The sequence below is a fragment of the Vidua chalybeata genome, chromosome 2 (assembly GCF_026979565.1).
Source record: "Vidua chalybeata isolate OUT-0048 chromosome 2, bVidCha1 merged haplotype, whole genome shotgun sequence".
Lineage (NCBI taxonomy): Eukaryota > Metazoa > Chordata > Aves > Passeriformes > Viduidae > Vidua > Vidua chalybeata.
Window position 1 is genome coordinate 25,777,289 of NC_071531.1, and position 284,369 is coordinate 26,061,657.

The following is a 284,369-nucleotide window of genomic DNA, read 5'->3' on the forward strand; positions in this document are numbered from 1 at the left end:
GTGTTGGCAGGCTGAGAGATATGGAGAGGGTTCCCAAAAAGCAGCAGAGGGCTGCTGTAGCTTCTTTTGCATTCCAGTAACTGGCTTCCTTCCTCTGCCTGGGACAGGATGTGCCATCTGTTCCCAGCCATCCCAGGAACTGGGCTGCTGGGAATTAGCCAGGCTGTGATCCAGAGAAGTGCCTGGATACCGCCTCTTGGGAAAGTGATTTCAACGCAGAATATCCAGCTGTGTGTACTGCCTCTAAACAACAGGACTGCATGGAAACAACAGCCAGGAGCCCGACTTCCCTAAGCAATCACAACTTCTGCAAGGAGTTTTGCTGAGCATTGGCACAAAGTAAAAATCCAGCTGTTGATTTCCTTTGCTGTAGTGTTCAGATGCAGGGCTGACGCTCCTTCCTTTCCATGCAGGAAGGGGAGAACAGCCTGGAAAACATGCCAGCCTTCAGCTAATGCTTCACTTCTCATAGACAAACATGCTCTTTACCTTGCTGCTATCTTAAGTAAATATTTCCCCAAGAACACTGTCAGCTCTCCAGTCTGATGCCATTAATTGATTTCCATTAAATCAGGGGACTACTTATGTTCCAGATAAAGCACTGTCTGCAGAGTGGCCCCTCAAGCCCTGGTAGTTCCTAGTGAAGCACAACATGGATCAGCTCAGTGCCACTTCTAGCTGGTACAATCTGTACAGGTCTGGCAGCAAAGATGGAGAGAACCAGTGTAGGGTGTCTCCTGCTGGTTAATTAGTGTCTCCAAGCAAATTCAGGCAGAAGTGCAGAGTTTCAATGGTGATAGAAAAATGGGAATAGATGCCAGTGGTACAGTCATACTCCAAAGCACTGAAAGGCCATACCTTGACTGTTGATGCAAGATAATATCACATCACTGCTCTCTGCATGAGTTAATGCCTGTCTTATGGATTCAGGGTCCCAGCATTCATGTTTCTCATGGAAAAGGTGGGTTAAATGGAAAATGCAGGCCTGGGGTAGCAGCCTGTGTAACCAGCATAGCTTTTGCATGTGCCAGGAGAGCACACTTCAAAACCAAGCTCCCTGTTTCTGTGAAAAGGGTGCATTGCAGGATTTGCATGTGCCCTTCTGCTCAGCTCACCAGGCTGTCATGGATCTTTTGCTGTTTCCATGACTTGCTGGCCCCTCCTCTGGCTCCAAGCATTTGACGCTGAGCCCTTTGGCCAAACAGCCCTTGCTGAAATGTCAATACACTACCAGAACACTGGCTCACAGGGTTCATCATGATTTCCAGGCAGTATGTGGCTTTGTTTCTCTGCTTTCTGCTGCTGATCCCTCTTCCTCTGGATGCAGGTATGTTGTAGGATATAGCTGTAATGATGTTTACTGGCAATGGACCTCTTTCCTCTTTCCTGTTACTGAGGTGATTTCCACTGCAAGTTTTGAGCACTGTTGCATGTTTGTCCTGTCTCCTGCTGTGCCTGTGTGTTATTCTAAAGCTCTAATTTACTCTCAGAAATGGCTCCATGCACTTGTTCTGCCAACTAAGGAAAAGCACCTCTAGACTGCTAAATTAATTTTTTATCTTGGTGCACAGACAGCAGGCAAACCACCAGCTGTCTACATGAGGAAAGGAACTGGGATTTACTGTTATTTCATGCAGAACTGGGACATTTTTCAAAGCAAAGCATCAGTAGCCTGTCATTCAGATGATGAGTAATTAAAGCGGGTAGGATCCACCCTGTTTCAGTAGAAGGCAGAGAAGAGGTAGCTCTTCAGTTGCTCAGTGTATGTCCAAAATCAAACTCCCATATTAATAAGGCAGATCCAGTGCTCTCAGATTCCCCATTAGCCACTGACTAGGTCTTGTTTGTTGCAGTGAGGAAAGGTGGAAAAATAGGTAGCAAAGTCAGAAATTATCCAATACAAAAAAGCGGATAATGCCAAAATTAGTGGATGGATGTCCCAAGCCATGTGCTCAGGCATGCTCCTCTGTCAGAGTCTGTGCCCATACACTGATACATGTGCCACGTATCTGTAGCACAAGGTTAATTAAAAGCCTTTAAGAAAAGCTGCATCAAATGCATACAACCTGACTGAAATTGAGGCAGAAAGACCGAGCTGACATTCCTATAATGACCAAATGTTTATGAAGCACCCAGGAATAAATGCAGTGCAGAATACTTCATTCTTCTAAGTAACCTTGAAATACAGGGGGAAATTACAACTATTCTGCATGTAATTCAGCCAATATCCTGAATTAGAGACAAATGTTTATGGAGACACCTCACATCACTTCAGACTGGAATGAACCCTCTCAGCATCTATGATTGGGTGTATTGCTGATGACACACATGAGTCTGTCTTTCAGCATCCCTCAGGGCCCCTTCAGCAGGTAGAAGATAACTCCCACTCTTTTGGAGAGAATGTCCTGGGGAAAGGCAGGAGATATGCATCAGCCTCAATCCCCAAATCTACCCACAAGCAGAGGTGAAACAGTTAAAGCACGGAAATGTAAGCTCCCCATCAGACATAAAGGAGAAAAAAAAAAAAGGAAAAACTAAAAATTTCAAGATTTTTTCTGTGTTGTACATGGAGCAAAATTACACACCAGCACTTGGCCTTCTTGTTCCTTATCCTGAATTATACTGGGAGAGCACAGTTGTGTATGTGCTAATATCCTGAGGCTGAAGAGCAGGTCAGCATGATGACCATGACATTAGTGTGTCCAGTGCACACTTCTGCCAGTTGCAAGCTGATGCAGTTCTAGGAAATGAACTCTGCTGATGCCTGCTATCAAACCTATGTACCCAATATCTTTCCATGGCAGAGACACACAAGAAGACCCCTTCCTGGCTGTAGTCTGTGGTGATGGCAGGAGCTAGGAGCCATTCACAGGCTCCACTAGGAAATGCAGTCAGTATTCTCCAGCCTTCCTATACATAATATAACCTTTTCCATAGAATAAAATTAAAGCTAATATATTAAAGCGGTGGCTCAAAATTGTGGTCTACTAGAGGAGGGATAAATCCCTTCCTGAGGTCCAACAAGTGGAGGGGTGTGAAATAACATGTGACTGTGGGTGAAGGCAGGACTGTGGTTCACCTGGCACTGTGACTGACTGTATCAAGCACAGAAAAATCAGCTTTTACCATGTCCACCAGTGCTAGATAAAGTGACACGAGCTTTCCAGTGCCATGTACACCAGTGCTTGATAAAGTGACTCAGGCTCTCCAGCTGCTACGGGCTAAGATGCATATGACATGCCACAGTAGCTCAGGAGTCACTGACATGCATACAACACGCACAGCCCACTGCTGTAACAAACCATCTTCTCCTAAGCTCTGGGATCTCTAAAATTCCTCTGTTGTCACTTTACCTTGAGGCAGGCCAGAGAAACGACACTCTTTCACATCTGCCCATCTTTTTCTTAAGTGTCTCAGAAAAAGCTTGGGAAGCACAAACGCTTTCAGGGGAAATTGCCCCCCCATTCTCTGTCTGGCACGTTCTGACAGAACGTGCCACTGTTTTTCAGTCTTTCTGAAGCAGGAAGAGGCAAGCAACGTTTTGGAAAGACAAAGACGAGCCAACAGCTTCTTTGAAGAGATAAAACTGGGGTCACTAGAGCGAGAATGCATAGAAGAAGTGTGTTCCTATGAGGAAGCAAGAGAGATTTATGGTGATATTGAAAGGACAGTAAGTAACATAGGGCTGGGTGAGCACTCATTGTCATAAGGAATCTCCCTACTGAAGGGTGTATTTTGACACTTTAAACCACCAGAGTTAAAAAAGCATTTTGTGTCCTGCGTTTTGCATTTTTCTTTTCTATTTACAGGGGTACACAGCAGCAGTGAGTTGCAGGAGGGCACACTGCATGGGCAATCCCAAGCAGTAACCATCTAGGGGACAGTGGGAAAATGGATGATCTCTAAGATAAACCCCCAGTAATGCCTGCCCTGACAATACTTTAAATTATTGTGTTGTGCAACATTTTTTTCAGTCAATCCCACCTCAGCTATACAGAGCTTATTTATGCACTTAGGTGCATTAAACAAGCCACTTCTCTATTAGTATATGAAAATAATGTACAATCTAGAAACCAGAATATTTTATGGATATTAACTGTCACAAACTATAAAGGCAGAAGTGGCATCACTCTGTCTGTAACCCATGCTGTGCAACAAGGGCTGTAAGACTTGACTTGATTCTTCTTTAATTAAACCTCACATCTTTTTCTTCCAGGAAGAGTTCTGGCACACCTATTCCGGTACGATCATTCAGGATGTTCTAATAGCTGTGGAACACTCCCACTGCTGCAGCTCTTTACGTGAGCTGGACTGACACTGAGTGTTTTACAGACCCCAACCAGTGTGCCTCCAACCCCTGTCAGAATGGCGGGATTTGTGATGACCAGTTCCAGGATTATGTTTGCCGCTGCCCTGTCGAATATGAGGGCAAAAGCTGTGAAAAAGGTCAGCTGTGGCATAACTTACCAAAATAAAAATTCCATTATTAATTCAAATGCAAGGCATTGAGATAAACAATAGCAGTCGTTATAATTCAGGATTTAGACTTGATGATCCTCGTTGGTCCCTTCCAGCTCGGGATATTCTATGGTTCTGTGATTCTGCATCATACTAGCTGTGACAGCTACTGTTCATAGCACTTTTGGTGCTGCAGGATGGATCTGACCAGATAGCAGTCAGGCACTGCAAGGCAGCAGAATACTTATTGCCCTATAATGACTTTGTGGGAAAAAAAAAAAGAAAAATTGCATTTGCACACCATCTGAGAGAAAAGGAGGAATTATTTCCTACTCAAGTGCTGAAGTTATTTTAACTTAGAAGCTCCATGCACTATGTGAGAACTACACTGCGTATACACAAAGACCAAAGGAAAGGATCCCACGGTTTATGAAGTTAATACACATCTTTCCACTGATTTCAGAAGACACTGAAACATTGAACATTGAGTGTGACATCCGTAGAACACGCAGAGTCTGGACAAGAGCTAGGCACTCATCAAGTCTAGGCAGGCAGTCTTAACAGTCATCCCAGAGCATCTGCCTGCTAAATGGCAAAATGTCAAAGAATTAAAAATTTTCAGTCATATTTTACAATGGTTACCACACAATTACAATTCTTGAGACAGCTCAGGTACCGTATAAATGCTGATTGATTTAATTTTAGGTATATCTTTCTTAAGCAAAGCCTATTCTCCCCTAATCCCTGGAGATCCAGGCCTACTTAGCTTTTGATGGAAGGTGTTTTTGATGAAGTTGCTCTGCATAAATCACAGAAATCATTTTTCCTGCTTTGCTTTCCTGATGACATTCCAATTGCAAGTTATCAATGTTAAGCGCAAAAATCCAAGTCTTGAATCCTAAATGCTCTTTCTCTGACTTTAGCTGTGGCTGACAAACTGAAGTGCATTTTTGACAACGGTGGCTGTGAACAGTACTGTACTGACAAGCAATCCAAAATACGATTGTGCTTCTGTGATGATGATTACACTTTAGCAAGTGATGGCGTGTCCTGCATCCCTCAAGGTAAGACACTACCAACCTGATGCTAAGTCTAAGCAGAAGAAAAAGTTTTCAAATGTTTTCAATATGTACATGTCAGGACATGCAATGTATAATGGTCAGATACCAGCTCCTCACCTCTTCTCCATGGGCAGAGTCCCAAATCATATATTTGGCTTCTGGTGCAAGTTAGCCACCCCAGAAAAGCAGTTGTCAGCATGACCATCAAGCAGAGATCCTTTTGGACTTCTTCCTGGTCCCAGAGGTCCACTCTCTGGAGTGTGGGGAATTCAAGTTTGACCATCCCACCTGCTCAGGGCTAGGAAGAAGCTGAACCTGTCTCTTCCTTTGGGAGCACCCTCACCATTAGTGGAGTAGAAAGGAACTGAGCAGTGGAAACAAGCTCCTCACTCCTCACCAGGTGATCTAAATAAAGCAGAGCAGCAGGTGGTCAGGGATTTGGGGTCAGGCTGAGGGGTATCTAGTTGTGGAGGGGCTCTGGGCCTCATAAGTCCTTTTTTTTTGCATTAGCTTACACTCACAGTAGGAAAATACTTTGGGGGCAGATTTGTTTTACTGTTGTCTCTCCAATCTGAAATTGTGACTAGATTTTATTACTATATTTATTTCAGCACAGGAGTCAAGTGGGGAAGAGGACTATTAAAACCAAAGAAAAACAGTTAATCTATTTTCTTTCTTTCTTTCTTTCTTTCTTCTTTCTTTCTTTCTTTCTTTCTTTCTTTCTTCTTTCTTTCTTTCTTTCTTTCTTTCTTTCTTTCTTTCTTTCTTCTTCTTTCTTTCTTTCTTTCTTTCTTTCTTTCTTTCTTTCTTTCTTCTTTCTTTCTTTCTTTCTTTCTTTCTTTCTTTCTTCTTTCTTTCTTTCTTTCTTTCTTTCTTTCTTTCTTTCTTCTTTCTTTCTTTCTTTCTTTCTTCTTTCTTCTTTCTTTCTTTCTTTCTTCTTTCTTCTTTCTTTCTTTCTTCTTTCTTTCTTTCTTCTCTTTCTCTTTCTTTCTTTCTTCTTTCTTTCTTTCTTTCTTCTCTTTCTTTCTTTCTCTTCTTTCTTTCTTTCTTTCTTCTTTCTTTCTTTCTTCTCTTCTCTTCTCTTCTCTTCTCTTCTCTTCTCTTCTCTTCTCTATTGTTAGGAATAATACACTTTTGGTATTCCTATAGACAGTATGGCTAGATATTTCTTTCATCTAGCAAGGTAAATTTCAACTGGGACTAGGGTAGTGCAAGTTAATCTTTTTGCCAATACATAAGCTGGCACCTGACTCTTTTGCAGATGCCTACTTGAATTACTTTATTAGAGGGAAAAGGAGACCCCTGGGGATATGAACATAACAACATAATGGACAGAGCCACAGGGAGCATGCAAAGTAATTCTGATGAGTGGTGCTCCCATGCACACACCTCAATGGAGCACTCATGCAGAGAGCTGGTAATGACAACCTAGCTCTCAACAGCAGCAATTTCATTAGAAAAAAATGTCTACTAATGTGCTTATCCCTTATTAACAGATTCTGCAATACCACATGATGGGAAAGCTGCTTTTGTTTAAAGCTAAGAAAAAACAATTCAAAATTCCTCACAGGCTTTTCAGTGCATCTTTCCCTGCAAGGAAGATGTATTTGTTGCTGGTTGCTTCTTGGGGACCAAAATAGCTGTAAAACTGACCATGTGTTGCAAGTAGAAAAAAACTGTGTAACTGCCAGGCTGACAGTCCCCTCACTGTCCCTCTGTCATATCCCACAATGGCCTAAGTTTGTGTTGCCCTACACACAGCATTAGAGACTATGGGTGTTATGTGCTATGTCTGTTTAATCTTTCACCAGCTGCCACCAAAAAGCATCCTGTTTCTCCATACCTTGCATGTACCTGTAAAACCTTCATACTTCATGTCAGCTAAAGTACTTACAGCTCCATGGAGACATTGCATGCAGCTCAGCAGAGACTATAGGACCCTGGCTCCCAAAGAGGTAGAAAAAGAGCACTCCTTCTCACAGTGTTATCACAGAGTGAAGTGACTGCCAGACAGAAGGGATGGTGTGCTCAGTTACAGCACAGACACATGGCACACAAGCACCCCCGAGCGTAGACCTCCTTTACAGGAAAACTCAGCTGGGTGAAGGATGTACTGGAAACACCAAAACTTCCTCTGCACTACAGCTTAACTTCAAGTTCAGTCAGGATTTGATTCTCTTTATTGCCAGTCCTCACATGCTGGCTCAGGCAGAACAGAGATGTGCAGTCTGGAAGAATCCAGCAGGCTCTGGACACAAGCAAACACGGTAGTGTGGGAGAGGCATACCAGAAGACAAGTTTCTGCCCTTGGGACATCTTTGGCTCTGCCCAAAAAAAGGATGGCAAGAAGTACACCCCACGATTAAGCCTCTGTCTCACCCTGCCATGGATGCTGTGCACTTGGTACAACTGACTTAAAGTCAGCAGGGACAAAGAAAATGAATAGACTAAAGAGCTTGTCAGGGACACTTCTGCACTCCAGCCTGCAGCCTACCTCATTGTGTTGATGTGTATCTTAAGCAGGTTAATTGTCTGCAAAGGCCTATGATATGTGACTCCATGTCAGTGATGCTGTAAGGGCCTCAACTCTAATTGTAAGAGCATTTCTGGCTGTTTCCAAACAAAAAAAAGACTGCTTACCTGCTGAGCTGCTATACATTGTTTTTGAGAATCCATGGTCCTAGATTAGACATCAGTTTTTCAGTGGACAAAGCTTCACTGAAGACATTACACATTTTGCTGTGAATTCAGTACAATAAAATCCTTGTTGCCTTGTGTTGTTTTGGGTTTTGGTTTTTTGTTTTCTTTTTTCCCAGTGAAATACCCATGTGGAAAAATACCAGTGCTGGCAAAAAAAAATTCAACTGTACATGGGAGAATAGTAGGTGGTTTCATCTGTCCTCCAGGTGAATGTCCATGGCAAGTGAGTTTTTAAAAATCTTTCACTGCTTTTATTTTTCAAATTTCCTTATGAAATCACTACACTAAATTCATTGCTTTAAATCTATGATGTTAAAAATTCATAAAAAGTGCCATGTCTTGATAACCAAATTCCTTCTTCATTCATAGCCAGCAAATCCACCTGTTTCACTTAAGCAACTTAGCTTTGTTCTGGAGTACCTGGTTTCACAGGAGTAGAGTGGAAGCACAACTGTCTCTATCTCCTGACCCCTTAGTCCTTAACTTCACTGCCAGCAAGAATTATAGTTGCAGCTTTAGTTGCAGATATGCTTTGGGCCATAATATGCAGGGTCCATACTACAAGATGAAGAAAATGTCCATGGGAAGTCTTCCCTTGCTAAGTGGTCCATGCAGTCAGCGTGGTATTGTCAAACACATCTGCATAAAGGGACAGAAAGAAGCAATATAAAACCCATCTCTGCTGAGATTTATGTCAAGCACATTTGATGAAAGACATAAATTTGCTTTATGTTGGCAGGCCCTTATAATACAGGATCAGAGAGAAAAGTGTGGTGGCACCCTGCTTTCCCCAGAGTGGGTGGTCACTGCAGCTCACTGCTTGGAGCATACTCACCCTGAACAGCTTCGGGTAAGACTGGGTATGTATCTTCCCCTCCTCATCTTATCAAGGTGGTGGCATCTTCTCAACCTGATAAAATCAGAGTAGGCGGCTTTGGCAGTTCAAAGTAATTGTCCTTAGAGGTGTCAGACTAGAAACACCCCACAACCTCAAACTTCCAAGGACTCAAGGAGCTACCTGATATGACTTGTGATTAATAACTTTTCCAGGTGAACACAAAATAAATGTTGATGAGAAAACTGAGCAAGAAAGTGGAGTCGCCAGGATGATCATTCACGAAGAATACAGGAATGGACAAGTCAATAATGATATTGCCCTCTTGAACCTGGAAACACCCATGAATCTCACTGACTATGTGGTGCCAATATGTTTGCCTGAGAAAAGGTTTGCTGTGTTTGAACTGTCCACCATCAAGTTCTCCACAGTAAGCGGATGGGGACGCCTAATAGATGGAGGTGCCACCTCTTCTGTTCTGATGAGAGTTGATTTGCCACGTGTAAAGACACAAGAATGTGAAAAGGAGACTGATTTAAATATTACAGAGAATATGTTCTGTGCAGGAGACTTGTCTGGGATTAAGGACTCCTGCAAGGGAGACAGTGGTGGTCCTCATGCTACACAGTACAAGAACACTTGGTTTCTGACTGGGATTGTCAGCTGGGGGAAGGGCTGTGCTGTTGAAGGCAGCTATGGGGTTTACACAAGGGTATCGAAATACATCGACTGGTTGAAGAAGCACATGGACTAATGATGTTGAGCCACATTTCCAGGTCGTGTTATTGCCCCCCAATCCCTCTGTACCATTTCCCCATTGAAGGATTCTTTCATTATCTTAGATATTTGATGCAGGCCATACCCACAACACTATTAAAGACTTGAAGTGAGCCTAAGGCCTACCTGAATACATAAAATAACTTCCCTCTCTGTGTTGTCTGTAAACTTGTGTATCTTGTCAAACAGGCAGAGAATATCTATAACAAATCAGACACAATGTCCCTCCTGTTCTGCATCAATTTCTGCTAAAAGTCAGATGCTGAGAGAAAGACTGTCAACAACACATCATGCAGATCATAAGCCTTCCTCCAGCTACTCTCTCAACTTCTTGTAATCAGTGAAGTACAGACTTCCTGAGCCAGAAGTTGCATTAGATTGAACAGTCATGAATAAATGTGTTGTCCATAATTGTGTGCAATTTCCTTTGAACACATTTATGCTTCTGGCTTTCATAACTTCCTATGCTATGGATCCTGTAATGTGATGATGAAATGGCAGAAACAAAAACAGAAAAGGTGCTTCCTTTTGCTTATGTTAGAGCAGTTTTCTCCTGCAGTTGCAGTGGCAACAAGGAGATTTGAAGGGGAGGAACTGCAGGCACTCTCCAGGACAAGAAATCTGGGAAAAGGTTTATTTCATATTTACAGATCTGCTATGAAAACTTGATTTAAATCTTGCACCAAGCACCATTGCTGTAAGGCTAGTAAGTGCAATATTTAACCCTATATTTATGAGTGGTAAAGAATACCACTGATTTAATCTTATCTTTGCCTTGATAGTATGCTTGTCTACAGAAAGAGTGCAAATGAAAGGGAATGTTAATTAGTTGTCCAGTATAATCTCAATTGTACACTCTATCCTGGGATCTAAAACCAGAACAGGATATTTGTCTACCCCCCTGCAAAACGCTGACCAAAGATCATTCACTAAAGTCTTAAGGCATAAATGATAGAACCTGAAGCTCTCTGAAAACATATACAGTTCAAAAATGTACTTTCTAACCTTAGTATGAAAACACTGAAAAGGTGAGGAAAATAAAACTGAACTGGGAGACTGGAAAACAGTTCAACTATCTCATGCAGAATTTATGCTCTAGATTGTTCAAATAATGCAGAATATCAACTCAATCACAAAAGCTTATCAGCAAGTAGGACACAACTGATCATACTCTATTATTAGGGGAAAACATTGTCATTGTATGGTACATACCATGCAATACTGAACATCCTATAACCTGTTTTACTAACAGAGAAGGAAGTTTTACTGTTCATTTAGGTAGTGAACTGAACTAGGAAAGGCAGCAAATTTCAGAGACCTGAAAAACAAGAGATGTTACAGTATATATGCATACATGCACTAGAGATTCTCCTTACTCCTAAAGAGAGTCCAGTCTCAAGGAGAAAGTAAGTAATGACCAGCAAATAAGGCCCCATTTTCATTTAGATGAGGTGCTCGGCACTGTAAAAGCATCCCTGACGACCCTCAAGGTAGAATAGTTTCTGTTTACCATTATCCACAAGATGATTTCTCCTCTATAACATTCCAGTGAAAATAGTGATATTTGGAAACAAATCACCTTGCAGAAAAAAAGGGTTAAACACCAAAAGAAATCTGTACTAATAACTGGCGCACCAAATTACTTTTTCAAAACGAATGTGGGTTTTAGATTATTTTTTTAAATATAACAGCCTGCTTAGGAAAGCCAGAAGACGAAGGAGACCTGATGACTGGCTCTGGAAGCACTGAGGACGTGGCCTCCGCCGTGCACTGTGAACTCCCCATAAGAAAGGGGAGATTGAGGCCAGTTTCAGGCGAGAGCCCGGCCGAGGTCACTGGTCCAAAGCGCGGAGCCAACAAGTTACAGAGCTGGATGTGGATGGGACACACGGCCGGGAGCAGCCGAGGACAGCGGCTGCAGCGGGCTGGGAGCCCGGCTTTGCCCAGCACTGGGCCGGGGCCACGCCGGCTTATTGAGGGACGATTCACTTCCCTTCCTCCAAAATAAAAAGTGCAATAAAAAAAAAAAAAAAAAAGCCGCGCCGCCTTGGGCTTTGAAAAAAAAAAAAGAACAAAAAGAAGAGCAGCCTCATCTCCCCGACTGAGAAATCCCGCCGTGACTGTCACCCTGTCCCGGCGGCGCTTCCGCTATTTCTGGGCAGGGTGAGGGTGAAGCTACGCGGCTTCAGTCTCACCCCGCCCGAGGGGGCGAAGACTTCAGCTCCCGTCCCGCCCGTCCGTCCGTCCCGTCCGTCCCGTCCCTCCCGTCCGTCCCGTCCCTCCCGTCCGTGCCGTGCCACCGGCGCGGCCCCGGGAGCGGCATCGGCGGCGCCGCCATGGCCGGGCGCCTGCTGCTCCTCCTGCTCTGCGCCGCGCTGCCCGCCCAGCTCCGCGCTCAGGGAGGCGGTAAGGCGGCTCCTTTTCCATGTTTTCGGGAAGGGGAATCTCCCTTCCCAATAGTCTTCGGGGGCAGGGGGGGCCTGCCGGGTGAACGCCGCAGGAGGTGGCGGGTCGATGCTGCGGGCCGGGGGCGCGCACCGGGACAGTGCCGGGAGCCGCGGCGGCGAGGAGGGGCAGCGGGCACCCCACGGCTCGTCATCCCCGGCAGGTTCGGCTTCCAGGCAGCTGAGGGCTTATCAGCACCTGTGCCGACCCCGCACACCGCCGTAAAGAGGGGAGCTGAGCTTCGGGGGCAGGGAGCTGCTGCGGGCATCTCGGGGACGGTGCAGGAAAGTGGGATTGCCCGCCGTTCGTACTGGGAGGACAGCTGCCCTCGCAGCCTGAGGTGCTCTCGTGTGTGAGGGGAAATCTGGCCAAGTCGTGGTGGGATGTGCTTGGCCGTGGAGGAGCTGGGGCACAGCGGGGGAGCAGGTCCCGCTGCCCTCTTGTGCCGCCAGAGTCAGCGCCTAAGACCAAGGCAGCATGAGCAAATAACTTCAAAAGCTGTTAACTCTTCCTTCAGTGAGTCGGACTGCTTGGGGTTTAAAACAAGGTCTTTAGCATGTTTCTGGAATATCCTGCTTCCACTGACCAATGCCTGTTGCTCCTTTATGTCTCTAAAGAAGGAAGTATGATAGAGAGCTTGGGAAAAGGATGAGCAGCCTCAGAAAGAGTCTAATTCAAGTTTACAAAAACATCCGCTTATGCGGGTGGCGTGAAAGCAAAGGAATAGAGAGGTGATAACCCCACCGGCTGTGTCCTGTCACTTTCCTGTTGCTGAAGAAGGGGATTTAAGGGCAAATAAGATAGTGGGTGAATGAACTAACAGTCGCAAGTTAAAAGTACTTTCTGTAAGCCTTCCTTGAGAGGAGCCTTTTCAAAGTAAGTGGGGCTTCAAATTATGCGTGGGATTGCTTAATATAAATAACACAAACAGAACTTGCCTCCCTGAGGATGATCCACCAATTTCAGTGAAAGCAGAGTAAGTCTCCTCTGTGCTCACTTGGAGGATATTAGGGTATGTAATTACTTTTAGCAAGTTTATTTGTCATGGAATTAAGCTGCATGAAGAATGCTCCAAAAGCAATGTGCAGGCCTCCCAGTGAGCATGTCATTGTCCTTGAAGTCACATCTGTAGCACACTCTTCCACACTCCAGGCTAAAAAATATTGGAAATATAGGAAATATTGGAAAGTATTTCCTCAGTGTAAATTCCAGGTGCTAGAACTTGATTAAATGCCAGCTTCTAAACTCTTCACACTTTCCTAGAAGATACACTCTTTACAGGGTAATTAGCAACTTATTTAATTCCAGGAAGTCATCCTTCCCCTGTACTTGGCACTGGTGAGGCCACACCTTGAGTGCTGTGTCCAGCTCTGGCCCCTCAGTTTGGGAAGGACGTTGAGACGCTTGAACGTGTCCAGAGGAGGCAACGAGGCTGGTGAGGGGCTTGGAACACGAGCCCTGTGAGGAACGACTGAGGGAGCTGGGGTTGTTTAGCCTGGAGAAAAGGAGACTCAGAGGTGACCTTATCACTCTGTACAGCTTCCTGAAAGGTGGCTGTAGTCAGGTGGGGGTTGGTCTCTTTCACCAGGCAGCAACTGACAGAACGAGAGGACACAGCCTTAAGCTGCACCAAGGGAAATATAGGTTGGATATTAGGAAAAAGTTTTTCATGGAAAGAGTGATAAAGTACTGGAATGTACCAGGAATGTGTGTAGTCATCATCCCTGGATGTGTTTAAAAAAGGATTGGGTGTGGCACTCAGTGCCATGATTTAGTTGAGGTGTTAGCGCATGGGTTAGACTCGGTGATCTTGAAGGTCTTTTCTAACCTTGTGATTCTGTAATCTTCCCAGCATTCAGGGAAAGTCATTCCATTCAAGACTGAGTCTTGAGCAGGAGCAGCAGGAATATAAGCCCTCGTTGGCAACCTTTTCAAGATTAAAAAGAGTAGGAGAGAATTTTGAGGTCCTACATTTTGTTTTGAGGCTACTGATTCTCAGAGAGACTGGGATGTATCAGCCTGTGTGAGGACTAACCTCACAGGTAATGTTGTGTACAGGTAGTGTGATCTGTTTTGGCTTAGTTTCTACTTCAGTCATGTGTCGTGACTCTTTTCCACCACCAAATGTTACCCACCTGTATAATTTTTCTCTGCTATCTAGTATTCATCAAGAAAGAAAATGCCGACAAGTTCTTGGAAAGAACAAAACGTGCTAACTCTTTCTTAGAGGAACTGAAGAAAGGGAATATTGAAAGAGAATGCAATGAGGAGCGCTGCTCAAAAGAAGAAGCAAGAGAAGCTTTTGAAGACCAGGAGAAAACTGTAAGGATGAACTAATATGAAACATAGGTCTATATATTTCATATTAAAAAATTACTTTTCATGTCCTTTGAGCTGGGCATCAAAACTCATGAGTTTTTCCCAATCACTTAACACAAAGAACAAATAGTGATTGACTGTGGGTGGAATTGCTAAGGCAATAATCATCCCATAACAGTCTTAATTTAGCTCTTGCATGGCCAGCCCAGGTTAAATCCTCCATTCTTTTACCTGTTCTGATCTGTTTAATTGCCATTGAAAGTTATTTGATGTTCAATGGCTTTGCTGCTATAATAAGTGTTGAAATAAGTATAATAAGTGTTGAAAATACACTCACCCTGTCTGGGTTACATCCCTAAGTGCCATGACTGTGGTCAAGGCAGTCCACAGGAAGTCTGAGAAGGCAAATGCTGACATGGAATCTCATGAGGGAATTTTACTGAACTTATCTCAAGCAGCTTTGCTTGTAATTTTGTAGCTCTCTTTATGTAAATTGAGAGAATGTATACTGTGAACAATTCATAAATGCCTTAATGTTGACTGGAATGAAGTTTGTGTGACTCTTGTGTCACCTGCCCTACCTCAATGGCTTGCTTAACTTTAGACAGAAATGTGATTTGTTCCCAAGCTGAAGGGAAAATTAAAGAGATGGGGCAGCTGTGTGGACTGTAAGTAGAAAAGGTGGTATTGCAAATATAGACTGCAGCTATGTGGCTGTTTAGAACTACTCTGAAACTGGAGCTAAGGCCAGATTCTCTTCCCATTAGCATTACTTGATGGCCAGAATGTTCTTGGAGTGGCCCTGAGGTGTCCTGGGTGGGGAATCCTGAGTGCATCACCAGTGTACTTCAGATCATAAATGTTGACTTACCTATAGCAGAACCAGCACAGCCTGTTCTGCCTGGTGACCAGATGTCACTGGAAAGGACCGTCTTGCACAGGTAGAATCCTGAGTCCTCAGTGCAAATGGAAAGGAGGATACAAATCAGACAAAATACTTTAAAATGTCAGGATTTGTGGGGTCCTGATTGATGGAAGTATGTGGTGGGGGATCAAGAATGAGAATTTGGCATTATGGGAATATAAGTAAATTCAGTCAGAAGTGGTGGAAAGGTAATTATCAAGAAATCAAGTGGCTTATGCTGAATGGGTCACACTGGAAAAACTCTAAGGAGGTTCAGATATTTCTGAAAAATGTATGAGACTTATTTTTGTAGAACTGGGCACTATATAGATCATATGGTTTTAAATTATTAAATGGCAATAGTGGGCTGCTAGGTACTGTATGTATCCATAATGAAAGGATTTCCTTTAACAGTTGTTAGCTGCAAGTATCCTGTGTATGAAAAATCTAATATTTTTCTGAGGAATTTGATAATTCTTATCTGACTGCATTTCTTTTTTTTTTTTTTCTCCATTTCTCACACTTACATGTAGGAGGAATTCTGGAACATCTATGTAGGTAAGAAACACTCTGTGTTTGTTTAGAAGATTAAGCTTCCTTATTGCAAGGTTTGAAAGGATGCACCTCTTACATAACCCTTTCCTGCTCCCTTGCTTCCTCTCTTTTCACTCTGGGACACCCTCACCTTGTGTTTCCTCTGAAAAAGGAATCTGATTTACTGCCTGTTGTTGCTTGAACCCAATTGCTTCATCTGAAGGCAAGGTTCAGCTGTCTCCAGTTGCTGGGCTGACCTTTGTCCTCTCAAAAAAATAACAGTGGTCCTTTGCACACAAAGAACAGTGAGGAACAGAAACTGTGTGTGGGACTGCCAGATGAGTTTTCCTTCAGAGGCGCTGCCACAGATAGGAGAATTCAAGATGCAAAGAGTCACAGATGAGGGTGTCTCTTAAATGCCATAACCAACACAAAGTTAAATTCCATTGCATAGTCATTTGCAAGTTTCCTGTCACATACCATGCCAAAGTGTTATTGATTCCTGTCTTAAAGAGCATTTTTGGTTGTGTTTTTTACAGAACTGTTTGGCATTCAAGGTGAATATGCCAATGGATCAGCAGATACTACCTAACAGTATTCTGTTTTTTTATCTAAATACGTGAGTTTAATATATTAGGGTTCTAGTGTTTGTAAGCACTTTGCAGGGACAGATTTTTAATGTATTAGTGTTTGATAACATGTTCTCCAGAAAGTATATGTCCAGTTTGCACACTAGGAGGAGTGCCTCAAAAATGTTGACCAAAGACAGCTCAGCTTTGTCTTTTGGAATCTGCAGAAAAATGAAGACAGTTGCCATGAAGAAGACACAAACTTTCACAATCCTCTAAGCATGGGTTGAACTCTGCAACCTACAGACTAAAATTTCAAGCAAAGCCTGTGTCAGTGTTACAGTAAAGAGGATTGGAATATTTTAAACCATTTCCTTATGAGAAACAAGCAGCAGAATATCAGTGCCAATGCTCTTAGCAGAAATGTTAGTTTTCATACGTTTAAAACCACAGTCCACAAATGCTTTATGAGTGTTCAGAAGTATTGAAAACCACAGCTATGTTCAGCCAAGTTACCAGAACAATTTGTTCTTGCTTCCTATTTTAGTAGGGGATTCTGCAATTTGTGCAATATTGATATAAAACTCATTACCACAGCTGCAACTACAATGTAGGGTAAGACTAAATAAGTATGTTTTCTAACAATAGGATGCTGCTTAGCTAAGACCACTACAGAATAGAGTGCTATGGCACTGCAGAGGAGGCAGAAACCAGAAGTTATTATGTAGGCCTTTTCAGTCTGTCCTTTTTTTTTTTTTTTTTTTTTTTTTTTTTTTGTTAAAGTTGGTCTTGTCTTCCCTCTGTTAAGCATGGACATAGTTTTCAGAGCCTCCATGGCTGGAGCATATGGAGAGCTCTTGGTTTTGGCCACACAGAGGTAGAAAATGGATCTTGCTTTGTGGGTGCAGTACACAAATCCCAGCAGCTGTTCCCCATGACAGGCAAAGCTGCAGCAGAGGAGATTACAGTCCAGAAATACCACACACAGAGCATGCTGGATCCTTAGGATGAGTAGCTCCTTGCAAGTTGTTTCTGCTATGGAAATTGCTATTTCAGCGGCTCCAAAGAAGGGCAGAACAAGTGGTAAAATAGATGGATTAAAGCATGTTAGCAAAAGCAGCAGATTATCAAGTGTCACTTTTCTGGACATCTTGCATTTTGCATGAAACAGAACAAAAACTATAGGGAAATGCAAGGTGCCAGAAGTTCAGAATTTTAGGCAGTAATTGCAAAGCGGAAATGTCCTGTCAGCTCTTACTGGCTTCACTGTATGTATATTCTGACCAATTATAGTATCAAAGAATACTCTGAGTTGGAAGGACTCACAAAGAATCTTGAGTCATTGATCATTCATAAATGAATGGCCCAAACAGGGATCAAATCTCCAACCCTGTCCATATCAGCACCATGCTTTAACCAACCAAGCTAATTTCTTTATCTTCCCACAAAAAAAAAGTTTGTGTATGCATCATAATACAGTGGCCACCAAAAAGAGATTGCAAAACTGAGGATATGTAGATGAATCATTGCAGCTTTGGAATGATTGCATTTATACTGTTTGTTCCATCTGGAATGTGCAACTCACAGGACCTGCATTTTAAAAGGAAGGATGAAAGATGGCTTAAGAAAACTAAGAGCTCTTCCGAGTTCATGGAAAATGCTTGCACGCTTACAATCATTTGGTTTTTGGTTTGTTTTTGTAGATGGGAACCAGTGCAGTTCAAATCCTTGTCACTATGGTGGCCACTGTAAAGATGGAATTGGTTCCTACACTTGCACATGCTTGGATGGTTATCAAGGCAAGAACTGTGAATTTGGTAAGTTTCTGCTTTAGAGAACTGTGGCAGCAAACTTCCCAGGGAGCTTTGTAAGGAAGCATGTTTTGCATGGAAATCCTTCCTGGGGCTCACTTCTGTGGCATAGAGCTGCCCCTGTGACCTTGCCATGGGAGGGGGTATCATTAGCCCAGAAGTGAGAGAGAGAGCGTGGAACCGAAGTTCAGTCAGAGGACCGAGGGGAGTGATGAGGAGTTGGAGTTTTTAGGGCAGGAGGAAGGAATTGTGTGAGGGTTTACACAATTATGTTCTCTGTTAGTGTTTTGTTCATTCTTCTCCTGACAATTTGTCTCTGCTTTTGGAGCTCACCACGCCATGGCCACTGGGCCCACTCGGACTTGGCAAGTACATTTGATGTGCTGGATGTGGCTGCTTTGTAAGGTACAAGCTGATGTTCAGCACTCACACTAGTTATTCCTAAAGGGTGCTTCAGGTGCTTGGCAGGTGGGGATACAGATCCTGTTTGAAGAGTGGGTTTTGTTTCAGGGAACTTCCAGACCTTCTGTGAAGTCAGTGTTTCTATACAGTTTTTCTGCCACCATCTCTTTCGTAGTCATACCAAAGTTCTGCAGAATAAACAACGGGGACTGTGAGCAGTTCTGCAGCGTCCAAAGAGATGGGCGGAAGGATGTATTGTGTTCCTGTGCAGATGGGTATGCTCTAGCAGAGGATGGCAAACACTGTGTTGCAACAGGTACGAAGCCATGTGATAAAGCAATAGCAGTGGTTGGTGAGACTTGTTTCACAGTTAAGAGATGTCTTGGTTTACAGTTGAAGAATGTCTCTTGAACCACCAGTATCCTACATGACATAGACTCAAGAGTGAGGCCAGGAGATTTATATTTCCAAAGCTTTCCATTTGTGAGGTGCTGTGATGGAGTGGATCAAAATCAACATGATTTTGAACCATTTGCAAGGTGCATCTCAGCAAATTATAATAGTAAATGCCACTGTTGCCAAGAGAAATGTAATTGCATTAATAACTCATTTTTTTAAATACTTACACAACACATAAATTGGCAGCCTGCAAAACTTTGCTTTTCAAAACTTTTCTTTTTATAGAAACTGAAAAGTTAATTATAATTTTTGCTACTTACACAAGTACATATTAGCACTCATAAAAAGACTGGTCAATGGTTGACATATATATGCTAATGATATTGTTCTATATTGTTTTAAAAAATAACAAATTGCTCTTGTAACCCATAATACTTCACTCTGTTTCCTTGTAATTTCTAAGAAGCTTTCTCTTAGCCTGGTGTTTCTCTCCATCTTTAATTTTAGCATTCTTCTCTTTGCAGTAAAATACCCTTGTGGAAAAGTTTTTGTGGCAAGGAAAAGAAGATCTGTTCTTTCACCCACTGACCATAGCAGTGGAACAAGTGATCAAGCAGACCTTCCTGCAAACGAAACAAGTGCAGAGGAGGACTTTGCAATTACCACAGAAAGCCCAACGCCTCCGCCTGACAACAGAACAAGCAGCAAGACTCCGTATGTCGATACCAGGATAGTTGGTGGGGATGAGTGTCTTCCTGGCCAATGCCCATGGCAGGTAAATGGAGGGAGCTTTGCTCTGCATGTTTGCAGAGTGTGTCTCTGAGGGAAGGTGAGCGGTGGCTCCTTCCAGCTGGGTGCCTTCTGAACATGACCCATGTCGCCTGCCAGCGGCAGCGAGATGTAGCTGAACTGTGTGGCCCTGGGCACTTGGATGTGCTGTTCTGCAAACTGCAGCCTCACAGGTTCGAAACAAAAGGCTTTGTGCCATTTTAGATGGAACTGCCTACCTTACCCCCAGAGAGCACTTCTGGGTCATGCTGGTCTCCCAGGCCATTTTTGCAGGTTACGTTCTGGTTCTGTCTGAGACCATCCACCCAGGCAGCACAACTGAGAGCAGGGTGATAAAGCAGATAAAGGCAGCGTTTGGTTCAGAAATATGCCCTCATATCTCAGATTCACCCTTGTGTTTGGGTCAGCCAAAATGAATTCCTGCATTTGGAGATTGCCTGGGGGATAAGTCCAAGGGATGGGGTGATCTAGAGTCTGCACTCTGCCTGCTCAGTCAGTCAGTGCCTGAGAGACATTACTCAGCACTGCGAGTGAGGTAATGTGGAAGCCAGATGTTAACTTCACATAATGACAATCAGGACTCTGTAGCAGTGGAAGTCAATCTGTACCCTCTGCAAGTGGGAATGCAATGCTAGGAGGGGCATGTTGTAGTAAGAAGCATCTCTCTAATGTGCAGAGAAATTACTTAGTGTTTTATAGCTCATCTACATTAAACTGCACTTCTTCCTTGTGCACTTACCTTCTTTGCTTCACAGGCTGTTCTGTTAAACGAGGAAGGAGAAGAGTTTTGTGGTGGAACTATTCTGAATGAAAATTTTATACTTACTGCAGCTCATTGCATAAACCAAACCAAAGAAATCAAAGTTGTTGTTGGTGAGTGATTGTTTCTTTTACTCCTCTGAGGTCAAAGTATCTGTTGTGCCTAACCTTCTGTGCCTTAAATCTCCCATGAAATGTACACATGATTCAGTAAGGTTTGTTACCTTTTTGCTGCTTTCTATAATTTCTTGTTATTCTGACAATCTTTCTTTGTAACAACAGGTGCTTCTCTTTCTTCTCTACCAGCTAGCTGGAAGTGATTAGAGTCAAATATTCTAGAAATGTTGGTTATCAATGTGTTCAGCAGAGCAGTGCTTCTGCAGGAAGCTCATCATTCCTGGCACTTCAGAAGCATCCAGATATATTCTTGCAGGAACCTACAGGAAAGCTATAACTCATTGAATAGAGTACAAGAGAACAAACTCAGATTTATCATTGCTTCCCTTTTGAGCCAGGACACAGAATCAACACAGCTTCATCTTTGCGCTGTTGTAGTCCAGACCATGTTCTCTTCTCTAAGCCAGGCTCAAGCTCCTGTAGGTGCTTCCACACAAAATTGCATTAGTTTAGTTGAATCAGCTTATGCCTTTGTGTAAACTGGTACAAAAATCTCCATAGACCAAATCTCAGGACCAAAGCCAATTCAGTTGCTGCTAAGAAATATTGCCATACCTGTTTACAGTTTCCTTGTGTGGTCTAAGGTCCTGAACAAAGCACACAGAATGAATAAACTACTCTCTTCCTCTGTCAAGGTTGTTCTGGAATTCTTATACTTTCTCCACATTAATGACCTTTTTAATGCTCTTGCGCAGGTGAAGTGGACAGAGAGAAGAAAGAGCAGTCTGAATCAATGCACACTGTGGACAAAATATTTGTTCATTCCAAATTTATTGTTGAGACTTACGATAATGACATTGCCTTATTAAAGGTGAAGGAACCTATCAGATTTTCAGAGTATGTCATCGCAGCGTGTCTCCCCAAAGCAGACTTTGCTAATGAAGTTCTGATGAACCAGAAATCTGGGAGGGTTAGTGGCTTTGGGCGGGAATTTGAAGGCGGGCGAACATCCAAAAAATTGAAGGTGCTCGAAGTCCCCTATGTTAATAGGAACACTTGCAAGCAGTCCACTAACTTAGCAATAACAGAGAACATGTTTTGTGCTGGCTATGACACCGAGCAAAAGGATGCTTGCCAAGGAGACAGTGGTGGCCCCCATGTGACCAGATATAAGGATACTTATTTTGTTACTGGAATTGTAAGCTGGGGTGAAGGATGTGCAAGGAAAGGCAAATATGGTGTCTATACCAAACTGTCCCGGTTCTTGCGCTGGGTAAGAACAGTCATGAATTTGTAGTGGTGGTGTGTCCCTTGCTCCTTCTTGTTAGCTGTCAAGGTGCAGGATTGGAAATGGAAGCTTTCTTTTCCTATACAACTCCTAAGTTTGTTTTGAGATCTGATTCTTAAAGATATGTTCTGCTTCCATTTGTATTATTGTTGGCTTTAAAGCGCACCTCTGAGGACTGTGAAAGTGTTTGGAATTGGTTGAATGAGGGAATGTCCCCAAGCAAAAAGGCTGCTGAATGGGGTCTTTGGCTTCTTTGAATTATTTATCAATGGCCATTTTGGTTCCTATCTGCTGTCACAAGTGCTCCTACCAGAGGCTCCTAAACATGTTCTGAACAATCACTAGCCATGATGAAAGCAGGAAGGACAGGAGTCAGTTAATCCTCAGAAGGGAGTTTGTCCATACTGGAGTTGTTTAGCTTCTACCTGAAGATGTGTACAGAAGATTAAGAAAGCAGGGGATCTTGAATGGCAAAAGCTGAGACACAATTAATTAATCAATATGTGATGCTAAATAATCACGTATTCCACAAAATTACCTGCTCAGATCACAGCAGCTCATTAAAAATGGTTTTGCTTCATAAGGATTGTACTTCACTCTACTTTAATTTGTACACACTGCTCATCAGAAAAAATATATGTGCACATCCACTGTTTTCTGTATCTCGTTCTGGATTGTGTATGGCTGAGGATTGGAAAACTCCTTGCATGTGTATTGTTCTAGATGTTTCTATTAGGTGAAATATTGATGTACAACAGCATTTGAAATAAACCATTCTTTCTTTTTTGTTCTCCTTTGGTTGGGTTTTTTCCTAAGAAAGCCCCATCAGCCTCTATCCCCCTTAGAATTCCAATGGCTTTTGCAAAGCTTCTCCAATCTCTTATGTTCCCCTGTACTCTGGAACACTGAACTTCCTTAGGCACCTGCTCCATCACTCTTGGGCTTTGAGCTGGTACTGGCTCATTTCACATAGCAGGTGCTGTGAGCGAAGCAGACTGAAAAAACACAGCTCTGGAAACAGCAAGCATTGCTGCAGTCAGCACTACTTGTGGGCAGGAAAGTGAGTGGGCAGGTCAGTTATCCCAGCTTGATGGTCTTCACCTGTACAGCTCCTCAGTGGGCTTACTTCCATGTCTGCTCAGCAGTGTTTGTTCCCTGAGTTCTTCTGTCCACTGGAGTCCTGTTCAAATCCTTTGTCCCACGGGTACTGTGCCTTGTGCTCAATCAGGGTGAAAGATCCCTCTTCAAAGGAAAGCCTCAGGCCTGGGTCCTACCCAGATCCTACTTACGTACTCTTGCTAAGTGCTTTCTTCTACTTAAGCGGAGCTTGAGGACTGAAGCAAAACACAGACTGGGCTGTAAAGGTGTTGAGGTAGCTGAAGGCATCACTTTCTGTCCATTGCTCTTTCTGTGCCCTGCTGAGAGGACATGAGTGAAACATCTGCTTGCCTCTGGACCTCCCATCAAAGGTCATAAGCAACCCCAGGGCCTGCAGCAAAAGGAAGAATTAGAGCACATTCTTTTTTTCATGTTGACAAATGATTTGGGAGTGATTTCACGTAGCAGATTTGAACAGATTGCAAAATCCAGGAAAGGGACACAGCACACAGCTGCTGAATAAACTGGTGGATTTTGCGATACCAGAATTCCTCCTGGCAAGCACACACGGCTGGCTTAGGCAAAAGCTGGCATGTACCAAGGATGGTGGACAGAGAGGCTCTAAGCTATCCTCTAGTGCTCAGGCTGCTTCTGCCTTCAAGGAAAAGCCAGTCCTGAGACTTAAGGGAAGAAAAGAAGGATGGTAAGTAAGCCCTGTGACTAGAGAAGGCCTGCAGTAGATTTTCCCAAGAGGGCAGTGATGCTGGTTGTCTTCCAGAGTGGGAGATGTAAGGAGATGTCAGGGTGTACCGCATGATGGGGCCTACAAATGTCGATAAGCTGCCCTTTGTTATGGCATCCTACAGTATGGGAGGAAAACACACTGCAGCAGGCTCAGTGTCCAACAGGAAGCAACATTCCAGATAGTTTCTTCCCTGGAGCCTTGGCCAACGTGCCAAAAATATAACAGAGGTCAATTTGATCCCCTCTTGGCTCAGTAGGTTGGGCTGGATGACCCTGTAGGTCTCTCCAGCTCCTGTTTTCTGTGTTTCCAGGTGAGCAGCACCAGCAGAGTGTCACTTTTAGGATCATGCCTTTGTGCCCTGCACTAGCATGGTAAGAACAAGCTTCCTGTGTACTGCTCCCTGGCACCAGTGACTCACCTGGCAGGATTGTCTTCTACAGCCTGATTCCCAGACCACAATGGCCTGTCAAGAGCTGTCCCCTTGGAGTGGTTTCAACAAAAGGAAACAGCTCATTAAACTCATAACCCTCTGTCTTAGGTTACAATATGAGATGTACCCAAAACTATGTATTCTATCAGCATCTTCATCAGCTGTTAAAACCATGTGTGGCAGTGTTCCTTGTCTCCTTCATTACTCATCCTTGATAACTCCAGGGGATATCTTTTTAATGGGCCATTTAGTGTCACTGCATGACTGATAAAATTAGATCATGCCATTGTGAGATGCTCCACCCAGGGGGAGGAACCAAGTGTTCCTACCTGCATATAATCTGAGGCTTGTAACAGTCACAATCAGCCTTGTCCACTGAATTCTCAGAGGGCAAGAGTTCCATAACCACCACTGGACCTTCAGAGGAAGAACAAACCCTTCTACAGGATCACTGCTTCAACAGAACCACGTCTATCATTTCAAGAGGACAGCTGCCAGCAGTTAATTGGACTACTACCAACAACCGGACTAACAGGGTGTCAGGTTGTATTCTGACTCTGTCAATGTTTCTGTACTATTGCATTCCTTTTAATTTTCCTATTAAATTGTATTTCTGACTTGGGATCTCCCACTGGTTTACTTTCAAACAATAACATGCCCTTAACATTCATAATAAGATGGAAATTGATGAATCTGGGGAAGTGTGCTCTGTCCAAGTGTGCTTGCGATGGTGCTGGTGGGTAACAACTTTACAATGTGCTTGCCAAGATCTGCAAACTTGTTGCCCTGATTCACTTCTCACTTCTGGGGTGCCTTCCTGCTTCAGCACAGCATACAGGAGGCACAAACCTCTGGTTCTGGTTGTCTGCCTTCCTGGGGACAGGGACAAGAGCCACATCACTACTCTAGCTCCTTGCTGCCTGCATAGTCCAGCTGCTTTAGAGAGGCTTTGTCAAAATTTCTGGAGGAAAGCTTCTTAGAGGTGCTCTGCCAGCACAAGGCAATCAGTGTGGCATTGCTGCAGCACACTCACATTTTTTGTTTCTAAACACTGCGCCATGGTGACATTGAGTGCAGACTTTGCTCTCAGAGGTTTTGTTTTCTCATGAGTGAATGGCCTTTGCACTGTGGTGTTTCTCATTTAGCAGCTGTCCCAGAGCCCTGCAGAGCAAGCAGCGGGTGATGCGCAGTGAGCTCGGAGGATGGGCATGGCAGGTCATCGTGGGACAATGTGGCTGCTTCCCATTGTCCTCCTTTTCCTTCAGATGAGGCAGACAGGTAGAGTGTTTGCTTTAACTTGGCTCTGTGCTGCTTTGCTTAAGCCACACAGGTAGTTGTCAATATTTTTGCTTTGTGGCGCAGGGGACATGAGTGAACACCCAGTGGCTTTGCTGTCTCACCCACCTTGCTTCCCTTTGCCAGCTGCAGTGTCATGATATCCAGAGCTGAGGCACATGGGGAATTCCATTTTGGAGTGACAATTGTGTCAGTGTAAATTATGGGGTCAGTATGTTGATATGTAGTGTTTTCAAATGCTCAGCACAATTAATGGGCTATTTCTCATATTCTCAAGAGACACGATAATTATATAACCCTTACTATCCATTTGTAAGCTACTGAGGGACAAAATAATGCTCACAATATTTAACTGAACAGAGAAGAACAAGAACCCTTCCCCATATATCGCAGTGATTTTCTAATTAGCCACACAAACATCACAGCTGTGCTTAATAAAATAAATTGTCCCACCTATTCTGACCCTGCTCCACAACAGGGGCAGAACAGGTGGTAAAATTTAGAAATTTGAAATTTGTCTTGTCTAGAGCAATGAATTCTTGAGCAAGTGTCACTTTTCTGGATATCCTACTTCTTGTATGAAACAGTGCATCCCAGAGAACATATGTGAGGGGGTAACACTTTTTTTGCAGCAGAGCACTAAATGGGAAAGACCATGTCAGTGAGCACCAGAAAAGGAGATGGGTGGGAGAAAGCTGCTACATGAAATGTGTCTCCAAATACAGAGTTACCTCCCTGTCCTCCCTGTAACTATGGGGCCCTGGAGTCAGGTCAGCCAGTTGTGTCCAGGAAAGGAAGAAAGGCTGCAGAACTCAAGATGCCAGCATAGATGTGGGCAGTGTGAGGTAAGAGGTAATTACTACAAGCTCAAGCTCAGACCTCGATGGATACAGTGAGAAAATTTTGGTGCTCTAAGCAGTACAGAACAGAAGTTTGGCCTGCTCATGTGAATTTAGCAGGGTTTCGTAAAGTTTGGGGATTTCATTAGCGTCTGTTTAATATGCCAGTATCTGTGTCTTTAAATGAACAGCTCTGCAGGCAAAGGACATGCAGAAGGGCTGAGATGACCTTTAAGGAAATAAAAGTTGATGGTTTTTAGCCAGACGTTGCAATATAGAAATGTCCTGTCTGGTTTTACAGGACTCACTGTAAGTTACGTAGATTCCGACCACTATGTATTACTTAATCTTCCCATAAGAAAAAGGCTAGTGTACACATCATAATACAGTGGCCACCAAAAAGAGATTGCAAAACTGAGGATATGTAGATGAATCATTGCAGCTTTGGAATGATTGCATTTATACTGTTTGTTCCATCTGGAATGTGCAACTCACAGGACCTGTATTTTAAAAGGAAGGATGAAAGATGGCTTAAGAAAACTAAGAGCTCTTTCGAGTTCATGGAAAATGCTTGCACGCTTACAATCATTTGGTTTTTGGTTTGTTTTTGTAGATGGGAACCAGTGCAGTTCAAATCCTTGTCACTATGGTGGCCACTGTAAAGATGGAATTGGTTCCTACACTTGCACATGCTTGGATGGTTATCAAGGCAAGAACTGTGAATTTGGTAAGTTTCTGCTTTAGAGAACTGTGGCAGCAAACTTCCCAGGGAGCTTTGTAAGGAAGCATGTTTTGCATGGAAATCCTTCCTGGGGCTCACTTCTGTGGCATAGAGCTGCCCCTGTGACCTTGCCATGGGTGCCATTAGCCCAGAAGTGAGAGAGAGAGCGTGGAACCGAAGTTCAGTCAGAGGACCGAGGGGAGTGATGAGGAGTTGGAGTTTTTAGGGCAGGAGGAAGGAATTGTGTGAGGGTTTACACAATTATGTTCTCTGTTAGTGTTTTGTTCATTCTTCTCCTGACAATTTGTCTCTGCTTTTGGAGCTCACCACGCCATGGCCACTGGGCCCACTCGGACTTGGCAAGTACATTTGATGTGCTGGATGTGGCTGCTTTGTAAGGTACAAGCTGATGTTCAGCACTCACACTAGTTATTCCTAAAGGGTGCTTCAGGTGCTTGGCAGGTGGGGATACAGATCCTGTTTGAAGAGTGGGTTTTGTTTCAGGGAACTTCCAGACCTTCTGTGAAGTCAGTGTTTCTATACAGTTTTTCTGCCACCATCTCTTTCGTAGTCATACCAAAGTTCTGCAGAATAAACAACGGGGACTGTGAGCAGTTCTGCAGCGTCCAAAGAGATGGGCGGAAGGATGTATTGTGTTCCTGTGCAGATGGGTATGCTCTAGCAGAGGATGGCAAACACTGTGTTGCAACAGGTACGAAGCCATGTGATAAAGCAATAGCAGTGGTTGGTGAGACTTGTTTCACAGTTAAGAGATGTCTTGGTTTACAGTTGAAGAATGTCTCTTGAACCACCAGTATCCTACATGACATAGACTCAAGAGTGAGGCCAGGAGATTTATATTTCCAAAGCTTTCCATTTGTGAGGTGCTGTGTGGAGTGGATCAAAATCAACATGATTTTGAACCATTTGCAAGGTGCTCTCAGTGAGGCCTGTCAGAGTAAATTCTGCTGTTAACAAGATAATAAAAAATCCTTGAATCACAGAATACCGTTTTGAAAGGAATCCTCAATGATCTCAATAGACTCCTGGACTATTACAAGACTACCCCAAGAATAACTCCATGTGCCTGAAGATGTTGTCCAAATATTTCTTGAACTCTGTCAGGCTTGGGGCCTTGGGGCCACTTTCCTAGGGAACCTGTTCAAATGCCCAACCACCCTCTGGGTGAAGAACCTTTTTCTACTGTCCAACCTAAACCTCCCCTGACACAGCTTCCTGCCATTCTCTCAGGCTTATCCATGGCAAGGGCTGTCTAGCACTAGAATGAACTGCCCGGGGAAGTGGTGGGGTCACCATGCCTGGAGATTTTCAAGAAACATCTGAATGTGGAACTTAGAGCTATAGTCCGATTAACAAGGTGGTGACCTATAAAAGGTTGAATTCGATCATCTTGAAGGTCTTTTCCAAGCTAAATCATTGTGTGATTCTGTGCCCTGGTCACCACAGAGAAGAGAGCAATGCCTGCCCCTCCTCTTCCCCTCAGGAGAAAGTTGTAGACCATAATGAGGTTTTCCCTCAGTCTCCTCTTCTCCAGGCTGAACACACCAAGTGACCTCAGCCACTCCTCATACAGCTTCCCCTCAAGGCCCTCCACCATCTTTGTTGCCATCATTTGGACACTCTCTAAGAGCTTTATCTCTTTCCTCTATTTAGATGGCAAAAACTGTACATGGGACCCAAGGTGAGGCCATGCTGAGAAAATTGATCACAGCGGGATCTTTACTTAAACACTTACAGGCCCTATGAAAGAGCAGCTTGCAAAAATTTATACTTAAATTGCAGTTAACCTTATCAACTTGCAACTGAAGAGACTGGATAATTATGATTAGCACTATGTACATATGTACAGTTTTATTGTATTTCAAAGTACCACAGGGGAGGGGTAAATAAACCATTTAGATATCATGTCAGGTTTTATATATTTTATAGCTAATACCAAATTGCTGCCATTAGCCATATTATTCCTAAAATAAAGCACTTCACTCAGACTCCAAATTAAGTACATTTTATTAAGAAGAATTACATGAATGTATCAATGTAAATAATTGAAGATGATGTATTAAATTTGTTAAAAACAAATTGAAGGTGATGTATTAAATTTTAAATACTTTCAAAACACAATTGTGAGATGGAAGCTGAAGGAGAGACTTCACAATGAGAAAATAGCACTCATTTTTCAAACCATATGGTCTTTCTTCCTTGGTTGCATGTGCCAAGTCTTTTGTATTGTCTGGAAAATGAGGAAGCAGCACTTTATATTGTGAGATGGTATTTCCAAGGAGTTTCTTCTTGTGTTGGTGTTTCTCTCCATCTTTAATTTTAGCATTCTTCTCTTTGCAGTAAAATACCCTTGCGGAAAAGTTTTTGTGGCAAGGAAAAGAAGATCTGTTCTTTCACCCACTGACCATAGCAGTGGAACAAGTGATCAAGCAGACCTTCCTGCAAACGAAACAAGTGCAGAGGAGGACTTTGCAATTACCACAGAAAGCCCAACGCCTCCGCCTGACAACAGAACAAGCAGCAAGACTCCGTATGTCGATACCAGGATAGTTGGTGGGGATGAGTGTCTTCCTGGCCAATGCCCATGGCAGGTAAATGGAGGGAGCTTTGCTCTGCATGTTTGCAGAGTGTGTCTCTGAGGGAAGGTGAGCGGTGGCTCCTTCCAGCTGGGTGCCTTCTGAACATGACCCATGTCGCCTGCCAGCGGCAGCGAGATGTAGCTGAACTGTGTGGCCCTGGGCACTTGGATGTGCTGTTCTGCAAACTGCAGCCTCACAGGTTCGAAACAAAAGGCTTTGTGCCATTTTAGATGGAACTGCCTACCTTACCCCCAGAGAGCACTTCTGGGTCATGCTGGTCTCCCAGGCCATTTTTGCAGGTTACGTTCTGGTTCTGTCTGAGACCATCCACCCAGGCAGCACAACTGAGAGCAGGGTGATAAAGCAGATAAAGGCAGCGTTTGGTTCAGAAATATGCCCTCATATCTCAGATTCACCCTTGTGTTTGGGTCAGCCAAAATGAATTCCTGCATTTGGAGATTGCCTGGGGGATAAGTCCAAGGGATGGGGTGATCTAGAGTCTGCACTCTGCCTGCTCAGTCAGTCAGTGCCTGAGAGACATTACTCAGCACTGCGAGTGAGGTAATGTGGAAGCCAAATGTTAACTTCACATAATGACAATCAGGACTCTGTAGCAGTAGAAGTCAATCTGTACCCTCTGCAAGTGGGAATGCAATGCTAGGAGGGACATGTTGTAGTAAGAAGCATCTCTCTAATGTGCAGAGAAATTACTTAGTGTTTTATAGCTCATCTACATTAAACTGCACTTCTTCCTTGTGCACTTACCTTCTTTGCTTCACAGGCTGTTCTGTTAAACGAGGAAGGAGAAGAGTTTTGTGGTGGAACTATTCTGAATGAAAATTTTATACTTACTGCAGCACATTGCATAAACCAAACCAAAGAAATCAAAGTTGTTGTTGGTGAGTGATTGTTTCTTTTACTCCTCTGAGGTCAAAGTATCTGTTGTGCCTAACCTTCTGTGCCTTAAATCTCCCATGAGATGTACACATGATTCAGTAAGGTTTGTTACCTTTTTGCTGCTTTCTATAATTTCTTGTTATTCTGACAATCTTTCTTTGTAACAACAGGTGCTTCTCTTTCTTCTCTACCAGCTAGCTGGAAGTGATTAGAGTCAAATATTCTAGAAATGTTGGTTATCAATGTGTTCAGCAGAGCAGTGCTTCTGCAGGAAGCTCATCATTCCTGGCACTTCAGAAGCATCCAGATATATTCTTGCAGGAACCTACAGGAAAGCTATAACTCATTGAATAGAGTACAAGAGAACAAACTCAGATTTATCATTGCTTCCCTTTTGAGCCAGGACACAGAATCAACACAGCTTCATCTTTGCGCTGTTGTAGTCCAGACCATGTTCTCTTCTCTAAGCCAGGCTCAAGCTCCTGTAGGTGCTTCCACACAAAATTGCATTAGTTTAGTTGAATCAGCTTATGCCTTTGTGTAAACTGGTACAAAAATCTCCATAGACCAAATCTCAGGACCAAAGCCAATTCAGTTGCTGCTAAGAAATATTGCCATACCTGTTTACAGTTTCCTTATGTGGTCTAAGGTCCTGAACAAAGCACTCAGAATAAATATACTATTCTCTTCCTCTGTCAAGGTTGTTCTGGAATTCTTATACTTTCTCCACATTAATGACCTTTTTAATGCTCTTGCGCAGGTGAAGTGGACAGAGAGAAGAAAGAGCAGTCTGAATCAATGCACACTGTGGACAAAATAATCATTCACTCCAAGTTTGATGCTGAGACTTACGATAATGACATTGCCTTATTAAAGGTGAAGGAACCTATCAGATTTTCAGAGTATGTCATCGCAGCGTGTCTCCCCAAAGTGGACTTTGCTAATGAAGTTCTGATGAACCAGAAATCTGGGAGGGTTAGTGGCTTTGGGCGGGAATTTGATGGTGGACAACTCCCAAAGAAACTGAAGGTGCTTGAACTCCCCTATGTTAACAAGAGCACTTGTGAACAATCCACTTACTTTGTCGTAACTGAGAACATGTTTTGTGCTGGCTATGACACAGAAGAAAAAGATGCTTGCCAAGGAGACAGTGGTGGCCCCCATGTGACCAGATATAAGGATACTTATTTTGTTACTGGAATTGTAAGCTGGGGTGAAGGATGTGCAAGGAAAGGCAAATATGGTGTCTATACCAAACTGTCCCGGTTCTTGCGCTGGGTAAGAACAGTCATGAATTTGTAGTGGTGGTGTGTCCCTTGCTCCTTCTTGTTAGCTGTCAAGGTGCAGGATTGGAAATGGAAGCTTTCTTTTCCTATACAACTCCTAAGTTTGTTTTGAGATCTGATTCTTAAAGATATGTTCTGCTTCCATTTGTATTATTGTTGGCTTTAAAGCGCACCTCTGAGGACTGTGAAAGTGTTTGGAATTGGTTGAATGAGGGAATGTCCCCAAGCAAAAAGGCTGCTGAGTGGGGTCTTTGGCTTCTTTGAATTATTTATCAATGGCCATTTTGGTTCCTATCTGCTGTCACAAGTGCTCCTACCAGAGGCTCCTAAACATGTTCTGAACAATCACTAGCCATGACGAATGCAGGAAGGACAGGGGTCAGTTAATCCTCAGCAGGGAGTTTGTCCATACTGGAGTTGTTTAGCTTCTACCTGAAGATGTGTACAGAAGATTAAGAAAGCAGGGGATTGCATATCTAATTAAAAAGAGGTTTTGCTTTATAGGGATTGTACTTTAATCTAGTTTAATTTGTACACACTGCTCATCAGAAAAAAACATATGTGCACATCCACTGTTTTCTGTATCTCGTTCTGGATTGTGTATGACTGAGGATTGGAAAACTCCTTGCATGTGTATTGTTCTAGATGTTTCTATTAGGTGAAATATTGATGTACAACAGCATTTGAAATAAACCATTCTTTCTTTTTTGTTCTCCTTTGGTTGGGTTTTTTCCTAAGAAAGCCCCATCAGCCTCTATCCCCCTTAGAATTCCAATGGCTTTTGCAAAGCTTCTCCAATCTCTTATGTTCCCCTGTACTCTGGAACACTGAACTTCCTTAGGCACCTGCTCCATCACTCTTGGGCTTTGAGCTGGTACTGGCTCATTTCACATAGCAGGTGCTGTGAGCGAAGCAGACTGAAAAAACACAGCTCTGGAAACAGCAAGCATTGCTGCAGTCAGCACTACTTGTGGGCAGGAAAGTGAGTGGGCAGGTCAGTTATCCCAGCTTGATGGTCTTCACCTGTACAGCTCCTCAGTGGGCTTACTTCCATGTCTGCTCAGCAGTGTTTGTTCCCTGAGTTCTTCTGTCCACTGGAGTCCTGTTCAAATCCTTTGTCCCACGGGTACTGTGCCTTGTGCTCAATCAGGGTGAAAGATCCCTCTTCAAAGGAAAGCCTCAGGCCTGGGTCCTACCCAGATCCTACTTACGTACTCTTGCTAAGTGCTTTCTTCTACTTAAGCGGAGCTTGAGGACTGAAGCAAAACACAGACTGGGCTGTAAAGGTGTTGAGGTAGCTGAAGGCATCACTTTCTGTCCATTGCTCTTTCTGTGCCCTGCTGAGAGGACATGAGTGAAACATCTGCTTGCCTCTGGACCTCCCATCAAAGGTCATAAGCAACCCCAGGGCCTGCAGCAAAAGGAAGAATTAGAGCACATTCTTTTTTTCATGTTGACAAATGATTTGGGAGTGATTTCACGTAGCAGATTTGAACAGATTGCAAAATCCAGGAAAGGGACACAGCACACAGCTGCTGAGTAAACTGGTGGATTTTGCGATACCAGAATTCCTCCTGGCAAGCACACACGGCTGGCTTAGGCAAAAGCTGGCATGTACCAAGGATGGTGGACAGAGAGGCTCTAAGCTATCCTCTAGTGCTCAGGCTGCTTCTGCCTTCAAGGAAAAGCCAGTCCTGAGACTTAAGGGAAGAAAAGAAGGATGGTAAGTAAGCCCTGTGACTAGAGAAGGCCTGCAGTAGATTTTCCCAGGAGGGCAGTGATGCTGGTTGTCTTCCAGAGTGGGAGATGTAAGGAGATGTCAGGGTGTACCGCATGATGGGGCCTGCAAATGTCGATAAGCTGCCCTTTGTTATGGCATCCTACAGTATGGGAGGAAAACACACTGAGCAGGCTCAGTGTCCAACAGGAAGCAACATTCCAGATAGTTTCTTCCCTGGAGCCAACATGCCAAAAATATAATAGAGGTCAATTTGATCCCCTCTTGGCTCAGTAGGTTGGGCTGGGTGACCCTGTAGGTCTCTCCAGCTCCTGTTTTCTGTGTTTCCAGGTGAGCAGCACCAGCAGAGTGTCACTTTTAGGATCATGCCTTTGTGCCCTGCACTAGCATGGTAAGAACAAGCTTCCTGTGTACTGCTCCCTGGCACCAGTGACTCACCTGGCAGGATTGTCTTCTACAGCCTGATTCCCAGACCACAATGGCCTGTCAAGAGCTGTCCCCTTGGAGTGGTTTCAACAAAAGGAAACAGCACATAAAACCCATAACCTCCAAACTTTTATAATAAGATGGAAATTGATGAATCTGGGGAAGTGTGCTCTGTCCAAGTGTGCTTGCGATGGTGCTGGTGGGTAACAACTTTACAATGTGCTCGCCAAGATCTGCAAACTTGTTGCCTTCCTTGTCACTCCTCACTTCTGGGGTGCCTTCCTGCTTCAGCACAGCATACAGGAGGCACAAACCTCTGGTTCCGGTTGTCTGCCTTCCTGGGGACAGGGACAAGAGCCACATCACTACTCTAGCTCCTTGCTGCCTGCATAGTCCAGCTGCTTTAGAGAGGCTTTGTCAAAATTTCTGGAGGAAAGCTTCTTAGAGGTGCTCTGCCAGCACAAGGCAATCAGTGTGGCATTGCTGCAGCACACTCACATTTTTTGTTTCTAAACACTGCGCCATGGTGACATTGAGTGCAGACTTTGCTCTCAGAGGTTTTGTTTTCCCATGAGTGAATGGCCTTTGCATTGTGGTGTTTCTCATTTAGCAGCTGTCCCAGAGCCCTGCAGAGCAAGCAGCGGGTGATGCGCAGTGAGCTCGGAGGATGGGCATGGCAGGTCATCGTGGGACAATGTGGCTGCTTCCCGTTGTCCTCCTTTTCCTTCAGATGAGGCAGACAGGTAGAGTGTTTGCTTTAACTTGGCTCTGTGCTGCTTTGCCTAAGCCACACAGGTAGTTGTCAATATTTTTGCTTTGTGGGGCAGGGGACATGAGTGAACACCCGGTGGCTTTGCTGTCTCACCCACCTTGCTTCTCTTTGCCAGCTGCAGTGTCATGATATCCAGAGCTGAGGCACATGGTGTGTAAATTATGGGGTCAGTATGTTGTTATGTAGTGTTTTCAATTGTTCTGCACAATTAATGGACTATTCTTCATGTTCTTAAGAGACTTGATATTTAAATAATCTTTGCTAACTATTGATAAGCTACTGAGGAACATAATGAACCCCACAATTTTTAATAGTGTAGAGGGGAATGAGATCGTTACCCCATCCCCCACTTTAGTTTGGTACATCTCCACAAATCATCACATCTCCACTTGATAAATCATCCCACCTCCCCTTCAGGTTGGTCCCTGAGACCTTCTCTACAGAGTAAGTTTATGAATCACATTGCGGACATGATGCATGCCTTATGTTTTGATTTTGCTGTTGTCTCTGATTGGAGACAACTAAACAAACACTTGAGTCATCACCATTACAAGAGCTATGAGTTAGAGGCAGATCAGAGATGAGATGGGAGAGGTACTTAGTGGGACACAGGGTGCCCTGAGAGTCTTTAGAATGTTTCAAGGAAGATCTCATATAAACATGCCAAAAGCAATTTTGAGTGCACTTATGTGTATTTAATGTTACAATACAGACTAGAAGTTGCTGACAGAACCAAGATGGAATGTTACTTCGATAAAAGTAATTGTAAAAATTACAGATCTTATTAATGAAGTAAAGAAAAAGAGCTAGAGACTAAAATTAATGTATTTTTTAAAGGGAGGCTATTTCTAAAATCCCCACAAATCCCTAAAGTGTTTAAGGCCCATGTCAAAACTGTCCCAAGTCAAGGACAGGAATGCATAGGACAATTGATTAAAACTGTGACATCTTTTGTGACCTGACCTCCAAAAGCAAGTGTTAAAGTGCCTAGCTCTGTACAAAAGAATTGTAAATATCCTGACATAAAACCAGAAAAGCTGAGAAGTAAATACAATAAGATAAATGTGATATGAAAATCAAGAGCTGATCTAAATATTTGAATAATGGAAGAAAGACCATGAATGTTAGTCTGTGCCAAATGGAGAAGAAAGTCTTTCTACTATAAGGTACCAAATAAGTTGCACCCAACAAGGAGGAAAAAAACTGCTGAACTGCACTATTCAGGAAAAAATCACATCCAATTTCTCCAAGGGAAAAATCACATCAATTTTCCCCAAAGATGGCATGATAGGCTGAGTGGCTGCAAAAGATGGAGTAAACCTCAAGTCTCTCCTTCAAGGGAGGCTCCTTACATAATTTTATCTGACACTTTTATTGCAACAGAAACATCTGTAAGTTTGGCGCCAATCTGGTCAAGAAACTGCGCTACTTGATTGAAAGATTATATGGAGTGCAAATCTCCACACCTCTGAAGACCTCTGACATTGCTCTTTTCGACAGTAACAAGCAAGACAAAAGAGAGTGTTTTCTCATTGCTTTTTTACCTCATTCCAGACTGGAAGGACTGCCATAAGTTGAGATGAGCATTCAGGCAGTCTTGGGAAACTGAAACACTGGTCCAACATAAATAGAAGGCAATTATGTAAACACAAAACCAAAATTTCACCTTTGGTCCCACAACATGCAACCACAGAGATTTGTAAAATATGTAATAAAAGCAAGACTTCTTTGTTTTCATGAGGATGAACGGCTAGGACAAGAAGTAATGGGATCCCATCACTCTAAGGGCTCCTCAGATTAGATGTTAGGAAACACTTTTTAGACATTATAAGGCTAATTAAGAAGTGCGTTAAGCTGTGTGGGTGAACTGTGGAATCTCATTATGAATCTGTAGGAACAGGTTAGACAACATCTTTAGGACCAGTTTACTTGCTCTTGCACTGTTAGAGCCAGGAAGAGCTCTCTCACTCTGCCTGTGATCTTGCAATACCAGGACTGAGCTAAGGTAGCATGAGCCATATACAGATGGAAAAGGAATATTGCAAGGATCTACCAAGAGTCCAATATCTCATTTGTTACTGATGTTTTAGTTGTTGATATTTTTTGCTTCTTCCGTACACCCATGTTCGTGTACAATGGCTGTTTTGGCAAGTAGTTTGCTCCTTGAATTGTCCCCTGAGGGCTGTTAGTTACAGCTGGGTAACACAGCATAAGATGTAGAATAACAATGCTCAACCTAATGTTGACAGCTCACCATTTTTTAAATAATAATACAACTATTATTATTAAAGCCTTTTGCAGGAAATGTACTGTATTTCCTAAAGTGGTGGGATGTTTGACTAATGTTTGGGAGCCAGCTTTTGTAAGCTGCCTGTGCTTTTATGAAGTCACCATGAACCTGTAACCTGCCTATACGTTTGTCTCCTTTGCAGTCATACCAAGTGATGCAAGGTCAACTTGAGAACTGTGAGCAGTTCTGAAAAACTGAAGAAGAAGGAATCCTATGTTCCTGTGCTGTTGGCTATGCCCTGGGCAATGACAAAACCTGTGTCTCTGTAGGTACAAAGCACATTTATAGTTCATTCTGTGGGACACATCACATTCTATGGGACACGTCACATCACACTTCCACATTTAGGAAGTGCTGCTGTGTTGCAGTGCCACTGTGGCATAAAGAATACTGTTAATTGTTCAGGCCTTTCACATGACTTACTTGAGCTGTTGATAACAAATTTAGTAAGACCTTAGCCAGAGGACATAATTTAAGTAACATCAAATTATGCAGCTGTGAGGGATGTATGGCAGCAAAAATATCTCAAGAAAGTATTCTGTGCAATTGGGTGTGTTCTCTCAGGGGACTGCAAAATCCATGTCCCAGCAGGGGGAAAAGCATATCAGAAACTGGTGATTAGAACGGGGCTCAGATTCCTCTTCTCCCAAAGACTGAAACAGGCCTTTCATGCTATGGAGCATTTTGTTAGAAAGTAACAGGTTAGATTTTTGATTGATAAAAGTTGGTGTCTAGTTTCAAGGCCTCTGGGACATGCTGAATGCCTACAGATCCAAGTAAGTAGAAATCCAATAAATTTCTCCATTTACATTATACTGTTCACAAAGACTCATTATCATTTCAGTAGTAGTAACATCATGTGACTGAATTATATTTCACTTTTCTCCTCAAATACCACCTGTTCCATTTGAAAGAAATACAATCTGCCTTTCTCTTTTCTTCTAACAGCAGGTTTTCTGCAGTTTTCATGTGGAAACCTAAAAATATTAATAACTACTGACACTGAATTTAATTCCATCAGTTTTGCCTTCATTCAAATTGAACATTAACAATTACTAGTCTTAGTCTATTCTTCTGTGTCTGATATATGTTACAATGCCCTCTATAATTTAATGCCAAATCACTATCATGAGCTCATGATTCCAAGCATAGAGTACTTTATTTTCCAATAAAAAATATTTATTAACAGCAGGTACAGAACAATAATTACCAATAATATATACCAATAATGGAAAATGTGTGACTTTCAAATACTTTGAAATGCTGAACCCACTTGCCTACTTTCTCAAAATGGGTAAGTTTTAAAAGAAATGAAAATTATTTTCTTTTTTCAGACATTCCAATCTTTTTGCACGTGCAAAGCTTTTGTTAATATCTTGAAAAATCCAGCAGAGCCAAACCTGGCAAGGACACCTGCATATCTAATTAGATTGTAAAAGGCTACTGTCGAGGAGTTTTCTTTGAAATTAATGTTAAGCAAGTTTTCTCTTGTTTTCATGAAGGGTTGATTCCCTGAAAGCGACCTGTTTCCCTGCAAACCATTTTCCTCCACTGCAGGTATCTATCTGTAACTCTAAAGGCTGCTTTTGACGGAAAGATCTGTGTTCCAGCAGGTTTGAATAAATGTGGTGAAAACCAACTCAAGATGCAATGGAAACTAGATGTACTTTCCTGACTAAAAACCTATTCTTTATACAGAGGGCTCTGTCAAACAAGCTCTGCTGAGTGGCACTTCAGTGACAAACATTGCTTCCAACAGCAACTGTCTGCTCTACAAGGTTCCTTGCATGTCACTCAGCTTGGTACCTCAGGGACAAGGTATTTCAGGCACCATCCCCCATAGAGATGGAAGACCACAGTCCTCCATTTCTTATATATTGGCTTAAAGCAGGTATTTCTGAGCTCAAGTGGAGACTGGTAACACCAGCTGAGCAGTCACAGAGTGTGTTCAATGTTATGGACGGGGGCTCTTTGCTGTCAGCAGGCAAAACATGCTTCGAAGTCCCCGTACCACCCATACAACAAGCATTTTGATTATGCCTTTGCAGTCCAGTTCCCACATAAGGCTCAGAAATCATAAACTAGATGGCAGAAAGTCACAGGAATCACAGCAAACCCAGATGCCCATGCTGAAAATGAGGAATCTGCTGAGGCCTTCAGCAGACAGCTGGAGGTCACCAGGGAGGCTGGCATTCACCCAGCATGTCCCTGTGGCCGGCAAGGAGCCTGGACTGGCAGCCGTTTTCTCCTCACTGTGCTCGTCCAGCCCTGGGCCCAAGAGGGCCAGGCTTCCCTGGTGTCAGAATTTTGGGTGGGTTATGCCACTCACTCTCCTGAGTACTGTGCTTCTGCACAAGCCTCCAGCCCTGAATGATCTTGTGTCTCTATTTCAGCATCAAGCAAGTGCTGAGAGGGGCAGCCTAGGGAAGAAGTGGGTTGCAGATATGGGATTGTTGGTGAGTGCTCCTCATTTTGCCACTGAAAAAACAAGAAACTGTCCCACGTTTTATTCTTCATATGCGAGACAGGGAATTCTAGCAGAGTTTTTCTTACCCTCTTATTGCTCCTCACTGCCTCATTTTATCTCTTGACTAACAGTGAAATACATGGCCAAATTTATAGAATAGACAGTTTCTTTAAGCTTGGTTTGACCTAGTCTATTTTATATATGTTAGAAGCCAAATATAAACTAGGGAGTTATGTGGGCAGGTAAGGCTGAGCTGATATAGTTAAATTGGTGTAATATTATGGCTTTATGCAATTTCCTGTGTTGGCCAAACACTGAAGAATTCCAGATGCCTCATTCAGATATTAGCAATAACTGTTTCGACAACATGTTGATATTATTCTGGGACTATTCCATACTTGAAACCTCAAATATATTATTTACTATTTTTGTTTATTAAAAAGTAGTTTATCACAAATTCTAGGCACTGAAAAATGGTGTTCTGAGTCATAAAATTTGTACTCAACCTACCAGAGTAAAGCAAAAATTGTAGTTGCCTTAACTCCAATTGCCTGATCATTTAATTCCCAAAGAGACTTCACACAAATTGAGGAAGACCAAATATATATGTAAATTTGTAGATTTTTGTATGCAGAATGTTGAAGTTTTAAAAGACAATAAATATCTCCTTTCTATTTAAGTCTGACTATATTGCTCTACAAATGAGGCAAAATTCTTCTGTGTTGAGGCTTGTCTATCATGACTGCCATAGCAATACTGTAATGAAACCCAAAAAGTTTTATCAAAGTTTTCATTGAAAGCATTATTCTAATTGAAAAGTTCTGATTTTCTACTTGCTTGGCATTTTGTCAGCCCTCTAAAACCTCTTCAAAATGGGTATGATCTGCTATAGCTTTAGGATAGAGGACTGGTCAATTTTATTTGTACAGCACATTACCTATATAGAGTACAAGGAGCTTTGGTCCCTTCTGTTATTGAGATGCCTTAGACTTGTTGGTATTGTCTTATTAGCAACTGCTTTCATTATCTGACACAGGGATGGTGGACAAGGAAAGGTAAGAGTCAATGCACAGAGTGGAAAAAATATATGGCCATGCTGAATTGGATACAGAAACTTTCAGCAGCAACAGCAGCAGCACAGTCTTTCTCAAATTTGAGAAACCTATCACATTTTCTGAGGATATTGTCCAACCATGCCTTCCAGAAGATTTTGCTAGATATATTCTTGTGGAAGAGGTTTTACAGTGACTTCTGTGAGCCAGAGAGAAGTTTGATAAGACAATCCATCTTTACCCCTGAAAGAATTTTCTACCAAATCCATTGACATAAAAACCAAGAAAGAAAGAAGGATAAATAAGAGACACCTGCAGCTATCTGCTCCAATATGCATTTTACTCATTGACCAATGAGTAAAATGTAAACATATGAGTCTTGTAAGAATGTATTAAAAGCATGCATGCTATAATAAAACTTGGGTTTGAAGCCTTCTGAAAATAGAGTGTTGCTTTGTATTGTGACTGTGTCAACTACAACATATTCTGATGAATTAATTGGAATTGTCAGTGGCTTTGAGAACATGTATACAGAAAAAAACCCTAGAAAATGCAAAATCCACTCATGTATCCAGAAGAGTCTAATTAACTGCGCATGTCGCTGAGTGAAATGAGTTGTTAGATGAAGTTCCTTGAATTGGAAAGGCTTGCTTGCTGTCACCAAAATCACTGCTGTTCTGATAGCTTCTTGCTTTCTTTCTGAGATACTTTCTTCACCAGCATTATTGATATAATGGTTTTGGCTATCATAAAGTGAATGCATTGCACACCCTAGAAATTACAATATTGTTATATGTTATTATTTATATGAAGTATTATTTAAATCATTCAAATCTGAAAAAAAATTAAATCTGCAAAGGTAACTAATATTTCAAGACTCATAAAAGCCTAACTCTCTTATCATCTGAACCTGATATCCTCTGTCTGCCTTATTTCAATCCAGAGAAAAAATTATTTGTTTTGCAGCCAGTTCAGTGGTATGTAAAAAATTGTGAAGCAGGTATTGAGATATTTGAGCCCCTACAGAAAAAGTACTCTGTGTTGTATTTCAAAAGGTGTGCCAGTATGTATTTTGGAAGAGAGAAGAAAGATGTTACAAATTGGATTGTGGCATAAAATGTGCAATATTTTTTCTCATTCACTACCTTCACCATTTCCGGTTTTCAAGTGTAAAAGTCACCATTTGGGGATGATTTGATGATTTTTATAATAGAATTTGTTGATCAGTTTGGAAGGAATAGAGCAGTCAGCTTTATTCTGCAATGATCACTGTCTGGTTTCCCTATAAAAACTCAAAAAAGCCCACTCTGGAGTCTGTCCCATTTGTATTATTTCCCTGCCACTTTTCTCTGACACATCCTGAACTTCAGGCTGCTAAATAAATTTGATTCAGGAGTGACAGTGCATTGTAGGTCATGGTGTTCAAGCCACGGATAGAAGCTCAACTCCTGATGGCTGCATATGTCACTCCCTGACATCACTGCTCCAAAAGATATACCCCGTTTGAATTCCCACAGGACCTCTTTTGAAACCTCTGATTATAGTTCAGCCCTAAACTATAGAGAGCCAGCCTGATACATGGAACAGTGGGCCATGCTCAGAGGTGTCCCAGGGACTACAGGGAGGCCATAACACAGGGCTGGCACTTGCTGACCCATTCCCTCATTGTCATTCATCTCTCCTCCCACCCAGCCCCTCCATGACACCTTGTCTCAGTTCTGCAGCACTCCTGGCTTAATCATAATCAGTTACAGAGGGCACAGACACCTCTGATGGGCCTTGATTGCTGTCTTTAACTCAACATGCATTCAGAGGAATCAGTCATCTGAACTCCTTCCTCCCCTCCCAGTTTGCAGTGCCAGGCATGAAACACCATCATCAACTCCTCAGATATTCAGTACCGGATAAGAACAAATTCTGTCTGCAGGGACACTTAACACAGCTGCTTAATTGCACAGAGAGCTGCAATCCTCACTCAAGACACATAGCCAGGCACACGTCATCAGTGCTCTGCCTCATGCTCTTTGGGTCTGCACAGACAGGACAGAGTACCAACTCTTTCTCCAGGGCTCTGGACATAGCCAGCAGTGGGGAATAAAGAGATAAACACAAATTAAAGAGACCTTTAAAGCAGCATGCAGGCAAGCCTAGGGCTGTGTGTTGGGTAAGAGAAGAAACTTCATTTTAACTCGAGTCATCCTGAAGATGCACTTTGAAACTTGAATAAACTTTTTTAACTCCAGTCATCCTGAAGATGCACTTTGAAACTTGAATAAACTGTTTTTGCCATCCTGTTTCAATATGGATAGAGTTTTTTTTCCCGTCATAAATGCAGAAGTCAATCTCCAAAAGCAGTCCAGCAGTGTGACAGTTGCACAAGTCCACAGAATCCATGTCTCCCATGATTTGGAAGTCAGGTTGATGGCAAAAGCCAGTTCCACCACCCAGTTACATATGTCTGGGCTGTGGGTGGAAGATGTTTGGTGCAGTCTTTGCACTGGTGCTGCTGAGGTCATGTTAGGACTTCCCTCCTGCTGAATCTGTTGCAGAAGGAGTGACTGGTTGGTCAAAGGAACAATTTAAATTATAGCATCTGGACACAGCTGCAGGGCTGCTGCCCCTGTCCTCAGTGGAGAAAGTCAGGCAGAAAGACAGAGAAACAGGAAACTGCATTAAAAAGTTTGAACTCTGGGTAAAATCCAAGTGCTTTCTTATCTCTTCATTGTCCACTTCAGACTACATCAGTGTTCCAGGAGTTTGCCTGAAAAATCTGCTACTTAGGTTTCTCTGAGAGCCATCCTTAATTTTATCTTGAACTCCACGATAGGGCAATGGGGAGATGTTACCCGACAAAGTTGGAGGAGAAAAAAATCTTCATCCAAATGGCACAGATTGCAACGTGATTTTGCTTCATTTTTCACATGGGATCAGAGGATATTCCTCATTGCAGAGCAAAATTAAGCATCTTGTCAACCCCCCTTATCCATCATTGAAACTATAACTAGGAGCTGAAGTGCTATGATGCTGTCTGTGCATGTGCTCTGCCATCTTCTGGTTCTTCCATAGCCAGTTTTTTTGGCTGGAATTTTGGTAGGGAAAAGAATTTTAATATATAAGTTGAGGGGAAAGGTAAAGAAACATGAAGGTGGAAGTAAAGAAATAATGTATTTTAATAAATGAAATATTAACAACAATTGCTATTTTTAACAATATATGCACAGAGCTTGCATCTACAGAGATCACAGAATCATAGAAGGGCTTTGATTAGAGGGGGCCTTCAAAGATCACCTTGTACAACACTGCCTGCCATAGGAAGGGACACCTTCCACTAGACCAGGTTGCTGAAAGCCCCATCCAGCCTGGCCTTGAATACTTCTGGGGATGGGCCAAAGGTAAGAGGAGTTCCAAGGTGGCTTTTGTTTCACTGCCAGGCCATCTGGACACTTGCACATCCTTGAGGGTAGGCTGGTAGTCTTCTTATGAGTGCAGCACCCAAAGGAGAAAATCAGAGCTCCCTGGGGTTACATTCCTTCCCCTGTTTGCTCCTCTAAGGTTTCCTGCAATCTGTAACCAAACCACAAAGAGAGTGCTGATGTTCTTTTGAAACAGCCGCAAGTTCCTTATCATTTAGAAATGCTGATGCAATTTGGATTTGGCAAGAAAAACTTTTTTTTTTTTTTTCCTGCAGGTGGTGAACAGACTTGGCTGATCTCAATCCAGGTGTTTAGCTGAAATCAGTACCCATTTTAACTGCACTAAGCAGCTCATTAGCTGAGGTGTGCATTTCCAAAAAAGCATGTGATGGGTTACTCAGGACAGCTGCCCTTGGCACATCATGCTGCAGCAGGGCTGATGGCCAGCCCATAGCAGGAGATGCGTGGCATTGACATGTCCCCATCACTGACTGCCCCATCACTTCTGCCCCATCACTGCCCCATCACTGGCCCATCACTGCCCCATCACTGCCTGGGCAGCAGGTCTCCAAACCCACTTCCCCTGGGTTGCTGCACTGGGCAAGGAACAACTTCCATGTGAACCAGTTACTAAAGCAGGACTAATTCCCTCAGCTACTCCATCCTGAGGAACTGCTAACTTGGTATCTGACACTGCCTGCAGGCTTCATCCTGGAATGAGTAACCCTTCAAAAGGAAGGCAACCCCTAAACAGGGCTGCAGGAAATAGGGCGCAGGATTCCATAATGAAACACGTCGCCATATGCTCGCTGCGGTAATTAAAGGCAGGGGAAAAGAAATCCCAATAACTCTTTATAAAGAAATACATGAGGAAAGGACTGCCCTTTTAAACCCTTCTTTTCATGAAGTTTTCCATAGTAATATAAAAGTTAAAATATAAACCTGTTGCATTGATGTCAATTCAGAAAAAGCAAAGTCGGTGCCATGCATACTGAGTACACTGAGTCCCATTCCCAAGGACACAGCTGCTCAGTCAAGTGATATCTTTTGTAAAAGAGATCCCACAGTAAAAGGAAAAATGACCATGTAAACTAAGATCTTGTGAGAATACAGCTTCTAAAGCTCTGTGTTATTAATATCAAACCAATTTGAATGACAAACTTATACCTACAAGAGTTCCTTAGTTGACATAGGTTTAGGTTTGTGAAATGTAAACAGTTTCTTTAAAAAAAAATAAAATACATCTGCGGATCCACATTTTTGTGCTGGGTTCTGCAAAGTCCTGTACTGACATCAAGTGGTGAGATATTTTTCATGCCAAAGGGAGCCAGGCTGGCTGTGCTGTGTACGCATGGGATAATATTCATTATCACGAGAAGGTACAGGCAAGTGGTCCCAGGCCACTTGCAGGGGGACTACAGCAGCAGCCTCACTGGCAGGTGCTCCCGTGAGGATGGACAGCCAGAGGAATGTGAAAAAGCAACACAGCCCCTGCAAAGCAAGGCAAGGGGATTGAGGTGAGCCTCCACAGTGATTCCTGGACACAGGAGGTGCTGTCTGAGCCCCCAGCATCCACCAAATGTGACCACTGGCAACAACTCTCCCTTTCCTAGCCAAGAAAGCTCTGGCTGGGTGAGGTACAGTGGGGCTTGGTGGCCTCAGGGGACTGAGGAGAGCATGGAGAGCTCATTTACTGAGGAAAGCTGGACACACAGTTAACCAGAGGATGGGAGACTCTCTTAATTAGTTCTGCAGAAATATCAAAGAGGGCAAAACAAATACATAACGTCATGAACTGGCTGTGAATAAAATTAAACTTAGTATTAGACGAGTTTTAACTCCAAGTGAACTTCTGGAACAACAGGCCTGCAGAAACTGCAGGAAAACCCTCCCACAATGGAGTTTTAAAGTGCAGTTTGATTATTTGCTGCAGGTATTGAGGCCTGTGATGTGAGCTGTAACATCAGGCCTGAGTTGGTAAGGACTGGCCTTGGTGAGGGATGTGGTTTGCTTCCCTCATTGGCCTCAATACTCACTGAAGCTTGTTTTCAAAGGTGCAATTGATGACAAGTGCAGTTTTATTTGTGGATTTACCCATGGACATTCAGGTCAATCATACTTTACTAAAACAACTGCATGCTCAAATAATAGCTGGGGATTTATGATATGAAAACACAGAATGGTCTTAGTTCGTAATTCAGATTAAGTACAAAACCACTCTTCCTCTCACTGGTCATTGCTCTGAGCATAGAAATGCTCTTCCCAGGAGCCAGCCTATTCTGGGAGCTCTGCAGCAACAATGCCATTGCATGCCAATGGTTTATCCTTCCTCTTGTCCAGGGCTGGGAAGCAGGGTCATCCTGTCCACAGGGTGCATATCTCAGCAGCCCAGGGAGTGTTTCTGTCCTCTCCAAACCTTCACCTCCTTTCACAGACTCCGTCTGGCTGTGCGTCTCTGTGTGACTGGCATCCTGATGTCAGAAAATGTTTTCCATGCTCTCCTTCATGGCTGGGCATTATAAACCTAAGAGTGAAAAAGAAAAATGCCATATTCATTCAGATGCATCCCTAGGGGGAGAAAATCATGTTCGTGGGCTTGGTTGCTCCAAAAGCTGGTGGGATTTGCCCGTTGCAGCTAAGCCTTGGTAAATGTTTTGTGAGGACAACATACTAAAGGGCCACATCATGTAATTGGTCCCTGAGGTCATTGTCCAGCCTGTGCTTTGATATGGTACAAAGAAATGTTCATGCTGTTCTTCTCCACCCACTCTGTGTCACAGTGAGTGCTGGGGCATGGGAGGAACATCCAAATCTCAGACCAGCTCCCAGTGGCACTGGCAAAGGGCCCCACAGTCAGCCAGGGCACGGAGAGAAGGGGACTGTTGCACTGCTGAGCTGGGCGTTGATTTCTTCAGTTTAGTTTGGGTTTGTTTTTTGTGTTTTTTCTCCATGTGTTGACATTGCAGCCAGGATTTGCCCTTAGAGGTTTTGTTTTCTCATAAGCAGCTGGACTTTAAACTTCAACATCTCTCCTGTAGCCATTTCCCACAAGAGCTGCAGGAATGCAGGCAGGCACCGTTAGGCTCAGAGGGTAACAATGGCAAGGTGCTCTTGGATAATATTCTTCCTTCTCTCTGGCCTTTTCCTTCAGACAGAGCAGGCAGGTATGGCTTTTGTTTTGTTGCACCTTTAATTCTGATTTGCGCTGCTGCTTTTCTAAAAAACACCAGTAATTTTATACCTTGCATAATGTTTACTTTGTAGCAACACAGTGTGAAATCAATGAAAACAGTCCATTCCTTATTTTCTTTAAATTTCTGCTGTTTATTTCATGCAGCTAAGTGAAAGCTGCTGTAGGCTAATGGGGCAATGTAGTTTTGAAGTACCATCATTTATGCCAGGGTAATATTTTATCTTTCCTTACAATTTTTAGAGTAACCCAGATATTAAAGCAAATTTTGTTTTATATTTCTAGTTCCTGCTGAAATAAAAATGAGAGAGTCCTATGGAAGAGGCCTGCATGCTTGTTATAGCTTGAGGAAGTCTATGTTTCTGTATTAACTCTCCATGGTTTGTCAAAAAATAAGGAAGAGCCAGGCAAGGAAGAAAAATATGGTGTTCTCTTAAGAAACACCTTGCAGCAGAAGTTCACTGCCAGCTGTGCTGGATGTGGTAGAACCACTGCACAGCAGAAATATGTGCTGGGGGTCAGATAACATTTAAAATGCAGAACAGAGCCATGAAGCTTTTATTTTTTTAATATCATGTGCAAGTCAGTTGTTTATGGCATATCCTTCAAAAAGATAACTAAATATCTGTACACAGTTCTGGAATAATTTTGCTATTGCTCTCACTTCTTCTAGTTTTATGATTATTGATTATTTCAACCAGCAGTGTTGGGTCCCCAAACACTGTATAAAAGAGAAAAAAACCCCTGAATATTCCCTGCCCAACACATTTGCTTTCCAAGCACAAAAGAACTGACAAACACATGCTGACACACACAATCACACATTGCTTCATCTGGAAGATGAGGCTCCAGGGTGGCACCAGCTGCCCGGCAATTTTTGATGGAGGTATCATTTGCAAAGGGAGTTTTAAGACCTGTCACCTGGTCTCTCCTCTCTGAAAGATTACAGTGTCTTCCACATAACAGTGGCATGGGATATAGCCCTCTTAACTATGAGCATTGCTGAGGGGTAGTTTTTATGTACTCTCCTTAAGAGAGAATTGGTTGAGAACTGAGCAATGTCATGGCTTTGCTCCTCAGGAAAAAAAAAAAAAAAAAAAAAAAAAAAGCCATTAACTAAAATTGAAGAGCATCAGTTTGGATCCACCATCTTAATACCAACTTAATACCACTAATACCCACTTCTACCAATGCATCTGAAACCCATGTACAGCCTCACAAAATAGCCTTTGCCTTTTATAATAATGCTTTCCCCCTTTCCCTGGCTGTGCCTCCACACTCTGCTCTGTATGTCTCGTGCAGTAAAATAATGTGCCAGGACAGGTTTCAAATTCCCCCTGCTTGGGAGCAAGTCAGGCATTCCCCAGAAGTAAAAGGTCTCAACTCCTCAATTGAATTTGGGCTAAGAATTTAGAGCTCTTTAAGTATATAAGTTTTATGTGAGTGAAACCCCAAATCAACCAAAATTATTTATCTTAAAAAAGAAGGTAAAAGTATATAAGGAAATTAATCTAAGTACTTATATTAGTGTTTTGTCATACAATGTTCCAGTATTTATATCAGCTCATGATGCAAACAGTGTTATCAAGAGACAGAGACGTGCCAGTTCCCTACTTCTGGAGGAGGTCCTTGAAGGCAGCTTGGAAAGAGAATGCCTAGAAGAGAGATGTACACATGAAGAAGCAAGAGAAGTATTTGAAGATGATGACATGCTCGTAAGTATTTTGTTTCCCTGCATGCACAGTAAAAACTGCTTCCATGATCCTTTACTTGCGAAACACAAGACTGCTTCATTTGTTTGGGTTTCTCTCCATGTGAAATCTTTGCATTTGCCATCTCAGCAGGCAGCAAGCAGGTGTTTTCCATGGTCAACATGGAAACAAGGAGGTCAGCTCTGATATTGTTCAAGTCCTCTCCTGAAAATGATGTGTCATGCTTCTTGTATTTGTAAATCACGTGGCTGTTGTCCCATCGTGACCACACACAGAAATACAGCTTCAGCATCCCTTAGGGACCAGGAGGGGCAAAGGGGTGCTGGTCAGCAGAAGAGCACCTGGAGGGCAGCACAAAGGAATTCCAGTCTCTCCAGCCAGTAAATTGGTTTCATCAGGACCCAACTCAAATCCTCTATGCAAATGCATGCAGCATGGGAAATAAATGAGAGGAGTTAGAGTTGTGTGGGACACTGGAACTGTTGTCCAGAGAAGCTGTGGATACCCTGTCCCTGGAATTGTTCAAGGCCAGGTTGAATGGGCCTTTGAGCAACCTGGTCTAGTGGAAGATGTGCCTGCCTACAGCAGGAGATTGGAGCTAGATGATTTTTAAGGTCCCTTCCAACCCAAACCATTCTGTGATTTTATGATTGGGACAGAGGGAATCAATGCACCAGAAAGTAGTGGGACCTATAGAGAGAGGCTTACTTGGTGAGTAGCTGCAAATTCCTGTGCACCAGGGGCTCTCCAGACATACAGAGATGTCTGCTGTGCCCTTTAATGGGAATCTGGATGGAGTTTTGTTTGCAGAGAAAGCAGAGGAAACAGCTGTAGGGCTGCCCATGGGCAGCCATGGCACTTTGGGGAAGGGAGGGGTGGGCAGAGGTGTCACTTTGGGGAAAGCAGCTCCAGGGTCAGCTGCTGTACCCAGGGAGATGCAGGGCACAGGGTGGTGGTGACCAGCAGTGGTGCCCTGCAGCTCTGCTCTGTGCTGACCACTCTGCCTCCGGCAGCACCTGCCAGGGGCCAAGTGGGATGGGACAGGATGGGGTCACTTCCCAGACTGCTGCACACCAGAGAGACAATAGCCAGCAAGTTTTTTCAGGATTTGAAAAGGATCCAGCTGTTCCTCTCTGGCCTGCAAAGTCTTTCTTTTCCTGTACTGCTTCTTAAGAAACAATAAAGAAAGCAGTAGGCAAAGCCCCTCCCTTCTCATGTGTATATTTGCTAGCAGCACATTATAGTTGTGCAACTTTGTAAACATTAAACCAGTGTATACAGTCTCTCATAACATGTTTTTGGTTTAGCAAAGTGTTTATGACATATTACATTACTTGGGAATTAAATAATTTCCTAATTTTCTAATTTCCTTTTTCTTTTTCACCCAGAAAATATTTTGGGATATCTACTATGGTAAGCTGGCCTCTTGATTTCTCTCCTTCATCGTATTGTCACATTATGAACATTTTGATTCAGACTAATACTGGTTTTCTAAGAGTTTATTCTATGAGAAACAATCAGTCTCTATTTGTCATGTCTGTAATAAAGTAGAAGGAAAATTCTAGATGTAAAATGATTTTTAAAAAGTAATATACAGGAAAAACCATTTAAAGCTGCAAAAACAATAAAAGTAGGAGGTAAGTAAAGGTTATCATAGTAAATAGGCTACTTCTTTTCCTGAATCTGAAACAGCCTAGGACATGAGAAAGTATGTTTTGCTGATACAATACAGCAGCACAGTTTTACCAGCAGAATCTCCCAAATACAGAATTAGCACTAAAACCTGAGTAAGATAAATCGATATTAAAAGCTAATGTGCTGTCTACAAACTCTGCACAGTGGGATTGCATCATTCCCTGTCGGGTGCCAAGGCAAGAAACAAATCCATAGAAGCCGAGGGCCTGATGTGACTAAATGCCACCTGAACAGGAAGCCTGTGACAGCAGCTCGTGGTGACTAGGCCCTATTCCCTCCCTTTCTTCTGTATGCTTCATCCCAAGTTTTTCTAATCTTAGGTTTAAAGAGTGGATAAGGAGGTAGCAAAATCAGCAGTCAATAATTTTCTGCACAAACCACTAAATCACTGAGTCCTGGGAACCATAGAAGAATCCCATCAGTGGTTATGAAGGTTATGAAGAATGATGCTAAATATTTGGCATTTTATTACTTTTGTGAGGGTGGGATTAATTTCTAATTCGAGTCATTGGATATTTGTACTAAGCATGTCATGCAGGCTTCCTCTCTAGCCTAGGATGGGAGAAGGGCAACCAGTTCAGAATGGTCCCTCCAAACAAGCTTAGCCACAATCAGGACACATTACTGGCTTCAGCCTCAGGGGTGGCTTTCTTGCTGTAATGAAAAGCCACGTGTTCTGTCTTCTTCCTAAAGAACAGCAGTGTGTGTTTCCTTCTCTGGGATGTCTTCTCTAACATTTTGGAGAGTGTTGCCTTTGAAAAGTGGCTTCTTTCCTCCTTGCTAAACAAACACATTTTTTCATCCTGTCTTCCAATAATCTCATTTTCTAGACCTCTGGTATCCATGTTGCTTTCCCCTGAAAGTCCAGGGTGCAGTGGATAAATCTGCATTGTGAATAAAAGAGAAAAGGCTGAGCACACACCTAACTGCTGGGTCACCCACCAGCTCTGTTCTGCTCTGCTCCACCTTTGTCCCTTCAAGTCAAAACTGATGTAGTGGCATCTTGCTGAATGTCTGCTGTCAGGGCACTTTGCCTGAGATCACACTTGTTCCCAGCCCTCTTTTATCAACAGCATAAACGTAGCTATTGCCAATCTCTCTTTAAACATCCCTTTCCAAAAGTTTTGTGCATGCCTCATAGCAGTCTGCTCACTGTACGACAATGTCATTGGAGACATTTCTATTGCATGATGTTCACTGATTCCCCCTAGGTCCCTTATCCTATAATATGATCAGATTTAAATGGTTTGAATTATTTGATCTTGAAAAGTGTATGTTGGTTTTTACTTCCCACCTTTTTATATTGCTGTGTGCTTATAATCATAGCTTGCCAGTAACAGAAATCAGGCCAATTTCCCTGTATTTCCTTGAATCTTCCCTTTCCTCCTTTAATAAAGCTAGGTGCTGGATTTCTTTTCTTCCCAACATGGATTTCAGAGGCTTGAATCCATCTAACTACTTCAGGCTGCAGGGGTAACCCCTCCCTAGTTCCAGCTCCTCAATTCTGCCTGCTCAGCTGTGCAGGTGAGATTCCCCCAGTTCACCCAAAAACCCTCCCTGGAGGCCTGCATTGTGTTTGGATATGCTGGTGGCATCTGACTGCAGATGGGCTGAAGCTGGTAGCTCTTTCAGCCAGTATTTTAATACATCTAACACTCAAAGATATGTGTGCCCATAGCCAAAGCAGATGATGATTGGTGTTTTATTCCCAGTAGCTGTCAGAGTTTTCACTTTTCCATCCCCAAAATCAGGTAGGGCAGCTTGCTGACTGAATTAACCTCTCTGACAAGGTGTTAATTTTTAGAAAGGTTGGACAACATGTCCCAGGATAGGCTCTCCTGGCTTGCTTACTGATTGCCTATGTCTATAATAAGTAGTTGTTACTTGGATAATGTTTTCAAACTGCTTAGGAGTCATTCCTGTGGGCAGCTTGAAGGGAAACTGGCAGCTCTGCCTGGTGCTTCACTCACAGTGAGAACACCCTCTTGTTTCAATGTTCAGTTCAGCAGAAAGAGCAAGCTTGCTAGTGTCTGAGCTGCTGCATGATAATTGTGCAGATTTAGAAAAGTTTTATTTCCTCCTATTTTGATGTTGCTTGCTGTACACTTGCTCTATAATTTTGATGCCAGCTTTTTCTATCCAGTGCATATCAATCTAACATGGGAGACCTAAAACAGCAGTCTTATACTACATTTGTCAAAAAGCAGGAATTGTAACTCAGTCCTTTTCCCTGAATCAGAGCATCCATCCTCCAGAAGGAGGCTCTGCCTCTGGGCAGCTCCCAGCCTCTCTGACAGGGGCTGCAAGAGTACCTCTGGAAGTAGATTTGAGCTAAAATTACCCCTGAGGAGCAGTTCAGTGACACCTAGCCCATTTCCTTCCAAACTGCTCTCACAACCCTTCTCTGAACGGCTCATGTGCAGGATGGGGGCTGTGTAATTTGGGATCAGTGCTGGTGGTGACTCCTCCCTCTCCATTTCTTCAGGTGGCAGGAGGTGCTCCTCAAGCCCCTGCCAGCACAACGGTGTGTGTGAGGACAGCATCCGTGGCTACACCTGCACCTGTGCTGAGGGATATGAGGGAGAGAACTGTGCTTTTGGTAAGCATTGTCCCCTTCTGAGAAGCCTCATCTCATCTTGTCACAGGGTGTCCCCATGAAACCATACACAGCTCTCCCATGGTGCCACTTACCATGGTTTTGGGTAAAACACACGGTTCTGGCAGAGCAGGGGTGATGTGTGCTGCCTGCCTACAAAACATTATGGCATCCTACAGCTCTGCAGGCTGTCCCTGTGCCTCCCTTCTCTGGGGATGCAGCAAAAGAGCTGAAACCAAAGCACTTCATGGGTACACCCCAAAGCCAGCCCTGCCACTGCCACCTGTGCTACCTGGCTGCTTGTCCTGCTGTGGTCCCAGGAGTGTGGTCTGAAGGACCAAGGCTGCAGTGCCAGGGTGGCTTCCCAGGCACCCTGGTGCCTCTGAGGCCACACACCCCCACAAGACAGTCCCTCAGGACAGAAGGACTCCAGAAAACAGTTTCCAGTGGAAGGGAAAAGCGTAAAGTAAAACATATGTGTTCTGGCACAGGAAAACCTTGGGCCAGATACTACATTTTAATATCTGCCAGGTTGTTCTTTCCAGCCCTGACATCAGTATTTCTGCTGGTTCAGAGGTCCCCTGGGGCGGAGACGCCCTGGCTGCAGAAGGCAGGGTCATTCTCTGTATAAGGGGTGTGACTGTGACCAGCTTCTGGGGGAGCACAGAAGGTGACACAGCTTGGACCAGAGCTGGGAACTAGATCATCACAGTGTGAGACTTTGGCATCATGTTACACAAGATTTTTTGCTACCTATGAGCTGGATCAAATGACAGTTGCTTTGTGCTAAAGATTTAAGTGTTTGCTTAGCTATGGAAAGTTGAGCATGTTTCAAAGTTCATAACCCATTTCTTTTTTTCTTGTCTTTGATAGCTGAGAATTTAAACAAGTGTGCAAAATAAGAGCTACAGGTTTTTCCTCAAAACCAGAAACCTTAGCTGCCTTCTTCCTCAAGCAATACTTGTCTTCATAACGTGCAACAGTTCTCCTGCTGCAGATACTTGGTGTTTTGTTTAAAAACCCATGGCACCCTTTCCCAGAATTCAGAGATGCAGTGTCTGGTGCAGGGAGGTGCAGGGGGGAGCACAGTTTGCAATGAGACTGTGAATGCTGCAGAGACTCAGCTCTCTCCAATTTCTGTTTAACAAGGGGAAAAAATTCCAGTGGTAAATACTACCAAGCCAGAGTCCCAACCAGAGCCACACCAAGTGAATAAAAAATAAAACATAGAGGTCTCAAGCGATGAAAGAATATTCCATGTTTTTTCTCTGCTTGTTCTGTTTAGCTAAAAATGAATGTCACCACCAAGCAAAGGTAGGATGTGACCACTTCTGCTATCCAGGAAGTGATTCCTACCGCTGTTCCTGTGCTGATGGCTACGAGCTTGGGAAGGATAAAAAACAGTGCATCGCATTAGGTAGGTGTGAGCATGGACGTAAAGGGGGCACCTGCTCAGGGCTGGGTGAGCAGGCCACCATCTAACAGATGTGATCAGCCTGCTTCAAGCCTAAAGCAATATTAGTGGCTAGAAAAAGGAATCTACGGACCACCAACCAAGATGCCAAAGTAAGGTAAAAGAAGGGCTATTTGATCAGAACGTTTAAGTATGAATCAGCAGACAGGACTTGCACCACCCTACATATCACTCACTGGACCAGGTTTTCCACTCCTGTGTTTGGTTAAGAGTAATTCTCCTGAATGTGTGTTTGCTTGGAAATGAGATTCAGTTGATTCCCATCAGGTGACCAATGGTCTAATAAATGAAGGGAAACATTTGCTGCCATATTAATTATCTTGAAACAGTAGCCTTTTTTAGTTCTTCAGTCTCATATTAAGCATCTCATTAAATATCATCCCCTTACAAAGTGTGTCTACTAAAACCACAGAAGTATATTTAGACCTGTGTCTGTATTAGCACAAGTGGGGCAGCGAAATTGGAGTTCATCTGTAGAGGCACGGTTTTGGCAGTGAAAGACTGATGTCCACACTCAGTGCACACTTCAGGTGGGCTTTACATCAAACTGGCCTAGTTCAGTCCTGTGGACTAAGCACCAGCCAGCTGTGAGAGCGTGTCATGTGTGCACCTGGAAAGTGTCCTGAGGGTTAGCTTCACCTGAACAGAATCCAGTGTGTGTGACCCAAACCAAGTGGAAATGTGACAAATGCAGATAACTGGGTGATCCAATCAAAAAGCATGTGTGTTGTTTGAACCAGATGAGAAAGGCATGCATGTCCCTAGAGTGACAGCTGTAACAAGGAAAACCCAGGATTTACCTTGTCCAGACTGGGCCATAGCTCTCAGGTTTTTGACACAATTTGAATATAGGATACAAAGACGAAAAAACAAGATGTGCTAATGGTTAGCTGGAGAGGAAACCTCATTTCATTAGTGAAATGAAGCACAGTGAAACCTGGTGACCATGTTCAGCCCATTGCTAAACTATTATGACTACAATTGCCAAACAAATTATTCCAATTCTCACCAGCTGAGAAACTGTCATTCTCCTTCTCCTTTGTGCAAAAGCAGAACCCCAAAGTCTAGGTGGAACAGTAAGCATTTGCAGGTATTGGCTATCTTGAAATGATACAGTATGAAGTTTTGATTTTTTTTTTTTAATTCATTTGTTAGATGTATGTGCATGTGGCAGACTTCAAGACAGTGAAAACCTTATAAGTGAAACCAGGAAGAAAAGTGATGAGCGATTTCCTTGGCAGGTATTCCTGGCAATTCATGAAACCCATCACTTACCCTCACATGGATAGTGCTATATATTGTTTTTTGCATTTTCTTAGGTGCTGCTACTAAACTCAGAAGGGAAAGGCTTCTGTGGAGGAGTGTTGCTAAAAAGTAACTTCGTGTTGACCACAGCAGAGTGTGCCCTTCTGCACAGCCATTTTCAAATCAGGGTTGGTGCTGGTAGGTGATCCAAAACATTTTTTCTTGCTGCAGCACATTTCAGTATTGACAAGCTAAATTTTAAAAAAGCTTACTAAACTTCTTGCTGCATAAAAATATTGTTAAAGGAAACAAATATGATGTTACTTCATTTAAGCACCTCAGTCAAGTATCTGAGCTAGAACTACAGCTACCCCATGTTCCTCTTTACAAGGCAAGCAGAAGGTGCCTCTTGAGCACAGTTCAGAACTCAGCACCCAGAGATCAGCTAAACATGGTGGATTTAGCAGTGACTCGTTTCATGCCAAAATTCACGTCAGCGCTGGATATTCATCCTTACTGCTGAAATTATTTGTGCTCCTACCAGCATTAAAAAGCTGCCAGTGTATTATTCCTCATTTCCCTTTACTGCAGAGGTTTCGAGGAAGAGCACTTTTAGCTCCTCCGCTGCACGTGTTTCTCAGCATGACCAGGCAGCTTGCATGCAGCTTTCAGGTCTCTGATAAACTATTCCTAAGAGCAGTCAAATGTCATTGCTCCACAGGGCCAAATGGAACAAGTGGAACTGGGAAGATAATGCAAATTAGTGAGAAGCACATACACATCCGGTACGATGAAGACACTGGTGAGAACAACATTGCATTACTACAACTTCAAGAGCACATTGAGTGCGACAACTCCCACCTTCCTGTGTGCACCCCTGAGAGAGACTTTGCAGAACATGTTTTAATTCCAAAACTGGCTGGTACAGTCAGCGGCTGGAGAATGGAAGGTGGTGAACTTCAAGGTGAAGAGCTGCAGGTTTCATACCTTCCTGCTGAGGACTGCAAACAAATACTCAACATCAGCCTCACAAACAGGCAGTTTTGTGGGCACCTCCAGGAGGCCGTGGACAAACGCCTGGCTGGAGGAAGCTTTTTGGTTACTGAGTACAAGGGCACGTGGTTTCTGACTGGTATCCTGGGATCCTGGCCGCTGGAAGACACTGACTGGGAAACACTGCTTTTCACCAACACTGCAAGGTATATGGTATGGGTTAAACAAAAAATAAAGTAAGACACAAACACAAACAACTCTTAAGCACCAAGCCCCTACCAATCGTTGCAAGGAAACATATGGATGCAGCCATTTGACTCTACTACTGTTTGCAGCACTGGAATTTGCAACAATGACATGTATTTAACTCCAGTTTATACACAAAAACCTGTTTGTCTTTCCTTCTGCTGACACACAGTACTGTGAGTCATGATACAGTAAACCTAGTTATTGAACTAAAAACTGATCTAGAACTGTTCATCCTAAACCTCAAAACATGTTGAATATTTTTCTGTGATTTCAAATGTTGCTAGTACCCTGAGGTTTGATTCAGCAAATTCATATTCTTATTTCACGATCCATACAAGTAAAACTTAAAATACATGGGGAATGTCAAGCTTTTAAATGTCTATGTTGAGGTAGCACTTGACATTTTCATCACACTAAAAAATGCTTCCCCTCACACATGGAATCTATGCTTTCCCTTATGAATGATGCCCATGTCAGTTAGAGGGTAAAATAAAACCCAATTGTCAAAGACAACAAAAAATAAATGTTTTATTTGTTTTAAAAATAATTTTAAAACCCCAAAACTAAAATCTCATCAGTCTGGACAAAGTTATATTGTACCACCCCCAAACAAACAAACAAACCAATCCCCAGGGTAGTAACACTTAATATAATGGGTCCAGTGGTACTGTTTTCCCTAGAAGCAAAATAAAACAGAGTATGGATAATTTAGCTACATGAGTTTTTGTTCATCCTAACAAAAATTAAACAAAGTATGACCAGAATTAAAAAAAATTCCAAAGCCATCTGTGGGCACCTACCACTTATGCTCAAACTCGTAAGTATTACTGACACAGTAAAGCTTTTGGTGTCAGACACTTCTCTATTTTTTAGAGACAGTTTGAAGAGAGTATTTAATACCAGCAAAATTATTGAGACTTAAAAAAAAAATTGGAAATCATGTAAGAAAACATTACTTCCACTCTGAAGAATGTATTAACACAAGTAACAAAGGCTGATACTTCTCTCTGAAGGACAAACACAGAAACAGTAACATGAAGTACTTTATAAAAGCTTTTAAGTAGTTGGGAAGGAATTTGGAATGCTTTGCTTTATTTCTTCATGAGATACTTAGAATGATCTAGAAAGCCTGTGGAAACTACTACCACTTAAAAGTCAACATCTCATTTCAATGCACTTTGTAACACTGGCAGCCTTGGCCATTCTGGGAAAGGAGCCATAAACAGTTCCTGGTATTTCAGTCATGGACATGAACCAGGCCATTTACAGTGTTCTTGGGGTCACTGGGAGTTCCACTGGGCAAGTTGAGTATCTGAAGAGTACTTGCATGGCTAAGATGCAATACTCAACAACACACTGTTGACAGTGGAGGAAATGGGTTCTGCTTGCTGACCACAAGCTTCTGATGCTGATGGGATATGTAGCCTTTAATGTGACCCTGGCAGAAGGAGAAAAAAAGCAGGGTTAGTACTTAGAGCTGGTAACACAATCCCTACAACCCAAGCAAACACCTAACCATAGCAATAACCATAAGCTAACCATAGCAAAGCTGTTTATGCTCACTCACCACCGCACTACTGTACTTAAATATCCATCAGGGTCCAGTTTAGGTAACTGGGTCACCTTGGAGAGCAAGCACAAAGTTGTAGCCACCACCCTGTTTGTGTACTGAGGGTGCTGTCAGACCAAGAGCCCCTTGTCAGGGCTCCCCATGGGTCTGCTTACACTGCCTCCAAGAGATAGCTCTACAGAAGCGTTTCTAAATTCACTCTTGTTCATTTTAAAATGAGGATTTTAATCATTTAGTATTCCATACCTAATACATAACTAAATAATACATATAAATAAATAATACATAACTAAATGACATAGTACTTCCTTTTCAGCATAGTGTTGTAACAGTGAAAGAAATCTCCCAGTGACCTAGACCACATCAAATAATGTTTCAGAAACAGAGAACTGATTAATTTTCTTGCTGACACTACAATGATGGTTCACAACCTCTGATTTAATACAAATATTTAGATTTCAAGCTTTTATCCATTTATAAGCAGCTGAGATTCACTTAGAGTAAAACAGAACCAAAGAAATATGGCTCTATTTTTTTCCAATTTGAGAAGACCAAGAGTCTCCTACTTCAAATGCAGAACAAATATTTTTGGTGCCACTTGAAAGGTTTGTATTTTTAAAACAATGTTTCTGCATATATGGAAATGTCAGTATTGGATTTGTACTGTGAAATTCAACTTCAATTTTAACTAATTCCTGCAAAAAAAGGCAGGAACTAGAGGAAGTTCTCAGGACAAATGAAAATATTTCACTTTGAGCACAAGTCTCTCTCAAAAAAAAAAAAAAACAAACAAAACAAAAACCAAAAACAAAACGCAAGAAAACCTGGGATTACTGATGTGTTTTTTGTCATAAACCATTATTCTCTATCTAAAATTTTTTTATGTCGGAAGTGTGGAAGCACCAGACAACGAGTGGTCAGCACTTACCAAATATATAAGGTTAGCTAAAATACACTGGACTTCATCAATATCAACATCATCTATTTGCATGAACTTCAGAGCAATCAGAAAAGCATCTAGAGATAGCTGATGAGTTTTGAGTAGTAAATATCTGAAAGAAACAAGAGGAAAATGTGTTATTGAGAAATAATCACTTAAAAATTCTGTTTCTTAGAAAAACAGCCTTTCTACAATAAATTCACCTTAACACAAAGTCAGCTCTCTCAGAGAGAACTAAGGAGCATATACAATTCTACCCCAGTCCCAGGTGAAACCATATTAAATCTGCTTTTGCAAAAATGTAGGTTTTGTTATGCTTACACTTTCTTGAAGAGATTCCTGTATGTGATGATTTTCAGCTTCTCAAGGATAAGAAAGATTCCACATCGAATAAAGAAGGTCTCATGCTTTGTCAGAGCATCATTCAGAAGGAGAAGATTTCCTTCACTGCAAGGATAAAGAAATGAAAAAGTGAGAAGGCCTCACACCAATGAGAAAAGAAAGTATGACTTGGTAGGAATATGCCTCCCCTGCCTTCCTCAATCACCCCAAAGAAACACTTCTAACTCAATACTTTTTGAACACAAAGCAAAAAAGCAAGCATCATACCTCACAGACTTTGTTACTTCAGCAAACTGCATAAGGTCATACTTTTTTAAGAGCTGAACTGTTGGCATATGGCCCTGAAAAAATAAACAGTGTCCAAGTTTTCCAGGATAAGGTTAAATGCATTTTTAATAGAATCTAGTAAAAAAAAAATCTAGCTATAAAAAATTTTGTTAAGAGAAAAAAAGAACCTTTAAACACTTTTTTTTTTTTGTACAGAATAAGAAGTGACTGAAAGTATTTGCAAGACAACCCCCTTGTCCCTCTCAAACACCTCATAGCACAACTCACAATAAATACTGATTTATCATGATTTAGGGATGATTAATACTTAATGTTAGGGAACAACTATCAAACTTGTAGAATCAAGATCCTGTGACATGAGGCCTTGGCAATTTCAAATTTTATGTCATGGTTGTATCATCTAATCTACAAACAGAAGAACTACAGGACTCTCAAGCATTTCCAAAGGAATATGAGCAGTGCTCCAGCCTTGTCAAGTGTTATCTCAGTCTGTAACAGACTTTTTTCTTCTCTATGCCTCCAAGCAGAAATAAAAATGCTCTCTCAAAAAATAAACACCACCACCATGCCCCCCTCCCCCCCAAAAAATAAAGGAAGAGAAAGGTTAAATTAAGGAAACAAAATTAATTCTTATTGTTAGATCAGTTAAGACTGAACCATCTCCAAAATCAAAAAGAAACTGTCTTTTATCCCCTGTGCAGCAAAGATCAGAATGCACATTGACTTGGTCAGACTTTAAATTTAGTTACATCATGCTATGCTGTTGCTAACTCCTTTCCTGGATGAAGGATTAGCTGAGAGCAGAACTGAGCTGCAGGTTTACTGAGAGCTGTTAGGAACAAAAAAACCAACACAAAAGCTATTTTAGTAGTGTGAAGTTAGTGTTCATGTTTGGGCTCTGATTTTAAAAAAGCAACTGTAAATACAATGACCTTTATCTAGTTTCTTTAATGCCTCTTGTACACTAAAACTGCTTTAGAAAAGCCACAGTAATTCTAGGCACTAACAGATCAACCAGTTTAAGGCACCCAGTCAGGACTGGGACAAAGCTTTTAGGAAGACTGTTAATAAGTTTTCCTTTATTAACCCTACTACCACTGATTGACCTGAAAAAAACTATTAAGAAAGTCAACAAATAAAACAAGGAAAACAGAAGCCAATTACCATACCCACTATACTGCCCCTTTACCCTCTTGACATGCCAAGAGATGGGAAAGGGAGCACTGAAAGGAAGAAGCAGGGAAGTCATAAACAGGTCAGCAGGAAGATGGAAAATGGCTAGTCAATAAAGGCAGGTGATAACATTCTACATGGGTAACTTTGGGAACAGGGCCAGAACAGGAAACTCTAAAATCTACTTCCTGTCCCCTCAGTGACAATTAATTAATACTCAGCATAATCCACTAATTTAGGGATGCACAAATGTTAGCACAGCATATGGGAAAGGACAGGAACAAGAAACATGTGTTTAATTATTTTAATAGAAATATGAAATTATCAAATAGTAACAAGTCTTCACGGACTTCAGAACCAAAATGCTCTGCCTCATGACCCTTCTGACACGGTCTTGAATCCAAAAATGTATGAGGTACAAATAAAAAAGCTAAAGATAGGCTGTAGCTGTGGCAAACCCCTCTCAACAGTCCCCAGCCATCTGTTTGCACACCCTTCTTTCTTCCACCAGGTGAAAGAGGCAGACAAATTCTGCTTCTAGTGAATCCACACCTTCCCTGGCTTTTGTGTGCAGTTGATCAGCAAAGAGGCACTCTGCTACAAGACAGAAGTCACACTCTTGAGTGCTTCTCCAAAGAATTCAAATACTTCATTAAATAGTAAGAGCAGGGGTGGGAAAAAGGTAGGGGGAAAGGAGGGCCGGATTGGTTTTGTTTGGGGGTGGGGATTTTTTGTTTGGCTGTGTTATTTCCCCCCATCTCCTTTCCTATATTGCTATAAATGACAATACAACACTTTTTGCCCCCACATAACAAGGTGTGCATATGCTGGCTCTTACAGGGGTAAAATAGCCTCTGAATTCCACTAAGGGAAAACCAAGAAAATACTGAGCATCAGTTTTACAGTCTGCATGTGTACCCCCTTCCCCTTATTTAGGAAAGTAAAACCTACTCACCAGCAACATTTTTACTGGCAGTAGGTAGATCAAAATCATTCTTTTGTTCTTCTGGCTTGATCGATGACAGTGCTCAAAGGCAAATGACAGATACTCTTCAGCTGCAAGCATGAGTAACACCAATCAACCACAAAAATGGATTAAAGCTGTAACCCAAATTCTGTGCTCAATGTCCATCTCTCTTGAACACATAACATTTGAAATTGTATAAAAAAGAATCATGCCACTCAAAATACATAAAGAAAAATTGGAGATTCACACAAAATACAAAGTATTACCAGAAAGGTAAGTTCTCCTTCAAAAAGTCAAGAAAACTTGTCAAGATCTTGATGTCAGACATTACAGTTACAAGTAATATTGGAACTTTCAGCTCATTTCAGTAATATTATTGTGTTCCTATTACAGAAGCAGAGAATCTCAGGAAGTGCTGATAATACACTGTATTTCCTAAATTCAGATTAGGTTCTTCAAGAGATGAAAGCTGAATGCAATGCCCACATCTCTTGAGCTGCAGAAATGTGCCAGTGAGACTGTTCACAGCATAACAGCGTGAAAATCTCTCAGCAGCTTCCACCAATAGAGAAAAAATAAGCCTGAAAGGCAGCACACACTGTTTGGAGTAATAGCCAGCTCCAGAAGAGATGTTGGTCAAGGGCTTCAGTTAGTGATGAAGCTGTACACCTTAGCTCTAGAAGCATTTCTGTTAGTGAAATCTATTAGAAATCTAGGAAACGCAGTCTGTACATCTTCCAAAATCAATGGATCAAGAAACTACAGCTTGCTACACTAGTTTGCTGAAGATTTCCCACGTGGCACACAGCAACTTGAAGAGTTGAAGGCTCCTCTGCAAAACTTTTACAAACCTATTCTTTTGGATGCTCACACATTTTGTAATGCACACACATAATGCATAAGACTGTAGGGAACTTCACTGACACAAATATTTTAAACCTGGGCACACACTACCATTAGAAGTGTCGTGTAACCTCATCTCTGTTTCAAGTCAGCCTGTGGGCCTTGGAACTTTCAGCATGACTTTTCCTTCGATCAGTGCAATTCTGAGTCACACACACACAACTTCAGCACGATTTCATGCCAAGCAGCAAAGCTTTAAACGTATCTTACTGGCACACAGTACCTTGCTTAAAGTCACTGTCAAACATGGCCTTGCGTCCAACATAGTATTTGTATGTAACTCTCTGTGCCATACTATACTCATCCTTCAGATTTGAGCTGTCAATTGCTCTAATTAAGGGCTTACAGAGATGGAGCTTGTTGATCTGTTAAAAAAAAATAGCATTTTAATCAGTGTAGATAGATGGTATCATATAAAAGCAGGATGGGTTTGACTTAGAATATGAAACACAAAACCCAGCTTACCAGACTTGAACCCTACCTTAAAATAAATTTTGAACAGCTGATTCACAAGAAACAACATGCCCCATTTTTTCGAGTCTTCGATGCCTGCTCGACTGTCATAAGACAAAAGAAAAAACCTGCTAGTACTGAACATTGTAAGAAAATAATTACTTTTTCCTCACAGCAAATCAATTCCATAGATATTCACTCCATAGCATTTTTAAGGTAAACATAGGTGTACCTCTGCTATATATTTTCCCAACATAATGAAAAGATGTCATGCAGAATACTATTCATCTGCATCAGGGTCCTCATTCCAGTCTGCAGATAACACACACAGCAGTGGCTTGTAATACTTGATATAAAAGAAAGACTCGGAAAAAAGCTTTTTTTCCACTTCAGAAGTGTTAAAATTGCTAACACTGGAAACCAGAGCCACCTCTTTTCTATCTAATTTATTCTAATGGAGCAAACTTCACAACTAACAAGGCACAGAACCATTAATCACCTTTCCTGAGAAACAGGGACATAATCAGTCCCTCCCAACCACACCTGCTAGGAAAGCTAAACCTGAAGTGAAGGCTTTCCCTCTGTAGTTAATAGTCAAGAGAGAACAGACTGTAAATGAGAAGAGACAAGCCTCAGAAGTGCTCATTCTAAGACCCATATATGGTCCAAGTAAGTGGGAAAATCTAAAGCAAAGTTCATTAAGTTCTCAATAATTTCCTAGTGCAAGTCCAACAGAGGGTCTTTCACTTACGTGTCACTGGCACAGACTCGAAAGCAGCCCATCAGCAGCTCTGCTGCTTTTTCCAACATGTCACCAACTTTGCTTTTCCCTTTCTTCACAAGCTGTTGATCTGCCTAGCAAGAAATGATATGCAATCATAGTTCACTGGGCTGCAAAGTTTAATTTTTTAATTTGGCATTTTATAAAGTATTATAGCAAGAGATCTGTGATGGCTGCTATTTCCCAAATCTAGAAGGCAGTCAAGTTCCCAGAACAAAAGAAAACACTCGGAGAGGCTCCTGGACATGTAGCAAGCCCAGTGTAGAGAAGGACAGTCCTTGGAAAATAGCACTGATCACTATTACCTTTAGTATCACTCAGCTTTATGCAGGTCTCAGAAACCTAAATTCAGGTTTAACACCTGAATTGGAGCACTAACACTTCAACTCAAGCGCACAAAGACAAAGAGCCTGGAAAAAATTATGAAGTTTGAGTCTTAGACTTTATAATTTCGTTTCTCTCCACAGCCACAAAGACTAGATTTTATTTCTAAACCATATTCAACAGTTTCCAGTAGTAACTCACACTGCTGGGACCTGAGACTTCCAGAAGAAAGAGAAAACGTATGTTACAGCAGCAAGAAGAAAAAAAATAATTCAGCTGTAAACATATGGGAAAGATCCACACACTAACTAATGCAGAACTTCAAGAGAAAAAAAAATAGCAAGTAGATCTTTATTACATGCTTTCTAAAAAGTTTTATTATAGTGTTTACATTCTCACTAGCTAAAACATAAATAAAATAAATGGAAATGCATCCTGCTGCAGAAGTCTTCTCTGAAACCGGATCCTCTGAATACACTAAGGTTAGAAGACAGAGTTCAAACACTTTTAGCATGACTGATTCAACACTACCCTTTCTCATGCATCTCAGAGATAATGGATTTCCCTCATTCAAACTGAGAGTTGAGACTTGTTGCAGAACAGTCACACACACAAAAAATACTCCCTGTGCAAGCATTCCACATGCAGTTTTGTGGGTATGTGGGCACGAGAGTGATGAGGGGATGAACACTGAAAATACTGGATATTTTCAACGCTAGCCTCACTTGAACTAGCTTCAACTCTTCAGGTGAAGTGACTATGAACAAAATTGCAACTCTGTCATTTACCTTGGCCTAGAAGTTCTCAATAGATCCCTACACAAGCTACTTTAATTCACAAGCCTGAGAAAAATAATGTAAATTTGGGGATTATTAGCATGTCAGCAGTTGTATGGGCTCACCAAGGGCTCCAAAGAGCATCAGAAGTGGTGCACACTTCTGGAAAAGGGGAGCAGAAAGTTCCCTCTTCAGATCTGGTGAATGGTTAGATCAGCTTGGTTGTCTGTGATACCTCCAATTTCCACCAAATCCCATGGATCACATGGAAATAGTGACTTCTGCCACATGCTACTCAATAAAGAAAATATTTATCCTTTCATAAGTTCTAAGCAACTGCTGGGGGTTGCATTCAGGTCCTCAGAACTCCTCTAGTTCCATCTGCAAACAGGAGGTGGACAGATCTAGCAACCTCATTTTTCAATAGAACTGGATGAATTTAGTGTGTCAACAAAATCCTAAACAATGAGTTAAAGAGAACTGAGCAAAATTAGACTGTGTAATAAACTCTGTAAAAGTATTTCTATTGTGGAAATACCAAACAGATAAAAGTAATGAGGCTGTTAATCAGATCTACTTACATTATTAGCAAAAATTCGAAGATCAAGGGCTACAGAATACATAATAGGTAAGGCCCTGGGAAAGAAAATCATAGTATACTTAGTAGGTGCAAATCAAGCAATAACTAAGACATGAGAAACAGGCAATTTTTTTTTGTCAGTTAGTCATACAATCAGAAAAGTATATATTAATTTCTTAATGAAGAAGGATGCACTTCTTAAAAGGACAGTTCTTCAAGATCTCAGCATTTCAGAAATCCTACACTGCTACAATACACTACAATAATTATTTCTAAAGTCTTTTTTACTGTGGCTTTAATAAAATTCCCCTTCTCTTTGAACAAATCTTTCATGTATTTACATATGGACCATTCTATGTAATTAAGCTCAGATGTTTGTTTTTCACACTTTGGAAAACTCAACCAGGCAACAAAGCCAATTAGGCTTGATCTTAGCATCATTGGGGATAAATAAAACTATAGGTATAATTTTAGTTTGACTCCAACTGTATTATAGTAGGATAAGATGAGTCTATTTTCTAGTAGCTTTCTACCATGTACTCACCAATTTTCTTCTTTATGTGCCTGAAACGCTCGCAGGAAAGATGTATTGTATTTAGGAAAATTTAAAATGCCATGAAAGGAAGCACAGATTTGAGAAACAGCTTTTCAGTGGTACTATATATGACTTCACGAAAAACTAGAAATCAAAATACCAACCAGAAGTTGAGGAGCTGAGTTGCAGTATGGAAGAATGTGAGCACAGCCATGCACTCCTTTGAGTGGCAGCAGCAGTAAGAAATACTGACCAGAGATAAGATAGAAGCTTCTTTATCATTATCTTCCCCTCCAGCCAAGCACAAACTGCAAGGTATTATAATGATTTGATATTCTCCTATATTCTGGGAGAAATTAATATTCTATTTTAGAACCAAGTAAAACAGTCTTTCTTAGCCCTATAGAAAGCTGGAAGAAGAATGTATCTGGATTTCCTTGCTTAGAAGCCTAAACAACTGAAGCGTATTGGGAAGCAGATCACATTTTATTAGATTTTTAAAAACCATAAACAGAACTTATTCTACAAGAAGTTAATCTGAAAACAATATGCAAGATTTATGGAAAAGGATATTGGACAATAACTGTTTGGCATTTGTATGCTTCTACGAAGTCATGGTTTGCAACAGCATAAGTACACCTGTCAAAGAAAAGGTATATTAGTGCATCAGAAAATACACATAAATTAAATATTTATTTTTGTGTCCTACCAGGCATGAAGTTTTACGGTTTATTTAAGGCACAAAGAATGACGACTAGAAGCATTCCTAAAAAACTGGCACAAGTATTTAATAGAGCACTAAGCTTGATAACTGTAGAAAACAGATCCTAGAGATGAATAGGTATTTGTTTTATATAGGCTAATGCTTATTGAAACTATCACTAAGATTAAATTTAAAAAATACAAGATTGTTGAGACTCGATGCAGAAAATTATTTAGTAAAAGCCTCATAGAATTACTTAGATACTAAGCTTTCTTAAAGAGTACTTTTATGATTAAAATTCCCTTTTAAAAATATTTATTTCCCTTACTTATTTCACTCTAAATTCTTGTGCAGCTAGTAGGCAGAGGGGAAACAGCAAGCACTGATACCAAAGCTGTGCCAATGGCCATACACAGATGACAGCCAGGTACATAGAGCAAACTTTATGTGGAGAGGAGAAAGAAAGTCTCTATTTCCTGCAATTCTAGCATTATTTATAAGAGTGTAAGCCCTTTAAAATAGGAAAGTAAACTTAAGGATATCCCTCCCCATCCCTGCTGTACACCTCACAACTGACTTTACATTCGGGGCCCATCTTTACCTTAAGTGGGCTGCAAACATTTCATCATATGGCGACTCCAAAACTTGTTGACACTTCTCCTCTGGAGATGGAAGCTAAGTGTAGAATAAATCAATAAAACATTAAAGGAACATCCAATGCACTAGAAATAGAACATCACATGCATATTTTGTCATGGCAGTTCTCACAGATTTGCCAGGGTTGGAAGGGACCTCTAGTATGCATCTACCAGAACTTTAAATTACATTACCAATAATATCCTGAGTAATGAATTGCTGGTGTGCATTCTGTCTCCAGAACCTGAACAGGGCCAGCCTTAAATAAAAGCACCCAAAACACACAAACACCAGGCCCTTACTACCCACTGTTTTTTTGTCTATAGTGCCTTCCATGGTGCTATGCTAATAACTAATGCAGACCTGGTCAGAAAGGACATTCAGAACTGTATCTATCCAGAAAAAAATTCAAAATGGGACACAAAGAGTCAACCAGAAAACAAAAATTATAAATAGTAAGCCTTGTAAGAAGAAAAGGGAAGCAAACCTACATGGGGATCCTACCTCAGCCTGTGAAACAGATTTCTGAGGTTTCTCTCCAATGGAAAGGAACCCACATATAGAGCTAGGAAAACTGAAAGTAAAACAAAAGGACAAAATACAGATCCTCACCTGTAGCCTTGGGTTTGCAACATGTGGATGCTTAAATGATACTAATTCTGCACAGAAGGTCCCATCTCTGGTCTCAATGGCTTCTTGTACCTACCAAAATAAACAGTCACATTACAGAATAAAATGCAGCAACAAGCACACAACATATTTACACAACTACAGAAGCCACCACTGAGTTACCACTGTTTGTACATATTAATATCAAATCAAATGTGAGTTTTTCAAGGCTTAAAACTGAATAAAAAATTTCGTATTTCCAATACACCTGTTGTTCAAAAAGGTCTCAGGGAGAAGGTAGAGAGAACACCATTGTGTTTTTTTCCTTATTTGTAGGATGCAAGCATACATATGTACATGGGTTTAGCATTGTAAAACAGCAGTTGGGAGCCAGATTTGGTAAAGCTTTTTAAAATTCCAGTTGGACATCAAACATGGATGCAAAGAAAAGCTTTAAAATGAAGACAGGAAGATTTAGCATGGAAATATCATTCCAAAGGCAATGTCTGATATTAGACTGATATTCTATCTTTATGAAATGCGTTTGAAACCTGCTAAGACTGTAAATGTATATTCTGTGGAAGAATGGTTTAATCCTGCTTCCTGCTAAAGATAACTCCCTGTAAAATCAGCCTGCTTGAACAGGTTATTGTGACATCAAGGTGGAAATGCATTCAGTTATGGAGGTAGTTTCAGGTATTATTTCTTAAGAGTTTCCTTCCCATTGCTCGTGCTTTGTCATATTTTTGTGTCCCAATATGAAAAAAAGCATCTTTTTGATGTATGGAATACTCATACCAAATGGGAAAAAAACCCATAGAATAAAATAGCAACAAAAGAGGGAAAATCAACTGTATAAACTCTTTCAGAAATTTGTGTCTAGCTTTTATTTTAGGAAAAAGAAGAGCTAATTTTACATTTACAAGATCCTTTTTCATATTGAATGTCCAATGGAGTGTCAACCAAACAAGACATAGACTTTTCAGAGCAGACCTCTACCCTGGGAGATCTCAGATGCTGCATTTTTGGAGACTAAAACCCAAACAATTACTTTATTTTTGTACCTTAACTAATGCCAGATGAAATAAGATGGTAACAGTGACGAGAATACGATGGTCCTGCAAGAACCACCCAGAGTGGAGACACAAGAAGCTCGTCACTGACAACTCCATCCCGCTGGAATCCCTGCGGCTCCGCTCCTGCACACATCCTCCATCACAGACGTGTGTGTCCGCATTGGCGTGCGCCTCCGAGCCCTCTGTTCCTCGAATCCTGAGCTCCACTGGCTCCTGGACACACACACCAGCCTCCGTGGCGGTTCTTACAAATAAATTACCTCAGACACCTCCACGCTTTTCAGGCTCGCCGGGTGTACATACTTGGCACTCAGACGGTGTGTGCTTCGTGCACGCTGAAGAAATATATTTCCCCCACCACATCACTCATGCTACGTTGATTCATTTCTTAACCAAGGCACCATATTTACAGCAAACAAAAACACACCCGCATACTCAAACGGGGCCCATAGACTAATTTAAAAAAATAATAAAAAAAATCTTGCTTACTTGCTGCAAGTACTGATTAATGGTGATGTGCGCCATTAAGGGGCAAGGAGATGAGGCGGGTGCCCCACGCCGGTGCCACCGTGCAAGCCCCGGCGCTCCCGGAACTCCCTCCGCGCTTCCGGATCCCGGCGCGTCCGAGGGCGGCGGGAACGGCCCTCCGCGTCACGTGACAGCCCCCCAAAGGCCGCCGCTCCGCCCACCGCGCGCCCGGGGCGTGGCTTCACTCGGGCAGCCAATAGGAGCGCGCGTGGGCGGGGCAGAGGGCGCGCGTCAGCGGTAAGCCGCGTGCGCTGGGGCGCGCCGCGCGCGTAGGGGTGGCGGCGTGTTGTGACTGTGGCCGCGTGCTGTGACTGTGGCCGCGTGCTGTGACTGTGGCCGCTGTCACCCGCGCTGCCCCGGTACCCTCGGCTTGGACGGGAGGCGGGCGGTGCCCTGCGTGTGGCGGGACACTCCAGTTACATCCCCAGGAGAGCTATGGACGCTCACCTCCCCTATCTCCTCGCTAGCTCCGTTGCCCACGGGGAGCGCTGGCGAGGGGTCGCGGTGAACTTGGGTCGAAAAAGTTGAATTGAGCATTAAACTCCCGAACAGGTTGACTCCTAAAAGGCACTGGCGCCAGGGAGATGTGTGAGACAAGGACGTGCTCCATGTTCGTGCAGGCTGGGCTCGGTTAGGTTTGGCAGGTGCCGGTGAGCAGGGCGCGGGCGGCCTCTCGGGATGGTGGCTTTTGTGGGCACAAGAGCGGCTGCTCCTTGGCTTTCGTTCCGGCCACCCTTGGGCGGGTACCAGCAAACAAGAGCCAGGGCAAGCAGGGGACACCGAGGGGCTGCTGCCGCCGGCGGCAGGCTGCCCCGGCCCGGGAGCCATCTTGTGAGCGGGGCTGGCGCTGCCCGAGCGCCGCGGGCCGCCCGGACTCGGGAACGGACTCGAACCCGGACCCGCACCCGAGCCGGCCGCCGGGGCAGGCGGAGACGGGCGGGCGGCTATCGGTGCCTCCCCCCCGGCGGCACTTGGCAGCGGCCCGCGGGCAGTGGGGGAGGGCAGCTGGGTGGTGGCGGAGGAGGAGGAGGAGGAGGGGAGCGGAGGCGGGGACCAGCCGGCCCCGGCCCGGCCCAGCCCAGCGCGTTGCCCCGGCCGGACACGGTGCCCGGGGCGGAGATGGCGGACGAGCCGCAGAAGAAGTCGCACTTGTCGGCCTTGGTGGGACACACGAACGGGCTCACCAAGCCCGCCTCGCTGACCGCCACCCGCTCTACGGGAGGAGGAGGAGGAGGCGCGACCGCCTCCTCCAAGAAACTCGTGATCAAGAACTTCAGAGGTGGGTCCGGGGCAGGCCGGGCCCTCTGTCCTGGCAGGTGCGCTCGGCCCGATCTTTGTTTACTGCGGCCCCGGCCGCTCCCCGCCCCTTGCCCGCGGCCGGGCCCCGCCGCTGTCACCCGCCCCGCCGCCCTGTCGGCGAGGGGCGGCTGCCGCGGGGCTGATAACGCTGCCGGCACCGTGCCCGTGTAAGGGCTCCCGGGGACACGCGTGGGGCTCGGTGCGCGGGGGCAGCGGCCGTAGGGCGCGGGCAGAAAGCCACCTTAGTGTCAGCGCTGATTAAAGCCAGGCGAGGGTGGTTGCCTCGCTAAAAGTAACACGGGCGTCAGACATAGCGGCCGGGGGGTGAAGCGCGTCGTGCAAAGGTTCGGGTGGGATTAGTGCCCCCTCTGAGTGTGCCAGACTTACATCGCCAAGAGCACAGTGGCTTGGCAGAACTTGATGGAGCAGCAGGGAGAGAGACATTGCTGCAGGCTCTCCTTGCGTGGCTGTTTTCAAACTACCTGTGTCTTACTTCACAGAAAGACCCAAATTACCAGATAATTATACTCAGGACACCTGGCAGAAACTTCATGAAGCGGTGGGAGCAATACAGAGTAGCATTTCTATTAAATACAACCTTGAAGAGCTCTACCAGGTAAGCTACATAAGGCTTTGGTTTTGTTTTTTGCAAATAAACTGCTTTGGCACACATTCAACATCATGTATTTTGTTAAAAGCTGATTGAATACTTTGCGACATACTGTTTCTAATCAGTTTTTGTATATCAGTTCCTCTGAGAGCTGCCAGGATCTGGGCCCATGAAAAAGCAGTTTCTGTTGGGGAGGCACAGAAAGCTATTCCTGGGCAGGGCTGAGATCTAAGTCTTAGTATCTTCAATACTCTGCCCATTCAGCATGCTGAAAACAGGATGTTACTCTAACAGGGTTATGAAGTTATATATTATATGATGATTTTTGTGCATGCTGTGGTCTCTTGTAAATAGTAATGTTGAAGTATTTGATATTATTGCATTATAAGATTACACATATATACCTTTTGGGGAATTAAAAAGGAATCTTGATTGAGCAGGCAACAAACTGTCACTTTATTCACATTTCAGATTACTGTTACATTTTCATAACAATCAAGATCTTAGTTTTTTGGTTCAAGTGATGAAAAAGCATTTCTGGAACAGCTGGACTACTGGAGCAGGGGCTCGGGAGGGTAAAAGAGAGATGGACTTCTGAGCCATTTCTCTACTTTCTCCAATTATATGTGGTTTAGTTCTATGTTATTTCAGATGTTCGTATGTGTTTTGAGATATTTAGCTGAAGTAGCAGCTTCTTAGAGTGATCATGCTATAAAAGATTACTGATGCACTAAATTGTGCTACATAACATAAGTTAGTTAGGAGTTTTCTGTGGGTGCAGGTGTTAGATCTGCAGGTTGATGTCCCTGCCAGACCAGGACTGGAAATATTATTATGAACACCTAAAATTTTCTAAATGTTTAGTTGAGGTGCAAAGAGGGGACTATGAGAGAGGAGAAGACCAGTAGCCCATACTGGGTCCCTGTTCAAGAAGATCAGGATGGATTTCAGAACTGACTATACTTACCTCTTTAGTTAGGGTATGTAATATATGGGTCTAAAATAGCTGATTATGTAAATGTATATTGACTTAAAATAACTATTCCCTTTAAATAGAAAACTTGACTGCAATATATTTATCTATTAATACTCACAGGTTTGCAAAGTTTGAATGACAAAAAAATAATGCACTTTATTGTTTTAAATTCAGCATTTGAAAAACCCTGCTTTTTCATGCCTAGCAAAAAAAAAAAAAACCCAAAAACCAGCCCACATATGCTTTGATTGTTACCTAACTTGTTTTCAGAGGCTCAGAAATGAGATTAGAGTAATATGTCTATGAAATCACTAGGGTACATGCTTGAGTTTTGGCAGAAGAGGAGAGATATTTCAGATAAACTGTGAAGGGAGAACTGTGCTTCTTGCTTTCTCTCTTTGTCTGCTTCTTTGTAAAAAACTGTGCAAAGCTGGTCGAATGATCCTTAGCGCAGCAAATCAGGAAGATTTCTGCACAGTGGGTGGTGGTGCTCGCTGTGCCTGTGCATAGACAGGTTTTACTGTCCTGCCAGAGGAATAAAAGATGAGGTTCAGCATCCATTGGAAACCTGATCTGTATTTACAGATCATTTTAACTGCCTGTTGGTGAGCATTGAGTTATCCACAGGGGAAAATATCTCTGGGTGCATCAGTTCTTACTATCAGGCCTTTGTGGTGGTTTCTGGGGTTTTTTTTGAATCTTTATCTGACATTATGGGAAGAAGTGAGGGGCCTGCTAGAGTTCAGTGCACTCAGTGGGCTGGTGTACCAGCCTACAGTTGAACCTTCTGATTTATTTATTTAATTTGGCACAGTGGCTGAGAAAAAACTGAAGAACAGTGATGAGGCTGTATGGGAAACCTGAAGGATACTCCTTTCCAGGCATTAGAGGCAGCATGGAATAAGGCATGAAGGTGCTTGGCAGAAATGTAGTCAGTGAGCAGTGGGAGGGTGGCAGCCAGTTTTTTGTGACTAAAATAGAAATGATGTCTGGGATTGATGGTAGATTGCACAGATTTTGATAGAAGTAGCTTATACTTGATGGGATAGAGAAAGTGGGGCAGTACAAAGAATTGCAGAATGAGGAGTGTGTGATAAAAATAATGGAAAAAGAAAATTACATTTGCAGTGAGGTCCTAAATAACCTGAAGTGGGGCAGCACTGCCCTTCTGGAGGACATAGAACAGGACAGTGTAGTAGCAAAGAAAGATAGTAGAGCAATGAAGGAAAAAATTATGAGAGTCCTGACCAGACTTAGAGTTGGATGGGTGGATAGGTGTGGCTGTAACATTATCTGCAAAGTAATTGTTTGAATACTGTTTGTTGCAAGTTACCATTTTACTTACCTTAAGATCAGATGAAAAACATTATAGGCACTGTGTTATAATTTTGTTTATTTGCATGTTTTAATGTTGTATCAAAATTGTGGAGGCCATTTTAATGTGCATTTAAATAAAATTAGATTAGGCAGGTTAGAATCCTCTGGAGCAGAGAACATTCTTGGGCCAGTTTTAGTTGCCCAGGTGGCATAGTGCTTTAAATCCTTGGCAGTGTCCTGTGCAACATTGCCTCATAATATAACAGCAGTTGATATTAATACAGTGACCACCAGAATATTTGGTTTTGGGCAGAATTGGCCAAAACTTAGTTAACTAAGGATAAATATTCAACTAAATCCTATGAACTCCCAATAAATAAGTTCAAGTCTTTATGTAATGATTAATGTGGGGTTGGTTATGAGGGTTTTGTTATTGTTTGGGGTTTTTCTTAATTTTTTTTTCCCCTCAGTTTATGTACCTTAGCATGAGTGTGTGAATCAGTGGAAATACTTAGGAATAAGTAAATTGATAAAAAGACAGCAAAGTACCTATACTCATTCACCATTAAGACAGACTGGTTGAAATGTCCAACTTAAAGTTATAAAGAAATTAAAATATTTGGTATGGTTATGTTTCTGCCCCCAAAAAATCACTTGTGTGCATACTGAAGGATGCACAAAATGGACCTTCTGGAGTTCTACTGCTGAGCAGTACTGCAGGAGGCAGAATTCTGGTAGTGTTTAACAGCACATCTGAAATACGACCCCGATTGTGATGGTGGATCTTGCTTGTGACACAAAATCTACCAGAATAAGAGGGGACCAAAATCAGGAAGGATTCCTGAAATCTTAATTCTTCTACATAACTTTGTTTTGATGTTTTGGTCTTATGCACAGTTTAAACATACAACGCTGATTTTTTTTTTTTTCTTGTCAGCCTTAATTACATAGACACAAAAATTTAGGTTCTTTTTTTGTCTCATTCATAATCCTTTTTTGGTTTTTAGGCTGTTGAAAATCTCTGTTCCTACAAAGTCTCTGCTACACTGTACAAACAGCTGCGACAAGTCTGTGAAGAACATGTGAAAGCACAAATCCTTCAGTTTAGAGAATATCCTTTTGTCATGCACAGAAGTGGTTAGAATGGTTAGTTTAAATTTTTTTTTTTTTAAACAAGACTTTGCAAAAAATGCACCAGCAATTGTCAATGTGTTAAAGAGATTCTTTGACTGCTTACATGTTTTTCAGTCAATCATAGGCAACTTTAGTCATTTGGATGAAAATTTTTTGTGTATTGATGTGTAGCATCCTAGTAAGAATTTATTTATCATTTTAATAGGGATGCAAATTTTACACTAAATCTAGAAAATGTCAATAGCACTATGAGATTTCTCAGCAGATATGAATTTCTGTGGCAGGTGAGTAGTTGTGATGCTTATGGCATCAATAGTTTAAAAAAAAATCACACTGATTATCAACAACAGTAAAAAAGTTTTCAAACATAGTGCACCTGTTTGACCAAAAATAACTGCTGGTCAATAGTGATGTATCACAGAGGCATTCAACAAGCCTTCACATATCTTATGTGTACCTTGGGAGGTTCTTGGAAGAGGTTCTTAGAGATCTCTAAGTTCAAGAGATCATTTGGCTGTCTTGGGATGCATAGAAGGATGAGGTTTTATGGTCAATTTCCCCATGGTTTACTGAAGTTACATTGCTCAACTTTTCTTCTGGCTGAGTGGGTCTCAGAAGTGCCTGTAGATATTATGTGGACACCTGGCTGTAGCCAGCCCTGTTTCCTGAATCCAGTCAAGTTTTGTGTGCTGCGTAGGTGCTTTATATCATAGGTGTCTTTTGTGTAATAGCCATGGGCTTGCACTTGCTGGAGCAGCAGATGAATAGTCTCTGTCTACCTTGCTGTCCCCAAATTCCTGGAAAATGCTTTAGCCAGCAGATGATGGATGGAGGGTGCCATATTGAGCAGATATTACACCACTGCGGCTGCTGGCATTGTTTCCCAGCTCTCTATGGATTTTTTAGCAGAAAATGATAGAATAAAGTAGAACAGATAGGATAAAGTAGAAAGAAACTAGGGACCAGGGCCCAGAACAAACCTCCTTTCCAGGTGAATGCTTTAAATGTGCTTTGGATTGTGACTCTCAGTTTCTTGGTTCACTGCATTCCCCAGGTAGGTGTCTACGCTCAGAATAATTTGGGTTTTTTAATGGTACATAGCACCAACATCGGTTTGGGCTGTGTGGTTTTGATTTTGTTTTTTGTTGGTGGTTTGTTTTTTTGTTTTTTTTATTTAGTCCCATTCATGACATCTGGCTCCTATATAGCACATTAGTACAGTAGTCTTTAACATACCTGGTCTTTGAGAACCAAATTTTACAGGCTTCTTTAAAGCAGTGTACAACCATCTTTTGCATTCCTGCTTTTTCAGACTTTAGATGGTATTATAAAAAATGTTTTAGAACTAGTGATTTCAAACTTTGCTTTCACCTTGCCCTCTTGACAGGGTGATGGTGGATTGGGGAGTTGAAAATTTAATATTTTCCAGGTGTACCACTTTGTATCTCAAGGACATGAGATCAGATTAAATCAGATTTGGCCAGAATGAGCTGAAATTATGATGATGTGTGGGAAAGGGAGGTAAAGTCCCATTTAGATTTAGTTGTGAGACACATGAGAATTGTATTATTTGTAAATAACATTTGGATCTGTTGTGTAATGAAGAAAACTGTAGATTTCTTAGGGTGACCTGGAGATGTATATGAAAAGAGTGGTATTTAGATTTGTTGAGGATTATTTAGAACTGTAACTGCTTTTAAGAGATTAGGGTCACTCCTGTTGCGTTCACTGTGAACTCATTAAATAAACAGAATAACCTCTCCATCCCTCTCACCTCAGTTGGTGACAAACGTGTGTTTGACGCTGGTGGGATTTCTTGTTTAAATCTATATTAAGGTTGCACAGTACAGCCACTAGATGGTATTACTGAAGAGCTGGGAGTGTTATTCCTTGAAAACACAGGGAGGCCTTTTGGAGAACTGCCAGCCACTGTGCTGGGCAGCTCTGCAATTAATGGTTTATCCCTGGCAGGCACAGTAGCATTGGAATATCCTGGAGCAGCTTTGCCTAATGGCTGACAAAGATCATCTCCAGAATCTGGCCTCTAAAGATACTGGCAAACTAGTTTTCCTTAATGGGTGCTGTACAGATTCTCTGGATAGTCTTTTATTTTTAAAGAAGATAAATAAATGCTGGCAAGATCATTGCAGACAAATGGTAAGTTGAATGTTTGTTCAGAGTACATATCCTTGAGGTGTGAAATCTGGCTAAAATTAGTTTGTCATACTTTTAGCTTGGGACTGCACTTCATCTCCTCCTCCAAGTTTTAGCATTGCTTTTAACTTTCCCCTTTGCTGGCTGAGGGAATGTCTGTTGTTGAAATGTAGGTTCTGTTAACTCTGACTTTCATAGGTTCATTTAAGGATTGAACATTACTCAGAAATATATTGACACCTTTTTTTCTTTGGGTGGAAAAAAAACCTAAGCAAGAAATGTTGAAGTTTTTTGCTGTTCATAATTTTAAGTAATTGAAGAATCTTTGCTTTTAGATGGCTCCAAGAACTAGGCTATCTTGTGCATTTTTTTTTTTGCAAAGCAGAGATTATTATCCTGACTGTAGAGCTAAGTAACAGAAATGATGAAGAACTGAAACTTGCTTTATGTCTGCCTTTTTTGTCTTCTATCTCCACAATGATTTATGTTACAGAACAAACTCCTCTCTGAAACACACTCTATGAAAAATGTCCCTTTAAGAAGCCATCATTGTAATTCCAAACTAACATTTTACAATGAGTTTTTATTGCATTGTCACTTAGCTTTAGCTGCAGATGCCCCATATGGTTGAATTTCTATTTTCATTCCTCAAATCTACTGTTCTTCCGTTTCCTGTGAGGTTTGGGCAGAGGTATATGATTTTTGTATGAATTAGAAATGGAAGGTGGTAGGTGTTATTTAAATTCAGCAGTCTGATTAAAACAAAGTTGAAGATACTGCCTTGAAAATGTAGTTAGCATGAACTATGAATTTTCATAAAAGGGATTTTGTTTGCTTTAATTACCTCTAAGCATTCTTTTTTTTTTCTTCCTTAAAACAACAACCTGTAGCAAGTGGCTTTCTTGCCCGTGTGCTGGGTTAGCACTTGTGCTATTTAAGAAAAAAAAAATCAGCTTTACAGCTGTTTTACTTTAATATTTTTTCTTGGTCAGAAGCTATGTCAGCTTGAGAATTGCTTCAGAGGCAATGAAATCTTTTAGGGAAGGAGTAGGTGGACAGCTAGGAATAGAAATCTCTATCTGGCCTGGGGGTGAGTTACTGACATCCAGAGTTACGCTGGGAGTTGGGCAGCCTTCTTACGAGCAAAGTTAAAAGTGGATTTTGAATGTAAAAGTCTAGTAAGCTACAAAACCACCTCCTCCTCCCACTTCTTTAATTTGAAAAAGAGATAATATATTTTTATACCTTCTTTTAACTGTTGGATTTAATGTATCTCTATTTTTCTTATGAATTTTGGCAGCTAATTTTATTATGAAAAGATCTGTTGCACAGCTTATTACTGTCTCATCTTAAACCTTTGTTGTTTTTTTTTACTTTAAAGCAAAAAGCATGGCAACATGCTATTTCAGGGTGTTTACTGACTATATTGGAGGTACTGTTTGAATAGCTTTGTATATCAATGGTATAAAACTCCTAACAAGCTAATAAAAACTATTTAGTTAATGGTTATGAATTTGAAAACTGTCTTGGACGTACTTGGGAATACCACTAAGTATTAGTATTAACTTCAATAAATTGCATACACATGGCTGTACAAGTCACCATAGAAATTTAAAGTAATTTCTACATCAGTAAATGAGGCATGTCTCTGTGATGTAGTTTTTCTGAAGTTTTTTTATAATTTAAAATATCACATGGAGGTGAAGAGAAAAATATTCTCTTTATATATTTCAGATCATGATCAGAAGCATTTTCTTATTTTTGGATCGTACATATGTGCTTCAGAATTCAGTGCTTCCTTCTATATGGTAGGTATCCATGTAAGTATTCCTATAATCTTTTGAGTATTGGTGTGCTATTACATCTGCAAAGACTGAAAATAAATTTTTTACATTATATTTGAGCTATATATCTAAAATTTTGTGAGTTTATGGAGATGCATGTGTCAGCATATGTGTGTGTCATGTCCTCCTTCCCCAGGAACATTCACTGTCAAGTGGGGGTAAAAGAAGGTCTGTGAACATGGTCTTAAAAGTCAAGGCTTATGTGTAGCTGTTGTTGTCAGAGCCTGGGTGAGGCTGAGTCTGTGGGAACCTCCCCTTGACTGCTGCCTCCCACCCCAGCACTGGCCCAGCATTATTGTAGGTGCTCCTGGTTTTGACAAAATTCAACATTCAGCTTCTTGCTCTGTTTTTTTTAAGTAAGTCATATACAGTGACAAGGTGCAGATTCTTTCCAGCTGTGGTTGCTTGATGATGCTTTTGTACTTTCAGCCCACTATGGTCACATCTTTGGCCATTCTGCTTTAAAGGATCTCCCCCTGAGGGGAATTTTACATCGTTGCCCAAGCAAACAAACCCAAGCTTTGCCAAAAATTTCTGAAGCACCCTCCCAGAAAAAAAAAAAAAAAAAAAAAAAAAGTACTGAAGTAAGAGCATGTCTTTTCCCTGCCTGGCTGGCTACTGTGCTCTTGTGAGTTCCTCAGGCTGTCTGAAGAGCTTGCCATCTTTCTTCAGCCTCTTGGTTGTCCAGTGGCCATCTTTTGTTAGGCTTCTTTTTGCTAAACATTGTTGATGAGGTCTGTTCATACTTTGTCTTATTTTTCTCCCACTGGGAAAATTCCTTGTATTGAAATCCTGATGCATGTGAAGAAGTCAGAGGTAACAAGTTCTATCTAGGATTGCTCAGTTTTCAATATTTAACAATTAGTTGCTTTGTGGCATAGAGGCACCATTCCTCATCATCTTAGAATGAAACAAATATCTGATAGAGGCAATAAGACCCTAAACATACAAAGAATTCATTCTTTGAACAAAACTTACAAATTACACCTAGAATATCTGATCCAGGAAATTTTATGTTAAGATATAGGATCAGATTTTTTTTTTTTTTTTTTAATGAGCAGAGAAACTTACAGTCTATTTATGTGAAAACTGGACAGGCTGGTAACAGTGCTTCACTGAAGTGTATGCCTGTGATAGCATGTGATCTGGTATTTTTAGGATAGTTCTTGTTACAGTTTTGTTAGACAATGGTATCAAAAAGAGTACACACACCATTAATATATTTTTTCTGTATAATATATATACACTGTATGTGTTTTAAACATAGTTTTCAAAAGAATCAACAGTGTGACTGATTTTCAATATTCACATAGGGATATGGGGCTAGAGTTGTTTAGAAACCATATCATTAGTGACAAGCAAGTTCAAACCAAGACTATTGAAGGAATTCTCCTGCTGATCGAACGAGAACGAAATGGTGAAGCTGTGGACAGAAGCTTGCTGCGGAGTTTGTTGAGCATGCTCTCGGATTTGCAGGTGAGTACAGCCAAATTCACTAGTAACAGCTTTGTTTAGAAATACAGTGTGGATTGCCTAAGTGGTGTTCTGTACAAAAATTATCCTGTTCATCTAGTAAATGTATGTAAAATCTAGCTATTACATTGCTATGATTGCCTCTTCTTTACCCCATGTGCAGGTCTTGGACTGTTTATAAATGAGACCTCTTTGCCTGTTTTCCTTAGCAGAGGTAATGGCCTCAGATCTTAATAGATTTACAGGTCTTCTAGTATGTGCAGTATTTTGTCAGTCTTAATCACTCATTGTCTCATCCTAGTGCCGGTTAAATCCCTCTCTGTGACTGTAAAAAGGTGTCACTTTTTGGAGTCCAGATCTTGGGTCTGTATCACAAAAATATCACTCTAGAGCTCTGGCAACTTCTTAGAAATGCTGAGGATGATAGACTGGGATGCTATATTAAGGCCAAGGTTTTCAGATAGATATGTCAAGCTGCAACTTACTGGAACTTTCCATGAGCAGAGATAGTCAGTAACCAAGGAGACTGACAAATTGTGCTTCTGGCTTCCACATAGGTTGTCCTTGAGTTGACGTTGCAGCCTTGTGTGATGTGCAGTGAAACTTTGGAGCTTCTTCATTCCTAAAACCTGCTGAGGTTGCTCCATTTCAGAGTGGCAATAGAGCTTTACTCAACTGGCTGAAGGTTTGAGGAGTTTGAAGAGGCAGACTACATAAAAAATCCCTTTATGGTTAGGCAGCTTACCTGGTTTTCTGCCTTTCATTTTAATCCTCTTGATTTTAATCTGTAGTTTCCTGTGTCATCCCAGAAAAATTAGTCTGTTTGAGAGAGAAGCCATTGAAAAAAAAAATTAAGTTTTTGAAAATGATAGAATGGTTTGGGTTGGAAGGGGCCTTAAAGATCATCTAGCTCCAACCCCCCTGCATTGGGCAGGGAACCTTCAACGAGGAGTCCTTCAGAGACAAAAAGTGGTCAGAATGTAATGAGTTTTACAGCTCTATTATATGTTTTGGCAGAAATATTTTCTCTATTCTTCCACCACACTCAAGGAATTTCCTCTTTTTTCCACTGTCCCTCTGTTTACATATTAATCCGTAGTTCCTCAGACTTCTAGAACTTTTTCTTTATGTAGTTGATCTTCCTGACTTATTTCATGTCTATAATAAACTATTAGTCATTAAGCAGAAGTTTTTTTTATGTCTATAATTGTTATTGGTGCCCTTTTTTGCACACCTTATTTGATATAATTGATTTTTCCTGGGCCACTGAGGGAAACATGGCAGATCTGAAGATGTGTTACTGAGCATATTAATATTTTACTGATGAGAATTACCTGGTTTGTGCTAGTTGGAAGGGATTTTTTTGCCACAGAAATATGAGTGAGAGTTTAGATCTTGGGTGGATGGGATGTCATTGCTGTGATGTTGGGTACTGGTGTTGGGCTGTGTACCTTAAACAGAAGCCTGTTACTGTAGACTGTTCAAGAACTGATGGCTAAAACAAACCGTTGCTGCTCTGGGAAGTCAGTTCTGATCTCAGTCTTTGTGAAACCAGTGGGCAAACAGAGAATTTGTTAGTGTAATGTTATAGTGATATTTCTCACAGTTGTGCACATCCTTAAAATTTTACTTGCCCTCTTACACCTGACAAACAAAATATGATACTGTTACTGTGAGCTTAATGTAAGTAACTAAATTGATTTCTTGAGCCAGGTTTACAAAGAATCATTTGAACAGAGGTTTCTGGAAGAGACAAATTGTTTATATGCTGCAGAAGGCCAAAGATTAATGCAGGAAAGAGAGGTAGGTACATGGTTTTATGTTAGTTTGATCAACTCTGGGATTACATAAGAACTTTGGTAGTGCCGTGGTGTATTAATGTCCAGTGAAATGTACTGGCACACAGGTATTCAGAACACACATGTGTTTTGATATGGACCACGGTATTGTATCAACAGGGAGAGCAGACCCCAGGTTATAATGGAATTATAATACAATTGTGTGACATTTTTGTAGCTAAAGTCACATTATGAACTATAGTACCTTTAGTATGAAGTAATATTGATAAATAAAAATACAGATTATGTAGTACCTAACAACATTCTGGTGGAATAGTCCTTTCCAATTCATGTTCTCTTTTAAAAATGTAGTTTGTCATGAAACAAGATTAGCTGCCTTTCATACCTTTATAGCTGAACTGGTCATTCTCTTGTCTTGTTAGGTCCCAGAATATCTTCACCATGTTAATAAACGTTTGGAAGAAGAAGGAGACAGAGTAATAACATATTTAGATCACAGCACACAGTGAGTACAAATGTTATTATTTTTATTATAAGTCAAGCATTCTTCATAAATCAGTATGATTATCTATGGTTGTAGAGACACTGAGATAATTTCTTCATTATCTTGTTGGGATAGCTTGTGAAATAGCTTGTTTTTTTTTAAAGACTTTGGTTTTATCAAAAGTTACTTCTTTAAAATAAAAGTGTATTTTCAGTAAGAAAGAAGACATTTGTTCAGAAATATTAATTCTGTATACTGCAGTTAAAAAACATTGTGTAAGAACTCAAATTTCCATTTTCAAAACAGCAGCTGATTTTAGCCATTTATGTACTGATAACATCTTTAACCACAAATCTCTTGAGGGAAGGGAAGACTCATTAGAAAAAACCCAACCAAACAAGCAAAACCACAAACAAACAAAACAAACAAGAACCCAAACAATACCTGAAAAAACTCAGAAGGGCAGAGGACATGAGTGTCATTTGTAAACAGTTTGAGGTGTAAGCTTAACAGTACATCAGCTGTTGCCAGTAGTGTACTGTGTGAGGTAGCTTGTCCTTTTTTCACTTGGGTTTTAAGTAACAGCTTGTGTTTTGTTGGGTTAACACATTCCTGCAGGAACTGGCATGCTACAGAAATCCATATATAATTTGTCCTGTAGTAAACTACTGCTTTTTTTTCTTTTAGTTAAGAATGTGACATTAAATTTATTGTGTTTTAGTCTTCTAGAGCATTTATTGGCATGTCATTTGGTGTCAAAAAGGATAACTGAATAAAAAATTATCTTTTTAACTTATTATTTTCTTCAGACATTTTATATAGATGTATAAATATACACATATGTGTGTTGTGTGTCATGGCACATATTTGAACTTGGATCTTCCTGTAAATGCTGATTGTGCAGGGTGACTAGCTTTTTCTGGTGAAATCACTCATATTGAAATATATAGAACTATTTCTGGTTTTATAGCAAACATATGTATTTATTTACTGTTTAGGTTAAAAAATAGATTGATACGATTATATTTTCATTCTAGATAGACATCAAGTACTTGCATTGAATCTTGCCCTTAATTAAAGGCTAAGAAACCTACTTTTAGAAGGGTTCACACTAATTTTCTTCCCTTGCATTAAGAAACAGCAGTTCTTAAAATTGCAGCACATGAGTGTTCCTGGGATCGTACTGTTTCTCTGTGTGTGCCTGAAAACAAAAAGGATGCTATTTAGTTGCAACTGGCTTGATCTTGAGATGGAAACCATACTTCTAGGACAAAAGCATCATGTGAAACATCATTGCAAATACTTCAGACAGCACCTGGGAAGTGTGTTGTTGCAGCCCACAGAGGGTTTCTTTCAGCCCAGCAGTACGTGCTGCTCTGGACAGCTGACCAGATTGTGTGTTTCCTTGTCAGTCAGTAGGTGACCAAGGTACATGGCTTTGAGGTCATACAGAAGGTACCTTCTGGCTCCTTCCTTAGCCAAGATAAATACTCATTTTGTTTGCTTGCTAGGATATAGTGCTTTGCCTCTTGGCCTCAAGTAGACAAATTGTCTCTTCTCCTGTACTCAGAATAGGTCTTCCAGGGCAAGGGGTGGTATGTCATACAACCCTGACTCCTGCTGTTGGAAACAGCCAGCAGCTGCAGATAGCAGTAGCTGGAAATGGCAGGGGATATGGAAAGTACCATAAAAATGGCCATATGTGTTAAAAACAAGGGTCTGTCTAAACAGTATTTCATGTTCACTTATGACCTCTAAAGGGAACAAATAGAGGAAGTGTATGTGATGCCCTGATACTCTCCTGGTGTCTGCCTGTTTTCAGCTCAGTGTATTTTCTGACAGTCTCTTATAGGGATTCACATCAGCTTTTCTGTCTGTGCCAGGCTTTGGCAAAGTTTATCACCTGTGGAAGATAAAGTGCCTCTTTTTAAGTCTGGTACCCAGTACCATTGCTGATGACCCCAGTTGATGCACTGAAAAAAGTGATCAGTCAGTTCCCTTCACCCCATTCCTGCTTGTTAATGGTGTCCCTAAGTCATCTCCTTCCCAGAAAGAAGACTCTTGATGTGCAGTTGTCTCTCTTGTAGCTGCTGCATGTTTTGATCATCCCTGCTTCCTTCTCTGAACCTTTCCAAATGAAGGACCTAAACTGGTGTGTTGTATGGAAGGTCAGGCATGTCACTGATGGGCTGTTTCAGGAAAGAGGGTGTTAGCAAAGGTAGCCTTTCGTTTTAGCAAAAGTGTATCTCCTACAGGAAAGGCTGCCATCAATCCAAGTTGAGCACCTCTCTTCTAGGAAATCTCAATTAAGGTTCTGAGAACCAGTTTTATAATACTTAACCCATAGAGAAATGTTTGGTCTTATGTTGTTCCATTGTAAGCAGGGTAGAAGCTTAAACATTGGAATTAGTTATGCCTTTGCACTTCAGACATTTATTTTATCTTTTAGGCAATGAAAGATGCAAGGGAAAACTTCCCTGTTACTTTTCACTCCTGTCTAAAATGAATGTATAAATGTAAATAGGAAGGGATACTCAAGGACAAATTTAAAAGTTTTTGCAAGTTTGTGTCTTGTGGCTCTAGTTTAATTTATGCATGTGTACATACATAACACAATTAGCTGAAAATTTTACAATTAGCTAAACTTTTAACATAACTAGGGTGTATTGTTTTGGTTTGAAGTTCAAACCCTTGGAAGTTTTTGGTCTGTTTGCTTGTTTGTTTCCAGAATTCAATGACTTTTTTTCTAGTTACGCTTTTTAATTGACTCCTGCAATGTAAGCTTCTCACTTCTACTGTGTAAGGATTTTCATTTTATCAATTAACTTTTACTTTTTAATTACATACACAGTTTCTTGCTGTCTTATATTGTGTGATGGTTTTTGTCTTAATTTGTAAACTTTAAGTAGAAAATTGTTGGGGTTTTTTTTTTATAATGTAAGTTATGCACAAATACACTGTGGCAGAAGGCAACTCCTTTATATTCTAATGCTTCTAATATTTTTTCCTTGTATAATTCAGGAAACCACTGATTGCTTGTGTGGAGAAGCAGCTACTAGGAGAACACTTATCAGCTATTTTGCAAAAAGGTATTTTTTTAAATAATTGTAATCTTTGATTAGTAATGGAGTCTCATACTCTGCAATAGCTATAAATTCCATAGCTTTTACTTTAGGAGGTATATTAACCATGGGAAAAACTTCCACAGACACAGAAAGCCAATCCTGTGATTGTTACCCTCACTGTGACAAGTAAATGGTATATTTGGAAAGAAATATCTAAAATCTAATTCCATATTTGTAAAGGCTGCTAAGCCTCTAAATCTCCTTTAACTTGCAGCAGTGGGCTTAGGAATTAAACCTTTGGAACTGCTTCTTTCCTGGAATTATATAAACTTCTAAACGAGAGCTGCATTACTGTTGTAGCTTCTTTCATGTGATGATCACACAGTTCAAGTGCAATAGTTGTACATATTCTGGTGATTATGTAGTTTAAGAATTGTGAGTTACTGGAACTGGCAGCATTCGAGGCAGTGAGCTTTCATATGCCTTTGTCTGTACTTTGCCTTTTGTCTGGTAATTTCAGATAAGAACTGCAGCCTTCTTAGGAAGTCCTTATACATACATTAGTGTGTTCAAATTGCCATTTCTTTGCTCCTCTTAAATGATAAACTCTCCTTTTTCACTGAATTTCTGGGTTTGTTCAGTATTCCCTGATCTTTGAATACTTTAAATGATCTTTTTTTTCTCTTGCAGTAGCCATATTTTAGGTTTTAGACCTTCTAGCAAATTGTCCTTACATCTGTGTTTTCTTTATGTTGCAAAACAGATGTCCCTGGTAGTCTGCTATCTTCAAGCTCCCTCACATCCATGTTTAACAACTTGATGTTAGACATACCCTTTCTATGTTTTTCTTTGTCCCTTTTAAAGATGACTTATGCTCAGTTTTATCTCAACTACCCTGGCAATAGCTTGTTTCACTGTTTTCAATACTTTTATAGAAATAAGCTTGGTCACTTCATCTTAGCTATTCTTAAATTTATAAACAGAAGGTAACAATAATTATATTTGCTGATATGTGTCAATTTTGCTTGCTCTTTTATTCAAGTGTGATTACATAACTTTTCCAGTGATATGCTTGTTTATCAAGTGACTTAAATAGGAAGTATGTGGTCTTGTTTTGAACTGAACTTTTTCTTGGTTTACAATGTGTATGAGCCATTCATATAAATATGGAGAGATTTTTACATTTTTCCAGCTTTCTGGTTACTGTGCTTCAGGACTCGACTATTGTTGGGTCAGGTTTTGCATTCTATGTCCCTACTGGAAAAAAATAGTTCAAAAAGCTTCTATCATCACTTGACTTGCTTCATTTTCTGTATTTGTTTGATGTAGGACACATTTTAATTCGCTTATAACATCTTAGTATTCTGTTCACGTAGAAGAAGATGCTGCCTTTGGTAGGTTTTCTTCATTAAGGAATGTGAAGTAGTCAGTTTGATACAGGAGAAAAAAGATTAAAAATGCAGGGTGTACAAGAAACCTTTTTCCCTAACATTAATATAACTGCTGTTGTTGACTAGATATCTGGGGTCATATCTAATTGTGGGGGTTTTTTTATGAGTACAGTAGATATTCCCAAGGCTATGGCAGTGCTTTCTGGAAGCTCTGTGAAACCTTTTATCAGAGGACTTTGCTGCATGTCCTTTTCATTTGTTAAATGTGTGGCTAAATACTTTTTTCAGTCACACAGCTCATGTTAGAGAAAGAGGGAAGGCTGTATTTTGTGATCTGGGTTATAATAAAGCAGATTGGGTATTGGTGTCTTTAATTGAATAGGAGGTAATGCTTGAGTGGGATGGGCTTTTCTTAATTAACAGAGCTGGGGTTATTCAGCATGGAAAAGAGAAGGCTCCCGGGAGACCTCACAGTGACCTTCCAGTACTTAAAGAGGGCTTATAAAAAAGAGGGGGCAGATAGTGATAGGTCAAGGGGGAATGGTTTTAACTAAAAGATGAGAGATCTAAGATGAGATGTTAGGAAGAAATTCTCTACTATGAGGGTGGTGAGTCACTGGAACATGTTCCCTAGAGAAGCTTTATATGTCCCATCCCTGGAAGTGTTCAGGGTCAGGTTGGAAGGGGATGTGAGCAACCTAGTGTGGTGGAAAGTGTCCCTGCCAACAGCTAGGGATTGGAACAAGATCATCTTCCAATCCAAGCTTTTCTATGATCCTTTGATTTCCAGGATTTTCATTCTATGTTCAGTGAAAAGAGAGCACTAAAACTCTATATTCAGGACTGTGTACAGTCTGTTGTCTTACATTTAAAGTATGTCTTTTTTTCTGATATCTCAGAAGTTTAGGTAGTCTCAAAATAGCAGACAAAAGTTTACCTGGCATCATTCTTGAACATTGCTTGCCTTTCTGAACATGTATGTAAGTGACAGTATACAGTGAAAGCATTTTTAAGCTGAAGAATATAGTAGAATATGGGATAATTTGGTAGTGATTTGCAAATCAATTTTTAATATAATTTAAAAATTAGCATTAATGAAATATATTTAGTGAAGTAGGACAGTTGTACAGTGTCAGCTATCCTGATGGTGTGAACTGTAAACCTGTGTAAAATCAAGCTTTTTTTTTTTTTTTAATGTCATAAATCTTTGATGCCATGCTCTGGTATTACTAAAGCCTCTGTAGCTGACACCAAAGTACTTCTGATTACACTGGAACTACATTTGTCAAACTCTCAAATGGAAAAATGTGTATGAAGTTACTTGCTTGTTACATTCCTTGGGCTTCATTTCTCCATTTGTTAGCCCAAAGCTTAGTCTCAGGTAGGGTGAATCAACAAAGCAAAAGTTGCTTGAAAGGAATCTGTAATCTTGTGTTATTCCATTGGTAGGAGTGTAGATTGTTCCCAACACATTCTTAATCTAAAAACATGGCTTGCTGTGCTCCACAGAAAAAATCTTGTGAAGTATTTATCATTACTTTAATTTTAGGGCAGTTTACTTAGCTTCCTGGTTTCTTTAGTCGTTCTTGGTAAAACTATACCCTTGAAGCCAAGCTCTCTTCATAACCATTCTGCAAAAGGCTCACGATCATCACCTTGTTGGGAAAGTATTTCAGTTAAAACACTAGTATATTCTCTAATAGATATATTTTCTAATATATTTCTAACTGTATTTATGTAACTGTATTCAAATTTCCATTTTTTCTAATTTAATTTTTTAGGACTTGATAGCCTGCTCAATGAAAATAGAATATCAGATTTGACCCAGACATACCAGCTGTTCAGCCGGGTAAAAGGTGGGCAGCAGATCCTTTTGCAACACTGGAGTGAATACATCAAGGTATTTCAAAGATCTATTACTAATGTAAAAATTTATGCTGTTACAAATTACTTCTGTCAAAGCTAAGAATAATATATAGGTATATCACCAAATTTCTGTTTTAAATAAATATGGGGAGGGATGTTAATGCTTCTGCCTTAGTAACAATCACATGATAAGAAACAGCAACACCTGCTTTGGTTTTAAATTTCTACTTGGAAATTTCTTTCCTTATAGGTTTGAACATTATACAGGATGTTTTTGGTTGCATTGCTTTTAAATAGAACCATATGCACATGTGTTTAGACTATGCTGGACTGTACTATGTGTTGTTTTGCTGCAAATACACTCACCTGTTTACATACTTGCAAAATCTGCTATTCTTCTGCAGTTTAGGCAGTGCTACTTGTAACCAACCTACAACAATGCTGATGGGTTTTAAGGATGTTGGGAAGGGAATGCTCCTACTGAAAATAATGCATCAGTCATATTTAGATGTTTAGGGTTTGTTTGTTAGGCATAATATCCACATAGTATGCTGCCCCAGAGAGCTTGCACTCTAGTGCTCTTGTGAGATGAAGGCAGGAAAGTGTCACAGAAGATTTTTCTCCCTGGAGTTGATAATTCCTGATGTCAGGGTTCTCCCCTGAATTGCGCATGTATTCATCAGCCTTCAGGACTAAGTGCACAACATCAGTTAATTCCAGAGGTGCCTTTTCTGCACACCTGTGTCTGAAGTTCAAGCATGATCCAGCAGTGCTGCAGCTCATGGGAGTGGAATATGGCTACCCTCTGTCCCCAGAACTGAGGAGGAGTTTATTCCTCAGAGCGTTTTCCAATTGAATGGTGGTGCTGTTGCTGAGGAGGATCTTCTTTATTCTTCCTTTCTTCCAGATCATGCTCATCACTTAATCCTAGTGCTGCCTGCCACTACACAGGCTCTCCTGTGATCTGTTTTATCACAATACCTGGGCAAGGTCAGTTTAATCTCAGGTTTAGTGAGCTAAAGAGACTCACAGAAAAGTCTGGTCCAAGGAGAAAAGTAGGAGTTCAAGATGGGTAGAAAATAAGGAAAGGAATCTCTCCTCTCACAACAGCAAGTTGTTAAATTGACTTATCATACCCTGTGTTTTCACAGAATCAGACCTCTTACAGCTTTAGGATGGTTGTGTACCTACTCAAAAACCTAGAAAACCTTTTCTGTAGTGTCAGTAAAGCTCCTCCTTCCAAACATTCTGCGTGACAGTGAAGAGAGGCTTCAGGAACTTATAATGTTTATCTTGTGAGCCAAGTTATTGTGGTAAGGCTCTGTGTTCCTTTGTAGTGACCCTTTTGGGAATTCAGAGGTGCCATTTGGCTTTATGCACCTATGTTTGCTGTTTCAGAATGGGGGGAAAGCCTTGCAATTTATGAATGTACCTGATAGAGATTGTGAGATGCCCACATGCTGTGTTAATGAAAGGGAAATTGTGACAAGTGGAAGATCTGATGGACTAGGTGACCATTAGAGGTCTCTTCCAGCAAACTGTTCTGTGATTCTGTGATACATGTTGATTCTAAGGACCTTGGGAGCCTTGTGTTCAGCTTTACTCTGAAATGGTACTTGAGTGAGATCTCCATGAAAGATGAAGTGGCTAATTAGATAATGCCATGGAAATTCTGAGGCTGGAGAGGGACTTCCCCCTATCTCTTTTACTGTTGTTAGTAACATACTTCAGTTGGCAAAAATACACTAATTGAATGCTGTTTTGCTTTTGTTTGTGCTGTGTCCTCTTTCTCACCTTGGAAAATGATCATTCTGTCCAGGATACTGATCAGTGTTACTAAGCAAATGTAAATTGTCCAGTAGGTGAAAATCCTCCTTTACAGGATATTTTAGATATCCATTAGACAAATGGTGTTCTATCTCTGAGATAATAAAGGTAGGAACAGGAAGAGAAAGTCAGGTTCTGTGGCTGCTTCTTGTGCATGAGAAAGTTTTGTTTCCCTTCAAGTCACCTAGGACCATTTTGGTTTAGAGCCCTTGATGAAAAAGAAATCTTTGAGGGCTGAGCAGCAGCTAAATTTTTGCTACCTGTTTAATCAGTTGAGCTCTGTACTGGATTTAATAAAAATAATGCAAAGTTTTCCTTTATATGTAACATTTCTGAGGCAGTTTCCACTTAATTTATTTTACATGAATCATAGTTATTTATTTTACATGAATCATAGTTCTGTATCTCACCGTGAACTTGCACATCATAGTCATGTCTACTGTTTATTTTTTTTACTTTTGTCTTAAATGTAAATAATCTTTAAATCAAGCACTGTTTGAAATCCATTAACGTGTATCTACTTTTTATTTTAAATTTCAATGCATCTCATTTTTTAAAAACTTGAAGTCATAAGTAGTTCTGTAAAAAAATTCTTTTTTCTAATAATAATTTTTATAAGTGTAAATGTGTCTGTTGGGGAAGATAGGTAGCACTCTAAAGTATTTTACTATCAAAAGTGTTTGTTTTACAGAACTTTGGGACAACAATAGTGGTTAATCCTGAAAAAGACAAGGATATGGTGCAAGAGCTACTAGATTTTAAGGATAAAGTGGACCATATCATAGAAGTGTGCTTTCAGAAAAATGAAAAATTTATAAACTTGATGAAGGAGTCCTTTGAAACATTTATCAACAAGAGACCAAATAAGCCTGCAGAATTGATAGGTACACAAATGTTTTTCTGTAAAATATTTCAAAAATCTATAGAAAGCATGATAATGCTGCTGAGTGTGCTAGTGCAGTAGTGGTGCAGTCGCGGTCTGCTTTAGGAGACTGGTTTTGGGACATGAGGCAAACGTTAACCCGGGCGCGTGGCGGGCCCCGAGAGCTTGGGTGTGCTGTCAGGGGGCCTGGCGGGGCACGTCACCCTCCTGTCCCTGCGCTCTGCTGCTTGCACGGCGCCTCCCGCTAACAACTGCGAGCAACTGTGAGCACTGGGGCTGCCATGGGAGTAACTGGTCAGGGGGAAGAGCAGCTGGGGCAAGTGAAGGGGAACTGGCTTTAATTGTGGATGTAGAGGAATTTCTGTGGATGTTCTGGATCTCTCAGAAAGGACTAAGTATAGCCCATCCATCTGCCTTGAAGGCTGAAGTTGGGATAACAATTTTAAAGCCTTCCAATAACAGAGGGGAAAAAAACCCTCTACCTTGACAGGAGAACTCGTGCTTATTAAGGGGAAAGATAAGAACAAATACTTTTAAAATATTATTTAGTTTATCCCTGATCAGGCAAAAACTATCCTGGCAGTTTTGCCTGCTGAAAAACTGGAGCTGTGGCATTTTACACCAGGAGAGGATCCTGCTCCTTGGTTGTTTGTGTTTCCTCTGTACATTGTTTTGCCTTTATTTGGCTTATTTTGTGTCTTCCTTCTAAAATCAGTTTTATGTAGGACAGATTGCACAGCACAGTGACACAGGTTAAAGCTATGATATGGGCTGTTGTCATTTGTGGATCACGGTGTTCCAGCTCCCACAAAGGTTTTCTTCTTACACAGAAAGTCGTATAAGGATACTAACGTGGCTTAATAAATACTTAGCTAAACTCAAGGCTTAACCTTATTTCTGGCATTCTGAAACTACTAACTGGAAAGCAGTGCTTCTGTTAAAATTTTAATATGCTCCTACAAAGGAGCATGAGGGACGTGGTAAAGGTCTATAAAAATATAGTCCTCTTTATGTTGTTTGTTTCTGTTTCTCATAAAATACATTCATATACATTGTGCACTTCCAAAACATTGTCTCTCAATAAGTAATGTGCTTGCATGACACAAAATGTGGGAATTTCTAATGAATTAATTTTAATTATTATACTGTATTCATTTTTTGCCTTGGACTATTCCTTTTTGCAGTACTTTTCCACTATATATAATTAGGGCTGCAGTAATATTCCAGTAATATAGAAGGGCTCTGTCATTCCACTGAATGTAGGGATGGGAAAAGGGAAAATAGAAAATGTAGTGCTTACCCTATGTTTTAACATATAGTAGTATTTAACACATAGTAATATTTCAAGCAGGAGATGCTTAAGTTGGTTATTTTAGATCTATTTTTAAGCTGTTACCTCATTTTATTTATTTGTAGCAAAATATGTGGATTCCAAGTTAAGAGCTGGTAATAAAGAAGCAACAGATGAAGAGCTGGAAAGAATCCTTGACAAAATAATGATCATATTTAGATTCATTCATGGTAAGCAATAGCAGTTCACTGTTGATGCCATTAAAACTGTTCCCTTTGCTAGCAGGACTGCTTCCTTCTCAATGCAAGAGATCTTTTTCAGTGTGAATTCCTGCTCAATTCGGTCTTTAATTCAGGTTGCCTTACTCTTGAAGGAGCACAGTAAATATACGGGAGAGGACAAATAGTTCTGTGGAGACTGGCAAGTTACAGACCTTTCAAAGTCTTGTGAGTGGAGACCTAAGAGTTAGAGGTGTTGCTGGAAGATTTGAACATAAATTAACCATGGCTCTTACCACAACTTCTCCTCTAATGACAGTACAGACTTTCCTGTCCACTTATGTATGTTGTAGGTACAAAGCACGAAAACCCAGCAACTTTTCTTGGCTTCTCTTTTCTCATCATAGCTGAGAAGGAACACAGTGGAGGGCTCAGAATGACAGGAAAAAGTATTATGGCTGAATTTCACTGCCTTTGAAATGCATTTCCTTCATGTTTGTCTCTGTCTGAGCAATACCCTTGAATGTGGTAGTTTGTTTTTTTTTTTTTCCTAGACTGGACATCAGATAAACCAGTGGTCTAATCCAATATAGATGCATTGTCACTGCTCTGAAGGAAGTGGAATGTGTATCCTGGGCTGGGGTGGAATAGCAGGAATTACCCAGTTCTGTATTAGTTTGTCTGAGATCTATGGGGTTCTCTCCTCATAAAAATCCTGAACAAGTACAATATGATGGGAAAGCAGTCAAGTCATAAAGTAGTATCATTTGCATAATTGAATCATAATTGCAGCATTTTTGTCAGATGGAGATGGTGAGTGAAAACAGTTGTACTGGCAGTTTGTCAACCTAAGAGATTAATTTTTGTTAATCTGAAACTTCCATCAATTCTTTTTCTCTTCATAGTTTTTGTAGTACTGAGCTAAAAGCATGGGTTTTATTTTGAGCTGTCTAGTACATAAGAGCTCTTTCAAGAGCAGATGATAAGTAGGCCTTAGCATTGGCCTTTTCAATAATATCATGATGCAGCTGGTTCACAAAACTCCATCAGAATAGGATGGGGAAGGAAGAAGACTATCATAAGAAGCCCTAAATTTGAAGCTGTTCACGAGGAATTAAGAGGGGCTACTGTAGGCAGCACAAGTAGTGGCTTGGGTTACAGTAAATTTGTTCCTCTTAAAAGGGAAACACCTTACACTGTCATATGGGAGAAGTTTGGGTTTAAGGTGTGAAAGTTTGTGGGTATCTATATGACTCATTCATTTTAAAGGCCTGTTGGCAAACCATGTGAGAAGACTTCTGTTAAATTTTCTTTCCCTTAGGCTTTTAAAATATATCCTTTAAAACATAGAAAACCTCCCTCCACCTTTTTTTTTTTTTAAGAAATCAGACCAGTGGAGGGAAAATGTTCTTCTGGACCCCAGAGTAATTTCATGTGTTTTGCAGCTGATCCAATGGGAAATATAAGGCAGCCCAAGCTCCTGGGGCAGAGATAAAAATAAATAAGTAAATATTTTGCAAAATATGTTAAAAATCATAAAAATATAAAAAGAACAAAATGTCTACATGTTTTTCTTCACTGCTACATAATGAATATTGTTCTGCTAATCAGCTTTTCATGAGAAAGGCTTGTGTCACAAACCTGAAGGGCAGTGATGCAGATAGAATGTATCATTTCATTTCATTCCATTTTTTGTTTCAATTTCCTTACAGGGAAAGATGTGTTTGAGGCATTTTATAAGAAAGACTTGGCCAAAAGACTGCTGGTTGGAAAAAGTGCATCAGTAGATGCTGAGAAGTCCATGTTGTCAAAGCTTAAACATGGTAGGTGTCTTCAGATGTGTTAATTTTGTATTACTTTTTGACATGCAAATTTGGAATCCCTATTTTCTCATGCTTTTAAGAAGTGACAAGCCAAAATTTAAGTAATAGCTGTTCAGCTCTTAACTTAAATACTAAGGGAGGATGTAAGTGTATGTGTATATATATGTATGTATGTATCAGACCTTTCATTATGCTCACCAAGAAATATAAGGCTGACTTCTTAGGTATGAGACTGGTTTATTTAATGTACCTACAGAGGAGCAAAATCCTGAGAAGGTTCCTATTTGTGGGTGCTCTGTATCCTGATAAATGTGGCTCAGCTGTCTCAGGTTAAATGCTTATCACTTGTTCTGTGCTTCTTTGTAATTGTGGGATCTTTGCTTTTTTTTTTGTGTGTGTGTGACAGAATGTGGCGCTGCTTTTACCAGCAAACTGGAGGGCATGTTCAAGGACATGGAACTGTCCAAAGATGTCATGGTACAGTTCAAGCAGGTATATTAGCTTTTGTTTGTATACTAAATTTTCCACAGTCATGGGGAGACATTTAATGGTGCTATCCATTGGATTAAGCTAAAATTAATCAAAACAGCTTTTGAGCAGGTCCTAGTCATAGTAATAGTGTCTACTTACTGTTCTGTTTATACAACAGAATTTATTTATTCTACACAATAATTTTACATTTTTATTTGGTTCCTTTTAAAGTAAAGTAGTCTAAATACCACACAGTAATTTAGTTGACTGAACATCCTTGAAGTGTGTATCCCCTCAATCTGTATACTGGTGCTGCTCTGATTAATTTTTTGTGAATGGCCCACACCAGAGAAACTCTCTGAAGGTTGCTAAGTGCACAGAAACTGTGAATGTCTCAGCCCCAGAGTTTCCAGCTTGTTGGTGACCGATGAATGCTTGCAAGAAGTACTGTACATGCTCACCCTGTTGTTGCATTTCTCTCTGGGTACTTGTTTTGGGGCCTTACTGAAGTATGAAATACTGTAGTGACTCTTCTGTCCCAGATTTTGCAGTCTGGCTTGACTGATGCTCTACTCCAATTATATGAAACAGTTTTGTCTAACAGATGTAGAAATCCAAGGGGATCCTTTTGATCTTAGTCTTTGCCATTGTTTCTTTCCTTTTGCTTTATTTGCATGTGATTAAAGCTTCTTCGATCTCAGCACCCTGTATAGACAGAGGTCTAGAATATTTCAAGGCATGTTGATCTTTTCTTTGTACTCCCAACCCACTTGCTGTGTTTTGAAGATGGGGAGGTGGTTGTTAGATAGTTACTCAAAATCCTGGTAGAGCATGTCTAACCAAGGTTGTGGCCTGTAAGAATTTTTAATTGTTATACTAATCCTAAATTTCTAACTCAAGTATATACATTTTCTAATTTAGTATGCAGATAGTATACTTGAATAATTTTTATCTCTTGTATTTTAGTATATGCAGAACCAAAGTGACCCAGGAAATATAGACCTAACAGTAAATATATTAACTATGGGATATTGGCCAACTTACACACCTATGGAAGTCCACTTAAATTCAGAGGTTAGTGTTTAAATTCTTCTTCTAAATACATTTTACCAAATGAAATCATTATCACAGGGTGCATTAATGCCCTTTATATAAAGTTTTTTCTGCTAGATATCTAAGGAGTTTATGTAATTTTAAGGATTCCAAAATTGCAAAAAATAGAACATAGTGGATAAAGTCCACTTTTTTCAGATTATTATTTCACTCGGTGTGGGGTTTTTTTTTCCCTGTATAATAATACCATTGCCTTACTTAGCATTGCAGTGAGTTACTTAAAAGTTTGCAATTGGTCAGTTGACCTTAATTTAGTCAATCTTTAACTACATTGGTTAGGCACTTTGAACTAGTCAATAGATGTGTTTTTGCAAGTTCTTTTTTTCAAAGATCCTTCTTCTGTTCCCTGCAATGTGTCACACAAAATTAGCCCCTGCATTTAATAGTATTTGCTTGAAAAATTATTGTTTCCAAGTTGAGAGATTCTTGCAAAGCTCCTTTCCGTAGCAATTTAGGTTGAAATGTGTATTTGGAGTCCCTATTTCCTACAATAGCTTGTTTGATCGGAGGTATGGGAAGCACTTCAGAGGCCAGAGGTTCCTACTCAGTTTTGAAGATATGGAAGCTCTTGTACTCTTGTTCCTGAGGTATCTTTTCCTCCACGGCAGACTGCTTTTGAAGAATTCAGCCTGAGCAACTCATCATGAAAATGGAGGGGTAGACCCCCCTTACTTGGAAGTAAGAGGGTATAAAGCAGTAGCATTGGACTGGAGTTTCATTCCATCCACAAACTACAGGAAGAACTTAAGAGCAGATGGTACTAGGCAGTGTAAAGATGTGAGATGGATGCTTGTTGTCCCATGACTTCTAGGTCAGAGTCAAAGTCCAGGACAAAACCAGTACCTCTTTTGAGGTTTAAAACCCTTTAAAGGGAGTTTATTTTACTGTTGTTCAAAACAATCAAATTAAAAACCCAAGGAAAATTCAGTTATTTTTGAATTGAGGTTTTCTTATGTGCATAGTAGTACCAGGGTACTTGAGAGCAAAATTTTGCTCTTTGGATTAAGCTTTTCCCACAAAATAACCTATTAGGAAACATGGTTGAGGAGAATAAAGAAATTACATGTGTGAAATCATTTTGTATCACTGCAAGATATAATGCTAGTGTTTTTTCTCTTTTCTTAACAGATGATAAAGCTTCAAGAGGTATTTAAAACCTTTTACCTTGGAAAACACAGTGGTCGAAAACTTCAGTGGCAGACCACTTTAGGACATGCTGTCCTAAAGGCAGAATTTAAGGAAGTAAGTTTGCTTGGATAATGCTTTGCCTGTTAGGTTAAATTTTAAGTCAATTATTTGGAATCTAATAAAGTGTTGCATTTTTTTATAAAAGTAGCAACATTTTTGTGGAGGAACAATCACAATTCAGTACTGTTATTTTGTAGAGAAAGCAGGCTTTTTATTATTAAACTGAAATACTACTTAGCTAACAAGGCAACAGTGTGATACCTTTTGGTAATATTAATTTGATAGGAATTGTTGCTCGTTCAAATAAATTTGTTGTAATAAAGCAAGAAATTAAAACAAGAAAAAGAACACAACATTTTTTTATCTTTAATTTGGAGTTGTTTTGATTGTACAGATGCTGGTGATGCTTTTAATATGCTTGACATACATAAAGAGACTGAAGGCTGTGGTTAAAATTTAAATGCTTGTTGAATTATTTAACTGTTAAATAACTGCGCTGTTTGTTCATGTGGTTTTGTTTTGTCTCATGCAGTATCTTACCTTGTAATAGTGCAGCTTCACTGAGCCACAGCAAAGACAAAAAACCCCTTGAATTCTTTTACTAACTCGTCATGAATATTAACTTGAGTTAATTATGGAAAAATTCACTATTGATGGTGGCAACACCAAAATGTCATATATTGTAATTAAAATGAAGTGAAGGATGTGAAGTAAATACCAGGCCATTCTAACGAGCTTCTGCTGTGTACTGTATTGTTACTGTTAGAGGAGGAAAAAAAAAAAGAGGTTTTATAAATACCCAGTTTCCTCAATACTACATTCAGGCAGATTCCTCTGTGTGCCAGGCATTCTAAAATGCATATCCATTCTTCTAGAAATAGAAATATTAATGTATACTTTCTATAACTGTCAAATGTAGGGGGTACAATAGAAAATTCTCTGAATATTACTATTATTTGTTGTTTCTCTTTTAGGGGAAGAAGGAGTTTCAAGTATCACTCTTTCAGACATTGGTATTGCTTATGTTTAATGAAGGAGATGAATTCAGTTTTGAAGAAATTAAAATGGCTACTGGTGTAGGTAGGAAGAATACTTTCTAATTTTTAGATTTATTCATTAAGTGATCAGCAATTATGATTTGGTATGTGAAAGCCTAATTTTAAGAAATTTGTCATGGTCATTAGGACAAACTTCATGTGCCAATAGCATACACACCCTAAAAGAGATGAGGAAAACAGACTGCAGGTATTTCTTAGTGTATTTTCTTGGTGTGTGAAGTGGACACTTCACAAAATTATTAGTAAGAGCTGTGTGGCATGGAGTACTACTAACAATCTATTAGATTTACAAAATGTATCACTGCAATTCTTAAAATTTAAGTGGTGATAAAGACTGTTGTGTGTACAGATTATTTTTGCTCCCATTCAGTTTCACATACTATATTTTGAAAATAATCTGTCATAGAATGCTGTTAGTTGGGGGTGATTTAAGAGAGTATTTTCAGTTGAGCTGTTCTGAGAGCTCACCTGCCTGTTGCCCATTCCTGTCACTGGGGTGCCCCTTCACAGCAGGTCTGATTTGTACACAGCAGCGCTGTGTGCTGGTCGTGTACTTTGTAGCTCTCTGCCTCTGCACTTGAACCTGAAGCACAAAGAAAGCTGAGGAAGAGTACAGTTTTCTTTTTAACTATCTGCAGTATCTGTCTTTATGCGTTTTTATGTTCATGGGTGGGGTTTTTTTCCACCAAATTATTACACTCTCTTGAAATAGTTATAGCCAAAACACTGTCATCATTACTCTCTGCGAGTTTTGCTCAATCAGCAGCTTACACTCAGTAGTCCTTCACATGTTGAAACTTAAGATCAACCTAATACAGCAGTATCTGGAAGAGTATTTGAGCCCTTAAAAGTATTAAAATATTGTAATATATTTACTAAAATACTAAAATGGGGATACCAAGATGCCTTGTGGTTCAGAGTGATGCATTGCAGAAGGAAGTACAGCCTGGGTGCTCCATTGTCTCAGTGTCAGTGCTTCCAGTTACTTAGTCATCCTCTCCCTTAATGGTAAGGGAGCTGAAGAAAATCCCTGCCAGTGATAATAATCATCAGGCTAGTCTGGAGAGGCTCATTAGGTTGGAGTATATCTTTACAGAACAAACACAGGTTCATGCAAGCCTGATCCAGGTCCTGATCCAGGCTTTCTCATCTTAGATCGCTGTCCCTTGGAGCTTGCATTCTTGCTGCCTGACAGCAACAGATAAAATCTGCTGCATGGAAATTCATTCCATTATAGCACAAAATAAGGAATTCAATAGACTGTTTTTAAGGCAGGTGGCTGGAATTGATAGTTGGGAGCTACCCATATGTCATTGCACTGAGCTCCATGTCTGTATTTCTCTCCACTTTGGAGAAGTAGTATAGAAATTTAGGTGGTAAGGACAGTCCATGGTCCACAGGATTCCTGTGAGGCCAGGACGAATAGCACAGAATCACAGAATGGCTTGGATTGGAAGGGATCTTAAAGATAATCTAGTTCCAGCCCCCCGCCCTGGGCAGGGACACCCTCCGTTAAGCCAGGTTACTCAGAGCTCCATCCAGCCTGGTCTTGAACACTTCCAGGGAAGGAGAATCCAGAACTTCTCTGGACAACCTGTTCTAGTGCCTTGCCACTCTGACAATAAAGAATTTCTTTCTAATACCTAATCTATTCTGTTTCATTTTGAAGCCATTCCTTTGTCATGTCACAACATGGTCTTGTAAATTTACAAGTTCCTCTCCATTCTTCTTGTAGGGATTAACTGGACATGGTTGGAACTTTTGTTTTCCAATCACTATTACAATAAATCATCATCATTCTCTTTAATGAGATTGTCATTTGTACATTAGGACAGTGAGAAAATGCAGAAACTGTTACTCAGAGAAAGAATGGTCATTTTCTCTCTGATTGTGCTTCCTCAAGATGTGTTAGCCAAATATATTCCGTGTTTTTACCTGCCTATCAAGGGAGCCTCTAGGAGCTGTAGTTCTTACTTCTACTTCAGAGATTGATAGGTAATTGTAAATTCCTTTCCTCTGGCATACTGTAACCTGTGACTTCACATGCAAAGCTCCAGAGTGTTTTAACAGCAGCCTTGTGTTTGGGCAAAAACACAGCTCAACAATTTGCATTTACTGAGGCTGAAACACAAAACGTCTCAAATGTCATAAATACCTGTTTAGTTCACATTGTTTAAAGGGTTTTTTTAAGAAATCATGGAACAGTTGGAAGTTTAAAAGAAGGAAAAGGTTGCTCTGTGTAAAAGCTTAATTATTTTAAAAATAGCAATAGTGTTAATCTTTTACTCAGCTGTACTTCAGCCCTAGATTGCAAAACCTTTCTTTCAGTTTTTAGACTAAACTCTGTTCAGGAAATCCAACACATTCAGTGATAATTTTATACTGTGATTAAAGTATTCTAGAGAGACTGCAGAGGCTGCTTTCAATGCAAAATCTTGATAGAAGACTTTGCAACATAATTAGAATGTTTAAGACTTCATTTTATCTTGTCTTAAATGCTTTTAGCCTTAAATATTACTGGATAAAATTTTCTTCACACACTTGTGTCTACTACTTTCCTGTTTTGGGGGAAGTTTGATTATAATAGCTGTCAGCTCTACCCTGCCACAAAACATCTTCCTGTCAATTTAGACTTCTGTATTTTTATTCTATTATGTATTTTTTGCTGTGTGATAAAAACACTGATCAAATCTTGAAATAGGTGGCTTTGAGTTTCTTGTCATACACTGACTTTTTCTTTTCCAAAGTCCTGTTACTACCACACAAAACTAAAGCAATAAAACTAAGTTTGTGTTAATGTGAAATCTTTTCTGAAACTATTTTGGAAGGAAAATTCACTGAGATGAGCCTAAATCTGTCTTTCTGATGTATATAATCCTGTGCATGCTCTCAGCATTTAACCTGTGAAGGACGAGACCGAGTTTGAAGGCTGTGAGCTACTTCATAATTGGAACTTAGTTGGAAGAAAATAGTAACACAAAACAACTGGCATTTCAGTTTATTTCTAGATTAATCTCTTAAAACTCTTGATGTTAATGTTTTGTTCTGCTTTCTCCCATATTTGAACTCCTTCACAGAGGACAGTGAATTAAGAAGAACCTTGCAGTCTTTAGCTTGTGGAAAAGCACGAGTATTGATTAAAAATCCAAAGGGCAAGGATATAGAAGATGGAGATAAATTCATCTTCAATGGTGATTTCAAGCATAAATTGTTTAGAATAAAGATCAACCAGATTCAAATGAAAGAAACAGTACGTACTTTCTGCATTCATTCAGTTTATGTATTAACTGTTTATCTACATATCCCATATGGAAAGACATAATCTCTTGTAATTTTTGCACGTAAAAAAATGAAATTTTTGCACATAAAGAAATGAATATTTTATTTCAAATGATAGTTAATTTTTAGTAGTCAAGATGACTCAGAGAGGCAATACAGACTTTAAAATCACTGAAATTGAAAATAGCTTAGGTTGCTTCCTTTGCTTGCAAATTTAAATGCCTATATATTAAACTAAAAGGATCTTGTAGATGTTTCAGTCCATCTTAGAAGTTTCTGTGGTATTGCTGAAGTGTTGGTACTATACTGAACTCATGAATCAAATGTCACCATGTCACTTCTATACTTAGCGGGTAAGAAGGCTATAAAAGTCAGGGTTGTCCCTCATTCTGCAGTGAAAACAACGTACTTTTTTGTTGTATCTTAATTCTCATTTTTGAAACAAGTCACTGTTAATTAGAATATGCCACCTTAATTCTCATTTTGAGAATTAAGGTGGCATATTCTAATTAACAGTGACTTGTTTCTTTTTTGCCTTTGCATATTAAATTCCCTGAAAAGTCAAAAAAGTATTACGTGTTCTCTCAAAAATCTTAAGGGAGTTTCTAAGATTTACTTTTATTTATCAAATAATGTAAAATAAGACATATTTTTTCCTTTACATTATCCTGAATTTTCTCTTACTTGCTTTAGCAGTGCACATCACTTAGCCCTTAGAATGCAGTAATGCATGCATCTGTCTCAAAGATAAATAAGAATGCATGAGCTTCATTTTATTGTGAAGTTTAACTATAGAGATGGAATTAATAAAAAGTAGTAACAGAAGGTGATATTATTTGTGGTGTTGTATTGTTCTTTAGGTTGAGGAACAGGTCAGCACAACTGAAAGAGTATTTCAGGACAGGCAATATCAGATTGATGCTGCTATTGTACGAACAATGAAGATGAGGAAGACTCTTGGTCATAATCTTCTTGTTTCTGAATTGTATAATCAACTGAAATTTCCTGTAAAGGTAACTTATGTTTTTTTTTTTTTTTCAAACCATCCTAGATTTAGCTAAATATATGTAATATATGTTTCTATTCAGCTTATCTATAAGAGCACGAAATGTGAAATATCATAGAATTAAACCCAAAGATTAAGGTATTGTGTTAAGAGAAATAAGTCGGAGTATCAGTACTACATCAGTTATATACTATGGTGCATTTCTTATGTAGCTTTTAGCATTATTTTTTTAAATGTTTGCTCTTGTATTACTAACTGTTATACTAATCTCATCTTTTCTTGTAGCCTGGAGACTTGAAAAAGAGAATTGAATCTCTCATTGACAGAGACTATATGGAGAGAGACAAAGACAACCCCAATCAGTATCACTATGTTGCATAAAGGAGAAGAAAGAGTTTTATTTTAAAAAATTGAAAAACTAAAAAATAAAAACCAAAATCATCCACATATATCTTTAGGACACCAAATACCTATGCTGTTCCAGACTTTCCTTTTAGCAGATTGATCAGGTTGATCTGTTTTATTCAACCAGCTGCATGCACTGCTGTGGAAAAGAAGCAAAATGACATGTTAATTGATCGCCTTTGTCAAGACTTCTTACTAATTTTAAATGCCCTGGGTTTTTTTTTTTCCCTTTAGTTTATCTTTTGTTCTCTTGGGTTCTTGAAAATTTAGTTTTACAGTTTTGTTTAACTATGTCATTGAAGTTGGATGGAAAGGTAAAATCACCTGTGTGAGAAATGCTTTTGTCATGGATGCAAGTCTGGTTTCTCCATTTAGGTGTTCCTAACTGCATCTGTAAAGTCCCTAAATGCTGCATTCTTTAGCTACAGTTACAACTTGGGTAACTTTTTTAAAATGCTTCATTGATGAACATGTATGTACAAGCAGTGTTGTTGAAATGCACTGAAGTTTTGCACCATGAAAACCCTTAAACTTGCGTTCAGTTAATATTCTTTCAAGTTATTACAAAATTCAGTCTGGTTTGGATAAATCAGGTTTTGAAATGAGATTCTTGAAGTGCCAAGAGGACAACTGCATTCATGTGTGTACTGAGCTGTTGGATTATTTAGCTAAAATATGGATTGTTCTATTATTACTACTTTTGCTGGCTTGGGTGGCAAAGATTAGATCTGAGTCAATGAGGCCCTACCTCATTTTAGGGCAGTAGGTGTATTTCACTGTTTCTGTAACTGCCGTAACATTGAGTTCTGCCTTGAAAATAACATCCAGGGAACCTACTGTACAGCGTGCTCCACTTTAAGAAAACAAAACCTTTTTTTAAAAAAATACTTTTATGGTCTCAATATTGGGAAAGCATAGCTTTTTGTCTTGAAAGACTAAGGACTTTGTGAGTACTTTGTTACATATTGTACATATGTAAGTTGATTTGAATTAAAGAGTGAAAGACACTGTAGACCTGTTAGATAACTGTAACTATAAGGAAGACACTTCTGGTAATACTTGCAAGACTGTTTATTTTCCTGATTTTGTCTACTGGTATGTTTCATTCTGAAAAAGAGTTACCAAAGGAGTTTTGATCACTACATAAAGGAGAATTTACCTGAGCAATATTTTCTTGAGAGATACCTTACTGAGTTTATGTAACGTGGGGTTTGTGCATCAATTAAAAGGCCACTTCTTAAAGTAAACATTGCTTTGAGGTGACAACTTGCGGAACTACATATTAAAAGTCCTTATTCTGTCCTCTGGTGTTATTAATTGTATTGCATTCTGAATTATTTTTGTTCCCTTTGTGTTTGGAGACTAAACACGTTTAGTTTATTGTATTTAAGGCCTATTTAATATTATAATTTAATGTAGACTTATTTTAATATTTGAATCTTCAGTTAATGCAAATAAAATCTTTGATGCATATTAAGTATTAATTTCTTAGCCTTTGTGAGAATGTGGCACTTTTTCTGAGATTGGTTTTTTAGTGTTATACCATTCACTTTGTAGTTCACTTTTTATGTATATGGAAACCAATCAGATCCATCTTACCGGACTTCTAAACCAAAAAAAGGAGTATGTGCCTCACAGAAAGGATAAATGGCCAGAGAGCATTTATTCACACTGAAAGCTGGCAGTAGTGTGCAGTAGCTGTTAGGAAGCAGTGAAAATGTATTGCCTGCCCCTTCTGAACCCAAATGTTCTGGTTCAGCAGTTTTAAACAATAGTTTAAAGTAGTGGTGTTATCCTGAAGATGACTGAAATGGTTCTGCCTCAAGAAGCAATGTTAATTAAAAGGGCTGAGATGTGCAGTTTTTCTTAATTGCCACAGACTGAGGGCTCTTTGGCCACATTATTCTGGTCTAGCAATTAAAAATGAATTGTTCCACAGCAGTGGAAATTATGAAGCCTGTCTTTCTGTGCTGTATGCCCTTGGTACCCAACTGTATCATCCCTTGCAAATAACCTGAAGCAGCAGTACTCAGAGGAGTTCTCCTTGGTTCTGCCTTTCTGCTTGTGGGAGTGGGGGTTTTGTCCCTCATCAGCTGCTCATCTCTACCCACCTGAACCTACAGAGAATGTCATCCCTGAAGACTTTTCCAGACTGGTCTGCGAGTGGTTTCAGAGGTTCAAAAGCTTTGGCCAGGTAATTGTAACTCTTTTTCTCAGGTCTTTATTTTCAATTTGATTTCCTCAAATCTTTGTTACTAGGACATTTTATGTGCTAAACCAAACAGGTAAGCAGTTATTTTATGAGTCAGCATGGAAATCACTTCTCCATAGTGAAATAGCTGCACTTGATTGCTTTTCAGTAGCTGGTGATAGAATTTGGCTGAGCAGTCTGCCTCAGTCAGTTGGTTCTTTGGGGTCACACTGTCTGAGTGTACCTGTACCCACAAAAGTTGTTAAACATTTCTTCCTGAAAGAACACCCAGTGTTGAAGATGTTGGGCAGTAGCAAATTAACAGATGTCCTCTATAGAGCATCAATGTTCAGGTATGCCAGGGAAACCTGGATCTTGGCAATTCAGTGAACTTAAAACAAATGGTATAGCAGCTTCTATGGAATGACAAAAATAACAGCAGGGGCCTGGATACAGATGGGGGGGTCTAACTTATCCAAACATACATTATATGCATTTAAAAAGCAATTTTTCTAAATGTGACACGTTGTTATCTAGCCCAACATTTCCTGAGGGAAAGCAAGTGTGAGAATGTAGGCTGGGGGCTGACTTAAAAGTACTTCCCAAGCCTGGCAGTTACAGCTCTCCTTAACCAGCCAACAGCCTCCTTTCTGCCCTCTCCTTGGGTCTTTTTTTTCTTAGTTCTGTATTTTAGCTTTCCCTGGATTCCTTAGCTGAACCTGGGTTTAGCATTTAACTCTCTTGATCTGCTGCAGCTTTTTCATCCTTCCTTTGTGTCATACATCTTTGGAAAAAAAAATATTACACACCTTTCAGGTAACTTCAATGTCTCAATTTGTTATGCAGCTCTACCTATGCACTACTCCAGGCAGGGGGGCTGAGTGCCTGGGAAGCTGCCCAGTGGAAAAGGACCTGGGGGTGCTGGTGACAGCGGCTGAACATGAGCCAGCAGTGCCCAGGTGGCCAAGAAGGCATCCTGGCCTGTATCAGCAATAGGGTGGCCAGCAGGAGCAGGGCAGTGATTGTCCCCCTGTACTCAGCAGCAGTGAGGCCACACCTCAAATCCTGTGCTCAGTTTTGGGCCCTCACTGCAAGAAAGACACTGAGGGGCTGGAGCCTGTCCAGAGAAGAGCAACAGAGCTGGAGAAGGGTCTGGAGCACAAGTCTGGTGAGGAGCAGCTCGGAGAGCTGGAGTTGTTAAGGCTGGAAAAAAAAAGGCTCTGGGAAGGGAGCCTTATTGCTCTCTTCAATTGCCTGAAAGGAGGCTGTAGCCAGATGGGGGGATTGCTCTCTTTTCCCAGGTAACAAGTGACAGGATGAGAGGAAAAGACCTCAAGTTGTGCCGGGGGAGATTTAGATTGGATATTAGGAAAACTTCCTTTACTGAAAGGGTTATCAATCACTGAATCAAGCTCTGCAGGGAAATGATGAAGCCACTATCCCTGCAGGTGTTTAAAAGGCCTGTAGATGGGGTGCTTAGGGACATAGTTTAGTGGTAGGCTAGGCAGTGCTGGGTTACCAGTTGAACTCTGATGTTTGATGTCTTTTCCAACCTAAGTGGTTCCATTCTGTTTGTAGGTTTATTATCTTTGGCAGGTATGTTCAGGAGAGTGGACTCTGTACCATGAACTTGGTTAGCCATTCCTAGCAAGTCTCTTCTGAAAGGAAGTAACTATGTGAAGTCAGGTAATACTCAGCGAAAGGCTATGGGAAAATAGTCACGTTTTGTGGAAATTCTTTCCATGTAAAATCTCCTAGCCTGTACTCTGTCTCCAGTGCTTGTACTCTGCCTTGACCTCACAGAACAGTTTTTACTGTAGTAATGGCTCCTAATTCTCCTGGGTGTTTCCCATGAGCAGCCCATTCTCTGCCCATTCTCATGCATCCATGGCTCTGAAGAAAGGCCAGGGAGTGCATCATGGTTCCTATCTGGGCCTGTGAGCATGCTGGTTGGCCAGCAGCTCTGTCAGATGAAATGTGTAGTGGCTGGGTATGGACTATGTTTCCTTTTCCTCAGTGACAGCACTAATCTGGACCTCCAGGCTGTGTATAGAGCAGCTTTTACAGAAGCTGTGACTTTGTTTGTTTATGTCTTACCCTGCTATCATGTTTGATTGATATCAGCCAACAAGTTACCAAGCAGTGTGGCTGATGGCCAGCATGGTTGTGCAAGACTTGATGCATTTGTCTAACAAACACCCTGGTAGTACCTGTATTGAAAGGAGGTGGAAACTGATATGGTGCCGTCTCCACACCATTAATAGAGGCCCAGTGAGCTAATGATCCACATCATGGAAGGTCAACATCATTCTCTGCTGATAGTCTTATGTTCTTTATTTACCAAATTTTACCACAGTATTGTTGCTTTATGCAACTTATATATAATTTTTTTTTTTGTTAGCAATCCAAGCATCTGTCATTTCTCCATTCAGAGATGCCTACTGATTTTCCAGCAGGGAGGCAAAATACTGCACACCAAGTTTAAACCTGACCTTGGGCTTCCCTCCCCATTTGTCTTGTGGCAGACTCTGTGTTCTGCAGACATTCCTCTACTCCCAGTGCAGCTTCCAAAAACAGTGATCCAAAATGAGAACAACCCATGTCCCACCTCCATTACCCTCAATCCTCTGCAGATGAGTCATTCAAACACTTGACCAGAGCTGCTCATTATGTCCTTTTTCAAACTAACTTCTGCTTTTGGCAATGCATGGAAAGAATAAAGATTGTTGGAAGTGTTGCAGGGAAAACCAAACAAACTAAAATAATACATTACTGTGTTTAAAAATGCACAGATAAAAATGCAGCGTTAAAAAAGAAATATGTGTTTATAGCAATAGCATTGAAAATGAAAAGTAGATCCCCATGCCATCCTAAGGAGCAACTAAACTTATCCAGGATGTTTTGAGGAAACAGGAACTGTGAGTGAACTGAGACAAACAGCAAGGACAGGTCAAGTTCACAGCAGCTGAACTTGACTTTAGCAGCTGGGAGTAGCCAAATTGCATTTCAAACGGGTTCAATGTAAAAATGTATGAAGGCAGCTTGGGAGCAGAAATCGTTTTGTCTCCGGGATGATCAACCTGGAGCAGCCTGTAGTGAGGAGTGGGACGATATGGCAGTCATTGTGAGAAAGCAGAGGCACGCTGCTACTGGCACACATTCCAATCGCACTAGAAACAGGATTGCAGGAGCAAGATAGAAGCTTCTGAGGTTTCAGGTGAAGTAAGCATATCCCTAACAGTGTGGATAAAGGAGAGCATTGGATTACAAAGTGATCAAATTACCTGGGCTGTCCATTTCCATTACATGTGAGAATGTGTGCAAGCTAACTTCACCTTCTTTTCTGGTTTTCTCAAAAAAAAAAAAAAAAAAAAAAAAAAAGAAAAGGGATTCGGCCGTCTGAAACTATGTGAAATTGCAACTCTTACCCATGCAAACAGACGTCATTAGCAGCCCCTGTTTTGTCTCGGAACACACGTGACTTATATGGACACCGGGGTATATACAGATAGAACACTTCAGAGACAACAGAGCATCAACTTCCAGTGTTTTTATACAGCTGGGAGTGAATGAATTCTGTGCGAGACGACCGTACTCACCTCAGGCTGCCTGTGCAGTCAGCGGCACGAAGCCAATGCCGGCGGCGCTGCAGGGCTCGCCGGGGTCACCGCGCGGCGCTCCCGGAGCGGCCGCGCTCTCGCGAGATCCTCCCCCCCTCACGGCCGGGGCACCGCAGCGCCGGCCCGGGTCACGTGACGGGCGCTCCGCCCGTGTGACGTCAGCTGTCACATGACCGGCCGGGGCCGTCGCCAGAGCGCCCCGAGCGCGGAGCCGCCGCCGCCGCCCCGCGCCCGCCCTCGCTCCGTGCCCGCTCCCGCCGCGCCCCGTCCCTGCGCCCCGACATGGCCCGGGGGCTGCTGGCGGCGGCCGCCTTGCTCGGTAAGGAGGGGGAAGCGGGCGGCCTGTGCGATCGGCGGAGTGGCGGGGGCGGGTCGCAGCGGCCTGAGGTGGCCCCGGGGCCGGCGGGGCTGGACGCCGCACCTGTAACTGGAGACCCGCCCGCCCGTCCGCTCCCACCTGCTGTCGGCCTTCCCGGATGTTGAGTGACCCGCGGGGGCTCGGGGTTCTTGAGGGGCCATCTCGCCCCCTCCCCGCGCCGGGCCCCTGTGGCGCCCGGGAGCCTCTGAGGGCCGCCCGGGCTACGAGGGCGATGATGGGCGGGCGGCGGCGGCTGCCGCGCTCGGCGCGGTGAGGCCCGGGAACGCCGGTCTGAGCACCTGCGTTGGGTGCAGGGACTGCGCTCCGGGAAGAACCTGGAAACGCGCCTGGTGCACGAGGCATGGAGACGCGGGAGCTACTGATGTCATTGCTAGGAAGCAGCGCTTTTCTATAGGGCATGTAGTGCTCCGTTGCTTTCTTCCTACCCTGTCTGGAGTAAAATATAAAACGTTCTGGAATAGAGCGATTTCAGTGCCTTGATGAGAAGGCCTTGTTAGGTCAGCAAGGCTGTTTTACGAGGAAGTGTGTCTTGCTTACTGATAACTACCTTGCTTTTGGTTTCTTGTCTTGAAAGCCACATCACACAAGCTATCAGGTTTCTGAGATGTGGTTTTGGCAGCAAAGGAAACTTGTTCAGCAGCTGGCCAAAACATTTCCCAAATACAGTAGCAGTTAAGAAAGGACACTCTTTGCGACTCCTGTAACGTCTCTTTGGTAGTAAATATCGTTATCACCATTGACCGTGCTTCAGTTTCACTGAGCCCAGAAGATGCCACTCGCAAAGGGCACTGAGCAGTTCAAATATCCTGCCCTCGTGAGGCAGTGTAGCAAGCACAGTGATTACACTGCTCCTTGCTTTTTAGGGCTGCCAGCTGAAGTGTCGTTGAACTGGTGTCATAGTGGGAATTACTTGAATAGTTTGTTTGATATAGTTATGGCTTAAATGAAGAATTGCTTTATAGTTTGCTTTCAAATCAGATTTTTATGTGGTACCACAGTTAATACTTTCGGCCATTGCAGTAGTTTTCCTTTGCTTAATTGGCAGTTACAAACATCATTCACTTCACTATCTTTGTCGCTTTCTGGCATGTAAGATGTGTTAGTTTTCTGCAACTGAGGCAATAGTTTATTTTACCACTGATTTTTTTTTAAATTTTTTTTTATTTACTGATAGTTGGGACTTTGTACCAGTGTCTAGTAGCTGGGTGTTTCTACATAGCTTTGTACTACAATCCTGGGGGAAGATCTCGTGGTGCAAATAGAGACCCTTTCTTGCTAGAGTGTGGGATTTGGGTTGTAGGTGAGGGGAGAAGAATAAGAGGTAAAGATAATATATGAGCTTAATATAGGAAGTCTTCAGATATTCTAGCTCATTTGCAGGCTTTTAATCATCTGAGTTAACACTGGTTAGGATAAGGTCATCATCACAGGAGACTGAAAGATTAGTATGGGTGGGGCAGACGTGAAAACTTGTTTGGTGGTGCCTTGACTTCAGGACAGCAGAAATTTTTTTTCCACCTGAATACCTCACCATACCTCACTTATTGTTTCAGTTTTCTATTTAGATTGAGCAGCAAGCAGTAAGCTGAACGTTTCATGAGCATTGAGCATTTTGTAATTAATTTCCTCTCTACCATCAAATATACATATGGAATTAAGAAAACATTTAGGTAGTATATGGTACATGAAGGGAAAGGGGGCTATGGGAAATGGAAGTACCTCCCCTAAACTTAGCTGCTGCTTTTTGAAATACTGAGTAAGATGGTGCTTTTCTGTTGTTGAACACGATGAGTCAGTTGGGTTGTGTGCCAAACCCAACAGAGCTGCTCGTGCTCTCTTGAGATGTAGAGCACCCGTACATTTTTTCATTATTGAAACACAGACACATCAGACAACACTTTCCTGAAAATTTAAGATTAGAATCAGACGTGTAGTGAATAAAAAATGAAGTGTTTGAGAATTGCAGAAGGGAAAATTTGTTTTTCAAGATAGTGTGATGATATTTCAGAGTCACTGACGTATAATCCACATATTTCTATTGTGCAACTCTAGTCCAAAGAGGAATTTCAAACCTTGCTGCCGATGTAGAGATAGTTGAGAAACTTGATAATGAATTCCAGCCAGTGAGCAATATGGTGCTGAATTGTTTTTTTCAGGTTTGGCATTATTGGACATTTGAAACTGAGACCAGTATAACTTGATTTTCAAAAAATCTAACTGCTTTAATGTTAAGCAACTTTCGAAATATTGTTTTACCAAGTGCTGCCCTTGACAGTGTTTGCTTGATAGCTGCTTGAAGTGTGTTGACAAAGTCTCTAAGGATCTGAGTTAGTGTGCCAGTCATCATGTGATAGGTTACTTGGCTTTGGCTTCAGCAGCTTTTTTGACTCGTGAAGTAACTTCTTACTTGCTGAGAACTCTGCAGATTCCCTGGCATGCCACTTTTGAGATATGTTTCCAAGGTTTCTGTTCAGGCTGACCAGGGAGTTTTATTTTTCTTGTAACCTGCTTCTAGATTGTTCTGTAGCGATTAGGATGTTTTCTAATCAGTAGCAGATGACAAAGTGAAGAATTGCCTCTGAGTACAGAGGAACCTGACTCAATGATTGATACTTTGTTGCAACATTAACTGCTGTTATCTCTGATAAGTCTTTGTAGGTCTCAAAGATAAAAGTTTATTTCTAGCAAAAGGCACACCTTGCTTTTGCTTGTTTCAGCTTCAACAGTTTGTCTTTGCTCTCGAGTCAGCCGTGATTATTTGGAAATTCCTTGAGAAAGCTTGGTGCTGGTGCTGAAATGGATTTCTTGGTATGTGTTCTCTTAAGCTTGGCAGAAGACACTTTTGGGCATGTAAGTGGTAGGAATTGCAACAGCCCTTTGAACAATCCCTTGCATTATCTTGATTCTATATTGCATACTTTTAAATATACCTTATGTTTTGGTAAATCAGGATTCCACAGTTTTTGGGCGTCTGACTTCAAGATGGACTGGTGTCCCTTTCAGTCTTTGTATAACAGTTTCTTAACCTTCTCTGTCCCTTGACAGCACCACTGACTATCAGTACTACTTTTTCTACTGTTAATTCTAAATGTGAGAGTCTTAGGTGCACCCTCACATTAAGAGTACAGAGTGTAAATGTGCTTCAGAGGGTACTTGTTCCCTCTCCAGTGTTCAGCCTTGAGCACAGTAGTTCACAGTTAATAGGTTTGGTTTTCTTGTATTAAACTTCTGATGGCATCTATTTTCTTAACAAGACTTCACTCCGTATGATACTGTATTTTTACTTTCCTTGACAGGGTTAAGATCTACTCTGTAGGACTAGGAGAGTAGTTTTACTCAGGCAATTACGTTTATTGCCTTATTTCCAATATCCTCTCCTCTGGGGAAGCTTTCTCTTTAAATTGTCACACAGTGCTCCTTTCTTCAAAACATTGTTTGAGGCTGGCAGCTGCCTTGAAGAATGTGTGTTAGTTGTGTGGTGTGATACAGCAGCACTAACCAGAGCCAGTGCAAAATGGACTTGTGTGAATACTGAAAAGGGTCTAGCTGGGGGAGTTCAGCTCTCCCAGTGCACTCATGCAGTCATTTGCTGTAGAGCTATCCCAAGACTTCCTTCCTTTAGATAGGAAGCCATAAAGAAGTTTCACGTGACTAAACTTGATGCAGTTGTGCAATTCTCTGGTTAAATGGCAAGTGTATGGCTGTTAGATAGCCTTTCCTTTCTAATGCTTTTGTACTTTTATAAATGGGTTTATAAAGACAGAAGTTAATAATCTGCGAACTGAAATTGGAAAACAAAATGTTTACTCCCTTGATTGAAGTCAACAATATCAAAACCATAATCTGAGATTACATTAATTTGTCTCTTGGTTGGCACGGATGCACATTCTGGGCTGGATCGGGAACTTGATATAATCAGGTGCTGCACCTGCACAAGTGCAGCTGGTTCTCTTATCCCCGAAAGTACTCTCATGCATCCTTGAATTGAGCTCTGTTCTCCCTTTCCCCACCACTGTGTGGGTGTTCAAGTGAGTCCAGCCTTGCCTTTTCCTGTCAGCTTTCAAGGTAACCAGCATTCAGTCTCACATGTCTGTGGGTGAAAGGTAAGTGTAACTCATCATTTTATGGAGACCATCTCGCCTCTTGCAAAGTGTTTTGTGTGTCAAGCCTGTCAAGGGATTTTCCTGCTTTCAGTTGTTCCTGTGTTTTTCTTTCTGTATTATCCTGACGTGGTATAGGTTCTGAATCCTAAGGAAGTGATCTTGACTTGGTCTTCTGATAAAGGACTTGTACCCGGTGTCCCTCTGGGAGTGGTGCATACACTGGAAGACATAGCATTGTAAGAGAGTGTAACTCCTTGGGGATTTTTCCATTCTATTCTCTGGCATAGATTTAGGAGTTAAAAGTGGTGACTGAAATTACCACTGTTCACAAAACAGCACTGAGATGACAGGATCATTGTGAACCATCAGAATGAGTAAATTACTGGGCAGTTTAGTTAACATATACAATAGAAAATAGAAAACATTCTTTAGAGAATAACCAGCATTTCTTATCTCCTTGGATTAATGCCCTACAAATAGTAGTGTTCGCTGTGTTTGTCATCAGAGCACCTGGGCAAAGGTGCAAGGCAACACATCAGTGCTGCAGCTTAGTCCAGAATGATTATGTAGGGCTGACATCCCTTACCCTGGAGTGCTGCTGCACAGTATTTCCAGGGAGGGCTGGAGCTGAGGAGAGTCCGTGGGTGTGACTAGGCTGTGGGATACTCTGAACCCCATCACAGCACATCCCAGGAGTTGGCAGCTGCGTGGTGCTGCAGCCATGGTTTTCCTCCTGAACCCTGTAGGCAGGCAGTTGATGTAACTGCAGACAGTCCCATCCACTGGATATCTGTATGGCTTAAAGGACTGATGATACGGGATGTGTGTCCAGCTGGATTTGGATGGCTTGCTGCCCTTTATTCCAAGAGGGAGAACAATGCTAAAGAAGTTTTTACTTATGCAGGAAACATCACTGTAGTAATAAACCCCAGATTATCCAGAAGTAGCTTTTGTTTTTCCTTATTGTCAGTGTTCCATATTTCTAATAAAAATTGGAGGCAAAGTAAATCATTAACTGTAGTAACTGAAGCCCTCTTTGCAAGCAGATAGTGTACACAATTACCGTTAAATATACTTGGTTTTCTAGCACACAACAACCATTTGTCTCTCTCCCTTAGTAGGTTTCCATTATATAGGAGAGTAAATCGTGGGTAGCTGTGTTTGACTAAGAGGATTTCAGTTATAAAAAAGCTGAAACCTGAAAGCATGTGTTAGATTGTTTTGTTAGCTTTGTAGTTTTCAGCTTAAAGCAAACAACTTTATGAGGTGGATTTCTTTAAGATAAATTGTTAGACAATCAAGGAAGTGTTTCTTTTGTTTGACTTAGTTATTTTATCTCAGACTGTTAATATATTTTGGGTTTTTTTGAGGTAGGTATGTTAGATAAAGAAGAAGGCTGGATTTAATTCAAGCAAGATCTTTAGTTGTTGCTTTAACAGTTACCTTAAGTGTTTTCTTGCATGAGACTGTAACTGCAGAAATGAGGTCTAAAGGGAGAGATTGTTTTATGATTTTCAATTAAAAATATGCAGCTAGAATAAATATTATAGGCAGTCTTTTTTTTTTTTGAACTTACTGGAATACAAAGGAAGCATGTGAACCAAGTGAAATTTCTTTGATGTTAGTACATTTTTGGTAATTCCTTGACTAGATATCCATAATTTAATGTTAATATAATAATTTAATATTAATATAATGTAGGGCTTCCTGCCAAATGAATAATGAATCTAACAAAACTTACTTTTTGCTATTGAAAGGTCTTGGACTGCTTCCTTTAAGTCTGAAGTACTGCACTTGCTGTGCCACAGTTGTCAGAGAGGGCTCTGCAGTTTAATAAGAGGAACATTTAAAGCCTAAAGTTAAGAATCTGGGGGCTGTATCAGTTTTTGTGTTTAACTGCAAAGAATGATAATGTTATGAGATGTACAAACAATATTCTCAACTTGTGGATATGCCCTGATAGAATTAAGCAATACATTATGTAACTTTATTAGAAATATTCCCAGGGTGGATTGATTCTACATCAGTTTGCTTTTCTGTAGTCTTGACATTTTGACTGTAGGCTTGCAGTGTTTGTGGGCTGGTGATGATTCATGAATTAATCACTACTCGACACTGAAACTGCCTTCACAAAACTCAACAGCTGCTTTCCTGCGAGCTGTTCCTGTGCCTTAAACTGGCTGGAGCAGAGAGTTGGCGGGACCTTCTTTCCTTCAGTGTCTTGATTTGTTCTTCAGTGGTTATTTCCTAGTTTTTCTTTGCTCCTATGTCCCGTTTGTTTCACTCGGTTTCATCTGCATTCCTTCAGGACCTTGGGAGCAGATGATGCTGCAGCTCAGTTCTCTCTGATCACCATCCCTGTGAGTGTTGCCTTACTTGCAGTGAAACAGCTCTCACCACTCTATCAAAGACACTCAGTGTCTCGTGCTGGATGTGTCTGTCTCATCACTGAAACTGCAAATCCAGCAGCTGATGAATAGTTCTTAAGAAGGACTGGGGTTTTATAGCATTTGTTCCACACTAATGGAATCAGGATTCATATAATGATATTGCTTTAACCTTACAAAAATCTAGTAGTTACATAGGTGTTACTATTTAATGTTTATTCATGCCCCTTATTCTTTATTACTTAAACTAGCTGAGGGTGATTTATCAGCTCTTCATTACCAGAATTTGTCTTCCATTTGATGCTTTCTGGTAGTTCTGCATTGTCTGTTGTTCTCTGAATCATTTGTAATGGACAGGTCTGTCGTGTTTTCATTTAGGCCAGCAACATTTTTCTTAATTGTTTTTCAGTCTTTTCTTTCCCCTGCATTTCTTTAAAAAATTGTTTTTCTTTCATTATTTTACTCAGTTACTTCATTATTTTTAGCTCTAAAATTGCCAAGATTTTAATAGCTACCAAACAAGGGAGTCTGCATGCACACTGAAGGTTTTCATTCTAACACATTTTTCAGTCACAGTGTTAGTTCAAGGAGCAATGGATTCTTATTCCCTGCCTCTGCTCTTTTCTACACTGTGCTAGCAATCTTCAGGAAAATGTAAACAGCTTGCTTTGGAGAAAACTAGTGCTTGCATGAAATGTAAACAAGTTCCAGATGCAAATGTAAATTGAAACTTCCATGTGGATGAACATGTTTCTGATACTGCTCTGAATTGCAGTAAATAACATTTCTTTATGAATATGTGGTCCTTAATGAACATTTTATGCAGGACATAAAGGCAAAGGTAGGACAGTTTTCATTTGAAGTAAGTTTTCTACCCTATCTGTTCTTAAGCATTTTCTTCTGTCTATCTGTGATTTCAAGTCTAGACTCTCCAAAAACTGGGTAAAGTTGAATGAATTCCAGTTTCAGCTTTGCCCTCCTTGGTGCTGGGAGAGGATGTGATGTTGCTAAGGGGAAGGCGACAAGGGAAAATGCTTGCTGGGTGCCAGAGAAATAGTTTCCAATGTGTTTCTGCAACTGATGTGCCTTCCACTGAAGTCCAGCTGACAGAAGTCCAATTTTTCCTAATAGTTGTCTTTGTACAATTGTACACACCGTAGTTTTGCAGTGAAAAGTTTTAAGATTTGTTTTTTGAAAACTTCTCAGGGAGGGAAGCTAGCTAATGGATAATCCCTCATCTGGATCTCTTTGCTATTATCAGCAGTTGAATGGATTAGCATGTTTGACTCCTTAAAGCTTATTTGCTTGTGATAATGGCTTATGTCTTGCAACTGTTTTTTTATCAGGTTTTCTGCAAGACTAGAGTTGTTGCAAATGCAAACTGATAAAGTGCTAGCATGAAAATGGTGCAGGCTTTTCGCGGTGAGGTTCATTTGTGGGGGGGTGGTGGTAACAAAATGAGAATCTGAAAAATAAAAGATTCTAAAATAAAGAACTGGTCAAGTGCAGCAGCACTGTCAGGTATCCCTTGCTACAAATGAAGTAGGAGATAACCAGCTTTCCAGCTGTTTCCAGCCTGCCACAGTGCGTCCCCTGTGTGAAGCTTTGTTGGGCACTGGTCACACTGGTGCCAGTCCATGCTGCCATCAGAAAGGATGACTGCTCCCCTTGCTGCATGTTCTTGTTCTGTTCAGTCAGTACTTTGGGCAGTTGTCCTCAGTGTGCTCTGAGCGTAGAGGCTGGAATAGAACAAGGGGCAGAAAGGATTCTCTCTGCTTTTCTCAGCAGCTCAGTCTGAGTTTAGCTTAAACCAGTAAGGAAAACATAACCTCAGTCTGTGTCAAGGTCTTGGCCTCCTCCTCCTCCTCTAAAGTGTGGAGAGAAGTTCTCCTGGCAATGGTAGCATGCTCTATCATGCTATTTTTGGCAGTGCCTTCAAAACTTCTGCAGTCAATCCAGGCTTTCTAAATGCTGCATTCAGTGCATGTACAGCTGAGTGTCCTGGTACAGCAGGAGTGAAGGCTGCATGGTGTGCTGTGGGGGGAAGGCAGAGTGTTGGAGGCATGCAGGATCAAATAAACTAAGCCAGGTCTGGCTGAAGATGGTAAAATGGTTGCTATGTGCAGAGAACACTGAAGCTGCCTTGAACACTATGACTGGTGTTTGTTGCATGTCTTTCTTATCTCTTAGGACCCAGAATGTCAACAGTTTTGGTTTGGGTGGCTTTGCAGTTTTATAAATGAGGTGTTTAATTTATCTTCTGTTTGTTAGTGATGTTGAAGCTAATCTAGAGACTGTTAATGCCCAAGTTTCCAAACTCAACTCATGCTTAAGTTTTACTCCCAAAATGTACAGTTGTATATATTTGTCTCTTTGGGATTAAAAATGCAAATTTATGTGACACCAAGTTAACAACTTTTTATTTTTATCAGGCTTTTTACAGGCTTCCTCTTCATTTGAAGTGAAAGATTCAAGTGGTAAGGTCTGCATAATTGCTGATTTGACAGTAGACTTCTCAGTGGAATACAAAACCAATGTGCAAAAAGAGGTAAGGGCAGTGAAGATCTTACTGCTTGTCATTTATTAGTATTTTTAGTATATATAAAATGTATGCTATCCTTGCACGTGTGCAGCAGTATTAAAACTTTCTCTGAGTAGCTATGTATGAAAAACTGCTTCAACAAAGATTTTTACTCTCCCAGTCATCTTGCATCACCTTTTCCTTATTATGGATGCTTCTTCTAATTAAATGGCAAGGTTGAGGCTGCCTGAAACAATCACAAACAAAATATGTGAAATTACTTTTGTGACTGAAATTCCACACCTGTCCTGTTGATAACTAAAATGGCTTTCACTGGAACTATAATGGCAAAAATACTACGAGTTCTCTTTTGGTAACTTGGTCACACTCACGTGGACTAAATCTGAACTGAAACATAGCTTTTAAACTTTTTGAACTCCAGAAATCTGTGACCTTCTTACTTAGCAAATCTCTAGATTTCAATGCATCTACAGACTAATGCAGTGCTTACAAATTGTTCCATATTAACAGCAAAAACTTGTTAATGGAAATTAAGAATTTGCCTAAACAAATAAGTTTTGGGTTTTTTTGTATCTTCACTATTGAATAGGAATTGGGGATTATTAATAGTCTTATTGCAGTTTTGTGTTGTTATTTTTTTCCTAGCCATCGGTGTAATACAAGGTTAAAAAATCCTACTACTTTACCAGTAGTGAACTTACTACTGTTATTTGAACTGAGCCTTATATTGTATAATCCATGTTTTCAGTGATGCTGAAGGTCTGAAATCCTGCTGATACTGGTATATGTGTTTGCATTCAGAACTGACTTCTTTCGCAACATACTTTTGTCTGTTTCTTATTGTAAGCAGTAAGCTCAGAACTTCGCAGTAAATGTTGTATTGGTCTTCGGGTATCACGTTTCTTCACAATGTGTAATAAACTCAAAGTATTACAGCCAAGCTACGTAGGATGTACCATTCACTTTTGTTCTTGTTTAGTTGTACGACAAGAAGCAAAGCTTAAATTCTCCCATTTTTCACATGTCCAGAGTTTGCCAGATTTGATTCTTGTAGTACAGAAGTACCTGCAAATTCATACTGCTGCTGTAGAAGGGAAAAAAGTCTTAGGAGGTGCTGTGAGTATGTACTATGTAGTCCTCCAATTTCAGAGAGCAAGATTCTCAAACTTGAATGTCAGTAACATGCTGCTTGCTATATAGTGGTACATATATTAATGTCTGCTGTATATCTGTAACAGTTTCATAGGATATTTTAAAAAGCTGTGAGGAAAAGCTTACATGTGTTTTATTTTCTACCCCACAGTTTGTACACTTTTTTCTTCCGCAAAATGCTTCAGTAGGCTCACAGAGCTCATGTGGTAAAGATAACGTATCTCATCCAGTTCTGGTGTTGGATTTTGGAGGAGGACATTCCTTAAGCCTGAATTTCTCAGAATCTGCAGACAAGTACCAAGTTGAAGAGTTAGTTTTCCACTACAATCTGTCAGATGCAACTTTATTCCCAAATTCAACAGGTAAAATAAAAACTTTCTATTGTTACTGTGAAACCCTTCCAGATGTAATACTAAGTCTTTGCTTTGAATACTGGTACATACTAATGCAATGTGTTTTTTTACAGGAGGCATGAAGACTGTATCACATAAAAGTATCATTCAGGCACATATGGGCACAAAATACAGATGCATCAACTCCAAGCACATCAGTATGAAGAATGTGAATGTTACTTTTAGCAATGTCACTTTGGAAGCCTATCTCACAAATGGAACTTTCAGTGTGAACAGTAAGTATCTTGTAACAGAAAATGTACTTGATGAGGTAATATTTCTGATGATAGGTTATTTCTTTTTAAGTCCTGATTAATCATATTTAAGGTGAGTACAAGCTGGATCTAAAACTCTGACAACAGCATCTTTTGAAATGAATGGACTTGCCCCAGGTTTTCTCTGTAGGATGTTGGAATCTGTGGCTAGGGGATAGTGCCCTGGGTTCCCATGGGTATTGTACTCTTCATGAGTATGGATGTTAAACACATGCTGCAGTAGATTGAGTGGGCGCATGGCCAAAATCCTGGTTTAAGAAGTATCTGATAACTTCCAAGCATTATGGCCTCTACCAAAGTAATTTGAACTAGTTACTGTGTGCTCTAGGGAAAATGAGTGAAATAATTGCAGACAGGAGAGAACTGATCTGTAGAGAGCAGAAATGTACATCTTCCTACAGGAGGTTTTATGTCAGCTGTAAAAGTCAGGTTTTTCTCCTTCAGGGACATCACAAAGTCAGATTTTTATCCTGATTGTTTGTTTTGAAAAGTAGTGTGGAATTTTACTTCAAATTATTAAAGGCCAATTAATTCATGGTGTGTTTATGTCCTTTAGTTTTATGGCAGCAGTCTTCAAACACAAAAGAGCTATATAAGCTGATCACCCATACTATCTTAAGGACTGATAAGTCTTTGCCTTACTTTTAGAGTCTTCGTTTTCCCTGGGATGCAGAACTTTTCTTCAGCTGTCAAGCCCATTTATGCACCTGCTAAGTTGAAACAAGTATTAAAAACTAGGGTAGCCAGTGCTAGCATGGAATAGATACAATGAACAAGTGCCTTCTACTGGAGTATCTCTACCTTGTCCCATTTCTGTGAAAAATACCTTGCCTGATACATGATAATAGTGGCACTGAATTCTTTTATGGCTGCTTCACATGACTGGCTCAGATCTGTATGTATCATTCCCTTGATCAAACTTTTCCATTCAGTGAACTAGTTTGCAGTAAAGATGTGTACCTACATTTATGCTTTAAAAACCCACACCAAACCCTTCAGTCTTCAGAACTAATTATGAAACTTTGATCTAATTGTTTTTCCAGGTAAGTATGATAAGTGATCATTTATCAGCAGGCTCAAACATAAGACATGATACTGGAAAAAGCTGATTTTTAACTTTACAAAACTTCAATAAAATCTCCCTACTGTGTAATAGTTTTCTTTTTAAGACTTTAAGATCTGCTTTTATATAGTCCACTAGTTCCATTCTTGTAGGCTTGAGCCTTCCCCTGTCCCTTAGGCAGCTAGTTATTGATAAACTTTAGATCTGGAATTTTTCCTTAATGTTTTTCTTTTCTCTGCGAATCTTTAATGGAAGGACATTTCTGTCGGTGATCGGTACAAGGCTCACTGAAGGGAAGAAGGGTCGATATTCAGTGCATCTGCACAACTAGAAATTGTGACTTCTGTCAGTGTGTTAGAAGTTAGTGACTGAGGGAATGGTTATCTAAAACTCTGAAAGGGAGACTTCAATTTTCTCTCTATTGGTAGTTTTGCCAGCTGCTTTCTTGTAACTGTCAAGAAAAGACGTAAGAATATGTCTCATCTTTTGATCTGTCCTGAAGAGCTACTAGAAACTGCTCTAAATCAGTTCAGTAAAAATAATGTATCAAAACTGCAACTAGGCTAAACTTCTATTCAGTGTGATTTGATGCTTCCATCTCTGCCAACTTAAAGAAGAGCCTGTATGTGTTGAGGTCTTGCAGATAGAGGGTAATTCTCCATTGAAGTGCCCAGAAAGATGCTTTTTGGTTTGTTAGGAAATGATTGCATTTTGGGATCAGACCAGTATCAGTCTACAAAATACAGGATCACTCCTCCTTCATCCACCTTCATTCTGCTCTTGGACTTTTCAAGGAGTGGAGTAGAAATAGCATGGAAAGCATGCTGTGTTGGAGTGTGTGTGACTTCAGATGGTGTGATTAGAGTTCTTGTTTCTGAGGCATAATCAAAAATTAAGCTGCTTAAACTGTTTCAGTTTAAGGCTATTTATTAGGTGTCTTGTATCTGTGAAATATGTATGCATTAAATTTTAGAAGTAGGCCCTTTGAGTGAAAGTTGATTGCTGCTGCAGTTGCTGTTGTCCTTAAAAAGTTGCAAGTTGTTATCCCTGGCATGTGGAGATGACCTTGGCTTGGAACATAGAAGTCTCTACTTTAGTACTGTCTTTGTTATGACCTTTGGTTTTGGCTTAGATGTTCAATGCAGGAACATTCTTGGCTCCCAGATCAAGTTAAGATCTTGCTGCCACATGTTTCCAAGTACTCTGGCAAATAAATCAGAGTCACTGTTCCCTTGGAAGTTGCTGCTGGACTGGATGAAAAGAGAAGGTGAACTTGCACACCTTCACAGCCTTGTTAACCCCGTGGAGGGTGGCTCCTCGTGCAAGGCTGAAGGGAGGATGGATGTGAGAGGATAGAGCAGAAAATTTGGCATCAGATGCAGTTTCTTAGAATCCCCCTGTTAAGGACAGAAGAGCCAGAGCAATATCTTAAGGCTACTCTGGGTATTGCCAGAATAATGAGAGTGAGGGGAAGGAGGACACATCTCCTGGGAGACCGCTTTGAACAGTGAGCAGGAGAACGGTTGCTCTGCTTTTCCCACATGAGTGCCCAGGGAGTGCTAGGGATCCCAGCCTGGCTGTGAAAGGACAGCAGAACGCTGGCTGTGTCACGTTTATCCTGACCCGATGGCAAAGCGAAATGATGGACCTGAATGAAAGTGAATGTGGTCACCATGAACTTCAGTAAATTACCAGCAGAGGTGTTGTTTTCACATGCCAGGCTTTAAAAGTGTTTCAAACTTTGCAACAAGAGTTTAGGTAATCCTTTACTGCTGTTTATTATCTTTTATTAGGAAAAAAGCTACTTGAAGTTGCATTATCCTTTCCCTCAAGGATTGAAAAGGTAGATCATCCCCCAGCTTCATTTTGTTTGGTACTGACTGTTTTCCTTTCTCTGCAGAGACAGAATGTGCTGAAGATATGGTCTCTACTACTACTATGGTGCCTACAACTCCTAAACAGACTACTAGACAGGTTCCAACAACTAGCCCAGCACCAACATCATCACCAGCACCAACATCACCCCCAAATCCTGCAGTTGGTAAATACAATGTGACTGGTCCAAATGGAACCTGTGTACTTGCCTACATGGGCTTGCAGCTTAATATCACCTATCAAAAAAAAGATGAAAAGGTACATTTTGATTTTTGTTTCTTCAAAGCCTTCAAATTTCTTCTTTAGGGAAGACTTGGTAAATTATTATAAGCTAATCTTTCTCTTTTAGAAGCCCAGGTGTTTGTGTTCATCCATCATTATCCTCTATTTGAATTGCTTAACCTGGTCTGGACTAGTGACATTCCAAACACTTGTACTGAAAGTGGTTCTTAAAGATTATTCCATTCACTAAAAGCAGTAGTAAACTTGTCTGTTGAATCCAGGAAGTGTATATATGGTCACGTAAGAGAAGTAGTAAAAATTACGAAGATATAACTAGGGGAATCCTGTTATCAAAGTTGCAATTGAAACAAGATTTTTAAACTGTTAAATAAAATACAGAAATTTGGCCTCAGGTATAGAAAGAATGAATGACTAGTGGAAGGGAAAATTAGTACTGTAAAACTGGACAGGCTTCTGACTTAATTACCCTCCAGCCAGCACTGAAGACATTTGAGTTTGACTTTGATGCTTAAAAGCTACTTAACAGCTGATTTTAATAGTAAAAAAAAGAAAAATACAAGATTTATGTAAGATCCAGCCCTGGCACAAATTCTTTCCCTCCACTATTGGTGCAGAGCCTGGCTTGCCAGCCCTATGGACAAGCCCAGAGTCCCAAAGGGACTGTTGAATCCCCCCAACAGGAAACAGTGGTTTGCAAAAGGAGCTACTGCATTTATTTATGATGTTGATGACTAAAAGGTAAAATCATGATCACTTATAGCTGGTGTGTGGCTGTACAGTGGCTTATTGTGATGGTAGCTGTGTTTTAGCCACCTTAATGGTGTGAAATTCCCTGATTCTGGTGTTCTGCTTCTGGTGGAACAGCTGATTTCTAGTGTAATGACCAGTGAAGAGGTGGCAAGTAGGTTTTCTGGTCACATGAGAATCAGCTAAGAGCTAGTGAAAGGGTTTCTATTTAATTGTTTGGCAAGTGGCATTTAACCCACAGCCTTCTGTAGATGCAAGACAGTATAAAATCATGAACCATGGACAAAACTAAAACATTTTGAACTGAAATAATATGCAAGATGATTGTGCTGACAGGTGGTCCCCTTAATTGCTTCTACCTTATGTCAAAGCAGTATTTTATAGCATCTTGCCTTCTGTGTGGTGTGGTGGTTCTTGATGTTTTTTCTTATGCTGCAAGGACCAAAACAGTTTGTGTGGAGAAAGGAGTTGGGTTCTTGCCTGCAGCCAGTCAGGGCTGCAGAAAGCTTGTTAGATGTGCCCTTAGTTGTGTGTCAGCCTGGTAACTCGGGTGCAGCCCTGGGTCTGCCCTGGTGTCTGGAACATAGGGCCAACACAACTCTGTAGGCACGAGACACAAGCCAGCCACATCTCAACTGAGTGTAAGGTGATTTGCTCCGTCTCTTCAAGTGTCATAATTGCTCCTCTTCTCTCACAGATGGGTTTGGATTTGCTGAATTTCATACCACGTAATACAACTTCTTCTGGGAGATGTGACAATACATCTGCCTTGTTGAACCTGACTTTTGAGAAAACGAGAGTTATCTTCCAGTTTGCATTGGTAAGAATCTCTGCACCAAGCGTGTAGGGTCTGCAGCACTTTCTGTGTGGGAAAACTAACTGGGGAAAGTGCAAGAGGAAAAAAGACAGCTACAGAAAGGGGAGTAACTAGTTCCTTTGGTTTTAATACTAGGATTTAGTGGGTTTTATGCTTGGTTACCACTGTGTGAAAAGAATATGTTTGTGTATATATGCACACATACATATGTGTACACAGAAGAGTATTTTGTTTGGAGTGGGAACTTCCTTGAAGATTGTATTTCTTACTCTTTAAGGCGTCTTGCCGAAACTGGGAGCAGCCTATGACAAGTGGGCATCTAATCTAATTTTAAGCCTGGAGCTGGATTTAAGTCCTCATTAATATTCTGTGTAGAGCCCAAAGGTCAAGTGTGCTTGTCTTCTGGTCCACTATGATGACTGGGAGTCCTGTTTCCCACAGCCCTGCCCCAGGTGCTGTATTGGAACTGCGTATCCTTGAGGACTGAATCCACTGTTCGTCAGAGCATGCTTTTCTTTATGCTGATCACCTTGAACTGTTGCTATTAAATGACTCTACAGCTCTGTGGGGTGCCAAGTTCATTGCTTTAGGCTGCTTAAGCAATGGGTGGGACTGTGCCTGCAGTGTGGAAGACAACAGTTTGGGGGTGACAGGGCCCCCTTTCTCTACCTCTTTGCCCTGTCACAAAATAATCTTCCTTAAGGTGCATACTTCCTGTAGCTTTTCTCTCCTAAAGTCCAACTAAACATCTCCTCTGGATGCTAATCCCATTTTTGGTCTACATTTTAAAAGCCCTTCTCAAAATGCATGCAGAATGGAACCTGAACATGAACAGCTTATGTTGTACATCATCATCTTAAATGACAACTACTGATTTGTTGGTTTTTGGTTTGTTTTTTTTTTAAGAATGCAAGTGCTGAAAAATTCTTCCTGCAAGGTGTGAGTGTAAGCACGACCCTGCCTTCTGAAGCAAAAAGTAAGGACTTCTAAAAAATCTACTCTCTGTGACTACTTCTTTAAATATTAAGGGTAGCCTGCATTAAATAATGTATGAGAAATGTTGGGGATGCGTGTATCAAATCATGGCTCTATGAGCTTACAGCTCCTGCTCTTCAGATTTATATAATAAGACTTTCTCTTACACAGATCCAAAATTTGAAGCATCAAACAACAGTATGAGTGAGCTGAGAGCTTCAGTAGGGAATTCGTACAAGTGCAGTTCTGAGGAGAATCTGCAGGTCACGGACCAAGCCCTTGTCAATGTATTTAATGTTCAGGTCCAGATTTTCAAGATTGATGGAGACAAATTTGGGCCAGGTAAGAGGTTTGTATTTGGCAGCCCCTGTCAAATCCAAGATTAGTGAAGTATACTTCAATATAACATTCTGTAGTCAAATGTCAGCTCGTGGGTGCTGTGCTTAGCCTCTGCATGCCCCACTACAAATGATGCGGGGGCTGATTAAGATGTCCAAGTTGAGGCTAGTGTGAGAAGTATGTAAAAAGCTTTGAAACAACTTTGACTTACTCCTGATGGTCCAGAGAAGAGTTAAGGAAGTGTGCTACCTTTCCCTCCAAACTGTGTGCACACAGTTGTGTGAAAGGGGCACACCTGTCCCTTGTGGTAATGATGATGAAAGCAAAATGACTGTGGGAAGGGTCACATGGATATTTATGATGGCTAAATTTGTGTGTAACTAACAGCTCTTGAGGAGGAAACAATCAGTATAATCTCCATATTGTGTATACAGCTGGTATTAGAAAGACTTCATCCTGAATGATAGTTAGTGGACCTGGCTTCCTTTTCATTGTTGACATGCTAGCTGAGCCAGTTTTATCGACATGCTGAGAGCAGAATGCTGAAGTTCTGGATGTAGCCATCTGTTGGTGCACTAGTACCTAACATGGATCTTTTTCTCTCTCTTCAGTGGAAGAATGCCAACTGGATGAAAATAACATGCTGATCCCTATAATAGTTGGTGCAGCCCTTGCTGGTCTTGTTCTAATTGTCTTGATTGCTTACCTGATTGGCAGAAAGAGGAGCCATGCTGGATATCAAACAATTTAATTACTTGCACTAAAATCCAGCATAGATGAAAAGCAATTGCAAGAGGCTGGGGGAAAAAATCCCCCTACATTTCCCCTGAACTGGTTGATATTGTAAGGTAACATCTTTTCTTGCAAATTGCTTCTTTAAAGTCTGCTTTATTAAATGTGAAATCATCTTGCAGCATTTAACTATGCACAAAAATAACTTCTGAAAATTCTGGTGTTTAATTTTGCTAACTAGTTTTAATATTTACCCACTTAGAAACAAGCTAAAAGTTTTTAAGGGTGCTTTTTTGGAATTGGCATAAGATTATGTCAGCTACAGATTCCAGAGAGGGATGTTGCTAACTCTTGACTCAATTTCAGAACTCTTAACAAAGGGAAAAGGTTCATTATTTGCACCGCTGCCATTGAGCGATGATGTTAAACATACTGATGATGCATTTGAAAAAATTTAGTAACAACTGACAAAATTGAAATCTAAAAGCTGAACTTCACCTTGTCTTTTAGGTGTGTATTTTTTACTAAGCTTTAAACTCAATGCCTGGCACATGCAGGGTGTGAACGACGCAATACTCAAACCTTACAGGAACTCTTTATGATTGGACAACTCCCCTGTTTGATATTTTTGATGCTATGCCAGCTTGTTAGGAGCTGGTACTTTTTTAAAATGGGTGTTATTTTTTTTTACTTTTTTTTGTAAAGTTATTTCAGTCTGTTCTCTTGGAAGGTTCAGAGAGATCCTGTTACTGCACATGTGTACAATATAGATCTCAATCTGCTGATTCTATTGCTTTAAACTTGGCTGGGGGGTTGTACACTTTAAGGATCAGTTCTTATGTATGCATTGCCTGTAACAATGCTAATAAAGACACTTTTTTTCTCTATTTCTTAGTATTGCTGATCACTCTTAAAACCATTTGTTGCCCATTTATTGAGGGCTGAAGTCATGGTTTGGCTATACTTGGGAAGCTTGAGATAATCTTTAGTGTGGCATTAAACAAGTGCTTACGTTTTTTCTTTGTGGCACAAAGGAAAACCTTCGTCTGTGTGTGTTGGAATCAGGTTCGTTTTGCACTTTGTGTTTGAGAAAGCTCTGTGTTGGTAACCTAAGACCTAGAGGAGTTAACTCTGTAAACTGTCACTTCCTGAGACATGTAGGTACACCAGTCTGCCGAAGCCTCACTTTCTGACAGTGCTGTTAAGATTCTTAGTCTTAGGACTGTGTAAATGACATTTCATGTTTGATTTTGAAGTTGGCCTCTTACCATGAAGTAGGAAACACACATCTGCTGAGGGCTGTGTGTCTGGTTATGTGCTGGAAATGAACCTTGGTGTTTAAAGCTTCCCTGACTCCCTCCTACAAGGAAGGCTTAGGTGCTAACAGTACCAGCTCTGCAGGGCAGGAACCAGGGCACACCACAGCACTGCACAGAACACTCCTGACCAAGAGAACCCAATGCAGGGCAGTAAGGCTGGCTTTGGACCAATGCCCTGCGATCTTCAAGGTAACTGGAAGCTATGAATGTTCCTAGTAGTGAGTAGTGTTTCCCTATACCTGCAGACATACTAAGAGTATGTTACTGCTACTGTCCTTATAATTCAGTACTTGAGGAAAAAGGTGTATGTCTGGTACCATAAAGGATAGGATAGCTCAGAATCACTGTTGAGTAGCAGTCTTTAGTTGTCTAGAAGAACATTCTACTTCCTCTGAAAAAGGTGATTTTTTTTCCTGCTGAGGGATGAAAAAAATCTTAGTTTTCAGGATAGGGGGAAGCCATGATTCACAAGGAATGAAGAGAGCTTGGAGTAAAGTCTGAAAAGGATTGTGCTGTTAAAAGGTGAGGCTTTCCAAAGTAGTTGTTGCACATGGAACATAAAACTCCATAAAGTGCTGCAGTTGTCTCTCTTCTTTCCCCAGCTGGAAGGAGAGTATTTGGCCACGAGAGGGCTCCGTATGGACAGGAAAGCAATTCTCAGACTCCTGGCCCCAGCAGGGCTGGAAGTGGCCCGGTGCCAATACAAACTTTGGAACTAGGCAGTGTCTTCCCCTTTCAAAGAAGTCTGCTTGTGGATGTCTTTACAAGTGTTTCTCCTCAAATTTTTAGGGACGCAGGTGTGGGAGAACTGCACTACAGCTGCTCTATCTCACACTGCATAGATCAACTGCTAGTGGTGATCACTGATTGCTCTCTTGCCCTGCACTTTGCTGTCTTTGAGTTCCTTAAGTGAGAGCAGTGAGGAAAAAGATGCTTGTATTCCATGCAATGACTGGCAGTCAGGACTCAGATCACATCATTTACTCTACACCATGAAACAGGTTCTGACAAATTAAATTAATTTATTTTGTACAAATGGTAATGGTGTCACAGTTAACACAATAATACATAATTTTATACATCTGGTTGCTTTTAATATTACAAAATTCCCTGGGATTATTTTTTTAAAAGGAAGGTCCTGACATTAATCACATTCTAGTCTGAAGATACCTTAATCCTTAAAAAATAAAAACAACACACCACCAACAAACAATAACAGAACCACCAGTTCCAGTTATCAACAAACTGACATACAGTACAAAGTGTTAACACACTTACTTGAAAGGCAGGAAAAATTGGTCAAGTGTCAATTAATTCATGGAAAGCTTAGAGTGTGCTTTAATCAGTGCAAATAGAGGAATGTGTCAATTGCTGTAGTATCTGACCACCTGGTTACACCTGGCATGTTATCCCTGAGAAAGCAATTTCTCCCTGCAAGTCTCTCGGAGTTTGTTGATTGTTGCCATGGATAAGCTTCCAGGATCTGTGAATATTTTCTGAGGGCAAAAGAAGAAAATTCTTAGTTAAAATGCTGGCTTTGGACAGCATGCTAGAATTCTCACATAATGCTCTGAGGTGTGAAAGCCCTGGTTCAATGTCCATACTGTGAAATTGCTCACTGCTCCTTGGCCTTCCTGTAACAGGGTAATATCTTCATCTACTGAGCTGTAAACCTGCAGCTCATAACAAGTACAGTAAGTTAAACAAAAGCAGCAATAGAAAATTTGGCTTGAATATGTGTCCAGTTGAGATTATTTTAGATGGCAGGTGGTGGGAAGTTGCATATTTAGAATATATTAAACTGTCCTGTGCACTTCTTGTGTGGTGGTAGCAGAGGTGGTTCAGGCTCTGGAGCACAAAGAAACCAGTGTCTTCCTACTGCAAAAAATCAGTTTTAATCCCTCACGACACTACCTTTGCTTCTCTTCTCTACCAGGTTTTCCCAGGGAGTAATGGATACAGATGTAAGAACTTGATGTGTTCTGAATGTCATCACACATCTTCAATTAGGTTTTTTCTTTTGTTTTCACTTGTTGTTCAAGAACAATACATTTGTTTCCACTACTTCACCTAGAACTTCTGAGTGAACAAAACTGAAGCAAAGCTACAGGTTTATGCACTTCAAGCTACAGTTAAGGTGTGTGGGCATCTCAGGTCTCTGAAGCTGTTAAATGACAGCTCTAGAGATGAGACTGTAATTTAATCAGTTCAGAACAGCTTTCTGGCAAAGAAACCTTCAAACTGAAAACTAAGGTTCTCTTCTGGGGGAGGAGGCCTAAAGATGCCTGCCATTACCTCTACTGCTACTAATACCTGTACTGCTGATTAAAAACCCCAACCCAACAAACATCTGAGCACAAAAGTACATGTTTCAACGTTACAGAAGAACCTAACCGAAATTGTTTATCTAACTGCCTTCAAAACCCCATTACTATAGTAAATAACAGTTAAAATTCTTTTAATCAGGGTAACTGCAAGAAAAGGGTGGTTGATTTTCTAAAAATAGCTGGTGTAAAATTTAACACAATTAAAGATGGGGGAGGGAAGTCCTTCAAGGACAAGTGTTAGCATCAGCCTTTGAACAGGTGTTCTTAAGGCAGTTAATGTTTAATAAATTCTTATTCTAAACTGTTTATGGAATGGAAAACCCCCTCAAATAGCTCCCTTCTAAATTAAAGCTGAACCTGTGTTTTTTCTCTTGCTCCTTTAATTAAAAGACTTAAAAATGTCAGTCAGTTAAACTAATTTTTCTTCAATATGAAGAACTATCAAAGTTAGTATAAATGACATCTTACTATGACTGACCTATGCACAGAGATGTGCCATGAGCATGAAACACTTAGGGGGGTAAATGTGCACATGGTTTTGTGCACACTGAGCAAACAATGATAGTGGAGTTGACAAGTGATTTATGACAGATGTGCTCCTGTTACTTGTTCTGCAGCTATCACCTTTTATGTTTCCATCTTCTGAGATAAGCCCTGAATCTAATGTTTTATACTGATGTGGCACTCACTGTATTAATAATTTAAAAGAATAATCCTTAGCTTGCAGATTGTCTTACCACTTGGACATTGAACTTCATGGGTTTTTGTCTGGAAATAAGAACCTGCTGCTACCATCTTGTTCTAAACAGAATGCTGTGTGTTCAGGCACTACAGCCATTTATCAGTGCAAGTTTAAAATTCACTTCATGCTTATTCTACAATACTGTGTTTACAGTTAATCTGAAAAAAAGCACGGGATCAATATCCACAGTTCACTGGAAAAGTGCACTAAAATGATCTTCTCAGACTTCCTGTCTTAACTGGTAAAAAGGGCAAAAAGAATTTTCTTCCCTGTATGACAGATAATGTGGATGGATTTCTATATATAGAATTAGATAATAACTATTAAATAGAATACTTAATTGATAATAATTATTAAATATAAACCATTTAATATATGTATTAGAAAGGTTTGAGTTTCTTTTTTAAAAAACAATCCTAACACCTATGTTTCTCCCAACTGTATCCATCTTTTGCTCAGTGAAAAACATTTCTAAGTCAGTCTTGGTTTTAATTTGGAATGACTAAAAGCTGCAAAGAATTTACCTGCATGAAGCTGTGACACTCTGTTACCAATGTTCCTTTGGTGATCTGCTTAAATTTATCACAAATGTCAGGGAAATTCGTGGCTTCCAAAATAAAAGCTTGGTTTTGCTTAATCAATGTTAAGGCCACACGGAAGATGATCTTTGACCCTTCATAGAATAAACAATCCCATATTCGGAGCACAGTCTGCAGTAAAGGAGAGAATTCAGATTAACCTTGATTTCCAGTAAGCAAATATTACTAAAGTAGTAGAAATGAAATAATCAGGGGCGTAGTAAGAGAACTTTATGTTACCAGTTACCTCCACTGGAAGAATGTCAATGAACAGGCATATAAACCAGCGTGACACCACTAGGGTCCACATGACTCCATGTCTTTCCATCAGCTCTGCCACAGCCGGAACTTTCATTTTCACAAGTTCTCCAAGGACTTCCTGATCAGTTTTCAGGCCCAACATTGCAGGACTGTAATAATCTTGGAGAGAAGAAATCAAAACTCAGGAATCTGTGCACATGATCTTTTCATTAAATTGAAGAGAATGTCCTCTGCAGCTGAATGTATAAAGGCACACTGAGCCTAGGAATCCCAAGGTGAAGTAAATTAACCCACAGCATGAAGATCTCTGCACTGTGGTTGTAGAGTGCTGCTCTTTCAGCCAAGCTGATCCCTGTGTAAACACTTCATTCATGCCTACTGAAGCATCTTCTTCCTCTCTGATGTTTTTTGGCAGTGCATTCTTCCTTCCCAAGGAAGGATCATTTAGATGGTTTTTGACTGCTAGCTTAAACTACAAAAGTGTTACTAATATTTAAACAGTTCAATACAACCACCACCTCCTTCTGTGTGGGGGGCTGCACAACTCCTAGTCCACATAACATCCAGAGAGGTAACAAAATACCCAAACCACCGCAATAACCTCCAGCCTTTAGACCAGGTCCAGTCAAACTAGAAATGCAAATTCTGCAGAGTGCAGGGGTGCTGGAGGCCAGATACTCCCCATCTTCCTAGGTGTGACCTAGCCATTAAGGTAGGAGTTTTTCTCTCCTTTCTCTGAGCCAAGAAAATCCCACTTTTCAGAGAATAATTCTGAAAGGAAGTGAGTGACAGATCCCTCAGGCAACATCTCTTCCTACTTAATTTACCTGCAAGACAGGGACTGAAATAAGACCTGCATTCCTGCACTTGTGGTCACTGCAGTAACTGGTAAATTCACCATTAAGAACAACAGAGCACTCTCTGGCTGTCAGTCCACAGCCTGCTTGTCAGGGTAAGCATTTTCATTACCAAGGTGCAGGCTGAATAACAAGCATCTCAGCTCTATAAATGAGTAGCTTTGGGTATATTTAAGGGAAGAAAAATATGTTGTTTGAATGCCTAAGTATTCAAATGCCCCAGTATGACACAAGAACTACACACATGTTTAAGAAATTCGTATTTTGGGTTTGAATGTTGAGAGAAACATTTAAGCTGGACTTGGCCACTCCAGTCCTGGGAAGCAACTTGTGATAGTTCACAAGCACTTTGCTGACAAGACCTATGTTAACCTTTGTTATGGAAAGAAACCAGTGGTGACACAAGCACTTTCTATGCCATTCTTTCCTTCACTGATTCTGGAAAGCTGCAATTCAGGTTTCTGTGTCTTAACTGGTTTCTGCCAATGTCCCCAGACACACAGCATAGGCCAATGGTTCATATAAAGGTGAAGGAATCAGAGTGAAGTCTATTTGCCTGAAATAATTCTAATAAAACCTCCCAGTGCCACAGGTAAGTTTAAAAATACTTCCAAAGTATGAAGTACATCTATAACCACTTAAATGTCTAATTTCACAAGAACAGTTTAGTATTTCACTCTTTCCTATGCCAAAGGTTTTCCTGAACAGACTTCCCACCCCTTGAGCTATTTGCTCTACATTTGCTCTGTCCAAACTCTAGAACATGTATAGGAGTTTTTAACAGTACTACAAAGCATCACATTCAATCTTTAGGAACCTAGCTTTCTCTCTGGGATCCTTTGTTACCCCTGAAGTCTGAGATGTAAAACTCCTCTACAGACCTAAGAGTCACTGCCACTGATATATATTCTTTAACCATCTTCCTTTCAGTTGTTTGTAGGGAAAGCTCCAACAGCTTAAACACAAGTAATCCCATGGAAAAGTGTACTGAAAACACACCATGACCTCAGAGCCAACACAAAACCCTCTCTTTCTGCATATGTTGTATTAGTGCTGTGCTCATTTTTGAACTGGAATGCAGTAACAGTAACATTAATTGGCTGAGTACATATTTTTTAGAACGCTGCTTTAATGCAAGTGAAATCTAATCACATCTCAAATAACAAGTAACAGAACAAGCCCTTTCCTATCCTGCCTTCTCTCATATATCCACAAACCATTTTTTCCTCTTTATCTGTGCTCCTGAAACACATGAGTACTGAAAACTTCAAGTTACCACTGGCAAATGTCCTCAGGAGGAAGGACAGCAGCCCACTTGCTGTGCTGCAATCATCTGATATGCTGAAACCAACCAGCAGCTGCTATTTTTAATCCATACAGCAAAGTAAATGTCAAGATCTCAGGAACACAACTGGACACATACCCAGCTCTTTGAGAGGTGGGAAGCAAAAAGTTAACAGACAGGCAACGTGGATACATCACTCCACAAATTACTGAAGCAGCCAGGAAGCTTTGGTGTAGATTAAACTTTCATTCAAGTCTGTTAGATTGTACTGCTGGAGAGGAAGAAAAAAGGAACCATTCATCTATCTGGGGCAGCCCCCTGCTGTTCCTCGTGGAGCAGGAGCAGCTCCCATGTGCCCTGGTACACAGCACTGCAATGTTCAGCCCAGGGCTGCTGCAGAACCAGTGGGAGGAGTGATTAACAATTTATGCAAATGCCAATAACTGAGTAGCAGGGGTTTTCAGGGATATTAGCTGTCAGTTCACAACAGAAGTTAGGTTAAAAGAACCTGCACTCAAGACATACTTAGATGAAATTATTGTATGTTAATTATAGTTCATGTAGGTGTTAATTATAATTATTACACATAATATGCAATTACAATTTTCTATTTATTTTTCCTGTATATATACTTTTATACATAAATGTATATACATCAAATTAGCTCTTCAAATTGGGAAAGCCACATTTCCAAATCCTTCAGAAACATTCCTGGAGGACCTCATATTTGTGCAAAACTTACCCATAGATCATTTACAAGGAACACCTTTCACAGTCCATGTCTGGTTTCACTAGGGAAAATGATTTTGTAACTTGGTTCAGTGCCTATGTGCTTGGTAACATTTAACCTACATGGCTTTTCTATTCCCTTATTATTTACTAGGGATTCCCAGTCATTAAGCCTTCTGCAAATGTCCCCTCAGCAAAAATCCTGCAGCGCTCCCTTGCTGCAAATGCTTCACTGTGTGCCCTACTTTCTTAATATTTTATAATTGGCTGCTCTGCTGCCCAGAAGTCAAAATATCCTTGTTTACAACCAAGTCTACACAAGCCTGCCTCTCCCCCACACCACAAAGCTGTTTTTCAGAAAATACAGTGCAGGCAATTATTTTTACTCATCTACCAGTGAAACACATTAGCTTTATATGCCTTACATAACTTATATCTTACATCTTACAAATTGTTTGCATTTTTTAGATTTGCATGGTCCACATTTAATTAGCATCTTAATTATTTTTCCCCTCTCGATAATCTGGCAAAATACTGAGCAGCTGATGACCCAGAACATACCTGAGTTAGTAACTGCTCCCAATCTGCCACTTACTAATTAAAAAATAGGCTAATTATATTGTTGATATCTGTTGATCTAGGTGGTTTATAGGAATGTCCTCTGATAAAATATCATTCCCTGGAAAAAAACCACATAGCCAGGTTGTTTCCCTTTTTTCTTCAAATGGTCAAATGGAAGTGATAATTTGTAGGTGATCACACACTACATTATTTTTCATCAGATTTTCTGGAAGGCAACAAATGAAATATTGCATTATAAATTATTATTGTATTATTAATTTATTACTAAATTCCAGAAGAATATCTAGATGAAAATCAAGTTTCTCAGTATGCATTTTCAAGTGCTTCTGTAAACTGATCAAAGGCTTTCTGTACATTCCTCTCAGCTTTCCCTTTGCTGCTTACCCCTGTGCTTTGCCCAATCTGTTCCCAATACCTGCCTATGGATTTTGGATGCCTTGCTAAGTTTAGGAGTGCCTGAGAGTGTAACAGAGGGCAATGTGGGCAGCATCCTACATGGAATTCATCCTGCTAAGTGCTCCTTCCTCATCAAAATCCTGACCTTGAACAGCAGTGTAGCCCTGTAGATCTGTTGGGATCATCAGCTGCTTCTTCTTGGAGTCAAGCAGCAAACAGGAAAAGCCAGCTTCACCAGCTGCCAGCCACTTTATTGCTACTGTACCACACAGGTGACAACACGAAGGGACTTTTTCCCTTGTTCAAAGGGCTTTTTGTTACAAACACTGCACTGCCTGTGGCATGCAGTCACTGAGCTGGAGTCTGTCCTGGCACTACATTTCATTGTCTCCTGGTCACAATAGTTAGCACCTCTGGATCTTACCAGAATGTCCAGGACTAAGACATAACTGGCTGCTTGTGCTCCAGAACAATAATAAGATTTGTAGGAAATAAGGATAAAGCTTGTAGGGACTCTATGACCTTGTTCTCTGTTACAAATAGATTAAGAGGTTCCAAAAATAAAAGTTTAAGAAGCAATACTCTTATAGTCTTAAATTATCTCTAGGAGTCAAGAACTACAGAAGTTAAAAAAAAAAATCCTTCCAGTCTGTTGTGTGTATGTCAGGGTAAATATACAAATTCTTAGTGGAGCTAAATTTGTAAGTGTTACAAAAATACCCAAAACAACACCTCTGTTCTGCTGCTTATCTTCCAGCATTTCTATTGTTTCAAGAGCCTACACAGCCCAGCCTGGAACAGAATGATTTGTCTTGGAGATCCAAACCAACTGGAAAGTTAAAAACTGGCTGGTTTAACTTTTCTCACAGTCTACACAAAGCAAAGTATTTTATTCACAAGAATATGTTCATAAATGTCCATGAGAACTGGGGTGGATGGGTGTGTGTGAGATGATGATAATGTTCTCTCTTCTCCCATAGTAGCAGAAATAGTTAATTTTTATACTACCAAGCACCATTCAAGAACATCTCCTTGCTGGAAATACCGTTTGCTACCAGACCTCACTGGAATCCAGGAGGGAAATAGAGCAGGCCTAAGGGCTGGCACAAAAATTCAGAGGTTTCCATGAACAGAATTTCATGAAAAGCACTCGGTTCTACATTTCCTATGTTTCAAGTCAAACCCAAAACAGATTCCAGCATGTGAATTTGTAGGGGAAAAATACAAACACTTAAAACATACCAGCTTTTGTGTCTTCTAAGTATTTACATCATGAGCCTTACATTAAAAATTGAACAACATACATTTGGGAAGAAATCAGAAAGCCACAATAGGAAAAGCAGGAAACCCAAGAGTACTTCCAATTCTTTTTGCAGTATCAGGCCAGAATGACCCCTACAAGTGTCCTGGCCAGAATGATATCTTGCAAATATGTGGTTAAATGGCAAGCTAAAACATCTTAACTACGTTTTTTTAAAAACACAAGTTCCTAATTTTCCAGGGAACAAAAAAACAAAAACAAAAAAACCAAAAAACCAAGCAACAGGCTCAAGCTATATTTTATTTCTTCCTTCAAACTAAACTGACTGAACTTCTGTCCTGGGGTACTGAACTCACACCACAACCAGCATTAGCTGTATCATTCAAATTTAACATTGGCTTTAAGAAAATATAAGGAAATCAAATTTATCTTGGATGGCTGAGCTATCTTAAAAATGGGAATGCAAGCATTTCATAGATCCGTATTGGCTGGTATTGAGATTACAAAGAATTTAGAGTAATGTATCTTGAGAAATGACTTACTATTAACACCTTTCCAGCAGCACAAAAAGGCAGTGTTTGTTTCTACATAATGCCATCTGCCTGTATTCATCTTCTGCTTCTAGTCCCAAACTTGGAAAATAGATCCCAGGGAGCTGAAAGAGCTTTTGGTTTCCCATTTGCATTTCACAGAGCACAGTGGGATTCTGAGCAGATGTAGTAGCTACCTGCCATTTGGAAACTGAAGAAGGATGCTTGTTAATTAGAAAGACAATGAAAAGGCAGGCAAAGATGTCATCCATCCAGACATTACAGAAGACAGAGATGAAATACAAAGAAATACAAGAAATAAACAAGAAATAAACAAGAAATACAAAGAAACAAAGACTTCATGTGCAACCCCCTAGAGAAACAAACTGAAGTTAGCAGCATGCTTGGAAAACACAAATGCAACTTTCAGACATTCTAGTTACAGAGAATGAAATTGGCTAATTTATTTATTTACATACCAGCTCTATTATGTGTTGCTCAGTAGAGACATTTGCATCATTTAAAACTAGTCCAGCTTAAAGTTATAAATACCAAACCACTCCCATATAGCTTAGATATAACTGAGCAAAATACTGTTGGCCAGCTCTCCTCTCTTCCCTCTCTCGGCTCTTTGTATCCACTACCAGTGGAATGGCTACGTTTGCCGATAGCAGTTTTTTCACAGTATCACTGAGCTGACAGGCACCAACAAAATATTCCCCACCCAGCTGTTTCCAAATAGCCTGGCCTGACTCCAGTCACTGCACCCCATGAATTGTGCCTGTCTAAAGAGTTGCATGCTTTGGAGAAGTCTGCAGCTTATGGGGCTGACCAGGAGCCAAGGCTTTTAACTCACAAAACCCTTTGACAGACTTTTATCACTGATGTCCTCAAACCAAGAGGAAATTCAAGAACGAGCATTGAAAACTACAACTGCTTATCATGCCTGTTGAGGAAACAAACTTCTTAAAAAAAAGCTTACAACTGTATAATGAGTCTTAATGACTGATGACTTCAGCTGAATAAGGATTCCTGGATCTGTGTTTTTAACTCCTCCGCAGGATTAGGAAGAATAGGTATTTTATCAGCTGACCACACAAACAAGTTATTCTTAATACCTCAGCACAAAACACAGCAGTGATATCCTCTCATGCGTAAGAAACCCCCAGTGTTATATTTTCATCAGCTCTTCACAGGAAAGCTACAGTCACACCATGGAGGCCACTAAGCACATTACTTGAGACTGAGACAGAAGCATCTTAAAACAGAGAGCTGGACCAACACATATGGTTCTAGTGCAACCAAGGTTGCATTTTCTAAGCATCTCTCAAACTAAACACTCACATCCTGTACACTGCGGTAGACAAAAGTTACTACTGTACATGATTTTCTTAATTTAATTTCCTTTACTCCCAAAGCACATCTCCTTACATCAAGAGATTATGTTGCCACTTATGCTGCATGTACACTATATACTATATTTTGAAGCAGTATCAAAGCCTGCTGTCAGTGCATCTTTCTACTATGACATATTTTTAAAAACCCAACACTTAATACAGTTGAACTTTTGAAAAAACTCAATTTTGCAGTATCTCAAGATACAAATACAATAAATCCAGAGTAAGCACATCTTAGCTCAAAAAAGCCAAATCAATCCTTGGATATATTCACTGCTGACGAGAGAATATATCATGTCTGATTATGACATTAACAAAACTGAGGTTAGAAAACTGCACCCAGCTCTGATATTTGCAGTTCAGGCAGAGAATTGAAGAACTGGAGAAGACATGAAAGAAAAGGTCATATTTAGAAAAACTAAAGTTCTGTAAGGAACCTGTTTATTTGTAGCATTTATGCAAGAAAAATTATAAGCAAAGTTAACAACTTCATAGAGAAAACACACCAGGCATTGTGGGCTTTTCAGTATAATAGGAGAAAGTCTTAAAAAAAAAGCAATATCTGCAAATTAGGACAACTCGAATTTCAATTAAAAAATATAGCAAGTGTTTTTAATAAGACTGATTTACAGTGCGAATACACTACTAGCAGTGGTGGCAGGGTTGCTCTTTCAAACCAAGTCTGGGATCTCTCAGATATTCTGACCTGGCTGTGAACACTTCCAGGGATGGGGCACCCACAACTTCTCTCGGCAGCCTGTTCCACTGCCTTACTATCCTCTGAGTAAAAAATTTCCTCCTGACATCTAATCTAAGTGTTCCCTATTTTAATTTAAAACCATTCCCCCTTGTCCTATCACTATCTGCTCCTGTAAGAAGTTGCTCTCCACCTTTTTTTAAAGTTCTCTTTAAGTACTGAAAGGCCACAATGGGAATAATTACTACTATTTCCTCACCTGGCTGTTTGTATGGAAAGTTAGATTTTCAGTTACATTTCCAGTTTTATGAATCTTGGTACTTAATACACAAATAATTTCAAGCATATTAATACATTTTATGGGGGTTTACAAGTTAAAATACAAAACTGTATACTATATATGGATCTGCTTTGAGCACGTATAACCCATCATACATTTGTCAGCTGATATGTTATGCTTCTTACTGTCTAAGTGACATATTCAGGAAGGCTCATCTATTAAAATTGTAACTGAACATACAGAGCCCTAGCTGACCATCAAAAAGTAAAAATCAAAAAAAGCTGCTGTGACTTTGCTGCATTAACTCTGCAGGTAGAACAGCACAGTCCCTTTAGCATGGAGATGGCTCTGTCAAAAGTATCATTTCAATACCACATGCATGAGTGCTTTCATAACTCAAGCCATTAGATAGAAATAAAATAAATATTAAAAAAGAAAATAGAACTTCCCTCCAACATGGCTACTCTAATAAAATATAAAGCACAAACTGAGAAAGCCTTGTGCTGCATACTAAGGCTTGGCCACTAATAGGTTCTTACATGTTACAAAAAACCCAGAACCTCTTCTCCCAAACCCACACCTCTGTGTTTATGCCACTCTACATAACTTGCTCCTTTGCATGCAGCCATGGAATTCTACCTTTGATCAGTCCTAGCTGAATTAAGATTTCATTTGACAAGTTATTTTGCTGATGGCTTTTGAAAGGGATGAAACTTTGATTTACTGGGTAGATAAACAAGCAAATAGCACTGTCTGTGCAGACAGCCAAAGGCTGCAGTCCCACATAGAGTAGTGCCATGGATGGCCTACTGAAGATACTTTAAGTTCAACATAATCAAATTATATCAATGAAGGCTTGCTTGTCAGAATGAAGGAGGCATTCTTGACTTTGCCTTGGTGGAATAGTGTAAATACAGTAGTGTAAAGACACATATCAAGGAACACAATATTCTTCAGTGTTTTTAAACACTGGGGTGCTTCTGCTGCATGTTTCCTCACAAAAGTAAGGTTGACAGCATGGATATTCTTGTCACGTACAGGAAACTTCTGTTTCATACGAAAGTGTAAGAGTTCCACCCAGCCACCTAAAACACACCTACTAAATAATGAGATTGTTCTTTTATTGATGAGGTTTGAGACTGGGTGGGAGAGAAATATGATACAGAAAGTAAATAAATTATTTCAAATGTATAAATACCTGTGTAATTTTAAAGAAAAAAAACCCATCAGTTGCTTATTTCCTGCTTGCTCAAGTCACACAAATCCCCTAGCAGTTCAGATTTGTAAGTAATGAGGATTTCAGGCTTATCATGGTTTCTAAATACAGGCACACGACTCCTTCATTCCACCTTCAGCTTAACAGGACACTGCATGCTTAATTCCTAGGTATATTCAACTGACCTCTAATGCTCAAACACTAATGCTTTCATTGTGGCTGGGGGTTAATAGTAGAACATGATGGAGTCCCGTATTTCAAAACTCTTAATTATTCAGCTGACCAGCAAAATGCTCCTGTCTCTGAGTACCAGATGTGATGCTGGAGGCCAGAGGGGCACACCACTATAGCTTCAAATGCAATCACAGAGGAACTCAGTGGATGAGTGAGAATCCTGCCAACTCACACCTGTAGCTGAGAGCTGCCAGAGGAAGAAGATAAAGAAGCAACCCAGAACTGATCAATCTACTGAAATTTTCTGGTACTATAAAAAAAAGCTCAGTTGTCAAAAACAACTTTGCAAACATGGTGTCACGCATGTCACACATAGCCTTGAAAGCAGCTTTCCACACCAAAAGTACATGCTTGAGGTGCTCAGGTCTTCTCTCTGAAAGGAAATGCTTTTCAACACAACAGTCCCCATCTTAGGCTGCAAATTCAGCTCAGTTTAGGTCTAGCAGGCAGGTTTTCTGCCTGCACAGCTAAATAAAAACACTTCCTGTGAAGAGGTCCACTCCCTTTGGAGACGCAGATCTGAAAAGATGCGGCTGCCAAGCCAGTTCTGCATTCAGAGGTTCCCTGGCAATACCCAGTTAGGGTATTTAAATAAATTCAGCCACAAGAACAAAATAAATACAGGCTCAACTGCAATTAAAAGCAAACAGTCTACACAGAAATACTTTACAGCTTAGTACAGCCTTCTACATTTCCCAAGTGGTCCTTTCCTTCAAACCTGGAAGTCGGTATGATGGGACTCAAAAGATTATTATAACATGAACCACTCCAAAGAGGAGGATATTCAAGAGTTTGCTATGTAGCTATGATGCCATTCACTTCAAATATTCATGTCTCTTACTGTGCCTTATCTCTTGTGCAACCTGTGAGTCTCTGGCTGATACAACTGCAAGCCAGAGAGCTGAACAAACATGGGAGATATCTTATCTCAGCATGCAGCCACTTGCCTTAACCAGCAGTCACTATACTACACACCAATAATGTAGTGTGTGATCACCTAAAAAGAGTGGCACCTCGCTTTGCACCTTGTGCACTTGCAGCTAATGTCAGTTACTTCAGTGCAGTCTGCTACTTTGGTGACCATTTAATCATTCAAAACTCTGCTCTTTTTATTTTTAATAAACAACCAGGCAGTACACATGGGTAAAAAAATTTTAGAAGAACCTGCTAAAAAGTAATGAGACTGAAGGAAGATTGCTAGACTGATTCTTCTTGAAGAATGCTACACCTCATTTAAGATATTTATTAAGAATATTGGAGAAAAAGAAAAAGCTGGTATTTGTTGACAACACTAAACTAAGAGATACTATACACAAAGTACAACAAAGTAACAGTGGAAAGACTGGAGTAAGAGTCATGATGGCATTTAAAATAACAAGAACGTGCAAATGAAGTTCAGCAAAGAGGTGTTATGAATTCCTAAATGCTGTGGAAAAAACATCTGTTGACAATGAGAGAGAAGGAACAGCACATGCATTATGATGGAGATCACAAATCAAAACCAGAGTGCCACTAGGGAAAAAAGGTAAGGGAAATCCTACAGCTTTTCTCTCTTAAGCAAAACATTTTCCACTGTGAAAAGAGCCACTGCACAAGGCACTAGCTGATTCTCAACCAAAAAATAAGTGTGCCATTGTGATCAGGTTTACAAAAATAAAAATTAAAAAAAAAATCAAGCATACAGACTAATTATCAGGCTAAAACAGGAACAGAGAAAAGTTTCATGCAAGAGAAGAGTTTGACTGAAGGAGCATAGCCATACAAAAAGCCTCCAAAATTAATTGACTGCATCCTACAAGTACATGAAAAGTAAGCACAAAAGAGAGGGAGACTTTTCTCACCCCCAAAAGTTAGCACTAACACTAGAATAAAAGGATATCAAAATTGGCTATGAATGGGGTAGAACTCATGAGACCTCTCTCAATCACAGAAGTACTCTACAACTAGTTTTCAGTAAGAGTAACTCCAGTATAATGGTCCAGTAGATTTGTTAGAGAATACATTGATATACACAATTGCTTCCAGACTGAGAGCACTGAAGGTGGGAGAGAGGATTATTCTTATATATATATATATAAGTGTCATGCTAAAGTGAAACCAAATTGTTGAGTTTTTCTTCTCATAATCTCACCATTTAATCACAAATATGTAAAATATTACAAGTATACTCCTTTACTTACATACTGAGGTATCACAGTTAAAAGGTCCTACCTACCCAAAGCTTTCTAAATCAATCTCCCCACTCTTTCCTTAAAAGCACAAAAAAAATCCCCAAAACTTCTCAAAGAGGATCAGAATAATGAACAGAATAGAACAGAAACATCAGAGCTATGCTGTGTACAAACTGCAGGCACATCACTCTGAGCTTGTATTGAATCTATACTGCTTCTTGTGGGCATTGCTGTCTGCTCCAGCCATCTGTCTGAATGAGCCTGGGAATATAAAAAAAAACTTGCTAACACCAAAACTTCAGTTAAACAAATAATTCTCTTCCCCCTTGCTGTGTTTAAATGATAATCCCTCCAAATCCCTGGCTGAGCAGCTGACAGACAACAGGCAGAAATGTGTGGGCTTGCCCTCAGCAGAAGCAGGAAGTTTCTGGCCTCACCCAGCTGCATCCAGCAGTGCTGGACAATGAAAGTTCAGCCAAACGAAAGGCATGCACACAACTCTTGCCAATCAACCAAAGCCTAATTTACTGGCTCTCTCTCAGCTGCATTATCTCCATTTGGATGTAACAGAACAATTCAGCCAGAAAACCTTTACTGATGGAGTCCCATCTTCTGTCACTTCCCCAGAATGTTCCCATCTGTCACACTGTACATTTTCCAATCAATGTCATTGATCTGTGGCTGGCTTAGTTGGTTTGCTGACCAAGAAAACCACTGTCAGCATCACAGTTCTGGAGTGGCTGTTTAATGTAATTAAATGCATGTGGGCAGGGGAAGAATCACCCACAGGGACACGGCAGAGAGCAGAGAATGGATTTGTAAATTGTCCTAAAGCACCATTGATTTAACTGGCAGTGACAGAATATACTCAAAAATGAGGACATGACCTGGAGGCATATTTGGTGCAACGACAGGGGGAAAACATGTCTATTATAATGCAAACAAATCAAGAAAACCAAATCAGCAACCAAACTAATGGAAAAATGTTTCCTAATCAAACTGCTGGGATCCAACAAAACTGATTTCTGGTCTTCCGTCTGAAAACCTGGAAAACATTCAAGATCTACAAGATCTTGAGAGGTGTTTCTCTGATTCCCTAACAAATAATTATAGGGCTTAAAACTGAAATGTGCAATACCTTGCACTGTTAGCAGAAAGGCAGTAATTATTTACCTGAGTGAGTTGCTTTATGAATATGGTCTGTTTGAGTCACATATGCACACACAGTATTTCACTGAAATTATGCCAATTATTTTATCTGTCATGCTTTGAATTTTATAAAAATACAAATCAAACTATATTGGAGAGTGGTGGGAATAGAAGGGATAAAAACATTCTTTAAAATTGGGGGGGGGAGAAAGAGCATCAGCAACAAGTTTTCTGTCAATAAAGCCTTGTATTATTCAATACAAATATTCATACTATATAGAAGATTCAGATTGCCTATTTGGACCCAGGCTAAAGTCAGTAACAACAATCTTGTTACGGAAAAGTAAAAATATACCTATAACTTGAGTAAATATACACCTACTTTACACACAGTAATTACATTTCATGTTATGATTTTTTTTCTCATCACCAATGCTATCTGCCTAAGATAAAGTCAACAGCTAGTAGGGAAAAATAAGAATAACTTTTGCCAAAAGTATCTTTTACACCGAAAGTGTAGAAGGATATATAAAAATAATGGTTTTCCGATAAAGTGAATTAAGTTCCCTACCAAAAACAACAAACATAAAATTCTGACTCTACCTCCTTTGCCTCAAAAAAAAAAGTGTGTAAGACTATTGAAAGGATTAACAGCAAGAGTTTCCACACATCTCTTCACAATAAACCTGCCTTTTACAGAGTGCCTTATCCCTGACACAGTGATGTCAAAGCACACAAATACCCATGCAAGGCAGTGGCAGGTCCCAGGGCAGACAACAGCCCTGTCTCTTACCTGTTTGCACAGCTTAGAGCTCTCAAGGCTGAACAAAAGCAACAGTCAGTTGATTTCTTTAGACTATTTTTACAGCTTGAAAGTAAACTTCAAGGCTGCATAACGTTAAATATTTGCAGACTGATTTAACAACTCATAGCATTCCCTGCCTGTCACTACTCTTTCAGTCTGGAAACAAAGTCCAACCACTGTTTCCACACAAGAAAAATCCAAGTTCTACATGGTGTATTCAATGTAAAATAATTTCTTACAGTCATTCAAAAGCATAAAAAGAATCTTTCAGCTATTCTTTATTTCTCAAGATCTTTCCTTTCTATTCAATAGGGAACCGATTTTTTTTTGCATAATCTCAAACATGAACAGACAGAAGGAAAAGTGAAAGTTTCAATCAACCTTGACCAGTACCTAGTTGACAGTGTAATACTGAATTCCACCTCCAACCATTTGAGATAAAAATCTGTGCAAAAGCAAAACTAGGCCAATAAGGAATCAGTCCTCCATTTTCTACTGGTCTTCCAATGAGACCTTCCACCTACATTAAAGGTGTATCTGTAGTCAGACCTGTGCAATGCTAATAGGAATTCACGATAAAAACACTCTCCCTCTATAATTAAATCCCAAGAAAAAACATTCCCAAATGCATTTCACCGGAGTAAAAAATATAGCAGTGCCTGGTGTTTGCTTCTGGTTTTAAACTACCTCACATGTGCAGTGAGGTTCAGCTTATACTTGGGGCAAAATTGATTGTGTGAACACCTCCTGCAACCCCAGAGATCCAGGCAAGGGAAATCAGAGAGCTACTGAACAGACCAGATGTAGATACTGTCTACAGCTGGAGAAGAATGCAAAGGTAAAAGCCAAGCTCCAATATATGAATAAAACTATGTTTTTAACATACCAGGCAATATTCTTCCAATAAGAGCATCTAGCAACCAAAAGGACTCCTCTTCATTCTTTGTAATAAGAATCAGGTATCCAGCAATGAAGTTCATGCCCTGAAATAGAAAGGTTTGGAGATGCATACACTTACCTTAAGAGTTTCTAGCTTACTTCTTTTGATTAAGGGCTAAATTACTACAATTCTACAAACCACACATATTAAATCAATTCTAGTGATGAAGGCCACTGGTTGAGTAACCTGCTAAACCTACACACAAGAATTAATAATAAAGATCAAGGAGAGGGAAATTAAAAGAAAAGGCTTATCAGTCTATACTTTCAATTTTGCTTTTTTTTTTTTTTTTAATTCCAAAGCCCAATGCAACTGAAAGCTGCTTGATCAGAACCTAAACACAGCTGTATTAGATGAACACTACAAACACAACAAACCTGCAGGTAGATAGTGAGGCTGCAGTAGGAGAACATCTGACCCAAACACATTAAGTAAAATGCTGCTGTTCCAGCAGCTTTTGCTGCTTAACTCATCTAAAGGCTGTGTACAAACTGTTCTCTTCCATAATACCTCCAGTACTCCACACATACATTAATAGCATTGTTCCTGTGAGGAGACCAGATGTGCAAAGAATCCACACAAGGGTTTTTTAAGTATTCTTCTTTCATTAGCCCATTAACCAGTAAAGGTACCAAAATATTTTATTAACAATTGGACATGTAGAAGTTACTATGGTTTAGAAGTTGTGTGTTATGTTGTGTTTAACCACCTCTATATAGACACTTGCAAAATTGAGTATTCGTAATTCTACCCCTTCCGTTATTACCAAAATATTAAAAATATCTTTTGATAAATACATATTACTGAAAATAATAGAAATCATTCATCTTTTGAAGAATGGGAGTAAATTTCTGTACTAAAACTAGCTGGGGTGCACAAGGAAAAAAAAAAATTAGAGACTTCAGTGTAAGTTTAAGTCCCTCTAAGTCTCCTCTCAAGATTTAAAAAAATACTGTTCATATTCTTTCAACTTCAGAGTAGTTGTATTTACTATATAACTTTCTCAGCTAAAATGAGCTATATGTTAGCACACACGTTCTTGCTCAGGAAGTGGAGGAGACAGAAGAGGACTTAATAAGTGAACTGAAAACACATTTTGCTCATGACAGTGCCTGCTTCTTTAAGCATCTTAAAGACAGACACTTTTTTCCTTGACTGTCAAGACTATCATGAATCGACTTATGTTCTTTGTGTCCCACAGGAAACTTTACAGTACCTGACAGTGACAACAGAAGCTTTCTTGAGCTGCCATCAAAGCAATATCAGGTTGAATTCCAAAGAAATTTTCCTCCTACTTGTGTTATCTATGTTGGGAGATGGCACTAAATAATGCTACCAGCCCTGCAGTACATGATGCCACATTAATGCTGGTCTTTCTGTACTTTGAAAAATGTGAGAGTGAAAACACAGGAAATTAAGACCTCATGATGCCTTATACATACCAAGGCCTGTTTGGGGAAAGCTGGCAGGACGAGGGAAAGGCAAATTCGCTTCCTCTTGCTCTCCAAAGCAACTACTTATGTTGGAGCTGACAAATGGAACCAAATTATCAATCTGTCTACAAGAACAGCCACTGAGAAATTCAGAAGGATATCTGAATTTGCCTGAAGATATTCATACCCCGCCCCAACCTCCCAGGGCCAGTTTATAAACAGAAATAGTTTGTGGGTGTGCTTCTGAAAACACACATTCAAATGGACAAGAACAGTTAGCACTGGTGAAATGCAGCATTGTTTACAAAACAATGATTACCTACCTGACAATATCCTACTGCTTTATTATGATGCCCATATGCTACCAATACATTGTAGAGTGCGTGTTGCAAACACGGATCAGCAGTTTTGCGGAATTTTACATTATCTGGAAATGTTCTGTTCATGTCTAAACAAAACGGGAAAAAAAAAACAAAATTAAGAGTTGTTCCTTGTCAGTTTCCAAAAAAAACTTTTATAGGTCTTCTGAAGTACAACTGAAGCTTCACTATGGTTCATTGAACTGCTGTTTTGGCGAATTAACGTTAAGAAACGGCTTTACCTCTATTTTGGCTAAAAGGGCACTTGCATTCAAGGACAATCTATTCCTAGAAAGAATAATCCTATTAGTGTACAGAAACCAATTTCAAGCAGACCTAAAGAAATTCTCCTGCAGATTGGACTCCTTCCATGTTTGACTGCACAGTCTTAAATGAAAGCAAACCAGGTATTTAGACTGACAGACACAAGACATGCCAAGCATATCAAGTCAAGTGGCAAGAAATGAGTTTGCCTCTAGGAAAGCACATTCTCATAACAAATCAGATGAACTTGCAATTTACTTACTCAGTGAACTTCTACCAAACAGTAGCAGCCAAAAAACCCCAGACCTGCTCCCACAGCTGCCGACTTCCACTTAGAAATCACTTTTTAAAATTTAAAAATTTAAAATTTCTCCATTATGTGATCATGAGAAGAGTTGTGTCTTCACTGGTGCAAGATCATCAAGAATGGGAGTGATTTCTGATAACCAAGCAGCAGAGCACATTTCCACATGCTTCAAACTCAATGCTTAACCAAGTAAGGAATATGCAATTACTGACATTTCCAGCCATTAATTTCTTTCAGACCAAACATTAATAGTAGGATTCATCTTTCCTTACAGAGGTCTAAAAATTGGACATGTGAGTTTGAGCTAGTCACCCCAAAACAGCCCTTAGTTGTTGGAAAAAAACAGGCAGAGTTAATTTTTGGGCTGCTTCACTGCATAAAGAGAAAACCCAAGGTCACTTGCACAGAGCTGTGCATCTGATCTTTAAATATAATTTTTCTCTCCAACTTAAATGTCTAAAAGTAACTTTGCAGATTTTCAAAACCCAAGAGTTACTAATAAAATATGAGTAGTTGTTTGGGTTATACTTAACAACAACAAATTGGGTTAAAGTTAAAAACAAACTTCAGTAACAGCACTTCTGTAGAGATCTTCATGTCCTAAGAATTATCACTTTTTATCAGCCTTTTTCAGCATAAAGGAAGAAGTCTGTTACAGCTTTGACACAAAGTTCAGCTATAAGTAACCAAAGGAAGAAAGATCCCCAAAATAATGAATAGTGTAGTGGAAGTCACATGCATGAAGAAGTTATCACACTAATTGCTATTTCTTCCTTTTAAAGGGAACAAATCATTTGCAGGAAAATATTTCACTTCACCTCTTATGTGTATGAGAAGAGAAACACAAGGAAAAAGACAATTTTTGAGAAGACCTGAACAACAGACAGTTGCAGGATAAATAAATTTCTTTTGTTTCTCCTTGGTAGGAAGATTATGCAGCATAGTATTTGCATAATCAGAATTTATTCTTTATTAAAGTATATGCAGAATGTTACAGAAAAGATTAATGCTGAATTTTAGCCATGGCTCTTCTTCTCAGCTATGCAGAGAAGGGGTGAGGGGAGAGTAAGACGAGTCCATCACATACAAAGCAGGGACTAACTACTCAAACTGAACTCATCTGTAATTTCACAACCTGCAATTGAGAGAATCAGCTGCAACTTGTTTTCTGATTGCAGAGCATGTTTTTTTTCCCAGAAGGACTGGGGGAAGCCTTCCCTAGTTTTATAAAGGATTTAAAACTCTGCTTTATATTTAGTAACACTATTTTAGTTTAAGGTGAGGGGATAGAGAGAAAAAACACGATACAAGAGCTAAAAAGCTTGACCCTTAATAGCAGATATGGAACACGGTTTTACAGGACTCCTTGTGCCACATTATTCCTTTGAGCAAAGGAGCAGAGGATCCCATTCCCTCTCCATCCTGCTTTTTCTGCTCCATTTGCATGCTCTCCCTCCTCCTCCAGTTCTGAGGCTCCTCTGACTCAAGATGAGGGAACTCAACCCTCCCACAGGCACACACAAGCCAATGTTTTACCATGCTATGAGATGAAGGTCAGAGATGACTTGAGGCAAATGGAAGGAGCAGGCAAGGGCTGTTCATTTGGCTTCACCACTTATATCCACTTTAATATATCTGTTCCAGGGAAGACATACAAACACCTCCTTCTCATGCTCTGCACAGCCTACCCTCTGACCTACTGTCCATTAATCTACTTCACTCTTAACAGACATTACTGTCCAAAGGAACACAGCCTCAAACTAGTCCAGTTTTGGGGGGGGGGGGGGGGAAATCAGGGTTCTTTTCAAACAGCAAAATGAACATTAGAATCTCACACTGCTAGATAAATCCCCAAATTACTACTATCTTTTCATTATGTGCAGATCTGATACTTATAAATAAACTAGGTATGGAAGCACAGATGCAGGAAGGAGGTCACAATGAAAAACTAGCTACTCTTTTGTAGTAAATTCAGATTAAATCCCAATAGCAATTTTTTTACAATCTTTCAGCTCTCTGAGCTGGCAGTTTTATGCTGCTATAAAACAACCAGCTTTCCTGCTGATTTATCTCTGTGCAGCAACCATGAGAAGACCACTGGATTCTTTCTTCCCTCTCATGGGTCTGCAGTATTTCAACCTCATTCAGTAACACAAACAGGCAGAATACATTAGCCTCAGTTTATAAAACAGATGTCTATTTTGGTACCAAGAACCACAGTCATTGATGCTATTTCTGGAGCAAAGAGATTTGAAAGCGCAGTCCAGAAAACCAACACTTTTGGAACCAGTCTCATGCTTTTCCTACTTAGGGTACTTCAAAAGTCATGCATCTACAAAACAACCTTCTTCACCTTGCTATCTCACCCTTCCTTTTTGTCCTGATCCCAGCCAGGACAGAGATCATTTCTGCAGTAGTTGGGGTGGGGGGGATGTGGCTATAGGGCCTGGAGGTTGTTCTATACCACCTCATCATTGCCAGGAGCCTGGGAAAGGGAGTGTCTTCCAGGGAAAAGGGGTTCCATCCAGTTGAGAAAGTTGCAGAGGGAGCCACCTGGTATTGTCTATTATCATTTGTTTTCCTTCTGTGTGAATTGTTTCATATAATTTTGTTATTAATATTGTTGCTGTTACTGTTGATTTTCATATCTCATTGCTGTTTCCAGTAAATCCCAACCCGTGATCTTTGCCTTTTGTCCCTCCAACTGGAGGTGGGAAAGGGAACTGGCACGTGGTTTTAGTGGGAGGGCTGAATTGAAGAATACATATTTGGAAACGTTTCCAAAACCATGGCACTTTTATTTTCATATCCTAGTACTTCCCACTCCAAGAAACAGGTGGTCAGTAAATTACACAAGTATTTTTGTAACTAACATATCCTACTCCACTTACGGTCATTTCTTTGCCATTGCTACATATGTGATGTGCATCTGCTCTGAAGAGCTTCCAGGCAGGTGATTTTTTTTCTTTTTTTTACACAGTAGAGAGCAGAGCAAAAATTCACTTCAACTGCCAACTACAAGCACTCAAAAACTCCACTGCAAATCCAGAATAATGAAGTTAGGTTATAAATTTTATAAATTTGCAACTTCTAAGAACAGTATATTTAAAGGGTATTTTAGATTTGTTATAACTGGGTGTTTAGCAGTCATCCTCAAACTTTTTCCTGCAACTATAATTGTTTTGGAGGCTTGTGGGGGGCTGGTTTTTTTTAAGTTAAGGCCAAGTTTTTAATTAACTAAGGTCAGAAAAACTGAGCCTCACAACCCTTACTACCAAAGTTCAAGAGCTTTCAGCAATCAAGAAAGCCAACAGGGTCAGGATTTCCTACAAAATAACAATATTGCCACTGTATAAATCTGAGAAGCACATGCATAAATTCCAGTCCCCTTCATCTCCAAAAGATGATTCCAGAATTAGAGAAATTACAGAAAAGAATGGCAACTAGGAAGACCACAGATATAAAATGGCTACCATACAGAGCATAAACCCAGGAGGATAAAAGTTTCTTAATTTAGAGGGAGATGCTTAACAGCATTAAGACAGCACAAATCAGCAAAATCATAAGCAAGGTAAACACATGAAAAAGGAGCAACTAGAAGGTTTTTTTTCCCATCCAGCATTACTAGGTACAAACATGCAGCATATGTCTTGGCAACTCTCAAAACAGCAGATAACTGGAGACTGGGAAAAACATTCTGAGGAAGTGTCACTACACACTGTACTCCTCCAGTTCTCCCTTCAGCTGTTCTAGTAGACCAAAGACCACATGAGGCAGCTGTTTGGATATGACCTGATAGGGCTCCTCTTACAGAGAGCCACAAGAGCTGACAATGCTCTTCCCCTTCCTCTTGCATGGTTAAATGCTTTAAACTCACCTGAAAATTCCTAACTTCGACTCACAATTTCAGAGATGCTTCAGAGAAGCTTCTTCGTGCTTTGATAGTAAAATATTCCGTCTCCAGTGAAATAGCAATGATCATTGTTTGAATTATTTTTCTGACCCTGTCATCCTGCAACTGTCATCCAATCCATAGTCAGATCCTTATGCAAGCTGTCACACAGCACAGCTCAGGCTCTGGAACTGACTGATATGTATAAAATCATAGCCTTCACAGCACCTACAATTCCTCCTCATTAAGTGCAAGAATTGGACACACAGATCAGCTGCATGTACATGCCTGAGCACCTGCAGACACACTTCTGTTCAATACTGTGCTTTTCAATGGACAGAAAGGACAAGATACAAGAGCTAAAATTCAAAACGGCCCAGCCTAAAGGGAGCTTACCCCAAGGAAGCTACAACTTACAATCCAGTCTTTTTGCACCCAGCATGTAGCCTCTGCATTAGCAGGACAGCCACTTCTTATCTTACAAGATCATTTGCCCTACTAAACTTTCCTATAATAGGGCATGAAAAACAGTGTTGTTGGAATGCATGCCCTTCTAAATGTGTACATAAACTAAGACATAAAAATTTAGACACCTGCATTCTTTTAGCTCTTTTTTAATGGTTAGAGTAAGAAGCCTGTTCCCTCCTACATTTTTCTTAGAAAACCAAAAATTTTCAAAGAGCAAATACCATACAAAACAAAGTAGCAATTAAGCTCATCAGATCAGAATCAGGAAGTTAAAGGGCAAAAATGGTGAAAGAACAGATTACAGATTTAATTAGCGGAAAGACTTCTGTTGCTATTACTAATCAGATTTTTCTTTAAAGATTAGACCACTTCTTCATACAGTCTACCTGCCCTTTTTAACCTGATTATACCACATCAAAGACTTTCCCATATGAAAACTAGTTTCAAACATACATGAAAATTGTTTGCAGCAACTGGGCACGTGAAAGAAAGAGGACACATTGGCTCTTACACATTTTAAATTGAATTTGAAATAAAGTCTTTGGTTGGCCTTGTCCTCCTGCCCATCCCCTCGGAAAAAAGAAAAAAGTGTGATTGCTCTTCTCTTGTTTATAAACCCCAGTACTGTGCTGGGCTGTAACTTCACAGCTGTGGGAATAAATACCACAGAGTTGCCTGAAAATTCTGGAAACTGCAAACATGAAAGCAAACAGTGATACAATTCCACATCTTACCTTGCTTTATTATTGAAAACAACTACAGTAATGGGAGAAGAACACTTGAAAAAATAAAAAAAAAGTCAGGCAACAATTCACACTGAAAGAGTCCTCAGCCAAAGCCCACTATAATATGTGCACAGTCAATAGGAGCATAAGTTCATTAAACACACTAACCATAAAGTTTACATTCACCTTAAGTACTTTGTTTCTTTCATCCCTCCTATGTTCACATTGGTTCTTCCTTTCTGAAGGAGAAGTGCCTGAAGTCTTCCTTATATTTTTTCCCCTCCAACAAAATCTTCCAAGCCATTTTTCTTTATCTTTTCCCTCACTTGCTCCATGTTAATCTTCTCTTCTGCAGTTTTCCAATCAATGCAGTAGCTCTTCTGAAACTTTATTTCCTCCACAGTTGACAAATAGATCTTTATCATCTCCCAGTATTTTTCCTCCCTCACAAAAACATTTTTATTTCATTTTAACCTGTGGGGAAAACCACCTACTGACCCTTCCTGTCTTTGTCTAGTACTGGAAAAAAGTTGTTTTCAACTCTCTCTTGCACACTTTTACCCCAATTGAATAGTGTGATGCTTCTCCAGATCCTTACCAAGGTGGGCTTCAGAAAGTCATCTTACTAGCTCCCTCTTTATTCATAGTAAGAGCTCTACTGTTTCTAGTTCTGAGCAGGATATAAGCCTGCAGATTTCTGGCTAGTCTCCATACTCATAGGAACATGAAGTTTATGCACCAAAATACCTTACTAAGGCGTGTAGTCTCAAAAGCCCAAAGTACTGCTGTTGCAGGGAAAGGCAGAGAAATTGCAAAAACCAAAAGTTCTTGGATGCTTATCCAACTTGAATGAAAATCCCTAACACCCAAACTTTAAGTACCTGAGTTTTTGCAACAACCTGCCTTTCTAACCAAATGACCTCAGCATTGTTCCAGAGAAGAGCCCAACCTCTTGACTTTTTAATTGGACAATTCAGCCAATATCCACTTGGCCACAAAGGCTCTGTTGTAGCAGGTTTCAGGACTAGTATTAGTGACATGCAACTCCTACTTGTTTGTCCTCACCTACTGCCTTTTTCCTCCCAGTGGGCCAGCCTAAGGTCTGGGTGCCTTTATACCCTGCCATCAGTACTGGCCATTGATCAATCTTCACAGAAAGCATACATGAAAATGGATGAGCAGAGGAGGGGTGTTTCACCTCCTACATTTCTCCCAGGGATTTACATTTAGTGTTTAATATTTCGTGCATCTAGTGGATTTCCCCCACCTCTCAGTTTATCAAATTCCTTTTTAAACCAGTTCATACTTCTAACCTCTACAGCACAGTAACACGTGCCACAATTCTTTTAAACCTGCAGCACAGCAAATTTCATTCAGCGTCCTTGGTTCTTATGTTACAAGAAACAAATAACAATTGTTCCTCATTCACCCTCTTTGCACCATTTATAATTCATCTAAATCTATCAACAGCTTTTTCTTATCAGTCTTCTTACTCAACCTTAAATCCTAACATACTTCACCTGCCTCATATGGGCCTCTGTGCTACATCTTCAACTATCTCTGCTCCAGTGTCCTATGGGACAGAATTAAGGAGAAACAGACTCAAAGGCAGGTGTCATGGCTCAAAGTTATAACTCTTCAATCACTTAGATGACACTGTAATGTTTTCTAATTTATTCCTTCTCAAATAATTTCTCATCTTCCTTAAAAACATTCCTTAATGCTTTTAACCACATGATGAACCTGAAAAGATCTGTGCTGTTAAAGAGCTTATGGCTAATCTAATTTAAGTGTTAATTCAGCACTTAAACTACTACTACAGAAACATTAAGTTTTCCATGACATAACTTGATCTCTTAACACTTAAGGACATAGGATGGATAAAGGCAGATAAACAGCATTATCAAGAGAATAACCTGTTTTGATCGCTTCAAGCAGCTTGGCATTCTTCTCTCCTTCAAGCAGTCTGTGGTAATACCCAGGATTTTGTTCCATGTTGGTTTGGGCCCCACTCACAATCATCCAGACCAATGCACGGTGTTCATTGGGGATGCCTTTCCTGATATATCTCTTCACTGCAAGACAAGAAGTTTGGTTTTGTTTGTTCATTTTTAAATAAATCTTTTAAAAAATCCAACTGTATTATTCTTTTTAAATGAGCAGCCTGAAGTTAAGAAGTCATAGGAAAATGTGGCTGAGATGCAACAGGAAAACTCTTGACTGGATATTATATTTTCTCTCCTATCCTACCATTTTAGGACAAGCATTTACTTCTCACCTGCATAGTATATTTTAGATTGACTCCTAAGTTCTTCTCACTCAGACTCCCCCCTCAGATCTTCAGACTCAAGTTTTCCTCCCTCATCTCTTCCCTTGTTAAAATTTTGAATCCTTTCCTCTTCTTCTGCTTTTCTGGATGGAGATAAAAACAGCAAAGCTTCTCCCTTGATCTTTGTCCTTTTTCATTCAAGCACTGACTTGACTTTTCCTACATCACCAGTGGCCTCTGACACAATGGCTCTGCCCATTCTGCTCTAACATCAATGGCCATATTACCATAACCCTGGGTCTTCAGCATAGCACCTGACCATTGAAATACAGCAGAAACTGAGGAATATGAAATATGTGCCTTCTGTCTAAATGAGCCCTGGAAGAACTGGAGTGATGTGAGTGAGCAACAGCTGACTTTTTCCCAGAATAACTGTGGAAGTCTTTTCAAATCTAAAGCAGCTCTTATCTCCTGCATCATTTTCATCATAAGGGTGTGCTTCAGGGTTTTTTTAAGCAGATGATTCAGTGTAAATAACTATGATGCAAAATTACAGGAAGAAGCATCAGGCTAATGACAACAAAAGCAGCTTCCTCCTGAGAATGGTATGAAAAATATTAATAAGGAGTCAATGCTGCTTATGGGTACATAATCCTAAATCAGCTTTACCTTTTCTTACCCAAATAGAATGTTTGAGATTCTTATTTTTCTGCAGAGAAGAAAATAACAAATGAAACAGACATTTCGTACTAAATGAATCATGTTGTATCAATAAAAGCATCAACTTCTCCTCGCTAAATTTTATGGGATTCAAATCCGAGTGGGGATTTTTATTCCGCCCACACACAATATCACTACCTAGCCAGGTTTTATTGAATCACACAGTTCTGTAATAAATGCTGCCTAAATTAAAGGCCTTAAAAACAGCAGCGTGAAGCAAGGTTGTACAACTCAGCCAGACACCTTCTAAATACATTCCATCTAATTACAGCTGCCTAGCCTTTAGGACCCAAAGCTGATTCCCCCATGACACCCTACATTAAGATGCACATATAATGAGCATTTCACCCACCTAAAATCTGGTGTTTTCTCTCAAAGAAACATATTTGTAATAAATGCCTGGTCTGCAGAGTACAGTTTTTGTTTAGCTTTTCAATGAGGATTTATATTACAGGTTACAGACTCTACAGTTCTAGCTGTAAAGTTACCTTAACTACAACCTTCGTTTAGACTGGAAATAATTCACTTGTTTCCATGGTGGTTTAATAATCCTCACTTCATCTTTTTTACAAGATTTTGAACTCTAATGCTCAAGATATCCTATCAATTAGCATAGCAAATACAGGAACGACTATCAAGAACCAGTCCCATTTAGATTAACAAGGGACATTCAGATGAGCCTAGAAACAAATTTACTGGCTTAAATACTGGATTATAGCATTTTAGCATATAATCCAAATGTCATTTTTTTTCTAGAACAACTGTAAATTCTGGAAGCATAGCCAACAGTGATATCCAACAATACACATTAAATTCAAGAGAAGCATGGACAAGCCTTTGACAGTGGCACAAGGGGAAAGCAGCCTGCAGCACAGCACACACTCATTATTCCTCAGTGTCATCGATCTCATGGCAATAGACAGCCAGGGGCTTGTATCACCCCAAGTGACTACTGACCCAGCTCCCTTCACTCCCTGAGGAATGCAAAAGCCCTTTACATTGTGCTTTTTTCCCCTCACACCATTGTAATACTTGCTAGGATCTGCAAACTGGCATTCAGAAGCAGCAAAATAGTTTTGAAAAGGAGGACACCTGCAGTTTAATATATATCATTTATGTATGTAGATAGACATAGATATATCATATTCTATAAACAGAATTATGTTTATACAAATATGTATATATATAAGCTCTCTTCCACTGACCTTCCATTGTCCTTGGGAGCTAAGAAGCCCACAATATTCTATACACTGCAGAAAACCCTCCCACTGTTACATCTGAGAAGCTTTCCCAGATGAAGCCAGATCATGCATGGGTCTCCACCCACACATCCAATGCCAGCTGTAAACCAAGGGCTTGATCTCAAAAGTAGCACTGTTGAATATCCCCAAGCACTGCACAAAGAATCACTCCCAGGATAATCATAGTATGTGGTCTGAATTCTAGACCATACATAGGTAAGAAACATCTTTAGGTAAAATTTTTGCCTCTGTTCATTAAAAAAAAAGGAACCATCAATTTTTAGGAAACCCTTTCTACGTCTTAATAATTCAATTGCCTGACACTTTGTGCCAGTTTCACAAGTTTAGAGTCACACTTTATGAATGTGGTTTCCTTTTTACAAGAAAAAAAACAGCTACCTAATAGGATGGCAGTCTAAAAGTGATGATAAATACCCAAAGTAACTTTCAAGAGAAACATATGCAGAAAAAAACATTTCTCTAATACTGTATGCTACTTACAGTAACAAGATGTAAAAAGTAATTTCAACCTGCTTGTCCTTGTTCTATGGCAGAATATGAGAATTTGGAGACTTCTGCTTCAAGGCAAGTGTTGCATTGCCTTTTTCCCCTATTAATACTGTTTCACTCTACAGCATAGACTCAAGTTTATGTAGCAAAAAAACCCCAAACATTTAAAACCAAAAATTATCTTATCTTAAAAATACTTTTTGAGAAGCATCTGCACTTTTACTTTTTCAGGTACTGTTGAATACTGTTTCATACTGTTGAATGTTGAGGAAATACACTTGGGCCCTAGAAGAAAAATTCTGTAGAAAAGCTGGAAACAGCATACAAGGAACTGAAAGCTTTCTTTCATTAATGCATAACAGAAAAAACTGAGCACATAAGTGCTGTAATAAAGTTCCAGTCAAACTGACTTTCCTTCTGCCAAGCCCTGGGCTGGAACAGAAGTGCTCATGTTATAACCACTGTTTAATACATTTACTTTTCCCTTTCAGTGTATTTTATCAAAGATCATAAAGTGTCTTCTGCTACTGGTCATTTTCGACTAGTACACCCAACAGCCAAATTCTTTTGTGTAGCATGATTTTGGTCAGAATTAGGATAGGTTGAGCAATTATGTCAGAGAGTTTGTTGCCCACCTGTAAACAAAACAGAGCAGAAAGCTGTATTTTGATCCCATTAAGATAGAGCTGAATGAAATAAGGAAAAAAAATTTGGAGGATCTCAGTAGCAGCAGTGACAGAAAGAAGGCAAATGACAAACAATGATTATAAACTCTCATGTGCAGTGGAAACAAGGTGAAGATAAGGGTGGAGGGGAAAAACGAAATACCAGAAAAATAACAAAAAGGAAGAGACTGGAGAATGAGTGAAAGGAACTGTCAGACAAATTCCCATGACCCACCCTACCAGCAGGCTGCAAAACAGAACAACAGAATGCACTGCTTAATTATCATTGTTAAAACATAGTCTAATTCTTTTTCTTTATAGTGGAACAGAATTACACACATACAAACTACCCTGGATATGAGGAAAACCAGTAGCATGTGAACATGCCACATTTCCAAACTGGAAAATTAACACAAATCATCACTTCTTCCTGTCTGCCTGGGCAGAAATTTTGAGCTTCTCTGTGTGTAGACAAATGGGTGTGGAACTACTGAGATACCACACATACACTGCCTCTCTCCTATCTACTCACAGCAGAACATACAACATTGGTTCACAGCTACTGTGTTTGGGGAGAGAAATGGCAAATCAAATATTCTTCTCAGTTCTAGCTTATGGCAGAGCCAGCAGCTCTGGGCAAAGCCTCACAGCAATGAAGTCAGGTCCTGGAGGAGGGAAATTCAGTGAATAACCAGCAGAAGCTCTGCTGTTTGCCTGCAAGGAAATAACTGCATAATCACCTTGCAGAATAAAGCACACACCTGCTTACACAATTCCATGTGCATGTCACAGAACTCAATCTTAGTACTGAAATGAGAAGGAAAGTATTTAAAAATCAGTAATTGTACGGGTCAACCTTTCACTCTCCTCCTCTGAGGTATCAGATGAGGCTAATGCAGAAAGCTTTTTGTAACAACTCTGAATCTACACTCAACTACATTTCCTCAGTATTACTTTTTCCTGTCTCTCCCTAGAATTACATGTATATGTGAGAATCCATAGCCTAAAAATCCAGGTATCTTTAGCAAAAGTCAGTAGCATCAAAGATGATGCACCAGCCCACAGGACTTGTGACAGTCCAGAGCCTTTGCCTGTGTCCCCTCAGTGGATTTATAGGATCCCAGTTTCCACAATAAGCAACCTGTTGGAGACAATCAAAGCCACAGTAAAGGCTGCTGCTTTTATGTGCCCAATGGGGAAGCATGACCATTGGTTCTGAAGCCTGGTAGACAAGTTGAGAGATTTGGTCAAAGTTTTGTCTCCAAAATAAGACCAAAGGCATTCCCACTGTTAGTATCACAGTAACATTCTGTTTCTAAAATGCCAGGACTGGGAACACGAAGAAATGAAATGAACTCACAGAAATTGCTAAAAGCTGCCACTGTTACCACTCACACATTAAGAGAAGGGTGTGAATCAAAACTGAGATGATTTTTCCCCAACTAGAGGACTAAGTTCTGCAAAACCTCAAAATCCTCACTAATTCAAAATGGCATGAAGTTCTCACTACATTCAAACTTGACACCCCAAACAAAAGCATCTTTACATTTCTAAGAAAAAAATAATATAGTAGTAGTAAATACTTTCTGGTTAGCAGTACATGATCTAGCAGTTATAGCTCAAACCTTCATTTTCTGGAATTTCTCACCCGTAAAACAGACATCTGTACAAAAAAATACACTGCTATATTTAAAATGTCTCACTAGTTATCATCCCATTTTCTGGTGCCAAGGAAAAAAAACCAATCCCAAAACCATCAGAATCACCAGCTAAAGGCTGCATCTGGAGCACAGCTCTAAATTTTACTCATTTTTTCCTTAACATTCTACAGAAAACTCTGCCCAACTCCAAAAGACACCCAAAGACAAAGCTACCTGATAAGCACCATTTACAGCAAACAGGAAAATTTAGATGCTTATATGAAAACATAACCCAGAGAGAGAGTGGGAGGAAACTCCATCCTTTAGTTTCACAGGATTCCCTAACACCTTCTGACTCTCTGAATTAATTTCTACCTGTATCTCTTGCAAGATAAAACATTACTAGAAGTTTTCATGCTCTTTGAAGCAGACATTAACACTTCCATCAGCATTTTATCCAATGTTGCATTATCCCCAGCATTAATCTTACTTTCTTTACTTCATAAGGCAATTATCATCAGTTCTTAGTACAGAGCTTTTTAGCTGCATGGTACACATCATTTTACAAAAGGAGGATAAGGAGAGCTAGAAAATCTCAGCAGCCTAAGGAACTGTTAAAGAGGCAGCAACTGAGAGTTCTAACATCCTGATCCCTGGGGTTCAAGGCAGCACCTTCTACATAATCTCAGGTCTTGTTAAAGAGAGCACAGAGTACAATACAGCCAACAGCTGCAAAATGGCATCTTGGAGTGCCAGTGGCCACAATAGCTGGGTTACAGATGTAACAAGATATTCCTGTGCTGAAGAGGGATTACTCTTTTGGAAGGTTTAAATGAAATCCCTCTAACAATAGCATACTTGCTTATGAATTATTACTGGTTTTCATTTGAAGGCAGAAATAAGTATTCAACAATTAAAATTTAATTCAACAATTAAAAACTTATTGAATCCTAACATAATGCACTTTTACCTATAAAGAGACATGAAGCTCACCTTTTAAACTCTTCTGTATACTGTTATTCCCCTTTAGGAGCTTGGACCATTTTATTGCTCTTCTAGTGAGTACCACTAAGTATCTGGAAAAGAATGCTTCATAGGATGCATAATCAAAGTCTTCTGGCCTTTCAAATCCATATGGATCAACCCTACAAAAAAAAAAAAAAAAAAAATCCTGTAATAATGTTTCTACATACCTACAGCTGAAGGAAAAAAAAAAAAAAAAAAAAAGCAAGTATGCTTTAAATAACTTCCAGCTGCTATTTCTAAAAGCAGCTCAAGACTCCCTCCTCCCAGCAAAAGCCTACTTTACACAAACTGTTAAACTCCATTTAGCATCTCAAAACTGTTTAAATAAATTAACTTAAACATGCACTGTTCAGTCAGTTTCACAGATTTCACTGTTTTTTTTAAGTAAGGAGTTTCTGGAGCAAAGGACCCATTGTGTGCAAAACTGACACAAAATTATGGCCACATAAAAGTCTGGGAGGTATTTTTCTCCACAACACAGGCAAACAGTTGAAAAGTATGAAGTATAGTACAACAGCTCCAATACTGCCTGAATTCTCTTTCCAGAGTTCTGTGCAGAAAAATGACAACAGAAAGTGCACATGTAGCAAGCTACAAAGGTTCTTTTTTAAACAGGTAACTTCTGAAATTATCTTCATGAAAATATACAAGATGGAAAAAGACAAATCCTTGTGTCGAGCTACCTTCTTCATATGTAGTACCAAAATGCTTATTTCATTATCTTTTACAATTGTTCAAAGTTACAGCACATTATCTCAGACAGCACAATAATGACAGAGTATCAGAACTGCACAGCTGATTCTGTTCTAATATATCAACTCACCTTGCTAAATTATATTTATGGCAACTTCCCAGGGTGCTCCATACCTGCAAATTATCACCTGAGTACAGGACATTCATTAATGGGCTTTGCAGAAGTTAAACAGGCAGAGGGATCTGTCCAGTCAGACAAGGTTTCAAGATAGACTACAGGATTTAACTTCCCAAAACACTGCCTGTTTCATTCACGGCGAAGGAATTTGGCCATGGAGAAGCACTGGCCCAGCCTTGGGAAAACTGGCTCACGGGAGCGTCACAGGTAGTAAAGCATGAATCAGATGAGGAACAATTAAATATTCACACCCCAAATCTTTATTACATTGCCGGCTATTTAGAAGAGCACCTTAGTATTCATGTACTCCTCAAATCTGACACAAAACCCACAGGTGTAAAAAGCACCGAGACCCCCGACACAGGTTTCTCTGAAGACACGGAACATGAAACCACACACACAGAGAACACCCCCTCACGCGTCCATCAACACATATCTCTTATTTACGACCGCAACTGCCCAGGCAGCAAGTACAGATTAATTTCATGCTCCACTCCATTCCTAAGGTAGAAAGGGAAAACAAAGAGGGAGGACGCAGGGTTTTAGGGAAGCCACCTTCCCCGGCCGCCCTCGGGCAGGGAAGGTTGCGGCGGCCCCTCGGTGCCCTCAGCCACCAGCCGCGCCGGGGCCGCTCCGCGGGGGCTTCCCCCGGCCGCAGCCCCCGGCAGGGCCGGCTCCGAGCGCTCGGGGAGGCGCAGCTCGCCCTCGCTGCGCGGCTGGCGCGGTCCGAGCTCCCTGTCGGCAGCCCTACCTGTACGCCCAGTCCCGCCCGTCCTCTCGCCCCGCCATCGGCCGCCCCGCTGGCGCCCGGCGGGCGCTCCCAGGCCGAGCAGCGCCGCGGCCGCGGCCCCGATCCGCGCTCCGGCTCCCCAGTTCAACTCTCTGCCGCCCTGCGAGGGGCGGGGGCGGCCGCCGGGCCCGCCCCGTGCCCGGGCCGGCAGCGGGCAGGGGAGAGCAGGCTGGGGAGGGGAGGGGAAGGGAAGGCAGGACAGGGCAGGGCAGGGCAGGGCAGGGCAGAGGAGGGCAGGGCAAGGCAGGGCAGCTCCGCGCCCGCGGGGCCGGGCTGCCTTCCCTGCTCGGCCAGCCCGGCAGAGAGACGTGGGTCTGATGCTGATCCCTGTTTATACTTGTGCATTTCACAGTTCGCTCATATCTTGGGGAAAAAAAAAAAAATCAAATGTTTTAGCACGAGGGAAATGTCTTACTAGTACGGGGGGAGAGTGGTTTCAGGTACAGCTCTTCAAACCCAAGGAATTTCCCCATAACCAGAAAGAAGAGATGGTTGTGTTATTGTTTAAGTTCACTTGGTTGGTTTGGGAATTTTTTTCCCCAAATCATCACAATCTTCTTTTTAATTTCCCCAAATTATTCATTACAGTCATAATCACAGAATATTCTGAGTTGAAATGGACCCACAATGATCATCAAAGCCCAGCTCTTGGCCCTGCAGAGGACACCCCAAGAGTCGCAGCATGAGCCTGAAAGCATTGTCCAAATCTTGAGCATCTTGAAATCTGTCAGGCTTGAGCATCTTGAAATCTGTCAGTGCTGAGACCACTTCCCTAGGGAGCCTGTTCCAGTGCCCAGCCATCCTCTAGGTGAAGAATGTTTTTCTAATACACTGAAATATTCCCAACTTAAGCTACTGCTGCTTAGTTTCCACTGTAAACTAGCATTCATTTAGATAATATTTAAATAATAAATGGCAGATGGTAAAAAATGTGGTGTAATAATACAGAAAATTATATTTAAAAGCTGGCTTTCCCATTTCCAGAATCCACCTCTAAAATTAGCACGCACTCTTCTTCATCTTTAGAGGTCTTGAACAAAGCCTGAAGCCCACAAGGACTCAGCCCTACCTGACTACCAGCAGTTTATTTCATAACACACCGCAAAAGAGAAGGAAGAGAGCAAAATTATATCCCTGCTTGTTATTTTATGAGTAAAGTTCTGACTTTGCACCCAGCAAAGTGCTTGGAAAATTACAGCTACTGCTGGGGAAACATTATCTTGTTCAGCCAGCAAGTAAGAGTTGCTGCAGACAACAGATGGGATTTCACAAGGGAGATCAACAGTTGTTCCAGCACACTCTTCAGGAAAGCTACCTTCCCTCTAAGGATCACAGGCAACCACCCACACAGAAATGGAAAAGTAGTTCGGCTCCAATGGCAAGGAAAAGAAAATAAAGAGGTTTGTGCTTGGTTTAACTGACTCTGCAGTGCTCTGAAAATTTGTGATTGTTCAGCAAAACGTAATTATTACCTTTTTTGTGTGAGAGGGCGGGAGGGAATTCTGTGCCCCAGCGGGCATAGGGCTGCTCCTGCGGGAGGGTGGTCCTGCTCGAATTACTGTGCGGCATCACGAAGTCGCTGGGGTACTGGCAGAACTGGAGCGTGATTGCAGCCCAGCCCGGGGAGGGCCGGCCGGGGCCTGTGCCAAGCCGGGCTTGACTCGCCGCCAGCGTTGCCTTGGCGGAGCGTGGGCAGAGGCACACTCAGCAAACAGCTCTGCCCTGCGAGATGGCCACGGTCTCACAGAAAATCCTTGGCAGAGGTGTGAATAGGAGGGAACGTTGTCCCACGGGAAGAAAAAGAAGCCTCAGTTAAACAGAATATCCTCTTCTCTAAATCCTGAAGGCACAGGCTTTTTACATAACAGTTATACTTCATTGGTCAACATCAGGCTCTCTGGTGCGTATGCCCTTTAAAATGGATGCATCAAAAGTTCCCTGTAAACAGCAGATTGTTTCTGTGATTAATTAAGGTACATCTGCTGTGCATCAAGGGCAGCCTTGTCTATAACACAGTGTACTTTTACTCAAGCCTCAAATGTTATGAACAGCTTCTGTTGCTCTAACACAAACACAACTGTGTGGCTGACTCAAATTTATGCCTGTTACACACAAAAACTCCCATTAACAATGCTTACGTTATTAATAGATTAATAGAAATAATTCCTAAATTTCAGCACAATAATTGGATCCCCATATTTTGTCTGATAATACAAGCCAGCCTACTGTCTGGCAAGACAGAATACCTTGGTTGTCCTTCCCAGGGTATCAATGCTGCTCTCTTCTGGGCAGATGATATCATGTTACTTTTAGAGGCATTCAAAGAAACTAATGCATAAACCCTCGAATCTGAAAACTGCTTTGGTGGTGTGATCAGCAGAAAAAGATACTATTTACTCTTGATCCTTTACTTCTGAAGGAGCTGGTGACAGTGGCAGAGTGCAAAAGGCTAAGTTTAGTTCACATTCAGACCAGTAAAGCTCACAGCCTTCCTACCTGCCATCTGGTGCAAAAGGAAATACATGTTATATAACTTCTCCCCACTCCCTTTTTGCATCTGAACCTTATCCCTGAAGTTTTTATGTTATGATGAATGTGTTTGGTAGAAATTCTCATCTTTCTGCTCCCAGAGTAAAATAGTGACTCCCTTAAAATAGTGACTTCCCTTTAAGGGTAGGCATTTAGACGTACTCCCTGCAAAGGCAGATGAAGACAGCAGATGAGTGTTTCACAGGCTGAGGCATTCAGACCTTTGCTTGTCTCATACCCTGCATTTTAGTGAGCAAGGCTCCCCTTCTTGTGTTTGCAGAGCAGTTGCTAAATACCAGGATAATTCTCAGCCTTATCAGGAATTATTCTGGAGTGGCTTTATGCTTCCTAACATTGTGACTTGTGTGCTACGTCACCTATGTTTGATGTATCAGCAGTGCTGAAATGTGGTTCAGCTCCTCATATACCACCCCACAGCCGTTGTTACTCTTAAGACCAGAAGTGGAGAAGCACCAGGAGATAATAATATTTGTGCTGGAAGTATTTCTTTGACTGCCTGTGGGGACCGTAAGGATTCTTTATCTATTCAAGAATGGAAGAAATTTATTTATGTTTGAATATCAGATATGTGTCTGTTTTTTTTTTTTTTTTTTCCCTGAGGTTCTTTTTTACTGGCTTCAGGAAGGCCAAAGAAGAGAAATTGTTAGGGGAAAGAAAAGCACTATAGGACTGAGAAACAATAAGGTATGTGTGAATATAGGTGTACATGGATATAGTGTGCCTAATATTTTTAAAACAGCATGGGCGAATCTGTTCATAAGAAATACCAGTGAGAAATACCATTTTCAGCAAAGGCAGCAGCTCTGCTTTTTCAGATCTAGACAGGAATTTAAATTTTTAAAAAAACCTTAACTGCTTACAAGACGGTTTAATAGTCCCTTTAAAAAAATATGAATGCATCATCATTGAAGAAGAGATAAAAAGAAAATTCTCACTACAGACTGGGTGATGTAGTAGCCTAAGTAGGGGATGAAAATCCCACAGCATACGTGGCTTCCCTAGCTCATGTGATTTTCCATACAGCTACTCATCTTTGTGTCTGTACTTAGTTAACAACGCCACACAAGTGTACTCTGCTTCCTTGGAGCTCTACTCTTTGGCTGGAGCTACTTTCCCATGACCTGAAATAAATCTGCTGCTCCATACTTGAAGAAAACAGTTAAGGTTAAGTAGATTTGACAATATAGAACATCAAGTAAGAAGTAAACATATGTGTATGTGTGTGTATGTGTGTGTGTGTTTATACCATATCTATAACCACCACATCCAGACACCTTTAGTTCCTGTTACAACCAGCTATCTACCAAGTTTAGTCAATCCTCACCTACATATGGATTAAGGCTCTCAATCCATAATGAAATGTAATGAAATGCTAAACTTGTTCCATGTTTTTGTCCCAGCAAATTGCATCATGCTTACATAATTGTAGTCTGCAGGCCTGATTAAACCTGTTCACGTGAATTGTTCCATGAGCATTCACTGAACTTTAGAACAGACTGCATAGCAAGGACAGAAATGTATTTTTAAAGTTAATTTCCACTATTCCCTAAAGGCTTCACAGCTTCATGTCTTTGAAGGTTACTAGCTGTAAGCACAAGTTACATCCACGTGTAGTCTGGGAACCGCCAGTATTTTGATTATTCTCGGTATGACTGTGGCCCCGGGAGTCAAAGCATACTGATAACAGCATCTATAAAAAGGAGCTCTAAAGCTTGCTGCATAGCTCTGCAGCTGCCTGGAGAATCAACATTACCCATGGAAACCTCTGCAGAAGGGTTTCTGCACCCAGCTGCCATCCTCCAGCTGCATCAGAAAAGAAGGCTCAAGGCTGTAAGTGACAATCCTGGAAACAACAGGGGAAGAGAAATTATATGGTAGTGCCCTCAGTGTGAAAAACACAGCAAAATCATATGTCAAAAGTGATATGGGAAAGACACTTAAACATTATTAGCAGGAAGCGTTCCTAAGGTAGGGACAAGCATGTCCTTAGGAAAAAGGTCAGTAGCTATCACAGATCGGTAACCCAGCAGTGTGGAACTGAGTAGAGCAGGAGAGAAATTAATGAATCTACCTTAGGTCAAGCTGCAACTCTGTAAAACGTTTTTGTTATTCAGCTGACAAAGTGAAGTATTTTCTAGATGGCTTTGTTCTGTTTATCTTGTTTTTCCTTATCTACTTGAATGATCATGAGGGATGCACTGAAAGCCCGAAAGCCCTCTAAATCACTCTGATGATGTTTACCTTCCTGGCTGCATGAGTACAAGGCTTATAACTGAACTTTGAAATTTCATACGGAGAGATGGTAGCCAAGATTGGAGATTATTAACTCCCTACTTATCCCATCCCCTTTTCTTTCTTATCCCCGATTGTGAAGGTAACCTGCCTAGCAAATCTGGTAGCTCAAATATCTACTGATTAGGGATGGGGTTTAATTTGGATGTTCTCTGTCTACTATGACTTCACATTTGTTCCTAGTTGAGAAAAGTTAAGGCAAACCTTCTCCTGGCCTTTGACGGCTTCTGCATTAGGATTCCTCCGCAAGGACTCTCATTTCAGTTGTCTCAAGTAGTATCCCAATTGGTAAGAAACAGGAAGATTTATCATTACAGGTCTTTAAATACAGGATTTGCATATAAATACATGGTCTTAGCTGTGAATAACATTAGCTGTTTCACTTAGTTGTCTCTATGCAGTAAGGGGTTTCTCTAAAAATAATCCATTAAATAAAAAAAAAACCCTTAAAGTTACAACATGATTTGATGTAAAGAGAAGAAGGTATGTCTACCCACTCAGGAACAGACATCAATTTCACACAAGGAATGAGGATGAGTTTTGTAGGAGCATAGATGTAAAGTTTCTGTAATTAAATACTATTTTACAATGCATACATGCAGGGGTACTTAGTTTAAGTTAGATCAGGAAATTCCCTTTCTGCGAGTTCCAAGCTTTGGAGTGCTGAACTCTGCAAAAGGTAATGTGCTTCCCAAGGCGGTTGTTCTTCACCATAGCTTTCTGCATGTTTGTGCCCTACACATTTTTCAAACTCACAGCCTGAAAGAAAAAGTAGTTTTGTGAAAACTTAAAACTGGGTTTGACAGCAAGAGTGAGTGAAGCTTCTTGGAACTGCAAGGTTATAGCAACAACCATCAGTAGAGACATGCCTCAGTACTTACATGGGATCAGGATATCAGCTGAAGTATCATGTTTTTAAATTCCTTTGGGAGGGAAGAAACTGTGATTGCAACATCTAGGATCAAATTATTACTTTCTTCTGGCTTACTTTGTCAGGTTACAAATTATATCACATGACTAATACTGGAGGAAAAATGTAATTCTCATTTTGTATTAATTTGCAGATAAGTGTTCCTAGTACTATGATAAACTGGTACATTATCAAAATTGAAATAATTTAATTTTTCTTCTTCATATTTCAGGTATTTCTGACATTGTTTTTTCCCATCTTAGAGTAATCACATTGAAGAGGGAAGCGTAACATTGAAAACCAGCAGCAACATTTTGGTATTTCCATGGTATGCTACACAATTAGATACAAAAATAATACGTTCTCAGTCCCCTGTTTGATTTTTTTTCCATTCAAAGTGTAGCTCTTTTGTCAACAAAACACCAGTTTGTTTTTTTCAACTGAGAAATTTTATTTTAGCTGTGTATGAATTAAAGAAAATTATAGAACTTAATTTGCTGTAATTATTCAGGGAGCCATAGCAATCACTGAGTGTGACAGCGCTGCACATTTGTATTGCTTCTGCAACAGGTGCTATTTCTGTATTTTCTTATTTCTCAAAAACATATTTTTCAAAAAATTTCTTCTCAGATACTACAAATGTCTCATTTTTATAATTTCCTTTTACATGACATCTTTTCACTGACAATTCTTCATGAGCAGTTGCTAATTTTCTGAACACAGTCAAGTAAGCTTTATGATAACTATCTTTCCTGATCTATGCAAAGTAATTTTTTCATATAGTTGCAAAATTGCAATTGTTGTCTTATTAGATGTTGATGGAAAATTGTTGATAAAAAAATTACTGTAGTCAATAATCTACATGTAGATGCAAATCAACTCACCAAAATACATAAGTAATACTTAGAATTGATATTAGACCATCAGAGTTTTGGACATGCCTTGTAGGGGCCCTGATTCTCTGCCACACTCAGTTGCAGTTTAGCACATGATATCTACATGTGATGACACCATTTGGAATTCTAAAGAATGACTGTATAAGTAATTCCAGCTGCAATTCTCTTAACTTCACTGTCTTCTCTTAGACAAAGCTTTTTGTATTTTGATGGCAGCATAAATGCCCTGTATAAAATTTGTTGAGAATTACAGACTTTGAGAATTTAATGTTTCTTTATATGTGGGCAACAGATTAGTTTGTATAAATGAAACACTTCAGCAAAGAAAGCTCAGATTCAATCCCACAGATGTCAATGGAATGGGCTGAGTGCTCTTCATGCCTCTTAATAATTTTCAGTTCTTTGTTTCATCATGTCCTAGCCCCTGGGGTTCAAGCAGCTGAGGAGTCAAGGATCAGAGTGTATGAATCACTCAAGAAGAGATGATTCCCCTCCAGGGTGAAAATCTGTCACTCAGGCCTTCACTCAAGAAAAAAAGGTGGTTTCTCTCTCCAGCTCCAAAACTCACCCAAGTCTTAGAGCCTTCCAAGGTTCAACACAGAGTTGCTGATCCAGAAGAAGCAGAGCTGGGAAGATCTAGTGCTCCTCCTAGCCAGAAAGATCCAGTCTCTGCTTGAAGGGACTGACTGCCTCTTGTGAAATATATTACATGTGGCTGCTGTGTGTCTCACATGGCATTTTTTTGCTTGTGTTACAAAAAGTAGAGGCGGGGGCTATACTTTAAAGCAAGCAAATAATAAATGTGAAGGTGGAGTCACAGTTTTACTTCACATCTGACCACTCAGGAAAAATAAACATAAAGGAGCTGCAAGTAGAACAAAAGCAAGTTCAGTCTTCCATCTGGTAAAAAAAATCTGCTGGTGCATTGGATATTGTGCAGAACAATTCAGAATTTCCCCCTGCAGATTACAGGACCAGTTATTGCTCACAGCAAAGTTGCAAGTCTAGCATCTCTATGCAAGCTGAGAATCAAATGGTCTAGAAAGACGGATGCCTTGCTGAGAACTTCTTCAGATTCACCCAGTGCTTCAGAAAAGAAAAAAAAAAAAGAAGAAAAAAAAAAAAAAACCAGGGAACTCTTGGAAGTTCTCTTCTACGGAGGACTCAGCTTTCAAAGTGCACACAGTATTCATGAGCATGACTGGAACTTATTCTGTGTGGGAAAACACTGTAGTTCTTGTGATTGCACTGGCTGTATTTTAGAGTACTGCTGTGTGGTTACTACAAGGGGTGGCCAGAGTTCACAGTGTAGGTTCTAGCACCAAACAAATGCAGGATTAGCAAGGTGTTGTATTTCCCACAGCAATGATAGTGTGTCCCTGACAATACCTATCATATTCCCAGGAGAGAAAGCTAATGCTGGTCCTTGCAGTTAACCTTATGTAGTGGTAATAAACAGTACTTAAAAACCTCACAGTTGCTGTCAGGGGTCCTCACAAAGGGTCATTTGTAATGAAACACAAGACAGCTCTGGTGGACTGATTTCTGGGAAGAAATAACATTTAGGTAACACTTAGATAAGAATCAATGTCTGGCTTTAGCTTTTCAGTGGTCTGATTTGCTGCTCCAGCATCCTTCAGTACCTTTTGAAAATACATCCTCCTGTGCATTTATTGGCAACTTGCATTCCCCTGACCCACAGAAGAGGGGGGAGTGCAACTTCAGTTGTCTGGGTCTAGCCTGCATTTAACATTTCTTGCTAAACACTTTTGAAGACCACTGGAGTAACAGCAAATAATATTTGAGAAATTTGCAGGAGATGATTTCAAGCAGCAAAGCTGTGAATGCTGAAATATTGACAATAAAGACATGCAAGATGCTTATCTTGTCGCTTCCATTTTACCACTTACCTTTAATTAAACTGAAAAAAAAGACATCTTGGATCTCCTCCCTGAACATACATACTGCAATACAGTAATTGTGTTGATGGTCTGTACTATTAAAGATGGGTAAAAATGAAGAGACAGAATCTGTCTTTGACAAATATGAGGAGAGATGAGGCAGGACACCACAGAGAATCACTGTATCAGGGTTTTTGCAGCTCTAATGTGAACATGACTATTTTTAAAAGACCTGTTGTACACACCAACAACACTAATAACTGTCAGATGAGACATCCATATTCCTAAAGCCAGTGACATCACATGCAGCTCTCAGAATTTAACTAAAGCATGTGTTTGGCAGGATTATAGTGATAAATAGTGATAAAAAGTAATTAATTATTTTTGTTTCCAGCAAATTTTTATTTTTATTTTGCCTCTATTTTCCTTTTAGAAGTTAGTCTTGAGAGTAATTTTACAGCCTTTAGTTCATATTATTTAATGGAATAAATGACTTTTCTTCAAAATTTAGACCTTTTGTGTTATGGATAGAAACCATGATTTCCCATTGCCTTCATTTTATTGCTATTCCGTGATCCTTCTAAGATTTTGGGAAGCAAATAATCCCTACAAAGAAATCTGTCTCCCCCATTGCTGAACGGTGACAGAAGCAGAGAAGAAGACTCTGTAATCTCTGGCAGGAGACATGTGAACACATTTACCATACAGATCCACATTTATAAGAGAGGCATCCTGAGGTGGCCCAGAATAAGGGAGCTATTGCAGGGCAAAATTCTGTCTGCCTTTGCCAAGGGCATCTTTCTTATCACCATTTACTACTGGCAAGCTGTTCACTCACAGGTCTACCCACAGTGCTGAATGATAATGTTCATAAGTGATAAAGCAGCCCCATTAAAAAAGTTTCTGACTGGCTGTGGAGGCTGGGGAATGCAAGTTGAGTGGCAAGCAGTGAGGAGTCAGAGGGAGCACTTTGAGCTATGCCTGCAGCAGAATAAAACCCAAAGAAATCACTGTGCAGACACTATCAGTGAATGTCAAAAGGGCCTTGAAGTAAATTGTGGAGGATTTGATTGTTGATCTCAGCAAAATACCATCCAGACCTTGTCAGCTGTGGAAAATGGAAAGAGTCAGAGCCTACAAAATGCAAGGGCTCCAATTAGGCAAAGCCACTTAGCTGTTGGTTTGTGGTCAGTGCAGACTCAACATAGAATCACAAAATCTTAGTGTCACCAAAACCAAGAGAATCAAAGAAACTCTCCAACACCATCTTCTCAGTATTAGAGAATCAGGCATGACTTTATTCCGGCCAGGATGTGCAATGAAAATCCTTCCATCCACACACGACAACAGTATCAGAGCATCATTTCTGTTGGCAATGACCTTTAAGGCATTGAGTCCAACCATTAACCCAGCATTGCCAACTTCACCTTTTTCCCTGAAGTGGCAGAAATGGGGTGGGGAGGGAGAGGGAGGATCTCCAAAAATGGCTTGTGTGAGGTGAAGGAGCCAGTGCTATTCTTAGAGAGAGATTGCCAGTGTTGCAGTCTTCCTTTCAGTCCTGCACAACCACATCTTCTAAATGACAACAAACCCTGGGATTTTTTTTTGTCCACAGTAACCTGGAAAAGCCGTTGAAGGTTTTCCATCCTACAAAATATAGAAGTACACTCAGTGCCAAGTGGTAATAGGGCTTTAAGACCTCCATGGTCTGGTACTCCTGGTAGTCCCTGTTGCAACTTCACTGTCAACTGAGACTGGAAGCCCTGTATGCATCAGGAAAGGCAGAGGTAATGACATAAAAGGTCTTGCAGCAATGAAAGGAGGTTTAGTCAGCCAAAATTCCTGCATTTTATCAGCCAAAAAGTGCTCTGTGTGCAAAGGGAATGCCCCCAGATTGGCAAAATATGGTATGGAGGTATTGCCTCTGCTCCCCTTAGCTTTGCCCACATAACTCACAAACTATTGTGGGGTCAAAGACAAGCTATTCAAATCTAGGAATGAAATAGAGTTGCTGGATTGCTGGAGGGAGGAGTTACCAAGTGCTGTTCTTTGCCAGCAACAGGGGCTTCTCAGCATAAATCAAGGTTTCATCTTTGTTACCACAGTCTTTGCTGTACATTTCTCCTTCCCTGGTACTGTAGGAAGCCTTCACACTCTTCTGTGCTCCACAGCTGCTCATTGTCATGGAGGGCAGCCCAGCAGCAGCCCCATGACAGCTCCTGTCATGACAGCAGCCCTGCAGCACTGGGAATTGGATGAGCAGAGGGAAAGCCATGGGCAAATATGCTCATGTATATGTCCAGGTGATGCCTTGAGTTTCTTGCACAACCCATCCATTCCCATGGACCGGGGCTGCATTACAGAACACAGCTCTTACAGTCTTGTGGCTTGTAGATGAAGACGATGGCAGAGCTCAGGCCTGGTGCAAATAAAACAGGCCTGCTTTTGCTGTGCATTTGTGGACTGAGAGCTGAGTGCCAGATATCCTTCTGCCATGCTGGAAATGTCAGAGGGGATGCTGTACCTGCTTTGCAGCAGGAGCACCAGCTGCCTGTCCCTTGTCCTGCCCAAGGCTCTAAGGTGCAGAGGACTCGGCCTTCCTTACCAGGCTCTTCCTGCAGAGGTGGTGGCAGAGGGTAAAATCCCAAGGTATCCAAGGATGAGTAGGTACTGCCCTAGAGCACAAGGAGCTCTCTGCTTGTCCCAGTATTTTAGTTATTTGAGCACCCAATTGTCACCAAATTTGAGATCTGCTGCCAGAATGCAGTTTATGTGTGCATCTGTGTAGCTGATCAAAATGGCATATTCAAAATGTTGGAGATTTTTTAATGTCTGTGAGTGCTTTCTTTAAACTTCAGAGTGGAAAGATTACTATGTTACTGAAAACTCTGTTTTCGGGGTTTTCCCAGGAATTAATGAGCAGCTGCATGTTGGAAAGAAATTCTTTCTCATGAGGCTCTTGGGACGGCTCAGGAGTCTTTATTGAACAGTAACTGGAAAATTTGACCCAGACAGCAAGTTCTCTATGTTTCTTGGAAACACACGATTCATGTTCCAGTCTCATTTTGTAGCCCTTGAACAAGACAGAAATGTAAAGGGAAAAGTAAGAAACTGGAAAGGAAGAGAGGGAAGGCAGCAATAGGAAATTCATGTGTCACAGGAGGAGCTTAGCAGAGTTGCCATGAGAGCAGTGAGGGAAAAACATATATTCTTTTGTCTATTAAAACTACTCTTTGCAACATCTTATTGTTACTTTCGTGAAGCATTAATATTTTTTTTTCTTTTGTGAATTGGTGAAGGAATCCAGATGAGTTTTAAGCACAAACATGGACTTTGAAAAAATAGATATGAAAAACATATTTTCCTAGAAAGACTTTGTGATTCAGTGGGGCCCAGACTGAAAATTTTTGAACTCTAGAGAATTTAACTCATTGTGGCACAGAGATCAGTAACACTGCAAGTCATTGCTTGAGTCTAAATCTTGGACTTTGCTGTGGGGGCTTTGGAGTCAGTCAATGTGGGTATCTCTTAATTAATGTCTGTGTATTACTAAAGACTGTAGGGGGGATCAAGAAATGATCAGATAATCATCACATACTGTTGCTTCACCTCCTGGAAGAGCAGTTCTAATGATTTTGTGCTGTGGACTGTGGCTGCTGCTGAAGTGGGGAGTAAAGATCCCCATTTCCATTACAAAGAGTGATGTTTAATGATCAGCTGAAATATTGACATTACCATCTTCGGGGCGATAGCCTCATGCCCGGCGAACAGCTGGTCATGCACACAAAATGAAGTGTTTGTGGGAGAACTGTTGGGCAGGGTGCAGAGTTAACTCTGAGCTATCATCTTCAGGCAGAATTTGTTTTCCCGACTCCCTTAAGGATGCAGGGCTTTTCCTTGTCAGCAAAAAGACACATCTCCACATGGCAAACTCGCCATCTGCAGGCCAGTGAGACAACTCGCCAGGGGCGGGGGAGGAGAAGCCCCACAAGCTCAGGGACACCTTGCTTATGATAGTCTTAGGATTTCCTCCTCTTTTGTGCCCCATTTAACACAAGGAAATCACTCCCTCGGTGTTATCCCAAAGAAGTTTAGAGTGTCTGTCTCTGGAGTTTAATCCTAACCCAGTAGATTGCTTAAAAATGTAAAAAAAATTAGACTTGATATTGTTCTGCAGCAGGCTTCTTCTGCCCTTATTAACTCAGGTCTGGTCTCAGCTGCAAGGAGAGAGCATGGCTTCCCAGCCCAGGCCTTTATACCCTCCCCCAGCTCCTACAAATCAGCACTGTTTCATCCCAAGAAATACAGTTTTGATTAGAACACACTGTTTCATAAGCATATTTTTGCCATGAGAACATGGTTTTTTTTTTGTTTTGTTTTGTTTTTCTTTTTAATGATACTAAAACGTAGTGTTTCAGGAAGTTTGAGCTTTCTTTGTCAGGCTGGAGGAATATTATTGGAATGCATTTTTCTATTTGAAATAAATCTTAAGGAGGATATTTACTTTATTTCAATGGTTATTTTGTAGTGCTCTTGAATGTCAGTTGCATCTAATTAACCATAGAAAGTCAAAACTGAAAGTAGCCTCAGTTTCCCCCCATTTTGAATAAAAACTATCTCTAAGCTGAGATGATTTTTCATTTAAACCTGGGTTTCTAAAGAAGAAAGCATAAAGACCTGATTTTGCATTTCTGTCTGCCTAGAGTTGGGCACTGGTGGTATACATTGGAGAGCAGTGTCTACTTATTTTTAAAAAAAATATGTAAAGAAGAGTGAACCAAATTTTAATTGTTTGAAAGGGAAGTACCCAGAGGTTGTGCCTCTGCCATGTATCTGCTTCCAGGTGAATTCTGAAAACAGGAGACTGAAGGTAATAGAAAATAGTATTCAGAGTGAATTTTTCCATTGCCTGGAAATATCAGGTGAACTCTTGGTTGCAGTCAGAAGGGTCGTACTCTGCATACATACACTTGTTGCAGACTGCCATGACCCAAGGAACTTAAGTGTTAAGAGATATGGTGAGGGGAAGAGTCATTCATTCCCCTTACACAGGGGGAGAAGCGAAGCACAGACCAAGGCTGATTCTTTTGGCATCAGAAAGCCTTAGTGCACCGGGGGAGCAAAATCAAGACTTAACTGTATTTTCATTATATTTTCTTAGGACCCCATTGGGCTTAAGTGTTTGGTTTCATGGGGTACTTACCCAAGTCTGTTTCTTTCATTTCTTAGTGGCATTCAGCTTCATACATGCTCCTTCTGGGAATTGTGTTCCCACACAGTTTACACACACTCTTTGTACCTTTTTCAAACATGGGTTGTAATAGTCTGTGAAGAAAAACATCAGAGGACATCAGAAGTTCCTGAGCAATTTCTGGCATTGGTTTGGGTAAAAGAATGGGAGTTGTAACTCAACTAAACCTAAAGCTGAAAAAGTGCTGCCTTTGTAGGGGGTTGCAATGATGACCTGTGTGCTCACGTGGGCTGTCTTCCCCCATAACTCTGTTCACTCTCCACCACACTTGTCCCACTCAGTGTCACCTATGTATGTCTCCTGAGGAAATAGCACTGGAAAGGCTAAAGGGGAGGTGAGGATCAGTGGTGGTGGTTTTGGAAAAGAAGTCAGATACACAATGGTGAATGGGCCTGGTTTCCCTGTGCTGTTTGTATCCAGGCACTGGCTCCAGTCTGGGTGGCTGCTGGAGCCTGCCCACAGCTGCCATCTCAGCTCCCTGCTGCCTGTGAAGTACATCTGCTGTTCTGCAGGCAGGATGCATGGATGGATTAATTACCAATGATTTCACAGACAGTTTGTGACAAGAAAGAACAGAACTGAAGTTGGCTCTTCCGAAATATCTTCAGATGGGGCAGGGTGAACCCTCAGCAAGATCCTTCTCTTCCCTTCACTGGCATTTATAGGAGCAGAACAAAGGCCCAGAGCAAGTGTCGGGGGTCTCTTCAGGGTTTGCTCCTCACAGACTAGCCCCAGGTTTGCCCAGGTGCTTTGGCTGAGCAGCAGGCAGGGCTGGAATGCTTGCTGGTCATACTGGACTATTCAGTGGGTAACTGTATGTCCATGTTCAAAGGTTCAGTTTTGCTGGAGTCTCCTGTTCTGGGAGGAGAGCATCTGGCAATCTCAACAGCAAAAGCTGTTTTCCTCAAGGGTTATATGTGGAGGAGTAGCTGCCTGAGGCCTTTCCACAGTTCTAACATACTGATTTGGTCACCAGATTACTGACTTCTTCTGCCAGCCTTGAACCACAGGTAGCCAAACCTGATCCAGCCCTGCCACAGCACTGGGTTTGTTTCAGGTGTGCGTTCAAAAACTGCCCTCACCAAGCAAATGCAAGACACCAGTCATGTCAGGTCGTGCAGCCCTGGTCAGCCACCCCCTCTATGGGCAGCACAGGAGGAAGCTGGTCCAACCAACCTGGTCCTTAGCCTGTTACTGCTCCTGTTTCAGTAGCCAGAATCACCTCCCTGACACACAGCTTTCCCTTTGCCCATGTCTGAGGAGCCAGCAGGGAAAAGGCAGCAGGGAACAAGCTACAGAAAATGTAGCTTTTTCTGGGCTCTTTTCAAAGCCATTCCATTTGCATAATTAATGTTCCATATTTTCTACCTATTCCCAGCTGTCACATGAAACTTGGCACGTGTCAGCTCTCTTGGGCGTAATGAAAACAGTTTGTATACTGATGAGACAGTTACAGATGCTATTTGTCTTTATTTCTCATGCTCCTTCCCTGATAATGACAGAATGAATACTAGGTTGATATTTTATATGCTTTTACTGTTTTAATCTTCTCAACACACAAATAAGACTCAGTGGTACAAATAAGGAACCCTCTGAGGAGGAAAACAGTTTTATTAAGAAATCTGTATGGCATGACAATGGTACAGACTTTCTTGTCACATGATGTGTGTAATTTAAATGAGTTAATAAAGATGTCTTTTGGGGATTTCTGGTCTTCTGGAGCTTGGAGACAGTTGGAGTTGAGATACATCTGGTGGGACCTTATTTGGGTGTTTGGAACACTGCTGCCTGCACTGTTCCCATTCCTGAGAAGAATCAAAGATCTCAGGAACTGGGTTAGCAATCCAGAGCTGCCTTTGATAGTCCATTGTATTGCTATGAATCCCAAGGGGCACAAGGATTTCACTCTGATGGTGTAATTCAGCTTCACAGTTGTTTCTTGAGAAGGATGGGCTGGCTCTGAAGTGTCCAAAAGGCTTATTTGATTCCTTCCAGAAGTCTTGGGAAGTACAGCGATGGGAAGGACTCACCTACTATTTAGCCTACATCTCAACTGCAGCAAATGGTGTTATGCAGGTCAAAATGGTGTGCAGCCTGCAGCAAGTAGTTGAAATTCTTTGTGGTAAAGGCAGGCACTGGCTGCATTCACCTACAAAGCTGGAGGGAGCTGGCCATCCCTGCACACCAATTCTTTTGCTCACATGCTTTTCTTTTGTAGGTGCAGGAGGAAATAGGTGCCCATGAAACTCTCCTGTATTTCTGGAATCTAGGGCACTTTATTTAGAAGGGGCTTTGGTTGCCTAACATGAGGCATCTTACGAAAGAATCTTGATTTTCAGAGAGCAAATGCTGAGCACTTTCCCCAAAAATCAGATCTGTGATAAGATGCCCCTTTTTGGATATTCAGGGTCATTATCAATTTTTTAAAAGAGAGCGCAAAGCTATTTGGTGGGGTTTTGAGGATAACCAGTTCAGTGCATTATAGATTTTTATGGCTTTATTTCCCAGTGATTTTTCCCTCTGGCAGTACATTTCTGCTGTTGAATGATAAGCACCATTGAGAGCTTGCTGTAGTGCTTGTTTGCCAAATGAAAATCCCACCATCTTACACAGTTGTTCTTGTACCTACAGCTGAGGACACACTGAGGTTACTACCAAGTGCAGTAAACAGGAGGTGTGTAGCAATTCCATAAACTGTTTCAGGTCCTTCATAAGAGGTAAAATACTGACCTGCTGATTCCTTGTTTATTCAGAATACAAAAAGTCTTCTTGTTGGCAGGAAAGTAGATACCCAGCAATCTTTTTCCCCTCCCATTTTTCCTAAATTCTCATCAAGGAGTGAAAAATGTTTCAATTCTATAGAAAGATGATTATGGAAATGAAAAGGAGAACTAAAGCTCACAGAACATAATAGGTTTCAGAAACCACATTGTGAGTACAATAGTTGAAACTGTTTTGATGATAATACATATCCCTGTGGTCATTTCTCAAGTAAAGAGAGATTTACTTTAGTGTTCCAGAGAAACACCCTGCCCCAAAATCTGTAAGGTTCCCAGCTATTACTTATCAGGTTTCTCTGATCAACCAGACAAACTTCTTTTGGATGGTGTCCATAGTGGCATAGTAATAAGAGAATAAATGTTTCCCTAAATTTTCCTACTATTCCTGGCACTATTTTTCATCTGCTTTCACCACTGCTTGCCTGCATCCTGCTTTACACATTCAACCATTAGGTGGGGCATTTCTACTGTCAGCAGCCCAGATTTCATCTGCAGCATCTTGTGCCTGGGACAGATGCTGAATAGTGCCAGGATATGAGGTCCCTTCTGTTATCTTTAGTGCTTTCTTCTTTTATCAGCTCCATTGATATTCAAAATAGTACAAACCTGAGTCAAATGGTTACTTAATGGTCTTGGTCTCTATCTTTTTTTGTCATGTGTGATGTGTTAAATGTTATCCAACTGAAGAAGATACTGATCAATTACTAAGTTATGCAGTTCATAGCCAAAAGTGTGCACTCATTATTTTCTTTTTTCTTTTTTTTTTCATTTTATTTGAACAATTTGGAATCAGATAGTACTTCCAGGACAACTATTTCTTCCTGGTTTCGATGCCTGGGTAAAAGCAGTGACACATTTCCTGACACTGCAGTGGACCAGTTGTGTTTCATGATACAGTACTGGCCTCTGTTCTTCCATGGGTTAAACCTTCACAGGGTTTGGGCTTTATTGCTGGGAATAGCTATTCTTTATGTGCCTTTTTTAAATTTGAAAAATTAAAAAAAAAAAAAAAATCAACGAGGAGCTCTTTGTTATACTTACTCATCCAGCCATGGCTGAGACAATACTCATCCAGCATGGCTGAGCAGCCCTTTCTGAACTGGGGGGAGAGGGAGCTCTCTATGGCCCTCTGAGCTCACCTGGCACCTGAAGTCCCAGGAATATAGGTATCACTTTCACTTCATGAAACTTTGGAGAAAGTGATGGGCTCTTCAGGATTCTGAGGCCTAGGTTTGTTCCAGTCAGCCCCGAGTGCTTTAATCAAGGACTGCGTTGCTGCAGGAGATGGAGGGAGAGAGAGGCACATCCAGAGGGCAGTTGAACTTGTTCTGAGTTTGGGCACCTGGAGAGGGCCCCAAAGGCAGAGGTTTTTCCTTCAGTCAGAAATGTGGGAGGATGAGCGGGGCTGCTGGAGCTGGTGGGTACTTTCCAGCACTGTGAAGGGGACTGTACTATCATACTGATGTGCCAGGTCCAAGCTTGACTATCCAAATTAGCCCAAACCAATCGTTTTGGGATTTCTGTATTACTAAGCCCATCTGGCAGGTGACCTGCCAAGAAGAAGGGCTAGGGGAGATTTGACTATGGCCTAATTAGAGAGGACATAACAAGTCTGAAGCACTTTACTGATGGCTGGTATGGGGAGCCTGCCTGGCTTCTCTGTTACCTCAGTCTCTAGGCACCACTGACTACTGAGCCCCCTCAGACCTGCTTCTGCAGATGGGACCCTTCAGGTACCCCAGCTCCAGCTCAGAGTCTGGACTCCTCTTAAATGCCTCTTTTATTCAGGGTTTCAAAAACTTCTGGAAACCTTCACTTTGGAGACTCCAAAGAAATGCTTGAGGCAATAATATTGTCATTAATTTTGCCCAGTCTCCTTAAAAAAATATCTTTCCATGAGAGTCTAATTCCATAAGAATATGAAATTTCAATATATGTCACCATAGAGGGGGAGCCTTGAAAAACCTTTTCTACCTGGGCTTTGGGGTTGTTTATACTCCCTGTGCCTGGCCTGTTGTGATTGTGTATCTGTGTCTATAGCTAAGCCAGGACTTTCAGGAATCATTACTAAAAAAAAATTTGTGCTACATTTAGTATAGGCTAAGGATCTAATTCCTCCAGTGACCTTGAGAGATGCTTGCCTTGAGAACTGTACATTAGTAAAACAGAGGGCTGTAGTATGGAAAAGGAACAGAACTGCACAGAATTACACTCATTGTCCAGAACCCTAAAAGCAAAGAGAGGTGCTGGCAGATGCCTCAAAAGTATGTATTATTAGGTCAGACAAATTGAAACAGCAGCTGAGAGGGGAGTGGGAGATGTGCCTAAGGGATAGCAGGGGCAGAAATTTTTACCCCTCTGCTCCTGGGGGTAAAAAAATTGTGAAGGACTACTGGACACTGGGAATGAAACTGTTTTCTGTTGTGTCAGAAAGGGTCTCATCAGAGTTCAAGCCTGGCCATTTGCACACCTGGCATCATTTGCATAGATGAATATATAACTCCTCAAACTCTTTTTCTTTCTGAAATACTCATTTCTGGCATTTCTTTGCTTATCACCAGTGCTAAATTTCCTGCCCATGTGGTCTAAAGTGACTTGTTTACTGCAAGGCACACCAGTCTTCTACTGTTCCATCATGACTGGAATTTTTATGGCCTTGCTCTCTTCTTTTCTGAAGGATTAAGTGTGCTAACACCCAGAATGAAGTGATTTCCTTAAGTAAGGCTTTACTCATAAGGATGCATGCAAATCTATGTCAGGTTTTAAGTGTACTTTGGGGAGGGTCATTTGACGTGGATGGATGTTTTATTTTACCAGTAGAGATTAAGGCATGCAACAACCTAAAAGCTGACCTCCACAAGATGACTCTGCCTGGCTTACCCTGAACACAGGATGCTGCATCTTAGTCTTAGTGTTGCATCTCTATTGAGAAAAGCAAACAAGGCAGGTGTAAACTGAAAGATTTATGGGCTTCCTGGTGCCCAAGGGCAAGCTCTACTGGGAAGCACATCTTTAATATTTGTCTAACTTTCTGGGAGAGTCAAGAACTCCTTCAATTTGTTACAGAGTTTCCAGGTGCAAAAGAGGGGCAAAGTCCCCCTCAATTACTTTTAAAAGGTTAGCCAAAGAATAATTGAGTTGGCTTCTAATTAGAATAATTAAATTCTAATTAGATTAATGAAAACTCCCTCTAGGAGAAGGTGACCTGTCTAGTGGATAAGAGAAAGGCTGAGTATGTTGTCTAACTAGACCTTAATAAAGCCTTTGACACTGTTTTCCACAACATTGACCTGGAGGAACTGGCTGCTCCTGGCTAGGAAGGGTGAACTGTTTGCTGGGTAAAAACCAAATGGATGGCCAGGCCCAGAGGGTGAGGGTGAATGGAGTTGCATCCATCTGTTGTCTGGTCACCTGTGATGTTCCCCAGGGCTCAGTACTGGGTCCAGTCCTGTTTAATACCTTTATCAATGATCTGGGCAAGAGGATTGAGCCTGCTGTCAGTCAGTTCACAGGTGCCACAAAGCTGGGCAGGAGTGTTGATCTGCTGGAGAGCAGGAAGGCTCTGCAGAGGGGTCTGGACAGGCTGGATCGATAGGCCAAGATCAGTGGTGTGAGGTTCAACAAGGCAAAGCGCCAGGTCCTGCCTTTGGGTCACAATAACCCCAGGCAGTGCTGGAGGACAGAGAAGCTGGAAAGGTGCCTGGAAAAAAAGGACCTGGGGGTGAACATGAGCCAGCAGTGCCCAGGTGGCCAAGAAGGCCATTGGCATTTGGGCCTGTATCAGCAATAGTGTGGCCAGCAGGATGAAGGCAGTGATTGTCCCCCTGTACTCAGCACTGGTGAGACCACACCTCAAATCTTGTGCTCAGTTTTGGGCTTCTTGCTGCAAGAAGGACATTGTGGGGCTGGAGAGTGTCCAGAGAAGAGCAATGGAGCTCGTGAAGGGTCTGGAGGACAAGTCTGATGAGGACCTGCTGTGGCTGTTTAGCCTGAAGAAAAGGAAACTGAGGAGGGACCTCATCACTCACTAAAACTACTTGAGAGGAGGTTGTAGTGAGGTTTGTTTTGGTCTCTTCTCCCCGGTAACAAGCAATAGACAAGAGGAGGTGGTCTCAAGTTGTGCTGGGGGAGATTTAGATTGGATATTAGGAAAACTTTCTTCACCAAAATGAGTGTCAGGCATTGGCACAGGCTGCCCAGGGAAATGGAGCCACCATCACTGGAAGTGTTAAAAAAATATGTGAATGTGATGCTTAGGGACATGATTTAGTGGTGGACTTGGTGGTGCTGGGTAATGGGTGGACACAACAGTTTTAGAAGTCTTTCCCAACCACAACAATTCTATGATTCTGTGATTTTCCTGTACAGGCAGAAGAAGCCAGCTAATAGAGAATTTATTCTTCAAGTCTGGTGCAAATGCTCTATGCTGTAAGGACCTTTCTCAAATGTGAAATGAAATCATGGACAATAAAAAGTAAATTATGCTTTTGGTTTAGTACAAAGTGGCCTTTGTGGTTGCCAGCTTATAAAAGTTTGGTGGGTGAAGTAAACCCTGTGTGTAAGGGCAGTGTTGTATTTCCAATAAAATCTATTTTAGTTTTTGAGGACTGATGTGATACATAAATAAAATTTTCACTTTGTGACCCTCTACATGCCAGAAAGCCTAATCCTTGGCAGGTTGGGAAGGAAAAAGAAGTTGGGAGACACAATGTTCACGTTCCCACTTCCTCCCAGCAATGTCCCCAACTGGGCCAGCCCAGTTGTCATGTATGTGACTCAAGTATATTGTGCTGGCAAATGGGTTTGATCTCAGCTTGCTGCCAGCCTGTTCTTGTCCTCAGTCTCTTGATGGCAGTGGGTGGGGGCATTCTGCCAACCTGTGCCTAAGGAACAGCCAGCCCTCAGCTGCAGAGCGTGGTCATGGAGAGCATCATAAAAATGGAAGGGAATTCACTGCCACAGGGAAGCAGGGCCCTGTTTGTATGAACCCTCTGTCCTGCTGAAGTTGAGTCCTTAGAATATGCCTTTAGGGTTCCTCCACAGTAAGTTTTAATATGAATGTGCAGTTACAATGCTAAGGTAAACTCCTGTATGGGAGACTTGGCGCTGTGAGACGTTCTGTCTGTCACAGCTTTACTGAGACACCCCAGGCAGCAACCCTGCCCTCAATTCTCCAAAACAACGTTCATCTTTTGCAGAAGATGCTATTATTGTAAACACAAAAATTTACCCCTTTTTTAGGATTCAGTGACACTGCCTGCTTTTTACTGCTCTGTTTCACATTGCATTGTAAAATAAAAACTTCCTAAGACTTTAAATGTGAGCTGAGGCACCTGTCTCATGTCTGTGTGCCCCAGCATTTAGAGTGGGACAGATGTCCCAGGAAAAGCTGAATTTCTATGTCAAAGTGTTGAGCCCCTCTGGTTTACCTTGTCTTCACGGCCTTTCAGCGTTGAGCTTTTTGAGCTCTTACACTTGTTGCATATTCATTTGCAGTAATTAAGAACCCCTTGAAATTGTGTACCTTTACAACAATAATGCATACAGTGTGTATGGCCAAAGTGCAAATCTTTTCCGAGGAGGTTAAATCACAATTTTTCCAATATTAATATTAATGAGGCTGACAATTTGCGGTAAATCCCCTTGTAGCATCAATGTCCTTTGAGGATTTTTCTGCAGATAAATGAAGTATTCCCCTCCTTCCCTCACTACATCTGCTAACAGTGTCACTCAGTGCAGCAATAGATCAACAGTTCCTGCTAATCTGTGAAAAGGCAGAGCTTAGAACAAGTGCTTTTTGACATAATTAAAGCTACACTGCCTACCACTATTCCTGGAAGAAGTACTAGCAGAGTTTCATTAGAACAAGTAAATACAAATAGAGTTCAGCCTGAACAGTTGTCTTTGTTACAAACAAAGCCCATTAGTTAGCAAGGAGAATTTGAAGCAGGGCTGAATTCACACTGATCTCAAAGCCCTTCTCATATTTAATTTATAAACTGATGATTAATTCAGTGATTAGCTAATTCACTTGCAGTGATTAATCTAATTCATGTCTTCAGGCTAATGTTTAAGAAAGAAAAAAACCCTAGCTCTGATAGATGCACATCAATGTCCTTGTGATTAAAAAATGATAATATAATGCCCTGGAGAAAAAAAGGAGAAAGGAAAGATCAAGTGAGTCGGTAGCATGATCTGTTGTAAGTTCTTGCCTAAGCTGTAGCCGTAATTTTTAGCTGTGATGTTTAAATGTGTCAGTTACTCTAATGATCAATGGTTTGAAAGCTGAATCTAAGGATCCTTCACTGTAGCTTTCCACTGTGTATTTTGAGAATGGCGTTGCTTTAGAGCAGTCCTCCAGCTCTGCCTTTTTCTCACTCGTTTGGCCAGCTGCCTGCCCACTCCCCTCCCTTTCAGCAGCATCTTTCTCATGCCTCACCAAAGTCTTTGATGAGAGCGCTTTGTACTTCTTAAATCCAGGCTGCTTTTCTCTGTTTCCAGCAGGATTTACCTCCTCTTTTGACACAACTTGTAATGATGAGAATGATTTGGGGGATTTCTCTGTATTAGACAAACTGGTCTCTTTTGGGACAGCACCGCTTTTACAGTTTAGGCCATTGCTTGGTGATGGAGCTTGATAGCTTCTGGAATCACCCACAGGGCCCTCCTCTCCTGAGCCATCATTGCTGTGCCTCTCTGACTGAGCTGAAGAGCCTAGCTGGTATTTCTCTCTTCTCTCAGCTTCACTCTTCTTTTCTGGACTACCAGTTTTATATGTTGGTTTTTCATCATGTGATGGTGGCAAATGCTCCTTTTTGACTGTGGAATTATTTTCTTGAGGCTTCATGGGCAAATTTGAGTATGGGGACTGGCACATCCCAGAAGCTGGATCTTTGCTTTTATTTTTTACAGCATTTGCACCAGGCTTTGTAAAACTTTCAGATATAGTTCGTGGTTTTTCTCCTCCTGGAATATTTTTCTCAGGCTTCAATAATTTACTTGAAGGAGGTAACGGATGGTTACCAGAACCTTGGTATTTATCTTTCTTTTTTGCAGCCTTTTCTTCAGGTGACCTGGTGTCCTCTCCTGCTGGTATCTTTTGCTTCCTCTCTTCTGAAGCGCTTTTTTCTTGAGACTTCAGCACTTCATTTGAAGAAGGCACTTTCTCAGAATCTGGATTTCCATCCTTTTCTTTTACAGAATTAGTACCAGGCTCCTTAAAACCTGAAGAATCTGGTGTTTTTTGCTTTTGTTCTGGAGTAATTTTTTCTTGAGGCTTAACCAATGTTTCTGGTGGTATTGATGGACACTTCCTGGAACTTGGAAGTTTGTCCTTCTCTTTTGCAGTATTTGTATCAGGTGTCAGAAAATCTTCAAATCTCATTTGCTGTTTGTCTCCTGGAATATCTTCCTCATGCATTCCTGACTTTCTTGATGGAGGTAGCTGATGCTTTCCAGAAAACTGCTGCTCAATATCCTCTTTTACTGCCTCTGTTTCAGGTGATCCAGTGTCTTCTGCTGCTGGTGTCTTTTGCTTCCTCTCTCCTGAAGGGCTTCTGTCTTGACAATTTGGCACTTTGTTTGAAGCAAGTGACTGGAACTTCTCAGAGGTATGCTTAGTCTCTTTTTTGTCTGGCTTAGTTTCAGGCTTTATGAGGTCACCTGGTGACATCTGTTTCTGTGTCTCTAGAGTGGTATTGTCCTCATCAGCCATCTTATTGTCCTGACTTCTTGTGTGTCTTGGTGGCATTGAATAATTGTTGAAGTCTGACTTGATGTTTTCTAGCCCTTCACTGTCATTTGTATGTTTCATTGGCTCATCTGATGAGTCCAGGTGGTTTTTCCTGTTATTGTAATTGATGTTTTCATCTCCTGTCACATCAAGTTTGTGTTTCACAAAATCTCTCAGAGATGCTAGATTCTCCAAACTCTGTCCAGTATTTTTCACTCCTTGAATGTTGGTATCATGCTCTGATGAAGGTAACTGAGGTGTTTGAAGACTATAAGCATCATTCTCCTTTGAAGAGTTATTATCACTGTCCACAGTATCATTTGGTGTGAATACTGGTTCCTGCTCAAATTTATGCAAGGCATTTCTCTCTTCTTTCTCCTCTGTCTCCATCTCACTTTCATGCTTCATGTCATCATCTGAGGAGAAGAGCTTATCCTTTGTGTGTTCAGATATTTTATTTCTACTTTTTGCATCCTTCTTTTGGTCTGAGACCAATTCAGTTGATGAAGGAATTGGATTCTCTTCTAGCATACCACATCCTTGCTTTTTGGTATCATCTAATATTGGTGTTTGGCTCTTCTCCAAGGGTAATAGGGGATTTTCTGCTAGTGTGGCTTTATTTTCATGTTTTCCTGGCTTTGTGTTTGAATGTGAAAGACAGTTCTCACGTCTCTGACATGTATTTGTCTCTTTGTCTGTAGAGTTTTCATTTTCTGTTGCATGATCTGAGAATAGTGCTTGATTCTTAAAATCACATATGGTTTTCTTCTCCCCCATTGTGTCATTCCCACAATTTGTCAACTCATCTGAAGGGGGGTGTGGATGCTTCTCACAGCCATGGCTGTCATGCTCATGTTCCACAGCACCAGCTCCCTGTCCCACCAGATCAAGAGGTGGAAGTGCCAGAGGATTTCCAAGAGTACGATGGATACCTTGTCCTGCAATCCCACTCATCGATATTGGTAAAGAGGTTGACACGGGTGGCTGCCATGCCTCAGAGTCAGGCCAGGGCATCTCATCTGCAGTGTCCTCTTCATGCTCAATGACAGATTCAGATGACTTGTCGCAGGTCTCCAGGTCAGTGAAGGAACTCCTTTGTAAGGCTTGGTTGTTTGAGTGATTCATCACTTCATTTGATGACGATAATTTGTCCTTCCCAAAATCTTCTTCTGAAATAAAGGAATTGTGCTTCACAAGGTCACCTGGCAAAGGGCTTTGTGTTTTTCCCAAAGAAGTAGTATCCTCTTCTGCTGCAGCACCAGGTTTTAGCTCCAGGCTCTCATTTGAGGAGAGTGTAGGTTTGTTCTGATTTGCATCTGGAACTTGTATGTCCCTGTTGGAAACATCAAAGTTATTTTGTGAGCTAAAATTCATTTGAGGAGGCTGAGGCTGCATTGTTTTTAATTCATTTTGCATTTGGCTGTTGGGTGTCTTATTTTCCTCCTCTATATTTGGGACATCACTATCATTTTTGCTAGAAGACATTTTGTCTTCACTGTGAAATGTTGCTTCTTTTTTGGCTTCCTTAGAATATTTGCCTCTTAAATCCAGTGCCTCTATTGGTGCCTTTGTGCCAGAAGCTGGTATTAGGACAGTTAGCTGTTGATCATCCATTGAAGGCTCAAATTCACAAGATGCTGAAAATTTTGGAGAGCAAAATGGCGGTATGTTTTCCAGTGCTTTCTGCTCTGGAACACATTTTTGGCTTGCAAAGAAAGGGTCTTTTTCTGGCTCTGTGAGCTCTTTGTCATCTTCATCTGAACCATATACATACAGAGATATTTTAGGAATCTGAATTTCAGGAATCAGGAATCTGAATCCTGGTTTAGTATCCTGAGGACTTTGTTCATGGGATCCTTCAGCTGTGCTAGAGTCAAGTGAGTCAGAAGGTGGGCTGTCTTCCTCAACCTGTTGCAAAGCATTGGTAGTTCCCAATAGTGAAGATGTGTCAGGCCCAGCTGGCATGTTAGTCCTGTCACAATCTAGACCACATTCAGGTAAGGGGGGAATGCAGTCTGCAAGAGCTTTGTTTTTATGAGTAGTTGAAGAGTTATTTAGAACAGGATGAAAGTTGCGTCCCTGTTTTGTGGAATCTGTTTTATCCTCAGCACAGTCCTTTGCATCTGACATGGCCTCTGCTGCCACCAGTAACTCTTCTTTGTCCTCCCTGTCCTGTGCTGCATTTCCCAGGGTTTTGTTTTCTCTGTGGTCTCTGTTGGATCCCTCCTTTTCCTTCAGTAGTGTGCCATGACCAAAAGGCTGCTTTGAAGCATTATTTTTTGACCAGCTCCAAGGATGGTTAATTTTGGTAGCCATGCTGAATCTGGGCACTGGGACCATGGAGCACACTAAATTTTGGGACTCTGGACTCTTTATACCTGTGGCTGTCATTGCTGCCATGCGCAGCACTCTGACCTCAGGCTTACGAATAGCTTTTCTGCTGGGGAAGTTTTTAGTCTTTCTCTCACCTTTGTGCAAGAGCGATGCTTTCACCTCTGCAGCTGAGCAGAGAGTGCTTTGTTCAAACTTCTCCTTCAGTTTGGACAAGACTGAATTCTTGTTGACTATTTTTGGCAAACTGCTGTTTGCTCCCTTCTTTTTCCAGCTGGGAGACTTCTCCTTGGCTTCTTTTTCTTCGGCAGCTAAAAATTTCTTCAGGATGTTCTTCACTGTGTTTTTTCCAGTCACACTAGTCCACCTTGCCCTCTCACTGGGTGCTGTGTCTGCATCCTCCTCCACTGCTTTTCCATCTCCCTTCCTGTCTCTATTTCTGTCCAGCTTGTTACCAGCCCTGCTCACCCACATCTTCTCTTTAATGACCAGTTTGCCGACTTCTCTTCTCTTCTTGGTGTACGGCTCACGATTGTTGTTTAGAAACCTGGACCGCAAGAGCTGAAATCTGGTTGGATACTGAACCCTGATTGGATCTGGACATGGCTGGTTAGAGCTCACCTGGTTTTCTTTACCTTCTGCCCATTTCGTCCTCTTGTTGCTGATCTGTGGATCGCCGGCTGCGAGCTCGGTGACGTATAGCAGCAGGCTGCTGAGAACAGCAAAGGCTCCTTGCTCTGTTGCCATCTTATTGAGCTTCTTCTTCAGCACCAGAGGGTCTATAAGCATCTTATTATCTCCACAGAAGTGTGTGCTTTTGGTGCTGTACAAGAGAAAACATAAATGTCTTTTCAAGTTGTCAGCATTGTCACTACCTTCTTACTTTGCTTTAATGGCATGCTGCTACGCATGAAATGGGAAAAAAAACCACTTAATTTTAGAACTTCTCAAGAGAGTTGATGTTAGTGGCCTGTTAAAAAGCATGCAAAGTGCTCAACAAGCTTCATGAGGCATGTGTAGCAGGAATGTCAGGGCTTCACATTGTCCCACACAGCATTGTCAGCTTTCTTCTGTGTTTTGTGGGCAGTGGAAGCACCTAGGGAAGCAAGCAATGCTAGTTGGAGTCACTACATCTCCTCTGTGCCACTAATCCCTCATTTAGAATTACCATGTCCTAAAGTGAGGGCAACACTGAAGGCATTTTCCTTTCCTGATAGGTAAAGTGATGAGAAAGATGAAAGATAAATATGATGAGATTGCAGTTAGCATGAAACCATGGTTCTGTCTCTGGCTTATAACCATTCAAACAAAATAATATCAAGGCTGAGGGGCCCAAATGCACTACTGATGGTTTTTACTATTGGTATAGGTTAGAAATCAGTAGATACCTCCACAGAGTTAAAAAAAAAAAACACAGCAGGGTTGCTGTTATTTGCTTTTTGATAGCACTCAAATCCCACATCAGGACTATGCTCTTAAATCTGCTTTGTGAAGGCTATCACCACAACAACAACCCTGGCAATATCCCTTGACTACAACCTCTTTTAATCTGGAGGAAGAAGGATGGTATGTTGGACCTTTGCTTGTTTAAAGAATCAGGCCCTTGGACAGCTGGGGATTTAGGCAATGCTTTAATTGGTGTGGATCAGTTACTAAATAAAATACTGAACTCAGCACAAAAGCTGGAGCTTGAACTCAATAACAATAGATGGGTCTAGGAGGGAAAAAATCGAAAGGTGTCATCTTTCTGACACCATGAAAAGCTGGAAGGTTACTTCACCGTGCAGTGAAATACCTTCATGCACAGAATGCAGCCTGCATACCCGCAGGGGATTAATTTTTATGACCAGAAGTGGAATAAAAAAAATTCTTTAAATTAAATCCACGTGTAGGAAATGAAGAAAGGCTGCAAAGAGGGTCATCCTTTAGGGAGTGTCAAGCTCGGAAAGTTGGGGAAGGCCCAGCTGTGCCCCAGCAGCTGGCACACCATGGTCTCTGAGAGAAACTGGACCCGTTCCCCCACTGTGATATTATGGAGGCTGTTTGCAAAGTGAAGGGCTGGTCCTTGTCCAGTTGGGTTGTGATATTTGGATTCCACTTGGCTGCATTTCAAGTGCACATATTGAAAATTACATCCCTCAGCAGGGGGATGCATTTGCCATCTTGAATGGAAGAAGGTCTATTTATAATGACTTTGTAGGTATTTTTAAAGGCCAATAAAAGAAAAAAGCCTGACAACTGGCCCATGTCTAATATGACAAACAATATCTCGTAGGTTTTGATAGGGAATGACCACATTTCAGCATAGCACAGGTGGTATCATCCACTCTTTCCCTTTCCAAGTTGACTACAGCCAAACAGGCAAAGCTTCTATGTTACACCAAGAAGCCCATTCGTCCCAATTATGGGAATTTCCAGAATAAAGAAAGAACCAGAATTCAGAATACAATTGGCTAAAAATATCCAGGTTCATTCCCTCTCCTTGCAAGTCTGCTGATATTTTAACTGCAAGCTTACCATCCCTCTCCTCCCTAACTAGTGTCTGGTGTATTCAGAAAAACACGTGGGGCCGTCAACCAATGTGCTTCAGGGTCACCTCTGATCTCTCAGAACAGCAGTGGAACCAGATGCCCTGCTTGCCTCCCCCTTCTGGACTGCTTTGGTTGCTATAAATGGCCACAGTAAAATACAGACTAGTCTTGCTTTCAGCATAGCCAAACTACTGTTGATTGTGAAGGGAAGTAGATCAGGCCCTCTCTGCTAGGAATATTCGTATGAGCTATGAAATTCAAACAACTTTGTTAAAATATACTACGAGTGAGCTCTATTCAGGGATTTCCTTTTCCATGTTAGAGTGTTATTATAGGATGCCATTTGAAATGTAGCATTTATGGGAATACTTCATTGCCTTAAGTACCAAGACATGTTGCATGGGTTGAGTGTTTGATCCATATTCACCAGCCAGCAGCAGAAAATGAACAAACAGCTATGGCACCTATTTAGGGCATCTGCAGTTCTTCCAAGATGACGTCACCTGAAAATGACCATTGTGACCATGTAAATCTGAAATGCATTCTGTGCAAGGGCAGTGGTACAATGACACTGAATTCTGAGACCACCACAAAAAATGGAGGTAGTGATGAGTCTGCTTTAACCTAGTGTTTGGGAAATACCATGGTTTCCCCTCAAGGAAGGAGGCCTAAGTAAGAGGCTTCTCATGTTTGGGAGCATGACTGTCATTTCAAAAGGCTAAGTCATCATCCCTAATTTTTCCTTACTGCCTTTTCCCAAGTTGCATCCTGCTGCTCTTAAACTATGTCAATGAAATATAGTCGCCTCTATATCAACTACAGACAATCAATTCTAATCCCATTGGGGATATCCAGACAGGTAGTCCCCATGCACAGGGGGAACCCCATGCCAGCAGAATTCAATTCCCAGCACTGTGAGCTATGCCATGTGACAAGGCAGATACTTGGGCTCCTCCCTGATCCTGAAAATTGGCATAACATGTGCTTTATCTCCCTCACCCCTCTTTTCCCCTGGAGACACTGGTTTCCACTCTTTTTAATGACTGTGCCGTGCCTCAATGTGCTGCTGGTTATGGAAGCTGGTTTATGCTGCTGCATGATTTTCAGTGTCTGGAGGACAGACTGCTTGGAGCTGTAGAGGAGGCAAGGCCACATTCAAAAGTTTCCTGACTTCTTGGCCTACAAATAATTAAGATGCATAAGACAGGCTGCTTAGTTACTTATTTATAGGTTTGCTGGGGACACTTATCACAGGCAGCATCAGAGTGGTAACAGCCTAATATGCTAATGGTCAGCAGTGCAACCCTATCCCACTGGCCAGCCTGTCCCAGAGAAACCTCTGCAGTGGGTACTCCTGTGTCGCAAGCAGAGGAGAGCTGAGGTGCCAAGGCGAAGGGGCAGGAGCTGGCACTCTCTCCCAGACCTGCCTGCTGCCTCCTGCACCAGCGCCCTCCAGCCTTTCCATTCAGTTAGGGGTCCAGATGCTGCTGAGTAGCAGGGCATGGTGGCATCCCATGGCATTTGCTAAAAGCATACATTTGTAGGATTTTCTGGTTCAGTGTCTCTGGTGTGGAAAAGAGAAGGCCTTGTCTCCTAATGTTGAATTTCATGTTAAATATCTTATCACCATTTTAGACACTCTGGCAGCCCAAAGGACTGGCTATTGCAGGGACAGTGGCATGGGCAGAAGGAAACAGCATTATGGAGACCTCATCAAAAAACAAGAAACAAATTGAAAAACACTGTCCTGCAAAAACTGTCAGAGATCAATGAGATTGGTCTGCCTTACTGTTGGTAGGCTCTGGGGAAATGGCCATGAGCTGGAGTGTGCAAAGTGCTGCATCTCATAGCCTCCCTCATCCCTGGGCATCCCTACCTGGCTCTGCGTGGTGTTTGGTCCAACAACCTGCCCCTAGATAAGGAAGAAAACCAGGAGTAGCTCTGCCCACTCAAAACGATGCACAGGCCTTTTGAGTGTGTTCAGTGAAATGATGGCCAAGGCACTGCTCACCCCAACAGCTGCAGAAAGGGTGCTTTAGAGGTTCAGTCCTTTTTTTTTTCAATGAGATTCTCTTACTGATCTCAGAAACACAACTTGGTCCTGCCCAGCTTGGATAGGAGGTAAAGTGGGAAAAATTATGAATTCCCTTAATATTTGTCAGTCATTATTTTTTTTCCTAAAGGAAGAAGAAAAGCCAAAGTACTAGAAAAAGTCCTACCTTATGCAGAATATGTTCTTCTCTCTTCTCTATTGCTGAATTTATTACAGGAGTGCTACAGGCATCCTAAACTAGAAGCAATGTTTTCAGAAATCTTGGTATTCTCTGGCACCAAAAGCTACTGACACAATTGCTGCCTTTGGTTTAATACATCTCCAAAGCAAACAAGAAAGCACCTTGCGAAGCTGCCAAAAGAAAACATGCTACAACAACAGAGCGAGAGGTAACGCGTAGTACGGAAAACCTTCTCATACGGACATTGTCATGCAGGCTGCTATTCCTACTGACAGGCATCACCTGCTCCTGTGTCTGCCACATAACATCCCAGTGATGATTCCAGCAATGGCTTACATGGAAAAAGGCGTAGGAAAGTACTCATGTATTTTTAGCTATCTTTTTAAAACACAGTTCAGCAGCTGGAGAAAGACAGGAGAAACCAACACCACGTAGGCAATCACACATGGTGGAAATTAGAAAGTATTACGTAGACCTCACTTTGTGAACTTCTAAAGTAAAACATGAGGTTAAATGTGGGAACAAATTTTGAGCTCACTTCTGTGTTATTTCATTGAGGATTCCATATTTGTGCCTGTGCTGCTCTTTGGGGGCATTAGGATGTCCTTCATCAAGGCCTACTGTTTGATTTGTTTGTGGTCTGCAACTTCTAACCCAATCGTAGTTTGCTGGTTTTCTTGAAAAATGAGACAATAAAAGAAAAAGAAAAAATGAAAAGAAAGGGGGAAAAAAGGGAATGGCAAAGGGAAAGGAAAAGAAAAAAGGATGGAAAAAAAAGGACAAGAAAAAATAAAAAGAAAAAAGAAAAAAAGAAAAAAGAAGAAAAAAAAAGAAAAGTTGAAAAATAACTTGGAGAGGAAAGGTGAGATGAAGTCAGGCAAGGAAAGGCAAAAAAGAACAAAAGATAATAAAATGAAAGAGGGGGAAAAAAGGAAAAAGGTAAAGCAGTTGTAACTTTTCTTCTTGGAGTTTTCATGGTGCTCAGACTTGTGAAATGTATCACAGCCTAACTGTTGACCTATTACAACTGCTTGAAGACCTCAGCCAAAAATTCTGATACTGATACAGCAACATATAATCTGTTCAATCTAAAAATAAAGACTGATACTTAGAAAATAGTGCAAGATTAATTTATTTACAAATATTTCAGCCAGTTATATTTTAGAGAAACTTTTTTTCTGAAGACTGAGGAAGAATAAAAACATAATTCAGAAATTTTAGACACATTGATCAGAAATTTTAGACACACTGATGCTTTGCTTGTTCCTTGGAGGTATTTTTAGTGTTGGCTTTTCCTTTTCTGGAAGCTTCTAATGTAACAATACCTTACACCACAGTGCTGATACAGGGATCAGTGATTCATTAAAAGCTAATCCATGAGACATTAGGTTTACAAGTGTCACAGACACATTAGATTTGAGAACAAGGAGGGACACAGTGGTGAAAGGATTGTCAAATATACAGAGAATATCCCCGTGAGTGGTACTACCATTAGTTTTGCAAGAAAGCATTAGTTCTGAAAATTAATTTCATATGTGTAATTACTGGAAACAGCTGTTTAGGAAGTGGTATTATAGCAAGTTAGACTGAAATCAGTCAAAAGATGTTTTATTTCTTTTTTGCCATTTGAGGTTTAAGCAGCACTCCTTATATTTAGAAATCCCTGCATCTGTAAAAAACCCACAAATATCACTTATATCTAATCAGTCTAATGATTCTAATCAGTCTAATAACTCAGCTATCTTCACTTGCACGCAATGTACATAGGGCTCTTCAGACTAACTCAGGGTTACTTCCTTCACTATGAATGCCAGCCAGATATCTACAGGGTTTGATATATCCTTTATAGAAAGAGAAAATGGCAGAAACTGCTTTACTTTTCCTCCATGGATAGTCGGTAAAGATTCTCGCCCAAGAACTCGAGCCTCTCCCTTTGTTCCAGGTCCTGGTACAAGCCCTTGGGCACCTTGCTCAGGCCGTAAACCAGGCCGAACAAGCAGCCGGCGATGGAGCCAGTCGCCGCGCTCTCCCCTGCAGGTTTAAGCACAATTGCAGTGGTCTCTTAGTGTCACCTTCACACACACAACCAAAAGCTGCCCTGCCTGGAGGAGGGAGCATTCCACACTGATGGAGCACGGTGGGGGTGTGTTGGGTCAGTCCTAAAGGCTAAGGATACCTAAAGTAAGAGAATGATGCCAAAGCAAGCACATGGAGATGCCACTGTGGTGTGCACTCCTGGGCTGGGAGCTCACTTGGTTTCGGGAAAACCTACCCCAGCACAGCAGCTCTTGCAGGCAGCTAGCCATTGCTAAGAACAAAGGAGGCACTAATAGTTCCAGAGGTGTCTACTACAAAACAAAGGTTCTGGACTGGAGAGTGTCCCTTCCCTCCTCAGAGCACAGCACAGCACAGTGCAGGCTCTAAAACACCCAGCCTTGCTGAGGAGCACTGATGCTCTGTGCATGCACTGCCTGTGGGTTTGTGCCTGCCAGGGTCTGCAATGGGGCACTGTGAGTTCTCACCACTGTGTTGGGACAGGCGAGAGACTCAGAGCCTCTGCAAAGGGCCCACCCCACATAGGGGAGGAGTGGGTGATTCAGGGCTGGGGTCCTATCCCCCAGTTATGCTGGCCCTCACAAAAGCCCACCAAGATTTGTCTGCTAATGATAAAGTTCCCTCTCAGAAAGCTGTGTGCCTTCAAGTGCTAGATTTTATTTGGCTGGCACTTGTTTGGGTGCTGCATTATTTTTCTCCCTTACTTGGTTTCATTACATGCAGCTAAAAGGTTGTTTTCCAAAGGCGCTCATGTTCTGGCAGCATCTGCCAGCCCTTTAGAAAGCCATACTGGACTTACTCCTCATGCACCTCTGGCAGAACCATGAGATGTAGATGAAGAAGCATTTGAAAAGTGCTGTAAATGGCTTGTGTGGCAGCTGCTGCCAGAAGAATGGGGTTTAGAGGCTAAAACCAGACATGAGAATGTTACAGACAACATGGCAGACTGGCCAACAGAGGCAGCTGACAGCAAAGAGGGCTCTATCCCGGCCCTGGCGAGGGAGCAGGGGTGGGAAGCACAGGGGACCCTCACCTCCATGGAACATGGAGCGGTTGCAGAGCTCTGTCCAGTCCCCACCGCAGCCCATGAGGGCGTCGTACGCGATCATGGGGGCGTCGTGGCCTCGTCTTCCCCCCCGGCCTTCAGAGCTCCAGCGCCGGTACGTCTGTGGGAGAGACAGCGCTGGCAGGGCAGGGCAGGGCAGGGCAGGGCACTGGAGCTGCAGGCGTGGGGCATTGGCCACGCCAGGCTGGCATCTCCCCTGCTGAGTGGGAACAGCTCGCTGGGCTGGGAAAGGGCAGCAGGGGCTGTGCTGTGGCTCCTCTGGTGCGGCGTGGGACGAGCCGCAGCGGCAGCTCCGGCACTCCTGGTGATGCCTGAGGTGCTGGTACAAGCCTGCACTCCAGCTTAATGCACTAGGCCAAGAGGATGGTTTAAGCAAGCCAGAAATGCCAAAAAGTAGATCAAGACAGATTTCAAGCTCATGTCCTAGAAATTCCTTATCATATAAAAAATTATGGTTGGCAAGGACATACTTTGTCAGTCCTCTTACCACCTCTGGGAATATTCTCAACTCATCACACATTTGCAAATGTTTCAATTAGCCAAATTTTCATTGGGGGGGGGTGAAAATGTTCTGAACCAGTAATTTCTTTAGGGCCTTAGGTTCAGACTATGTAATTCAAGCCTCTTTCTCTGTCTTTTTCTTGCCAAGCCTTTTCTCTCCTTTTGTAAAAGGAGTTGTTGAACAAAAGGGAAAATAATTTGCAAATGTAAGAAATAGTTCTTCCCCAGGAGAAGAAGGCAGAAGAAAGAACTCCAAACCCACAGTTTGGAGATTTGCAAAGAAAAATTGGATTTTCTCTAAAGCAGATATGTCCAGCCCCAAATCCCCAAATTATCTTAACATGAATAAATTTATAGTTAAAAAATATCGCCCTAAGAGATGGGCAGCTTTATTTCCTGAAGTTTAACTTACATCATGGCAAGTTGAATGTTCCTGATTGGCTGGCTCTTGGCTTCTGCAACATGTGTGAAGAGTTGGCATTTCTCTCTGTTCACTTTCACCTGAGCTATTTCATACTTGGTTGAGGTTTACAGGTCTATCTACACATATATCAAACATGGCAGAGTTGGACAACAGCTTCACTCTATGCTTTTTTTTTTTTTTCTTTTTTTCTTTTTTTTACAATTTAGAGAGATTATTTATGCCTTTATGCCATCCTCTGCCCCGTGCAAATTTCCAGCCCTATTGCTGCAGAGTTTGGATGCTGGTGGAGTAGCACAGAACACTTTCAATGCTACCAAAGGCAGGAGGGCTCAGCACGGAGGGGCTATTCTGGGTGTGCAGCCAGACTGCTCAAGTGTCACTCCAGTTATTCCTCCTCATTCCTGATGCTCTGCACACGTCCGATGTCATCTCGCCTTGCTGAAACAGCTTTACATTGCAGATAGCTGTCCTGGGACTGAACCTGGCAGGACTTAACTGCCCCAAGGCAGCACTTCCCAAACTGCTTCATTCTCCTTTCAGCTCCAGCGCCTTTGTGCAGCCCTGTGCTGTGCTGTGGCACCAGCCCAGCTTCCCTTGGATGGGCCAGCAAGGACTGAGGACTTTGACTGGGTGTTAGCATGCACTCTCCTGCTGAAGGCACTGAGCTGCTGCCAAGCCCAGGAGGTAATTCACGTGTCGCCTCCTTGCTGTCAACCCCTGCCACCAGTAATTACAGCTGCTTCTGACTTCCCCACCCTTCAGGAGCTGACCTCCTGCTGGCTAGCACTCCTTTTCCATTCTTTTTCCCCCTCCTTTCTGGGTTCTTTCTCACTGCTGATTTAAGCATTTTCATCTTAAGGGAACAAGGTCCTTATAGTCTAATTATCTAGAGATGGATGACTTTGGTTTTGTTCCTCCCTCGTTTGTGGCACATTGTGTCCATCACAGGAAAGTGAGTCAGGTGAGTATTTTGTTTGCAGAACCAAGGCTGATCCCACGTGTTGAGCAATGTCTGCCCATTCACCATGTGTCTAACATCTTCCAAAGGCACATCACTGAAAAATTATATATACCAGCTTATAGGAAGTCTGGCCTTTGCTGCTAAGCATTTCAAGGTGTGATTTCTTTCTGGGAGGGAATTTGCCTTTGAAAGATGCTTGGATCAATCCAAGCCACATTTGAGGGCTTCACTTTCACATACAGCTGGCACTGTGCCTGCAGAAAGGTGCACCTGGCCAAGCAGGAACGTGCATGTTCCTGTGGGCAAGAGTTGTGCCAGATACTGGTGCTCTGTTAACTGCATGTGGAAAGGCAACTGGCTGTATTCCCAAACACAAGGGGACAGCTAGTCTGGAGAGAAGGCAAAGGGAGGGCACTCCTGGGAAAAAGGCAGGCAGAATGGTTACCTTCTCCTCATCTATTCTTTCCACAGCTACTAGCACACTAATGAAGTGTCTCGACTTCTGCCAGGCTATGATCTCTGCCTGATGGGGGAATTTGAGGGTCAAGCACCATTTTTCCTTTCTTGTTCGTTCTTCCTTTCTTGTCAAAATACATAGCTCAGTAGGCCAAAATAGTTGGGCTAGGGTAATGGAGGTAAATTTTGCTTCTGCATTAAAAATTCATACAGTTCTCTCTTGAAATGATCATGAGAAATTACTGTTGGGCTTAATCTCTCCTAAAGCTTTGCAGAGACTCCAGTAGTACTGGAAGGAGTATAAAACTAGTAGCAAATTCATGGCACTGAATTAGTAAAATAAACCTGGAAGGGAATATTCTTTATATTTAGAGTGAGCAATTTGTTATTATCCACAGTCAATCAGACTTCCATAGGCACCTTTCACTGCACAGATAATCACCTAAAAATACACAAAGTTACTCGTAAGCATAGAACTATACTTACATAATCTGGAAAAAAGGGATTGATTTATGGCAAAAGGTGTCAAGAACCACATACTTATTGCTTAGCTGCTAAGTGGAGAGCTTTGTGGGGTGCCAGCCCATATCAGATAGCTGTAAACAGCAGGGAAGAAGACACATTATTTCTCTCAAGTTAAGAAGATATAACCAGCAAAGAAAAGATCAAGTACATTATAAAATAGTATCTCATGGAATGTGGTGAAACACCATCTCTCAAGACACTTAAAACTAGCTTGGCACAGGCCAGGTTGGCAGCGAATCAATCACTTGGGATGTCTGTCTTCTGCTTGAAGGACCAGAAAATCATAGACTGCTTTGTATTGGAAGAGACCTTTAAAGCCCACTGAGTTCCAATCCCCTGCCATGAGCTGGGGATCCTGCCACATCCTCCACTAAACATGAGCAAATCCAGCTTCTAATACCTGGGGGTATTTTTATCAGACTCTGGCCACAGTTCCATTAGGCTTTGATGAGAGCCCCAGGCAGGACATCTGCCTTTTCCACCCTCAGATAGCCATGGCCCATATTTTGTACCTGCTCTGGGTACCAGACCATTAAGCCTGCCTCTCTGCACTGTTTTCTCCCATTGCAGCAAACACAGGACTGGTCATAACTGCTTTTCTTTTAAGCTAACACGTACCAGAGTTGCTTTTTCTTTCTTGAAATAAAAAAAATTAAAAATTTAAAAAAAAAAAAAATTCCTGACTACTCTGGCAGTGGAATCAGTTGAAAAATAGTGGTGTATCTCTTTGAAAATACCTCTGTTGGTTCAGAGCCATCCCAAGAACTTTTGGAAGTTGCAGTTACCTTTTCTCTCTCCTCTGCATCATAGTTGGCTGGAAAGACAGGTTGATTCTGATTTTCCTCGTTGATTTCTCTCTCCTCCAAATAAAACTGCCACTTGGCTTCAAAGTAAAACCAGTGCTCTTGATATTCTGAAGGCAAAAGAAATTAATGATGTAGTATTTCATTTCAAGAACAATTTCAGTTCTACTTTAACATATTTTAAGGATAATGACAGTATTGACTGACATGAAACCCCAGGTATTTTACAGTAATGTACTGCATATATACTAAGTACGTATGGAGTAGGACATCTAATTGAAAACAGAGGATGCAATGAAGAAAATACTTTCAGAATTTTGTGCTATTTTAATGTCATTTAAGATATATCAAGATGAAATTTTACAAGAATTTACTGAAGAGCACTGCAAGGAAAAGATAAGAGTCAACAAAAAGAAAATAATCAATTCTTTGTCAGTTTTTATTCTTATTATTTATTTTTATTATTATAGGGAAGTCCAAAATTCTCATTTGCATATATTATAATACATATCAAGTGTAGCAAAGGGATGAATAACACACACATCTGCTACCTGTGCCCATAGAAATAAGCCTTTTTAAATAAACATGTCTTTCTCCTTTTTTTCTGTCACTTTGGGATATGATCTCTAATCATGCTTAATGTTCCCCACGTAAATAAACTTATTAAATTTAGTTTATGTTCAAGGCAATGCTCTGGTTCACCCTTTTTATAAAGGCTTAAAAAGGCACCTATGTCAGCCACACTGGACTGTTAAGCACATAGACATGCACCTACCTGCCTGCAGAACTGAGGCCTGAGGGAAGCCCTGCCTGGCAAGCTGAAGGGAGTCAGGAATTAGAGAACAGTGATGTGGCCTGGATGGCTAAGTATACCAAGGCAAACTAGCAATTTGGGATGGGACTATGGGTGTAAAATAAATTTAACATTCCCACTTTTTCCCTGTCTCTCTCCTGCTTGGCTGCTCAGTGGCTGAGAAGTGCACACACAACCAAACCTGAAGGATGATTTTGCTTCTTTTCCTAAAATGTCACAGCGGTGACTTTCTTTGGCAATTAAGATCTTTAAGGGGCTTTTTTTCTAAAAATCCAAGCTGCTTTGTAGAACCTGATACTTTCACGGAGTAAAAATTCATTTCATTTCCAGTATCACCTGGAAATGTCCAGCTGCCCTTTTTCTGAGTCTATGACCCAGCATGGCCTCATTTCAAAGAAACCATTCACCAGAACCCTAAAAAAGGGAGGTGTTTACAAAAATAGAGTGAAAGGACATTTACAGCCATCAGGCCAAGGAGAACATCTAGATGTATATACAGCATCTAGAGGAAAACAAATGTAAGCAAAGCAAATGTAAACTATCAACACCCACTACAGCAGCTGGTTATGACAGTTTTTAGAAATGTGAGTGACCTGACCTCTTTCTTTTTTTGTTGGCTTTTTGTTTGTTTGTGGGGGCTTTTCCCCTAATTCCCCCATGACAATAAACCATAAATGCCTCAAAAAGAATGTTTTTTTTTTTTTTATAGCACCTTAACAAGCAAGGTGCTTGTTCCACAGTTTCAGAAATAGAGGGATCAAACAGCTGAAGGAGATTTTTGTTGGGTGGACCTGTAGCAGGGTCAGAATCCCATGCCACTAACCCTAGCAAGGCTCTACACCATCCTTTGAGCCCAGCCGAGGTGATGGTCACATTCAGGTCCATAGAATGATCTGGCCAGTAATTGCAACTGCATATCAGAGAGGGCTGTAGAGTCAAACTCTCTGTGACATGGATAACAAACTCTGTTTGTTATCCATGGAGGATAATATAGCTAAAATAGGATTTTCTAAAACTGGAAGACTCTGTTTGGCAGGATTTCTTTGCAGCACATCTCAGCAGCCAAGGAGCTTAACTTTAATGCAGGACACTTTTCCCATTACCAAAATAGGATGAAGCTCAACAATACGGGCACTGGCTGGAGGGCATGCCTCAGGAGCCCAGCACACATACCTCCACACGAGGGGTCCTGCTCGGGTGGAGTGACAGGGACCTGCTGCAAAGCCACTCAGAGAGACGCTCGATCGCGTTAATCCTGCACCTGCTCCTCATGGGTCTCTGCTAAAAAAATCCTGGTGTGCAATGAGGCACAGATGAAAATGCAGGGTTTTTCAGAAAGCCTTCCTGGAGCTCCTTTCAGATTTTAAAGCAGCAGCTTTTCTTCAGGGGTAAGTTTTAATTTTTGAGTGCTCTTGAGTAAAGATTTCTATAGAATTCAATCTTTCTCAACAGCTGTTCCTTAATCTCTTACCTTGATATTTCAATGTAATGATACTTGTCTGTCCATGGCAGGTCTCACCATCACAAACATCACTTCCTGGCAAGGGGGGACTAAAGTACCTCTGCCCCAAAGACCAGATGCATAGCAATAAGAAAGTAGCAGTATCAAGTTCAGTAATTGGGTGACACTTAGTTGTTTAAAACGAGGATACAACAGGTTGTATCTTAAATATTTGTTCAGAAAAGCAACAAGTCAAATCTGAATTGTGGTCAAAAGTTAACTCTTGGCCAGGAGACATCTGCAGGTGAAATTTTCCTGGCAAGATGAGGAATGTCAGTGGTTTTCCTTAAGGAAGATGCTGAACTGCACTAATTGATGGAAGGCAGCTGAATAATTAATCTCAGCAGTCAGTTTGCCTAATAACCTGCTAAATATAATTTCCTTCCTCCCCTCTGCCCAGCAATCTCTGACGATTCCCTAAAAATAAAACTGTGTAGTAGGGCATGGTCACTGCTATTTTGCTTTATATTTTTGCCACCAATACACCAGGCAACTAACTGGTGGTATAAGAAGGTGGCACCACCTGTGAAGAGCTTACTTCTCTGAGCGGAGGAAGCAGGAGGACAACCTCTGGAGGGAGGAGAAGGGGGAAAGCAGCAAGATGTAAAGACTAGGGAGTGACATTTCTTCAGTGTCTTTCCAGCTAAAGATAGCTTTAAGAAAATAAACATTTGATCTTGGTACCTGCCATGTGACGAATGGTCTTCTTACAGTATTCTTCAGCCATGGGCACAACCTTCATCATCTCTCTTCCCCACTGCGCAAGGGGTTTCCCTTGTATTGCATATGCCACAAAGAGAGCTGTGCATAGGGACCCTAGAAAACCTGGAATTCACAAATAACGAGGATTACCAGTGTGCATCTGTGCTGGTATCATCCTTTTTGTCCTTGTTTTTCCTTTTAAAATCACCAGTGGAATGTCTCGTGGCTGTCAGGTAGATTAGCAAATGTACACAACCCATCTCTGCCTGACTCGTGGCATGTCGAGATTATTGGCTAATGAGTGCTGCCCGTTGGTTTGCGACTTATCTTACATAGAAGGGAGCTTGTGTTCTCAGCGGTGTAATGTGATAGAAATTGAGGTAGGGATCAAAAATAAACATCATCTACCAATGGGATACTGAAAATCTTCTAATTGAAGTCACATGAAATAATTGACTTGTACAAAGTGATTCAATTACAGGCTATATCAGCTTGTTTACAGCATCATCCAGCCCAAGAGTGGTGGTTGCTAGATCTAAGACCATTTCTGTCTCATTTGACTCTAAGGGAACAAACCCATGTCCCCTTAGAAGAAAGAAGAAATTGTCCAAGAAAGACATGCTGGTATTCTATTTCAGTTACAAATATTTCAACATTTTAAATATTACAAATATTGTAACTGTTGATGGGCACTCAACACTTCCATGACACCAGAAACAGTCGGCGCATTTCTTGCATTTACTTGTGCTCTTGGCATTCTGTCAAGGGCAAAAAACCAACCTGGTGCAGTATGCAAAAGAAGCTTAAGAAAACCAGACAGTCATTTAAATAAATCCAAGCTGAGCAAAGTACTGATGCAGGTGCTTCTCTCGGTGCATGGTCCAGAAGCGTTCACCCATGCATAGAGGTAATCATGACTTTTGTGTTTTGCTGGAGGTAAAACAAAATTATTTTAGGAGGTGACAAGCCCAGATGAGGTGATTACTAATTTCTTCTGCCACAAGACTTGCAATACTGGGTCAGGCCCAAGGCACATCCAACTTGAGTCCCATAGATGTTTTTGTAAAGAATAACAGCCCGTGTAGACCCAGCCCAAAGGGTCTCACTCAGAGAACATCTAGCCCAGATGCCACAAAGATCCTTGAGGGACACATTTACTGTGAAGGTGGCAGCAGAGGGTTTAGATCATGAATCAAAAGGCTAACAGGGGGCAGTGGGACAGCTCATTCAGAGGGTGGCAGAGGCTGGGGTGTGTCCTGAAGGTTTTCCAGGGGCTGGCAGTCTGCTCCTGCCCGCTCCCCAGGCTGCCCACCCACTGCTGCTGTTGCCCTGCTGCCCCTGCTCACAGTAGCCCTCACACAGCCTGCTGCTCCTCACTGGGGAAGAAAGCACACCAGCCAAGGTGTCTGCCTCTGGAAGACAGAGGGAGCCCCAGAGTGAAGTGGTTTGGTTTCTCCATTCCCCAGAGCAACTAGGCTACTTTTAGGGGTCATTCTAATTACACAGCTCGTTTGATTTTGACAAGACAGCCTCTTTGCCTGGTCTCCTTTGAACCCAGGCATACACATGGACTTTGCAGCTGCCTGTAGCATCAAGGTCTGAGGCTTCACTGTGCATAACATGGACAAGTATTTCCTTTGTCTGCTTGTTTCAGTCCCAGCTGACACACTGGTTGGGTTTTCTGAGTCTGACTTATGAGGATCATAACTGGCATCTTTCTGACACATTTCAGGATGGCAGTGAGGTGCATGTGGCCCTTCCACCCCTCTCCACCCCTCCAGCCTCCCTGCTGTGCTACTTATTTCTTTTCCCAGCTGAAAACTTTCTAGATGTAATTTCTCACTGTATGGAATGTGTCTGATAACTTGGATCCTCCTTGCTGCCATTTTCTGGGTCTCATAAGCCCTTTCTGACATGATGGATGTAGACTACAAGCAGCCTTACGGCTGCTAATGCACCACGGACTTTACATACCAGCCTAATTTTCTGTTTTGTTTTGAATGCTTTTCCCCTAATTCAATGGCATCCTTATGGCTTTTCTGACTGCGTCATAGCAGTGAGCATGTTGAACATGTCACCATTCATTATGGTTTTATTTATTGCTGTTTAAAACAGACAGAATGAATACATGTTTACATAGCATAAAATTATCAAAATGACAGACCTGAATATTAGAAACAACATTAAATCTGCTTATTTAGGTTTTGTTTAGAAAATGTTTCAGATTGTATCCTAATGGGTTTTTTTTTGGCTTACTAACTTTACCTACAGCGGTTGGATATGACAAAACCTGCCAAGAGAAAAATGTTGTTTTCCCCTGAACCATAAATTTGCATGGTAACAGTGAGTCATCTAGATATACATGAATCCTAAAATTTGATCATAAAAGTAAATTTTTTTTTCAAGAAGTTGAGTCAAACCAATCAATAATCAAGTTTAAATATTAACACCTAAAGTAACCACTAAAAGTATAGACATGCCTCTAAGAACACAGGAAGTTAAAAGCAAGAACTCCCAAGAAAACTCTCTCTTTAGTTCCAATCATCAAAAAAAATGCAGTAGTAATCCAAAAAAACCTACTTCAACAACCAACAACACAAAAATAACAAAACCAAAAAAAAACTAAAAAAAAAATACCCTCTATCTTAAAAAAAAACTCTATTCCTAAACCCTTAACCCCCCAAAAAATTAAAAAAACTATAATCCCAAAATAAAAAACTAAACTGTTATCTTTTTTAATCCATAACAAAACATCCTTAAAAAAACCCTATAAACAATCTATCTATACACAATAATAAAAACACTATAACATTAAAAAAAAATCACACTAACAAATTTTCTCCAATTACCATATACAACAAGGAAACACAAGAAGTAACAACTGTGTTTCCTAAAAAGTCTATAACACAAAAAAACTTCTCTCTCCCTTGATAAACTAAATATTAATTATCTAAAAAGTAGTAATTTAATCAAAAATCCCAAGTAACATTTCATAGTAGTTATTTTAAAAATTAAGAAAAAGAAAAGTGTTTTAAAAAATCTTCATCCTAAACTTAGTGTCTATGTCTTCTATAGTAGTAATTTAATAAAGTTTTTTTTTCCTTTATTATTAAACTTAAACCTACTCTACTCTATTCCTAATAACATCTCACAACATTTATTTTAAAAAGTATATTTTCATAAAAACACTGACATTACACCAATATCAAACCATAACAGAAACTAACATGAATATGCTTTGGACAAGGCAGGTTATGTTTAGATACTGGGATTTTAGGAGAGAAAACAACTATGCTTGAGGATACTGGGATTTTAGGAAAGAAAACAACTATGCTTGAGGATAATATACAAGCAAATATATAAGCAATATACACTTGTATGTATTAACCAAGCAAAGTTCAGACTGAGGCCTTGAAGCCTGCAAAGCAGGAGTGGTTTAACCAGGGAAGTTCACAGGAGCCCCGTTGGTCCCTGCAGAAGAGCAAAGCTGCTTTAGGGGATGTCAGAGTGCAGGCATTACCTGTGGGATGGTTATGAGTCATTCGTCCACACTCGATGCTCACTTCAATAAGTGACTCCAGCCTTTCTGGCTTCCAGTATCGCATCCCTAAACACATGGCTTTTGTGGAAGCTCCAAATCCAGAACCTAAAGTAAAAGGATAACAACATGTATTTAAAAGGAAATTGTTCTCAAACAAATATGTTGATAAAATGTGAGACAAGCACGCTTCATTAAATCAGCTCATGTGTGGGAAGGGAACTCCTCAGGGAATGGGAAATTACCATGCAAAATGAGTTACAAGTTTTGAAAGTTTCTTGCGAGGAATTTTGCTCCTCCACAGTCATTCTGGTTTTACAGCTATATTCCAATATAATCAAGTGCTATGAAGACCATAGTGGGCTCAGAAAGCCGTGTGTTCTCTTGTTCACAGGGTTTGTTTGATCCAAACTCTCATCCCATCTTCACTCATTTTTGGCTGACACTGCTGTTTTGCTTCCTCCAGGTACCCACACCAGAAACAGAACTTTGAGAAACAGATACATTTTCCTACACCCTTGTTTAATAGTTGTAAACACACAATTAAAACACTTTATATGAACTTCACGGTTCATCTTTCAATCTTAATGCATGTTTCGTCCTGGAGAGCCTCACCAGTTTCTGCTACATACAAAAATAATGTGTCCAAAAGAAACGAAAGGCTACTGAGCCAAATCCTACAAAGTTAGGCAATGTCAGAACTGAAGTTTCCCATTCAACCTGAAATTAGTGCCTGCTGTGCTACAGCCAAGCTACACTTACCAAGCTTAGTCTTGGGAACCTCCACCCCCATGTAGCACAAAATTTGTTTATTGAAGAGCTAATTCAAAATTTCTTTTACTCCTTAGCACTGAATGTGTGATCCCAGGTGTTCAACTTTTAAACACTTCATTGAATGGAGTTAAACTTACTAATGAGTTTCTCTGCAGCACTTATCACAGTAATTTTAGGATCCCAGGGAAGTTTTAATGAGCTTATCTTCACCAGGCGCCAGGGAGGTGATTATCTCCTCTTTGCAGCTGGTGAGCCAATGCCCAAAAAAGCATTAACTCATTGCAGGCAACCACCCTGAGATGGGTAGGCTTCTATTTTTCAAGGTACTTGGCATTTTTCAGCGCTGCCTTTGCTCAATCACACTTCCCAGTGACCTTGGGAATAGCTGAGAGCAATCAGCATTTCTCTTCTAGGTTCCTGTAAGATAAAGGGCATATTTATGTTACCTAATTTTAGCTTATGTGAACCTGCATTAGGAGCCCAATCTCCTTGTCTTTCCCAGGCAGGCAGCATGGAGAAATGCAGTATGTCCATTAGTGTGTATGATGGCATAGTAGGGGCAACTCAGGGGCCAGAGTGAATCGAAGCAGCAGATGCCAAGGAGCCAGGGTCACAGCTTTCAGTAACTTATCTGGAGAAGGGCCCTCAGCTGCTCCACTGGACTTTGCTGTGACAGCAGCAGGGGTTCTTTTGGAACACCTCTTGCCATCAGGTCTCATGCCAAATGGCTCCAGCTCCAATGTCCTGAGATTATGAGTGTGATCCAAGTGGAGTAGTGGGGGTGGCAGTGAGATCTACTTCAAGCCAAACTGAAGTCTGAGCCAAATTAACATAAACCACCTACTGGCATTTCCAGGTGCAATATCTAAATTTCCCTCTTAGGAAAAGAGTTCTTCCTCTCCCCTAGAGCAGCTATCCAGGAGCAGATAAAACTGTCTGCCTAGCCCATAGTTCACATAGAAACCACAAGGAAGAGTCAGGAGGGAAATCCAGTCTTCCAGGGCACCGCTCAACCGGAAGAAATATCTCCTGCTTGCAAGACCAAACTCTTCATTAAATCAGCTGCTGCCATAGGCTAGCAGATGAGAGTCTTCACTATGCAGACCTGGTTTTGCCAAAGGACATGGTCCATGCTGGTTATCCAAGAGGGGAGGCTCTTGCACTACACCGCTAATTAAATAACATCTCTCAGCATATCTGAAGTGGAAGGTGTACTACAGTAATCTGACTGCTGGTCTGGAGGAGCTTGTCTTTCCCACTTCATTGTGTTCCTACAGTCTGGGAAGTTCCATTAAAATCTTCTGTAGAATTAGACAAGTAAACTTGGTAACAAAAAATTCCATCACATGGAGTAACATTATACCCAGACAGAGCTTCAGGGAGCTAACTCCCATGTCCCACATCTACCATTTGAACTAAGGACACAAGGGACAGCAAGACTAGTCCAAGCAACAGGGGTGACACATGTGACAATGTAAGGAGTGTCCTCCATTATCAGACCAAAGGTCAAGCCACCTCATCATGTCTGACAATGAAGAGGATACTGGAGAAAGAGTAAAAGAGAAGTACAATTACCCATTTGTACTAACTAAGCTGCTGACAATTTGTCTCCCTGATCCAGGAGGCAGCTGGCTATTAATCTTTCTGCTTAAAAACCCTTGAAGGATTTCCCCTGGGTGAATTTGCCCAGCTCATTTTTGAACTCATATGAACTGTAGCATCTGCAAATTGGCATTGGAAAATAGTTATGCAGCTTATGTAGGTGTTGTATGAAGTCCTTTTTTTTTGTCTTTCTTTGAGCTCATGACCTCCAAGTTTCATTAGAAGTCCCTAGTTGCTGTCCTGGAGGAGACAGTGAATTTTTGCTGTACCTATCTATGTTTCGCAGTTATTTTCCTTTTAATTTGTGCACTACATAATTCTTTTTTAGTATGTCATACCTCAGTGTGATTTCTTTCACTCTACACCTGCAGAATAACAAAGATTAGGGTAATGGATGCTAAGACCTGAAGAGGATGTGCCTTTTGTGACTACAGATCATTCTGCATGAAAACTTAGAGCCCAGCACCTTTATCTCCTGAGCATCTGCAGCTTAACCTTCTCTTCAACTTTCCCCTCACTTTCCTCGTTTTTCCTCACACTTTTCCCTCATGCTCCTCTGCCAATACCACCTGCAGAAAGTTCTCAAATGCTTCTAGGAGGCCCAGAAGTTGCTTCCACAGCTGCAAATAAAGACCTGCTTGGATGCTGCAATCTCGGCCTGAAATACACACGATACAGGTAGAGGCCAGCTATTTGACTCACCATTTGACTGGCCTTTCGCAGCCACGCCAAAAGCAAATATCTGGCTCAGGGGGTACTACCTTACTCAGATTTTGGTTCCAGTTCTACAACATCAACAATCCTCTTCTGAACAATTTGAAGTTTTGGCAGTGGGTCAAAACATTTTTACCATGTCTCAGAAACAGCAAATTCATCTGCATCAAAACTTTAAACAAGTACTTACAGACAAACAGAAGCAAACACTTAATGGAGAGAATTTTAGCCTTGTGCTTATCAATGTTGTAAATTGTAAACAAGCTCTTAAAATGGAAGGTGTTAGACAATCTTGGGCAGGTTTTCTGGTGGCCACAGGAATCTCATCAGCCTCTAACATAACCCAGGTATCTGCAATGAGTGTGGCAATGAGCATGATGTGAGGTGGCAGAGACACATAGGGCATTTTGACTTAGGGATTCAGTGTGCTGACTAAGCCCACAAGAATTTGAGCAGAGAAACATCCATAAGCAATGCAAAATTACCTAAGTCCATGAATGCTGGCACATGAATTATTGCTGGAAGCAAGATAAGATAGAATGCCCACAGCAAATCAGCCTTTTGGTTCCAGCCCATCCAAAATATAATCTGACTTCCAGGCATTCAATCCCAGGCATTCAATGCCTGTGTCATGTTTTTGCCTCAAGAAGAATGTTGTGCTAATTCAATTAAAAGTTAATTATGTCCATAGCAGTGTTGGGTCCCATAGAAGACAGAACATCTCCACTTCAGGTTCTTCTGCTCTCAGGGTGATAAAAAGGCTTCCTGAAATTCTTATTTGTCAGACCAGATGGAGAAGGTGGCTTTTAGCTGCCAGATCTCAAGGCAGGAATTAATTTTAGATTCTTCTAGCCCAGAGTATCCCCAAAGCAGATAGTCCATGGAAAGCTGGGGAGGAGGAAGGCTGAAAGAAGAGTGGTAGCTCCAACACTGCAGTGGACCAGGCAACAGCCATACTCAACTGCTTGTCGAACAATGTTAACAGCTGCTTGGGGCCAACAGCAGCTCCCACAATTTTTTTTCCCCAAATTTTATCCACTGTCAGTCACAAAACACATGACAACTGCCAAAGGGGCACTTTCTCAGATCTGGCTGGCTGATAGCAGGGTGGGAAGAATACACCCTTTTCACTCCCAGCAGCTGTTGTGAGGAGCAGGGGACAAGTGAGAGATGCTTTTTTTGTCAGAGAAAACTGGCTGCAGAGACCCAGAAATAGCCGTGGCATTGTGCCACCGGGTCTTTGCCATGGTGTTGCATCAATAGGCAGCTCTGTTGAGGCAGTGTGTTCTGCAGTGGCTGAGTGACACAGTCAGTGAGCTGACACTGTTTTGTGGCTGATTATCTCTGATAATGGGGTGTCTCTACAGGCTTTCAAGATGAATTGCACTGTGTGTGTATGTGTATGCACATAGCTGTGTGCATGTTATTTAATTTGAAGTGGAAATTTTATTCGTTGTAGAAGTAAATGATCATAAAGGGAAAGAAAGAAAGGGTCAGGCATAGGTAAAATAGGGTAGGAATATTAGGGATTATCAACAAAACAATCATAGCTGTTAGCAGGGCATCCAAATGGAGAAGTCTCTGCTTTCCCTCCAGTGAAAGTGTTGGTGCTTAGAGCAATTTACAGGCTTGGCATTTTGTTTCAGATCTGGTGTCACTGAAGAGATCCAAGTCTACAAATGTTTAAAGGAAAAATGGCAGAAAATATTTCTTAAAATAACCATTAAACTCAAGGACAAAGATCTGGACCCTGAGGCACAGAGCCAAGGACAAAGCCTCTTTAAATAGATGTTAAAGAGGGAGGGGTTTGCTTACAAGAGGACACAGTGCCCTACAGAAGGAATTCCTGGCAGATCTCTTGTCATCCTCAGGCGAACATGGAAACGTTTCAGGGGTAGTGGCCTCTGATATTGGGGGGGAAAGGAAACAATTTCCATATAGCCACAAACACGGAGAGCATGCATTGTTCTAGGCAGGCCCTCTACAAGGAAAGCGGTACCGTACCCTTTTCATTGAAGGGCGTGTGCCAGGCCAGAAGGTGGTTGTCTGGTTTTAACTCCCTGCAGCCTTCGATGGTGGCAGGGTCCGGCCGCCTGCCCGTGAGCTTGTCCACAGCATCCACATAGCGCTTCACCAGCTCCCGGTACAGGTCTTCCAAACACCAGTAATCTGCTCAGAGGAGGGAAGAGAAGGTTGTTGTGTGAAGGCAGAAAAGCAAAAAACCACAGATAACATGCAAGCAAGCTCACTGTGCATTTGAGAAATATTCCTGTTTCCACTTCCAATACACCGAGTCACGTTTCTGGTGCCACTGTCACATTTTTACACAACATGACAGCGGACTGGAGGGAGAATGGTCTTGACTCTCAGTTCTCATCTTTCCCTCCTTTCCTTTCCACATTTAATTCCTTCACTGTAATGATGAAGCATTCTGTTAATCAACAGTAGCTGCTGAGGACCTTTGTTTAAGCTCTGTGCTGTGAAGTCATTACAGAGACGATCAACTGCCAGCTGACAGCGTGGCTGCCGTGGGGTCTGGGTAAAGTCAACTGTGCCTGGCTCAGCCTTTTTTTATTTTTTTTTTTAAATTACCACGTTACAGAATCTCTTTAAAAGATATGTATGACTAGATACAAAAGCAAATTTCAACTTCCTTTATTTAATCTGTATGTTATATGTATTTTGTCTAAAATTTGTAGGTCTTTCATGCAGGGATCCAAATATCTTATAATATCACAGTGACGTTTTTTTAAAAAAATACTATAAAAATCAGTAAGAGCAGTAAATCCCTACTGCCTGAAGGCAGTTTCCAACACATGAATTTCTCTCTGTAATAAGTTCACTAACAACATCTGTTTATAGATTATTTTTACCAAGTCCTACAGTCTTGCCTAAGGGGGAGCTTTCCCTCTGTTAAACATAGACTGTTTCTTCAGTATTGCTGCTTCTCTCAGCTGATGTTGTCTGTTGTTGGTCTTGAAGAATCCTGCCCTTGACTCATGTCAAGGAAAACCTTCCACTGGCATCTATTACAGCTGTGTAATCAGTGGGGACAGAGGCCAAAGGGATTTATCCAAAGGGATTTATCCACTTATATGTTTTCTACATACTTAGAGAAATCCCATTTAATACTTGGTTAGTTGCACAGGTTGAATGACACAGCAGGGGAAGTTCTAAAAATATCTTCATCTTGTCAGAGATGGTGAATTCCAGAAATCCACAATTTTAACTTAGGAGGAAGTTTGGAGTCCCAGAAGCAAGAGACATTCTGAAGTACCATTATGGAGGCAGGCAGAAAAGAAGATGAAGGGTAGAACAAAGATTCCTCTTCTTTCACATAAAATAATACCCTACCAATTACACTGGCCATCCCACATATAATCCTGAAGAAACAGGACACTTTCAAGCTGCCAGCTCTTTCCAGATTTAGAGTCAGGTGTCAGAGTTTATCCAGATGGGAGCCAGAAGTAGGTTTACTGCCTGGCAGCTCCTGCAGAAACCTTGTCCCCAGAGCACAGTCCTTGTGGTCCAGCACCTCCAGGCTGTTCAAGCCCACCATGGTTCCCAAGCCTGGAGCCAGATTGCTGTCTCAGCCATCAATAGGACAGGTTCTTTCTTTAGAAGTGAACTCTTATTTTTTTTTAACCCATGTGTAAGCAAGAGAGGAAAACGACGATGCTTTTGTTGTTACAGAGATAGTTTCCCTGCGTTTGATGATGCTATCCTTGTTCCTGCCTTATAGGACAGACTCCTCCTGGGAGCAGATGTTTTGTCTGTCCTTCATTGTCAGATCAACCTTTCAGTCAGGGCACACGGTGGATTTGGGAAGCAGCAGTTCAGTCTGCAGCAGTGCCCACTGCCCCGGTTGCTTGTAGCCATGCCCCTCCTGGGATGTTCTTTCTCTATGCAGTTGCCAAAGCGCTGGCCAAAATCCCTTCCGCAGGTGAGAACTGCCTTTGTCTTTAACACAGGCCTGCCCCTTGGCTGCTGCCTCAGCCTCAGGCTGGGAGCTCCCCCGAGGACAGTGCCCCGACAATGACAGCAGGACTTCATGGCTTTGAGCCGTGGGCTGCTTGTCCCAGCCTACAAATACCCTGCAACTGGCCGCAGGTGAGTGTCTGGGGAATGCTGTGGCCAGCAGGCAGCCAGGCAGGCAAACAGGATGTGCAGGGAACGACAGATATTTTTATTGCTTATTTCCGCTCCTTCTTCTTTTTTTTTTTTTTTTTTTTTTTTTTTTTAATCTGTTTCCACAGCAGTAGGGGCAGGTCCCCAGGGCTGGTGGCAGATGCCTTCAGCCTCACAGACGTTCGCCTTCTTCAGCTTCACTCTGTTGATAAGGGTGATTTGCCACCTAGGCTGGGCCGTGAGCGAGCCATGGGGCTTTTTTGCATTTCCCATGTCAGGAGGAGACACTACTGTGGGCAGGTTCTCCTTGTTTCCCTTGTTTCCCTTGTGGGAAACGGGGAGAAGGACTAGTTTTATCCCACTCACCAATGTTGCTGTGAAATGAAGATTTTTTCTAAAATTCCCTACTCCATCTTGCTGTTTTTCTCTCCAGCCCATGAACACACCTTTTTAAAATGTTTGTCTGACCAGGTGAAAGAAATGAGAGCGTAGGATAAACACAGTCAATGGAAAAAGTAGTTTAAACTTTTTTCTTTAGAGCAATTTACAGGCTGCTATACTTAAGAAAATAATTATTGTTTTACTGTCGGTCTAACTGACTTGATTACCCAGAAATTAAGATTTTAGAGGGTTCAATAAGCAAGAAACATATGATACATATTTAATCATAACCTATATTCAGAAATATGCTAGTCATCTTTTTTCTTGATAGGCTGACATCTTGCCCTTATCTTTAGTATATTAGCTACCCCTTAAACCATTGGTTAGCTAATAGCCAAGTATGAAGTGTCCTACACACTCTTCAACTGATCTCTACCTGCTAAATTTAGAGCAGATTGGAAGCAGGCAGATAAAGGCGTGAAACACCAGCACAAAGGAAACCTCATTGATGTGAAGGATACTCTGCTCCATTGGGAGCTTCTGCTGCTGGTAGCTATGCAGTGTTATGAGTTTTAAGAAAAATCAGGAATACTTTTACAGAGATTTAAGAAAAATGGAATCATTCTGAAGAGGCAAAATGCTGTTGAGAGATCACTGTCTTCTGGTGTACTTTCTATGATCTTTCCAGTCTCAGAAAGCTCTAGGTTGATGAGTAAGGTGTCAATACAAACACTTCTCATCTTAAAAAGACTACCCCCACCTTAAGAAAAAATAAATGTTCTCTCTCAAACCATTGTGGTTTTAGAAGACATCTTAATAACTTCCACTATTATGACAGATTTCATCATAAATACAGTGTGTTAGGATACTTTTTGGACTAAAGACATGGAGCTTTCCTTATAAAACAAATAGGTTTTTCCAGATGCAACCCTTTGTTTGAGGGGCAGCAAAGAGGAGACAGGACTAGTGCTTTTAGCCTGAAGGAGGTACTAAGGTAACTCTACTCCAGCCTGGAGTTCTGGATACAAACATGTAAAAAATGCACTCAGAAGAGTTCTTATCTGTTACAGAAGACTCTCTAGTGGCTATATTATTCCCTGATGTACTCCAGCATACAGATAATCTACTTGGCAATTATTTTTGTTACTGTGGACATGTGGTATTTTAGTCTTTAAGCTTTAACCAACTGTATATCTCTAGGGAAAATATAGGAAGAACCCCTCCATACTCAGAAATCAAGAGCCCCCCAGTTTATGAGATGGTCACAGGATTGTGCTCATGGAGCAGCCAAACTAATGCACATTATCATTCACATAAGCAGCATTTCTGACACACTTTCTCATGATTTCCCCAGCAATCAGGCTCATTCTAAGAAATGCAGCAGCCACACAGTTCTGTTCCTCTGCAGACTGTGGTCGCTATTCCTGCTGTACCTACCTGTGATGACAGCCTCAGCTGTAGCCATGTGCATGAGCGTGTTGTCACTTACTGGCCACTTGTCAGGAGAGAGCACCAGGTTCTCAAGCCCTCCAATTTCCTTCAGCTCCTGCTGGATTTTTGCGCCTAAGGCATTGTTTTCGCGGGAGAAATTGCGATAACCGAGAGCATCCCCTACCGCAGCCAGAACAAGTGCAGCCTTAAATTTATCCATCCCCAAGACACTTTCCACTTTCCTTTTGCCCGAGACAGCCACTGAATCTTGATCTTCCTTTGTTCCTTTGCCTTCAACTCAGCTCCCCCGACACTTTATATCAGCCATTGTGTCACACCAAGAGGTCTCTTTATAAGGCAAGGACTTCCTTTTCTGGCTCTGCAGATGCCATCTCTTGTCTGGGACCCGACAGAGAGGAAATATTTCATAACCCAGGGATTTTGCAGGGGCTTTGTTCAATGAAACTGTAAGACCAGACCTGCAAAAGCCTTGTTTCTGCAACTCAGCTTAAAGCAAGCCAGGAGATCCTCAGCCCTACCCAGCCAAAGTAACTCTACACCCAGAAAAACAGATGCCTCCACAGGGGTGCTTATTTATTCAACAACTTGTAAATTAATATTTTTTCTTCTACCCATTTCTGATCTGCTGAAGTCAGCCTCCCTCTCAGGGATCAGTCAGAAGTAAAGGCTATTATAAAAGCAAATTTCCAGGCTCTGCACACTGTAGAAGGAGGGATTAAGCAGTAAGAAATCTAGTGAAATGCAGATAACCTTTCCCATTTCTAAATACACCCTATGGAGATATTTTGTTAACATCTATCTTGTTCTGTTCCACCTAGTACAAGAATGTTCTTCTAATTCACTGCACCCCTGGATAAACACTGAGCAAAACGGCAACTTCAGTTCCATGCCTCTTACTCCCTGGCAAAGAGTGACTTTTTCCTAAAGCTGAGGTCAGTCCACACTTCGACTCTGGAAAGAAACTATTTTGAAAGATGTATTGAAATGGCATCCTGTAAGTCTAATAAAATCCTAAAGACTCACAAATTGCTACTACTTTACAGACAGAAATAGAAATGTAAGCATAAACATAGACAGGTAAACAGAAAGCATTGATTGACTTGACTAATTTTGATAACTGATACCCGTTTTTGGTCTTTGTTTTCTTTGATCTTTTTCAGAGGGCAATACTGGTTGCTATTCAGATGGAAAAGGCCAGCAATGTAAGGGATGCATCATCCTAGCACCCAAAGCAACAAGTTAATAAGCAATAAATTAATCATGGTCTCAGTTATTGACCTGTGTAGAAATATCTCTGTACTTAATGGATTTTCAGGACACACAGAAACATTGCCATGCCTGCTCTACATTAGAAGAAATGAGGTGCCCAAATGGTGAAAGTAGCTTCTGTCAGTGCATTCTTGTTTTAAAGAATGTTAGTGCAGTCTTGTTTCAGAAAAGGACACTGAGAGTGTGTTTTCATTGCTAGAAAGCCAAAAAAAAAAAAAAAAAAAAGGAGGGGAGGGGAGGACAATTATACCCTAAGGGACCAGAGGATATGCAGGGACAAGAATCAGTGGGGCATGTCCAGCCTGCTGTAGGGCTGGTTTGCCACAAGTGGTGGATGCCAGCCCTGTGTGGGGCAGGGGGAACAAGCCTCATGTCCCACAACCAGGACATTTACACAACACAGAGGTAATCTTAGAGTCACCCCTGCACTGCAGGTTGCCTCACGTTCCACGTGTCCGAAAACAAACACTAGAAATGGAAAACCAAGGCCAGAACAGCTTACAGAACACACCAGGCAGGAGCACTGACGTTGATATCCCTGTTACAGGTGCATCCACCCCTCTGTGGCACACACCTGTTCTCTACTCCTGCATAGCATCACGGTTTGGAGGCACATGGGCATTTGAACTTGCAAAGCAAGGACAGGAGGAATCTCCTGCTGGGGCACTGTGGTGAGCTAGCAAGAGCCTCATCAGATGGAAGGTTCTTCCCTGAAAATGGGCAAAGCTATTCTTAGTTTTCCATCTATCTTTTCCTTCCGAATGTGGCTGGCAGTTGCACTGCCCTTTTGCCTCCCATAGACTTCACTCTGTTGCAACACAACACACTTGGCTGCTCAGAACACAGCCCAAATTAGGTATAAGGCTATAATAAAAACCTAGAGAAAATTTCAGAGAACTTATATTTTTCAACCCTGTAAAATAGAACATGCAGCAAAGACATTTTTATTTAATTTTTAATTACACATTATCTCCTTTTCATGTGGTACTTCCAGCTACTGTGAGCTTTCTGAGCAGAGGTAGGCTGGCCACACTAAAATACCTCTACTCCCCAGAAAAGGAGACAATTTTTTGTAAAATATACCTACATGTCTTAAACAGAGATAAAATACAGTAATTTAATGAAGATGGGTAACTATTCACAATAGGAAAAAAAAAGACCTGAGCAGAGCTGGCAAAAATTTGGTAAATCATATTAAAATGCATCTTTGGTGTCTTTTCATTAGTGTACATATGACAGCTTTCAGATGGGGAGAATCCATAAAAAAAGGAATGGGAAGGCAGGACAGAGAAAAGGCTTGTCTGTGTTGGTGGCAACACACTGTTGTTTCAGCTCAACTGCATTTGAAATCCAAGGTGAGAACATGAAAGCAGCCTTTGGCAAATGTGACTCCTCTGCCTCTTCCAGCACAGGGAAGTGCATGGATGGGCTGCAGGCCCAGGATGAGCCCATGCATGCTACAGGCACTGAGCTCTGCTCCAAATCAAGGAATTGGCAAATGGAGCTGGACTGACGCTGTGTCCACACAAACTCTTTTTAAATTAAAAGAGGAGTACACCCCAAATGCTTCCACCATGAGTGAGTGAGTGATCCTTTGCCATTCAAAGACACTCGGCAGAGAAATGCTCTTCATTCCAAGTTCATCCATCCAAAGGATGCAGAGCCATATCCTGAAAAAGTAAGGTTGCTACCAGGTGGGTGCCAGACTTCTGTCAGATCTGCATTTTTACAACTCTTGAAGTGCAGGATTTTACTTGAGCATCAGGATCATTCCTTTAAAAAACATTCATTGAGATCCAGGAAAAAAAAATTGCTTTACTCAATTCTTTAACAATGGAAATGAATTATTTCCATCCAGTTTTACACCACTGCCTTGAAGGAAAAAGAATCCTTTAACACCACAGGATGGAGTTCTTTACTGTCTTGACAGAAAGCTAAGGTGAAAACATGAAACCTATAGAGTTTGCCAAACAATAGAGTAGTTCACTCTTGAGAAAGGAGGCACAGAAAAGCCCCATGGGAATTGGTCAAGTATATGCACCAACAAGAGGAAGTATCCCAATACTCAATCAAAATGTGAATGCCTCTAAATTCCCCCATTCTCACTAAGAGATGAACATTGCACCCACTTGTCTGAAATACAGTATTTTCTGCATGTAAGAGGCAGCTGCAGTTGAAGATCTCTCTGTCAACAGTTTAGAACCAAAAAGTTAATTTTAGGGGTGTGTCACTAATTCTACGCAGGACACTGCAGATAATGAAAAGTTCAGAAAACATGTTTTGCTGAACAGGTTTGTGGTTGTAAAAACATGACACTTTTTCAGAAGGGCTGTGCCTTTTGGTGTGCAAGATGCTGGTTGGCATCAGCTGAGGAAAGTTACTGGTGCTGACACTGTAAAGAAAACAGGCTTGCCATGGATCAAGCATCAACGCCTGCAGCTTCACTGTCACAGGAAATGGAGGGCAAGACTTGTGCAACACCAAAGCAGCCCGTGGTTGGTGAAAGCACTGGAGAAGGAGGGCAGCTGGGTGAAGATAGAGGACAAATTATTTTGATTTAAACTTTCAGAAGAGAATTAACGATAGGCAAATGAATAACTCTGAAGGTCTTTGCACAAATTTCTGAGCATGCTGCTTCTCCAACAAAACTCAGAGCCAGGACTGAGCAACACTTTCCTGCAATTACAGCACCCATTGCCAGCACAAACTAATGACACGAATTGTGGAGAGTCTGGTGACCAGCAGATACATGCAGTGAATACAGTACTGCAGCTAAACATGTCAAGCCTCTTAAAAGCTTAACAGTGACACAAATGACCAAACATTTATTAAGGCCACTTAAAAATTAATGAGTTACATCCTTACCCTCTTCTGACCAAACATTTATTAAGGCCACTTAAAAATTAATGAGTTACATCCTTACCCTCTTCTGGCTGGTGGAGTAGTAACACAAGAACCTAATAAATGAACCAGAAAACAACAACAAAAAACTCCCACTAGACCAAGACTTCCAAAGCAGAAAACTAACAAGAACCATAGAGACATTTCACATGACTGACTTCAATCCTTTGACAGTCCATTTATTCCTTTTTCCATTGCCAAAAAATATACACACATGTACAGCTTACTCAGCAGCAAATCTCCCAGGTGCATTGAATAAGCAGATGCCTGCAGGTTTGCTCTCCTTGGCATGACACACATGATAAATTACATTTAAATTTAGAAATTGGCAAGTACAAATCCTATGGCTCAGTTTCAAACCAAACAACTTGGCACCAAGTTTAAAAATACATACAGCATATCTGTGAAGTAATACTGTACGCACTGAACAACTTGAAGACATCCGTACCATTTAGGATTATAAATTGAGTAGCCTAGGTGTTACCACTGTATCAGCTTACTTAAAATGGAAGTCAGAGTACCCTGTAAAGTGAAACTGTGGACAGCAGCAAATGATTAAAATATGTAACAAACTTGTGAGGTGAAAGCAGCTTATTTGCATTTTTTTACGACTGTTCAAGTATTAAGGTGTTACTTCATATGGGAATGTAAAAATCACCTGTGGTTTAAAATGGGTAGAGAACCAGGAAGAACAAAAGAAAAAGGAAAAGCATAGCAAACCTCAAAAACTGGCTCACAAGGACCAGCTACTATCTCTGGAGTATTTTGCCCAGTCTTCCACTGTCACCCATGAAGGATCCCCCCAGGAATGAGATTTAAATGTGTGTGTACATATATATATATATATATATATATATATGTACACACACACACACACCAAATCCTGGGCTAAGCACCCCTTCCTTCTTGCTCTGATTAACAAGGGAAAAAACCCTCAACTCACATGCATTTTTATGCTCTATTTATTCTAAAAGGTAGAAGGTTCATCAGAATGATTTGATGGAGCTCTCATCATGAGCAAATGTTTCACAAGCTCTAATGCTATGAAACTTCAGTTACATCACATACCAATAAATTAAGCTACTTCTGGTCATTTATATTTTATCTATATATTTTAAGTGGCAATTGTGTGAGGAACAAGCATTCCACTGCTTCTGGCTAGATAAATGCAATTGATGCTGTAAGATGTTACACATTCTGCAAAGCCTGTGGGACAGATATAGAAATGGCTAGCTTTGGGGAGGAGGTGTACATAAATCAAATGCAGTAAAAACAGTATAACTACTTCTAGCTCTCTGCTGATTTCTGTAGAATACTTGGAGTTATGTACACAAATGCCTTTCTAAAAAGATGCAGTCAGAAAGCAGAAATTTGGTATAACCTCAGTGGGTAACTAACTGCACAGGAGCACCACGCAGCAGCAGGCTCAGACGCTGACACCTGGCGGCTGTTTGGCCAGGGCTAACACTCCAAAAAAAAAAAAAAAAAAAGACAAATATGCATAACAAACCACTCACTGGGTATTTGTATCTTGCTTGCTAGGCTCTTACTAAGAGAAAAATCACTAATTTGTTGAAATCTTCCCTAATCTTGCTTTTTAAACGTCATGCACAACTGAAATTCTAGCAAGTTGAAGAACAAAGGCAGTCTCTGTATACAGCATGTACACTTGTCCTTGCAGGTTGTGTTGACATAATGCTTGTATGAAACTCTAAATATTAGAGTTTAAGAGAATATTGTAAGCTTTTATACCCTGGCAACTACAAAATAAAAGAGTCTGTTGTCATGCAACACTTCAATGATCCAAACAGATATAATTTATATAACTTAATGCACTATTTTCTCCAAAATTCTTGCATCTATTCAGCCTTAAATACAGAAAATATATTGATCATAGCTGTACATACTCTCTAGCAACTCTTCATTTTAACAAACTTTTACAGTGGCTATGACACACTCATTTTGATGAGGTAGCATTTGCAAGAGCCCTGTGTGAAGACACGCCAAATAGTTTCTGGTAAAACTTTTTTGTGCTTAGACATCAGAAGACACTGATGAGAAACAGAAGACTTAAATATAATTGAATGAACAACACAGTCACAGGCATGAATACTTATAATCATAAATATAAAGTCTCCTTACCCCTAACTATTTCTCCACCATGGAAGCCAACTAGTTAAGTCTGTGGGATTACTTGCATCTATTTTCTGTGAGAAGTGCCAGGAAATGAATTTGCAACTACGTTATGTTTACCTAGAATTTATGATATGTTTTGAGCTACAAATAAAATCCATAGTCCACCAGTTCCTTATTAAAATAAATAAAATACATAATTGGAGACTAACTGAATTATGGTAATTAAACATGAATTATAAAAGCATCTTTGGTTGTTTAATGTCTGCTTTGAAACGGTTACTAAAAAAAGCTGGAGTTGCAACACAGCATAGAGCAGCAGCCTGTCCTCAGCAATGCTATTGTTACATGTCCAAGCACTTCAAGAAGAAAAATGAGGAAGGCAAATTCATTGGGAGAAAGCAAAAGGCTGGATGTGATGACTGTATACATCAAGGATGTGAAAATACAGATGTAACATTCTGGCAATAAATTAAAAACAAAAAAAGCATATGTTCATTCGTTTGAGGTTTTTTTACAATTCTGTAGCAAGACAGATCCACAGAACTTTTATAAAAATACAACATACTGCATAAGTTTTATTTATGGATTTAATTTATATACCACAAATACTGCTTTTAATATAAGTACAATATAATACATTTTTATTTATGTAACTGCTGGTGTTCACTTTGGATTATGAACTGAATGGCATGCTGTGCTGTCAAAACTTTAATAAAATGGCCTCTAGTTAAACTTCTCCAAAGTATAAAAACATGCAAAATCTACATCCTATATGATACAACCAGTACAATAATTGAAGCCAATAGCCTACAAACAGCTTGGATCTTCTGAGTTTGTTCTTGAAGTGTCCACATGTCCGTCATCATTTTCTTTAGGCAGAAAGGAGGAATTTCAGTTTTGTCTGCAGAATGTCATCTCAGCCACTGAAACCAGCACCAGTGTGCAGCTATCAGCTAACAAATCTTCATTACCCACTGCAGTTCATTTAGTCCATATCAACAAATCTGGGGTTAGGAAGTTTTATGTTTTCCTCCTGTGACTACTGGTCGTGCATATTCCACAAAATCATCTATTAGAACAGGCCATGCTCCTACAGTGAAATGAAGCAATTGAGAAATTAGCCTACCATCATCAGCAGTAATCTGGTATAGTCTATAAATACACAGGATTTACCTCATGTTGACATTTCTGCACTACTCTAGCTTTAACAGGCACAACATGATAAAATACTTGAAAAAAACCACCTAACTAATAAATTCTACATTTGGATCTCTTCTTTCAGTGATAGTTCTCAAGACAACCAAAATGTATGTAAAACACAGAACATCACACTACAAATATAAGCATTAGCTGATAGCAAAACCACGGCATTCTTATTACAGCCATTCATATCTTAGGACTTATTTCTGCACACATTCCAAAACAGAATTAGTAACAGAGTAAACTGCATTTAGGGTAGCAAAAATTTTGTCCAAAACATTTCACGCAGAAGTCTGTAGCATAACACATTCAAATAATGTGCTCTATCATGGTGTGACTGTATCCTTACCCCTGTTTTCAAATTACAGCAAACCAGTTAACCTTCTTATCACTACTATTTTGGCAATAAGTATGACACTGTATTGGCAGCTGAAACTTTAAGGGTAAAGATATTAGGACACAAGGTAAAAACACGTTCTCTTGTTCACTTATAGCAGTCTTTTAATTCTGCTGTACCAATTTTTGAAGATATTCAGGTACTACTTACCTTCTTCATCATAGTTGGACATATCATCTGCAATCATATTTCCAAAATCTAACAAAAGATTCCAAGTATCTTTTGGAATTGATCTTTTATGATGTTCCTGTACAGAGGAATAACAATACCTTTCAGTCCAAACTACTTTCAAATTCCACAGCTGTACTTTATATTGACACATACAGAAATACACCCATTTCAAACATTTCTTCACCTTCTTTATCTCAAAAAAAAAAGTAACAAAAAAAAAAAAAAAAAAAAAAAAAATCCATCTGAAAGACTTCCTGTTTGCTTCTTTCTTAGGTTGAAATCTTTTAATTTAAGTATTTCTTCTCAACTAAACAGTCAGGTTAAATGTTTCTTCTAAAGTAACACACTTTAATACCAGGTTGTATCTTGCAGATTTTTCTTCAGTTACATCTATAGATCTAAATTTGGATGTCTTAAAAATGTACTGAGGCAGTTAAAACATGAAATGTTTTCAGAAACCCCCTTGATGAAACTGGCACATTATTCAATGATTCAAATAAATATATTGCCAAAAATTTTAGAAAAAAACTACAGAAAAATATTTCAAGAAGCGTACACCTTCCCTATTAAGCACTGGGGGGTGGAAATGCAGAAAGACTTTTTATTTCTCCTAAACTACAGATAAAAAGATAAAATGAAGAAAATCAAAATACATAATATATTATGTAACTTCATTTTTTGTAATTATATAGACATGCAAATAAAGAAACATGGATGAGTCAATCTGGTCTTTTACAAGAATATTTTTTAATTTCTAAGTTTTAATTTATGCATCTTTACTTCACTGCCCACAGAATTGCACTAGTAATAAGAAACCTGTCAAGATCAGTTCACTACTATTAGCTAAAAAATTAATCAACATAATTACTCAGGCAAAAAATTTTGTTGAAAATGCAAAGTCCCTTAACATTAAATTCTGTTATGACTGATTTAAAAAGACCGAGTTTATGCATTAGTACTACAAAAGGATGAGCATGGTAAAATACATGGTTGACAATAATCACAGCTGTGATATTTTTTCACTGAGAATCTGCAGCACCAGTTTAATCTACAATCACGGCTTCCTTTCATTCAGGAACTTTCCTAAGTAGGAGGATACAGGATTAAGCAAGCAGAACACATTGCTGCATCTTTTTGCATTCTTCTAAATTAGAAACCCATAAAGAGAAGATTTAATTTGGCTTAATTTGAGACTATTTTATATCAATTTTCAAAAAGGAAAAATTTTGAAGGAAGTAATAGAGATAGCCCATATTTTTGTTATTGGAAGCACACAGCCAACAAAAGCCAGTCTACTGTGGAATAAGATAGGCAGTAAGTAATAAAGTACATACTTACCAACAAAAATTTATTCCAAAGATCTAAAAATTTAAACCTTCCTGACAAGACTAAATTCCAGTATGCAATTGCCATTTCTAGATCTGCAAGAGATAAAGCAACACGTAAATATCGCAGTACCTTATAAGCAATAAACCCCTTCTGGTTAAACTATTAATGCTATATCTAGTATATTATAATTCAAATAAATAACAGTCAAAATCACTAAAAAAAAAACTATAAGGAATTGGTTTTCTACTCTCCCTGACCCAAAAGGTAGAAGACAAGCAGTAACAGTACAGATTTTGTATTGAACATCAAGACCAATAAAATTAAAATATTTTTGTCACCATCTACCAATGCCAGATTAAAGGTACTTTCAATCTACAGAAACAGAGCATTTAATGATAAATCTCTCTGCAAATCAAAAAAAGAAAAAAATATACATACACATGCACGAACATAGCAAATCTTGATAGAAACAAACATTTAAATCCACAGATGTCAACGCCTCCTAATTTATCACATTTTGGACACACTTGATTTTGAAGGGAATGTAAGGACATGAGGAGATGAAAAAAGTCATTTATCTGTGGTATTATGATTCTACAGAACCCCTTATAGCAATAATTCTGTTCTTCTGGCATCATTCAATAGTCAAACACTTACACCCAGTACTGAAAATACAAGTCCAAGAAATCAGCCACATTCTGCATCATGACCAGTGATCTGAGAGCAGGGTTCAAGGAAGATGCAGCACTGCCACATATTCCAGCAGAAAGGCAGAAGCAACATTAGATGCAGCTTAAGGGTAGAAAGGATGTTTCCTTGAAGGCCTGTTTTCATCCTCAGCAGCTCACAATACCTAATGGCCTTGGTGCTTGCACTAGGTAGATGGTAACTACTGGGCAACCATAAAATAAGGCACAGCCTTTCTTAAACCACAGAAATATTTCAGCTTGTGCTTTCAATATAAACGAAGTGTAAACAGAATATGAAGCTTAAGAGACAGTACTGTGATAGCACATAAAACAGAAGCTCAACTTGCACCTACAAAAAAGAAGAGTGGTTTTTGAAATTGAGATTGTACATATCACACTGCAAACCAAAGGACACTGTCACCTGAAATCAAGCTTCATGTCTGAAAGACATGTTCCAGATTTTAACACAGCCATGCCCCTAGAGTCCCTGTTTCAGACAGGGCCGGGGCCTGGATGAAGTGCAGCAGTTAAGATGCAGAGAAATGCAATATGCCCCTACCTATCTACACAGAGACAGTGCTGCCAGTGCTTGTCCTACAGTGCTCTTCAGTACAGAACTTGAATTATGCTCCACTAAACTTCCTTTTGCTCTGCCGGTCTATGCCACCACACTCATTTTTCACAAGAAATATGTAGAAGAGAGTAATTAATAGCATCACTTGCTGCTTAGATATGCAGATTAATTATTCTTATCTGTTATCCCAAATTAAAAGCAAAAATAATGAAAAAGGAGAAGCTTAATAGTTTCTAAACATCACTGTGCAGTAACTAGCTTTAATCCCATTCACTCAGGCTTCTTTATGAAGACTCAAGCTCTCCAAGCAAACCTTGCAACTCTATCATGTGACAACTTGAAGCAAAATGCACTTTCAAGAAATAAAACCTTAATAGTTGAAAAGTTTATACTTTTGATGGAAATATTCCTTGGAAAAAGGAAGAAAGTACAGGTAGGAAAACAAAGATGATTAAAGGTACCACAGAAGAAGAGGTAAAAGGGAAAGAGAACACTTCCTTGGTTTTTGTCAAAGTCAGTATTATGTTAAGGTGAACTTGATTATTGCAAAATTGTGTTTAACACAATGCATGTGAAATACTATCTTAAGCTGACACTCGAGGGACACTGTGTACATGTGTCTGCCAATGAATTCTCCTGCACAAAGACACAGAAGTTATTTGCTGTAACATATGAAAAATGCATATCCCACTGAGGATGCTGCTCTGTAGTGGATGAAACAGGTCCATGCTGGAGCTGCTCTTCCCAGTAGGCACAAGGAGGAAAGTTCTTATCTCAGTAAAATTTGCTAAAAGGGGAAAAAAAAGCCCATCTTTCTCATCTGGTTCACTGTAATCCGACAAAGCCATCAACTAACACAAGTGTTATTTGAACACAAGGACTAGATGGGACTACCACTTTTGGTAGTGGTGCCAGTTTATGCAACCTTAAAGTACGTGAGCAAACTAGGCCTTCAGGTTTGCCACGATCTCAGGGGATATGCCTACACTTCTGTTTGAAGATAATTCCCTACCTAGGTTGAAAAATTTGGCACTGGAGGACAAAAAAAGATTTTTCTGCTTTAAAGGGAAGACCTAATTACAGAGTTCAAATCCTACATGCTGACAGTAGTATCAATAAACAGTACTGCTGTGGATATGCTACAATTAGTGCTGCACTAATACAGACAGATACTAAAAAAAGAAAAAAGGCCTTATGCCATTAGAGTTCTGCATCCCCACAGGAAGATGCTTTTGCAAGGCAAAAATTCCTCAGGCAGTCTTAGGAACACCTCTTTCAATGCTGTATAGATACAAAGGTGTCATTACAATAAGAATCAAACTGCAACTATGAAATATGCTGGGTTTTTTGTACCAAAATATATACTACCCACATTACATACCAATAATGTAAGTTTTACAAACAGAAGAAGACAGATCCACAGATCTCTGAAAACACCTAGACAAGGATCAGTTTAAAAGAGACTTCACTGCTAACTTCACTGCCATATTCATATCCAAAGCATAAAATTGCTAAATCATTAAAGATCATCATAAAAATACACAATATACTGTACATTATATAGTTTCAGCTTTCCTGTCAACCCAAAAATATTTTCAGTATCAATATTCAGTGAGAGTTGTATGTAATGCAGACCCTTAATCAGCTTTCCTCAATCAGAAATAGTATTTTGCATGCAGTATGATCGATCCTCAAACATTAACACATCATTCTAAACGGGCTTTTAAAAGAACCTTAGCCTCTTCTATCCTGATTGAACAGAAAGCTTGAAGTGATAAAAAACAGCACAATTAATGCAGAAGGAGAAATACAGCCTGTGTCTACCTTTAAGATTTGACTAAATCTTGTTAGAATTAAAAAAAAAAGTATTAGATTGCCGCATGGAAAAAATAAGAATCAAATTAAGTTCCTCATGATTTTGGACCAGGGCAATGAAGTCATTGCACACTAGAAATTAAGGAAGTGTGAAAACAAAAAGAGAAATCAACAGATAGCAAGGAATTGGCTGGAGAGCAGGATTTCTGAGGAACATGAAATGCAGCTCATTTAGACCTGCTGTGCCAAAACCACCCTCCGGGACTGCAGCACTCACTTGTCATCCTCTGCCAAACAGAGCTTTCTAGCTCTCAGTCTGCCCTACCAACAAGACCTGTTCATGCACTCATGTTTGAAATGGACAGAATTATTATCACTAATTCACCTGAATTACTAATATAACTTTTCAACACTGTGTTGGAACCGATGCACAAGTAAGAACAATGGAAACTGGTGTCTATCTGTCTCAACAACAGGACTATTATACCTGCCTGACCAATAAGCATTAAGTGAATACTTGCAGGATTCAGTGAATTAATAAATTCCTTGTTTCTTCATTTCTGAATGATTTTTAAGAGTCTTCTTTGGCCACCAAATTGCAAAGAACACAGATACAAGACTTAGTTTCTTCTTTCCTAATCAGCAAAATAACAAGAATATACCATGAGGATTAAACCTAAAAATACTTAATTGAATTGCCAAAAGCTTAGAGCAAAATAGGCTGTAGTTGCAACTGGAAGCTCCCCCACAGAAGATAGGCAGAAGGGGAAAGAACAAGGGGAGCACTACAAATACAGATCATGGCTAAACTTGGGATCTAGCTGAGCTGGATCCACTCATCCCTGCAAAGACATCAGCAAAGAGCTTCCAGTGGCTTGTGTTAGGGGACAGATAATGCAGTGTCAGGCTTAAGAGCCTGTGGTGGACAGGAGGAATGGTAAAGCACAGCACATGGATTTCAGAGGGGCACTGCAGGAACCCAGCAGGGTCTGGCTGTGCTCATTGGCTCTGTCTCAGCATTTGCCACGCTGATGCAGCCTAATTCCATGCAGAACCTTTCATGTTTATCTATTTATCACCTTAAGCAGAAAAAAAGATGAACTGCTTAGACTTTGGAGATGAATGTCAGAACACCAGTCTGAGTGCAGCCTAATGAACCCAATTGTAGCCAGTTCAAAAATCCTTTTGCCTCTGCAAATCTTTCCATGTACCATTCAGATAAACGACAACAGATGACAAAGCTGACTGGATATGCATTTCCCAAACATGAGTAAAAGAATCAATGAGGCATTAGTAGAACTGGCAGTTATGCCACACTTTTACTGATCGAAGCACCTCTTCTATACTACGTTTACCTTAAATTGAGGACATTTTCAACATGGAAAATGTGAACAAAAATAAAGCAAGAACGATACACACAAACCAAGGTCACTGGGTCCAGTGACCTAAAATACAGCATTTACAGACCTCTTACAAAATAAATATAAAATTCATTTATAGACCTCACTCAACTTCTTCCATGCACTCACTCCTACAAATTGCCTATGAATCTAATTCTTCATTGAAAGGGGAAAGACATCTTGATAACTAGCCTGGGGGAGGGCAGGAGTGAAAAAAAGAAAACAAAATAGAAAGAAAAAAATATCCTTCCCTAATGTCTAAAGAGCTCTTCAAAGAATCTTGAGACACTCCTATGATAAAAGCCAAAGCTGATGTTGCTTCAATTAAAAAGAGTACATTATACTCATCTGCTTACAGGAGAGGAAACCTCCTTGAAGTCCACATACCGGATGCAAAGATAGTCATTCTTCTGTCTTGAGGTAATATTTCAAGTATGAATGCCCTCCTCATCTTTCATCTCTTGCTTGATCCCAGGCAACTGGCAGAGAGAAGGAAGCACAACCTTTTGAGCCAGCAAGCAGACGAAGGGATCACAAAGAAGTGATGAAGGACCCAATCGGCTTTTTGTTTCCGTGTTGGAAAGTGAAGACCATGAAAGAATGCATTAAGCTCCTCCCTGGGGCTGAAACAAACTGTAACAAACTCCTGAGCATGTCTTTTTTGGGGCTCAAAGAGAGGTCCAGTAAGAGAATCAAAGCAAGTATCAGGTTCAAAAAAACAAACAACCAAAAAAAAAAAAAAAAAAAAAAAAAGAGATAGAGCTAAGGCCTTGTTTTGAAAGTGCCCTTAGAAATATGAACTATCTGAACTGCTCTGTAGACAAAATGACAAAAGACCTATAATCCTAATCTTTAATACATTTACCAACAAGAGCTACGACACAAAATTTCACTAAGACTGCAGTAGAAAAGCAGACCCTTGGGAGTAGAATGCAAGATAAACTTCTCCAAATCTGCATCATGCAAAAATTTAAGATTTATTGCACTATATACAGTAGAAAGAACATGAGAAAGCAGATTAAAGACAGAATCACAGTTATCCATAATAATTATTTTTAAAGTCTCCTGGCAAACCAGATAACTTGATAAACTGCACCTACAAAATATAAAGACAAAACGAAAATCAAGTTTAATGTATCTAAATATTATGTATTCCAGATCCAACACGCAGCCATTGAGATGGCACTGCTGTGCTGAAACTTTGCCTTTTTTTTTTTCCTTAATTCTGTCCACCACTTACAGAGCCACAGTCTTAATGGTTATATGCATCCATTGTCTTCTTGGATAATGATCAAATCCATTTAGATGTATTTGAAAGACACTCGACAGTTGGGTGCTTAGTAACATTAATCAGAACATCATTTTCTGCTTCAAGATCATCATGGCAGATCCTATGCATTGAGCTTTTGCCTTCTGCATCTTGCTCCTTACACAAGATACCACCCTGGGGGACTGCTATGACTTTCACTTCTTTAAACAGCACATGCCCAGGCTGGAGCATTCCACCTGGTAATATGGAGCTGACAAAAGTAAATGCAAACATCCGAGTTGGAAGAGACCACAGCGACAGAAGTCCTGCAGATACAAGGAGAAATAAAAATTCCCTACTGTCACCACATGAACTGTGGAAAAGAGACTCCTATAAAAGGCAGTCCTATTTCTAGGAATGAGTATCAGTGTACTGAATTCTGTGTCTATTTTAGGGCATGACAGAACAGATGTAATTTAGTTTATTGGAGAGGATTCTTCCCATCTGATTATATAATGGCAGCATTTCTTGCATTGGTTTTGAGGGGAACTGGAGAAGAAGAAGAAATTAAAAAGCAAAGGAAGACATGCTAGTCCAAAAATAAATAGAACACAAAACTACACACACACTCCTAGTCTCCAAGACCACTTTCCTGGAGCAAAATCCCCTCTGAACTATGAAGACAGCTCTGTCAGGTATCATCAAAATTCTACTATCACCAAAAAAACTTCTAAGAAGGGTTTCTGTGCCTTCCCACTCCCCATCTTACAAATGGCAGCTGGTGTGATAAAAGATACTGTGTCCTGCTAATAATAACTCCAGAAAGTCTGGGACACTCAGAGATTTTTTTTCCCAAGCTACGCTCCAAGCAAAAAAGATTCAGTGAAAACTGACAGTTATTTCAGAAAAAACTTTTAGAAATTCAGTCTTCAAGCACTGCTGCCCAAAGTGAAGCCAGATACAGTGAAATTCATCTCAGTATGCTGAAGCAATCTCAAACTGCTTCCTACCATATTTGAAGCCTCATAAAAGTCAAAGAAGTTGTGGAAGAACCTCAGGCATTTGCTGTCAAACTGGGAGAAAATAACTCATCCAAGCAGGTCAGTCCTGCATCTAACACTGCCCAATACTAAAGTAACTCGGATGATACAACAAAGAAAACTTCTGTTAAATCTGCAACTTAGACAAAACCTGAAAAAACTCTAACACGATAGAAGACAGGATTAGGATTCAAAATTATTTGGACAAATTGGAAAAATCACATGGAAGTAAGCAAGAAAGATTTCATTAAACAGAAACACAAAGTCACAGTGCTAATGAGAGTAATCAACTGCAGAAATATCAGATCAGAAAGATCAGACTCAAGTGGGTACATTGCAGTGCTGCAGAAAATAGTAAAACAGACTGCTTAAGTTTGATACTGTCTGCAGTTTGCAAACTCAAAAGGATGCAAAACAAGAAGCAATATACTTAAGACATATGGAAGGTTATCTGGCTTGTTTGGGTACTACATGACAAGAGAAAATTAGATCAATTTGATTGCAAAGGAAAGGAGAGTTGGAAGACAAAATTCCAGTATCAGAGCGCTAGGAGATAAAATATATCAGAGTAGTTGGTTTTACTCAGTCCAGAGACTAAGTAAAGACACATACATCATCACCAACTGTGTAAGAAGTTGTTACTCTTAACAAAATGTATTCTGCATATTTACTTTGGCTGGTTAAAGTATTCAACTGGTAAATTCAGAAACAGAGATTTAACTTATATGCTAGAGAAAGAAAAAAAATCTAACAGGTTTAAGCAAACACGGACAAAGATATATGAAACCTGCCATCAAAAATTTAAGATTGTATTTTGTGAAGGTAATGGCTCTCAAACTTGTTCAGCCAGAGGACCAATACAAAACAAACCTCAAACCTTATTAATACCTATTGAAACTGAAAAGGCAATTTAGTATATATTGTAGCACACCACAGAGCATTTGGTTAGAAAAGCATGTGCAAGAATTGGTTTTGGTGGATGTTGACCCTGTCTAACGTAAGAGAATACACTATGTAAGCATTTCTCTACCGTTTAAATTGAAAGACCACCCGGCATATTAGTAAGGAACCCATGAATCACTGTTTCCTGGTGTTTTTCAGAGGAGAGGGGACAATAAATAAAGTAACAACTGTTGCACATCACTTCTTAAAATGGCAGACACAGATTTAAAAAAAAATGATGGAGCAGTGAACCTGACTCATAACCAAAGCATTGCTGCTTGAACATTTTAAAGATATTTCACTCATTTTTTATAGTTTCAATATGCTAAGATAACAAACAAGAAAAAACCATGAAAAATCATTGTGTAAGTCAGTCTGCCTATCACAGACAAGTTTCTGGTAAGCGCTAGTCTCAAGAGTTATTTCTTAAAAAAAAAAAAAAAAAAAAAAGCCCTAGCACTTAGCCTGAAGGACCCAACAGAAGGAGTTTAATTACATCTTCTTTTATAAAAGGTTTCTATTAACGATCTGCTAAGAATATGAATTTCTCATTTGTCACTGGCACTATGCCAAACTTGGTTAGTTTTCAAATAGGCACATTTACAGGTCATGTGTATATCCAAGAATCCAACACTCTTAGCCTACAGATCAGTCCCTAACCAATGAGTACAAGTACCAGACTTGGTAATTTCAATTCCCAACATAATATGAAAAAGCACTGAATACTTCAGACCCTAGAAAAATCACATTAAAATATCCTGCAACTGAAATTTAGGAAAGAATTCCTAGATTATTTCCGCTTCATTAATTCAAACCATTCACTTTTATCCTTTACTTGACATAAACTTACAGACCTCTCAATCTCCTCCAAGTCTCCTGGAGGAGAGGAGACTTAGAGGTGACCTTATTGCTCTCTACAACTTCCTGAAGGGAGGTTGTAGACAGGTGGGGGCCGGTCTCTTCCACCGGGCAGCAACTGACGAACAAGAGGACACAGTCTCAAGCTACGTCAGGGAAGGTACAGGTTGGATATTAGGAAGAAATTTTTCACTGAAAGAATAATAAAGTACTGGAATTGTCTTCCCAGGGAGGTGGTAGAATCACCATCTCTGGATGTGTTTAAAAAAAGACTGGACATGGCACTTGGTGCTACAGTCTAGTAGAGGTGTTAGGGCATAGGTTGGACTTGATGATCTTAGAGGTCTCTTCCAACCTCATTATTCTGTGATTCTGTGAAGTTACCATTTACCAGAAAGACTTTAAGGCAAGCAGCCTGGGCAGGAGCTAAGCAGCATCCTACAGTGACTGACTGTCATCAAATGTGCACGTGGGGAAGAAGGAGAGGTCATCACTGTAAGATGACCTAGACAGAGCTAGGCAGAGATTTCTACCAGCTCAGATGGCAACAAATCTAATTATTCATTCTGTTTAACTATTTGGACTTAATCAAAGTAAAGGCTCCAAACTGAATAAGACAGAAACAGACTTTGTACATGGCTGATGTCAATTCCCACAGTTCCAAATCTGGGATGGGCTGCCTCCCCTCCTCCACTCTTCATACAGGCTTAGGTGAAAAGCTTTTGCAATGTACTGCCCAAGTTCATGAGTTTCATGTTGGAATGACCCAATGAAAACAGGAAGCTATTTGTAATACTTCTTTAGGTATCCCATAAATCCCAACTTCAGCTGTAACTGACTTACCTTTCCTGCAATTTGAAAGTACTAAGCTTTGTTAATGAAGACTAGCTAAGGGACTAGAATCCTAACCAACCTCACAGAGTCACTACAAAACTTCATTTTCGTGTCAGTAAAAGTGGCACATGAGCCATGTGAAAGTGATAGATGAAATGAAATATGGAACTGCTGAAAAAAAAATAAAGAAAATAAACTGGCTAAAAGTTGTCCATAGTTAAAAAAAAAAAAAAAAAAACGACACGAGGAAAGACAATAGAGATTATTCAAAGTAAAAAGCGTGGAACAGACACACCTAGTTGAGGTCTAAATTGATATTCTGCTCTTCTAACAGTTCTTGAGAAAAACATTTATCAACTTTCCAAGTAACTTAGACACAGATTTAAAGCAGCTGTGCTAAAAAAAAAGAAAAAAAAACCCAAAACCCTATAAAAACCAACAAATCACTTCCTCTTACACACAGCACAAAGAACAGGGATGATGGTACAGTGCTATTCTATATACAAAACATAAATTCCTTCCTACACAGGATCTTCTGAAAGCGGACATAAATTTGAAAAGAGTGGACTTCATTTTACTAGTATTTTCATCTATTCAAAAACTAGATATTTTTGATTTGAAGAAAAAAAATGGAATTCAAATGATGCATCACTTTTACTCCAGCAATACAAGGCATGGATTGGGATAAAGCTCAAACTTTATGAAGAATAATAGTTTAATGCTATATAAACTATGCCTATTTTTACACACTAGTTTTAAATCAAGTCCATAATACCCTTTTTCTAAACTTTACATAAAAACTGAGCTAAAACTAAAAATTTTAAGGAGAACAGTAACTTTTGCCCAGTTTTCTCCCTCTTCCTGAGCTGATATGGACATTTTGTTTCAGCAGTTCTTAAGACACAGAGCTCACTAGCTCAGCATTTAAAAAAAAAAAAAAAAAAAAGACAGGTCTCGAAGAACTGCAGGAACTTCATTTGACAAGAGGTGAGAGAATGTCAATACTGGCAGAGAACCCCATTAAATTATCTTTACCAAGGGGACATTAAGAAGAGATTAAATGAAAGACGACGAGAAAGAAGTCAGTGAAAGAAATCAATAATGAGTTTACTAAACAATTGCCAATGAGAATATTGTAGCACTGGAAACATTTTGAAGACTTCACTGACTGCAGACATTTTCTCTTTTTTTTTTCTACTTACCTAAACCTTTTTGTCCAGGATTTTTAGCAAAGTTAAAAGTAAACTGATAAAAATCTTTGAACTTTGCTGGATCCTTTAGCTCTTGTTCCAACCTTGGCAATAGAGCTTTCAGCTTTTCTGTGGTGTCACACCTGTTCAAAAGAGATTACATTATTTACATATATTTAAAATTTCTTCCTACTTTCCCCCATCTTTTTATGGTTTAGTTTAAGAGCAAAACAAAACAGTGGTTAAGACAAAAGATATTATCTTTGTGGATAGCATTCTGAAAAATAGAAATGCTCATGTGCCTTCACTAAAGAATTTTAAGCGGAACATTACGTACAGGCATCCATTAGGTACACAATGCAAACAGGATTCAGTGGTTTAACTTATTTTCTATCTCTTGATGAATTTCTTAACAGATGCTATTCTATTCTCAAAGAACACCCAACCCTCACTGAACTCTGTTACTCTTTCCCCAAGACAGGTGTAACACAAGTGTGTGGTTTTGCTTTAATCTAGACAGACATTGCTTATTCCCTGCTCTCCTGAATAAAGAGCTTCACACTACATTTTTTACAGTTCACCTTAACATTTGAGGACTTTACAGCTAAATGAAGTATTATTTGCAGTCATTCTCTCCCCATCATAGAACACTTGAGAATAAAACTGAGGAACAAAATGAGCCTTGAATGATAGCCTGAAGGCTGGCAAACTATTTAACAGCCTGGCACAGGTAAGCTAAGACAGAATCTAGTTACTGAAATTCTAACAGAAACACATCTGTGAATAACACCACCAAAACATTTTCAGTGAAAACACCTGAGCTGACAAATGAATATTCAAGATTTACAAGGACATTACCAATATCTTGAATTGTACCTAGAAACTCAAAGTGAAGCAAATGGATTTCAAAAGCAGCAGCTATCACAACTAACACTGTGTATTTGAAAGTCACCCATAGTTAAATGTTTGTATTTATTCTAAAGATTCAAGAAAAATTCTATTAAAGGATGAGTAACTATAACAAGATCCATAAAACATAAATGCAGTTTTAACTGTCTTGCACAGTACAGACAAAAATAAGTACCTTTCTGGCCTCCAGCAGTACCAGGAGGAGAAAAGAAAGAATTCTGCCAACAGTCTTCAACTGAGAAGCTCAGTTTGGGAGCTTCTTCTAGGGACTTGATCTAGACAATAAATATACCTTCTCATATGCATCCTAAAGATGCTGTGTGATCTAAGCCTCGGGGAATGTCTTTCCATTCGACTGCTCACTTGTCTTCATTGCTAAAAACCACAGACACTGTGCCTCCAAGTACAGAACAAAATCATTCCAAATTCTCAATAAGTGCTGTGGCAAGTAGGCACAGCCATATTATGCTCCTAAGAACAGCTGTTGTTCCAAGAACAGGTGGTTTAGCAAATGCTTTTTAATCACTTTTATGGAAAAAAAAAATGCTGGCAACCTTTAATATAATAGCATGAGCACTTAATTTCTGTCCATGGTTAGAAAATCATAATTATTCTTGTAATTTCTACTCAGAGCTACCCAGTGGGACAAAATAAAGCAGTGAACTTCAGATGATATCAGAATTTCATCACAATTCCCTAAAAAGGAAAGCTTAAAAAGAAATCAGTAACTGATGAGGTCAGTAACATCAGACCACTACAATCCCTGCTCAAAAAAACACCCACCACATTTCCTAAAAGTTGGTCTGTCTTAGAAATGTATTGATTAAGGTGCCATTCTAAGATCAAATGAAATTATTTAGCTACAAAAAAGAGGAACAAGTAATAAAATGTACTTATCCACCCATTTAATGCAATCTGTTAAAAAGAGTCATTTGACATCTCTAAATATTAGAAATGTTGCTCCTCTTGCAAGGAAAAGTTAGACACAAAATGTTATTTTATAATGATATACGTTTGACTTTACTGGCAAGTAGAGACAGCCTTCAAAGCTTATTATCCAGAACAGCTCCATAACCCAGAAAGGAATTTTTTATCAGTTACATCACAGTTGGACCAATCTTTTCTACTACCAATATCCTCATTTTTATTTCAATTCCCCATAGATATTTTGTACAAATGAAGTATCTAGTATGAAAGAGAGGAAAGTATAGGTGGTAAAATGGACAAAAAGAAAGATGGGTCCATTTGTTGGTGGCAAGGTAAAGAATTGAAGGCTCTTTTCTGTTTTCCTATTTCTTTTCTGCTTCAACACTGACATTTTTCACCTTTCATATACCTCCAGTGAGTTTCAGTTTTTAACAGCAGGAGGTCCAACTCAAATCCTTAACACAAATATGCATATGCTTACTATGAACTACATAAAAAGATACATGAATCATCTGACTCCCTTGCTGTACAGGTAGAAATTATTTTGCTTCCCCCCTAATGTGGTCATTAAGGCTTTGCAGTAAAGCACCAATTCAAGGAAGACAAGACACTACAGGCATTTTGCACCTGTTAAGTTTGGCGTTAGCCTCAACAGCTTTTTAAAGCTTTACACAATTTAAGTGAAAATGTTTCGAACAGAAACACAATTCAGGCCTTACATTACAAACTGTGCAGAAATGGATACTTACCCCAACTCTGTCATGCCATCAATAAATTCCTTTTTACTGAATTCACACTGCGTAGCTGCCCTGAATTTCCATGCCACAACCAGAACACTGATACTGGTTGGGTCCAGGCTTAAATCATCACAGAACTGCTGAATCCCATCAATGCCAATTTTATTTTCATCTTGTGGGTCTGCAGTTCAAAATACAAATACGAGAATTGTAATTATTTATAAAACATATTAACAAATAATCATCTGACAGCTCTGATGTGCTGCATAATACAGGTAATCATTTTTTCATAACCTTCACAAATGTTTCCACTTGAAGTCTAAATAGTTGTTTTAAAACAGAATAAGTAAACAGATTAAGTATTCTAAACTTAAAGAGAAATTGGTTTGCAACTTTTCCTGATCTTACCTGCTGACATCAACTAAATAATTTTCTTTTCCCTCCACAATCCCCTATAAAAGATTTGAGTTACCTTAGGAAATGCTGCCTACATTTAGAAATAGTAAGGGTGATAAAGTATATCAAAATGTACAACATATTTATATTAGTCAGCATGCATTAAGCTTAAAAAAAAACCCCAAACCAACCCAAAATCAAGTCCAACAAAAATACACCTACCACATTAGACCCCAGATTTTTTTTTTCCTGATAGTGACATATGGGTATCTACTATATCTACTTAAAGACCACATTTAAACATTTTGAGGGTTTAATTAAAAGTCAGGGAAATCACCAAAACATTGTTCAAACAATGCCTTAGCATAACTGAATATTAAGGTAATTAATACTATTCAGTACAAGTGAAATATAGTTTCCCCAGTAGTATCTTTCTGAATGCTGGTAGATGCCTTATAATAATTCTGTAACAAAATACTCTCTTGAAAAAGCCCCCAAACAAACAACCCCCTGCATGTAAAATTAGATAATTGGAGAAGAAAAAATCAATTGAAAACAAAAGAAAATAAACCCAAACCTCTAGTTTTCAAAGCTTGAGACTTTACAAACCACAAAACTGTCTTTCCCAGTTTTGAGAGGAAGACATTTCAATATCATAAGTTGGACTATGTAAAAAAAGCATCTCTTGAGTAGATTTAATAGTAACTTCTTGAACTGCTACCATTTTCAACCATTCTATTTTTAAGTCCTGATCCAAGAAGTTGATTAAAAGAAAAAAAAAAAAATCAAGCCTAGATAAACCCTTTTGAATTTTATTTTAATTCTTAAGCTAAGATCTCTTTTACTTTTCCAGCCAATACTACAGTGAAAGAAATTGTAAATTCCACAGAGGTAGTTAATTTGGCAAAAAGACTTACATCTGTTAAACTAAGAATTACACCCATGGTATAATTCAGGGACCTTCGATCCCAAATAACAAGTAAATGTATCTATTCAACTACTTCTAAGACATGTAAAACATATTTCTTGTGTATTTGGGGAGTAATTGAAGAACTGAAGGCAAGATGTGCACTGTCTTGAAATCAGTGGAAAAATTCTAGTGGATTTCAACAAGGACTTTTCATCCCTATCATATTTCATATCATCCAGGCAACTAGCAACAAAAATGCAATGCTTGTTTTGACAGAGTTGCTCAATAAACAGGTAGGAAAATGAAAAAACAGCACAGAAAAAGACATTTCAGATTTCAAGTATAGTGCTTTACAGGCTTTGTAGAACAAAGGAATCCCTTACTGTTCAGGGGTCAGTGACTCATGTTTAAGCCAGATATGAATCAAGGAAAGGTGCTTAACCAAAACTTTTACAGTCTTCTGTCAAATCTTGTGAAAGTTTTTAATGTTTACACCTACAGTGTTTAAGTGCCAGAATTGCAAAGGTGTACTGCTAACTAAAACACTGACATAAACTGGCTAGACTTGCTTTCCCTAAAGTCAGATGGTGCAGTTTGCTACTGCTAGAAATTTATAAATAACAAATAACATTCATGATAATCTTCTTCCATGTCTTAAAAGCATTTATGAATTTGAATATATTTTTAACCCAGCAATTTCCAGAACTGACATTCAAGGAGCAAACAAAAGATTCAGATATATGTATATGCTATATATACGCACATATATATGTAAACATACACATAGGCATATATAAACCAAAACCTTTTTCTCTGAGTTTTGTCTCTGTGTTTTTGTTTTCAAGAAATACTATAGCATTGCTGCCTCTTTGTCCCTACATAATTCATTACCACACAATAATGAAGTACTAAAGAATTCCTCTACTTAAAATAGAACAGATTATGTAAAGAAGAACAAAAACATTGGAAACAGTAACATAAAAAAAGGATGCAGTGTACACAAAGCATGCCATATATTTCAATTAGAAAAGTACATAAAATCATAGTTGAGTAGTGGTTAGGAGCTCATGTTTTCAAACATGAGATGTATGGATTTCAACAGGAGCTAGCAATGATTCCAGCCTGCACTGCTCCAACATGAACAACCCATGTCAGATGGCTCCAGTTCATCAAGCACTGTCACTTGGATTGCATACTTTCTTATATTTAAATGCCTATTTTTTTGTTGTTCTTTTTAACAAATATGTAAAATGAAACTCGGAAAAGAAACAACTCTGCCTTTAATCCACTTTCCTGTGATTTTCCCTCCAAACCTCTCTGAAAAGGCACATCACTTTTGCTGTAATTTGCCAGCACGAAGGAATTAAACAAGGATGTCATTTCTAGTTCTTGAGTTTTCTTATCTGTTTTGCCACACTCCTATCTGTAATGTTATCGGAAACATTTTTGATTTTAATGTATAGAAATATTATTGTCTCTGAACAGAATGAATTCCCCTAAATATTAGCATAAGAACAATACATATTATTCTGCCATGGAAAGACCAACATACGCATTTAAGAGCAGCTATTGGCAAAAAAAAAAAAAAATCACATAAGTTGCATAATAAACTTTGCTACAACATTTGGCAGCTGGCACTTTTTCCTCACTGGAAGTTTAATTTCCTATTTTTTAAGGCTACAGAAATATCTTCAGAAGTTGTGTACAGATCATTAAGAGCATTTAAAACCTTTTTTCACTCTTATTACTATAAACACACAGTGAAAAGCAAAAGATAGCAAGCTTAACTTAAAACTCCTTAGAAATGGTAGAGGGAAAAGCAGGGAAACTTCTCATACAACATAATTTAGAAAAAACCAAAACAAAATCCACAACAAAAACAACAAAAAACCCAAGCCAACCAACCAAAATCTCCCCAGAAAATGAAACCTTACCTTTGTATCGATTATATAATTGTTCTAATTTCTTCTTGTCTACTGAATTTTTCATGGATTCTTTGTAGTACAAGTCTGGATTCTGGAAGTAGTTGTCTGTTGCCACTTCTAGTTTCCATTCATTCTGTGTTAAGCAGTATATAGCAGTCCTTTCACCAGCCTGGGTAAATGCCATAAACTGGCGGACCTTGTCCTTCTGGGACGATTTAAGTTTATGCTTTGGGATGCAAAAGAAGCAGGAAAGCCAATGAAGCTAATCCAGAAGTTTGTTTCAGCATTCTACTACTAATGCCTATCTTTTAAAGGTTTTAGTTTTCTTGTTGATGATAACTTTCACTTCAGAATTACAGGAAGACAAAGCCTTGTTCTTCTGCAGTTAAATAGACAGCATTTTCTTCTGAAAATTGAAATGACAGTATCTATACATACATTTTTAGCAGCACATATTCTGTCAGTAACAAACTTGTATTTCTGCTTTATTGCTCACATATGCTGACGTTTTTTTCTGTTCTGTAACAGCAGTAAACACAAGTTTCGTCATATTACAATATGGTTATCTTCTGAAAGATATGCCTAGTGGTTATAAAAAAGAGAAATTAAAAAGGTGCAACTTACAGATTCTCAAATTCTGTATAAGTCCATACATGGAGAAAAAATATCCAAGAGTTTTCCTAATATTTTCTTAGCAACAATTAACAATGCAAAGTTTAATCAGTCATCAGCTGAAAAAGGCAGAAGCATTTCTCATATAATTATGTTATAAAACACTGCCAACAGAAGACATAAGGCAAAAATAAAACAGATGAAGTGGACATATCAGAGACTGCTGAATGTTACAATGAAACTGTAAGATTGCTGTAAATGTGATCTAAAACTTTAATTAAACTTTGAAAAATATGGTTATACTACTAACACATTAAACAACAAAAAACCTGTTGCAGGGGTCTACAGGAATCAATATGATGATTCTCTCAATTAAAGCAACCACATGGAGACAATACCCCTAAACTTCTGGAACACCCAAGAGGTAGGAATGGGAATTTTACAGGGAGAAAATGTGCTAGTAACATATTTCAACATTATTCTTTACATGAAGTTAGAAGCAGAAGGAGATAGCTTAAGTCAAACTCTGTTTTTTATTATATTCTGTACCTTCCAATTTTGTTAAACCATACTTAACACTTGTTCTGGGCCACCAATTAAGCTAAGAAATTTGTAAAAATTCCCCACTACAGCTCAAATCATTAGGTGTAATGGAAAATTTACAGATCTCTTAAAAGAGAACTGAATCCTGATCCAGTGAGCAGTAAACATGGAACCATCTTTCAGCTTACTTTTTATCTCTTGTACCCATATGGACATCTTGACTATAGATGGTACTGAGACAAGAAACACATCATGTAAACACGATAAGGATTTTGGTCTTTCATACAGGATTTTTCAATTTAACATAAGAAGAAACATGCTGGGTTTCTTTTTACACAAGAAATGCATAGAGTGGAAGGAAAAACGTGCAAAATTTAACTACTACATACTTTGGTAAGTAAATAACTAATAATCCTTTGGCTGCAGGTTTCCAGCCTGCCTCAAAATTTTCATGAAGGTCTAGCTAAGGGAGTCTCTGCACCTAGATCTTCCTCAGTTACATGAACTTCTGCTGGGCAACAAACTTAGCGATAATCACTTCAAAACAGAGGACTCTGCCAACAACGCCAAAGCAAACCCCACGTCCTCTTTCAAGCCTAGTTAACGCCAGGCATTTACGGATATTTTCTAGCGAAATGAAACACTGAATTATTTGAAGCGATAAGAAACACACAAGTGTCTCCAGCCCACTACCCTGCCACGTAGCACGGTTCCTACCGCTCATCCGCGGCCGGTGCCCGGCAGCGGCACCGCGCACCTTCCCCGGGGCCGGGGCGGCTCTGGAGCTCCTGTCCCCAGCACGACCCCTCGCTGGTGGCACCCGAACAAGGATGCGCACCCCGCATCCAGGCACGGCTCAGCCACGTTTCCGGAGCCCTCTCCCAGCGCTAATGACACTGTACCGCACACCCCAGGGAAGCGCTGAAGGTGCTGCAGAGGCACAAGGAGAGTCCTTCCTTCCCACAACAGCCCCGGCCGACCCCGCCACCCCGACCCAGCAAGGGAATTTGTACCGCACCTTTCCCACCGCCTCCGGCTGCACCTGCCGCGTCCCTCGACGGGGAAGGGGGCGGTGGGAGCGAGGGACTCGCAGCTCCGGTGACCTGTCCCGCCAGCCCCAATCCCAAAAAAGGGAAAGGTACGCGCTGCGCCGGCTGTCTGCGCTCGAAATACCCGCGGCGGGGCCCGGCCCCCTCCCTTCCCCCGCCAACCGCGGTGACCTTCCCCGCTCCTGGCCCGGCGGAGGAGGCGGCGGGAGAGCGACTCCGCACGGGGGGTGCGCGTCCCCTCGTCGCTCGTCCCCCTCGCCTGGCGCCTCCCCGGGCAGGGTAACGGGACTCGGCGCGGCGGGAGGTGCGGGGCCGCTCAGCTCGCCAGCCCGGGGGATGCCGGGGGGGGCTGTTCGAGGCTCCCCTTCCCTCGTTTCACCGCCTCCCCTCCCCCCCAGGCTCGCACAACCTACCATTTTATCACCGGCGCTCCCACCAACTTCACCGCCCGGCGCCGCCTCCCGCGCAGGCGCGCACCGGCCCGCCCGCGCCGCCTCCCGCCGGGGAGCGCTCCGGGCACGGGCCGCAGAGGCGGAGCGCGGGGTCGCGGTGCGGAGCCCGCAGCGCTGCCGGGGGGAGCGGCGGCGGCCGCGGCGCTGGGGCAGCTGCGGGGCCGCGGCTCCGACTACAACTCCCGGCGTGCGCCGAGAAGCCGCGGTGATGTTTCCCGCCGCGAGGCGGCGCTCGGAGCGCGGGTCCCGCCCAGCTGCGCTCCAAGGCGCCGCCCCGGCGCTCGGGCACCGGCGCGGGGCGAGGGGCGGCCGCAAGGACGGGGCTCCTCGATGCCCTCCGCCAGCGGCCGCCGCCCACTGACACCCCTGCTCGCCGCCCTGCGATCCCGCCCTTCCCGCCCCGCCGCTGCGGGCCTTCCTCCGTCCCTCAGGTGAGCGTCGCTGCCGGAGCGCCGGGCGGGGCGGCCGCCTCTTTTCCCCCGTCCCTGCGCCGCCATGAGGGAAAGGGAGCCGGGGCGGTCGCCCCCGTGCTCCACTTATCTCCTTCTGTTCTCCCCTTGTGCCCCGCCGTCCGCCCGGCCCGCCGCAGGGAGCGGCGCCGGGAGCTGCCATCGCGCTCAGGTGCGAGCGCACCGGGGCCGAGGTGCCGGGCGGGCACGGCCCCGGCTGGCCTGCGGCTCCCGGGGAGGAGCTGGGGCTGGGAAAGGGGGCGAGTGGAGGCGAACCCACAGTCGTGGAAGGACTTGCAAGGGGATCTGGAGGCAGGGTCCGGTATTATCAGCTTGATGAAATCTGGTGCTACAGTGTCGTGTTCAGGACGGAAAAAAAGGGGGAAAATGAGCTGCAATCCAACAGGAAGCAAACGCTGCTTAAATAAGGACTCTCCCTCCGATTTGATACTTACTGGTACTGGTGGTGAATGGAGAGGAATGATAGTTTTTTTGCCTTGGTTTGGTTTTTTGTGGGTTGTGGTTTTTTGTTTTGTTTTTTTTTCTTTTTCCTGTGCTCAGCATCACATCATTTATTTTGGTGTGTGAGATCTTTATTCCCTTAGGGGCTTTTGAGCACTGCCCCAGGTGTCACTCCTCTAAACAGTTTTTGCTAGCCAGGTAAAAAGCACTGAAACAAAACTGTCCCGTGTGTGAACCACAGTGCTAAGTTTGCGCAGCGCAACAGGGAGTGAACTTTGCTGGTGTAAATCTCTGCTCAAAATTTAGTTATGTGGTTTGATGTGTCACGTAACACATTCAGTAGAGTCTTTTACTCACCTTGGATATACACTGGGTGTTTTCTTCTCCCTCTTTCTTGCAGAAATAGGTTGTAATATATATTTAGCAAAATCTCTGCCCCAAGCCTACTAAACAGAAAGAGCATTACTTTGTATATATGAAGAAATATTTCCTTAAGTTCCCTTCTAAAACTTAGCCAGGTGGTGGGGATTGTTATTTTCCTGATTCCTTAAAAGTAGTAAGCCCCACAGCTTTATCAAAGTTCCAAAATGCTTGTACTTTATTATTTTATTGACATTATACTGCTGTGATATGCTTTTGCTACTTTAATTGCACTTTCAGTTCTCAATTTTAAATGTTTTAGTTCTTTGTGTTATTCAACTCTAGCCCACAGTCAACTATTAGTAACTAAATACTTTGGGTCACATTTCATGCATTGAAAAAAGAAATAAACCAACTCACAGACAGATTTTCTCATTTCTCTCTGAAACAGAGATGGGAGGGCACTTAAAAAATGAAGGTAGTGCATGACTATGCTTGCCATGTTCCCTTCCCATGGAATTGCAGAATGGCCTGGGTTGGAAGGGACTGTAAAGACCAATGGCTCCAACCCCTCTGCCGTGGGCAGGGACGTCTTCTACTAGACCAGGCTGCTCAGAGCTCATTCTATGTATGGATGATGGCTGGCTATCGTGGGTATCTGGGACTGTGACTGCTACTGCCTTGGATGGAGGAAAATGCGATTCTCTATTAGGCAGGCTGCTTCCAGATGACTGTGTCCATGTGTTGGTTCCTGATTAAGGCTGCTGGCCCAATGATCAAGACTAACTAAATTTTTAGGGAAATAACTGCTGAATTGATCTGTTAACATGTTGTGCGAGATGTGATTTTTAGAACGCCAAGTACACAATTTTATATACTGGTATGTGTAACTGTGCTGTGAGGGGTTTTATGTTTGGTTAGATTTTTTTTAAAGAAAATATAACTGTTATTTTCTGTAATAATGTCAGTAGTTCCTTCTAGGTTCTGAGGGAATTAAATTAGTTTTTAAATTCTATCCTGCTTGATGTTAAAATTAAATACAGCAGTTTAAGTATAGATTTTCCAGTAGTTGCTGGGAAATGAACTTATGAATGAATTGAGTTTGTGTTTTTGTAATTTACTTTAAAATCTTAAAGATCCCTAGTAGGTTTTGAAGTAAAGTACCTCAGGGCCCTGCAGCCTTTCAGGTGAAGGAGGTATTTGATCCAAACTAGTAGCACTCAGAAGTTCAGGAAGTTTTGCTGTTCTTTCTTCCACAATTATGATTTATAATTTAATCTGATTCAGTTAAGTTTTTTTATTATTATGTTTTGTTGAATGTGTGTAGTTGAGTTTGTTAATGCTTCTGAGACTTTATAAATAACAAATGATTATGATACAATGCTTTAGGATAGGTTTTAGAAGAGACAGGAGATTTACTGACAGCTAAGAATAGTGAGTTCTAGTGCTGGGTTGAAATGCAACCTATGACATCATGGCCTGATATTTTTAAAGGCCTTTCTTTCATATAAGAAGTGCAGATGAGTACCCTGTGAAGTGACTAAGCTTTCCAGTCACTGCTTTTAAAATAAGATGTTATCTAGGAAATAGTCAATGGGAAAACAAAAATCTGTCAGTAACCTTGGGCTATTTCTTGGCTTTCATAAATGTTGAGTGAAGACTATATGTGTTCTGTTAAAGATTGTGGGGCTGGGAGCAGTCTTGGATTTATTTTCTACGTTTGTTTGATCTAATGGCCCAACATTACCATGTTTGATACTTGATTGGTACTATCTTGCAGCCTGATGTGCATACTGGAGATGCAGAAACCATGTAGCAGAAAGCTTTGAGCAGCTGTGGATTATCAGTTTCTCAAGAGGAATAAAAAGTGAAGGATGAAGGCGACTGGATTTATTTCCCTGTGGACGTTGGTTTCGCTGCCTTGTGGCCCGTTAGCAAACCCCGCAGAACGTGAAGATGTAGTGAAGCATGCAATAAAGCTGCACCGTGGGAAAGGAGCTGTTACCACTCAGAGGAAGCAGTGGGTGTTGGGGAGCTGCAGAAAACTCTCTGGTCTTCTTCGCCAAAAGAACATTGTTCTCAACAAACTAAAAAATGCCATAAGAGCAGTTGAGAAGGATGCAGGACTGTCTGATGAAGAGAAGCTTTTTCAGGTGCACACCTTTGAAATTTTCCAAAAGGAGCTAAATGAAAGTGAAAACTCAGTCTTTCAGGCAATCCATGGACTCCAGAGAGCTCTACAGGGTGATTACAAAGATGTTGTAAATATGAAAGAAAGCAGTAGACAGAGACTGGAGGCCTTGAGAGAAGCTGCAATTAAGGTTGGTTTCCCCATGTTTGTTGCTAGAGTTTTCATATTCAACTTGTGATTTTAACATTTTTATGGCACAGTTTCAGTCTGTTTTAATAAAAAAAGATATCTACATGAACTTGCAGTGTTTAATGAAGTATTTGTTTTCATTAGTAAATTTACAAGTAATTCTGGTGTAGAGCTTGTAACATATTAGCAGTCAATAGTTCTTATCTCAAAGCCAAGCATAATCATAAGACCTATGGCAAATATAATGTTAAAAGGAGAGGAATACGAAGGGTGAATCAGTGCACATAGTACAGTGGCACAAGACAAGCCAGTGGCACTAGCTGACTGGAAATAATGCCATCAATGATGAAATACTAACTGTTTTTTCCATTTTAAATGAGAATTGCTCAAAGTCCACACTTAAAAACAGAATGACTTGCTGCCTTTCATTTCCATGTTTGTATAGATATGAGTAAAATGGACATGCAAAACTGTAGGTGACTTCATTTTTAAACTCAGTATTGCACTCCTAACCTAAGAAGTGCAGGTTTGAAATGCTGTACTTCCAAGAAAGAGTCAGCTGAAATAACTTTGCCAAGAAAAAACACAGATGAGTAAGAGTTGAACACAAATACTTCATGGAAAGTTTGAGTTCCCATGTCCCATTAGGTTGAGCACAATCTGCCACTGTATTCTGGACTTGGTCGTGCTCAGACTGTGTACTGAAAGTCTCCCATTGAGAGAAAAATGTAATTTAATGTATTTGGTATTTAAACTGCTCTTTTCCGTTGTCTACCCCTCAGCCACTGGAGGAGTATATTAAGAATTTTCTTTGTTTTGTGTCTTCCGAAAGAAGAGGCTGCCCTTGCACAATGGAGCAAGAGAAGGAACAAAAATGTAATTGGCATTTAGCATTTGAGTTGTGAGAGTCTCTGAAGGGCATTTGTGCTAAGAAATATGCAGACCTTGACAAGTGAAGATGGAAAGAAATTGCGTGTGGTAAAGGTGTCCAGTGAATTGTGCCAAGATAGGCCGGTGGAAGTAGAAATTAGGATGTAAACTTGGCAGACTGGAGTGATTCTGTGCAGTGGAAATGGAGACTGAATTACAACAAATTTGAATAGAGGGTAATTTGGATCTAAATGTATTCCAATGAACTACTTTATATGACTCGTATGTTGTTAATTTATGGTAGTGGCAGCCTCTACTGCATAGAAATGTCATAGAAATTGTCATGAATTTTACTTGATTTTCCACCTTTTTTTCTTTCTCAGAGCTTGTAAAATAGCATCAGTGAGGCATTCCAGAACCTTCTTTCCCATTTACCTAATTTTTGGTAATGTTACTGTAAAATAATGAAGTAATTTATCCTTGAACTTGAGAATGGTGCTTCTTCTAGAAGGAAGACTTTGTGTACAATGATGTGTTTTAGAGGTGTGTCCTGTCAAGTTTATTTTTGCTGAAGTGGATCGTGTAGGCTTTTTTTGTATTATCAAAATATTTAGTTGAGTGAGCAATTTTTTGCACCTTCCTTCTTATGCCATGCATATGGTTATTTAAACAGAGTATTTGTGGTTCTAACCTTACAATTGTTGTATAAAGGGAAGCAAAAGATATGGAAAAATGCATGCCAAAAAGATGAAAATTGCAGGGGATACATTTGTTTTGGACTTGTTCTTAGTTCATAAGACACACGTTTGGTCCAACTTTGTCCCAGTTTCATTTTACTGTAATGATTACTTTGTTGGTATGCTCATAGAACATCTATTTTTTAAACAGTGAGTGAATGGAAAATACAAATAACTCTAGGGGGTGCTGGACTCTTCCCTTTATTTTACTTCTGTTGAGTAGAAATGCTTGGAAGTCATTAGTGCTGGGATATATATGTATGTCTGATGCATTTCTTGCTGGTTCTGCTGCTGTGAAAAGATGTAGTGGGATCATTCACAGTGTGGGGCAGGGGGAGGTAAGAAAGAAGCACTGAAGATGGTTTCTGCCTTCTTTTGCTCCAGGATCCTGTTTGGAAGTTCAGGAAAAAGCAACAAAATCTTACCTACTTTTTCATTAGCTTCTAATTTCTTGCATGCCTTCTAATCAGACATGGGTGGAAATAAATGACTTGCAAGTATTGCAAAGATGCAACCTCTTCTGCATGTGCTTTTGTCTCTGAATAAATAGTGGAGAGCAGTAGCAACTCTGCATTCTGAATCAGCATTGCCCCAAAGTCTTAATCTTGCTTCATTTTGCTCATATGTTTTTAGGTGTTCCTATTAAGTACACAATCCTTATCTGTATTACTTTGCTTAAGAGGTTGCTTGGTATGTACCTCATGATCAAGTGTCTCCAATCCCAGCCTGAGCTGCAGAGCAGTGTTTGTACTGTGATGCACTTCTGCTTAGCATGTAGCAGGTTGTTTGAATTAACTTGTGCTTTTTATGGACACCATTGGTTGTCCCAGTCTACTGCTATCGCATTTGTCTCTTGGTGGAAACAGATGCCACTTCAATAGACTACAAAAACCTTTATCTCCATTAATTGAAGGAACTTGCTGCTAAACTCTTATTTTTTCAAAGCTTTTCTACCTTGCTGTTCAGGGAAAGGTAACTTCTTTGAAATTAGTGATTATTTTTTATGTAGTTTGCCTTCAGCTCTGTTCAGCCTGTTTGTCTTGGCCAACGGAAGGGGTTGAGATGGGCTCCTGGTCCCCAAAACCTCTTCCATTTTCGAGGGGAAAGAATCTAATGATTATCAATTTCATCTTGTGTTCTAAGTTGTTGCTGAATTAGCAGAGAATCTGCAGCTCATATGGGGGCTGTTTCTTACATCTTTTGAGCAGTATCTGCTAGCAGAGAGCAACAGATAGGAAATGTTTTTCCTTGAGGCTGTATGAGAGTGACTGTGTCTCCTACTTATGTGTTGCATAAGAACTAATTGTTGACATTGGGCCAAACACATTAATAGTTACATTCTTCCCAGCTCGAGTTATTTTGGGATCTGGGTAACTTCTTCACCATGAGGGTGTAACTGTGATAGTTCTAAACACCAACAGATGCCAGTACTGTGGTTTCCTCACAATCAGAGGCATTCATCCGACTGTCAGGATTTTAAAAGGGTGCCGCTACAGTTACTGGTTGTACTGAATATATTCTTCTCTTGGCATCAAGGAATTGCATAAATTATGTGCATGTTCTTGTGGGTTCCAAGGGGAAAAATGTCCATCTGCAAATGCATGGAGGAGGAGACAACCCAGTTATTTAAGCATAGGTGTTTAGGACCATTTAATAAGCTCAGGTTATTTATTGAAGATATCTATGGAGAGTAGGCAGATAAAACCCACAACTTATAGGAGATCTATATTCTCTGATTTCCAACTGGATGTGGCAGGGGCAGGGCATCTGGAGACAGCAACTTGTGTTTTCTGGGAATTGAGTCAGACCTATAGATTGCTTGCATTTTTTTGCCTGTTTTTTTTTTTTTTTTTTTTTTTTTCCTTTTTAATAATATTGGCTCTTTAATAGAGCAGAAGAAGGGTCTCTCTCATCCAAGTATTCTCAGCATCCTGAATCTGAAAGGAAGGACTGCTGCCCTTGTGTGTGTTTCCTTATAGCTGTTCTTTCAACAATCTTTAAAAGAATATAGGCATGTAAAGGAAAGAATCTTTTTTCCCCAAAATCCTCAAGTTGTTCTCTGTCAATACACAAAGTAAAAGGTGTTATACATACACCATGTAAAAGGTGTTAGGCCCAGTTGTTAGTAAATTAAGCTTTTTAGTTCTCTTTTTGAACCTGAAACATCATAACTTTATCAGGGAAATTACTGAAATATTTTCACACCATATCAAACCATATCAGCATATTTTCTCTTTTTACTTCAGAAACCTAGTAATTTCAGAAGTTGTCAGTGCAAATTGATAAGAGGCCCAAACTGAAATAGGGGGAAAAGTCACATGTTTTAATTCTGATAGGAAAAGTGCTTTTTGGGAAACATGAACAGGAAGCTTGGCTAGAGTGATTAGCTGCTCATCTCTACCCCAGCTCTTTTTTTCTTCCTGTTTCCACAGTTACTGTAATTTTTGAAAACCATAAACAGATCTCTTCCTGTGTTTATAAAAGGGCTTATAAAGTTAAGATTCATTGTGCTTTACATCTAATTTGTTTGTTTGTTGTAGATAGTATAGCTATGCTTTCAAGGTATTATGCTTCCCTTCAAAAGCACAAAGTTCTAAACTTTATTTGGCTCTGAAATGTTTCCTAGAGTTTCTCAAAGTAAATCCTTTCTTGTATTTTCTGGATCATAACCTTGGGGCAGGTCTGCTGTTTAATGTAATAGAAAATGCAATTGGTGGATATTTTGTTTGGTTGTTTTGTTTTCTTGCCCACTTACCAATGAAAATTGGCACAAGAAAAAGCAATCTTTAAATATCTTCATGACATCTGTATTGCTTTTGCAATGCCACTGATAAAATGTTTTGTGTCAAAAGAAGCACACATTTATGTAAAATGTTTTTTCTGCTCAAAGGCCTGCCAGCACTTTATCTGTGTGTTTTAAAATTCAACAGGAAGAAATGGAATATGTTGAACTCTTAGCAGCAGAGAAACACCAGGTTGAAGCCCTTAAGAACATGCAGCACCAAAACAAAAGCCTGTCAATGCTTGATGAAATTCTGGAAGATGTCAGGAAGGCAGCTGACAGATTGGAAGAGGAAATAGAAGAGCATGCCTTTGATGACAACAAATCTGTAAGTGATGCTTTAGGCTGAGTCTTTTTATTGGAGTGCATTTATTTATAGTTGATGTTTGCCCTGTGTGTTTCTCTTGTGTTATAAGGTTGTTAGGATTTTAGTGATTGTTAAAGAGTGAGCAAACAGGAGTAACCGCTCCTTTTTGCTAGTGATTTCTGTGGTTTTGATTTGAAAGCTCTCCCTGCAGCTGCCACTTTGACAGGGCCAAGTGTAGTACATCTGAGTGATACAGCCCGTGATAGATGTGGCATCTCTGTAGTGATGGGGACTGTGATGGTTGGACTTGGCAGGATATGGAGTTAGCACGTTCAGCATTGTCTCCACTTTTTCATTTTCTTGAGAAAGTTATAGGAGAGCAAGAATCCTTGCAGTTGGTTTTCACAGTCTGGGAAAAGATATAGTGTTCTAAGGAAAGACCTGAAATGTATGTGTGATGTTACTTTCTTCCATGTCTGACTTCCTCTGCGTTTTGTACCTTGGCCTACCTGCACTGATCCTTGTTTTTATGTTGCATGATGGGACAGGAGCCAGGAATACGTCAGTTTGTTCTAGTGTCCCATTTTTCCATCCTCAAATAGACTCCTTAAATTGGCCCTGTTTGCATAAACACGGGTTGCAGTTTATTTGGCTTCTGCTCTTGGAGGTTTTTGTTGATTTCCAGGTTGACTCCCGAGGTGAACATAGCTCTTGAGTTCTGCTGAGGAGGCAAAACCAGTTTCTCTGTAGCAGAGAGCCGTGAACCGTGTGTGGTTTTGTTTGGGTTTTTTGTAGTTGAGCTCGAACCGAGAGAAAGTGGAAGCAGCTTTTTTATTTGGTGTACAGCAGATGCGAGCGGCTGTGCCCGTGGGAGCCGCGCCGGGCAGGGGCCGGGCCGGCGGGAGCGCCCCCTGCTGTCCCGCCGGGGCAGAACGGCCCCGTGGGAGCCGGAGCGGGCGCTGTGCTGCGGCACCTGAACTGGCAGGGCGCCAGCGCCGCCTTCTTCTCCCGGCTTCTCCCTGCTCTTCTGCTTGTGGCTCCATCGTGAAAGAGAAGGAATCATGAAGTGCAACCCGGAGGACTTAGTGCTTCTCCATCATTGCAAGGAACATTTTTTTAAATTAAAACAATGGAATTTTAGAATAGAGAAGCTTTAATACAGTAATCAATATTCTGATAAAGATACACAAGCTTCTATTAAAATATACCCAAATAGTGAAGTGTGGCAGGTAAAAATAATTTTAAAAAAATCTACACTACAACCTGTGTTCAAGGATTGTTTTTCTGAGAAGTAAAATCCTGAAAATTACTAGGTAGAAACAGTTCTTATAATCTGTCCTTCAATTTTACAGGATAGTGACCTTTTCTTAGCTTGGAATGCAATCTTTAGTTCAGATTTTTGTGAACTGAATATCACTTTGTAATCTCCAGTTGGTTTTGTTCAAGATAAGAAAATGTTACTTTTAAAGACATCAAGTTTTGATAAAGAGATTGAAAGATTTTTAGAGAAGAAACCTGCAGTATTTTTAGTTGGTATCAACAAGTTCTGTAGAAACGTCAAGCACAGCTAATAGTCCTTCCATTATTATGATATGCTTAATTGACTCCCTTTTTTTTGTATGTCTGATTATTTGTTTTCTTTTTCTTAAAGGTAAGAGGTGTAAACTTTGAAGCTGTTTTAAGGGTGGAAGAAGATGAAGCCAACTCCAAAAGAAATGCTTCAAAAAGAGAAGTAGAGGATGACTTAGGTCTTAGTATGCTTATTGATTCTCAGAACAATCAGTATATCCTTACTAAACCCAGAGATTCAACCATTCCTCGTGCTGATCATCATTTCATAAAGGTAATAATTTTAGAGACATTCTTGTCATTCACTTTTGGATTCAGTCCCACAAGTTTGCATATCAGTACTACTTGGCTGGAGTGAGTATAGTTTCAGCATTTGTCTCTCTGAAGTTATCCCACTATTCATGGCTTCTCCATCTATGATGATTCAGCCATGTGTTCCCTACTCTTAGGTTTGTCTTCACAAGACTGATCATGATACCATGTGAGCACTCTCTTTTTGTATTTGGCTTCTCTTGTTGCAGCTTTGGGGCACTGTCCCTTCTGTCAGACTACAAAGTGTTAAAGCTACTGCTGTACTTAATAAGCCATTTGCATGTTGTCAGTAGAGAGAATTTATCTGTTTGTGCCTCATGATGAAAAAAGGGATACTGGAAAATACATAGACATGGTAGAGTTTTGATTGTATTTGTGCTTCATATACAATAACTGGGTTGGGATTTTTGTTTTAATTATAAAACCCAAAACAGTTCTGTTTCACCATCTTGTTTTAATGCAGGGTGTTATTCCATCCAGGAAATTGCCTACTTTCTACAATATAGTTAAAATATTTATAAATTGATTTAAAGTCCCCCAGTTATTTAAGATCAGTACCTCATCTTCTTCATCTGAAAGACTGCTGTGCTTACACCTGCAGCAGCACTTAGGTTAATTTATAGAAGTTTTGTTTGCTTTTCATGGGAAGTAGTCTACATTTAATTTTACAGTGCTGTTTATATTTTGAAAGATAATAGTCTTCAATTTCATCCCAAATTTATGTGTCCTTTATATTAATGCCTTTGTAAATCTTATGCATTTAGGATATTGTGACAATAGGAATGTTGTCTTTGCCGTGTGGATGGCTGTGCACAACAATAGGATTGCCAACCATGTTTGGATATATCATCTGTGGAGTACTCTTGGGACCCTCAGGACTAAATAGTATCAAGGTAAGTGTGCAAGTTAGTTCTTGACTGATTGAATTTGTTGAAATCTTTAAAAGTAGTTTTAAAAGGATATGGTATTGCCAGCCTCAAATGTATTTGAAAAAAGATATCCCCAAACCTGAACCTTTACAAGAAGAGGCCTTGAAATTTTGTGTCTTTGAATAATTTTGTTTTCAACTTTTTTTTCTCCTATATAATTGTGACAATTGTTGAAAGTGAAAACTGAAGGTTGTGTGTTGTGGAAGTTTTATGCCATGTGATTTTTTTTTCTTTTTGATTTTAATCATAAAGCATCACAATTAGGAGCCAAATTATTTAAATTACATAAAATATACAGAAACTTGCAAAAAAGTCAGTGTTGATGGTGGAGGAAGCATTTAAAACAAATAGTTCCCCAAGGAACATAGCTTGGCTTTCTAGAGACTTGTTTTGCACCTCTGTAGTGCTTTCATCCACCCTGGTCCCCCTATTCCTTTCCCAGTACCCTGCCCACATTCCTAAAGTCTTTTCAACCTTTTTAGCTCCATCACGTGTACCCTGATTAGTGGCTCCTGTGAAACCATGAGCTGTGGTTGGCTGGACATGTTTTGATTAAGTGCTCTGGTGTGCATTAACAGATTGTTTAGCCAGCAGGCAAAACAGAACACATGCTAGGGCTGCACAGTAATGTCTGCTTAAGCTGCATGTGTCTATTGCACTGATATCTGTGAAACCACTTGGAACTTACTGTCTTTGCGACATCTGTTCCTATTGAAAATTATTTTTCCTGTTGAAAATTATTGTTGAGCTCAAAAGCAGGGATTAGTAGAAATTGTAGGATTTTGTTGGTCTTGTATTGGAAGAGATTAAATAATCTCAACCTCTGTGTTGTACGTGATTTCTGGGTTGAGAATGTCTGGAAAGTTTGATCACTTAGACTGAGAAACAAGTTTGTAAGCTTGGCATGAGAAAGAGACCCAACAACTAATATTCAGGACACCTACATTGAAGAAGATGATGTGGTCAGAACAGATATGAAAGAAGTCTCTCAAGGACAGTTTAAGTGACTTGCCTTTTTCTTGTGGAGCTGTGATTAAACATTTTTTACCTGGATAATACTCTTGTTGACTGGGTCTCTTGTGTTTGGTCTCTTTTCCATTTCCTAAAGAAGTTGAATGTCTGAGGAACTGAGGAGGCAGGTAGATTCTAATCTGGCAGTTTCCGTCCCCACTTCTGTAATTGATGATAAACCTTGTTTTCTTCTACTCTGGCCTTTAAATACGTTGAAAAGAAATATTAGGATTTTGGAATAGAATAGAATATTCCAGTCAACTGCCTGAACACTTCAGGGCTCACCAAAAGTTAAATCATATTGTTAAGGGCGTTGTCCAAATGCCTCTTAAACACTGACAAGCTTAGGTCATCAATCAGCTCTTTAGGAAGTGTGCTTCAGGGTTTAACCACCATCTCAGAAAAGGAATGCTTCCTAATGTCCAGTCTGAACCTCTCCTGGGGCAGCTTTGAACCATTTCCACTCATCCTGTCAGTGCATACCAGTGAGAAGAGGAGCTCAGCACCTCCCTGTCCACTTCCCCTCCTCAGGAAACTGTAGAGAATGATGAGGTTGCGCCTCATCCTGCTTTTCTCCAAGCTAGGCAAACCCAGAGTCCTTAGCTGTTCCTCAGAGGACATTCCTTCCAGCCTTCCATAGCTTTGTCCTCTTCTGGATGCATTCAAGGGCCTTCACATCCTCCTTCCATGGTGGGGCCCAGAACTGCACACTGTGCTCCAGGAGAGGCCACACCAACACGGTGTGGATACAGCAGGATAATTTTGAGTGATTGGTGATGCTCTGTTTGATGCACCCCAGGATGGGGTTTGCCCTCTGGCGACCCACACTGAGTCTGCTGTCCACCAGCACCCCCAGATCCCTCTCTGCGGGGCTGCTCTTCAGCCACTCCTCTCCTAATCCATACTTGTGCTTGGCATTACCTCATCCCAGGGGGATCAGAATCCAGCATTTTGGATTGTTAAATAATTTCCTCCCATTAATCATTGGATTAATCACTGGAGCCTAATGCTCCAGTGTATCTACATCCCTCTGCAAGGCATCTTGTCCCTCAAAAGAGTGAACAGCATCTCCCAGTCTGTTATCAGCAGCAAACTTGTGAGTGGTGTGTTCACCTCCTTCATTCTGGCATTGATCATGTATGTATCTATGGAACTGGCCTGAGAGCCCTGAGGGTACACCAGTTGCCAGCCAGAAGTATGCCCATTTTTCTGTTGTGATGAAGAAGAGAGCCACTTTTCTTGCTGTTGGATCCTTCTCTCTGTAGCACAAAGGCTGGTAATTAGACTTGTCTGAGAGATGGATGTGTGGAGCCTGTAGGATGGAGAACAGCGCAGCAGCCACAGTTTAGCAGAAAGATTATACCAATAGACCAATAAAACAACTAGCAAGAAGTAGCTTCTGGAATGTAAGCCTTGGAGATTTAATAGTACATGCATAAAACATAGCCTAGTTTTTTTCAACCAGCAAGTAAAGCTTACTGTTAAGGAAACTTTCCAGTCTGACCATTCACAAGGCTCCTTGCCTTCTTCACCTTTGTGCCCTTGATTATCCCAAAGGTTGGTAGTTCACTGACACTTGTTGCAGACTCCCACTGAGAGTTCAGTCTCCATCTCAGTCTGCAGCTTGCCAGCCAAGCTACCTGGGTCAGATGTATTCCTCAACACTTACCAAGATCAATGCACATGTGCACAATGGGTGACCAGCACTCTCCCACCAAATTACTGCCTGGTATTAGCCAGGTCATGGGAAAAATAATTGCACTCCAAAGGGGCTCTGGGAACTTCAGATGTCATATGAACAGCAAGTGAACTACCTGTGGAAATGTAATGAGAATCAATTTATTTTGTAGTGTACTTAATAATTTTGTATTATAAGTTGACTGCTGTGCACTGATTTTTTTTTCTTTTTTTTCCTAAGTCTATAGTACAGGTGGAGACGTTAGGAGAGTTTGGTGTATTCTTCACTCTTTTTCTAGTTGGTCTGGAATTTTCTCCTGAAAGATTAAGAAAGGTATTTTTTTTATAATATCCCTGCATTAAGGGATTTAATTGCTAAATACTAAAACTGCAGATTTCAGTTGTATTTTAGATTTTTACACACTCCCTACAATGGTGTAGCTTTGTACATTTTTAAAAAGACAAATATGACATTTGCTTCTGCACTTTGGAAAGAATAGAATGCATTATTTATTCAGTGCCTCAAAAAACCTACATTTACTCCCTGTTTTAGTGAAACAGTGTGATTACTAGAAAAATCTCTCACAGTTTGACAGTCAATCTCTGCTTTATTTTAACATGAAGTAATGTGCAGTTGCTGTTATGGAGTGTCAGTGATGTTTGCCATTCCTGTTACAAAAAAATCTGAAAGTTTAAGTACTGCATATTGAATTGATAATACATACTCTACTGGCTAGTAAACTGATTAAGCAAGTATGTTAACACAATCTGGAGTATTAAATTTTGTGGCCATCAGAATTGAGCAAAAACTACAAGTTTCTTTTGGTCTTAATTTAAAAAGATAAAGTTACAAGCCAGCTAGAATTTTAATAGTGGAAAGTATGGCTACAAATATATGAAGACTGTATATATGTAAAGAATTGCACTGTGTGATCTGTTCCTAAACTAATGGTTGTGAGTTTATGATACTAGAAAAGCTTTGATTGAAAAATGTTACAATTAATGACCATTTAGCTTAATCTGCTATTTCAAGTCCATCTGAAGTCCAAGATAAAAATCATTAATTCAAGGGTTCCTAAACTGTAGTAGGTAAATTTCTGGTTCAGATTTGCTTCTGCACTAGTCTGGGGCTGGTTACTGGTATTGGTGACTGATTTTGCCACACCCATTTTTTCCTCATCTTAGAATGACATCCAATAACTGGTCTTTCATTTGATAATTTTAATGTATTTCAACCCATACTGGACCATTTGGCCCGTAATTTGTCTGTGAGCTTTGGGAAATTCACCTGGTTTCTGGTAGGGAGTCTTTTGGGGTAGAATATCTACTCAGTGTTGTAAGTTGGGAGTAGGTGATATAGCGTGACAGTCCATTATTCTGTGCCCCAGTACTACAGCCCCAAATCACACATCTTTAACTGCTTATTTGCAGTGAAAAACATTGTAACTTAGCAGTGAGAAAGGTGTCATAAGAACTTGTTTTCTTCCCAAGGTATGGAAAATATCTTTGCAAGGACCCTGCTACATGACAGTTCTGATGATTGCCTTTGGTTTACTATGGGGGCACTTGCTCCAAATTAGGCCAACACAGAGTGTCTTCATTTCCACTTGTTTGTCTTTGTCAAGCACACCACTGGTGTCCAGATTTCTTGCTGGTAGTGTTCGAGGAGATAAAGAAGGTAAATATGACTTTAAATATGGACTACTGTAGTATCTAATAAAATTTGAAAGAAGTTGATGTTGTAATATTACAAGAGAAGCTAGATAAAAAACCAAAACAAAACCCACTCTTAAGCCTGGTTTACAAACAATCATCCTTATTTAACACTGGCCAGTGTTGTGTGTATTCTTGCTAGGAAGTGTATTTGATTTGTATGTAACCAGTTCTCTTTGGGCAAAGACAGCATAGTACAACCATTGTAGTACTCTCCATTGGGAACTGACTTTACTGAGAGTCTGGAATCCTTGAACTTTTTCAGAGGTTACCAAATTAGCCTACTGCTACCTATCATCAGGGCAGAAAGGTTAATTTTAAAAATTCACATCCTTCTTCAGGAAACAGAAACCAGTTCAGATGGTCTTTTATAGCTAACAGCTCTTCAAGTAAGGACCTTCAAGGGCCATATTTCTAGCTTCTCAAACACGTTTAAATGTTTCCTTTGGAAAGTTTTGACATTGTGCTTTCTTCCACTTAAATCTCCCTCATACAAATAGTGTTAAAGTACTCTTTGCGCTCTAGAATATTCATTCTAATGCCAAAATTCAAGTTGTATATTTTACACATGCTGGCTCAAATGTGTGTCTTCAGAATAAAGCCTGTATACTCTCAGTAGAGGAATTTCACTCAATGTGTAACTAGTGCTTAAATGCTGAGCAAAGTCTATGTTTTTATTGTGCAACAGAAATTTCATATTAATGTTTTGTTTGTGTTTTAATATGTCTTCATAGATACATTTTCATTTACCTACTAATGGAGGAAAAAAAAGTCCTTAAACTGCTTTGAATGACCTTCAGCCCATTAAGAGCTATATTGGGCTTCCATTTGATTAAACCTTTTCTAGATTTCTGAGCACTTGTAAGCATTCATATTTTCTGATGACTGTTTCCATGACCACTTTGCTGGTGTACAGGGGATATTGACTACAGCAGCGTACTGCTTGGCATGCTGGTGATGCAGGATGTGCAGCTTGGTTTATTTATAGCTGTCATGCCTACACTTATTCAAGCAGGAGTGAACACATATACTAGGTAAGAAGAAATCATTGTATGGATCTTCCCTTTACCCCTTGCAATTAGTATGTAGATTGCCAATATGAATGTGAAAGCACTGCAATTAATGTCAATTCCATGGAAAATAGGCACTCTGTTCAGTGAGATTTCCTTTACTGTTCCTACTTGTTGTGAAGTAGAAACCTGTAGTAGTCATACAAACGTAGTTATATGAAAATAGTCTCTTTGCTATAGCTGCTTTAATCCTGTGTGGTAATTAAAATTTTGAATAAAAAGTTTGTTACTGTAAAAAAAAACAAGTTAATTTCTTCACTTACTTTATTCCCACAGGGCACGTTTTTGTCAAAGACTAAGCGATATTATTATTGTGCCTAATGGCTTACCTTGGAGATCAGTAAAAGTAAATCTTTCTGAGTCAACATGGAAGTAAATTCTAGACTGTGAAAGAGGTTTCTGGGCACTCTGCAGATTTAGTCTTAATCTTGTTTACTGATGTATCTAAATACCTTCCTGTTTTGAGCATTTATGGAATTAGGTGTTTTCATTTACAGGGAACTGGTTGGGAAGTATGAGAGACTTGAAAGAAACTTTTTGTTTGTTCTTCTCTTCCAGCATTTTCAAGGAAATTCTGAGAATACTGATGCTGATTGGCCAAATTCTGTTTTCTCTGGCTGCTGTTTTTCTTCTATGTCTTGTTATAAAGACTTATCTCATAGGACCGTATTACCGCAAGTTGCACACAGAAAGCAAAGGGAATAAAGAAATCCTCATTCTAGGAATAACTGCATTCACCTTCCTTATGTTAACGGTAAGCTTTTGAATTGATAAAACATTTTTATACATCTGGTAGTTTATTTCATCAGTATCACAAAAGCCATCACATTTAGTGTTATTGCATATACATGTGCCTCTGAAATTATTTGGTTTTAAATTGTTTTAAAACAACCCCCAAATGTGCAGATGTTTCCTGCATTATAGCACAGATGAGTAAGAAGAGATACAATTTGAATGTGAAACAGCTGAAACTCTGATGTTAGCTTTTAATACAACCAGTTTAGAAATCATGATCTGAGTTTTAATTGTAGGCTACTTCATGCATTTGAAAATCATTCAGGATGGGTTTTGAGATACTGATAATGACATTTGTGACATTTGCTCGCAAGTTGCTTCTCAATAGCAAATTCTTAATAGTGGTTGTTACTATAAAATAATTGTCTTTTTGTGTAAGAGACACATTTTGGGATGAAGTTAAGAAACTAGAGAAATGCCTTAAAGGTTTATAGATTTTGATTAACCCTATTGGGTATAGTTAATTTTCCCCTGAATTCTCCTTTTTTGTTTCTATTTCATGTTTTAGCCTTCTCAAAAACTATACTGCTGGAGAGCGGAATGTCACAGTTGCTTGATAATGTTGTGGGTTTGACACTCCATTATACTGAATGTGCAGATTGTTACATCCCCCGAGAATAATTAAGCCAAAAAGTTCCTGTGCCTGTTTTCCAGGGGTGTTTGCTTAGTTACTACAACCCAACAGGAAAAGCTGACCTTCTTCAGGAACAAGGTTAAAAAGAAGTTAGTGAGACCGTTGCTTTAGTTAGTGACTTCTACTGTATAAGTTAAAAATTCCATTGCTCTAAACAGCTATTCATATTTCAAATGTGTCCTCTAATAAGAGAAGAAACAAAACTAGTTTCACCTTTTTATTTTCTAACAAGCAAACATTACACTTATAGAACAACTTTAATAAAAACAGCAATAAAACCACTGAAGTTGTGTAAAATATTATGGTATCTAGAAGCAATTTTATTTTAATTAAAACCATGGCCTCCATAGAATTGGGCTTCTTATATCCAAATTGCATTTCAAATATACACAGAGTTTGTCTACATGACTTTACACAATACATGTGTATACACAAACGTGGTGGGGGGAAATATGTTTGAGTTTGTTGGATTTATACTGCAAACCCAGAAGGCTTCTTCAGCATTGTCAAAATTCTTTCCTTTTAAAATTGATGAATAATTTATCAAAGGGAGCGCTACAAAGGATACTGCAGGTAACTTCAGTGAACCAATTGAGATGCTTGATATTCACTGACATTTATAAATTCATTATAGTAATGGTACAAGTTATAGTTTGAACACACAAACCTAAAAAAAAAGTAAAAAGAGCTTGTTGAATTCCATAGGTGAACAAGCAAATCTTTTGGAAAACCACTCTTATAGATGGTATAGGTGCTGTACTTTGTCAGGAATACAAACATAGGATGAGTGATTGCAGTCTAAGCTGAAAAAAATGTTGCATATCTTTGGAAAGGTTAAATTAAGGTTTTTGGGTGCCAGGTAGGAAAACAATTAAACTGTTGTGGATTTTGCAATGATCTTTCTCCTCAGAAAGCCAAGCCTAAATATTGAAGGAGGTTGTATAATTAATCTGCAAACACAGAATTTTCTGTACTAGTGTAGTAATTCTAAAAAAGCTTTTGAAACGGTAGAGGAGCAATAATCTTTCCTTAACCAAAGACAACTCCGTGGCCTCATTTAGAAAATTTGAGATACATTTTTAAATTAAAGAACTTAATTCACTTTCTAGCATTGTGAGTTACTTTGCAAGACACATTCTTTCCAATTCACAAAAAAAGAGACTAGGAATGATAGGGTGTTCCTGCCTCATGCATATAGTTACTTATTACATGCTTCAGTGTTGGCTGGGTTTCTGGGGTCCAGCTCAGCTTATTCATTATTTGGATTAATGTGTAACACCAGCACATGTAATGCTCATTATATATAAACTTGATTTATTTTGCTTGGTTCCTGTGTTAGAAAAATCTCAGATGATTAAGCAAGAATTGCCATTTCCCTGCTGATAAGGGCAAAATCTGTATGGGAGAAAAGAGGGAAGGTGAGACAGAAGAGGTTCCTATACTGCAGTGTGAATAAGCAATTTTTATAGAAGGATTATCATGTCAGTTGAGGAGCATTGAGTATGGTTGTGACTTTTTGAGTATTTCTGAACTTGAGTTGCTTAGATAACACTGCAACTTGTTACACCTGCAGATATTTTAGTAAGACTTGAAGCTTAAGATACCTTTTCTGCTCCCAGTATTCTCAGAAATAATTGAATAATCTCCCTTTTATCCTTCAACTAGTTAGGCAGATCAGAGTGGGGATTGTATCAAGTGCCAATCCTGTAATAGTATAGATGATGCTGAGACAAAGTTGTGCATCTTTGAATCATGTACCTTATCTTCAGTAACAAAGGTTCAGTAGATTGTTACTGTACTTCCAGCAACTCCTCTTCAAGCTTTGAGTTATGCAGATAGTGGTTTGATTGATTGATTGATTGATTGTTCGTTTGTTTGTTTGATTTGGTGAACTGTTCTCCTGAATTGCAACATAAGGAACAAATCTAACTTACCGTTTTAAACATGACCATTCAGGATCACTGGCCAAACTGGTAGTTGTAAGTGAAGATTTTTTCCAGGATGAGCTGAAGAATATGTCAGCCTAAGCATTCATTGGTGTAGTGTTGCTTTTTCATGTTCTATATGTACAGAAACATTACAAGGAAAATTGTTTAAAACACTGATAATGAAGTGCTGTATTGGAAACCTGCAGGACAACAGTAGTCAATTTTATTGTTTTTAAAAACTGAAATTGTGGAATATTTTAAGGGAAATGGAAAAATATAAAATCTGACCTGACAAGAAGGACAGCAGTTACATTTACATGTTCATAGGTCTGTGCATGCACATGGGGCAAAAGTGGCTTCTAGTTTCACTGCCTGATGGTTGACCTGGGATGCTGGCAGCAAGTGGAGGCAAATTGCCAGTTTGCTTTATATACTGAAAAGAAAATACAGTGATGTTATTGCAGTACTTTACATCTGAAAATGTACAAGGTTTTTGTGCAGTGTCTTATGGATATTGTTACTAGTATTGGAATATCATTCTTTGCTTGCCTGAAGTACTTCTCAATGGCTTATAAACTGCTTATGAACTCTTTTCTATCAATTAAAAGAAGATTAAGGAAGAACTGTAATCTCAAATATTTTAGTTAATTATATCATAAAATACAGTTGAGATAGAGTTTTTATAAGGTTCACTTAAAATTGTTTCAATTTCCATTACAGCTTCACTTTCTTGAAATGCAAGCTTAAAATTCACCTCTTTACTCTTGAGTTACTTTTAAGTTACTAAAGCCTAAAATTTGAATACTTTTATTTCCACCAAAATTTTATTTAATTTTACTGGCTTACCATACTTATTAAGCTTCTGTGATGATTAAAGAGTAGCAATAAGACATCATTAGAGAATATAAGCAAAACAACTGCTGAACAGATGGTTGAGATTCGCCCAGAACATGTTATAGAGTAATGTTTCTTTCTTTCTTTATTGACGTGGTGGAACATTTCAACATAAAAATCCAATATTCTAGTGAAAACAAAGCAATCCTTTCTGAATTGGTGTAAAATGGGACCCTTGAATACAACTGAAAACTAAGTTATGCTGAGAAAAACATGTGAATTGACAAAGTTTTTCATGTAATTGTGACTGAAAAAGCTTTCTGTAATGTAAGAGTTGAGAAGAGTATAGTGCAAAGCACAGGGATTAATAATGGCTAAAGCCCTGTTGGTATAGGCTGAACATTAGAAGTGATGCAAGCAGAGAGGGAATACGAAATGCTCAATACTCTCCAGGTTTTGCTTATGTAAAAAACTCTGCTGTGAATGCCTTCCTGCCAGTAAAAGAAGTCCTCTCCAGTATGTGTGTGCACATGTGCCCAAACATTATATATAATAAGCCCTGATGCTACAGTTTTAGCTGAGGAAATGTGTCCACTTGTAGGTAATACTATGGGACAACCAGCAACCAAAATGGGAATTGTAAAAAGAATTTCTATATAAAGCTACATATAAAAGGTTGGACTCAATGATCTCAAAGGTCTTTTCTAACCTAGTTGATTCTGTAAATATGAAGAACAAATTGGAGGAGGGTCTTAAGAAGATGATGTAATTTTTGGTTCTTTTCTTGCTCTCTGATAACACTTTACACTTTTCTGTATGTAGAGTGACGTATGAATTTTGTAGAGCTGAAGTTGCGTAGTACCCAGAGACTAGACAAGAAACAGTAAAATTTGCCTGTTTTTTACCAGGCCCTTGAGCTTATACTTGGCTTGCTGTAAACGGAAGGAATGCAATTCAGTTTTTATGCTGTGGGAACAAATTCCCAGTTAGACATGCAGTTTGCTCCAGTTATGTCTGATGCTTTCTGAACAAACATCTTTCTTTCACACTCAAATTGCTCCTTGCTTGAAGAGTGATTCTCACAACAGTGCAGTATCATGCAATTCTAGTACAAGATATGCTGCATGTCTTCCTTTATGGTAACCTAATCCTGTCCAAGGGAATGTTTAAAATAGTAGCTATAAAAATTTTGATGTAGAGCTCTGTTGCAGTTGATACCACATAAGTATGGGAAGATTACAGCTGAGTAGTAAAAATAATTCCAACTTTATTCGAATAGGCTGTATTGGATCTTAATCATCCACAAGAGGCTGTGACTTTTAAAACAACTAATGTATGTTGAGAAGAACTTAAGTGTTTCCTATTCATAACTGTTTCCTTGATTTTATTCATCTCTTGGTGATTTTAAAGTCCTTCATGTACATATTGCCTTCTTCCCTCTTACAATTTCAAATTGTTCTAAAAACACTGAAATTCCTTTTGTTTTAAAATGAGAATTACACTACCTTTTTTGCTTTGCATGATCAGCAACTAATTATATTAGTTGACAGAACCAATTTATTACCTTAAATATCCTGCAATAAATTACAGAGTGTTACCACAAATACAGTTATGTGATGGGCATTCAGACATTATTACTTCAACACACAAAGGTCTTGAGGGTTATTTTCAGGTGCCATCTTATGCATAGTGTGGAGACTTATTTATTTTCTTTTGCACTCCTCCATTAATTTCACGTTGCCTGAGTTTTTGTTTAATATCTTACATTAAAACACCATTCAAGATATGATGAATGGTGTCCATAAATGTACTATAGTGTATTCTTCTTTAATCTAAGTTAGAATAAAACTAAGTCACTGGATTTAAATGTTCTATTAATATTAATAACATTGCCCTTTCTCAGTAAGATGACCATCTGCAGCTGCATGATTTTGAAGTAATTATTTTAAAACATACTTTATACCATACCATACATTAGAAGTGCAGTTTGCTTTTTTTTTAGTGTTCCAAGCATTGCCTTAAGCAGTTGCTTTGTGTTTTTAGTCTCTTTACCTGTTTCATCTCTTCTTCTAGTACTGCATTAAAATATTAAAAAAGAATGAAGCAGTCTGAATTCTTTCAAGTAGTCATTGTGCTTAAATGAATCCCTGTTCAGTAAAGCACATAGGCACATTGGAATCAAATTTACAATAATAAAATGTGATTTATGCCAGGGACTTCTGCTAGCTAGATTGAGACTATTCTCCCAAATATAAGCTTAGATTTTAATTTTTTCCCCTCTTGTTTGAGAGCTGGAAAATACCTTGTTCTTATGCTTTATTTCACAGCCTCGATGTATTATGTAATCCTGACTCCAAAGCTGTCATAGTCTCTCTCTGACTTGTGATATCAGATGCTGTTCGTAATGGTCACACAAAACATTGCAGTGTAGATTAAGAAATTTATTTTTGGTTTTGTGGGAAAGGAGGTAACATAAAGGGAGAAACTAGATTTGTGAGTCTTCAGTATAAATAAAATAGTGCAGAACATTGAAATACATACATTGAATTCTGTTTGTTGTTGAACTTGCATAAAGACATAGTAATTTCCTGCATTTGGTATAAAGTTTTATAGTTTCACTTGAAATGGTATATAAAGTCACTCAGCAGTAGATTCTCTGTTATTCCTTAACAGATCACAGAGCTGTTGGATGTTTCAATGGAGCTGGGATGCTTCTTAGCTGGAGCTCTGATCTCTTCTCAGGGTCACATGGTTACTGAGGAGATTATGTGCTGTATTGAACCAATACGTGACTTTCTTGCCATCATTTTCTTTGCATCTATAGGTAACTTCCAAGAAATCTTACTTTAAAATATTTGATACTTATATGTAATATTAAATAATGTTAAATCTATACTATATAAAATATATATAATATATAAAAATATTGCTTACAATGTGGGTGAGGAGAAAAAAATCGTGTCTATAATGTGAGGGGAGGAGATAGATTTTATTTTGTTAAAATACTGTACTGTTAATTGACCACAACATTGGTTTGCCTTTGCTACTACTTTAAATGTAACATTCCGTTTCAGAAGCCATTTCGATGTTGTACTCCCAAGTCTTGGTTTAGTGTCAGTTTTTCAATGTTAATTCTGAAATCATCCTATTTAAAACATGTAACTAAATATTTTAAGATAAAACGGCCTTGGTTTGGTTGTTGATACATTGGAGTTTTTTTTGAATGTTCTCTTGTCTTTCCAGCAGCTGTATATGTTATTTATACTAAAATTGTACTACTATTTGAGTCAATGGATGAGTAGATTTCAGATTTTTGTGACTTGGTTTTCTATAGAAGCAGAATGTCATAATATAATTTTGTATAGCTTGTTCCTTTAGAAATTTAGTTGGGAGGGTGTGATCTGCATGTTCTTAATGCAGGGAAAAAATAATTGAAAGAAGATTTATCTCAGACACTACTTGAATGCCAGCTAAAATGCAGCATTGAGGTATAAGTTGAGGGAGTAACTCATCATGCTTGATATCCAAAAGGAGTTGACTCAGAATACTTACAGTAATTCAGTAACCTCCTTTTGAACTGCTACATTCTCTGGCTGTCTGTGCGTGCCCCAATACGCTCTGTCTAAAGGAGACTGGAACACGTTACTGCGGTGCTCGGCTACAGTGGGTGAGGAGGCAGCCCTGTGAAAGCGCTGCCTCTCCCTGTGGGTTGTACAGGAGGTGCATGTCCCTATGCTGGGGACATTGCAGTGTCTAAGAGGGGGTTTGGATGTGGCCTGGTGCACCAACCCAACCTCCTTCAACCCATGTTTACTCAGAAAGTCCTAGGGTTTGGGCTTGGATTTTTTCAACACCACCCTTGGTTTTTCTTCTGCTGTTATTTCAATTTTTTAATTGTTCTTTTTATCTCCACATATTTATTCAGATAACGGTAAAGTCCCATCAGCAGCATACTTGTAATGCTTTTCCTTATTATATACCTGTTTGGTACTCATTGTTTCTTAACAGAAACTAAAACTGGTGGCTGTCAAAACAAAAATGAAATAGCTATGCTTGCCAGTCTTAATTTTATTTTAATTTTTTTTTTTAATCCAGTCCATGATAATACCTTCTGGTGATGAGTCAGATTACTTAGTAATAAATATGTTTATTTGAACAACTTATTTTTTAATAATGTGAGGAAAGTGATGAGCTCTGATGAAACTTGGGCTCATGTAACTGACAGGCTTGCATGAGTAATTGTTAAATGCTTACAGATGTAAGTTGTTTATGTGTTTCAGTAAAGATGGTGATGGAATGGATAGTGTTATCAGGAATACAAAGCATGATAAGTGATTATAAGCCCAAAGTGAATTTTACAAGGGACTGAACAAAAATACTGTCCTACACTCTCGTGGCTGCATAAATGAAGACTAGAGATAAGACTTTTCTAGAGTAAAAGAAAATAGCAAGACCTCAGTTGGCATGCTAACAGCATTCCATACAGCCTATATTTTACTCTAAGGAAATTATTTTAGTCATTCTGCTACAGAATGACTAAAAAAATCCTTCTAACAAATGTTGTCATTATAATTGCAAGAAAGAGTAAAAAGAAAATTGTGTAACAAATTGGTGTGATTTTATAGAAAATGAGTGTTATTCCTGCCTCAGAAGACCTGAGAAAACCAAAAAGTATTCCTTAATTTTTCTTCTTACTAGATTTCTTTTTAAAGACTTCTTGCTTGCTCTCTACCTACATATGTACATATGCAAATTATGTATAAATATATAGAGATTTACTGTGTAAAATTATGTAAAAGCCACAGGGAAAGATTCTTCCTCCCTGCTTAAAGAGAAGGTTTGTTTGTTACTATATGCAGCAAGCACATTATAGAGAGCAGAAACACTTGAGCTCCTGAGGAACACCACTGCAGTAGTATCATTTCTGGTCCCTTTAGAATAAAGGCACAAATGGAAAATACTATCTTAATTGAAAAGTGACTGTAAGTATGCCATTTGGAAAAGTTCATTCCTATTTTGCTTGTCTGAAATGCCTGCTTTTCTGTTCTTACTACAGAAATCCTTCTGGCGCCTAAAAGCTGAGCTGAATATTCCTTGTTCATGTAATATCCATAGCAGGACCTGCCCTTAGGTTGACCTGTGCAGTGGTACTGCTTTCAAATTTGCACTTGGGTGCATTTGTGGGAATAATGCACCTTTGCAGTTAGGCATTAACAGGTGCACTTTGAGTTACTCTCTGTCTGTACTTTCATTGAGGCCTCTGGGTGTTCTTCAAGGTTCCTGGCACCCTTTATGCCGCCTGCTGAAGTTAGAGAGTTTCTGTTAGGTTCTGTCCTTACTGGTAGTTTTGAGAGAACATCTTGACCAACCCCTTAGAGCCACATTTTGCACACTTTCCTTCTCATTTCTGTTTTTGTACCTAGTGCACAGATCATTACCCATACATCATTTGATTTTGTTTTGATTACTTTTTGGAAGGATGGAAGGCATCTTTGCATGGACTGTTTGACTGTTTTAAAAAAGCTCCATTTCTTTTTTAGTCTACATGTGGAGTATAGAGGTTGAAACTGGGCATCAAGACCCTCTCTGCCACTGGTGAGGTAACAGATTACTTCCACTGACTGACAAGTTGTGTGTTCTCAATGTGCTCTACAGATGTACCCGCCTGCCAGGTTCCATGTTTCCCTTCTGGGTAACTCCTGTGATCAGTGTTGGACCTTGAATACAAGATGCTGAAAACCCTTTAACGGCTCAGTCTTTTTCTTCAGAAGATGGGTGATGCTGACACTCCCAGCACCGCCACTGTCCAGAACAAACATGCACACAAGGATTGTCCAATGAGCCTCTTTACACTTCTGTTGAATCTGAGAAAATCAAAGAAGATCCCAACTGGAATTTGTTAGGTGGCATGCATCACCATCTCCTTATCCATCTGCACTACTGCTTTGTTTTTCTGCATGGAGTACAATGAAACTTGGAGGTTTCATGTTCTCAGAACTGACAATAGAGTCAAAAGGACTTTTGGAGTCCTTGGAGTCCTTTTGGAGGACTTTCCCCTTTGGAGAAAGATTAAGAAGATTGGCTTTCCCCTCTGATGCTTAATGATCTAGCCAGGGCTGTAGTATTTATTGCATTTGCAGGCTATGATCTTAGGACTCTTAGTAGACACAGCATCTCAGTGCATAGCTAACGTGATTTTTCTGACTGATGTCTTGCCTTGAGGAGGTGTCAGAATTAATTCTACTGGCTCCAGTTTGACCCACAGAGTTCTGATTTTTGTACTCTTGTTTGCCATCAAGGATCTTGAAGATTGCTTTTTTTGATGTTGGATCTAACCAGGATGTGGTCAAGACGTCTGAATCTTCATATGCTGTTTAGAAGCTATCCATCAGATTGGTAGAATCTCTGTAATTGAGGAAAGAGGGAGTTCACTTGTTAAGAAAAAAGTACTTTTAAAAAGGTCATGAAAAGTCTTGCCTGTAATTGTCCACAGAACACATAGCAACTTCTGTGAGTGAACTGTGCTTTTTGGCTTGACAGTGATGCACACCAAGGCCTCTGTTCCAGCTCTTTGTGAGCACTGCTTGGAGCTGAACGTCTGGTAGTTTGTGGTCAACTCTGTAAAAGTGTACCTAAGTGTTATCCTAGCTCTTGACTGCTGGCCAGTGTGACATGTGCTGATGACACTGCTGAAGTTTTTGAGTTATTTGAAGTGTTTTTTCCATGTTAGAGAATGATTTCAAAGTTACTTCTGAGCTTAGTCGAAGTCTGATCAAAACTATTACAATAATTGGCCATATTCATGCACCGTCTGCCTATGAAATTAATGTTTCTGATGGTGTTTGTGTTGTCAGGAAGGCGCCATGTGCTTGCATAGAAGTCTGATAGCACTTCTGACCTTATCCTGGGTTTTCATCTAGGAATGGGGCAAAGGTCTGTACTGACCATAAAAATACCTTATGATGGGATTTATTTCATCCAAAAAAAGTCTGGTTTCTGTCATGTTGATTTGTCTGCTCAGAATAGCGTATGTGACAGGTTTAGGCTTGTTTTCTTCTTGCAGACACTGTCCTCCAAAGAATTGGTATAGAAATCAGCTGTAGTTTGTACTTCAGCTCTTTGGAATATGGCAATAATCTCCATACTGGGCAGCTGTTCAAATGGACTTCAGACTGCCTGTGTGCTCCAGAATTGAGCACACCAGTAGTGATGAGAGCACTAGGCTTTATTTATAGCCTCTCTTGGAAACCTTCAGTTCTAGATCTGGCAGAATTGTCCTTCTTATCAAACATGCCATTGCTGTATTTCTCTAATTGCTTTTCATGTATTTTCTGAGGTCAGCCTAAAAGTGAAGGAGCACTGTGCATGTGATATTGCAGTGAAACCACTTGCTTCTTCCACATGCATCTCTGCATATATGTGGATTTCTTTTTTTGGTGTGGTTTTGGTCTCTTATTCTTTTGTATCTCCTCTTACTTTGATAGTCTTTTGCATTTGCGCTTCAGTAGTTGGAAGGAAATTAAGAAATAAAACAGGGTGTGTGCGTGCTGACTGGGTGGCACCTGTGTAAAGATCTCTGATGTAATTGAAGAAGGTTTCCATTAGCAATTGAATGTGCATCCAGACAAAGCCCTGTGAAGTTACTGTAACTCTGGAAGAGATGACAACTCTTGGTTCTCTACAGCTCATCTGGATCTGCAGCACTACAGGGAGGGAAAATTAGTGGAACCTTGTCCTGCATTAAAATAAGAAGTTACTTACAGCATTGATTTACATGCCTTATGCTTTAGAAAGCTAAATTCTTGTCCTTCATCAGAAATAACTGGGTTGGAGAAATACCAGCTATTATGAATTTCTCCAGAACACCACCATTATTTTGATTTCACTTTTTAGAAGCTTTTATGAAAAAGGAACGAGCTTCCGAAGATAACGCAGTTATGTTTGCCTGCAGAAGGTCTGCATACTTCAGGAGATAAAAATGGGCTTAGTTCTAAGATGATTCTTCAGTGACTCTAGGACTTCTCCAACAAATAGTTCTTTTTCTTATGTTTAATATTTGCAGGATTTAGTTTTATGTTTCTGAGTTCTTTGTGGTTCTTGTTACCTTTCTTTATATAATTACCAAGTTAAAATGACCAAATATTGCAAAAAAACCCAAAGACAATCCATTCCAACAAAAGTAACCCTATCAACATCATAGCAATGGGTTTTTCTGTAATTCCTTAATTGTTAGACTGTGCTCAAGGGTTTATGGCTTTACCTGATTCCAGTCTTAAGTGACTTTTCAAGTTCAGGTGACTTTCAGAGTTTGGAAGTGAAGGTCGTAGAATGAAAACACTTTGGATTTCAGTTGTAGCTATAGTCTGTGCAAATACTGAGTATCATGTTCCTCCCACTGTGACAGTCCATTACCATACTATAAAAAAGTTAAATGACCAGCAAAATACTAGAATGACTGTGCATAACAATGGAATTATTTTCTTGCAGGATTTTTATAGCTTTCATTAAATATGTGTTTCAGTTCAGATTTTGTATTGTTGACTGGTGTGGAAGACAGAAAACTTTAGAAATTAAAGTGCTTGTGCATCAGTCATATGGAACGTAATTCAGTTGGGAATATTGCCTGTGCTAAACTTCCCCAAAGGAAAAAAGGGGTGGATATTGTGGGACATGCTTTTGTGATTAGCTAGATAGTTAGGGCTTTAGTGATCAAGTGGTTGGTAGTAAGTTAAGGGTTTTTGTTTGATTTGTTTTGAGAATACAGTCCTGCAATTAAATTTATTATTAACCCAGAAAATCACCATAGTAAGATATTGGCCTCAAACTGTGCAATATTGTTTTCTTTCCTTCTAGGACTTCATGTTTTTCCCACTTTTGTAATATATGAGCTCACAGTCTTGCTATTCCTTACATTGTCTGTCGTCATAATGAAGGTATTTTCTTTTATGCTTTTTAAAAATATTTTAATCTTCATTAATCTAAATAATCTTTGTGCTGCATGCACTAAAGACAATTTGTGCAAGAACTGAATATTTGATATAACAGAGAATATTACTGTAAATGTGTATTTGGAGGAATGATACTGATTAGAATACAGTTTGATACAATATTCTTCAGGTATTTAAAAAGAAAATTATTTAATGTTAAAAGTAAATTGCACAATGCAAAGCATCTATTTCTCAAGCTTGGGATTTGTGATAGTTATGAAGTGTTTCATTATAGTAAAGAAGATGCTACTTTTTACTGTGCAATGTATGTTTGCTACTTATGACATGAATACAGAAGACACACTTAGAAGTCCATTATTTTATGTTATGTTCAAAATTATTATATTTGATGCTATGTATCTTACAGAGATAGTACTATTTTGTTTATTGCACATTTTTATTTAAACAAACAAACAAAACAAACCCCCAGTAATGCAAAAAAAACTGTTTTTAAAGTTTGTCTTGGCAGTGCTTGTCCTTTCTTTGATTCTTCCAAAGACCAGCCAATATATCAAGTGGATTGTCTCAGCAGGACTGGCACAAGTCAGTGAATTCTCTTTTGTTCTGGGAAGTAGAGCACGCAGAGCAGGGATCATATCTCGGGAGGTAAGCTCTTCTGTGGTTATTAACTTCATTTTTTGCACCTGAATAGCTTGCACTTTAATACAAAATCCCAGTATTTGAAATACCAATGCACTCCAATTTTGTGGCGCCTCTCAACTGTTAAAAAAGTAGCATCAACCCATACAAATGGATACTTGTATGTCCCTGACAGGGTTCTTAGTGCTGGTTCTCACTTGTTTCATATTGTACCTTAGTATTTTAAATAGCTTAGTTATAAATGCTTTACCTTCTCTCACTTACAACTTAATTATGTGAACAGTGAGTTGCAGATAAAGACTGAGAAACCTTTGCTTTTAAAATCTTGATACAACTATTGAAAGAGGTATAGGAGTGTACAATACAGAGAGAACATAGGATTTGAAGAAGGAATTACCAGTAAATAAGTACTGGAGAGCAGATATTGTGAAAATTGCCTTAACATTTAAACAAGCAAATACACTTGCAATCACTTTAACCTGTAAAGCTTGTTCATTTTAAATCCTCCACAGAAGAAACAACCAATGTTTTCGGTAGTCATGAAAAAAGTCCCCTGGGAAAGAAGCCTTAAACTTAGTTTTAGTCTGAACCTGTGAGAATGTTACTTTTTTTTGGAAGATTAAAGTCTGATTTACGAAATTAGGTAAATTATGGCTATGGATACAGGAACTGACCTCACTTTCTAGTACTAGCTGCTTTATCCTCTGTGCTTCTGCTCACAAAAAAATGCTCTCCTGGTGCTTGGAGGTTTTCATTTTCATTGAGCAAGTGGACTGCATAGTGTTGGAACCAATTCCAAATAAAGCTCATGTGAAAAACTTACACAATGTAGGTAAAGGTGGTTAACTTTCATGTTCACTCCTTCATATAATTAAGAGTTACAAATATTGCATGTTTGCATAGAGTTTCAAGATATCTATATGTGATCACAGAACCAGTTTAGGGGCCCACCCACTGAGCTTGGAAGCTTTTAGGCTTTCATTTTTTTTCTGCTCTCACATGATTATCTAATGTATAGGTTTGTATACCTCTGAAATTTCCTAAACTCATTCTTTTGCTTGAGACCTCAAAACTACTTCCTGCCACTGTTAGGATCTTTTAGTTAGTTAGGATCTTTTTTTTTTTTTTTTTCAGGAGATGTACAGTATGACTTAAAGGGATTTATGTTTGCTTTTTTTCTGTTGATAAGAGAACTAGCAGTGAACTTTGCCATTATATTGCTAAACCAGAATGGTTTAGAGTGGTAGTGATGGGGGTTTTTTATTTGCTTGATTGATTGGGGGTCTTTTTTGTTTTGGGGATTTTTTTTGTTTTGGGAATTTTGTTTGGGGAATTTTTTGTTTTGGTTTTTAAATAAGGTGATAAATGGCTTTTGACTTTTTAACAAATACTGAATTTTCAAAATTGATCACTTCACATAAGAACAATTGTTTTTCTGTAAGCTCATAATGATGTTTTTGCAATTGTATCTTCACACCAGATAAACAGGTAATTAGATGATTTGAGCACATACTTGTTTGCTTTTGTAGCAATATGCAAAGTTGCTTAGGAAGACAGGTGAAGTCTTTTGAAAACATGGTCTAGAAGAGCCTAATTTCCTCAAACCTCTAGATACTTCTTTGTACTACCATGTAGCCTAAAGAAATAATGGCTTTTATTTGCCTTTTGCAGGTCTATCTTCTTGTTCTGAGTGTGACTACTCTAAGCCTTTTACTTGCCCCTGCCCTGTGGAGAGCTGCAATTATGAAATGTGTTCCAAGACCTGAAAGACGCTCGAGCACTTGATCAAGATTTGCACAAATACAAGGATATGTTCTCTTGCAAGGAAAACACCTTCATTGCTCATTGTATTTCTATGCACTAAGAAAACAAGACCTGTTGAGTAGTCAGTCCTCTTAATAAGCAATTATATTGACTGGTTATAAGCCTTATACTGACCTTAAAACAAAATTCAATACTAAAAAATAATTGCGTCATATGAATTGCACACCTTTTACAAAATTTACTTTGATTGGAATCTACTAGAACATGTTTCTGATCCAATCTGTTATTCAGAGTGTAAATTATTTTTTTTAAATATAGTGTCATGCAAACTATGTTGCTTATTTTTTTTGCCTGAATGTGCCTTTTAATTTTCATCCTGTTAATGCTGGTTCATCACCAGATTTTGTTCAAAAAGGAAAAAAAGATATATATATATATATATATATATATTATGGTGCCTATGGTATCTTCTTTCACTAAATGACTTGAGTCATTTTCACATTTATGATTTTAATATAGCAGTATAAAATTAATTACAAAACAAATTTCTAATGGTGAATAAAAGAGTGATCCTCTACACAATGAAAATGTTTAACTGTTTAGCATCAGTTCCAAGCATTTATTTACATATTCCAATTCATGCAGCCAGTACTGCATGATGTTTTATTCCAAATTGCGGCATATAATGTATTTTCTTATAGTGGTATATTTTGTGTTAGCTCTTGTATTTATTTACATATTTGACTAAAAATTGACAGTAAGAAAGGGCATAATTTATGTTTGCAGACTGAAAGTTGTTACTCGTCTTGTTGCTAACTGCTGCTACAGTAATGGTTTATAGAGGTGTTTTCTTTTAAATCAAAAATAAATGTGGTAAAACTGGGAAGTGTAATTTCAGTTAGATGTGAAAAATAGTACTTCTGTAACCTTGGAGGTTGGCTCTTAGTTGACACTATTCTAGATTTGAAATTATTTTAACTAAATTAACTTGCAGAAAACTGGAAACAGCAGACTGGATGTGTATTTGCAACTCCATGACCTTTCAAGTTACATTTACATTGAATAAATTATTAGTCTTCTTAAAATACCATGATAATTTAGAAAACAGTGTTTTGAATGTGATCTTAAACGTAGTTTTTCTTTAAAATGTTGTATGTAGTGAGATAGGTCTTGTAAAACCCCATTATTTAAGTGTCATAGAGAAGGCTTACTCATAGGCTATAACCTACTCTGTGACAAAGCATTTAAGAATCATCTTGAGGTTCATCTGCTAAACCCAATACTATTTAAGATACATTAACACTTCAGGTCAGTATTGCAGTGTCATCTGAAATAATACTGATACCCACAAAATGGTTAGAAAAATGCATGTTACAAGGTTTAAATTGCCAATTAAAATGAAAATTGTCCTCCAAGTAGCAACACAAAGCTTTGGATGGATCTTTCTACTCTATACCTCTTTCTCCTGTAGCAGCCTCAGTTTCTTCTGTGTTTTCTCTGACATCTGCTGGGCTTGTCCAAATGAAACTTGGATTAGTCTGGAGCGTGTATGTACTGGTGGGACAGGGTAGAGATCATCATATTTGAGTTCTTGCTCACTGGATTTGGGGTTTTCTCTCTAGGCACTAATGCTTCATAAAGATTGGAGGAATGTATGACAATTCCACCTCCCCTCAAATGGTTTCTGAAGTTGTCACAAAACAGACAAATGCAGAACAAAAAGCTGCCCTATAAATAAAATATTTTTAAATAAAATGAATCTATAACAGAAAAGAAACTCAAAACTGATTTTTGCTATATTTAAATATTTTTATTCAAAATAGAGGGGCAGTTCAGGTTTTATGGTTCCATTTAACAGTCTACTAGCTCAGACCTTTAACTCTTTCCCAGGTACCTCACTGAAATAATTTGTTTCTTAGCTGTCCAATCCACTCTGTCCACTCACCTAGCTCATTGCTTCTGCATGAAATACAAGCATCTCTCCTAAGTGCTTCATTTTGGCTTTGAAATATGCTTATTTCACATGTAGTTTGTACCTGTTTCAGGGGGAAAATGTATGACAGGTCATGGCAGAGACCTCTGTATGGTTTCCATTATGTCACTTAGTTAGCCCTTGAAGCAGTTATATGATGTATTGCACCTGTGATGAGTAAAACTTTTATTAAAATAAATTGCTGTGGGTAGTTGTAGTTCTCTAGAAAACTCTTTAAGTCAGGAAAGTGACTAGGAAATACTGATGGCATGTGTCTCTGAAAAGAAAGACAATATTTTCCTGAATATCTTTTAAAAGATTTGAGTGAAAAGCTTACTTGGTACCATGTTCAAAAAAGGAAAGCAAGCATCTAGATACCTTACTGGTTGCCTCATCTCTCTCAGTTCTCTCCCAAATAAACTTTGTCATGGTTTAGGAATGGTATTCCCCAATTTAGTGCTCTTACCAAAACCACGCTGTCAGTTGTTTCTCCTCTCCCCCCATCTGGAAGCACAAAAGGCAAAGATTGTGGGTTGAGATAAGCACCATTTACTGGAAACAGCAATGAGATAAGAAAACAAACAGTAACAGCAACAATATTAATAACAAAATTGTACAAAGAGGACCCCCAGACAACAACAGTTTCTTCCTGGAAGTAAGAGAGGGAGCCCCTTTTCCCTGTCTCTGGCAATGAGGTAGGATGGTATAGAATAATGAGGTACACGTGCCCTCACCACTCCAGGTTCCACCCCCTCATGCCTACTGTGAAAAAAAGCGCCCTGCCCTGGCCAAAACCAGGACAACTTGGCTAGGCTTTAGGAGAACTGGGGGAAGAGAAATAGCCTTGTGTGTTCTGTGCCTCTTTGTTGACACAGACTTGGGTTGCCCGGTTCAGTATTAGATGTAGGTGCAAATTAGTAATCTTAACAGACATGTGGTAAGTTTGTTTGCAGACATTTGAGATTGCCTCATAGAAATCTGGAAGTATATTGAGGTACTGTAAATGTTTCCTGAAATGCAAACAATGGCTCTATGCATAATTGCATGTCCAAATGGGGTAGTCTCATGGTATGATCTTAGGACAGAAACAACAGACCTTATTCCTGAATGATCACTCATTCCTGTATGAAAAATGGGGAGAATGTTGCATAATCAGCCCACTTAGATATAATTGCAGCTTTTCAGAAACCTTATGCTTGTACTGTGGAATATTCTCTTTCTGTGTCAAGCAGATAAAATTAAAGCAGAGTTCCAGAAGCCCTGAAAGGAAAATCTACTGATTTGTTGAAGGTTTCTTGAAAAACAAAGATCTTTTTCTGGAAATTTGTGTTCCAGCTTGTTGGACAGTGGTTCTCTCTCATTAATTAACTAATGATCAGTATCATTTTAATATAGAAAAGCTGATACAGAGCAGAAGCATTATTAAGTGATGAGAGGATATTCCTGTGGTCAAGCTGAACTTAAGGGAGTGAAAAGGAAGGTCTGCTCTATGCTTGACTTGCAACTCATTCAGCTATTTTGGGGTTGAGATTCTTTTTTTTTTTTTTTGGGGGGGTGGTTTATTTATTTTATAGGTGGATTTAGCTGTGCTTATTTGGCATGGCTTTCTGAAAATTTGAGTTCTTGTGTGTTACCCCTTAATTGCTATCCTTGAAAATTCTGTGAAGATAAAGGAACCAAAGTAGTTTAAAAGCTGGTAATGTGGGCTGTGCTTTGTGAGCCATTTCCCTGGCCCTGGGGTCAGATTGGTATATATGGACCCACAACCACCCTACTTGTGGCTTATCCCATACAGAGCAGGTGGCTTCAGTTTGTCAGTAGGAAGGTATTTGTGGGAGCTGTGAGGTGGTTTCCTGAAACTGTGACTGATATAGGTCTAGGATGGCTCAAGAATGTGGCGATGGTGGACTAAGTCGATGGCACTACATGGCCTTTTTAAAAGCTGTAAGAATTTATACTTCCTATCATTCTCAAATATGAGGAAAAGCATCCTCACAAAGCTTGTACTTCACTTGTTTTATGATTGGACATCTTCAGCTTTGCAGGCAAAAGGATGTGGGAGTGCCTTGTATGACGGAATATTGCTGTGTGATGATGCTTGATAGAGGGGGTGAGAAATCTAGTGTGGTCTTGCCTGTTGGAATGAGCCCAGGAACAATCTAACCACAAAAGCACTCCTGGGGTTTGTCTAGGGAAGGAATCCATAGTTCTGCTCGGTAACCAAGTCCTGGCAGTGTTCCAGCATGTGGGCAGTGCCAAAGGTGGAGGAAATGGGATCCCTGAATGACAAGAAGCAAGCCACACTAACAGCGTTGCTATTTTGTGAGAAATGCAATAGCTTGTAAGGAGCAGCAAAGTATCAGAGATCTTTGTTGACCTGACAACCAGGGAGCCAACAAAACTACTGCAGGGAGAAGGAAGAACAGTGAGATGTCCTTAGAGCTTGGAGATGTGTAGCCCACTCAACCCCTAAAGGCAGAAGGGAAAGGCAAGCCTCTACCAGCTTCACTCAGGAGATTTGCTCCTTGCGTTCTCCCACCACCTCTGTTGAGTAATTGCCAGTGCCGGGTTGGACTTACTGATGCTTGCAAGACAGCGGGACTAGGAAAGCCTTCTGCTGTCTGGAGACAACAAACTGGACAACGTTGTGACAAGAGTGACTTAGGGATAGCTGATCCTGCCTTGTGGGAAAAACCTAGATCAAAGAGTAG

At 40.3% G+C, this 284,369-nt stretch overlaps 9 protein-coding genes and 1 long non-coding RNA gene across 33 annotated transcripts; 6 read left to right on the plus strand and 4 right to left on the minus strand.

Annotated features, from left to right (window-relative positions):
* Positions 1-1,168: 1,168 nt before the first annotated feature.
* LOC128783702 (uncharacterized) lies at positions 1,169-22,958 on the plus strand. The gene is made up of 17 exons (XM_053934721.1): positions 1,169-1,327; positions 3,510-3,670; positions 4,217-4,241; positions 4,333-4,446; positions 5,382-5,522; positions 8,336-8,442; positions 8,959-9,079; positions 9,270-9,806; positions 11,523-11,755; positions 11,961-12,237; positions 14,438-14,598; positions 16,033-16,057; positions 18,306-18,419; positions 18,991-19,131; positions 19,739-19,989; positions 20,759-20,876; positions 21,635-22,958. The coding sequence occupies exons 1-17, from the start codon at positions 1,258-1,260 to the stop codon at positions 22,174-22,176; spliced, it is 3,138 nt and encodes a 1,045-aa protein (XP_053790696.1). The 5' UTR covers positions 1,169-1,257; the 3' UTR covers positions 22,177-22,958.
* A 1,746-nt stretch (positions 22,959-24,704) lies between these two features.
* LOC128784679 (coagulation factor X-like) lies at positions 24,705-32,792 on the plus strand. The gene is made up of 7 exons (XM_053936501.1): positions 24,705-24,983; positions 25,586-25,718; positions 27,189-27,302; positions 27,868-28,008; positions 29,658-29,908; positions 30,678-30,795; positions 31,554-32,792. Exons 2-7 carry the CDS (start codon positions 25,643-25,645, stop codon positions 32,093-32,095), a joined length of 1,242 nt encoding a protein of 413 aa, XP_053792476.1. The 5' UTR covers positions 24,705-24,983; positions 25,586-25,642; the 3' UTR covers positions 32,096-32,792.
* Positions 32,793-47,208: 14,416 nt separating this feature from the next.
* PROZ (protein Z, vitamin K dependent plasma glycoprotein) lies at positions 47,209-57,514 on the plus strand. The gene is made up of 8 exons (XM_053935552.1): positions 47,209-47,401; positions 48,979-49,142; positions 50,528-50,552; positions 53,320-53,433; positions 54,716-54,847; positions 56,060-56,145; positions 56,224-56,347; positions 56,871-57,514. The coding sequence occupies exons 1-8, from the start codon at positions 47,335-47,337 to the stop codon at positions 57,380-57,382; spliced, it is 1,224 nt and encodes a 407-aa protein (XP_053791527.1). The 5' UTR covers positions 47,209-47,334; the 3' UTR covers positions 57,383-57,514.
* Positions 57,515-57,891: 377 nt separating this feature from the next.
* PCID2 (PCI domain containing 2) lies at positions 57,892-70,692 on the minus strand. Of its 4 annotated transcripts, none has more exons than XM_053935541.1 (14): positions 70,537-70,692; positions 68,975-69,064; positions 68,328-68,401; positions 67,595-67,662; positions 67,033-67,072; positions 66,490-66,544; positions 64,779-64,882; positions 64,056-64,131; positions 63,798-63,939; positions 62,660-62,760; positions 60,511-60,584; positions 60,223-60,348; positions 59,890-60,013; positions 57,892-58,829 (listed from the first exon to the last, which is right to left on the minus strand). In XM_053935541.1, exons 1-14 carry the CDS (start codon positions 70,570-70,572, stop codon positions 58,737-58,739), a joined length of 1,203 nt encoding a protein of 400 aa, XP_053791516.1. In that variant the 5' UTR covers positions 70,573-70,692; the 3' UTR covers positions 57,892-58,736. The 4 variants fall into 4 exon arrangements, with proteins under 4 accessions (XP_053791516.1, XP_053791517.1, XP_053791515.1 ...); XM_053935542.1 differs by lacking the exon at positions 70,537-70,692 and adding an exon at positions 70,308-70,526; XM_053935540.1 differs by lacking the exon at positions 70,537-70,692 and adding an exon at positions 70,036-70,524.
* A 958-nt stretch (positions 70,693-71,650) lies between these two features.
* Positions 71,651-129,268, plus strand: CUL4A (cullin 4A). 6 transcript variants are annotated; one of them, XM_053935537.1, is made up of 25 exons: positions 71,680-71,854; positions 72,375-72,490; positions 75,785-75,888; positions 77,999-78,068; positions 79,800-79,873; positions 81,223-81,385; positions 83,096-83,185; positions 83,604-83,686; positions 86,687-86,754; positions 89,903-90,021; positions 92,506-92,698; positions 94,114-94,218; positions 95,919-96,029; positions 96,436-96,521; positions 97,467-97,574; positions 98,742-98,855; positions 99,776-99,881; positions 119,662-119,777; positions 121,075-121,285; positions 121,390-121,551; positions 124,554-124,786; positions 126,216-126,338; positions 127,242-127,311; positions 127,482-127,652; positions 128,261-129,268. In XM_053935537.1, the coding sequence occupies exons 1-25, from the start codon at positions 71,695-71,697 to the stop codon at positions 128,398-128,400; spliced, it is 3,096 nt and encodes a 1,031-aa protein (XP_053791512.1). In that variant the 5' UTR covers positions 71,680-71,694; the 3' UTR covers positions 128,401-129,268. The 6 variants fall into 6 exon arrangements, with proteins under 6 accessions (XP_053791511.1, XP_053791510.1, XP_053791506.1 ...); XM_053935531.1 differs by lacking the exons at positions 119,662-119,777; positions 121,075-121,285; positions 121,390-121,551; ... (3 more) ...; positions 127,482-127,652; positions 128,261-129,268 and adding exons at positions 102,937-103,109; positions 103,999-104,151; positions 104,430-106,022 and having other exon boundaries at positions 71,660-71,854; XM_053935532.1 differs by lacking the exons at positions 75,785-75,888; positions 77,999-78,068; positions 119,662-119,777; ... (5 more) ...; positions 127,482-127,652; positions 128,261-129,268 and adding exons at positions 102,937-103,109; positions 103,999-104,151; positions 104,430-106,022 and having other exon boundaries at positions 71,660-71,854.
* A 1,434-nt stretch (positions 129,269-130,702) lies between these two features.
* On the minus strand, positions 130,703-165,405 carry GRTP1 (growth hormone regulated TBC protein 1). Of its 4 annotated transcripts, none has more exons than XM_053935555.1 (8): positions 165,279-165,405; positions 163,624-163,775; positions 157,502-157,660; positions 149,894-150,018; positions 148,084-148,180; positions 133,595-133,767; positions 133,294-133,479; positions 130,703-131,196 (listed from the first exon to the last, which is right to left on the minus strand). In XM_053935555.1, exons 1-8 carry the CDS (start codon positions 165,314-165,316, stop codon positions 131,107-131,109), a joined length of 1,020 nt encoding a protein of 339 aa, XP_053791530.1. In that variant the 5' UTR covers positions 165,317-165,405; the 3' UTR covers positions 130,703-131,106. The 4 variants fall into 4 exon arrangements, with proteins under 4 accessions (XP_053791530.1, XP_053791529.1, XP_053791532.1 ...); XM_053935554.1 differs by lacking the exon at positions 165,279-165,405 and adding an exon at positions 164,480-164,641; XM_053935557.1 differs by lacking the exons at positions 163,624-163,775; positions 165,279-165,405 and adding an exon at positions 157,864-157,949.
* LOC128784201 (uncharacterized) lies at positions 164,817-166,705 on the plus strand. Of its 2 annotated transcripts, none has more exons than XR_008429399.1 (3): positions 164,817-165,033; positions 165,906-166,125; positions 166,344-166,705. It is a non-coding gene; the product is annotated as an uncharacterized LOC128784201 (long non-coding RNA). The 2 variants fall into 2 exon arrangements; XR_008429400.1 differs by lacking the exon at positions 164,817-165,033 and adding an exon at positions 165,191-165,280.
* A 17,569-nt stretch (positions 166,706-184,274) lies between these two features.
* ADPRHL1 (ADP-ribosylhydrolase like 1) lies at positions 184,275-219,439 on the minus strand. 5 transcript variants are annotated; one of them, XM_053935528.1, is made up of 9 exons: positions 219,108-219,439; positions 215,166-215,330; positions 210,054-210,179; positions 206,516-206,656; positions 203,499-203,626; positions 199,814-199,946; positions 198,603-198,756; positions 192,596-192,783; positions 192,450-192,521 (listed from the first exon to the last, which is right to left on the minus strand). In XM_053935528.1, exons 1-9 carry the CDS (start codon positions 219,319-219,321, stop codon positions 192,487-192,489), a joined length of 1,284 nt encoding a protein of 427 aa, XP_053791503.1. In that variant the 5' UTR covers positions 219,322-219,439; the 3' UTR covers positions 192,450-192,486. The 5 variants fall into 5 exon arrangements, with proteins under 5 accessions (XP_053791501.1, XP_053791502.1, XP_053791503.1 ...); XM_053935526.1 differs by having other exon boundaries at positions 184,275-192,783; XM_053935530.1 differs by lacking the exons at positions 192,450-192,521; positions 198,603-198,756 and having other exon boundaries at positions 192,697-192,783.
* Positions 219,440-223,457: 4,018 nt separating this feature from the next.
* Positions 223,458-247,613, minus strand: DCUN1D2 (defective in cullin neddylation 1 domain containing 2). 6 transcript variants are annotated; one of them, XM_053935562.1, is made up of 8 exons: positions 247,538-247,584; positions 245,545-245,651; positions 244,930-245,439; positions 241,702-241,870; positions 239,129-239,259; positions 228,535-228,617; positions 227,176-227,272; positions 223,458-226,518 (listed from the first exon to the last, which is right to left on the minus strand). In XM_053935562.1, the coding sequence occupies exons 3-8, from the start codon at positions 245,102-245,104 to the stop codon at positions 226,439-226,441; spliced, it is 735 nt and encodes a 244-aa protein (XP_053791537.1). In that variant the 5' UTR covers positions 245,105-245,439; positions 245,545-245,651; positions 247,538-247,584; the 3' UTR covers positions 223,458-226,438. The 6 variants fall into 6 exon arrangements, with proteins under 6 accessions (XP_053791537.1, XP_053791533.1, XP_053791535.1 ...); XM_053935558.1 differs by lacking the exon at positions 245,545-245,651 and having other exon boundaries at positions 244,930-245,146; positions 247,538-247,613; XM_053935560.1 differs by lacking the exon at positions 245,545-245,651 and having other exon boundaries at positions 244,930-245,502.
* A 261-nt stretch (positions 247,614-247,874) lies between these two features.
* Positions 247,875-281,857, plus strand: TMCO3 (transmembrane and coiled-coil domains 3). 3 transcript variants are annotated; one of them, XM_053935538.1, is made up of 13 exons: positions 247,878-248,007; positions 250,628-251,168; positions 255,705-255,884; positions 257,515-257,706; positions 258,509-258,637; positions 261,603-261,695; positions 262,853-263,039; positions 263,991-264,108; positions 264,703-264,898; positions 271,009-271,159; positions 277,189-277,268; positions 277,779-277,928; positions 279,594-281,857. In XM_053935538.1, exons 2-13 carry the CDS (start codon positions 250,722-250,724, stop codon positions 279,705-279,707), a joined length of 2,037 nt encoding a protein of 678 aa, XP_053791513.1. In that variant the 5' UTR covers positions 247,878-248,007; positions 250,628-250,721; the 3' UTR covers positions 279,708-281,857. The 3 variants fall into 3 exon arrangements, 2 of the variants coding, with proteins under 2 accessions (XP_053791514.1, XP_053791513.1); XR_008429398.1 differs by lacking the exons at positions 271,009-271,159; positions 279,594-281,857 and having other exon boundaries at positions 247,876-248,007; positions 277,779-277,866; XM_053935539.1 differs by lacking the exons at positions 271,009-271,159; positions 277,189-277,268; positions 277,779-277,928; positions 279,594-281,857 and adding an exon at positions 265,448-265,800 and having other exon boundaries at positions 247,875-248,007.
* Positions 281,858-284,369: the final 2,512 nt, after the last annotated feature.

What these genes read in the sequence shown, in the direction of transcription:
- LOC128783702 (XM_053934721.1), top strand. Translation starts at nt 1,258, where the DNA reads ATGATTTCCAGGCAGTATGTGGCTTTGTTTCTCTGCTTTCTGCTGCTG. An exon ending in CAGGTGAATGTCCATGGCAA is followed by an intron (nt 8,443 to 8,958) that starts GTGAGTTTTTAA and finishes TTATGTTGGCAG; the next exon opens with GCCCTTATAATACAGGATCA. An exon ending in CAAACACTGTGTTGCAACAG is followed by an intron (nt 19,132 to 19,738) that starts GTACGAAGCCAT and finishes TTCTCTTTGCAG; the next exon opens with TAAAATACCCTTGTGGAAAA.
- LOC128784679 (XM_053936501.1), top strand. Translation starts at nt 25,643, where the DNA reads ATGGGCATGGCAGGTCATCGTGGGACAATGTGGCTGCTTCCCATTGTC. An exon ending in AGGCAAGAACTGTGAATTTG is followed by an intron (nt 27,303 to 27,867) that starts GTAAGTTTCTGC and finishes TCTCTTTCGTAG; the next exon opens with TCATACCAAAGTTCTGCAGA. An exon ending in AGAAATCAAAGTTGTTGTTG is followed by an intron (nt 30,796 to 31,553) that starts GTGAGTGATTGT and finishes GCTCTTGCGCAG; the next exon opens with GTGAAGTGGACAGAGAGAAG.
- PROZ (XM_053935552.1), top strand. Translation starts at nt 47,335, where the DNA reads ATGGCAAGGTGCTCTTGGATAATATTCTTCCTTCTCTCTGGCCTTTTC. An exon ending in ATTTTGGGATATCTACTATG is followed by an intron (nt 50,553 to 53,319) that starts GTAAGCTGGCCT and finishes CCATTTCTTCAG; the next exon opens with GTGGCAGGAGGTGCTCCTCA. An exon ending in GGGAGAGAACTGTGCTTTTG is followed by an intron (nt 53,434 to 54,715) that starts GTAAGCATTGTC and finishes TGTTCTGTTTAG; the next exon opens with CTAAAAATGAATGTCACCAC.
- PCID2 (XM_053935540.1), bottom strand. Translation starts at nt 70,143, where the DNA reads ATGGAGTTGTCAGTGACGAGCTTCTTGTGTCTCCACTCTGGGTGGTTC. An exon ending in TTCATCTGGCATTAGTTAAG is followed by an intron (nt 69,065 to 70,035) that starts GTACAAAAATAA and finishes TTATTTTGGTAG; the next exon opens with GTACAAGAAGCCATTGAGAC. An exon ending in TGACAGTGACTTTAAGCAAG is followed by an intron (nt 62,761 to 63,797) that starts GTACTGTGTGCC and finishes TCATGCTTGCAG; the next exon opens with CTGAAGAGTATCTGTCATTT.
- CUL4A (XM_053935537.1), top strand. Translation starts at nt 71,695, where the DNA reads ATGGCGGACGAGCCGCAGAAGAAGTCGCACTTGTCGGCCTTGGTGGGA. An exon ending in TCAGTGCTTCCTTCTATATG is followed by an intron (nt 79,874 to 81,222) that starts GTAGGTATCCAT and finishes ATATTCACATAG; the next exon opens with GGATATGGGGCTAGAGTTGT. An exon ending in GCATGCTCTCGGATTTGCAG is followed by an intron (nt 81,386 to 83,095) that starts GTGAGTACAGCC and finishes TTCTTGAGCCAG; the next exon opens with GTTTACAAAGAATCATTTGA.
- GRTP1 (XM_053935554.1), bottom strand. Translation starts at nt 164,556, where the DNA reads ATGAATGTCCTGTACTCAGGTGATAATTTGCAGGTATGGAGCACCCTG. An exon ending in GCTTGAAGCGATCAAAACAG is followed by an intron (nt 150,019 to 157,501) that starts GTTATTCTCTTG and finishes CGTTTTGTTTAG; the next exon opens with ACATGAACAGAACATTTCCA. An exon ending in TATTGGAAGAATATTGCCTG is followed by an intron (nt 133,768 to 148,083) that starts GTATGTTAAAAA and finishes CTTCTCTCCAAG; the next exon opens with ATTATTACAGTCCTGCAATG.
- ADPRHL1 (XM_053935526.1), bottom strand. Translation starts at nt 219,321, where the DNA reads ATGGATAAATTTAAGGCTGCACTTGTTCTGGCTGCGGTAGGGGATGCT. An exon ending in GACTCATAACCATCCCACAG is followed by an intron (nt 206,657 to 210,053) that starts GTAATGCCTGCA and finishes TGTGAATTCCAG; the next exon opens with GTTTTCTAGGGTCCCTATGC. An exon ending in ATGCAGAGGAGAGAGAAAAG is followed by an intron (nt 199,947 to 203,498) that starts GTAACTGCAACT and finishes TCTCTCCCACAG; the next exon opens with ACGTACCGGCGCTGGAGCTC.
- DCUN1D2 (XM_053935558.1), bottom strand. An exon ending in GATGGCATGACAGAGTTGGG is followed by an intron (nt 239,260 to 241,701) that starts GTAAGTATCCAT and finishes TCTTTTGAACAG; the next exon opens with GTGTGACACCACAGAAAAGC. An exon ending in TCCTGGACAAAAAGGTTTAG is followed by an intron (nt 228,618 to 239,128) that starts GTAAGTAGAAAA and finishes TATCTCTTGCAG; the next exon opens with ATCTAGAAATGGCAATTGCA.
- TMCO3 (XM_053935538.1), top strand. Translation starts at nt 250,722, where the DNA reads ATGAAGGCGACTGGATTTATTTCCCTGTGGACGTTGGTTTCGCTGCCT. An exon ending in TCACCTTCCTTATGTTAACG is followed by an intron (nt 264,899 to 271,008) that starts GTAAGCTTTTGA and finishes ATTCCTTAACAG; the next exon opens with ATCACAGAGCTGTTGGATGT. An exon ending in CATTTTCTTTGCATCTATAG is followed by an intron (nt 271,160 to 277,188) that starts GTAACTTCCAAG and finishes CTTTCCTTCTAG; the next exon opens with GACTTCATGTTTTTCCCACT.